Source organism: Hermetia illucens, chromosome 4 (genome assembly GCF_905115235.1).
Source record: "Hermetia illucens chromosome 4, iHerIll2.2.curated.20191125, whole genome shotgun sequence".
Taxonomy (NCBI): Eukaryota; Metazoa; Arthropoda; class Insecta; order Diptera; family Stratiomyidae; genus Hermetia; species Hermetia illucens.
Window position 1 is genome coordinate 3,488,342 of NC_051852.1, and position 288,358 is coordinate 3,776,699.

At 43.2% G+C, this 288,358-nt stretch overlaps 3 protein-coding genes across 4 annotated transcripts in view; 1 reads left to right on the forward strand and 2 right to left on the reverse strand.

Annotated features, from left to right (window-relative positions):
* Positions 1-19,457: 19,457 nt before the first annotated feature.
* Positions 19,458-155,295, forward strand: LOC119655961 (homeobox protein unc-4). Of its 2 annotated transcripts, none has more exons than XM_038062183.1 (4): positions 19,458-20,307; positions 124,314-124,492; positions 144,884-145,023; positions 154,497-155,295. In XM_038062183.1, exons 1-4 carry the CDS (start codon positions 19,881-19,883, stop codon positions 154,951-154,953), a joined length of 1,203 nt encoding a protein of 400 aa, XP_037918111.1. In that variant the 5' UTR covers positions 19,458-19,880; the 3' UTR covers positions 154,954-155,295. The 2 variants fall into 2 exon arrangements, with proteins under 2 accessions (XP_037918111.1, XP_037918113.1); XM_038062185.1 differs by having other exon boundaries at positions 19,461-20,307; positions 154,506-155,295.
* Positions 155,296-285,101: 129,806 nt separating this feature from the next.
* Positions 285,102-285,833, reverse strand: LOC119655175 (probable RNA-binding protein EIF1AD). Its single transcript, XM_038060927.1, has one exon. It carries the CDS (start codon positions 285,615-285,617, stop codon positions 285,153-285,155), a length of 465 nt encoding a protein of 154 aa, XP_037916855.1. The 5' UTR covers positions 285,618-285,833; the 3' UTR covers positions 285,102-285,152.
* Positions 285,834-288,267: 2,434 nt separating this feature from the next.
* Positions 288,268-288,358, reverse strand: part of LOC119655639 (probable RNA-binding protein EIF1AD) — a 384-nt gene continuing 293 nt past the window's right edge. The window contains exon 1 of the mRNA XM_038061616.1: positions 288,268-288,358. This exon is cut by the window's right edge and continues 293 nt beyond it. Coding sequence (XP_037917544.1) covers positions 288,283-288,358 — 76 coding nt within the window. The 3' untranslated portion in view covers positions 288,268-288,282.

The window sequence follows — 288,358 nt, forward strand, 5'->3', positions numbered from 1 at the left end:
GGGGGAGGGGGCTAATTCACTTTCTAAAAGCTGGTAATATAATATTAGTAAGTTTATTTGAGCAGATATTGGAATGGGACATATTTTGAGGTTTTTTTTTGGGAGTAGGGTAGGGGAATGCGTTTACGCACAGATTGTTGGACTCCTGCAACAGTTCGCTGTCAAATTACCAACTAAACACCTCCCTGTCATCAGAGAACTACCCTGGAACCTTCGGGCTGCCCCTCCCCCCGCTAACCCAACTTCATGTCAGGGAATCCCTTTCACCAAAGGGAGGGGAGGGGAGGAAGGTAGTTTTTAGTTCAAGTTCTTACCATCCGATACCTCCGCCGGTCGAGTTCAATCTCTTCGCACTAAGAACAGCCCGAACATAACGCGCAACACAATTCCAGCTGCCAGTGCTCTTCAGCATCAATCTGACAGTATTGTCCGGAGAGAGCTCCCCTGTGCCTGCATAAAGCTACTGACGAAAGCCGTCCCACCTCTCGCAAGAGAAAAAGGTATGTTCAGTGTCGTCCGTCACTCCCTCGTAGAACACATTATCAGGAGATCGCACCTTGCCAATCCTGTGCAGGTAATACTGAAAACCTCCGTGCCTGCTTAGAAGTTGGGTATGGAAGTAATCCATCTCACCATGCGTTCGGTTCAGCCACGGGTCTAAATTGTCTATGAGTGGCGCAGTCCATCTGCCCCTTGTCGCGTTTTGTCAAGGGCAACCACCTCTCTTAAGCTCTCACCCTTACTGCGGTAGATAGCTTTGCGCTCCTTGGCAAGGAGGGCAACGGGGATCACTCCCACGATCACCACCACGGCCGGTTCGGAGACGGTGCGATAAGCAGACGCCACTCGCAAACAACACAAACTCCCCGCCTCTGCACTTGAGCAAGGCGCTTACGATGCACTTCTTTATCAAGGGCATCAACCCATTCCTCCGCACCATAGAACAGAACCAACTGCGTTGTTCCCCTAAGAAGACGTATCAATGTAGATATAGGGTCCCTAACATTCGCCATTAGCCGACGCAAGGCTGCAACTCCAGCTGCAAGTCTGCTTTGCGCCTGTTCAACAGTGCGTCCGACAACAAGTACGGCAACGTCGTCTGCATAACCGACCAGGCGCGACTCTTCGGACATATCGAGTCTCAGCAGACTACCGTACGAAGCGTTCCAAAGGTCCGGCCCTAGGATGGATCCCTGTGCTACTCCCGACGTGATTTCAATCCGCCTTTTGCCCACTAGCGTCCCATAGAGCAGGGAACGGTCTTTCAGATAATCCTTCAATATCCGCAAGAGTTAGCTTGGCACGTGGAATGAGTTTTTAATGTGCCTTGTATATCTGTCCATCTTATGGAATTGAAGGCATTTCTGATTTCAAGCGTTATGAGGAGCATTAACCCTCGAGATCGGCGGCTGTGTGCCTCGGTTCGATGAACCGCATCTACGACCTCCATAATAGCATCCACTGTGGATCTCCCTGTTCTGAACCTGAACTGCCTTTGGGATAAGTCCCCGGCAGCGCGGATTGCTTCAGCGAGTCTACTCCTGATGAGCTTCTCGGGCACTTTCCTAGCCGTGTCAAGCATACACAGCAGTTGGCATGAAGACGGGAGCTCTGGGTCCCCTTTACCCTTGCTGATCAGCGTGAATCTGGCCACTTTCCAGCGACAAGGAAAAATGCTCTCCTTCAAGCAAGCGTTGAACGCTTCGAGCAGCAATTCTGGCCGTTGGCGGTACACCAGTTTATAAACTTGCTATTAGGACCTTGATTTTCATAGTGAGAACCGCTTCTTTGAACTCTCTCATTGTGAAAAGGGGGCAACCCTGGACGCTTTCCGCGCTATTTACATCAACCCGTACAGGATGTCTGAGGAACAATGCCCGTACAATGCGGTCCATCTGGTCAGTACTTAGTATGCAAGGCCTACGCAGAGCCCCGATTTACCGTGTGACAAGCTTATACCCAAGTCCCCACGGGTCCTCATTCACCCCGTTGACAAGGTTCTGCAAGCCACGAGTTTTGCTTTTATTTATAACGCTGCGGAGTCTGCTTTTTACTGGTCTATACTGTGCCTTTATGGCGCATGCCTCCTCGTTGGCGTACAAACGTTGTGCCAAATCGCGGAGCTTACGACACTCCCTCCATAGATCGGCAATTTCTGCCGTCCACCAGTACATAGAAGGCTTGTCGCGGCTGGAGCCACTCCGGGGCATGGAAGCCTCACACGCCGTCATTATCAAGTTCATCACTGAATTTACCACGGTGTTAGCTGCGACGCTACTACCCCGCGGAAGCACCCTCCAGCGCGGCTCTGCCTACTCCAAGAGCTTCGACAAACTTCCCGATGTTCATCCTCGCGACATTCCACAGGCAGGGGGAACGTCGCATTGGTGCTCGCCGGAAAGTAGTGTCAACCACTTCGAACGCGATGTACTGGTGCTGAGAAGTCTTCTGGGACTCGCCACTCGTCCACCGATGATGCCAGAGATTTCAACGCAAAAGTGATGTCAGGAATGCTTCCCTCACAGCCTGAGCGCCAAAACGTTGGTGTAGATCTAGTGGTTAAAACTACGAGCCCGGTTTTTGCTGCCATTTCCAGAATTCTTTCGGAGTCGAACTAAGACATGCCTCATTCAAGGGCCCTTGCATTAAAATCACCGTCTACCAGGATTCGTCCTCCGTGATCGAAATGGCGTCCTCCATAACATCAAACCCGCGCCGAAAGTCCGGCATCATCTCGTTCGGTGTCAGGTAAACGCTAAAAAACGTTATCCCTAAACACCGGTTCCAGACAAACCCACTCCCTCGGCCTTCGGGAAGAATACGATATCGATCGTCGTTCTGAACCGAGACGGCAGCGGTGCTCGATAAGTCAAAATGCCATGAGTCTGGGTCCTTGTTTCGGTATTGCCGGGTAGCTGCTTGGCAGCTGCTTCTCTGTATAGGGAGCGCACGTTTCATGAGAAAATGCGCAAATTGTTATTCAGTTTACGTTGTCGGGTTCGTCGTTGTGTTATCTGTCCAATCCCGGCCTCCTTTGGTGTCTTGGTTATTGTTGAGTTGTCAGCCCTACCCAACCCTCAATCTGCAGGACCAGCTGGTACAATTTCTCCTGTTTTTAGGCGCGGGGGACTCACTTTCATCCTTCCCCATCTGCAGCTTTTCGTTAAGAAAGAGCTCCCAGCGGTCATCACTTGGAAATGGAGATAGAATATTGTAGTAGAGCTGTTGGTGTTGGTTGGTTCAGCAGGCGTTTCCCAAGTTTTATGCTCCATCGTGGGTACCAATCCACGTTTCACCTTGGGACCTATGCTACCCTTTGACCTGTGCGTGCCTTTGTCACCACTTTTGAACGAGAAAAAGCAGGACTGCCTTATGATGAGAATCCTTGAACATCACATCGCTCCCATGGAATGCACACCACATACCATCCGTCGACCTTTCGCTTCAAATCCTCGCCACTCTTTAAGATCTGTCTGCGACACATGCATAGCGGAAATCACTCATCTGGTACGTGTGTTATCACCAAGGAATTTTTCAAAATCATCCACTTTTTGTAAAAACAATCGTGGTAAGATGTTGGATCACAGCAGGACCACTATGCAGATACATAGTTCCTGACCGGGACAGCTAGCTTCTTAGCGGGGAACGATGTACCAATTTGCTGAGGAAAATACTAAAATCCTTTGTGGTTAATCGTTTCAAAACCTGCTCTTTGCTTCAATGCTTGATCACTTTCCTGCTGAAACTCCTCCTACTTTTAACACTCCCTAACAGTGCATTAGCATTTCTAGTATACCAAGCAATGGATTGAGAGATAGTGACCGTCATCACTCACGTATTGATCATTGCTATGGAAATATTTGTAGTATTGGTTTGGACTAGTGTCCATGTCAGTTAATGTGATAGGGCCGGCGGTATCCTTGATATTACTAGCTTCACTGGAAAAAGCGCATCTATATCGATTCTTTGCAAAAAACTCGACGATGTGATGTTCCTCTACTGTGGTAGCCCGGTGCTCAGAGGTGGCGGCGAGGAAGATGGGGCAGCAACCCTATCGGCCAAACCAAAACCAAGTGGCCGAGGAGAACCTCCATAGTGGTGGCACCGGGAGACTCTGTAATCACTTTGGTTTGCCGGCCGTCATTCACTAGGCGAATGCTCCAAAGGCCTAATCAGGGCGATCAGATCCGAGTCAACACGGGGACTCATCTGAAGTGGCAAATTGGTCACGAAGCCTTACCAGGGGTATAATGGTACCATGGGAACCGGGAAAGCCCCTGGACTAACATACTTCGGGTGAACTCCTGTTATATGTGAGGACAGCTCGGTTATTTGCGGTTGGCCCCCCTAATGGGAGTTTCATGGTGTTTGTGGTTATGCTCAAGCGAGAAGAGACCTTCGGGCCTCGACGTGGTGTTGCGTATCAACACGGGTGCCGTACTCCATAGTTTGGTAGCGATTTAGGTAATTCTTGCATCCACCAGTATGAATGCCAAGCCATGTACTTGGTATAGACTGGTACCGTTGTTGCTTGTCTCAGCGGGGCTCTGATTGTGGTCACAAAATAAATCCGTGTCTGAAGAGGACCGTAGGATTAACTCTCACGACAGGTGCCTACGTAAAACACCATGGGCTTCACTGGGGTTCACTGTGGTAGCCCATGAATTCAGTTTGCCATCTCCGTTTCCATGACGGTAATGATTGGTAATGTTCACTTTTATCTTGGCTGGCCCGATCCCGCTTGTGCACCACAGTCAGGTGGATTTGATGCCGAGAAAGATACCTTTCCGCAATCTTTCTCAAAAAGACCTGGATCGTGCCTGCAGACGAGTATATCGTCATTTCGGGTAACCTTAAATGACATATCGGTATAAAGGCATCACAACTGGGGCCATGGGGGTAAAGGCTTGGTCAACAATTCGTCAACAGATATAATTGATTTTGGAACGAGGATACCAGTGAGGGTCGTTGAAAAGAATAATATCAGTCATAAGTTTCCCGTCGAAATACACCCATACATAGACTATAACTTAGCCAGAGCTGGAATTTTTGTCTGAGGATTGAGAGGATTTTAAGTTCGCATCCATTCGATATCCGACGGGCAAAAAGGGGAGCAAGTTACTCCCCCTCCCCCGCGCTATTAAGTTACTTCATGCATCAATCATCAACCTAGACGAAATAGCACTCCACAACTTTCTGAACGAGCATCAACGATGTCGTTTGTCCTCTTGTTTTCTATAATACGTTTCCGAGTGTTGGCCAGCTACCAAAAGCAATGAACAACGCTTCGTGGTAATAGAGACGAAGATGTGGCGTTTAATCAGTAACGTAATACGCTATGGTCACGGCTGGAATAAGAATGCTCGCGAACGATACGGGTGTGTTTGACGGTATGGTCATGTTCACGCTAATTAAAAGTAACTTGCTAAGATTGGTCTGAACATTGAAGCTTAAGGGGAACGACCAAAAGGGCGGATCAAAATAGGAATGGGATGATAGGCTAACTGATGATTTGACAGCCTCTTGACTCCACTGAGAAAAGTGGCGAATCCAATCTAGAGATGCTGATCTCTCGACTGAATGGAGCAAGAGCTAAAGAAAAAAAAATCGACCCCTCGAAAATGATCCTGGTGCTTTTATCGGTTCACACACATTGGTCGGAGTCAGCGGAGACCAAATTTTGAGTTTAAATCGGTTTATTCAACGATGATCGTGTCATCTATGACGTCTCCACTTACACCCCAGCAAAAGAAAAGACATAAATTTCCATTTATCGAGACTCATTCCATCAAATGAAAATAAAATATCTCAGAAATCTCATATTACCTGATTTTCACTCCAATCACAATGATTTCGCAATAAATTCAACCAGAATCATCAGAATCATGAAATAACGTGCAAAGTCTGAAATCCTTCAATTATTTTTAACCTGATCTGATCCCAAATAAAATTTTATTTGTCCGCTGGGACGACGATGATTTGATCATTTCTATTTTTTTTTTTTTTTGATTTTGTGAAATTCACATAAGATTTACTTTCCCCCTTGAAACGTATTTTTCCCTTGCAAATTGTGCCAATTTACAAATTTGCAAGCACAGCAGAATACCATCAATAAACGCCCCGAACGTAACGGCAAGGCAGGGAAGATAGGCACCACCTTTAACCCTTTCATCCATTACCAAAGGATCCCTTAGTTTTTATATGCAGAAACAATAAGAACGGAGACAACAGGAGAATAAGTTAGTTGGAAAGTCAATTGCCTCCAACCTTTCCAACCCTTCGTATGTATGAGCGTGTGTACGTACGGGTGTAGCTCAAGCACATTTCGAAAGTCACCAATAAAATAAAATTCCATCCATCGAGGATACAACTCACCAATAAAAATTCGACAATGCAAAGTACGAAAAGTGGCAAAGATCAGCACAAAATTGGCATTTCAATAAACCATAACCATAACTTTCACCTAAATCGAAAAGCCGGAACCAAAAGGATCAAAAGGGAAACCATCGAAATTGTTTGTGCGAAAAGAAAATCTTGATTTCTGTTTTTTTGTGTTTGCAAAAGGAAAGTATGGAAAATAGATCCTGGGATCTGAATCGAAATCCTAGGATTTCTAACAATCAACCAGTTGAGGAGAGGAAATGTTATACGTGAAAAGGATTTCGATTTATATGTAAATTCTGTCACTTAGCCTTTTTTCCCTGGGAAATGGCCAACCCCCAAAAACGAAACTTTTTGCGGCCAATAAACATTCAAACGATTCGAAATGTTAAGATATTTTCAAATCATCATCACTCCAAGCCGGTGGTGGTTGGAATGGATGAGTGAACGGATTCAACCAATCAACTGGACAATCGAATTAAAATCCGAGACGATATGTTGGTGGTTTTTGCGGAAGGACACTTGGAATGCGGGAGGGTATTGAACTGGCAATGCCATGTTTTTAAGGGAGAACAGTTTAAAAATTGGCACGTGAACAAATGATTAGTAGAACTGCCTTTCTTTGTGGAGAGTCCATACAACCAGTGCGAACCTTGGGCTTTTTAAGGACACTATTTAATCCAGAATAAAAAGTTTCCTCTTTGTGGATATCCTTGGCAAATAAATGCTCTTAACGTTAAATATTTTCTTGTTTTTAGGGTTCCAATCCTTACACAGAGAACGAGGTGGTCCCTATTACCAAATCCTCGCAGGATTTCCAGACTGTGGTCCACCAATGTAAATTCTGCGAAATTCCCCGATCATCTCACATCCCTTCACAGAAAAATTCATACAAACAAATCGCAAGTATTCAGCTCATATATATCACATACATATCCTCAACAGACCGGACCCTTGGACTTGCACCTACATTACAAGGATGAAATGTGTATCGTCAAGGAATATATAAATTTATTCAAATTGCCAGGACCCTAATTTTTTGAATCGTTTTGTTCCGAAACGGTTTTTTATGGATAAACATCACAAAAATATATTTGATACGTGACATGTTGAAAACGGACTTTTATCATCTATTTTCGTCCTGCCTGAGATGCACACCCATCACCCAGATACAAGGACCAAAGTAAAATGATTCGTGCCACGTAAGGAGAGCGTCGACATATCAGATTCCTGATTTACGACAATATTGACGATGCACTGCAACAATCAGGAATTGCAATCAAATCGCACGAGGACCTATTTGCACAACAATAGCCAGCCAACCGAAAGAACCAGGACTAATTCAACATCACCAAAAAGGCAAGTGGTATTGAATGTCACCTCGCCTGATTTGTGCCTCGACATAATAGGGGTCCTAGACGCGTTGAGTGTGGTGCGGCTCGTCTGCTCATTGTGCCTCTGGTCCAGGACTTCATTGTTTGATTATTATCGAATAAGATGAGATCAGGACGACAATGTCAACAGAGATGTAATTGTGTAAATATGTACTTATGTGTGGTGGAAAGAGATTTCGGTCCAAGATAAGGACATTTCATAATGACACATTAATTAAGCCACAAGGGGATGTAGTGAGCGTGTATATGTGATGTATGAGGATAAGGATGTGATTGCTTTAAAGGAATCAATGAACGAAAATGTAAATTTATTAAGTGTTGAATTGTTGTCAAACGACAAAGGGTTTCTTTGGAGGAAAGGTCCCTCTTATATTTTCAGCCCTTTCAAGCCCGATAAGGATTTTCACCCGCTGTTTGGCAGAATTATATTCCTTTAATTACAGTAAGATGTCATCAGTTCAAATGAAAAACGAAACAACAGAACAATGTTCTGATATCAATGGATGCAAAGCTCCCTTGAATGATAGAGATAGATCCTTTTTATATTTATTTCTACTGGAAATATATCTATCCAAAATATAGCTCTTGTAGCTACATCAGGATTGATAAAAAATGGACCAATTTTTCCTAGTTCATATTTGTCTCGGTAGATTTCTGCCATCTGAGTAACCGAGAGCATTTGTTAGGAAGTGCAATTCTCTCCTACGACTTCCGATATCAACCCCAACCCACATAAAACTTTCACAAGGTTTTCCTTATGACCTATCCTGCCCCCTACTCTATCGATCCCTGGGAGTTAGTACCACTTGGTGAGCGAAAAAATATGATGTTTTCGAAATTCTTTGTAATATTTTCACCCCTGCTCGAGAAAGTAATGAATGGCGCCCAACGTGGGACCGTTCCAGGTAACCAAATTCTACAGTTGGACAAAGCTTCTAGCCATATTTCATCAAGATATCCCCTTGTAATAATCTTCTACTGTTATCAACCATCTTGAATTAATGACAGCGTCCTCCTGTTCGAAAACCTTAGAAGTGATCTGTTTTCTCCCTCGACACCTACATATGTCATTTTCTATGTTCTGCATCTATCCATGCAACGTATTAGTATTGTGCAAAGGCCTGTTTGGTTTTTGTTGGTCTTGTCCATTACCCTAATGTTTGGAAGGTTTCATAAATTACAATCTTTGGTAATAGCAGGAAGGGACAGACCCTGGCTGTATCCTACAGGTCCATAGGTCATAGGTCATAGGCTCATGGCTCTCGTTGTGTTCCAGAATATCTATATCTAGCGGAAAACACTGTGATTCCTCAGCACCAGTTTGTCTTGCGAGGGAAGCCTGGTGCAATTGAACACTTTCCCAGAATCGTTCCAGAGATAAGGAGTGCATTGTGAGAGGAAAAGTATTGCTCAGCCGTCTTCTTGGACGTGGAAGTTCGATAAGCAGGGCGTTCGATAAGTAGGTGGGGACAGAGTCGGTGCGGAACTACTAAAGTCTTTATGGTTTCTACGACTGCTTCCGGTTTTCTTGAGGTGTTGACCGCGACTACGCCGTGGTTATGAAGGTGTTCCATGATTCCGCCGACGTGACGAAACTTGGGAGACAATTGATCACGCTTACAAACAATGTGACCAAATCGACCACGTCGTTGGAGACTTTGCGTTCGAGGGAGCGCTCTCAAACTTGTTCAACTACCTCGTGAAATGACTGTTCGGGTGGCCGCACGCCGCGTTCCACATCGAACTCCGGCGTGTGCTGGTACCACGGTAGCTTTCCGGGCCAAGCCACGAAATGTTTCACTCCTTTCAATTCTGACGCGACTGGAAAAAAAAGAGTTCGTTGGTTGGCGCTGCGACGCGTCTACTCGAAGTGCGGCAACACGTCGCCTTACAGTATAGAACTATCTTACCTGGCGCAATTATTTGGTAGATGCAGGGGCGGAAGTCTCGGTTCTCCCCGTCTCCAGAGCCAACAAACTATTAACTCAGCAGCTAAAATTAGGGCAGTAAACTCCACCGCAATTTTTCATGGCGTTTGATTTTGGCTGACACCAGTATTTGAAGAACCGTTTTCCCCAATATATTAGAAGATCCGTTTTCTTCGTCGACCATACACTCTATTTCACAATTCTCATTAAAACTATCATCTAAGATTACCAAAATGTTGAATCCATTACAATTCGTTCACTTTTTGGACCTTTTGGAAGAATAATTCTTCGAAGGCCGGCGAACAAGATTAGAGTGGCTTTGTGATAAAATATCATTCTTGACATTTGTCTCCCTAGTCTCTTGTCAGGCCGTCTACATAGCCATTCAATGCGGCGGCAGAGGCGAATTCAGGTTCAGGCGCAGCATGCCGGAGTCGCTTAACCCTGCTCTGATGTCCAACAGAAGAGGAGGCGGAACACCGGAGTCGACAAACGACTGTGGCCCCAACGAATTTGCGTCCGCCGATACAATAAATGTCGCAGCCACGCGGCAAACGGTCTGGCAGAGATCGGAGGGAGCAAATGATCAGAACCTAATGAACTCTCGCCGACCGTAGCGAAATTTCGCCGATGTACCACCACAAGTGTGCCCGTATTAGGGGCGACTTCTGTGTCACTATGGGCTGCTGGTGGATATGCAGCATGTGCCCCTGACAAACGGTCTTCGGTGGTCATGGAAAATTTAAACCTACTCTAACAACAACACATAAACTCTCTTCAAATATTTCAGCGCCTGTCCAGTTCATGTATCCACAGCGCAGGAGTTCTTCTGGCGCGAAGTGTTGTCGTAAAGCATACCAGATGAGTTCGTGTGGTACACGGTCAAACGCTTTCTGTAGATTTAGAAATGCAATGTAAAGAGGGCGATGCTTTTCACGGTGTTTCTGCATGAGTAACCGCGCAGCGTGTATTGCGTCAGCAGTTCCGCAGTTGTTGACATATCCGGCTTGATTGACGGTTATTTCAACGATTCCGCGTTGTCAAGAATCCTTTAAAAAATCTTCACGGTATGGAAAAGTAACCGGATCGGACGGTAATTTGAACATTCTGCTGGGCTACCTTTCTTTTTCCATATTGGAACAGTGGTACTTTCTTGCCAGTCAGATGGTGTTCTTCCTTCCTGAATAACCCGGTTAAAGAATTCACTCAGCCACGGTGTTGGGTCCCAGCTCCTTGCTTTCCAGAGCTCAGATGCAATGTCGTCAGGTCCTGTTGCTTTCCCCGATTTCATTTGTTTTATTGCCTCCTCGACTTCAGTTGCGCTGACTGGTGGAACTGCTCCAAATGTCGGCAATGATTGTGGAAGTGGAGGATGAGCAAATTCTTCAGTTGAAATCTGCTCGAAGTATTCTCGCCATCTATCCGTTGCGGCTCGACGGTTGGTAAGCAAAGTACCGTTCTTGTCATTAACACAACAGAATTGTTCGATATCCTGTGTGCGTTCATCACGGCTTTTAGCAAGTCGATACAGATCTCTCTCGCCATCCCGAGTGTCCAGTTTATCGTAAAGATTTTTGAAATGGTTCGCTCGGGTGACAGCGACCGCTTTCTTTGCTTCTCGGTTGGCATTCTTATAAATTTGCCAATTAGCAGGCGTTTTATCGTTTTTTGGTAGAGGCGTTTCTTTTCACGGACCTTCATTTCAACATCATCATTCCAAAGCCAAGTATCTCGGTTGATGTACCGCTTACCGGGCTTGGTGACCCCAAGGATTGCAGAGGCCGCTTTGTGGATCGTGTCTTTCATTTGGTTCCATGATTCTTCCACATTCGTAATGGTTGGCAATCGTATGAGTGAGACCGTTTCTTCTTTCTTCTCACCAAATTGCCACCATTTAATGGGCGGCGGGCCAGTGCGTTCCTCACGCCGTTTTATCGGTGGCTTAATTCGCAGGACAGCAATCAACGGCCGAGGTGCGATGGTCTCATAGGGAACGACTTTGCAATCAGTGACAGTGGTAAAATGTTGGCGTCTTATGAGAATATAGTCGATTTGCGTTTTATTGTTCCCACTGTAAAATGTGGGAAGATGAGACAATCGTTTGATGAACCATGTATTCATAAGTACAAGGTCATGGGTGTCCGCAAAATCGATTATACGCTCGCCACCTTCATTGCGCGCTCCGAACCCCTTTCCCCCATGGCACTTGCTACCATCTGCCTTTTCACCTACATGACCATTAAGGTCGCCGGCAATGATTATGTAATCGTCAGCAGGCACGTGACAAGTCTTTTCATCGAGAAGTTGCCAGAAGGCATCTTTCTCGGCATCAGGTCGGCCTGTCTGTGGTGCATACGCGGTGAAGAAGTGAATAGTGCGATCAGCTGATATAATGGTGAGCTTCATCAGCCGATCATCAAATCGTTCGACTTCTTTAATGGCATCACGGAAACCCTCTGAGATGGCAATGCCAACACCATATTGAGTGTTTGGGTTACCAAAATAGAGAAGTTTCTAGCCATTTTTACCGCGTTCGGGTTCAATGTCGCAGCTTTTGGAACCAGACCATCGGGTTTCTTGCAGAGCCCAGATGTCAATGCACCTTTTCCGAAGGGCTCTTGCGAGTTCCTCGGTCTTTCCAGTTAGGGTACCAACATTTAGCGTGCAGACACGTATTTGTTTTGTTCGTTGTGTGGGGACTAACTTGCTTACGTCCTGACGCCGTCCATGCGTGAAGAACCCTTGCCCATTTCTCGACAGGACCGGGGCCCGTCCTGCCGCGTCGACTGAGGTGGACGCCCTAGCATTTCTCCGAGGCCTGTGACTTAATCCGATCATCATGTTTGTAACGACATTCTATGCATTTTCTTGGTCGACCTGTCGACCTGTCACCAAGAGAGATCAGGTAGGATTTAGCATAGTAGAATAACTGCAACGATACTCTATTTATCTCTTTCCCTGATCTCAGCATTTTACTTTTGTTTTACTGAGGATAGTACAGAGTACGTTGCCTCAAACCCTCTTCCTTTACCTGGGCAGCTCTTGTTAGGAAATTCAATTCTCTCTCGCGATTTTTGATTTCAACCACAGCCCACAAGAAACCTTCATAACGTTCTTTTCGCGGCCTACCCTGCCTCACTTACTCTTTTGATTCCTGCTTGGTAAGTCGAAAAATATGACGTTTTTGAAATTTTCTATAATGATTTCATCCCTGCTAAAGAAAAGTAACAAATGGCGCCCAACGTGGGATCGCTGAACCACTTTTGCAGTTTGACAAAGCTTGTAACCAAAGCCATCAATATGTTCGTTATAATAATCTACTGTGAGCATGCTCCAGGCCAAAACAAATCTATCCAACATTTCCCAGCTATCTTGAATTAATGGCAGCATCCTCATGTTTGAAAACTTGAGAAACGATCTATTATCTATCTCGGGCGGGTAATCCCAAAAAAAAAAAATTTCCGTAGTCAGATTAGTCATCTTTTCGCTTCACGTCTGGGTATTTGATTCTGGTGCATTCGATATTCATGATCGGTCTATCGCATTTGGTAAAATTCTATTAAGATGATGCTTGTGAGTCGTCAAACAACTAACATAACCGGTACCCGGTCTTGGCCTGCTGTAATAACGAACTCCAGACACCTCGGTTTTGCGCTGAGGTCCAACAATTGGATAATAGATGATACTGTCATTTTAAGTATCCACTCTGATCCTCATCATCATCCTTAACGGCGCACCAACCGGCATCCAATCTAAGCCTGCCATAGTAGGGGACTACAGACATCCTGGTTTTGCGCTGAAGCAGAAGAGGATGCTGTCTCTTTCCGGGGATCATTTTTCCAGGGTCTTTTTGGTTCAAAAACCTCAAAATCTACCTACAACGAATTGAGAAGTGGCATTCAAAATGGAGAATGGAGAAACTACACTGAGTTCTCAGTCAATGAAGTAATGACTCTCAATAAAACTAGGTGTAGTACTTCGGTATAGAGGTAGGCGACTAATATGGCGGAAACATATCGGGATAAAATCCATGCAAAAGAAGTTAAAAACAAAAAACATTTGCAAGATTGTCTTGGAAAGTATTTTTCCGTTTTATTGGCGAAAAGTATCTAATTTTAACAAATATGTATTTCGGGGACCAACTGTCCCCTTCTTCAATGTTTTATCTTCCTGAGATGACGTAATTAACTACACTGGTTTCAACATCATTCAGGGATTATTGCTTGAGAAAAGAAGGAATTGTGACTATCTTAAGAACCTTAAAAGATAATAATCAAATCCGTAATAATAAAAAAAAAAAAAAAAATTTTAAACCTAATAAAACATTTAAACTTGCAGTAGAAACAAGGGCCAATCTTTATTAAGTTCTACGGGTCATGCCTTTCAAAGGAGATTGGCCGAAATGGAGTGATTACCACCTGCCGCTACTTTTGGTCACACTGCTCCCAGGACAGAGGTGAAGCAGCGTCTGATGAGTTGCTTACACCTTAGACGACACCGTCAGTCACCCTTTTTTTGATAAACTTGGGTGTTAAACCCAAAAAAGAGGTGTCCCTAGACTACAAGATAGGAAATCAGTTGCTTCCCTAGTGGTCCGGTCCGTCGTCAGTGAAAAATTCTAACGAACTGGTCAATAAAGTGAAGAATATAAAACTGCAGGACGACGAATTACGGATAAAAGTTTCGTAGGACGTAATGGTACTATTCTTTACTAGAAGCTATTTCGAATCTAGAAGGGCACAATGAAGGCTTAGAAAAAAGCTAAACTACTGAAGAAACTTGAATCCTTCTTTCTTTTTCACAACTACATAAGGAACAATTAGGAGTAACCCACTATCTCTTTGAAAAGCGAGATGTTCATGGCGAACTAATAGTAGAGAATATTAGCAATTAATGTAATGCCTAGGGTACAGATACGGTATCTAGATGATGTCTTGCTTTAGTTAAACACAGCGAAAAAGAGATAGTTGTGTAGAATATAAGCCACGTACCCCCAACATCAAATTTACTATGACAGTAGAACAAGGAGGAGCAATCCCATTTCTTAGCCTCAAGGTAATTCATAATAACAATAAAATAGAATTTGACAATTTTGGGAAAGTTAGCTCGATACATGGATAAAAACTGACTGCACGGCTACCACCTTTGGCTACCGAAAACGGACTATTGCACGTAGTTCAGGGAGGCTTCCTAAAGGCGTGGCTCTGACAACATCGTGTTCAGGCCTGTGATGGGCAAACTCGGTTTTGGCAACTGCAACGGTACTGCTGGGAAGCCTGTGGATTTCTACACCTTTCAGCGCCTTCTCATTGGTGGCACATTATTCGAGCACAGAGCCTGCTTTACGGTGAATTGGGTTTCAATTGACCGACAACATTTAGGAGAGAAAGGCTGACATCAGCCTCGAAAGGGATCACCATCTGACGATCGCTTACGTTAGCTTGCGTGTTGCGTCAACCACTTTTCGCTGAGTTGGGGAGCTGCAACCCCCGCAATTCAACATCAACCGCATGTGTGATAGAGCTGTCAGTTGAGAGTGCGAGAGCTATCTTGCTAATCAGACGGCACTTATAGTGAGTTTCCCGCCTTAGAATATGGATGAACAAAAGTGCTTTTTTCTCGGGTTCTACACGGGTAATCGGCTACGTTCCGAAGGGGCTAATAAGTTCTGGCTGACTGTGGAATCGTGGAGGCGGATCCATGAACGGAAGGGGTTGAATGCTCTATTGACTGGTGCGAGTGATTGCGGGGACGACGCGCTCGAGCTCCGATGCCCAGAGAATTTCCGGAAAATTCAGAGTAGTGTGCGCCTTTACAAAAGGGAATTGGCTATGGCTCTGGTCAGGGAAAGCAATGATTTACGAAGTGTATGTATGTCGTCGCAAATCTTTCGATGGTCCTGCGAAAGACGTTAACGGTTGGCTCCTCAGAGAGCAAACTGGTTTCCGCATCGGATCCTTCTGCATTGACCACATCAGCACCCTATGGATAATTTTGGAACAGTGCGTGGAATTTAGTTCTGCGATTCGCCTGTTCTTCATCAATTTCGAGAAAGCTTACGACAATGTGAATTGGGAGTGTAGCTGGAGTGCTCTACGCAGGAGAGGCATTCCGAAGGAAATATTAGCTATTATTAGAGCGGCATATGATTGCGCAAAATGTCACATGCTGCTCCGAGGTAAAATCTCGGAGGACTTGGAAGTCCAAAACGGACCTCGCCAGGGTTGCATCTTGTCATCGATGTTATTTCTTCATGGTGTCAGTGACGTTCTTCATGCTGCTTTGTCCAGATGTTATGGAGGATGACATCTTTTCTCAAATACCTCGACTGCTCGGCTGACATTTGTTTGCTCTCTCACCGAGTCATGGACCTTGGCCAAATGGATTTGGAAAGAGAGGCTAGCAGAGTTGGATTGTAAAAGCACCAACCCTCTAACTATCTGTATTGATGGGCAGAGCATCGAAGTCGTCGATCAATTTGTATATTTTCGAAGTGTGGTTTCTGTTGACGGTGGCACTGAACTCGATGTTTTCCAACGAATTAACACCGCTAGATCCATTTTCGCTACTTTGTCTATAATCTGGAAATGGAGTTATCTTAACACCGAGGTCAAGTTGAGACAGTTCTGTTGTCAGCCCGGCACTTCAAAGTGGGTTTTTGTTATGTCGTCATCATAATGTTTTAATGTTCAACTCTGCCGCGTTAAAGAAAAAATAAGGGGAAGGGAGGAAGTTCCCCCTCTTTAATCCCGTTAAAAAATTGCGACGGGCATCTCTGCTTAAAAAGTTATGGCTGAACGAATTGAGGCTATTTTCATGTCAAAACGCTAGGGTTTGACTTTGAACCACATTCCTGCAGGCGAAAACAACCGAATTGCAATGTTCGAATCATCAACTCGGAATGTCAAGTTTTCCAACGAATCAATACGATTATGAGCGAGAATGAGTTTTGACAGATCTCTAATTTTCGTTCGTTAAAATTTTGACGTTATGATATGACCATTATAGTTCCGGCTTATGGGTTTTAGTGGAGGTGGAAAGGAGGGACTTTCGTATTCTTTCTCTCTTTATCTCCTTCCCTTCCAAATCTAATTGGACCATGGTGATATCAAAATGTTCCCCAATTGAAGCACCTTAATTTTCAAAGAGTTTTCATTGAATTGGAAGTGGGAGGGCCTCTCCCTCTCCCTTTAAAGTAGTCACCCCTTCCAGAGGTAGAGTTGAAATTCTGAATATTATTGAAAATACCACCCAAAAAGTTGTAGTGCTGCTGAAATATCTGAAGAACGACGATCGTGATTGGAAAGAAGTGCTACTGAAATATGAGAAAAGCAAGATGCATAAATTAACGCCGAACCTGAAAAACCACTGACTGATTCGCCAGAGAGACTTCTAAATCGTATCCCGGGAGCAACTCAAAAAATCGAACAAGGACTTTTCCGAGGGGCCAGAATAGAAACTCCAATGAAAAAAGGAAAATTAGGAGGCTCGCATTATTTTCACCCCAGACAAGTAGAATTTTCTCTCCGGGGGGCACATATTATTGACGATTGCTACTGTGCTTTTATTAGTGGCACCTGTCAATCGCCAGTCACGTAAGATCTTCAATTCACTCCCGGACTTCGTGTCTTTAGATTCCCAATTGCTAGAGGTGATTGCAATTAATTACAGAAGGGACACATTCATTCCGCTAATGATTTAAAAAATTTAATAGAACCGCGTCAATGCGACCTTCAAACCTGAAATTACGAATTTTGTGCACACACCGAAGCAGTATCTTTAGCTAAATTCCGACCCAATCACTTAATTCAGCCCCATCCCACGTCTACAAAATCTTAAACAGCCAATAAATACGAATATTCCGCTCCCACGGCCACATCGAAAAATCTTTCAATTAACTCCAATTTTTCTTTCCATTTTTTTTTTCTTCTCTGCGCTAATTTCCGATCTCATTATCGCGATCAGAATCACTTTGCCACTCTCTCCAATGCAACGAGACGACACGTTCGAGGCAAAGATTCCTAAATCTTTTCTCATTACAGCCCAGCCAGATAGAATGGTGGAACTGGAGTGGGGGGGATGGAGGCGACACAAAGCACTGAAATCCTATGCCAACCTAAACTTCCCCCAAAAATTAGTAATCCTTCAAATATGGAGTCTGGAGCAATTTAGATACGAAAGAGATGGAGAGAATCCGATAAAATGGAATACGAAGGAGACGAAGTCAGCAAGGACCAAAAAGAAGCATCGAGAGAGGAAATCAAGGAAGACAAAAAGGCGCCCTAACGGCACACTGCATGCATGAATATGGTTCCAATTAGAAGTTATTGACCACAATGTTGACTCCAATTCCATCCTGAAGTCATTCTGGTCCCCACTCCCCCCGCCGAGACAGAACATAACAGAACGGGATGGCTGGCGAGAAGCAGGTCCTTATGCCAAAATATTTATGGGAGCCGGGAAAGGTGTGGGAGTCTGTGGTGGCGTAACTGATTGAATTTTCATTTCAAGAAAAATTTATCAATACCAGCATCCTCTCTGCTTGGTCGTGGACCGGAAAGAGATGGCACATGCACTTAAAATCAATTCCATCTCTTCTTCTTCCATTATTAAATTCTCATGAAGGCAAGTTATGTGTCCCGTGCGCTGTTCCTTTCTCTGTTCAATCACCCCCGGGCGAGCATTTTCCTTTCCGTTCTTCCTGACGATGAACGAAGTTCCCTCATTCCTTGCAGGCTCGCAGGAGTTCCGCGTCCCTTAGTCCTTCGTCCGCCATCCCACACTGCAAGTGCACAATCATCTACATATAAGCGATTTCCTGGCCTACACGACCATTTACCCCTGCCTGGCGCGAACTCAATAAAAGAAGATAAACGGTTGATTTACTGAACACCAAGAAAATGGGGAAGACGAGAAAAATGCCAGAAAAATCAACAAAGCCTCCCCCGGTAAAAGAGAAACAAGTTTGGGTGCGAAAGGGACACTGTGAAGAAATCACGCTGCGAAGAGAGAGACCACTCTAGGCGGAAATTAATTTAATTCCATTAGTGCAACTCACACACTCAGACTTCTGGGGATAAATTAAATATGGACGCGCCAATGAGCAAATCGCATGTCGGGAGGTGTGACTTGCGCGCTGAGAGCGACGCCAAGCCGCCATATTCTTTCCTGGTCGGCGTTGAACACGCCCCCTCCCTACTGCTCGCACGGAGAACTCACTTCGGCTGCATGCATGGGGGTGGGGAATACATAACCCCTTCTATTCACCATGGTTACAAATTTCCCAGCAAAGGTGGGCGAGGGTAAAGTGATTTCCGGACAAATTAGAGGGTGTTTGGCTGCATAATTTCTATCATCTGAATTTCTTTTACTTTTCCGCGGCCTCGCACGCGGTTCTCGCCGTCCCCTGGTCGTGATCGTTTTATGATAATATGCAGAGTTTGACTGCTTCGCGCTTGCACCCGTCGCACAGGAGGTTGGGTGCTTTTGCTGAGTAGCGGGAGGTTTTCTTCTGAGAGTTGCTTCCGAGTCGGGGAGGGGTGGTGCTAGGCTTCGGCTTCATTTTATTGAAGAACACTCAGAGCGGGGAGGTTGAGCCTCGGCCGAGGGGTGGGAAATAATTTAATGCCTGGGTCGGTTGTTTACGACCTGTGATGGGCTTCCTATGCCGTCTGGCCACTTGGCAGTCCCCGGCTCAAGACGTGTCTAAGCCTCGCCCACCCGAGGAACCAGAAACTGGTTCTCCGCCGCACATTGAATTGGAAACATTGGATTTTCCGGCTTCGGTCCGCTGGGGCTTGCCTCAGTTCATGTTGGAGTTTCAGTTATGTCGGGTGTCTTTGGGTGTGTGAGCCTGGCGTGAGTCGAGCGTCGTGCGTTTTCACGGTCTTATCAGAGTTGTACCCTGTGCTTCGGGGGTCAACCACTCGTACATTTGCATACCGGATACTGACCCCTTGTCGTGACGCTGCGTTTATCTTCTCGCACCGGCGGTATCCGCAAGAAGTTGACAGTGGATTGTGTTGTTGCGAGTCCTTGCAATTTACAGAAGGATTTCAGTGAAATGAAAGCGAATCGTGAAAATACTTTTATGCGTGACACAGAAATTGGTTTTTGGGAATAAGCGATCGAATCTAGTGAACTTGGTACAGAAGTGTTGTTGGTAGAACAGAGAGACATGGTGCTGGAGCACCAAGGACTTTTGCCGAATTTGCCTACGGGCGGACTGCAACCGGCACTGCAACTCTATGCGGCTGCAGCGGCCCAGTTGGCGCCACGTGCTCGTGTCCCACAATGGCCATTCCTGCAATTCGGTGTGCCTGGAGTGTTCGCAGGACCATTTCTGGCGAATCCTCGTTTTGCGCCGGGTGGCGGTGGTGCAGGTGCAGGAGGTGTTCATGGCGGTGGAAGTGGACCTCATCGTGGAGGAGGCGGTCCGCACGGTAGCACGTTGGCTAGTTTGAGCGGTCTGAGTGCAGCCATGGCGAATGTTAATGTACAAGCATCACAAGCGGCGGCCGCTGCAGCCGTTGCTCATCATCAGCTGCTGAATGGAAACCGGACTATGCCGGGACCGCCCAGCGAGGATTCTAATGAGGATCGAGGTATGTATGAGGGATTATTTGTTGATGTTAATTAGGGGTGTTGTGAGGAAAATGTAACATACCGACGGGAGTTAGATAGGTTTTGTGACAGGTTGAGTCCTTTTTTTTGGCATACTAGGTACTACTAGCCAATGTTAGAAAGCCCTTGAAAAACGAATACTGAATGTCAAACGAATGAGTTTAAATCAAAGAAATGTGGATAAAATGTCATAGTCGAATTCCAATTTTTAGAAAATAGGAAAAATGTTGGTTTGGACAGAATATGGAGCCAATATGGTAACCAAACTCGGGTGCACAGCGGGTCCTTGGATTTGGAATCTCGTTCTATTTGTACCTTTCAATGTGATTCTGGTTGTCCTACTTTTTTAGGATTGACAGTGAATCGACAGAGGAGAGTCTTCGGTCTTCAGAAAATTAAAATTATTTTCTAGAAATCATAGATATGCAAGTGGGTACTGTATTTCAGGAGCCAACTGCTCCTTCTCTTCGAAGAAACGAGCTCGCTGATGAAGTGGAGAATTGGTTCACGAAATACAGTATTTTGAATTTTTAACAAATAATGTAAGCCAATGAATGAAGGTTCTTCTCAGTCTATTCCTTGGTATAACCCCTGGCTGGGAAACAAACTTCCAAACTTCAACAATGAAATCAACAAGAGCTAGAATATGTGGATCTCGGATAACGGAGAAACAAATAAACAGGGACTGTAACATGAATATAGTCCTTTTTTAAATTTCAAAATTTTATTGGTAAATGAGGGTCATGGAGTAAACATCGCTAACATTGCTTCGAACTTTCCATCATAACCTCCTCTTCGGCAATTCGGAGATTCGGCTTGATATCGGTCGGTTTTGAATCGAAGTAAGAGTTGAAACATTTCTTAAGATCCTTTCCCTTATCAAATGAATCATCATTCAATTAACTAAAAAAGGACGGGAGGGGCGGAATTAGCGGTAGCCACTTGGTAATCCATCTGAGAAGTACAATGAGTGCTCAGGAATTTCGAAATTGATCTTCGGAAGGGCTTCTTTGGCAAGTCCTTCTAGGTTGGATTTAAGGTTGTCGTGGAGCAGGATCGTTAGACCTTCCCGATTTGACGTTGTTTCTCCTTTCGGCTCATTTAGTTTACTTGAGCTTTGCAAAGGTTGTTTTGTTGCTCGGTACTGTTTCCAAATGCAGCGTGGATTCTCGGCGGAAGGATGCGTATATCATTGCCTTTTATTAATGCAAATCTTGACTTTATTCATGACTTTTCCCTATCATCTTGACTCACCCATTCTTTCTTTTACTTCAAATTTACATAAAGGCCGTGCTTCTCCTCTCTCGTGATGGTTTTAAGTGACGGTTCTGTATAAAAATTAGTGGTTTTGGCCATGCGATCCTTAATGACGGATCAAGAGCAAGCTCTGTCTTTTTTTGACTCAGTTCATCAACACTCGACATTTTTCTTCTCGAGGTGAGATACCAAAAAATCGTCATCGCATTGCTGCCCTTCTTTTGGGCCACCTTCCGAGTTGTTTGACCGTCATTTCATAAGAGTCTGTGAAAGACCTTCATTGAACTAGTTAGCAGTTAGGTCGACCGAAGGGGGAAGCATCTATGAGATTTAGGTCAACGCCTTTAAACTTTGAAAACTAACAATGAGATATTCTAATGTCAAATATATATCAAAAGTTGCTCATAATGAAATCAGTAAGATTGTACCAGGGAGATCCTTAAAGAGCTGCATATATATTGTACATCGTCCTCTCCAACCAAGGCGCGTTTGCATTTCACAAAGAATCGTTTGGTATATATTGAGATATCTGGTGCCAGAAAAACGGGTGTGATTGGTTAAAGAGATTTACTTCAGTCCAAGTAGTCAAGTTTGAAGTGTGGCAAGTATATCAAAACCGCCCCCTGTCTCTGCCGTTGGTCTTAAATGAAGCGCTTTCTCGCAAGTCTTCCTTATTCTTGTCATGGGCACTGTCATACCAGACATCCAAAGTCCAGTTCTCTATACACTGCTCTGTGCTAGCGCTTCACGACAAAGCTGTTTTCGAACTTTTTGCTGCTTGGAACAACCGACCCTAATGAGATAAGTGCTATTACTGACAATGTCAGCGACCTGCCGAAAACTGAGTAGTTTAAGTATCTTGTATCAATGCTACCAGCTAATGATGAATTGTGCAATGAAATTGCTTCATATATCAGCGCAACTTGGATAAAGTGTTGATCCACAAATAGCATCTTTGGCAATCAACACTTGAACAAACGTCTGAAATTCAAAATCTACCGCAGGGTTGTTCGCCCTTCTATGCCTTCTATGTTTCCTATTAAAAGGTTGATCAAAACTACTATGGCTTTGTTCGCTAGATTGTGGTTTGTGAGCCCCTCAACTCCATTTATGACTAAAAAAAATGGCAAATTTCATCTAGTCTAGGGATCAGGGCCGCAGAGAGTAATTCCGGGTCCAGGAAGAGACTTATTCTGACCCTTACAATACTCCTTTAATTTCGGCCCGCGAGGACGGTATACTCCTTGAATCCACTATCACTGTTTTACCAGGACGGTGTCCCTCTGGGTAATTATCGGCAAGAGAAACAAGATAACTGGGAATATCAATCATGGTTAGAGACTTCCCAATTTGCATCCAATCGGCTCAATCTTCATTTTTAACATCCACACATTTTCAGTTAGGCGGGAACTAATTTTAGAATTTCCACAATGAATAGTAATCAGGCTGCCAATCTGAAGAACTTCCAGGACCTCAACTACTTAGTGCAATCATTATCCGCTTCAATTTTTCAAATATATGTGGGACAATAAGGGAATGGCTCGTGTAACTCCCACAATGCTGCAAAGATCTCTCCTCCAATGCGTGTCCTGCACAACTTAGCAAACGTGTCTGGTCTTACCTTCACTGCATTCTTGTTGGTCTTATTAACGTTTCCTTCTGGTCCAGGTCCCTTATAGCATACGTGATCATTCCCTTACTGATGATGATATGATATTATGATGAAATTAGCGCACGTGATCTCTCGTATGATTGTGAGATACCGATGTGATAGTCGAGATGGATTTCGTTGGAGAAAACTTTCCTATGCAGGCACCTAATTTAACCTTACCCCTTTGAAAGTTTGCTGGAGGATCACTTTTTCTTCTTCTACTCTTCCCATTTGTGGCTCTACAGGTTTCCTAGTTGATACTCCTTCAATAGCTAGAACAGAATTACCAGGTGATTGCTGTGTTTTACGACATATTGTGCACCAGTACAGTGTCAACGAATGTCCATCACAGAATGAACCAAACCGTTCCTTTAAAAACGTATTCAAATCACTTTCGTTTACGAGTATCATGCCAAATTGGGCGAGACCTAATAATGACCTGAACTTCCTTGGATTTTTGCTAGTCACTGGAAACCACGCGCCCAGGAGAGCTGGCTTTCAAAGCATGTTCTCGTTCATTATCAAAATAAGACTTACAGGAGCAGAGCAATTATACAAATACACGCAGCCTACCCCCTGGTTTGACTGCTGGGCGCTCATTTTAGATCTCCAGCAGTTTATTCCGCGATCCAAAAATCAATTGGAAGATTTCTGTAGGGATAATTTCGGAAGTGATCTAGGGACACAAATCCTGAGAAACTGGCAGGGGCTAGTTTGTAAAGCCTTAATTTTATCGAAAAGTTTGGATTTGAGTTTTGTCACACTCTTAGCAAACGATTGTTTATCCCAATAGTTTCCGTATGGTCTGTTTTGGACAAAACCTTTTTGAATGCTTTGGCAAAGCGCCCTTCTATGTTTCCAAGATATCCATCCATCCTGGAATAAAGATTTTACTATTCCGGGCCCCCGAGAAAACTTCAGGCCCGGAGGCCGTGAACAGGACTAGGACAGAAAAGGAAATAATGTTATCAGAGGCAAACTTGCTCAGTATTCACAGCTGCCCCTAATATCAATGCCGAATATTTTCTAATCGTTTTGTCGGCTGAAAGACTATCCATTTCACAGTCAGCTTAGTAAAAGAGGAACTGATTTTGAAGTTTTCTTGGAAACCATAGCACTTTTATAAGACAACAAGTCCTTTCCATTGTCGATTTTGTATGACATTCATGACCTGAATTGACGCCTGTTTCTATGTTAATAGATAGTCGAATTCCGAAGAACTTTAGGTGGCTTAAAAATCATAAGAACATGTCCTCAATATTGGAAGCAATACCACCTTGGCCAACTATTGTCGGATTTTCAGCAACAAAAAAAATAATCAAAAATTAACTTCGCTTCTTTAAGCTCCAATGTTTCAATTCTGAATTTGGGGGTAAGAATTGTAACCCCAAACTGACACTTCAAATTGAACATTGTCAAAATATGAACAGAAGGATTTACTGACCTCTCCACTTGATTACTAGAGGTCTAAGAATAAGTTGAAACGTGGATCGTCAAATGAGGTTTAATTCAAAGAAATGTATCTGGTGGTACACGATTCATCGCTGTACTAATATAGTAGATTAAAGACTGATGAGGAGGATTTTTGCTGTTCTTACTCTCAATCTCTATAGATGCAAAAGTATGTCAATGTTGGCAAAGAGATTAATAAGAACTCATTTGGTGTATACAGATCAGACATTTGATAAAATAAAATGGCGAAACCGATCATGACGAGCCGACCCCGCTTGTGAACGGGATAAAGGCTGAAGAAAAAGAAGATTTGGTAAACGACAAATACTATAAAAAAGTTGAATTTTGGAAGGCAGTAAGGGAATTGTAAGTTCAAATTGTGCAGTTCCACAGTTTCTGAGAAAACTCCTCACTAGTGATTAGGTGACAATTGAAACTGCTTTTTCTACCCTAAAACTGAGAATCAGATTATTCAGCGCAAACCGTTTGATTAAGTTTCGATATTAGTTTGATTATTTTGGATATTTACCAGGATTTAATTTGGGCCACCATCATTTTTATATTTGAAAGATTTTGAAGTCCAAAAATGGATTTCTCTTTTCTCTCTTCCCTCGGTTGCCTGCAGAAGTACCGAATATGCAATCCCTTCTTTTTTGAAATCCAATTTATTGTACAGCAGTTTCGAAAGGTTGGCCAGATGTACCAAAACCAGATACTTTTTCCTGATCGATCCTCCTCTAGTGTTGCTGATGAAAAATAAGTGTACGTATCCTTTTGCTATAAAACATGAATAGAATGCCAATACAATTCACTAGAGCCTATGATATTTTCCTGTTGATCCTTGACTTCCTTCAAATTTTGTTTCAACTATTTTGGTCCTTCAATTCTTCGAACACAATAGTATTTGACCATCAATGTCGACGGCGTAATCCAACCCTTTTCTCGTTTTTCTAACTGACAGTCAACTTTTTACTAAATACCCTTTTGGGTATCTACGTGTCATTCAAGCTCTATGGATGAGCAGAGATATATTCATTTTAGTTTTTTGCACCTGAAGCATTACTGGAATTGCTTCCTATATTCTGCGGAGGAGCATCTTCTCAAATACCATTAATTTTTCCCCTAACTGAGTTAAGGGCCATGTTTCGATACCATGATGTGCTTAATGACCATTTTTTGGAGAGACAACTCCGTTTGCTTGTATTCGCACTTTGCTTTTAGATTTAAAAGACGCGAAAGAAGGGAACAACTAGTTTCCGAATATGGTAGTTCTTTTATTAAAATAAATTGGAAACGAAAAAGGAAGACGCGTCTTTAATTTCAATACTGGCTAAAAAAAATCGCTCCAAAAATGTCAAATTTGACAAATGGTAACTCATACATTCGATGACCTACAAATCATAGTTCTGCCAATGCTAGACAGCAAGCCTGGAAGAACATAAATCTAGATTACATATCCGTAGTTTACTAAGAAGCATCTTTTTTTTTGTATATGAAATATTTGTTTAAAAAAACGGTATATGTAAGCAATTACTTTTTGGAATACCTTACCAAGGTAGGCCTAGACCAAATATTGGTTGCTGCCCGTTAATTAATAAATAATTTATACATACGAAAGTGGTCCCAAAATCCACAGAAAATATTTCTATTTCTATTTTGTATTATCCATGTTTCTGCGACGATTTCCAGTACCAGCTTAGTAGGGACATTGACCAAAGATGTTTTCTACATCAAAGGAAACCACGTTCGAATTATTGACAAGTTCCTAATCTTCTACGAAATTCAATGGAGTTATTACATTAAATATAGAGTCTGTGACCAAACGGTGGAGAGTGAGTACCATAAATTTTAAAAGCTCACATGCAGGACTCTCTATATCTGATATAATTGGGGTTATTGGAACGCTTCAGCAACCCAGAGAGTTTCAATAATGCTCAACTCACAGATTTCGAGAAGATGCTTTTCCCATTGAGAGAATAGGTCAGCCTTTTTGGGCAAATACTCAATTGAAACAAAAATGTTTTAGTTGACAGTTTCGATCATAAAGGCAGAGGAAGGCTCGTCAAATGCAGTCTTCATTAGATGAATGAACAACGAGCAAACACAACAGCGAACACTTTTTTTAAAAATTGGGTATTAGCCCAAAATGAGTGATCCGCGGACTTAAGGGAAGGATTAAGCGATTCTCAAATCAAATATACTTGATGGCGGACTCAGGACCACCCAATCCCTAAACAAAAATAGAGTCGTTGTCCTGGCTCAGACCACTCAAGGTTTCAAACTGACAGTGTCGACACGGTCTAATTCATACCGCTATCGGATTTTTGAATTTAAACATTTGGAGCTAACAATATCGGAGCGTTTCCCGATGTTACCAACCCAGCAGACGGAGTTTTTGACCCATTTGCCTCATCGCTATCTTTGAGTACCACTAAAAGGCACAGTGAAAAAAGGTTTGTATCATAGTAGAACTATTAGACAACTTGCGGTTTTGTCCAGAGCAGAGGTGATTAATCAGACAGTGCCTTACACAGTAGATACACGCTGGTATTTGCAAGTTGTCTATTTTTTGAAATGGGTTGCTAGCCGAAAATAGAGTGGTTTGTAGACAAAAAACAGTGGGAGAAAGTTTGTCCCAAATTGGACTTTTTGGAATATAAAGGTGGAAAATGCCATACCAAACAAAAGAGTGCTCAATACGGAACCTTGCGGAACTCTTGCCGTTACAATGTACTCTTCCGGACCTTCTTCCCCCTGCATTACTGAGGCCCCTTTGACAGATAATTGACGATGTTCAATTTTCCCAGGGGGCCCTACTCCATTCAATTATATGCACATATGCCATCCAAACTGACATCTTTTCGACATCTTTTAAAATATAGGTAGAATGAGATGAAAAGGATATTCTGGATGAAGTAATGACTATCAAATTCAACAAGAGTTTGCTATTTATAGAACTCCAGAGGTAGTTTCTAGCTTGACAAATTACTAGAATACCTGATGAACCTTGCAGAACCTGTGCAGAATGTGGGCCAAATTATGTAGTTGTTAAAATTCAGGACCTAAAAAGAAGAGTTTTCCGATCATGAAAACGGTATTGGAAACATTGATTTTCATCCTTGATGTGACTGTTTCTCATTCGTTACTGTTGAGGAATGAATATTGCTGGTGAAACCACAGTGAACCATTTTTGCAATTTTCTGACTGTTTCGGTAAATTGGATTTAATTCCTGAATTTTGTTTTTCGTTGACAAAAGTGACAACATGGAAATGCTATTTGCCGAGGGTGAATTTAGCGTCGAACTTACATATTTCATGGTGCGGTCGTTAATTTACCCTTAACCCCTTACTTTAGTCTTAGCTTATTCCCAAGGTTTCTCAGTCGATTCACGATGATCTTATTTTTTTCAGAGATTTCATTTTAAATCTTAGATCTTTTATGAAAAATACATTCTAGGGGATGTTTTTATAATACTATATATCCATTCCTAGAATTGTATAATTTTAAACATGTTCAAATCATAAGACAATGAAAGAACCTTACACAAAACTAAGGGGGATTAGTTGGACTGGAACGTGAATATTTTGAATGATGCTCCTTCTCTCCAGTGTCTCAAGGTAACATTCAAGAAATTTCCTTCTTAGCTCAACAATGTTTCTCCTGAAAACAAAGTTAGCCTCAAATATGACTGACATTGGTAGTCAGGCCCAAAAATAATTTTACCCAAACAGATCTCCCGAAAAGATAGCATGGACTTGGATTGTAAACGAAGGAATTACCGTCGGAAGTGGGTCTTCATTACAAAAATTGATCATACCATTCCCATTTATGATTTATGATGATCAATCTGATCGTTAAAGTGAAATTTTATTGTTTATAAGTCTTATAACTACGAGTTGGTGACTTCCTGTTCGTAGTGAATAAAAAATATTTCACAAAAACCCACCCCCTCTTCTTCCAACTGCCCCTATTCCTTTAAATGCTCTCATAGTTCCCACTTATTCTTAAAATTAGAGAACCTGTTCAGAATCTTGACTAGTTCCATACGCTCAGTTTGTGGCGCGGCAGGATTAGTCACCGATAAATACTTCTGGCCCTCCATGAATAAAGATGTCAATTCCTGGGCCAGAGAGTGCATCGCATGTCAAAATTGTAAAGTCGCCAGGCATGTAAGGAAAGAAGTGGGCTCATTCCCCCGCACTACCAAGCGGTTCCACACAATACACCTCGACATAGTAGGGCTTTTGCGAGACTCGCACGGTTACAAGTATTGCATCACAATCATCGACAGGTTTACGCGGTAGCCTGAGGCAATACCTCTGAAACACATTACGGCGCAATCTTGTGCCGAAGCCCTCTGTCGAAAGTAGATACCTTGCTTTGGTGTCCCTGCAGTGGTCATTGCTGACCAGGGAATGCAATTTAAGTCCACCCTTTTCTCGGAGTTAGGAAAACTCCTGGGGTTTAAACGCCAGCGGACTACTGCATACCACCCGCAATCCAATGGGATGCCAGAACGTTGGCACCGGACGCTGAAAGCCGCCATTATGGCACGCGACGATCCGTCCTGGACCCAAGTCTTGCCTCTCGTCCTACTCGGCCTACGTATAACTCGCCGAGAGGAATTTGCTGCCAGTCCCGCGGAGCTGATATATGGGGAGAAACCGAGACTACCAAATGATCCGGTCTTCGACAAGAAATCGGGTCTCACAGAGTCGGGGTTGGTGCGTCTGCTGAGAGACAATCTCCGACGCATCAAGGCCACTCCTCCGCACCTGGCTGTGCGTCCAAGGAACTGGACACGTGTACATACGTCTTTCGTACAATGTTGCGAATGCGAGCGGACAGATGACGCCACCGGCGCTCTCCACTCAGTTTCGACCTCGCCACAGGAGTGGAGAGCAGAGTACCATGACTTGACGGCAGGACGTCAAAGAAAAGAATAGAGAGTCTTCTGTCTTCGAGCTTGTCTATTATGGCAATTAATATTAATTTAATTTCATGTTGTATATAATTAAATGCTAAATATAATTTAATATCATAAAAAGATAAAGTATTTAGCCTTAAGTTTACGCTACTAAAACTGCATTTGAACGACAATGGAAAACAGAATACGAATTCAATAACCATCTTAAGTCCACATTATTGCCAACTTCCAAATATCTCAATTTCATCCCCTTTCCATTTGCGCTCTAATTTCATTTTCTCCCAGGAAAAAAATCAATTTTCCATTTAGTATATTAATCTATCTCAAACACTCCCAAAAGCACAAACAATTTTCCCTTTTTCACTAAGTTTCGGGCATCACATAATCCTATTTCTTCTTATCTACATCCAAGATTACTAATTTGTTCCTATCCTTAGATTTTAATTAAAAAAGCTAATCGAGTTTCATCTTATCTTATCCAAACTCAGCCTAAGAAAGCAACAAAAAAAGAAACTTATCCCAACGGAAGGAAAGCCCAAACTTTGTGTACCGAAAAGACTTATTCCAACCCTGAAAATGTAGGCTCAACCGCTCAAACCCTAACTAGTTTGCCTAATTTCAAGACCACCATAGCGTGGCTACCACTAACCGCAAAAGCCATTCTATCTCCCCAATTCCGCTTGAAAAGATAAGATCTGGAAATGAAGTTCGGGCTCAGATTCCAAAATGGAAAACGAACCCATGAAAGCCAAGAGAGTAAAAAAATAATAATATTCGTTCAACCCCAAAGCACTTTATAAATTAATTCAATTCAACTTTTTCAATGTATTCGTTGATGTTTTCCAAAACAACCCTCATTTAGGTTTCCTCGGCTCTCACCTCCCCTGCTCCCAGTCGTCGTGATCCTTGAGAGTGGTAATCAACTCTCTCTAAAATATAATAAAAGCCTCCCAATTGAAAGTGCCAAATATTCCTTTCTGATTCCCCGTCTAACTCCCGGATGCGTTTTCAAAGTCCTTCCTCGAACAGCATGAGGCTCCCTCCCCAACCGGATTTGTTGTTGCTGATCCCTGAAAAGCCAACATGGTATTCGGATTGGGAATAGAAAAGGGAGGCGAATGCCTTCTTCCAAAGACGCTACAACCACAACGATTGACTGAATTTTTCTTGCCTTTTCGACAACCGAAAGATGCTTTGGATTTTATTGGGGGGTTTTCTGGGGCTTTTCATTTTCACTGTGAATTTACCGAAATTGGGGGATGATGATGCGAAGATGGGATTCGAAACAGGCATCTACAGCTTCCAAATGACGAAGAACTTAACTAAAAGATGAGCTCGTCAAGAGTTATGACACCCTTGGGATCGTCAAGCATCCCTTGTCTGGTTATGTGGTGCACCCTAAGCCATATGCATGAGTATCTAGGCAAGGGGAGAATTCTGCTATAGCAGGAATTACTGATACGAACGTCATAGGAGGAATTCATCTATTGGGGATGAACAGATTGTGTGTGAGCTTTGACTAGAAACAATTCCGTGTAGAGTTAATCTAAACCAGATTTCGACGTAGACAAATAGCTTTCAGTTAGAATTAAAAGGGTCGAGAGGGTTGGAATGGATCAGGGTGAATATTGGCCTGAAATGCCGTCGGTGGAAGGTGTGCGGTGCAGATGTGATGATTGGATTTAATGGTATCTTGTTTGTGTGTGGAGAAATGTTAGGTTTGGTTGGTTGATAGTGAAGCAAATTGAAGTTACCGGAGAGTGGCGTGAATTAGATTAGATACATAGCATACTAAAGTTGGGCTCCGTTTGTGAATAGGTAGAATGAATCGGTGTTCATAATATTGTGTTGGGGAAAAGGAAATGTCGTATTTGTGATCGAAATTCGAGGCTTTATTTAACATACTTAGAATTATCCGATTTAAGTCAAATGTGCGCCGTTTTGTTCGCAAACTTGTTGCCATTTAAAAGGCAACTGCACTGCCCCCTCCCTTATAAAGCTCCCCCCCCCCTCCTTATTTGCAAAAAACTCAGTCATTTTTCGCAAGCCTCTTTTGAGGCCAACTTAGTAGCACCAAGAGCCCTTTGCATGGACCAGAAGAGATGGTAATCACTTGATGCCAGGTCCGAACTATACGGTGGGTGCGATAGGACATCCCATCTGAGCTCTCGTAGCTTCTGGCGGGTAATCAAAAATGTGTGAGGCCGAACGTTGTCCTGGTGGAACACAACACCATTCCTATTGACCAATCTGGGCCGCTTTTGGTCAATCGCCTGTTTCAAACGGTTGAGTTGCTCACAGTAGAGAACCGAATTGAGGGTCTGGCCATAGTTGAGCAGCTCATAGTGGATGATTCGCTTTCAATCCCACCAAACACTCAGCAAAACCTTCCTGGCCCACAATCCGGGCTTGGCGATGGTTTAGGCCGGCGCGCCATGCTTCGACCAAGATCTTTTTCGCTTGAGGTTTCCATACGTGATCCATTTCTCATCACCAGCCACTATCCGCTTCAAAAATGGGTCGAATTCGTTCCGTTTCAGCAGTGCATCGCAGGCATTGATTCGGTTCAAGAGATTCCAGCTTTTTATGGAATCCAATCTTCTGCAAATGGTTCCAAACGGTTTTATGGTCTATACCCAGTTCTTGGAATCCGACCAACTACTGTCAAGCCTATTCTGAAGGGTGAAATTACAAGGATTCACGCAACCGAGTGGAGAAATTTGGACTCTTGCCGGCAAGCGAAAATCCTTGTGAAGGAGCCTAGGGCCACTAGAGCGGCATTTTTGTTGTCCCTTAAGAAGTGGGACATGAAAACCCTAGTAGGGCTTTTGACGGGACACTACCCCTTAAACTACTATATGGAAAAGATTGGGGTAGTGGTTTCGGCGGTGTGCAGCCAATGTGAGGAGGAGGAGGAGACAGCCCTGCACTTTCTATGCAGCTGCCCGGCATCCTCAGATCTTAGACGAAGACATCTTGGCAAGGTTTTCTTCAATGAAGAATCTGCACACTCTCTGCCTCTTGAGAATGTTCTCAGATTCGCTAAAGCCTGCGAACACCGTACGCGGGGAGCCATTGTATAGGCAAGTTACGGGGATAGTACAATGGACCTAATAATGGCCAGAGTGCGCGGAGCTGCGGCTCCCCCCAGTTAACTAAACAAACTAAATACCCAGTTCCTGGCCAATCGAGTAAATGCTCACATGCCGGTCTACTTGGATGATTTCGACGATTTTAGCGGTTTCTACGACGATTGGCCTACCAGTACGGAGTGTATCTTCGACATCCACTACACCAGAACGAAATCGATCGAACCAACGCCATACTGTGCGAGTCGTTACAGTATCGGGCCCATAAACTTCACAAATTTTTTCGGCCGCCTTCGTTGCATTTTTACCTCTCAGGTGGTAAAAATGGAAAATACGACGAATTTCTTGCTTGGTGGACTCTATCTCTATCTAACTTGAGACTGAAACATATGATCACAACACTGTGAAAAAGGCACTTATAGTACAGATTGTCGTCTTGAAATTGCCGTATAGTATGACCCGATGCGATAAGTACAACACAAGATTTGTTTAAATGTCGCCATCTATTGACAAAATACGGCATTACTTTTTCCCCAACCTAATATTTGCTAGCGGGAAATGTATAATAATTTCGCCGTGCTCTTGAAAGCACAACGGAAAGATTTATGTTTGACCCCTAAAAAAGGAAAGTCGCTGAGCGCGTTGTACTGGTGGTGCCACAACAATCCCCTTCCCAATAACCTTCGTGCCCGGTGAAGGGAGTGAAAATGTGACTGCTTTTTTGGGGGGCCACGACGCTGTGCTCGTGTTGCCGAAGAGACGATGAAAAAGGCGGCTGCTGAGATGACTGAATCTGCGGCCGCTGAGATGGTTGAACCTGCAGGAATAGCATGTCCGCCCACTCGAGATAATCAGGTTTTAGGTGGTCCGTGGAAAGGGTCTTTTCGACCTCGTTAACGTCTACGAGGAACGTGGGGCGTCAAAACCTCTAATCACTCTTTGCGGGCCGATATACGGCTGCTCTAGTGGCTTCTTGGGTAGTCGCAGGTGGCCAAATCCTTGATGACTAGATGCTGGGCAAATAGTTCTAAGTAGACTGCGCAGGTTGGTGGGACTGGTGTTTGGTTTATCCTCTGAGGAGTAATGAACTCGCCCGGAATGCAGAGCGATTACTCGAGAGTCATTTTAGCCGGAGAGGCTTGCAGAACCTCTTTGAAAGTGGTATGTAGCTCAAAAAGGACAGCTGAAAGCGCTCGGTGCCATGGAATCTCGGGCATGCACTTTAAAATAGTCTTGAGGATGCGATGCATCCGTTGTGGTGAGGTGTCGTGTGGACATCTTTTGGTTTTAGGAGGCGGTTGGGCTGGATCCGCAGGTCAGCCACAAATTGGCGACCTTGATCAGCAGTATGTACAGATACGTACCAAAAATAAACATCCATGTTGCTCACTCGGGAACTCAATGTATTGTGGTCTGTCATAGCGCTTTGGTAACTAGGCGTGTGTCAAACTAGTCAATAAGTCGAGCTGCCTAGTCTGACCCGATGAGGCTTTGTCGGAGCGCTGCGTTAGTGTGAAGGCGAGCGGGCGAAGGACAGTGTATATTATTATTTATTTATTGTCGCTGAAAATTCACAATTTGTTACAACACGAACTGGCATCCGTCTAGAATCTGTTGAAAGTATTTAGCAGCAGCGAAAACGGCGTGCAGCCTCCTACACTCTCCTTGAAAAGAAACATAATGGAGCCCACGTGCCATGTGCTCCCTGTTGGTCCAAGGTCTTACCGATGGCCATACTGGAAGCGTAGCTGCGCAAAGCTATCCTGTGGGTGAATGATAGGAAGGCTGAAGTGACAGCAGCGGTGATGCCTTGCTTGCAACGCTCAAACACGGAATCAGCTTCGATTGTCCAACTGATTTTGGACTTCTTGTTCGTACAGGCCTTAAGAAGCTCAGTTAGCGGGGCCTGGATCTTAGTGGCGTACGCGACGCAGCGACGATAATAATTAATGACGCCGTCTTTGCTGTGAGGAGTCTGTGAGCTTCGGGGAATTCGTGATTGTCTAGATTTTGGGCTCTGATGGACGGAAGCCGTTCTTGCTGATGTGGTATCCAATGAATATGACCTCAGACTGGTCGATTTCACATTTGCCCCAGTTGACCTGAAGCTTGGCTGCCCGTAGGAGCGAAAGCAGTTTTCAAGGTGACGTTGATGTTCTCCCTGGTTGATGGAGAAAACCCGATGTCTTGATAGCTGCGGACAAAATCCAGCTTCCTGAGGAGATGCACTTCTCAGCGCCATTGTCATATCTACTAACTCGAAACAAGCCGGAGTGCGAAGTGACGTCTATTTTGCTGACGTCCTCGTAGCGAGTGATGGGAATCTGGTAGAAGACTCGTCACACACATCGCGCGCCTCTCACCCTGGTCGCGTTTTCTTGTTGGACAAAGGGCTTTAGTCGAGCCAAGGAGATCCATTTAACCGTGCCTCCGACGTTCAGGCTAAAATGATGTCGGCCTCGCTGGAGAACTTCGAAGGCGCCCTCATAATGTGGCTATACCTTCTTTCGAGGAGCATCCGTCCTAAGTAAGACATGTGTTTACGATTCGAGATCCCTGGGCACGTCAGTTACGTCACCAAGAAGAACGAGTGGCTGGACTTGCGACCAAGAATAGTCGTCTTGCGCCATTATAGTGGCCTTCAACGTCCTGTGCCACCTTTCAAGCTTCTCATTGGGTTGCGGGTGGTACGCAGTTGTCCGGTGGCGTTTATAGTCGAGAAGTTTGCCCAACCCTGAGAAAAGGGAGGATTCAAGCTGCACTCCCTGGTCAGTGATTATAATAACCGACACACCAAAACGTGGAATCTATTCTCTATTATACAGTTATGTCTTTCAGAGGTATCGCCGCTGGCCACCGCGTGAACCTATCGATAATTGTAAGGCGATACCTGAAATCGTGCTAGTCTCGCAAAAGGCCAATGATGTCAAGGTGGATTGTGTGGAACTGTGATGCGATAAGTACAAAACAAGATATGTTTAAGCGTCCCCAACCCAATATTAGGTTGTTGCGTATGAAATGGTCGTTTTGGCAATCAGGTGAAGTTAGTTGCGATTTTGCTGTATCAAACCATCACCAGTTGGCGCTGTCGGTGTTGAATATTGAAGTATAAATACTCCTACATTTAATCAAGGAGTCATTTCAGTTTCGACCAACTTTGGGATAACAGGGAATAGAAAAGAAAAAAAGGATGGAAAAGAGCCAAGAACGTATACTTTTTCTGTATGAGTTCCAACTCGGTCATAAAGCGGCGGAGGCTACCAAGAATATTAACAGCGCATTTGGAGCTGATACAGTAACCGAACGAATCACACGGCGGTGCTTCGAAAAATTTCGGTCAGGTGACGTAAGCCTTCAAAATGAGCCACGTTGACATACAGGACCATCGGCCAGAACAACGCTTCAAAAATTGAATGAATTCCAGTATGAGGTTCTGCCTCATCCACCATATTCACCGGACCTTTCGCCAACCGACTACCACTTTTTTAAGCATTTGGATCATTTTTTGACGGAAAAACAATTTAGGAACGAAGAGGCTGTCAAAATTGGCTTCGACGAATTTATCAACACTCGACAGTTGGACTTCTACGAAACTGGCATAGATGCTCTTGAATCTCGCTGGGAGAAGTGTTTTGAATCGACTGGCACCTATTTTGATTAAATAAAGAAATTTTTGTAAGCTAACTACTCCACAATGCTCTGACACGAACAAAGGTCTTATCTTTACAAGGAAACTTGTCTAACTGCGTCAATCAACCCATTTACGTAGGCGCATGGACTAAGTGCAATTTTCACTGGGCTCATAATTTTCATAATTAAAACATTAAGGAAGTACATGTCAATAATATGGATACACACATATAAGTTCGTAACATACGTAGCACCTGCCGTTTACCATTTTTCTTTGTCCGTACTTTGTTGTGAGTACGCTCGCTGGGCGCAATTTCTTAAGGTCTAATATCACGCAACAGTTTCTTAGGAAAAATCTAGATATGCTAAGCTGGATATGGATTATACTAATAGAGAAGTGCCCATATATGTACGGCAGAATATCATAGATGTTGGAAAATTGATTTATAAATTGCGTGCAGACAAAAAGTTATGAAGTGAAAATATACAATTAGGTTAGGAGGCATATCAATTAGAAAAACACAATAGGGAACTTGGTTTGGATAAGATATTGCCTGGATCTTTGGTAAGATTAGAGAAAGAGATTTATTGAGTAAGCAATTTCTCATAGTTTTGAGAAAAGGTTGATGAACAATGAGTTTCAGTCAAGGTTAAGTGATAGGAAACTTTTCAGGGGACAAGAATCACATACTTGAATTCTAAATTATGTCCCAGGAATTGATCAAAAGAATTTTTGCTGACGCGAAAAATAGATTTATTTGGTACAGACGGTTAAAATTCTCCAAAATAGTCTCCCCTTCCATCGATAGATCTACCGAGACTATTCTGTCACGCCTGGAAAGCACCCTGAAACTCTTCGACGGGAATACCCCTTTGGAACCTTGCAATTTCAGATTGAATGTTCTCGGCCGACTACAAGTGCTTTCCCTGCAGCTCTTTTTTCAGTCAGGGGAACGAAAAAAGCTACATGGAGCCAAGTCACGGCTGTAAGGAAGCTGGGACACCACAGAGGTCTTGTTCTGAGTCAGGAAGTTGATAACGACTAAGGCGGTGTGGCTGGGGGCAATGCCGTGGTGGAGCTTGAAAATATCTTTGATGTCAGGCTTGACGCGTGCGACCCGACGTTTACCCCCAGGTAAATAGCTGCGTTGACAGTTTGTCTTTGATGTACAAACTCAAAATGCACAATTCCTCTGACGCCGAAGAAGACAATCAGCATTGTTTTGATGCCAGACTCAGCTCGTGCGCGCTTTTTTGGGATTGTGTGTGCCACTCAGAGCTCTGCCTATTGGATTCTGGATATCCTTAAAGGCCTCTTGAAGCATTTGATAAGTTTCCGTTGCATTCTTTCCAAGTAGCACATAAAACTTGATCGCGTACCGCTGTTCCAGTGCATTATGCAATGACGCAATCGAAAAACAGACTTTGCGGAAAGATATGTCCTTACACTCCTACTGCTCAGAGTAAACTCAAACAAGGCGCATTTGAAAGGGCAGAACCCTCCCCATAATCTTCAACCGATCTGATCGCGCCTGCAATGTATAGTTGCGTCATAAATGCACACTACTTTCATAATGCACCCCGTAGATCAAAACAATTTAATTTATGGACTTCAGTCTTTTAGGCCTTCCTTTTCCGTCTCCAAGGTGGATCTGAGTTTTGGTTGCAGTTTATTGAAAGATTTGAGCATACTTTCCACCTCTTCTTTTCTCATGAATTCGCAGTGTTATCTACATATCTCTTCCAAAATCTTAGCATAAGGTCGGTCTAAATTAACTTCATTTCCTGGTTGGACATCAGAGCCCCTTTTTTTGCCGCTTATAATACACACCCTTAAAAGTGAGTAGTTTTCCTCTATACAGATTCTGAACAACTTCATATGTTGTTTTACATTACTTTCCCATAGTTGACCGTTTTGTTGATGATGTAGCCAATCGTATACTAGGGTGGTCGATTCTTTGAACGGGATGATAGGGAAGAGAGCTTTGATTTCAAAGGATACCGAGACTTCCTCTTCCTCCAAAAAAAGGCTTCTATTTCAAAGACGCCAAGACTTCCTATTCTTCTAATTCTCCTTTCACATGAAGAGCCTAGGAGAACTTGCTTGAATTCTCGACCGATTTAATCTCAAATTATTTTTCCATAGTTGGAATTCCTGCACAGATATTTCCAGGCAAACGATTTGTCTCGTCTCCACGCTTGATTCATTAATTTTGGAGAGCCGTTGATCCAAGGAAGTACTGAGTTTGAGACTTATAGTCTGCTGTTTTCTAAAAATGATTAGCATTCCTCGATAACCCCCTTTTCCACCTTTTTTACGAGTTATAGTTGAGGGTCAGCCCTCAGTTTTGGATAGGGTCCTTCTTGAGCTTGTCCTTCCTCTTTGCTTCTCGTATCCTTTTTGTGCAATATAAGCAAGTGCATTCCCTTTAGTCATTTAAATGCACTAAACAACCTTCCCTCAAACCTCCTAATCTCCCTCTCCCGTGGTGGCATACCAGCTCTTGCCAATATTGTTTCTCTTGATGGGCTCCGTTGTTGGAGTAATTGGCGACGCTGGAGTGTGCATTGATTCCTGCTTCTACGTTGGTCATAAGTAGTGAAAAATTTGGTCGACCTCGAATGACAAAATTAAGTCTGTTGTTCAGGAGTATCATTTGGTATTCCGTGTAGGACTGATTGGATTGATTTACAAAGAAATCTTCGATTAGATGGTCATTATATATAGGTGCTTCTCTCATCGTTTGCTCTCTTTGTAGATCTGAAAATTTATTCTTGATGACAATTTTGCCCACCTGTTTTACCAGTTGTGGTAGAGCGTCAATCCCGAGTACTTTGTAAAGTTCCTTCTCGAGCTTGACCTTCATCCTGTTCCCGTAATACAAGATTCGTCCCGTAAATTATGCAAGTAAATTCATAAAAAAAAATGACTTCTGAATCATACTTGTAGAAAGGTTTACTGCATCGATACCATGTTGTGATGATCTTAGACCTAGAAGGTGGTCAAAGGCCTTTTTCGAAAGCCGGAATACAATAAGTGCGGATGTTTTCAATCGTATCATAAACTTCTCCTCTTGTTTCTCCCTTGAAATGACAAAACAAAGATATTTCTAGATTAGGACTATAAAAATGCTGGAAAACCAATGATTAATAGATCTTGTCCAGGAAATCAGTCAGTAGCTGGTGTGACCTGGCACGTTGTGTTGATGAAGTTTCAAAAAGTTTTTGATGTTATTTTGGCAACACACTACCTCCCTTATCAGTTGTTCCGGCACTTTGTTGAAGAAAACAGCATTCCCAGCAGCTCTAATAGGGGAGTAGTTGTGGAAAATGCCTCGGACTTCAAAGAAGATAGTGAGCAATCATTTGTGTCATTTGTAATTTCCCTTCAAATTATGTCAGATCATGGACTTTCTGAAAGTGAGAACAATTAGCTAAACCAGAACCTCTTCCTGGTCCAGGATTATCTTCAGCATTTAAATCGTAATGCTAAGTTCGCTCAAAAGTTTCAGGACCCGCAAACTTGCCTCTACCCTGGACAAAACCGCAAGTCATAAATTTTGCAACTTGGGTACTTGCCCAAGCATGAGGGTTCCGTGGACCACAACCGTGAAAGTATGTTGCTTTTCAACTGGTCCGGTCCGCCATTAAGTGGATGGCGGACTTAGGAATCCCTCGATCCTTAAACCAAATTTGTTATTTCATAACCTGAAGGCTTTTCATGAAGCACCCAGGGAACTCCGTAAACATAGAGGATCCGCTTTGAGTACGCTGTTCCCAGGGTGATCGCGAAAGTAGCTGATGAGTTGTTTCCATCTTGCACCAAACCGCTGGTCGTCTTCTTTCGAAGCTGCTGTTTCAAAGTTTCCAGGACTTAGTCGGCTATGAGATTTAGACAAATTGAAATCGTGTCCACTTCTTTTTTGCCATTTTTCATGGGGCTATCAACAAGTTGGCCTGGATTTAACCAGGTTTCTTTTTAAAGTTGTTCGAGTTCTTTCACCACTGTTTGCCTCCTTGCCAATGCGGGGTTTCTTTACGCAGCGCTTTTTCTCTGACTTAAGCATTTTTTGAATATAGTTTTTAAGAGTATTCACATGTATTCCAACATTCACAAATGATTCAACCTGATTCTGAATAGTTACTTCCTGAGATCGCTATGTTCCGCCGTGTTACTGTTAATTCAACGTCCCAATGAAGGATTGCGTCCAGCAACTCCTTTGATTTGACTTATCTCCTCCTCTAAACCTGTTCATTCTATTACTTTTCCATATTTTCCACCTTTTAAGATGAATTTATTATGACCTTATATACTAGAAGAACTATCAGAACCATTCCTATAATGTCATTCGTCTGGCGTTATCCTCGAGGGACTGAATACTCTTAGCGCAACATATATCCTTGCCCGATTATTTTCTTGAAAAAGGACGAGGCGAAACATAAGTATTCCGACTACGAATAATCTCTGGATGTATTTAGGACCTTCAATATTAGATGCTGGCTTCCTGGAGATACATTACAGATGTCCTTTGAAATCGTGCTTCACATTCATTCCTCTTTTTCTTCAATGAAACGAGAGGACAAATCGGCTCCTGGCCTTCAGTCCTAGTTCCGTAGATGTGTTGTGAGTCCATCACTTAACCCCTAATCAAAAGAGCTAGCCCGAAGTAGTTGTGCTTCGCGATACAGAATATCTATCATTACCTTGAAGTCCCAGTGGCTCAGGTCTTCAGAGCTAGCTCGTAGCATTCACGAAGGAAAGCAGCTCGCCCAACTTGCAGCTAGAAATCTCTCTAAGGTCCCCAAGCAATGGTTTATCTAGTGTCCGTAGCCTGACTTTAGCAAGAGCTGGGAAATCGCGAAGGAAGTGCTTGAGGGTTTCCTTCTCTTCTCCGCAACTTCGGCAATACGAAATGTGAGGTATGCCGAGCCTGGCGGCATGTTCCCCTATGGGCGAGTGCCCCGTGTAGACCGTCGTAATAATTTAACCCAAATAATACCTGAATTCTTTTTCTACGATTACTAAGTGGGACTGCCTCTGTCTTTTACCCCGGTCAATCGAGTTCGACGCTTCAACCATGCTCTTTTATCACTGGACGAAAATCTCTTTGACCATCGTCTTCAGCAGCGAAGAACCCGGTACAGATCACTGTATCATTCAAATACCTTCGGGCGAGCTCTTGTTTTAAATGATAGTAGGAGGAGATTTGGAATACCATCGGGAAGGCAACCGTCATTAATGTCGACCTTTCCAAGAAGTAATTCGACAACTGAGGGATTCAGTGGAGTGACGGAGGATACACTAACTGAAGAGGAATAAGATGTGCCGGGGGAGTGGGAAGATGAATGAATGAAGGTGAAACCGAGGACAATTGGACAAAGAGCGTAATTTGCGGACCTGGGACCAGCAGAGTTTTGAATTGCCATCGCTCGAGTGAGACTCCGATGCTATTTAAATACTGGGAAAGTGCATTTTTGATCAGAATTTTCTCAGTCCAAATAGGGTTATAAACTTCGGTATCTTCGATGTATTCGGTATTACCGGAAGGTTGGAACCTCAGACAAGCTTTGTGTTTCTCACGAAAAGGGTTACAGACTTCCACAATGACAAGACAGGGTATTTGCGCACACTAGGATGAAAGGGAGGAAGGAAACAGGGAAGGGTGCATGCTTTAAGAAGACTATTCAGAACTCGGAAGTCAGCCCTGTGCAAGTTGAATTTGGGCATCTTGCGAGGTGGTATGTGGGATCGATTAACTTAGACATTAGCTTCCAGAGGCAGATGGTGAGCATCAATCTTGAGGTTAGGGGAATCGCTAGGAAATAACATGAACCGATTGTCAGGAATGTTTGCCAATAATCAATCGAGAGGTGGTTATTGTGATTCGGATTGACATTGAATTGGGAGGTAGGAAAAGAATTCATGAACGCGGTCTGAGGTAAATGCAAAAGGGTCAAAGTATTAGGGTGGATGGGAACACTATGGGAAGCTGACTATTCAATGTAAAGAAAATTGAAGTCCCAGTCAACGATGAAAGGTAAACCAGGATATTTGACTAAGAAAGCATCAAAAGTTTCATCAAGAATAGGCTGGACACGAACAAAAGGTAGATACATGATATCATATTATAAAAGGGGCACCTTTTTGGGGAAAAAATTACGGCAATGAGTGACTCATAAAGAGGCCACTTAAGGATCCAATGGGACGATAGAAGGATGTTGCTCAACGATAATTCAAAGATCACCCTCCCCCCCCCCGCCCCCCGCTAAACATCCAGGAGCTCGCTATTGTATACACTAGAATTGAGCCAAGTTTCAGATATTAGCTCCGACACCCCTCACATTTCGGTATTATGAAGAAACCGGCATTAACTGCAACGCTGATTGCAGCGATCCTTCTGGAAATTTACCTTGATGAAAACGTCGAGGGGCCAAAACGACAGATGATTCAGTTCCTTCTAGTCATGTGGGTAGGTAGTTTTGAATGACGCTATGATTTGGTCAGGATTGCCGTCCCTCGTTAATTTGGTACAAGTAGACGGTGCTGGCAAGTATCCTAGTCTACCTTTAATATAGTTCAGGATGTCATCCGGGGAAATGTCGAATGTGTAAAGGTGAATCCGGTATAGGCGTAAGAGTAGGATAATCTGTATCCAACTTTTCCTTTGAAGACTGCTGCACCGGGGGGGTAGAGCAAATTGAAACACGGTTTTTGGTGAGGGAATGTTGAGACATCATTTTTTAATGTCACTGGCAAATCTGGTATGAGGTAATTGTGCCAGTATATGATCCTCAAATAGCAGCTTGATGACCCGATGTCCCAGAAGGAACGGCTGTTGATGAGGAACTGCTTGACGCAACAGATGGTGTATGCTTAGTGACAGCCAAACCCTCAGATATAATGATTTAACGCATGACACTTTGGGATGTTATCGATGGTGGATGCCACACTTTGGGTGTAGCACTAGTTCCATGGGAATCATTCTCCTCAGTGTATGTTGAAAGAGCCGGAACTGGTCCTCTGGTAATTGATTCGTCGCGGCTGTACTAAACGGAAAAAAACGGCGGGTGCAAGATTTCCATTCGGCAGCATACTGAATGACAAATCAAGAACTTGTTGAATAACAACCAACATCTTAGTGCTTTGATGCAATAGTTGCATCCCATCAGTGATCGTGGCATTGCGATTACCTAGGAATTTCGCGCAAATGTCCAAAAATGATTGAAGAATACCCAAACAGTCCAACAATTTCGAACGCGAAGACTCCGGTCCATTGCACTGAGCGCACCGCATATCGTGACTAGTTGATGGTGACATTGTTCAAATCTGGTCAATGATACACTAAGTAAAATCGAATTGAAATACGTAAATATCACTATCAGACAAGAGTTTGAAGAAATGAAAGCGAAATTGCTACGACTGGTCAAGCTTAAGACCACAGCACAAAGCAATTTACAACCATATAACACTATGAAAACCACAGACCGTAACCACACGAAAAAGGCTAAGATCTTGCAACTACACAGAAACGCATGTAAAAACCAGGGGATCAAAGATACGTCCTACATCGATAAGATAAGAGATGGAGAAGGGATATGATTGTCAGTGGTAGCAGCCTGCCAAGAACTGAGCGATTTAAATATGACGAATCAACAGTGAACTGCCTTACGAAATTGCTTCGCCAGTGCACCTTGCATGAAGTGGCTCACAAGAACAGGTATTCTATGTGGTCGACACATCAACAAATCCAAGAAATCCAAAATTTACAACAATATTATCCGACCTGTTGCCCCCTATGGTCCTTGCCGACTATAAAAGACAATGAACGGCGCCCCGCGGTTATGAAGACTTGGACCAGAGGCGTGACATCCGCGATCGATATAGAGTTGCACCAATCATGGAAAACCTTTGGAAAAGGTCCCTTTGATGTATGCAGATGAATTTGGGTTGGCGAGAACTCACTTGCCAGGATGAGTCTGAATATCGAGGTAGATGGGAAACGACGAAAATCTGGACCAAAACAACGATGGCCTGATACGTTAGATGGTGCTTTAAGAGCCTCTCGATTTCACCCAGATCAGGTCTATGACCGAACCAAATGGTCTTTTGAATACAACTTGCTGACAAACTGATCTCGTTTCTGAATGGGACAAAGACAAGGGATATAGTTCTTTAGCACAGACAGCCTTAGTAGATCATATTCTCCCGCATGCGTTAATTAAAAATTTTTGGGCATCTTGTTCTTAGCAGTTACAGTCCTTAGAGCCCTTCGAGAAAGAAGCAGTTTCAGACATCCGTAACCAGCTCTGAACCGTCTACAAGTACACAAGTTCTCCTCCAGCCAGACTGCCTCTTTCGGGAAGTTCGCATTCCTCTGCTTGGACCATTAACCTGTTTTCTACAAGCTAGATAAATCCAAGATAGGAGCTGCTTACACCTCCATGATTAGGTGAGATTATTTATTATCGTCAGCTTACCTAACTCCACACTCAAATCACATACTCAGCACTCGTAATAATGCGCATTTCACTTAAAACATGTAATTGAATTCCGTTGTCGTTTATTAATTTTAATAAAGCCCATAAATTTCTAGCCAACTGGCAACTGCCAGACAGACGACCGACCCCTTTACCATTGCTTCCATATGGTCAAATCACACACGGCCTCGCATACATTGTGGTTTAAACTTCCTCAACTGAACAGTTCTACGTATGCATGCACTATAACGTCCCCAATGGGAGTACCCACTCGAAATGAACTCAATTCGAATTGGGCTAATTGTGAAATATGTACGAGTATCTATTACTTTGGGCACAAAGTGAAAGGATATCCATAACAGTTATTCGTCCCCGAATAGGGGTGGGCTGGGTAAATCAAAGGTCCTTGCTTGCTACATTCAAATGTTCCTGGAGTTGTGGAAAGGAGTCCAGACCGAAAATTGTACAAACATCGATTAGATTCGGATGTTTAAGAGACTGAAAGGATACAGGGTTTAAGGGAGTTGCAATTTTTTACGGTTGGTATGTCCTTAATTTGACCGGGTTGAATCGAGTTTCAAAGTACGAGTATGTTGGATGCAATACCATTGGGATAGCAAATTATTATGGTGTGATATATGGGACCTTATGAGGCGTGAAATTAATTGAAATTAACGTGAAAATGGGATTTAGGGAATTGGGTTTGTGTTTGGAGAGTAGGGAAACGTTCCAGCGTGCGGCTAAAGTTTTTGTGTGGTGCCTTGTGGGAAAGTGTGGGCTCCATTCATAGTTCAGTTGGGAGTAAATTATAATCTAATGAAATCGCCATTTCGGGATGTTGTTAAGCGGATTATATGATATCAATATTATGAAAATTTCCACGCAGGTGTTATATGAAAATTAAACATTTTCAAACTAAAGATTTCGGCCTTCATCCCACTATTTACGATCGTGCGGAGCCAAAAACTAGTTTATTAGCATAGCTAATTATTGAATTCATTGAGAATCATTTACCATATAAATTCTGATTTGTATTGGCGAAAATCCCAGTCCTTAATTTCCTCAAATTAACGTCAATTATACATAGAAATTTTGCATACTTTAGTCGGAATTCTCACTTTGAAATTAATTTATAGCCAAATCGAAACTCGCTGAACATCTCCCATTGGGCCTCCCATTGCTTTGAAGTGGTTGCGTTATGATGTCTATAACAATATCATATAAAAAAAACAACCCAAATGTGAATAGGCAGCTCGTTAATTTATTTGAATTACTAACAATCGACACCGTGAAAAGAAAAAATCCTCGGACTTGGGAAAAAAGATACTCAAAATCTCTTTTTTTTTTTATAACTTGATGAACCGAACCACCTCATAACTGTCTGCTGCTAACAAATTAATATAAGTTAATCGAAATAGCCACACTATCATTGTATGTTGTGTGTAAAGATTGCTTGATCATCTTGGGCCTCATCGAGATGAGGACGGGTTCGATTCCCTGGCGTCGGACAACATCTCGAATGGACCTCGAAACTGTTAGCTATTTAGATGAATGGCATTACGTTATAATTAATTTCATTTGAGATGATTTCAGAGCGTGAAGTTGGATTTGACGAATGGCCATTGGTCGTGTAGGCAGGCGGTTAATGCCTTTAGTGCGGGGATTAAGGTATTCACATCGTTTCGTTGTCCGAGTACAGATACGAGTGGTCTTTTCTTGTTAAGATTGGATGCGAGTTCGGTAGCACTTCTTCAAAACACGTGCTCATTCAGAGTTGAAAGAATCACATCTACATACGAGGAAATGCTACTGGGGTTATAATTTATCATGGCCTATTTCTAGTTCTATAAAAAGTACGGTCCCCAATGAACCACATACGGGGATTTTCGAGCCCCATCTTACATAAAGACTATGCTTTAGCAAAGAGGAGCAATAGGTGTTTCTTAAGGGGTTAAGATGCACTTAATGAGTGCCCCACGGATGCGTGCATTATTGAAAAAAAAGTCAAATTATCACTACCGTCAACCTCGCCTTCAAAGTATCTAATACCATCCCAGCTCCTTGAATCCATGCAAGTTCGTTCACTCAATTCGATGAGAAATTAATAACAACTGAATTCTGTTCATAAAAACATCCCAGAGGAAGATAAAACTGAGGAAGCGAAAAAACACTCTTTTCCGCACAATTCTTCTTCAACTTGCGCAGATCATATCAATCGAAAAAAGCACCAAATCTAGAAGATAGTGGACAGCGAAACGAAATAAGATTGAAGCTAGATTCTTTCCTCCTGCTTAAAACAATTTCACGGCTACTAACTACCAAAGAAATTTTCTCGTCATGGTTTGTTGCATGTCCAAGACTTTACCTTGTATGAGTTGGGACATTGCTTGCTGCTTCTTGATTTAGTATTTTAGTCGCCTCAGATACTCAGATACTCAATACTTTACTCAGGGAGTATGCAATTAGCTGGCAGCATACGCCCATCTTTCATATGGCAGATTTGATTGAAATTTGTAGGTTGTCAGTGTCCGGATAGAAGATTATGTCCTCTTGCAGAATATCACTTTAAATCTCCCAACGGTTTACATGTACGTAGATACGAAACAAGGCAATGTGGTCCTCACCAAAAATACCCTCAGCAGTAAGCGTCCTACCTCCATACTCCGCATTGCTCAAGTCCTGTTCTGCGAGTTTGGTTAATGGTACCCGCGGGACTTTTTCGCATTTTATACGTGAACGATTCGGTGGTTCCTACTATATTGAATCCAACTCTCTCCGAGTCCTGTCTACTCACTCGAACACGTCAGGCTCCTTTGTGGTTGTTATAACAATTTCTGCTGATCACCGCGAAATTGTTTCTTCTGGGGAATGAAATGGTGAATTGAAAGCACTTACAAGTGTTATCCTTTCTACATTTTGTCTTTACGAGCATATTTCAACGGGGGCACATAATAATGGAATTGTTTGGAAGGAAGCGCGTAATTGAAAGTCTGAAGTGCTATTGAGAGGAAGGAGTCAATTAAAATTTTGAAATTTGCCTGGAAGGAAGGAAGAAGGATTCAATGGAAGGAGTCACATTTAGTATCGTACATGGCAATCTTTTCAAATGTAGTAAATATTGTTTAATTTATGGCCGTCATTTTATATCTACTGAAGTTAGAGCTTTTATTAGTTGTTGTTAGTACAATCCCTTTTTAAATTTTCGGTTTCCTGTCTGTCTGTCTGTTTTCTTAATGGTAATTGGGAAGCTTCAAAAGTTACCGCTGACTTCTACCATATTGTTATGTGGGACTTTTGCCCACTAAAAAACCACCTTCTTCTCCATCCACTCTCTCCGTGCAACTGCCTTATGGTATCACGTCTCGGGGCTGGATCAGTATTTAGCTGTTATTCGACATGGTGATCCTCTCCTTCCCATTCCCATTCCTTCTAAACTCCTCGTGGAATAGCATTCTTTGAATATTCTTTATTGCTCGTTCTACCGCTTTCCATACCTCAGCCGAACATATTCTCCACTATGTTTTCCGGTGATAAGGTGACTGCTACTGCTTCCATTTCCATTCGGGATGATTTGAACCTTGGCCAACATAAGAGTACATGCTCCGCATCCTCTGTTACGCACTGGCAAATCGGGCAGTTCAGAGAATCACCATGGCCAAATCGGTGGAGGTAACCTCGATATCCACCATGTCCGTCTAGGAACTGTGTCAAATTATAGCCTACGTACCATGCCTTCGTTTGGTCCAGTCTTCAACATTCGGTATCAACCTATGATAGCGCGTATTCTTCTTGCGCTTAGTGATCAGTACTAACTCTGTTTTCTGCTCTACCATATTCCTTCGTTGCTGTCTTCAACGTGGCTTGCTACGATTGTGATTCCGATGTCACCTTCGAATCCAATGGAGGTGATACAGCCAGGGAGACGCAATGTTAGCACTGCATTATACATAATGTTCCACAATAAAGTGTCAAGGACTGATCCTTGTGGTACACCATAGGTTATTCGGTATTCTTTAGGACTCTCATATCAGTCGCAACAAAGCTGCCTTTATAAGGTACGTCGCGGTACCAACCCTGGCAAGTGCCTCGATGATTTCTTTCCACCTCGCCGAGTTAAGGTGTTTTTTATGTCGAGGTTGCCATTGCACAATAGTTATTACCTTCGATAGCCGGTTTCCCAAGATTTCTCACCAAATTGACCGCATCGATCGTTGATTTTGCTTTTCGGAATCTGGACTGCCTCCCTGATAGACCACCTTCCTTTTCCGCTATTGGGACTAATCTGGGGCAGGGCTTGCGATATTCTCCGATTTAGAGTTTCACCAAAAGTTCGGAACTCGCTTCTGGAATACAATATATCTTGACAGGAGGAGGCGTCACGTGCTCGCCGTAACTTTGCGCCGATCCTTCGATCGCTGTATTTTGCTGTAAATCTTTTTTGAAAATCTCCTCCTCCTATTGACTGCACACCATTCAACTATCTTCCGATGCCAATTTATTCTTGTACAATGTGTAATTTCCCTGACGTAACACTGGACGTCCTTAGCTAAAATGTCGCTGACAAATGTAACATCTGACAAGGATTCCATTTCTCTCTTTTGGAAAGTGTTCACCCATCCAGTGTTATCAAGTAAAATATTCGGACGACAAAGAGCTTCGAGTAATACATGTCCTCTTGCGTTCCCTTTTCTTGTTCAACCTTTGCATTACTTTAGGGCTGTGGTCGTTTGCACCCATTTCTAGCATATCTACCATAGATTGGAACTCCTCTCTCGAATGGCTTGGTACCGCATAGCAACTGTAGATGAATATTCCACGTAGTTTTGCTTAAGTGAAGTCACTCTCAAGAATCTTCGTGGTTCCTTTTATGGCGAGATTTCCGCATGTCCATATTGTCGCTTTTGGCAACCCAAACTCCGCTGTCGGTTTTGTTTTTCAATACCGTCTGGGAAAGAAGCTCCTGAGCCGCTTGGCAATGGTTTTGGTTTAACTGCAAGAACCTCATTTGCGCATAGTGTCAATCGCCTTCCTAAACACCAGACATGTGCTGCTGCCTGTGATGTGGGCGCTGTCGCTTATTTGCCTGAAGAACAAATAATTTTGTCTTTCCCCGCAATCTTTTGCAATGTGGCCTTTTTTCCGTGTTTGTGCACGCTGCCCAAATTCCGAAAAACCTGAAGCATCTTTTTAGATTTATCTGCTCTCGCAATCGGCAGATGAGCCAAACAATCCGGACTTTACTAACAGTGCTGACAGCTCTTTTGAGCGCTTGAAGGATTGGGTTTATCTGTGCAGTTTGTGTGCTGCCATATATCTAGAATATCTGCTTCCTGTATCGACTGTATTTCTAGCTGGAATCGTAAGGCTTGACATCCTTATTTTATAGTGGAAAAGTTAAACTCAAATCGACTATATTCTCATAAGACACCGTCATTTACCACCTTCACCGATCCCCTTTTAAATTCATTTTCCCAGGGGTTCGACATCATGAGTTTGCTTTTCGGTGTCATTTTATGAGTTGAGTTGTTCTCTAAGAAGACGAGGCAGGCCCTGCCTGAGATGAAGCGATGACGTAGGTCAAGATGTCAGACAGCTTTTAGGGATATCGAATTGGCGGACCTCGGCGCAAAACCGGGGGTGTCTTGAGTTCCTTACTAGACGGGATTACGGTTACTGCACTGTTGATGTTCTCTATTGTCTTTATACATATCCTGGATAATGTGGTTCCCTAATTCCGCTTGAAGTTCCTCTAAAATATCGACGTCCCTGATTTCATAGACTGGCCGCTCGCTGTCGATCTTTGACTGACTGGCCGCTCGCTGTCGATCTTTGACCGACGCTCTGTATTTTTCCGTGTATTTTATGGTTTGGTTTTAGGCATTTTGAATCAGTGTAAAGCCCAGAAAGAGACTTTGCATTTTATACTGTCTTGATTAGTTCCGTCATTTCTATTTTGAAAGAGGGAATATTGTCATCTGGCTTAGTCGCTCATTATCATTAACACAAGTGCATTCCAGTGCCATTGGGAGGCAACATCTAAAGAGTTTTGGAGCAATCTATGAAATCGCCCACATGGAAAGTTAATTTATCCAGTCAAAAATAAAAAAAAAAATAATGTATTTTTGAAAGAAGAAAACAATGCATCGGTGCCTAGGGAATACCCATTTCCCACTAGAAGACCCAATTACTTGTGGAATAGTGAACTGGCCAGCCTTTGATCGACTAGCCACCGACCCAAACCAATGGTTCAGAGAGCAATGTCTAGGATCGATCAAGGGCAAAAAGAGCATGCGTTTAAGGAGTCCTGCAAGAACCTGAAGCTGGCTATCAAGCGGGGCAAAAAGAATGTTTCAAGGAGCTCTGTTCGGAGTCGGACATAAATCCATGCTATAGTGCCTATAAAATCGTGACGGAGGTATTAAGAGGCCGTTCATCTCCGCAGAAAACGAACCCCACTTTTTTGTTAAAAATGATCTAGGGGCTATTTTCCGAGCAAGAGGGGGTCCTGATCCCTTCCAGCGACCCCTGAATGTAACGACAATTTCGTCAGTCACCAGAGATGAGCTGGTAGAGATCTACGATCTAGGCAATAGCAAAGCCCCGCGTCTGGATGGCAGAATTGTTTGAAGTGTGCCTGTTCGAGGGGATCCTCGTTGCATCATGGAAGCGGTAGAAGCAGGTATGCTATATAAGATTGGTACCCCATCCTCCTATAGATCCATATGCCTTCTAGACACTATGAGGAATATGTTGGAGCCCGTCAATTATAATAGAGCCAATGGGCCTTTCAGATCGGGGTATTGGTTCCGGAAAGCCGGATCAACCGTTGATGCCATCAAAATGGTTACTGACTTGGCCGAAAATCCAGTTGACGGAAGGGAGTGTACCTGCAAATACTGCGTGGTGGTCAATTTAGACGTGAGGAATGAACTCAGCCATTGGGAATCTTATACGAACGTCTCTGGCGACGATTGGTGCCAACACATATACGCTGCTATTCCCGCGAGCTACTTGCAAGAGCGGACGCTCTGGTATAACACTGATGATGGACTCAAGGGGTATGATGTCTCCGCGAGTGTCCCACTACTGTAGAACATCATGTGCAATCATATACTTAACCTTCCGGTTTTGAAGAAAGCTTCGGTGGTGGGTTACGCCGACGACATAAAACTTTTTGTGGGCCCAAAGCATCTCGCAAATGCTGAATTGCATTCAAGCGAAGCAATCAGTGCTTGTAGGACCTTGAAGCAATTAGCGCTGTTAAGTGCTGGTCTGGCACTCGTGGAGGAAAAAACAGATGCGGTACTCACCTCCAAGGGTTGGAAGAGAAATTACATCTGTATTTGGGAATCACATCATCACTTTCAAGCTGACAAAATTCTTGAGAGTGATGATAAATGGAAAACTCAATTTTAAGCATCACATAGAGCATACAAGCGAAAATACATCCACCGCGAGTACGGCTCTGGTAAAAGTGATGCCAAGCGAAAGAAGGCTACGGAAAACTGGCATGCTTTTCATAACCAGGGTGGTGAGTTCTATCTATCTATGGAGTCCCAATTTGGGGAAGAGTGCTGCATGTTTTAGGCAATGCACATAAACTAAATGTGGTCTATAGAACCATAGCCTTAAGGGTGTGTTTTTCTTCAGGACCGTCTCAGATGATGCAGTGCTTGTCATCCCAGGAATGATGTCGGTTGACATCCTGGCAGATGATGAATATATATAACATCAAGCCCATCTCCCTTTTATCGCAGGCGAAAAAAATGAAGCGGAGAAATCCCTAAGTAAATGGTTACGCCTATGGGACCAGCCAGGAAGGGTCGTTGGACTTATTAGTTGATCCCTTTCATCGGGGATCTCACCTGTCATCGAGGATATCGTCAGCATCTACTTAGGTTTCAATTGGACACCTCACTTAATTGACTAAACTGGGATGGGCTCCGGACGACCCAGCGCATATATTCTTCCAATATCTGAGTTGCGTGGAAGAAAGGAGGAACTTGGAGGAAACTTTAGGTGAAGTGTTACTACCACAAAATTTTGTCCGGAGAATGGAATCTTGCCGGGAGGCTTGGGATGTGACCAACTCCACGATTGTAGCAATCCACGTTATGAACGATGTGAATAGATGGAAAGAGACCTAGCTGCAGAGCTAACTTCGTTCCCTGATGTAACACCTAATGATGGTTTCACGGGACAGAGGACAGTAGATATAAGGCAAAGATTAAAGGATAGAGGACATGGATAGAGGGCTACGATTAGAAAGTAATGAAAAGAGGTTAAATGTCGAAGCTCAAAGGTCAGAGAACAGAGGGCAGTCCGCAGAGAACAGAGGGCAGAACACAGGGCATAGAGCTCAGAGCACAGAGGACAGAGCATAGCAGACAGAAGGAAGAGGAGAGCAGAGAGCGGAGAGAGGAAAAAGGAGAGAGAGTGAGGAGAGAGGAGAAAGGAGAAAAGAGAAATGATGGAGGATAGAGAAGAAAGGCGAGAGGAGAAAGCAGAAAGAGGAGAGGCGGGATGAGAGGGAGGGCATAGAACAGAGTACAGAGCACAGAGGACAGAGGATAAAAGACAGAGGAAAAAGGGCAAAGGACAAGGGACAGAGGACAAAGGGCAGAGGATAGAGGAGAAAGGAGAAAGCAGAAAGGAGAGAGGCAGGAGGGGAGAGGTCATAGAACAGAGTACAAAGCACAGAGGACAGAGGAAAAAAGACAGAGGAAGAATGGCAAAGGACAAGGGACAGAGGACAAAGAGCAGAGGGATAGGAGGCAGAGGCTGGAGGCAGAAAGCAGAGGACAGAGACAGGATGGACGACAGTGTCAGAGAGCACCATGCTCCCTGAAATTTCTTACCAAGTGCCTTATTCGTTTCTGTGTATCTCAACTTCCATGTCAATTATCTGTTGCATGTATCCAATACCGATTAAGGCTTTTGTTAACACCAATTTTTTACCTACTCATGGCCCTTGCCAGTACTTACACTTGCAAGTAATACTACCTGCTGCTACCTGATAGGATATCAACCACAGACGGCACGAAACTCCCTCAAAGGGATTAACCGTAAATAATCAGCCAGCCAGGGGATTTTTTGAAATTGCACTTGACTTCCCTGATTGATTTTCTGCCATTGATCGATCTTTGTGCTCAAACTCCTAGTCAGGTGTCAATTTAGTATCATGCAATCTAGCATTAGTGACCAAACATTCAGGTAGTAACTCCGTGAGAGGAAGATTAGTAACTTGCAAGAATAGTTGACGTTAAGACCCAATGTTATTCAAAAAAATGATATCCAAAGTATCTTAAATCAACAAAGGAATCATGGATCACAACTTCAAATAAAGCGGATTTAGATTTCCTAGTTTCTGCGCATATTACGTAATAAATTATGTTATTTAAAGCTTCCCAGGAAACCGTATAAAAAAGTATCTGAAAGAATAATTTTATTGATAAAATCCTTCGAATTTGAAGCCATTTCAATGGAATGCTCGAGAATCACGATTCTGACCTCATTAGTATCAGCTACTAAACTGCTTTATTTTATTATATTTTTAAACAAATATCTTATGAATGAACAAAGCATTGACGAATTAATATGCATCTTACCAACTTCTCTAGGAATATAAATATTCACATATTTTATCCACTAATTCCCATATTTATAGAGGATGCCTATGTAAATTAATTGAGCAAGGTGTGCAATATTTTACTTTCTCATTATCAACTTAAAACGACAGTTTGAAAAAAAAAACCTGCAGCATTTACACTTATAGACTGTTACCCGCAAGATGTATCTATTGTTAGTTAATGAGCTTACGCGGTCTCAATAACGGAGCATGGCACATTAATTAAGATAGATTCAATAATGCTTAGGCTTCGGTTGTAATTTCGAGGAATTAGCTGAGCGATTACTCTTGGAATTGTATTCATCATAATTAAGATATTAAAGAAGATTTAATTGAAGATGGATTTGTGAAGAAAGATCACGATTTAAAATTTTATATTTGACTCGATTGGGTTATGTGTTACGAATGCCATTTAGTTTTTCGGAAATAGGGTGATACCTATATTGAAAAAATTGCTATTGTATTCAGTACCCAGAGTCTGTGCGGTTTAGATACCAACACAAACAATTCCAAGCAATGTGAGTGATAGAAGCTACTTATCTGAATCTCAGAAGCAAAATATAATCATCAATCTATTTCCAAAACACTTTACGCTCGTAAAGATGTTCTACTAGTTTGGCTTCCTTAGGCAATTTACTTCGCTCAATTTAGTACGCATCATTAGATACGTATCTTAGAAGCGTAACTACACGGTTCAGATTTAACTGGTATTGAAAATCGCTGTTGGCCACTTGCTATTCTAATTTGTTAGACTTAATTTCCATATTCATATTTCTACACACAAACATTAGACAAAAACCTAAAAAGATACACAAATTCTGTGTAAATTAAAATTCAAGCGAACATGCGAACTTCAGATACGTGTTCAGGGCAGCGAAAAATTTAAATAATAAAATATTGGATGTTTGTATTATTCAGTGGAGCTTGTATCTTTGTAAGTTATTTCTGAACAATTTGTTTTGAAATGAAATTAGTTGCGCTTGAAACAATATGTTAATAGATATCATCAAAAAGTATCTGGCATTTGACGATACAATGAACAAACTTGTTAATGAAATTAAAAATTCAAATGGATTAAGTGAATTGAATTTATCATTGCTATTTTTTTTTCTGCGATAAAATAAACGCCAGTTGGGGAAATGTTGGTGGGAGGCTAATAGGATTTCGGTTTTATTAGGCAAAAACGAGGCTGATTTATGTCCTTATCAAGTCATTTGTAAATGCATATTTTTTCATATATTTGCTGTTCTGGTTGGATGCTTCTTGCAAAATAGATAAAATATTGGATAAATATAGTATTATAGTTACACCAGACATTTTAGATACATAACATACTTTGGAATTATTCAAATCTATCTTTAGTTAGTTAAGATTCAAATGACCTGACAATGCATAAAGCTGTCAAAGTGTGTTATAAATTGTAATTAACTTGAGTATAACAACTGCCAGGTCACTGGAGTCGTCCCAGATTGAACCGTATCAGATTCATACTTCATGTGAGATAAAAAAGTAACAAAACTGATTTATACCGCATCAGGTCCCGAGCTCGCTTAGTAAGGGATGAGGCAACTATAATATCGGGTTTACCAATAGGTACTCCCCTTTTTAGAAGCGTCATTACAAACAAACGTCTGAAATTATCCTCAAGTGTCAAAGCGCGTTTTGGCAGTCAAGGTCTATCATTTACCGATCTCGAAGTACACGCCACAAGAACATCCCCAAATTATCAAAATTTATTATAAATATAACGAGTTGGTTACGAATTGTTTACGCGAATTGCGCGGAATTTACGTTCGCCATAATCGTCCAAATAAGAAGACCATTGATCGTGTGGTGGAAAAGTTTGAGTCTAAATTTACTCTTTTGGATGTGAAGCCACCAAGCAGAATGAGAAGAATGAGGATGAAAATAAGTCCATCCCATATCAATCTCAAGAGATGGGACTCTCACGAATTACGTTGTGCCGTATTTTAGGCAAGGATCTAGGCCTATATCCCTTCAAGATCCTCTTCATTCAATAATTGTTGCCGTCTGACCGCGAAAATGCTATGAACCTTTACATTCAAAAAAATTGGCTGTTTGTACTGGCTTTCATGCTGGCGGAGTGATTGGACCCTATTTCTTTTACGACCATGCTGGAAACACTTGCACCGTCAACGGCGATCCCTACGGTACCATGCTCACTGACTTTTTTTTGGAGAAAATCATTGAAATGGACTTGCCCCACATGTAATTTCAGCAAGACTGCGCCGACTTGCCACACAGTCGGCGAAACAATCACATAACGGAAGCGCAAATTCGGCAATAGGATTGTTTCAAAAAGGCTTCGTCAGGATATCAACTAAAATCTGCTTTGTTGGACAGTACAGGAACTCGATGATCTTTGTCTTCAGCAGGTCTCTCATCTGGCGGTAACAGTGTTCAAGTGCTTGCTTCTGGCTGATGCGGAACGTGAAAGTAGTTTTACATCATCGCGGTTGTCCTCGAGCATGTTGATTGACTTTCTCATTGGGATGCTCACGTCCTTGATAAACTGTCTGAGCTATAATAGCTTCATGCTTGCAAATGAAGCTACAAAGTATTCTGCTACTGGGGATGACATCGGCGGCATCGCCGTACCCGCCGAGCCGACCTAACGTATGTTATATTCTTCTTTTGGATGTCATTGTTTTTTTCACTCGGCATTTTTCCTTGACGACTTTAATGAGATTTCATGATCTTCAGAGGTCGTCCAAACGGTTGACACGTCAATCAAACCAAACCTGGCAACCGTTGAGCTTCTTTTCGAAACTACTAAACCCAGCTCAATGCAACTACCGCGCCTACGATCGTGAGCTACTCACCGCGTATCTCTCCGTAAAATGCTTTGGCTCAAACTCCTATTTATTTTGCGAGACTTTAAACAAGGCATATAGGCCATTTATTCCGGTCGATTTTCGCAAGGAAGTATTTCATGCAGTACATGATCCTGTGCACCCGGGCAACAGGACGACAAACCCAAGCAAGCAAGCCCAAGCAAACCCAAGCCCAGACAGTGCATCGGGTGCCAGAACTGTAGGTTCAACAAGCACTTTACGTAGGCTTATTCCCTCGGTCGACCAAGCGCTTCCACACCATCCACATTGACACGATTGGCCCTTTGCGAGACTTGCACGGTTACAACCATTTTGTCACAATCAGGTTTATGTGGTGGACAGTAAGAGAGATGGTATACAGGAAGAATCTACATCTTTTCGCGGACCCTGTACTAGATATCAGAGGTTAAGTGGCTCGAGCATGCTGCGTCTACTCAGAGATACGGTTTCAAAAATGCGACTGACTTCATCTTCCCAACATATGACGCCAAAAGTCGACAATCTTAGGGACCTTGAAACATGCTCGCATGTCGTCATTAACGAGGATGCTTCCCGGAAACCGCTGCACCCAACATATAAGGGCACCTTTAAAGTCCTGGAGCGACGGGAGCACTTTTTAAAGTTCTCGGGATGGGGGGCCAAATGGGTCTCCGTGTCGAAATTTAAACCTTTCGTCGAACCGAGGGACGTCCCAACAAGATGTTCGCGAAGCGTCAGCTTTACCCGGTAACACTATTGGTGGAATTATATCTCGGGTTCCTCCGCTGAACACGCGCGTTTTTAACTGGAGACGGAGTGATGTGGCGGCATCACCAGCTTCCTCTAGCTGTAGCCGCTGAACCGACCTGACATGTGTCATGTTCTTCCTCCGAGTGTCGTTGTTATTTGCCCAGAGCTTTTTCCTCTAATTATTAAGTGAAATCCGTTCTAGAATTTGTTAGCTGTAATTTTCATATAAAAGGGAAGCTCTACGGGATTATGGTAAGCATTCATTTGTCAAAGGGTCTGGCTAGCTTGAATCTCGAATGTTGTCGAAAAAACTTGCGTCATTTAAGATGTGTCTCGTTGCTCTCGAATCCAGGTACCAACCACTTTAGCCGTCATCTTGAATCCTTGTGCCACTCCTCACCTAAAACAAAAAACCTTCCGGGTGATGTCATCGTCTAATTTCTTCGAACTTTTCATGCTTGTTCTATTCTGTTGTACCATCTTAAGTTGCCTAGTCTCTGACAAGGATAGCAAGCGCGTGTCTCGTTTGTTGGTCTTTCCCTTATGTTGGAGTTTGAAGCTTAAACTTTTGTTGAAATTATACTTTTTTTCTGATTAGATTTTCGTAAAGCTGCTGATTTAAGAGCCACTTCCGGACTACCCCCGCTAGATGGTTGTGATTCTCCTTTCCTCTGATACTCATCCATGACTTCTCTGTGACCAGAAGGACCTTACAATGAGTAAGTGATAGTAATGTCCTTCGTGTCACGGCCCTTGAGCGCGGTGACTAATCCCGAATACGATTCCGGGAGGCTCACCGGTAGAATATGACCTATTCATCCTCGAGTGGCTTATCTGATCTTCGAAGTAGTGTAACCACTGTCATGATAGGGTGCTCGCATTTTTTTATAAGCAGCGTTACGGGATTACTTTCTCTACAAGCTCTGCAATACAGTCAGGCCATCGTAGGGAGGTTTTGGGAAAAAAACCCGCAAACAATATCAACTGGCAATATCAAAGGCAATTCCACCAGCAATAAAAGCTATGAACAAATTATAAGCAAGTAATATAGCTGCGTATAAGCCCAATTAGCAATGCAGATACATGTATGTATGTTTTTATTTACTAATTTTATACTGTCTATTACTTTATGCTTTTTTGACGGTTTTTTTCTAGGGGGATCACTTAGTCCCGAACAATGTTTTCTTTTAGTTGATAGCTAATTGAAAGCGTGCAAAACACCGGAAATCGTAAAACATAGTGAATGAGCCCACCCGGCTAATGCTTTCCGAAAAATGATGTGATCCACCATTCCGAACATTTGCCAAAAAATATGTTTATTTCCTCGGTCAACAGATCGATGACCCCAATCACTCGCAAACTTTATGTTTCTGGTGAATAGACGGGCATACAACTTATCCGTGCCTGTGCTACATACATATATCCATCCTCTTGGCCTGATCTCTCTTATCATTATCCATTCAATTGTCCACTGGACTGGAAATACATAGCATTATCGTACAATAGCAATTCAATGTATATTTCGTCGGGAGCAACTTGAGGATTCACGGGTTTAAGGTCGAGGAAAAAATTTTAATATTAAATGTATAACAAATTGATGGGTTCAGACAGGCTGTAGAGGAAAAAATCGGGTCCGGAGTAAAAATTATGCGAAAAAGCATTCGGGAAAATCCCGCGCCTAAGGAGAATTTCCTCCTTTCCACCCCCCTCTCATCAGACTTGCATGGGTTCGTTGTGCTGTTTCAAGACCAGTCAGTAAGGCTCAGAATAAATCGTCGCTAAAGGTCCTGTAAGAACAATCGGTGTCTTAGTGGCTGTTTCAACTTTCATGGTAATTAGTGTGCAAAGGACCAGTAAATTATCGTTCCACTGGGTATTGATAGAATTAATTGCTTTGCCGATTATAAGAGCTCCTGCAGATACTATACCGACCACTTCAGCAGGCTCCTCTGAGTGAATGTAACTACATATAACTATGAAAATGACCTTTGCAGTGCATTTATGTACTTAAAAAAAATGTGTCAGTAAAAAGCGCCCTTAATTATGGTTGGAGCTGAATGATTGGAATGCTCCTGGAACACTATAACTTTTTTGGCAGGAGAACTGACTGGTAAAGTAAGGAATGATAAAACGAGAGTTATTTCTACGTAACATAAGCTGGTTCATGACGTTATGCAGATCATAGTAGGGAGGAGAATGGAGGAAAGCGATAGTGCAATTTGGAACAGTCTTTGTTATGTTGCCTGAAATTGTCAGACCTCCTCGTTGTGCGAATCCTTTCAAAAAAAAAGAAACATGGCCATGAAACTAATGTAGAAAGACTGAATGACATACTTAAAAATTGACTTAATTTGCTACCAAAACTCCATAAATATCCATAAATAGTTTTTGTCAAATCCCATTCCATGGGATAATAGCTTGAATACCTCCACCCTCATCTTAATCTGCCTTAACAGTCACCCATAAAAATCAGATAAAAACCGATATTCCCGGTCTGCCTCATAAAAAAACGACCAGTCACAAAATCATTACGCTCCCACCCAAATAATTAAATTCAAATGACACTAAAAAATTATCGCGACCAACACGCAAAGAAGAAAAACATTCTAATGGCCAACAACAAGTAAAACAAATATGGATAGAAAACAAAAAAACATTTAGAGTTTAAAATGCGTCCATATTCAATTTCACCGGTCGTTAAACACGCTCCAGGGATGCAAAGCTAATATTCTCTCAACCCCTCGATGTTAATTCCTTCAATCGGTATCAGGAAGAAACTGAGATTCTCTCTTGATCCCTTAGCGTGAAAACGATTTATGTTGTACCGCTGATACTAATTAGTCGCACTTCGATTGTTTTTCCACCCTTGCTACGGAAAAGCGGAAAAGTTCAGAAGACAAAAAAACTAAATAGTCATTAGGAGTATAAAAAAAACCAAAAAATCAACTTTTTTCCAGTGTATCCTTAAAGAGGATAAACCCTTTTTTCTCACCATTGTCAACCACGACTCCCTCTTTATACAGTCACACCCTTGTATTCTTCTACTCAGGGAGTTGTGAGTTGCGTGCAACCCTTTTTTTCGGCTCCGAATGATTTGTTTTATAATTTTCTTCATTTTTTTTTGACAAAGTTAGCCGTAAAGTAATTCGGCAGGATAACTACGATTTTTTAGATTGACTTTTTGAGTAACGCTGAAACCATTACATTGCAAAAAGTGGCCCTGAATGTCACACAGTTTTTAAGTGTTACAAATCTAGACTGTGACATGCACGAGCCACTGAATGTCCCCGTATAGTGACTACTGGTAAGGGCCAAAATGGTTCATCAATTTTTTATAGGAAACTGTTAACCATTTGATTGATGGACTGCCTCCAATCTATGGTGAAATCTTCATAGCCCTCGGGAAAAAATAACAAAACCATGAGAAAATCGTTGAATGCTTTTTGTATCAGCTCAGTTGGCTCTTAAAGGTTGTCAGGAAGCCCAATTTTCGTTCAAAACTTGTGATGTTCGGGCGACAAAATTTTACTATTTTTATTTTTACTTTTTTGTCCAAACAAACAATTCTTAAGTTTTATCTATCTATCTGTCCGTGAGGGGCACAATAGTTCTTCAAGGACGCGGTGCGACTTTCCCTTAACAAAATAATCTGTACGTGAACTCACAATAGCAGGGCAGCACAAAGACTAACACAAACATCCTTGAAGGAAAGGAGGAATACAAAATCGGGGTACTGGGATCGAGAGAATGACGCTCAATCAACTCAACCATTGCACTGACACACTTTGTTATACTTCTGAATTGTCGTCGTTAAGACAAACGCTAAGGGTGAAGAAGACTATACACAGAAGGCGCAGCTCCTGTGGCAAAGAGGTACAAAATCCCATTGCGCACCTTTCGGATAGGGACGTGGTAGGTAAGTGGTACTGGCGTGTCGATGTGTTGATGACTCTTAGACGGTTTTCTTATGTGGGTTTCTTCATCTTATCCTAGCAGGAGATGGTTGCATCCGCAAGATTGGTCTTAGATGCATCTAGTTATTTCCTCCTCACTTCCTAGAAGAGTAAACATAGATCCATTGCCGAGAATGCTGTACATGTTTGCTTTCACCAAGCTTCTTATAGAGGAATTTTGAAGCAACATTCGCTCAGCGATTCCATTATGACCCATTACCATTAATCCGAAATGAATCTTTAAGGAAGCTCTCCCTATGGTTGAGATGTGCGAAGCCATAAACAGCTGTGCAATATCTGTTGTTATAACAAATGCTGCAGCAACTTTCAGCCATGTGCTCGTAACCACGTACGCGCACAACAATACACTGTGACACTCACAAGACTATCGCCAGCCCTTGTCCGCGGAATTTGTGCCGCGCAACTCCGGCCGCGGTCGAACGTGTGCAATACTTTTACATTTCCATAAAATATCTAAGAAAGTGCTGGGAGTTGAATCTCCTATGTATAGTTTTCTTGGTTAGGATATTGTTCAGACTAGCTCCGATACAGTACTCTTCCTTATCTTGTGGATGGGTTTGAAAATAGTACACAATCGTTTTAAGGCATGTACTAGCAGGCGTGTAACTAAAGCTTCTTATATAAGAGGGCCGCAAAACTTTGTGTACCTCTAGCTGGACACAACGGGTGGGCGAAGAAAGATGAAACTTTCGTGGGTTCCAAGTTTTCCTCTGAGGCTGAATTTAGATAAATTATGCAATTCCGGAGACCCCTGTAGTTTTCATTCTGATAAATCCCTACCTATAACGAATAGCTATCTGCTCTCGACTTTTTGTTTCGATTTTGATACTTAATGTAAGGACTCCAATAAGTTTACATAACGCCAAAGCTACTGCGACTCATCTCATCTAAATCCAGTATACTAATATCTATTTGTTAACGGTGCCTAATCAGGGCATCCAAAGAGATAATAAAATTTCCATGCCCAGTTAACAAAGCTTGTCGCCTGCTAACCTTTAAAAAATGTAAATTTATTAACAAACTACTAAATACTCGATATTTCTAAAAATTTGAATAATTCTGTTCACACGTTTTAGAAATTTAGTGATAACAAGATTTAAAACCGAAAAATTCCGCTTAGGTATCTTTTCTATTTCTGAAATAGAAATGTAAGTAATTGAATTTTTAATTATGTTATCGCCAAAAACCTACCTCAGTTTATGCATAGTCTGGCTTGTTTTTAAATTTATCGGTGATATTTTATCTGTAAGCAACTGGGAAATCTTTTTTATGGTTGAACCATGTTCACTAATTTGCAAAAAAAACAAAAAACAAAAACAGATTGAATATTTTATCAAACCCATTTTGGTAATTTATGTGGTGTTCATGTTTGGTGCCTTCGATCACCTCTTTTCCCATAAATTTTTCTGATTTTTTTTTTGAAAAGTGTTCAAAAGCGAATACCTTCTGTGTGAAAATGGTCTTGACTTCATTTTACCAACCCAATCAATGGAAAATGATATAGGATTAAAAATTGAAAATACCTTTTTAAAGTTCATGCGTCTTTCCCATGGATGCAGGTTGTCAAAATAGTAAACATCGAAAGAAGGCCTAGTTGTGACATTCGCAGAAAATATTTATAAATGTCTGTCTAAACTTTGCATCACAAAAGGCGGCTTAAATTGTTGTTCCTTTGTGCTAAATAAGCCAGTAGTTAATTCAGACTTGCCCAATACTGGTATTATACCATATGAGGCTAAAAATAAGGTACCATTTGTTCAGCTTATTATGGACCCTTTTCCAGTAAACTTAAAACTTTAAGGTCATCTGAGTCTTGAAAAACAGTTTGCTGGTGTCATTCTTTATTATTAATTTGTTAAGAAAGTGAAATTTGATGAAGCCTAAAAGAAATAAAAAAAACATATTTGGTAACGGTGTAGAACTTCAAATATAATTTGAAGTTTTCCGACCCCACTATCGACGCAAACATTGGTTCATCAACTCCCAATTAACACCTTACTTGGTTGAGTTCCTCATTCACCCACAACTGCAATGTCGGACCTGGTCCGTCCCCCTAATCTCTTCCTTCTTAACTTTAAAAAAACACATTTCCGTTCTCCTGTGGATAATCTACAACAAAAGTCTAGAAGAATGCTACTTTCCTCATCTCTGGAAAGAGACTCTTTATCATCCCCATCCTGAAGACCGGAGACCCTTCTCTTGCAATGAACTATCGCACCATCTCTCTTCTCTCCTCTTGGTCCAAAATCCTTGAGAAATACGTCAACCACTGTCTGACCACGCACTTCGGTCACCTCATTGTCAGAGAGCAGCGTGGTTTCTTGAAACAGGAGGCATATGCTATTTTAACTAATTTCTACAAAGCCTTTGATCCCGTTGACCATAATATTCTCCCCTCCGAACTCTCTCTACTCAACTTCCCTTCCGGCTTTCCTCCTGTTTCTCATACCGTTCTTGCAGAGTTTAATATAGGCCTCCTCCTCCAGGACTTCATCCTGTAGCCAATTAGATTGAAAACCAGTGGATAGGACAACGAAGATGTAAACATACTGGGACTAGGAAGTGGCATCGATATGAATCTTAGCTAGCCGATTAGGGGCCCTCGCTTGGCGGGAGTTTCATGACCGTAAGAATGTCGAAGCGTTTTAAATCTAGATTAACTTTCATTCCTTAATTACGGAATGTCTTCTTTTTAATAAAGACGAAGACCATTTTCTATCCGAGGTTTTTGGAAATGTCCTACTCGCCCTCCTCGTTGAATGTCATCCATTGTTTTACAAGATTTTTCGCAATTCCATTTTGATTTTGACATAGCGTTAAGGGACTGTTTTCCCAACTTCCTTTCCAAATTATTTTATGTCGATTTTTTGAACATTAATGACCAAGATTAGAAGTTGAGGTGTGTTTGAATGTAGAAGAAGACATAGCCCCAGAACGCTCAGGTGTTAGTGGTCTATTGACAAAAAAAGTTTGGTATGCCTGGCGGGGTTTAGGCTCTGCCACTTGTCTTATGTGAGGTCAGTCACTGGTTTTTAATAGCCCCCACACTGTTTTGCTATCGATGCAGATCGCGATGCGGCTGTCCTTTTATCGTTCATCAATTAACCAGGTAAGGCAGCAAGAAAAAATTCCGTCTGTCTAACTACCCTAGGTATTCACTTCTTTGAACAGTTGAACGGTTATGTCCTTCATCTTTGAATGGTAAAAACCGTCCTTCTTTTTGTAAATAGTGGCATTGAGGCTTTATGCGGATTAACTGATATACAAAGCCTGAGGAAACAAAACAAACAAACAAAAATAGCAATTGTTAAGCAAATTAACGGTGCCCCCTACTGAGCGGCCAGATACAAACGATAGGAAAATACATTTAGATGAATCAAGAACAGTGTTAGATATCAAATTGATTCTATCTTTCACTGTAGCTAAATTCTTCAAATGGTCACCGCGGCTTCGCTGGCAGTGCTTCAGGCGGGCAGTCCAATTTCGGATGACTCGGTCAAATATATATGGTAGGCTTGTCAGCACAGATTAAGGACGACGAAGTATGTCAAGTCCCCTAATGATAGTTGGGGTTGATTGATTTTTCCTTCACAACTTCCAGCGTTGTATAGCTTGTGGTCCAACATTCTTTATTTTAATCTCTCAAATAAGGTCCAAATAAGGACTGCTTACATTGCCTCTGACCCAAAAATAGGCCTTATCGGAGAGTGGCTTTTTGGCCAAAATTCGAATCTTAGGTCAACATTTCTAATGGCCGGATGGCGAGCTCTTGGCTTCACTTCTTGCATATCAACATAAATTTATCAGGGTGTGGGCTCAAATTCAACCGCAAAATAAGCCGAGTTGACTCTGGCGATGATCAATTTCGCTGAATAGTGGGGGGTTTTGGATCTCCTTCGGTACTGAGTACTTTTCCACTTCTCACCGATCTATGTCTGGTTCATACCTTGGGGTGTCTTCAAGCTCAAACTTTTCCACGATGTAATAAATAGGTTGCACACTGAAGTTATGGCGAAGACCGAGCTCATGACGAAACCCGTGTTGCATATTCATGTCCTGGAATTTCGATAATATTGCCTAACAATTCGATTCGATTCATCATAAAATGGCAAAGCTTTGTGAATGTTTTTACGGCGCCACAGCCGCATTATCTACAACGAGACGTTTCAAGGTGTGCTGACAGTACCTGCCGTTCACATAGCAGCTAATCCATCCCCATCCACATAACACACCTCCTTGAGGTAGGTAGCCTTGCACTACTTCTGTTGACAGATGACAATCAATACCTACTTCAGCACATGATAGTCTCTACAACACCATGCTCACTCATAAGGTTTTTGGGAGGACGCACAGTCAAAACTCCTTTTCAATGTCCACGAACACCACAATTACGTATTTGCCTTTCATAGTTGTATTCACAAAACAATAAAAACACTTAAGTTGCTTTTTCCTAGACCACGTTTCCTTTGCCTCGTTTCTGTGCAGCTTCGACTGAATATTGTCCGCATCATGGTTTAGTCCATTTCTCTCGGCTTCACGTAAGATTTCCAGACTCTCGTTTCTAGCTTTCTACTGTTCCTGCATTTCCTCACTATGTACAGGTTGTCCAATGATATGCTACGCCTTTCCTCTCTCCAGTCTACGGCAACCGGTCCTTTAGTTGTCTCATAGTCTGGATCCATCACTTGGTATATTCCAGTCCTTTGGTAATCCCGGTCTTAATTTGGTGTATCTTACTCGATGGCAACAGATTGACATTAAACCCTTGCAGCTCTACTCTTCCTTTGATTTCAGCGTAGCTGGCGACTCATGTCAATGCCCGCACTTGTTGCGTGTTTCACAATTTTCTCCATGATACCATCAATGACTGATGGTTGGAAACCGTTCTTACCTCTGGTGTCGATGGTGTATTCCTTTCCCTTCATAAATCTTTCTGCACTGACGGGCACTGATAATATTCTGTGCATCTTTGTGAAATTTTGTGTGGATCTGAGTGGCTCGACCTTTGTGGGCCAATCAGGTTGTGTGTGGGTGGATTTCCTAAAAATGCCAAAGGGACCTCCTTTTCCCCAATGTTCGTCGCAAATCGTAGTGTTCGATGAACCTTTTTGTCCATAATTTAGGAAGCAGGTGTTTGGAATGTACACTATTCTCAACACCAATCTTAAAAACTCTTTGCCAAACCTTTGCTTCCTTTGTGAAATTTGCCTCTAAAAGTCAGGTAGCTCCTATAGATATATCAGCAAGCTTGAGGAGCTTGACGGTTTTCCAGTTTCACGTCAACAATGTGAAATTTACCCATAGTAACCACTCATCCACATGAAGAAGCACCTCTACGTCGAATGACACTAGCGATGACGTAAACTAAAGGATGTGGTCTTTTAGTTTCCTAATCCTCTCGATTTCTGAGGCTAGTTCGCCTAGTTCTTTGCAGCTACTCAGCAGCCACTTGCTGAAATTTTGTGCGGCTAAGTTTGCAGCTGCTATAATTTCCTGGAATGCGTTGTCGGGTTTGAGAATCTTGGAAGTATGGGGTTGGGCGTTTTTAGTATGGTTGGATTCTCGATAATGTAGTGGTATTCCTTCAATGCTTTCTTTAATCTTTCAATTGAATCCACCAAAAGGTCTTTCCTTAATTCAAAATATCTTCCCGTGCGAAGCTTTCTCCACATTGGTAGATTATAATCTGCTTTCTCCACTGTCACTACTGATCATTATTAAGTAAAACACCGGTTTTTCGTGCAGGTCTTTGACGACCTCCTTTTTGTTTTGTGCTTCTCTTAGTTTCGTGAGGGCCGATTTATTATACGAGGCCGGTTTATTCATTGTATCGATTGTGCTTCAGCGGCAAACATGGTTGCTGGAGTCAAAGTTTAAGTCCTTGCTTAATAGTTCTTTCTGGTCCATGGTGAAGGTTTGGTTGAATTTATTAACCGCGAAGTCCGGAAGTATTCCTGGTCTATTAACAGCAACCTTCTCAGTTTACTAAGTAGTTTAGTCTTTTCCCTGGGGCTACTCCTTTTCGTATCGTTTCCATTGAAAGGTCTTCTGAATTTTGCCTACAGTGTCAGTCGCAACCCCCTTTTCCCCCCAATAGCTTTGGCGAGTTTTAAATAAAAGTTGTGAGCAAACCAGGGAATGGAGGGCAGATTCAGAAGCATGCTGGTTTTCATGTAGCGGGTGTAACCTTAGTGCTTTCGCGCGAGTGTGACGTTCAACCAATCTAATCAGACATAATAATATTAAGCGAATCTGCCTGAAGTTCCTTGGCTTTGAGTAGTCATTCCCTCCAAGCGTTAGTATGAAAGCTGACTTAATATATGCCCGATTCAATCATCTGTTCTCACAGATAAAGTACACCCAAGGGAATTTGTACTGACCCAAACCAACAGTTTTTGAAAGTACCATCAGATTCCAACTTTAAGGACCTGGTACAACGTTCAAGTCTCTCCTTCCTCTTCCAGTTTCTATGCTCTAAATGACTCTTATTTTGAACTTCTATTCACGCGAAAGTTTAGACAGTTTTAGTTCTTATTGGTTTTACAAGCGCGGTTTAGAAGGTGTCTGGCCAGCATCTTGAGCTTTGTCAGTTGCAGTTGTTGACTTCATTAGCTCCAGCTTTCTGCACTTTTATAAGAGAGTGGTTTCTCTGATCTGCATGTAGGAGGAGAATTTCCTTCCGATTTGAGGCCCACTTAAACAACGAAAGCTTTCCTTTCTCCGAGGTTTTTCAAAACGTACGGATGGAATTTTGCGCTTCTTCTACGCCGGAGGCACCATATATTAGGTCAACCTTGTAGAACACACACACCCTTTATTATCCAGTTCATTTCAGCATCGGGATGAATGGGTTACCATTGACTACATGAAGCAATGTCCTAATTGCTTGCCAAGTCCCACAATCTAGACCATCTCTCACGGTTTTGGAAAAATATTCACTTTAGGATTATTCCTCCAGACGATTTTGGACTTTAGCTGATTCGCTGATCTTAACCGTACCTCCTCCATGTGTCCCAAGTCAAGATACTGCAATGACAAAACTTGGGATTGCGATGGTCAAAAGACCGGACCTAAAACCCAAAGAAAATTGGCTAAATTGACCGTGAAGGTCCGCCTGCATATACTGAAGCTTCATGCAAGCGCTCTGTCGATACCTGCATGCACGCCTCTGTGCTAGCCAGGCTCGGGAATGTGGGAGGGTCCTTTGAGCGCTTGGATGGAGCTTCAGTATTTGTGAGCGGACCTCCACGGTCAATTTAGTCAATTTTCTATAGATTTTGGGATAGCTCTTCCCTCCAAGTCGTCTCCGGCCACTCATCTTGGTCTGTTGACCATCGCAATTCAGGCGTGCAAGCACATTTTGACAGAGCGCTTGGATAGAGCTTCAGTATTTTCGGGCGGACCTTCATGATCAATTTAGCCAATTTTTTTAGGTTATGGGATAGCAATTTCATTTTTAGCTATTTATTTGTGCACTAATCAAGCGCAAGTGCTTTTTCTGTGGCAAATAATATTGGACAGCTTAGTTATCCAGTTATGCCTTCCTCACGCCAGGGGTTAGGACCACATATGTTCCATTTTGTGCCCGGTAATGACCTTCTGAATAAAGCTTCTCACACTTCTGCTCATACAAATCATTACTGTCGTCCTTCTTCAGTAGGATATTCCAGAATACATTGAAGTAGAGTGCCAGTTCCTCTAGTGAGGCTTGAGCCGAAGTTTAACTTTGACCCAGATTATCCCTTACTTTGACCCAATCAAGCCATTTCCACTCCTTCAATAAATAACTTGGACAAAATGTTTGAGCTGAGGAGGATCGGGACATGGGTGGCGAATTCTGTGATTGGATCCTTCAGTTTTTTGTTTCCTAACAGTGATTTCACTCCTTGAGGGAGTTGCGGAGTGTCCCTTTAGTGAGTGTTTTTACAACTAAAGCTTCAGTTTGGAGGGCTGAAACGCCCCCTAGATGGACGTGTAAGTTTATCAGGTCGGAGACCCTCCCTGTTGAAACTTCTCCTACTGTTTTTGACTAATTTTAGCTTCTGGACCAAGTCCTCCGCAATGTAACTGCATTGACTACTTTGGTAAATAAAACGCCGCACTGTAACCATCTTCTGTCCTTATCTAAACAACAGCTTTGAGAAAAAATTGTTGGAGCAAGCTAATTTCGTTGAGTTCCCTGCATGATGTAATGCGATTCCATCTATCATCGTCCTCAACTTTCTTTTGATCCTTGCAAGGGTGCATAATCGTAAAGTGTTGGTCCTTGGAAGTATCACATTTAAGAGTCTTTCGTTTATTAAAAGCCTCTCGCTTATACTTGTGCGAGGTGCAATAAATACAAAGGCGCAACTGACGCAGCGAACCCATTCTGCTGTAGCTCTACGCAAGTTTAGGACATTTAGGGGTGCTATGAGCGTAAGTGCAGATAAAATCCTTAGCCCCATTTCTTCTTTTCCCCATCGTGACTTGCTAAGAGCATAATCTTTTCTGAGGTTTGCTTTTTGTGCTTGTGCCTGATTGATCATGTTATTTCCACCTATATCCCAATTGGGGGACATTGATCAACGTCCTCAATTGAACCTGATAATTTCGGGTTTCTCAGTGTCATATCGAACTCCTTTCAAGTTGGAATATCCGTGTTCCTTGTTAGTAGAAAAGGAATGAAAGGTGCGTCAACTTTGGGATTAAATCCAGCTTTCGGGGGATTTTGAATGATTAATTCCATAGCATGATCTGAATCTCCTTTTCCACTAGAGCGCGGTGATTACAGAATCGACGGTTCAATAAGTGCTACATCTTAGTGTAGTTGTCGTCGTAGACCCCGAAGTTTGCTTCTCAACCCGGCCTATGTCCGAACCATCGTAAACCGAATTAAATATACTTTCGAAGGAATCATGTAAGTTTCCTTCAAAAGTGGAGAGATCAGGTACGGGAGGGTAAGGTCGAGGGCGATAGTCTCTGCTCCAGGAAGGCCATTCTTCTCTGAAATTACTTCTGGGCAGAAATTGATCATGAATGAAATGTGAGTTATTTTCCTTATTGCGGAAATCTGGATATTCACTCAGCTAACATTATATCATTTCACGGAGGAAATATGAAAACTTTCCATAGTCGAAACGATACCCTTTACTTTTCAACTTGTCTAAAATTTACAGCAGGAACCAACTCATATATATAAATATAGATTTACACATATTTGTACTTTCTAGGATGTTTTCAAATTTACGAGTTATCTCATTGTCCTGTCTGGCTGTCTCTTGAAAGATATGTTCCTACTACCTCCTCCCTTTCCCGGAAGCATGTATCGCTGCAAATTTTGAAACGACTAAATCCAAGTGTATCTCAATTTGTTTGTTATTTATCTTTATCTGAACCATTACATCTATCTTGTTTGTCGTAGAAGGTCTTTGACTTTCTCCATGTTTATTTCATTAAATTCACTATTTGAAAACCTTCCGGTTGTACCCATTTTCGTAATATATTTTGCAGGATGGTAGCATCACAACCGTACTTTCTTCTTGTTCCGTCCACAACACAAATGTATCCACTACAGACAGGGAGCATATCCTTGTTTTGAACGACTTTCATAATATTATTCTGTACTACATGTGTATATGGTGAATGGGTGCGTATCTCGATTCTTGGCCAAATTGAGTCGTTTTATGGGATCCACCGGTTCCAGTTGTCTACCAAAAGCGGGCGAACAGGCCACACAACAAGGACGAGGATGGGATTCGGAATCAGAAACAGACACTATACTTTTCTGATATCATATGAATGTTCATCTGTGCATGTTAACATGTGGGAGCGCTTTGTAACATAAAGGACAGGACTGAACTGAAGCCAAGACTATAAAGAGTCACCCTGTAGCGCTTGGTCGTCGGCCCTCGCAACCCTATACTAAATTCATAAATCATAGGAATATCGAACTGATAACTGACTCATGTGCACAGAGCAATAAAAGATAAGAAATTACCAACGAAATATGCTTTCGAATGGCATTTGCAGCAACTTTTTTGTTGTAGTTATTGTGATTTCCGTTGCTACTCGCTTCAAGTCCTTAATGCACACACACTCTACAGACAATAATCACACGCAAGCGACTGTATCTTCGAATTTATTTCTTAGTATATTAGCTGCGAATACCGACTGGAATGTGCAAACAAACATACATTCGTACATATGCATAATATCCTCTCATTCATAGGAAGCGGTTATTGAAAAAAGAAATATTTGATTGAGCGATAAATATCTACTATCTTCGGTCACATCATAATAAAATCTGAAAGCGAAATAATTAATAGACGTTCTGTCGTCTGCAGACTGACAAAACTACGCATCTATGTAAGCTTCAGTATAAATATTCAAGAATCAATTTATAGAGTGTCGAACACTGGCATGGTGGTTAGGCTAGAATGGACACAAAAAAAAAGATTTTACTGCTGACCTTATGATTTAATAGTCCATAAAGAAATTAATCTGTGAAGTAATTAAGTGGAAACTAGTTGTGGAGGAAAATTAATAATTTTATTGGATTTTAAGTAGTGGATCATGTTCTCTGAAATGTGTGAAATCAGTCATAAATATGCAGTTAGGCAGGAGATCAGGCGAAATTTCAGGTGGTTGGAGACTGTAAAACAGGTTGAATAGGTCGCATTCAAAAGTTATCTATGTGGCTCACCTTTATGGCTGGTTTAGATTGTCTGGTCATATTGCGAACGATATGAAATTAGAGCCCAAAAACTTGGATCTACTGCCTGGTTTCCTTTCAACATCACCTTTCGCATTGCAAGATGGAGGTTACAGATGAATGATGAGGCAAATTTAGTAACCCGGAAAGTACGAGTATACCGCAGACTCGGCTCCCATGCGAAGAATTGAATGTCCAAAATATTAGGCATGCAAATGACTGAATGAATCTGACTTATTTGTAGGACGTCTGATAAAGGATATGTGATCAACTGTCGCCATCTTAACAGCCTTCCGATTTATTCGGATATAAATGGTAGTCAATATTTCCGGAACGGAGCATAGAATTCTCCACGTCTAGGCGTCTTAGTTCCCGGTTTGACGAAATATATTTTAGTTCTGTCCAGGTCTTCCTTAGAAGTCAACAGTCCTCCTCTTTTGGTCTTAGCTGAGAGTCTAGGTAGCCCTGTTCGTCGGGCAATCTGAGAGAGTAAGTAGGTAAGTGCGACCTACCACTGCCACTTGTGCCTTCTACTCAACACATCTACCGGCAATCGGCCAAACAATGACCTGAGTCGATATAGGGGCCAGTTACCAGTAGATGTGTTGATTAGAAGGCGGAAGTCGCAGTGAATAGATGATACTTTAAAACAGGGCGTTAATAAGAGGGGTTTATTCTATTTTTATTGCCTATATCCTTACATCATACCTCGAGAAAGTCGTAGGAGAATTGGCAATGATGCCACCACTAACAAACAACCCAAAAGCGGATTTTTCAGCTAGAATAGTTCTTCCTACTCCCTTGTTACTGAAGTCCAGGGCATTCATATAGTCGGACTGTGCTTCATTTTCATTATCATCACATTAAATGCTGTACAAGTTTTAGAAGAATTCCATGGAAACACTTGCCATTTTATGACCCCACGTTGGGCGCCATTTTTTGGATCACATACATAATTGTCTCTGTATAATTGCAATGCAAAATAACTACGTTTTCATTTTCGATTGAAACGGAATTTGATGAGCCCCAGAAAAGGTGTGATGCAGCCAACCGAATTCCAAAACTAGAGGTTGATATTCCAAGCATCCTCTTCTTTAAATCCACCCCCAATGTCCTGAAACGGTCCGAAATTATTGCCGGTTCAGGGACCAAAGATGCCTAAAATGGCCCAAGTCTATATTGACCCGGAGCCGGTAATGTCTCGAGGACCAATCAGCAAGCTTGTAAGTAAAAAGCATTGGTGCATGATCTTTGTTCAAGAATTAAGGGAGCCTTGAGGTGCATTTATTTGATGATGGTTCAGACGATATGCGAAGAAACTTTCTCGAACTTTTCTTAGTGCACCAGACCTTCTGTTTGGTTTAAGCACCCATTCCCGTTTAATATAGAATGAACAAGGGTTCCCACTTGGAATACCAAACCCCGCATGAGTTGATTTTTGGTTGATTAGTGCAGAGCACTAGAGCTTCACTGACCCGTCCCGTTCTTGTTGCTAAAAGCGTGCTCGTATCCAACTCGACTCAAGTTGTAGCCTGGATTAATTCACTTGTCTAGGGAAGATTGAATTCCAGACCCAGCGCTGAAGATGTGCAGAGCCTATCACGAGTCCCTGAATCAAAAGGCAAAACCTTATGTATGTAGGACACCTGAGTGAAAGGGGTTCTACTCAAGTATGCATATGTGATTAAAATATTGATTGCAAACTGCCCTCAGCTGTACACTCCCAGCTAGGAATGCCGCTTACTGTGGAAGATTACACGAGCCAATTCTTTTGGAAACCTCCAAAAGTACACGGATTTTTTTATGCCTGGCAAACAACGTCTATCTGCCAGGACTTTTTCCTTCACTTTCTTTTGGTAGAACTCCAAAATTGGGCAGTAAAATGCGAAGAAAAACTAGGATGCCCAAAGACCTCGCCTTGCTTTCAACTGAAACTTATGGTGGGCTATCAAATTTTCCTCCGTCTCAACCACATTGTCTAGTTTGCAAGATGCTGAGAGAGCTAATCATTTTAGGTTTCAACTTCTAGACCAATATTGCTCTATTACGGATGGAGAGAATGAATCCGAGGACAGACTTATCTTCCGGTATTGCTGGGATATAGGTATTCTAATTAAATGAAGGACATCAATCCAATCCAATCATGCTGGGTATGAAATCGTTTAAACACCTGGAATCAAAGTCGTATTGGGGGCAGCAACATAGAACCCTACTTGATGAGTATCTAGAGTTAGGATAAGCCAGGAAAAAATTCATCGCTAGAACCAATTATCAATGATTTTCATCCCTTTATATACAGATAACTGACTTTTTAACGAAGAAGGAAGGATATTCTACACAAGTTTCCACTCCCGGATCGCATATCCTATCCAAAGTTAGTACGCAGCCTTTTTCAATTCCTTCATTGCCGCCTCCCATAGTTTGCCAAAGTATGGTGAGGGAGGTGAAAGATGATGTGCTCCCGAGACTGCTCTGTCTTCATAATTTTTCGGATTTCATCGAATTGGAACTTGACACCAACGAAATTGATTGTATTGTTGTTGTGAATTTGCCTTCAGTGACAACGTGCAATGAGCCTCTTGAGTGCTCCGATGAATTTTTGAGGTCTATCACGACTTCGTGAGGTCTGTCACGATTTTTAGGTGCACTCCTTTTGTGGAAAAGCAGCAGAAGATAGCGATGGAGGACTTTCGTGCTCGTTTGCCTCTTACTTTGTAATGAATCCAAATGTGTGCGCAGAAATGCACTCCCCTGTTGAGGAACGGATGAGCTGGCTGGACGCGATGGCTGGTAAGCTACTCATTCTGCTCTCTTTGGGTCAGAGTTGTTCGATTTGGGTAGGGGAACTGTCGGAACAGAAGATGAAGACCAAAATGAGGAGGGGACGGATAAGCTGCTTGTAGGAAAACATCATCTTGAATAATTCCTATTCTGAACATATGCCCAGCTAGTGGATCATGGCCAGCCAGAATGCCCACAATACTTTTGCAAGTCTTCCTGCTTTTCGACAGGATAAACTTTGTAGTATGTTTGTTTGGTTCTGACCGGAAAAGTTTGGTGTGTTTAGCAGCATTAAGCCTTCGCCACCTGTCATTATGGGAAGCTTGTTCCCGGTTTTTGATAGCAGCATCAAGTAATGCTACTGGCACCCCGTTGACCGGCATGGTGCCTCCGTGATATGTGGGGGAATTCATAGTCACGCCAAGGTAGGGAACTTCATTTGGGTTGGGTTGGGATTGGAGCGTTGTGAATTTTGAGGGATGAGGTTGATATTTCACTCCTTGTTTTCGACGTCATCTTTGAGTTACCGTAGAATAGGATAGTCTTGCATTTCTGTTAGCTAAGAACTAGCTCGCAGAGGTGCGGATAGAAATGAAGGGCTTTGGAAAGCTCATAAACGAGTCCGTATTGCCATACGGAGTCCAAAGCTTTCATCATGTCGAGGAGACAGGCTATGGTCGCCGCGTTCCGGATGAGGTCCAGGAGGACGTTCGATTTGAGCACGAGGAGTGCATGATCAACCGAGTGTTTGGGTCGGTTGGCAAATTGAAAAACGGGGAGCGAATGATTGAAGTCACAGTGCTGTGCTGTCGATGATGGCTTTTACGGCCCGTTGGAAAATCTTAGCCGAGGATGATAGGATCGAGATAGGTTTGTAGCTATCGGTATTCAGAGGATTCTGTTTTTTTTTGGGATAGAAACTATCCGAGCACTCTTCCAATCTGTTGGAAAGTAGGCATTGTTCAGGCAATGGTGGATGATGGAGGACAAGATGGGAGCAATGCTAGGGGCGAATTTCTTTAGGACGATAAGTCGTTCGGCGCTTGTTGATGAAAGGTAATATATAGGCGACAGTGCGTTGCAGCTTCGGGAATAAATTCGCTTGGTTGATTTGATGGATGAAGTGGACTTGAGTCGCAGAGAGAAGACTCTTAGACGTGGCTTGTCTCCTTTCTTCCATATGTTCGGTTTGGGAATTCAAATATGGGGCAGACCAGACCTTTTCTGAGCCATGTAGAAACAGCGGACCGTTGAACTGCAGATTACAGGAAACTAGTTTGTCTGGGACTATTCCTCTCGATAGCAGATCTGCTGATTTAAACGTGCCTAAATTAAGTGACTCTGGTTAGCTCTTGGATGCGGGCTATCCTATTGGCCAGAAGCATGTGGAAAAACGACGTATCAGAATTAACACAGAGCAATTCGATTGTGGAATCTGTCTAGTTATTCGTAGATCTGTCCTTATTCGCTGAACCCGTTCTGCTGCCACCTTGGCTGTACACAACTGTTGTCGGGATAATACTGGATTGTTAATAGGTGCTACTTTGGGTTTTGCACAGAGCAGTTGTATAATGATCGTATTGGTTCTGTCGACTAATCGTATGTAAGTCGCGGACCCTTATGCATTCTGGGAGGCGTCTGTAAAAATATGGATTTGTGTAAACTTCGAGATCTTGTTTGCACGTGTGTGATTTGACGCTAGAATTCATGTCAATGAGCATGTTTAACCCTTCCGAAATTGATATCAGATTGTAAAGGCTTCTTGAGGCTGCCGCTTGTGGTATATCCTCAATTTCTGTCGTTACTGTGTTGACTGCATTCTGTGACTGTGACCTCTGGGTCCAGTAACAATTTTCGGTTGGGAACGACTGACAAACATTTGTTCGTCATTGTGTTGCTATTTAAGCTGCTTATTTGGTCCTGCCAAGTCTTGCATGACCCGACTGCAGTATTTCGGCTTTATCAGATAATGGTCTCAAACCTAGTGGGAATTCAGTAACATTTTCCGTATAGAATTTTGATGTCAGCGACCATGTCACTTAGGAGATGGTCTAGTTTGTTAAATGTTTGGCCACCTGGCCCTCTATAAGTCACTTTATGTATATCAGGGATCAGGGGTCAGGGGTATACTGAGCTGTCAGTCATATTTTTACTAAGCACAAAGTTGACCAACCGTTGACCATTGTCAGTGTTAACTTTGTGGAGACTATGTTCTAATATAGTTCCTTTCGTTAAACTCTGCCACTGAAGTCTTTTTTAAGGACCTACTTGCCACTTCCATTATATTCCTTAGACAAGGAAGAACTCAAATTTGGACCAGGCCTAGACAACAAAGGATGGTATACTCACGGGAATTATAATATAAATGATTTCACCAAGTACCAATGCTGAGCATTGAGTGAGACCACCGAGTGCTATCAAGGAAATAAATTTCAGGCCTAAAATTTTCCAATGGGACAGAGTAATTCGGTGTTCAACTTCCAGTTAATCAGGAAAACGCATTTCATGCCATGAAATAAAGGCATCTGATAATATCTTCAAGTTTTTGCCACTTCCAATGAATTCTATTTTAAAAACTCTCCACACACAGGACAGGTTAACTCAACCTCAACTTCCACCCCTTTTTCCAGGATATTCCTCACTCACCCAATATAAAAAAACTCACTTTCAAAATAGTTCATCACCATATCGTTTGCTGCATAATGAACTAAACTGAATTTCAAAAACTTCCTCCTCTGGGCTAGACCAAAAGGCACTCCAGGCAGTTAGTCATTTGCATCCTTTATCCATTAGCCTTCGCCACCACTACAGGTCCTATGGCTTGACAATGTCTTTGCTTTCGGGAAAACTGATTAGTTTGGTAGAATTTGATGGAAATATTCATGCATCATGCATGACTGTGCTCCAAGTTGATTGAAATTGGCATTCGGGCCAAGATCCGACATTGAAACTGAACGGAAAGGGAAGGTGTCGGGGCCGGGCAGACAGAACGGAAGGACTTGGGACAAGTTGTGCCGTTGAACATCAGCAGGAAGACTAAAAAACGGACGTGATTCTAATTAAAATGTCAAATTGAATCCTGAAAAAGGATCACAGGACAATAGTTGGAGGAGGATATGCTCGGTGTGGCTGACGATAGCAAACTACGTGTTCGGATCTACGGTAGCGCGCTTTCTACCTTCTCACCTACATCAATTTAGCTCCACGCCTCTTACAACTATTTTTCATCATTTTAGCACTCCCTTTTGTTGGGAAGCCATTCACCGATGTGGTGTTAAGGTTTGGTAATGGTCTCTTAATTCATTCGGTGTTACGAATACATGGGTACCATTGACGATAATGAAATATGTCAACTCGAAAAGTTCATCAATCATTTCTTTCCTTGTTTCGAAAAGAACGGAAGAAAGTCACGTGGAGAAAAAATTAAATTAAAGATTGTGTAAGTGTGATAAAAAGTGTGATGTGTTTTCGATCTATAATTCGGGGTGTTGGGTTGTGTTCAATTAATTTATGCCTTTCGATGGAATTGTAATTCATTTTCGGTTTCATTTAATGGGGGAGGTCATGTGGATGATGCTGTAATGGGACACGCATCTCAGGTAAAAGGAAGTATCTAAAGAGTCGGAAGATATCTTAAAGTATCTGAAAACGCCAGTGTCGTTTGATGGGTAACAAGTTTGTTTTCAAGGTTTTTGGTAGACATTCCTCCCCTGAATACTTGCCATTGAAATCAATGATCCTTTGTGGTAAACCACCACTTGCTTAGATAACCGAATGTCTTCAATGGACCACAAATTTTATCCTCCTCATCGCAAGATTGTTCTTTTTTGTCGTAAGCATGTTCCACTCGTATATTCGCTTCTCCTTTGCGGAGCATTCCGTGTACAAACAGCTACTTCATCCCGGCTCCCGGGGGTGTTATAAATAAAAATCTCTTACCCCCGTGATTTCCACACAAGTGGTATCACCATAGTCGGGACATTTTCATACCGACACTTGCAGCAAACGAGGAGAGTCTACATTTACTATATATGACAGTATGGAACAGTTGACTATACTCGGGGGTAGTTTCTATTTTCCTCTGTAGCAGCAATTGCGAGAGGGTAGCGGGTTTGAAAATTACAATGCGAGACACCGAGAAAATTGCACACAACTGTCGTGTATTACTCGGTCCGGCGAAGGCTGAGTTGGACCAGGAGGCGGATAACGTTTGAATCAAGTGAAATTTTGTTGCTCCACACAAAAACAACATAAAACGAGACTAGTAGCAACATTTCAACCCCCTAAACTGTCGTTGTTGCAGCCTTGTGGTCTTCCGAAGCTCATGAAGCTGTGAATAACACAATAGAAACGGAGGACAATAACAAACAGCAAACGAGGGAATTATTTATGACGACATGAATGTAATGAATTGGACACTGAGCGTCACTTCTATGGGATGACAAGGCAATCGCCAAGGGGGTAGCAATGTCGAGCTGTTGTGGAGCTCCAGGAAAAGTTTGTCTGCGAAATGTTCAATTTTTGGAAGGAATTTTGGTAAAACTGTATGACTCGCAGCTCTCATGTTTTTTAATTATAGAAAATATGGAGACTCTGGTCAGAAATGGTTGAGAAAACGTGGTATTAGCCATGCTGACCGCTGGCGTCTTTTGAATTCGGAACGTGCTAAACGGATTGCAAGCCGTTCTCTTCTATTCAAAGCAAAATGCAAATAGATTTCAAATTAGCAGTCAATTCTATGCAATATGAACTAACTGTCTGCGAAAACAGAACCATAAAAGATACTTCCTTTTTTATGGCATTCCAATTCTAATTACTGCTAATCTTTCCAGTCATATCTCCTCAAATCTTTTTTCTCTGACATCCAACCATTGTTTGATTTTCATTTATCAAAACAGAATCAATTGGATTTCAATTTTCCTTTTTTCTTATTCTGATTTATGAACTGTTGTAATAAAGATATTCCAGACAATGACTCTATTAATTCAGTAACCACACCTTAATGGCTTTTTTGTTCTCGCATAGACAGATACGATAGAGCAAGATTTATGTAATTTAAAGATTCTTTTTTATTTATTAGATATCAATAAATTATGAAACGCTTGAATACCCTCACTTGGCGAATGAATAGAATAAATTTTTATGAAGTAAACTCAGATAAAACTGCGCTTGGTTGGCTGTAAAAGTCCAGCCGGGAGAGATACTTTATTTCCAGCTATGCGCATGTTTTCAGAAAATCCACGTTTTCAGCTTATCAGTTTGGGGATTTCAAACTAATTAGTATTGAAAATGTCGAAATGGTTTAAAGCCAGATGAAAAATTGAAGTTTTGGAATGGGAACTTGAGCTTTGAGTGTTTTGCGACAAAAAAGGTGTGAAACTATTCATTAATGTGTGCAAGATTTAGACCGCTTTTCCATAGGTTTCACCATTGCTTTCACAGGTATGACAATACCTACGTGATAAGCAACTAATTTGAATTTCTTTTGAAAGTGTTGTGTAAGTGATGAATCATTCAATGGTCAGAGGCTTTTCTTGTCGACAGAAACGTTTTTCGTCCCATTTAAAAACCTCGTTATGTCGAAGCCCAGTACAAAACTTTTACCTTTTTCTGCAAGCGACACTCAACACCTTTTGTATGTTTCTGTCAGATTTCTATATCTCTGCTGGCGAACCCAATTGGATTCACTAATGAAGTCTACAAAAAAATACATTAAAAGCTTAAGGTTAGGGAAAAGTCCCTGCCAAAATTATGCATTCAACGGTCAAATCTCTCCGGACTGGCAAGCCTCAAACCATTCTGGTCTCACACTCGCAATTCCCACAATCTCCCTCAGTTATATCCTTTTTCTATCCAATTCTTTGGCTCCTCTGCGTATTTTCCAACAACTATCTTGTTTCCTCTCCTTCCTCTTCTTGTCCTCCGCGACTGGATGCAGTCTGCTTCGTATCTCCTGTCATCCACTTCGTTATCCCTTTCCTAGTCGAGCACCTTGCTGGTAATCTCGACGCCAGTGATACCCCTGGTCGCGTAGGCCCTCCAAACCTTTTTTGATTAAAACTGGCCAGCCCATTTCCCTTCCCAGCTTCATAATTGGTGACAATTGTACTATTGCTGGGAATTACTAGCCTCATTCGATCCTCTTCTTCTGCTCCAACGTTTTAGAAAGGTATGCCAGTGACTGGCCACTACCTCCAAATTTCCCGATTTCGCCTATTTTGTTGTCAACAGTTTTTCACTGGAAAAGCATATCATCTACACTAGAGGCTCTGACACTGTAAATCGCTTAATACTGTTATCACAAGACACCTCTCTTAGCGTCAACACATAACTTGTAACATGGCTTACCTCTCACCTTTTCAACTGATCCTACTGCGCCTCTTTTTACCTCCGCTCTGGTCCACATCCCACAAGGCTTTATACTGAGTTGCCTATTATTTTTGTTCTTTATTAACAACCATCTTCCCTTGCTTACTAGTTTCTATTTCTTCTATGTCGACTACCTTTATCTGTTTTCCATTACATCGTTTGCCTATGGACTCTCTCTCCCTCCAAGTAAACCAAGGCACAATGGTTCGTTGGTGCTCTGCTGTTGGGTTAGCGACAAACGACAGTAAGTGTCTCTCGATGTGCTATTCACTCAAATCCTCGCCCACTCCCCTTTCCTACTCTCTCCGGAAGTCCACTTAAGACCTACAAATCACTTTCGATAATAAACTCCGCTTTGACAGCCACTTCCTCAAAATCATCAATCGCTCTGCCCAACTGTCAGGCTTTATACTACCCTCCACCTTGAATTTTGACTCTACAAACCTTGTAGTCAAGGGCCTAAATTGTCTCTTTTGACGGTAGCTCTGCTCCTTATCTCTCTCTCTCTCCCTGTGGCATCCCATTAGGCTATATTCTGGGTCCACCTTATTTCTCTCCTTTATGAAGAACTTCCCCACCACCCCACGTCCTTACTTATCCCTCCTTGCTCAATGCCGTGACCTTGATCTGTTTTCCACCATATCGTTGCCTAAAGACTGTGTCTTCTAATATATCGAACTTAGACAACTTCATTCGCTGGTGCTTTTCTAATAGGTTAGGACTAAATGGCAGCAAATGTTTCCCGACGTACTACTCGCTAAAATCCTCATACACACCCTTTTTCTACTACCTTCACGGATATTCATTGATTTGACGGGAGGTCTTCGGCGGTAGGTACTGCGTCAGAAAATCTTAGTTTGTGAAGCATTTTGAGCGATTTCCTCGCTGTGTTCAACATATTGCGAAGTCGATGCACTGACAGCAACTTTGCCTTGGTTTAGCAGTACAGGTATCTTTCTAGCGTTGAACGTACCTCATAAAAAGCCCGATATATTCCAAGCATCTGCACTTTGCAAGGGATCGGTCCCAGCGTTTCTTCGTCCATTATGTACAATATTGCCTCTTGCAGTTCCTTCATAGTGAAAAGTCAACATTCATCAGTATGTCTCTTCCTGTCAACGATTTCAGGTAATATATGATGGACAGCAAAAAGGGTCCGTACGATTTCCTTCATTTTAATTGCTTCCATAAAAAAGGGTGATAGATGCACTTCAAGCTTTTGGGTAAATAAGTACGTACCGGTTCTTGTTACTGTTATTGACTAGGTCCTGCCGAAAGCATGCTTCTGAACCATTAATTATATTAGACAGTCCACGCCTGTAATGGCCAGCGTATACCCTCAAAAACCGACGGGTGGAATTCTTGTTTTAAGGTCAACCACAAATATTTCGCTGTTCAATTTACGCTATTGTTGCTGCATATTCGCTTTTTTTCAGCACTGACTTGCCTGTTTAAATACGACCGTGCAAAATTTTGCTACTTCATCATTGGCTGCTTTTTCCTTCCCAGCACAGTCGAGGCACCAAGATTTACACAATCAAGGGCTACATTAGTAGTTTTTCGACTCAGTTTCTGTGGTCTTTCAAGAGCTATGCGCGTGTTGTAAGGACCGCTTTGACGTTTTCAACAGAATTTATTTCCCACAAGAGGATGTCAAGCAAGTGATTTTTGTATCCAAACTAGGTATACGCCACATTAAACCCTAAAAGCCCTCATAAGCTGTCTAAATTTGAGCCATGCACACAGGCACCACTTAGGGTGAGGAATAAGTGGACAGTTGGACCCTGCGGATCCACTGGGGAGCTGCTATGCAAATATCGAATACTCAGGGCCGTATTTGAAAATGGTAAACATTTTAAGGAATCATTTTTGGGAGTCTCCTGTGGAAGTTCTTCTTGGGCTGTCAAAAACATAAGATAGATTAGGAAATAGAGAGCAAATTTTTTGAAAAGGTGAGAGGATTTAATGTATTTACCCAGGAAAACATAGTCCCAGGGCAGAGGTGAGGCAGTGTCTGATGAGTTGCTTAGGCCTGAATTTACTGGGCGGTTTTCATCATGAATATAATGCATACCCATATACCTAGTATCCTCTTCGGTCTCGCCGCCCACAAACCAGCACAAATCAACTCACCAGAGTTGATTCTACCTTGAACGAAACCACAAGTCTGTTTTCGTTCTTTTTTTCATCGCGATTACACTTAATGCAGTGCAAGTGGTAAGGCTTCTGCAATAAGATAACAAAGAAGCGAAGATACATATCTAGGATGAGCAGGGACTCGAACTTGGGCAAAGAACTCGAGAGACTGAAACCCAACCAAATCAACCATCCCATCGTCAGGGGTATCATCATCATCAACGGCGCAACAACCGGTATCCGGTCTAGGCCTGCCTTAATAAGGAACTCCAGACATCCCGGTTTTGCGCCGAGGTCCACCAATTCGATATCCCTAAAAGGTGTCTGGCGTCCTGGCCCACGCCATCGCTCCATCTTAGGCAGGGTCTGCCTCGTCTTCTTTTCCTACCATAGATATTGCCCTTATAGACTTTCCGGGTGGGATCATCTTCATCCATACGGATTAAGTGACCCGCCCACCGTAACCTATTGAGCCGGATTTTATCCACAACCGGACGGTCATGGTATCGTTCATAGATTTCGTCATTGTGTAGGCTACGGAATCGTCCATCCTCATGTAGGGGGCCAAAAATTCTTCGGAGGATTCTTCTCTCGAACGCGGCCAAGAGTTCGCAATTTTTCTTGCTAAGAACCCAAGTTTCCGAGGAATACATGAGAACTGGCAAGATCATAGTCTTGTACAGTAAGAGCTTTGACCCCATGGTGAGACGTTTCGAGCGGAACAGTCTTTGTAAGCTGAAGTAGGCTCTGTTGGCTGACAACAACCGTGCGCGGATTTCATCATCGTAGTTGTTATCGGTTGTGATTTTCGACCCTAGATAGGAGAAATTGTCAACGGTCTCAAAGTTGTATTCCCCTATCCTTATTCTTGTTCGTGCTTGTGTTTGACCAGTGCGGTTTGATGTTGTTGGTTGATTCGTCTTCCGTGCTGACGTTGCCACCATGTATTTTGTCTTGCCTTCATTGATGTGCAGCCCAAGATCTCGCGCCGCCTGCTCGATCTGGATGAAGGCAGTTTGAACGTCTCGGGTGGTTCTTCCCATGATGTCGATATCGTCAGCATAGGCCAGTAGTTGGGTGGACTTGAAGAGGATCGTACCTCTTGCATTCACCTCAGCATCACGGATCACTTTCTCGAGGGCCAGGTTAAAGAGGACGCATGATAGCGCATCCCCTTGTCGTAGACCGTTGTTGATGTCGAATGGTCTTGAGAGTGATCCTGCTGCTTTTATCTGGCCTCGCACATTGGTCAGGGTCAGCCTAGTCAGTCTTATTAATTTCGTCGGGATACCGAATTCTCTCATGGCCGTGTACAGTTTTACCCTGGCTATGCTATCATAGGCGGCTTTAAAGTCGATGAACAGGTGGTGCAACTGTTGTCCATATTCCAACAGTTTTTCCATCGCCTGCCTCAGAGAGAAAATCTGATCTGTTGCTGATTTGCCTGGAGTGAAGCCTCTTTGGTATGGGCCAATGATGTTCTGGGCGTATGGGGCTATCCGGCCTAGCAAGATAGTGGAGAATATCTTATAGATGGTACTCAGCAACGTGATACCTCTATAATTGCTGCACTGTGTGATATCTCCCTTTTTATGTATGAGACAGATTATGCCGCGCTGCCAATCGTCAGGCATTGATTCGCTGTCCCATACCTTGAGCACAAGTTGATGAACCACTTGGTGTAACTGGTCGCCTCCATATTTAACCAATTCGGCTGTAATTCCATCGGCTCCTGGCGACTTATGATTTTTTAGCCGATGAATTGCACGGACTGTTTCTCCTAAACTTGGTGGTGGCAGTATTTGTCCGTCGTCTTCAGTTGGCGGGACCTCCAACTCGCCTATGTTCTGGTTGTTCAGTAGCTCATCAAAGTACTCAACCCATCGCTCTAATATGCCCATTCTGTCGGAAATCAGATTTCCCTCTTTGTCTCGGCAGGATGAGCATCGAGGTGTATAAGGCTTCATCCTGCTGACTTGTTGGTAAAACTTGCGCGCCTGGTGCGGTTGCTCCCTGTACTTTTCTAGTTCACAGACTTGTTGGTTCTCCCAGGCTTCCTTTTTCCGTCTGTGAAGTCGCTTCTCCGCTCGACGGAGTTCGTGATAAGTCTCTGCGCGTGCCCGCGTTCTTTGAGAATGCAACATTACTCGGTATGCGGCATTCTTCCGTTCCGTTGCTAGCTTACATTCATCATCAAACCAGCCGTTCCGACTCCTTTTGCGGCTGGGGCCAAGTATATTTGTGGCCGTATCCATGATAACGTTCTTCAGGTGGTTGTGAAGATCATTAGTTGATGCTTCATCTCCAGGTCCTCTATTGACTGCGGTTATTGCGGCATCCATTTCCCTCTTATAGGTGTCGCGGAGCGTTGTGTTGTGGATGGCTTCAGTGTTCACTCTCACCTGATTGTCAGAGGGGATTCTAGGTGGTATTGTTATTCGAGCTCGGAGCACCATGCCAACGAGATAGTGATCCGAGTCTATATTGGCCCCCCTATATGTTCTGACATTCATCAAGGCTGAGAGGTGGCGGCGTTCGATCAACACGTGGTCAATTTGGTTGAAAGTGGTCCCGTCTGGAGAGGCCCACGTATGTTTGTGGACCGCTTTCCGCGCAAACCAGGTACTTCCAACAACCATTTCGTGTGACCCTGCTAATTGAATAGTCCGCAGTCCGTTATCATTTGTTTTTTCGTGTAAGCTATGGGAGCCAACGTATCGCCTGAATACGGGCTCCTTCCCTACTTGGCTGTTAAAATCCCCAAGTATGATTTTGATATCATATCTGGGACAGGCTTCGAGGGTTCTTTCTACTGCCTCGTAGAAAGTATCCTTCTCCGACTCTGCAGTCTCCTCTGTAGGGGCGTGAACGTTTATGAGGCTTATATTTCTAAACTTGCCTCGCAAGCGCAGAGTGCATAGCCGTTCGCTTATACTTTCAAAGCCGATAACAGCAGGTTTCATTTTTTGGCTGACTAAGAAACCTACTCCGAGCACATGGTTTACTGGATGGCCGCTATAATATATGGTGTAGTGGCTCTTCTCCAGGAAACCGGTCCCTGTCCATCGCATCTCTTGCAACGCTGTTACATCAGCCCTATATTAGGACAGGGTGTCGGCTAGCTGCTTATCAGCTTCATCTCTGTACAGGGAGCGCACGTTCCATGAGAAAATGCGCAAATCGTTGTTCCTTTGTCGTTGCCGGGTCTGTCGTTTTAACATCCGTCCTATCCGAGGCTCCTGTTGTGGCTTCGTAACAGGTTGTTTTCCGCGTAGGGTTGTCAGCCCTACCCAACCCCCAACCTGGAGGTCCAGTTGGTACAATTTGTCCCGTTTTTAGGCGCGGGAGACTCGCCTTCATCCTTCTCCGTCTGCAGCTTTTCGTCAAGAAAGAGCTCTCAGCGGTCACCACGTGGAGGTGGAGATAGGGTTTGGTAGTAGAGCTGTTGGTGTTGGTTCAGCAGGCATTTCCCAGGTTTTATGCTCCATCGTGGGTACCAATCCACGTTTCGCCCCGGGACCTATACTACCCTTTGACCACGTCAGGGGTATAGATGTCATAATCACCGATTTTCTCCAGTGAATTGTCAACTCGCGATAATATTTAATCATACGCCAAACTTTCGCCTTTTTAGTCAAACTTACCAGTTTCTTTCATGGCACTTAGGAAGAACGCTTCTAATAGGACATTTGGTACAAATTTTGTTGAATTTCCCGATCTCGATGTAATGTGGGGCGGGCATTCTATAAGCAATGCATCAGTAATAGATGAGGTAGAAAGAAGCAGCAATCGATGATTAAACTTCTCATGGGTTTCCACTGTGTGCTACGTGGCATGGTCGAAATTGTTGATCTTCAACTTCTCGATCTCGATACCCTGGGCACAGTACTTCTAATTGGTAGTACCCACACTAAATGGTCCGGACTTACGAATGTATCGAGAAAGTTTGTCCGTGCACATCATAGGTACCAATCTAGGTAGATGCTGCTAGATGTTTAGGGTCTAAGTTGTAGGTCCGGACCATTAATGGGAATATACCTACCAATTAGATAGGCTGTGACCCTGGGCTCGAATTTTTCGTTGCTCTCGCATGTCCAAAATTATGTGAAACGCTAATGAAACTGAAATGGAGAAAAACAAAATACCAATAGAAAAGGGAACCGTGTGGAAACCCTATCCTCCACAAAGGAGTGAACAGGATTTTTTCAATTCGGCCGATGAAGTCAATGGTAATTGGAAGCTGGTACCACATAACTTTCTTTGTAATCAGAGCAGCCATAGGATGTATAATCCATGCCAGAAATATTGTTTATAAAATAATTATTAAGGGGCGTGTTTTTTGGCTCTGAAGAAAAAGCCGTGGAATCTCTTGATCAGTAAACTGCTACCATTTTCATTTTTAAGATTTTTCAGACATTTTATTGAAAGCTCTTCATTCAGATAAGACGAACTCCATGTATGCACATGGTGTATTATTAAGTTGGTAATCTGCATTAGAACTTACAAATTCTCTAGACCACCTAGCGAACCTTCCACTCCCATCATGGAGAAAATCTTTGCTTTATTATTTTAAGTATAGAAACCTATTCCTTGACCTTCAAAATCGGAACTATTCTCCCAAAAGCTCATTCATTTCCACTTCGCTGACCACAGGACAGCACATGGTTCCTCATTGTTCAAGCTCTTCCCTAAAGGTTTTCAACGTTCCTCCCATCTATCTCTGAAGATAATTGTTTGTGGTGCTTCACTGCTTAAATTCTGACAACCATATCATTATGTGACAGTCCTCACTACTTGATCCAGCAACGTAACCCCGAGTGGCATGTAATTAGTGTCGTGGGTATGTGGTGGCTCTCCTTTCACTTCTCGATCTAATTTATATAGTAAGTATCGGTACTTGAACCCGTTCACATCAAAAGCTGGTACAGATGTTTGGTACGTGGCATTCATCAATTCATACGCTATTCGGCTCATTTATTATTTCCAACAGAACCCTTTCATCTTCCTGTCAAACAATAGAGATCTCATCGCCCCGGGTGGTAACAACTCTTGCATATGTTTCCATACCATTGCGCTTACTTATTTAATTTTCCTTCATTAGCACCTTCCATGTCAAGTGAATCGATCGGTTTGGTTCGAACATTGTTGTGCGTGACTGCATAGGGAAACAGTACCGCAGAAACGCTGGTGTCTGCAGATACACCTGAATACGTCAGTCGAATACTCCTCATAATTTCATTTAACTCATCCAGACAATTAGCCATCTTATTTGTATCTTATTCATAGTCTGCAGAATGCTCCAGATATTCACAATGCGGGGCTTTATTCGGTATTCAGATGGACTGAAGAAAAGAAGACCAGCTCGGCTCAATAAATGACCCATCCATTCCTTTCAATCATGACGCTCCACAGGCCAGACAAAAAGTATAAAATTCAATTATGAGCCATCAATCTGACAGCATAATTGGAATATATTAAAGTGTATTCGGTCTGAACAGTAACAATGGCCTATAATTATAGGTATGGCGAGGCGATATTAGCAATATTGAATAAGCAAGCGAGTGGAAGAGCAGCAGCGGCCCGAGACTGGACACCGCCGGTCAACCATTCCAGTTAACGCATTAGGGAGCATATTTCAGTGAATAGGAAAACGACCTTTCTTGCATGGTCCACGGGGTGAGTGATGAAGTTGCCAACTCTTGGTTCAGGAATGTGTTTGATGTATGACCTAGGATGAGTGGGTTGTCCAGTGATTAATAGGAATTCGTGGGTTGAACTTTGCCCAGGATGTAGTGTAAGACGTTGGTTTGGTTCGTCTCCTGTATAAGCCCAGATTGCCTGCAATAAAAAGTGAAAAGAAAATCATAATCTTAATTGCAGACGCCATAAAATTTTATTTTCCAAAAACACAAACGTTCGCATGCTGCTACTCGGGATTATTAATCCTCCATTGATTCACTTTCCTCTGGCGTTTATGTGGTACGAAGAGGATCATCAGCGGTGCTAAATTGAGACATTTTCCAATCGATCGTGAAATTCGAAGATCGCCAGGTTGAGTTTCATATGTTCGTGCAACCAGAGAAGACAAAACGTCGTAAAAATGGTTAATTATATGTTATTTGAGGGCTCCACTTGTCTTGATTGCCTAGAGTCGAATCCTTTCAAATAGCCGCGAAAAATGTGAAGACAAATCGTCCAAATCGTTGTATTTGCAAGGCAGTTGCTCTGCGTGCAACCATAAGTTGGTTTATAGTCCTTCCTCTCTCCCATCTTTGACTTATAACCGCTAATTACTATCCTTTTTGCGGGCTGAAAAATTTTCGAGAGTATCCAAGGTTTACGGTTTGAGATTCTGCGGAGTTGTGGAGCTGGAATCGAGATGACTTTCAAGTGATCGCAGGAATACCTAATTGATTGGTAGGTAAGGTCTTAATCGACTTGAAATTACCCCATCATCTTGGCCTGCATATTGAATTCGCCGCGACGACCAGGTATCGGATTACAGGTAGTACCTCCATACTTACTTCAAAGAGCGAACAAAGAGGTTCGCATTTGAACCAGATCCCGCAGTAGAAAAATCAATAAATTCCTCGATGATACGCACCTTGTTCGCATACGATAATTGCTCTGATTGATTTACATAAGTGGGACCTTTTCAGTGGTCAGGATCAGGGTAAAAATGCAGCGAGATAGTGTTGGAAATGACCGATAAATTTTCCAAGGGGAATGTCGAAAGATCGATATGTGATCATGAAGTGGAACAGGTTTCCGTTGAGGATCACTCGTAAATTGGCTTTGCCTTGTTTAAATTAAGACGTTCAGGTGATCGTTGGATTCCTTTCTCTGTAATTATATAGATGCTGGTTGCGCCGGACATAATTTACCTTTTATTAAGGAGCGCTCCCTACTGTTGGCTTTTATTTAAATGAAATGAAAATGATAACAGATTATCACATTTTAGGTGCATGTCCTAATTTCACCATAATATAATTATATCAAGTTTTACTCCTGGACCCATAATTATATTGTTTCGTTGACATATAATTTCCGTAAATGTAACGACCAGAGCTAAACGTGTCATACGCAATCATTGTGTAAACTGGATCAGAAAATGTCTGTCCTCTCGTGAATTACTTTTAAAGTGGTTGTTTTCATATTAACTCCTTTGCCATTATTGATCACTGAATGTAGATTAAAGTCAAAATTATATGGGATGCTAGCCACGAACCAAGGGTTGAGTGGTCGCGGTATGAAAATTTTCTTAATTTCATGTGAGAGTCGCAAAGCCGAAAAATGTATTGGTGAACGAAGAGCTTACCTCTGGAAGAAGAACCAATCTAGAGCATATGAATATTTGGCAACGTTAACTGAACGTTGGAGTACCTACTAATTACCCCTAGTTGCACAGTGAATTGCCCAAGAACAATACTCCGTGTAAACCTCATCGGGTGCCAACTAAAAACGATCCTGGATCTATTTCTATTGCAGCTGGAAGCATACCTGACGAGCAGGCTTTGATTCAGACACCTTACACGCTTCTCGCTGCTCCACCCGCGGCTAGTCCTCAGCGGACTGTATCGCTTGTTGTCCAGACTGCTGGTCCACCTACGACCAAGCCTTCAACTCTGCACTAGCGTCAATTAACTACGATCATATATTATCAACCTCTAGGTGTGATCAAACTCTTGGCACCTTTTACAATATCCTGTCTGATCTCCTCTTCTGTTGCGTTCTTTCTTCTCTTACTTGTCTTCGTTTCTACCCAACGGAGATCCTTACTAAAATCCGCCTGAAGCGTACTTTGCGGAAGAAGTTTCGGACCTCAAAAAGTGACGCCGACCTTGCTTATTTCAAGGCTATGCGCTTCACTTTGAAGTCAATGATGAAAAAACCGCGTAAGAGATACTTGTTGAGCGTCAAGGCCGCCCTTGCCCGCGGTAACTTAAAACTGTTTTGGTCCTACACTAACCGTTCCCGTAACCTCACCTAATCTTTCCGTTTGTCCATCAACTTTGCTGATCCCACTGACAACTCCCCAGAACAATCCTGCAACCTTCTTGGTTCTTATTTCCCCTCCACGCCTCTTTTTGATCTAGGCTCCTCCGAATTTCTCGTCATTCCTCTCCTCACGCCTTCCTTAGTTGAATTCCTCGTTGGTAATCTTGACACCAATGTCGGACCTGCTCCCGACAGGCTTCCTAGTCTCTTCATTATCAACTGTAAACAATACATTCCCCTCCCTCTGTGTATTATCTTCAACAAAAGATTAGAAGAATGCTACTTTCCTCATCTTTGGAAAGAGACCCTTATCATCTCTATCCTCAAGAACGGTGACCCTTTATTAGCTGTGAACTACCGTCCCATCTCACTTCTTCCGTCTTGCTTCAAAATCCTCCAGAGATACGACAGCGACTCGGGACATGCATTTCCGTCACCTGATTGTGAATGAACAGCATGATTTTGTGAAACGCCGATATACTGCTTCAAACCTTTTGGTCTTTACCAACTTTCTAAATGCCTTAATTCAAGACATACATTATTTATACTAATTTCGCCAAAGTTTTTGATTCTGATGGCCGCAATGTTCTCCTTTCCAAACTCTCTCTACTCAACTCTCTCTCCTCCTCCCCACTTAATCATTTCTTAGCTTTTCTTCTGTCTTTCACACTGTTCCTGTTTCTTTTTCGTTCCTTTTCTCTCTCCTCTGGTGTTCCACAAAGTTCCATATTTGGCCCCCTCCTATTTCTGTTTTTCATCAATGGCCTCCCCTCCATCCTTGCTTGTCCATATTTATTGTACACTGAAAACCTCAAATTATTTGCTCAGTTTCGTCTTCGCTGAATTGTGCTCTCTTGCAGTCCAACGTTGACTCTTTGGTCTGTTGGTGTTCGGTTGATAAGCTGGTTCTGAATATCAGCAAATTTCACGAGATGTGCTATTCAATTAAACCCTTCCCAACATCTTTTCCCTACTCTCTTCGCGGGCAACCCCTTTCACTACTGACCTCCGTTCAAAACCTGGGTGTAATCGTCGATGATAAACTTCGTTTAAATTCGCAGTTCATTTACATCATCAATCGAGCTTCCAAAATGTCAGGTTTATCGTACGTTTCTCCTCCGACTTTACATTAAATGAGCCATCCTTAACACTTTTCAAATCCCTTCTCAAAAACCTCCTCGAATATTGCTGTGTAGCCTGGTCCCTCTTCCGCAATCGTGATTGTCGCGCTCTTGAAGTTGTGTTGTGGAGAAGTACAACGTAAATTCATCCAGACCCTATTTTTCAACTTTCCCCTTGTGTACTATCCCTCAAGGGTCCACAACCTCAGTCTCCATTTCCTGCAGTAACGCCGCTTCTTCATTGGTATGTGCACCCTTTTCAAACTCTTCAATTACTTGATGGACTGCTCTGCCAACTACGATATTATTTTCCACATCACCTCTCGAAGTACAAGTAGCGGCGATATTTTTGAAGTACCCTAAGCGGAGATCGACACTCATTTCCGCTCCGCGATCCCGAGGCTATCCCGGTCCTACAACGCTCTACAACCTGGGTATTTTGGATCAGCCTCCTTGCTTAGCTTTAAGGGTATGTTAAGCCACTTTCTTGCTCCTCCCTCCGTCTGAGGACAATATTTACCTTTTCTGTCTACTGCCTTATTTAAATGAATAAATATAGTGGCAGTAGGACAACTGTCCAATTTGAATTCGGACCTTGATGCAAGTTGAAATACTTTATTTCGAGATCCTAGTGGTCCCCAGAAGACAATGTAGTCTACGTTGCAATCATAGAAAATTATTACAACTTATTCGAATGAGTACCGTGTAACCTAATATCTCCATTTCAAAACGAGCAAATTAAGGTCAGTATGTTGAAAACGCTTGACCTAGGAGCATTTCTTGTGAAAACTCGCGATCCAATTTTCCACCAAATACGAAATCCGGGCCGTCATCCGCTACCTACAAAGTTGTGATTTTTAGTCAAATTAAAACTATCTATATTGATGAAGTCATCAATCGCAGAAGTATGTAAAATTTGCGTCCTCTCTGATCGGACATGACGACCAGAAGAGAGGAAGGTCTTCAATTGTAACTGACGACCTATTGGAACCATTTGAGAAAAGCTCGCTGCTGGCAGAACTTGGTCGTCGAGGTGAATGGGGACCCGTGGGGACTCGGTTACAAACTGGTAACCCAGGGCTCTGCGGAAACCCGGGTATACCGAGAGATGACCACTTTTTTCTACAAAGGATTGGGAAGAGGCTGTCCTCTCTATGAAAAACAAGACGGCGCCAGGACCCGATGGTATTCCATGTTCGTGATTTCAACCTTGCACTGGAAAAAACGATAGTAGTGATCCTGACTAAAAAGAGAATCCCGACCCTGCGTCCCACATCGAAAAGGCTTAGCTAATTGACAAATAAAAATATCTACAAACGGAAAACCGTTGAAAACTGGAACTAAACTGATCCAGATCCCTTTTATTCCCTATTACATACGACTATATTTTGAAAAAAAATTATGGAGCCTCCTCCTGCATGCAATCAGCAAAAAGACGGGCAGGCAATGAGGTAGCACCGGAACACGTATTCAGCGATATAGAAATCGATAACGTTACGAACAGATATAGGATCAACAAAAAGAAGCGGAAAAATCACTCCGTATTGCTGCTGTAAAACTGAAAACCTTAGGATGACGTATTAAAGCCGCAATTGCAAAAATAAGACACAAATGCCCTTCCTTCTTGGTTTGGCCTGGCCTACTGAATGAAATAGTTTTTTCTCGCAGAACTTAAGTGTTTCCAACTTTGCGCTATCCATGCAAACTGTCAAATTTCCAGTAGTACTTGAAGGGGAGGTCCTTCAATTTGCAGAGAGAATAGCGAGAAATCAGGCAGCTGTCCAAGATAGAACCTAGAATAAAGCTCTTCAACATTGTTCTAATAAGTCGGAATACCGGAAGCTGGATGTTTCGGGTATAAAGATTCTGTGTTCATCTTGTTTTTGAAATTTCCTATTCGCGTTTCCCAATTCGGATGTACCTTAATTCAAAATATTCCTCGATATACATATGTACCTCCAACCTTCAACTCCGCCATGAGAGTGCAATAAATTCACGTCAAATGCACTATTTTGATTTTCTATATTTTGTTAATAATGGCTGGATTTTTATCAAACTTTCCAAATTTTGTACTTCTTGGATGAAGGTTTCATAAGAGGGGTTTCCGGGTAAATTCCCTAAATTTGGTAATATACTATTATGAACTTAAATAAGGAGGATGTATTTTGAGGCCCAGATTTTGTATGATGCACCACTGGGGTTTTTTCCGATTTTTCGGTTGATGCTTCGAAAACAGCAGTTACTAATCATGCCAAAGGCAGTCAAACCTACGGGTGAACCTTCAACCTACTAAATAATCCTTCCAAATAATGCTAGTCAATTATTCAAATTAGTAATCTTCAACTGATTACTCTCGACTATCGAAAAGGAAGGAGACTTTTCGAAAGTTAGTTTGGATTTAAAAAATTCAAATTCTGGGCACCAAAAACACTATGGTCGTGAGGAGTATCTTTCCTTTACCACCCGCCGGTCACCAGACTTACTCTGTAGTAATGATCGTGAAAATGGTACCAACTATAAGTGACCCAGGGCCGATCCTTTCTTGGCTAAATTCACTCCTACATTCGGTCCTAAGTCCAGGACCAAACATTTCTTAGGTATATGGCCAATCCCATTTTGGTCATTACAAAATATAATGTAGGAAATATAGGGTCATTTGTGGTTTGTACTAATGGCGCCCAATGTGGGGCCCTACATTTCCTAGGATTATGGTCAGACATTTCCTCAGATGACACCCAATCACATTTCGTCATCACAAGCTCCACAAAAGTGTTCCATCGACACGTACTTGCACGCCTCTGTGCTAACCAGGTTCGAAAATGATGGGAGATCCTTTTGATTACGTCAGTTCCTCATACTACATGTATGTCATTTTCAAAAATTTTACATGTGATTTAGCTGAAGCGTGGAACCCCACCGGAACTTACAAACCAAACGGGGAATATTGCGTGAACCTATCGAAAATGGAGAAATAAGTAAAAAAATACTGAATTGCTCAGAAAACTCGAATCTCCAGTCATCCACGATGGATTACATCCTCAATTGATGTTTCCACTGAATCAGATTTTTAGTAGGTGGGGTCTCGAGTTTTCCTTGAAAATATTAACTCTTGGGATTTTGCTTTCTTTTATCGGTTTGTGAGGAACCCATTATCCTTCCTTTTCAATCTCTCCCATTGCACACAATCTAAGTGACTTTGCTTGCCGAGAAGTTCCAAGCTGTTTCCCAAATCCTTTGTTACTTTGGCATGAAAAATTGGTCACCCTTAAGTTGATTTTCTGCACTTGAACGTAGGTCATCCTTAAGACTAACATTTTCGCAACGAGTCAGAATATTCATTCAAAATCGAATTAATCAATTATATCATTTTTGGAATTGAAAAAAATAGGACGCAATTGGTATGGATGCGATAACAGCTTCTTAACGCCTGTCACATAGCCCATAAAAACAGCAATGACTAAACTCTCCATGTCCAAAATGGTGATTAAATTGGATCCCATGAAGTATTTAATAATAAGTAATTTTTACTTAGAAGGACGATCAATTCCACCCAAAATTTTGTTAATAATAGTTGATCCTGCACCAAATTTCTCGGTTTTGCTGCCTATATCTCAATGTATAATGCCACGAATTTTTGTGTTCGTGCAGTGAATTTAGTCCATCCTCCTTCTGGTGAGTTTTTCAAAAGTTTGTTAGCTTGTATCGTCATATCTTTCTTCGGTAGCCCTTATGCCGACCGATCATACGGTTTCCAGATTCGTCTTTGAAAAGACATACACTGTCGTAATCACCGAAAGAAAAGAATGGTCGACAAATGGCCATGAGTCTTTTCAGATTCAGATCTAATAATCTTCACCGACGGATCAGTCATGGAGGGCGGATAGGGCGCAGGGCGGTTCTCGAGGAATCCGATTATAGAACTGGGCCGACTCCTCGGAAAAATGAAGACCATACTCCAGGCAAAGATATATGCCAATTCATTGGCAGCAGAAGATTGTCTGCGACAAGAATGGAGGGGTCACACCATTCGAATCTGTTCCGACAGTCGAGCGGCATTATCAGCACACAAGTAGCAACGACATATCAAGCCAGTTGGTGTGGAGTTGTCATCAGATACTGCTGAAACTTGGTCGACTGAACGAAACATTCCTGATGTGGGTGCCGGGGCACTCTAACATCGCCGGTAATGAGGAGGCTGACAGACGGGCTCGCCGAGGGTCTGGATCCATAATGGTGGGGCCAGAACCAGCTCTTGAAGTCCGACCATCTACTGTCAAGTTTGCTCTGAAGGGTGAAATTGCAAGGATTCACGCAGCTGAGTGGACAAATTTGGACTCTTGCCGGCAGGCGAAAATCCTGGAGTCACTACAGCTGCATTTTTAAAAGAACCTGAAGTCACTACAGCTGCATTTTTACCCTTAAGAAGTTGGACCTGAAAACCTTAGTAGGGCTTTTAACGGGACACTACTCCTTAAACTACCATATAGAAAAGATTGGGGTAGTGGTTTCGACTATGTGCAGCCAATGTGTGGAGGTGGAGGCGATGGCCCTGCATTACTTTTTTGAAGCTACCCAGCCTCCTCAGATCTCAGACAAAGAGACCTTAGCAAGGTTCTGAATCTGCACACTCTCTGCTTCTGGAGAATGTCCTCAGATTCACTAAAGCCTGCGAACGTCGTAGGCGGAAAACCATTGACTAGACGATTTACGGGGATAGAATGGGGTAGAATGGGCCTAACAATGGCCTGAGTGTTCGGAGCTTCGGCTCCCCCCAGTAAACTAAAATAAACTAAGCTAAGGCGTAATGTCTTTTGGACAGTTTCTCAGATTTTTCCAGATAAATCGCGTCCGAAAGCCAGGAAAGAGCAGATAGCTAACAGCCAGATTATAGAAAACGTTAGATAATTTTATAAGAATGAAGAACACCCACAGCAGGTCCCAGCAAAAATAATATACAAAATTCCTCTAAAACTCCAAAAATAAAGAAAATGGGACCGGCTAAGGACCTAATAAAAAAAAGAAGACTAGGCAAACCCTGCCTAAGATGGACCGATGGCGTAAGTCAGGACGCCAAACAGCTTTTAAGGATATCGAATTGGTGGACTTCGGGGCAAAACCGGGATGTCTGCAGTTCCTTACTAAGGCAGACCTAGACCGGATACCGGTTTTTATACCGTTGATGATGATGATGAAGGGCCTAATATAATTTAAATGCCCACGGCAAGGTGCTCTAATGCAGTGCAAAGGCGGTGAGTCGTACCGTTAGCTCGTTATGAAATTGCTTCACGCATTAACGCAACCTGGATGAAGTGGCGTTCCACAACTGGTGTCCTTTGTGATTGACGTATCAACGAACGTCTCAAATCTAAAATTTACCGCAATGTCGTCCGTCCAGTCGCTCTCTATGGTTCTGAGTGTTGGCCGACCATAAAAGACAATGAACGGCGTCTTGCGGTAATGGAGACGAAGATGCTACGTTGGACTAGTGGCGTCACATGTTTAGATCACATCCGAAATGAGGATATCCGCGATCGTTATGGGGTTGCACCGATCGTGGAAAAGTTGCGAGAGAGGCGTCTTCGATGGTATGGTCACGCAATTCGTGCAAACGAGAGTTCACTTGCCAAGATTGGTCTGAACATCGTCGTCGATGGTAAACGACCAAAAGGCAGACCTAAGCATTTGATGCTTCACGTTGAACTCTGCAGTAGTTTCTACATTATCCTGGACTTTATCAGATTTTGACGATTCTAATTGGTTGCACTAATCCCGAAATGATAGCATAAACTATAAACAAAGTTACAAGCAAGATTTGTTTCTATGCTATGACAAGGACCCACCATTCATAGATAACAATCTTTTCAATCGGTACCGCCTGCCATTCCCCAAACTCTCGTCCCATAAAAACTTTATCCATAAATTTCCATTTCATAGCCCCATAAATAGCACAGAATAACAATTCCCTGTCCTTCAAATAAACACTGTAACCGAAAATAATAATAGTCCCTTATCAAAATTAATAAAATTTCCTTATTATCCCTACACAAAGAAGGACTCATAAACCGGTTGACAGACGGAACAATAGAAAATCCTCTAAAAGCCTAAAGTATCCTTGATCTGTCAATCCTTCAGCTAACTCAAATCCAACTCAATTTCTCTACAAGAATTTATATCCTTTCTCATAACTCGTTATAATCACACAAACAGCAAAACACAATTATTCTCAGATACACCAATGAACTTCTGGTAAATTTTTCCATTTTCCCGGATCTAATAGATTCATCCTCTTCTACGGAGCTCGGTATCTCCACAATTTTCTCCTACATAATGTATCATGTGCTCTCCGGCAATGTAAAAATTCTCCCCATCACACTTTAAGCCAAATTTTCTTCAATTATCCCGGAAATTGTACTAAAATCGGGATGAGAGGAAAATTGGGTATAACGTATTGCGGCGCCATGCCAAAGAGAAAATTCCAAACCAACCCTCGTGAATCGCTTAGTTGCACGGGGTTAATAGAAAGAAGTGGGCGTCGCTTGAACGACGCCTTTTCACTACCATTTTCAAGACAGGATGAGCTCGCAGGATATACATATGTACTCGTATAGCTACCATGAAATATGTACAGAAATAGGGGAAAGTGTCCTTATTTAGTGTCCTCGTTACTTACAAATGCGCATGGTACCAACCAACACACATCTGCACGTTTTGTAGGATGGAAAATTGATTTCCAGTGAAATTTACTATGTTGAAGGGACTGTGGCTGCTGGAAAAGGATACAAAGTAGCCACGACACGGTGAGAAGTGGAAAAATAAACAATTTCCTTTTTACTGTCTCCATATGAGAGGAGTTCGGGGTTGTGTGGTGTAGTGTGTCCCTACATCGTTCTATCTTGACATCCTCGTATATATAATTTACGCCCGAAATAGGATATGCCTCGTGTCCTGAGGAATTTCCATTAGACGAACAAAAACAACAAAAGGGACAACTCTTTCTGGCTGGGTGGTTACTAGTGGTTCACCTTGTATGTAGGAAGTACTTCGATTGTGTTTGTGAAAAAGGATACGAGCGCGCACAAGTAGCAGAGAGAATGACGACAATTTCCTTATTTTCTTGTGTTATTTCTTCTTTTTTTTTTGGCGGAAAATTCACCAGAGATTTTCCTTTTAATAGAAAATTTAAAATTAATAAAAGTTTTATGATGGTTGCTTTTATGATGTGCTGTGATTTTATTAGATTGTCCTGTGATGAGAAGGAATACGTAGCCTGCGTGAATGTGATGCTCGCGGGTGGATGGCTCCATTTTGGTATTCATTTATTATCATCACACTCAATGGTCTTTTTTGGCGTTGCTTGTTTACTCGCGAAAATTGGGAAATATGATTCAATTTTGCTGAGGAAGCTGTTACAGAGTTATAATAAATCAATTAATAACGTGGGGAGTGGATCGATTTTTCCTGGAAGGTTACCATGGATGTGATCCTTTGTTTGAAGGGTTATAAATCTTTTTAAAGATGCGATACAAAATGGGAAGTGAAGAGAGGTTTTAGAAGAAAAAATATGAGCGTTTTGAATTAAACTAAAAGTTTACATTGTCGAAAGTTAGTACCTTAGTAATTAAGTTTTGCCACAGAAAATTCATTTCAACCAACTTTGTCTCCATCACCGAAAGGCGCTGTTCATTGTCTTTTATAGTCGGTCAACACTCAGAACCATAGAGAGCGACAGGACAGACAACATTGCGGTAAATTTTAGATTTGAGACGTTCATTGATACGTCGATCTCAAAGAACATCAGTTGTGGAACACCACTTCATCCAGGTTGCATTCCACCGTAAAGCCCCGATAATTTGGAATAACCAAAGACTGACTTTCAATGAATAAATGGCTGCCTGTCCCGCATATCTAAAAATCATAAATGAAGGAGTTGAAAAGTTAGACACAATCAGAAAAAGTTCCTTCATTTCAAACCAGTGAAAATCGAATCAAATTTTCTCGACTCTAAGCCAATTTTCATTCTTTTCATTTTATACCTAAATTTTCAAAATACGCTATTTGCAAGAGTAAAATCAAGAACTTTGCAAAAAAGGAAGATCCTTTTCTCTCCACGAGGAAATAATTTTTGGGTTCCTATAGGAGGATGGATTACTCTGTCGCCTATATAACGATGAAATTCATGAGCGATACCATGACGGTCTAGTGTGGATAAAATGGAGCTGAATAGGCTGCAGTGAACGGGCCACCTAATCCATATGGGTAAGGATGACCAGCACGAAAAGACCATAGGGGCAATATCTAGGTTAAAGAAAGAAGACGTGATACAGCATCGCTGGGTTGGAGCGGTGCCATAGGCCACGGCGTCAGACAGCTATTAGCGATATCGGAATGAAACACCTCGATGCAAACCGCAATATCTGAAGGCCCTTGCTAAGGTAGACCTAGGCTGGATACCAGTTGTAGCGTCATTTATGATAATGGCGATGAAATGGCTCTTTCTAAGGATCAATTTCAGAATCTTAGTTCCTTTGGAATTAAACCCCAACACCAAGTCCATAGCAAGTAGTAATTTTTTATCCGACATTTATCGATTTCACGAACAACTTGTTCCCTTTTTCAGTGACGGATGTAAGGGTGGAAGTTTGTAGTGTCCATGGCTCAGCAATGGAGGCGGGATTTCATTCACCATTTTCGGGATCACTTTGTTCAAATAATACCTTCTATAATAAGCAAATGCCTTAAAACTTCGAATGTATTCGGGAGAATTGGTCATGACAGCGGGGAATGATCTGCCACATCCGTCAACGTACTACGTATGTTGCTGGCAAAATAAACTCCAGAAGTTCAAGGTGATGCTAGCGGTAACCGGGACCGGTTCATTGGGACAGCTGACTAACGGCCGGCGTTGTGTCAGCGATGAGCAATGGAGTAGGTGGAGAGATTTGAGAAGAATCGGGGTTGAGAATATACAGAGGAATAGTCTTCGGTGAAGGACACATCAGGGAACGCTAGTGCAGCGACCGGGGATTTTGGAGTTTTCTATTTTTGACTTCCGACGCAAGATAGCCTGGGTACCGCTGACGGAGCATGTGAACCGCGGACGGTGATAGACAAACGAAATTTTTGATTTGATCAGCTTCGGTTGCAGCAATAAATTCGACAAGAAAAGGGTGATCAACCAAAACAGCTGTACCAGCAGTTAACGCATTTGCAGTAGTCACGCCCGAAAGAACATCAACAACACAAGGCGAGGAAATTGTTACGAAGCATTCGATTGTGTACAAATCGAAAAGAAATTTCCAAAAAGATTAGCGGGGTGTGAAGCGGACATCGATGATTTTCTTACGAAATCGCTCGGCATCTTACTATCATACTTAGAGAGTTATTGAATTGAACCGGCAAACACCTCAGGCTGTGCAAATTTACAATGCCCCAATGGTCGAACCGTTTTTTTTTTTCAGGTCTTAGCTCGCGGTTTTTGTTTGGTTATTTTGAAAACCGGTGCGGACTCACGCATCGGAAAAGACACGTTCATTTTGTAAAAATGACATGAGAGGGATTGAAGTACTCAAACCGCCCCGCCCCCCTAACTTTCCCGAGTCTGGCTAGCGCAGAGGCGTGCAAAAACGTGTCAACCGAGCGCTTTGATGGAGCTTCAGTTTTTACGGGCAGACCTTCACGGTCACTTGGCCAATTTCTTTTTAGTTTGGGGATAGCTTTTCCCTCTAGGTCGTCTTTGGCCACTCAGGATGGTCGTTTGACCACCAGAATCTCCTATGTTTTATTACATCGGTTCATTTCTGAACCGGTTCTAAAAATATCCAAACAAGGGAATTCGCGTACACCTACCGAGATAAACAGAAACGCGAGTTAATATCTAAGAAGAAAAAAAAAGCGGCTCGACCGCATGCGTGGAGAGATTGATAAGTGAGTTTTGGGAGAGAGGCGTCTTCGATGATATGGTCACGTAATTCGTGAGAATTGACTTCCCAAGATTAGTCTGAACATCGAAGTCGATGGTAAACGACCGAAAGGCCGTTCAAAACAACCGTGGCTTGATACGCTGGGTGGGGATTTAAAAGCCTCGGCAGATCAGGGATTTGACAGGGCCTAATGTCGAGGCCGATCACGACGAGCCGACCTCGCTTGTGAAGGGAACAAAGGCTGAAGAAAAGAAAGAAAGGAGTATTGAGTTTTGGGAGATTAAGGAGAAGGAGAAAAGAAGGAAGCACTCAAAGGACCCTCCCCCCCGCACGTTCCTGAGCCTGGCTAGCATAGAGGCGTCAACCGAATGTTTTGATGGAGCTTCAATATTTGCGAGCGAACCTTCACGGACAATTTCGCCATTTTGTTTTGTTTTTTTAAGGATTTTTGGGTAACTTTTCCCTCTAACAACATAAATTTTCTATGTTTTATTACAAACTCATCAAAAATCGAAAAGAAAGCCAACAATAACACTAGGAGAGCTACTTTCATACGGGCCGCCTCAGAGCTAGATGCCGAAGGGCAACTGAAGAGTGTTGAAAAATCTCCAAGCCTTAAGTTGCTGGAATCAACCCAAACAAGGAACTTGATACTACGCATGCTAGGAATCAGTCAAAATTAGGTGGAACATGAATACCTTTCTCCTCATCCTTAATATCGTACACTCTTCATATATGATGCAACAGTCCGAGAGCGGTCCTTGACCTAAAGAAGTTTTCGTCTTGAGTAAGCGCTTTGAAATTCTTCTGTTGCCACACGTTCAACATGGCCTGCTTCCTAGAGCTTTCGAACGATAATTTGGGTGCCGGCTTCTGATTCGTCGTACAATTGGTAAACTCACTGTTGTACCTCATTTGTCATCCGCGGTCCACTCTCACTGGGCCTAAGATTATCCTGGTCGCTCGATATTCGAAAGCAATGGTTTTTTTGCTCCTCAGTGTGGTTCATTGTCTCACTGCCGTAACCCTGTATATATTTTTATTTGTGAGAATTGGCAATACGAGGCCAACATTTTGGCCAGCGTGATCCGCCTGTTGATTTCCACTATTTATTTGTGTGCATACAAAACTGTCAACTCATTCGAAGCAGCAGTGTTGCATTTTGTGTGATTAGGGTCGTTCCTTTGGTTTAGGTAGGGATTTTGGTCTTCTCCTCGTTCATTTTTAGACCAACTTTCTCCGTTAAGCTTCGCCATGATCCTCATTTTCTTTCGATAGTGCCAGGAGATTTATATCATCCCCTTAGGCCACTCTCTGGGATGATTTATACATTAGTGTCCCATTTTACTTATGGTGTACTGCCAAGCGCATTAAGTTGGCTAATTGGCGAGTCAGCCTGTAGGTGTTCCATGGACCTTACCTAACTATCTAAAGAATGTCGGGAATCATAAAAAGAGTGGATGAAAAACTCGTTTAACTGCACCTCACTCAGTGACGTAAAGAAAATGTAAGGAACACATGGTATTTTCAGGTACTTAGTAGCGTTGTACCTAATGTTTTCTTTGCTGACGGATAAATCAAAAGGAACTCCGTCAGGGAAGCGCGAGGAACTTTCATGAGTAGAGAATGTCGGGTTCGTCGTTGTGTAATTCGTCCAGTCCGGGGCTCCTGTTGTGGCTTCGTAACAAATTGTTTTCCTTGTAGGGTTGTCAGCCCTACCCAACCCTCAACCTGGAGGACCAGTTGATACAATTTGTCCCATTTTTAGTCGCGGGAGACTCGCCTTCATCCTTCTCCGTCTGCAGCTTTTCGTTAAGAAAGAGCTGCCAGCGGTCACCACGTGGAGGTCGAGATAGGGTTTGGTAGTAGAGCTGTTGGTGTTGGTTCAGCAAGCATTTCCCAGGTTTATGCTCCATCGTGGGTACCAATCTACGTTTCGCCCTGGGACCCTTTGACCACCAAACAAACAAACTGCCTTCATCCAGATCGAGCAGGGTTGACAATTTCTCCTATCTAGGGTCGAAAATCACACCCGATAACAGCTACGATGATGAAATCCGCGCACGGTTGTTGTCAGCCAACAGAGCCTATTTCAGCTTACAAAAACTGTTCCGCTCGAAACGTCTCACCATAGGGTCAAAGCTCTTACTGTACAAGACAATGATCTTGTCAGTCCTCATGTATTCCTCGGAAACTTGGGTTCCTAGCAAGAAAAATTGCGAACTCTTGGCCGCGTTCGAGAGAAGAATCCTCCGAAGAAGTTCTTTGTTTCCTTTGGTATTTTCCTATTTACTTTTATTTTTAAGCCAATTTCAGCTAGTGAGTTCCAGTTGGCGCGAATTATATGACGGTGCCAAGGAAGACACCTCTCACGCTAGTTTTCCCATTGCGATTGAGGATGGCCTCGTTTCAGATATGAAGCAGGGTTGATTTACTTTAATGTGTAGTGTTTAATTTTGAAGCCTTCTTTCACTGTTTGTCAATACTCAAGAGAGACAGGATCCTCACAAAAGAAATATTGTGATTGATGAATGAAAGACCGTACGTGAGATAGTGCAATGTTACTACTACTTTTTAGAGCAGTGGTGATATCCTTAAGGAAATCAAATTTCAGCTTTCATAAAAACAGTATGGTAGGTTCAATTCCCATCCTTCCACTAGTAAGGATAGTGGGTTGGGAATTTAGAGGGGATCAAATATAGAAATGAAACGAAGCTCAACCAGTAAAGTATATCCGAATTTAATAACAAAGTCTTATAACTAAAGATTGATATTCATCGGGAAGACGAACATCGTATTCTTCAGGTTAAAATTGCGAAACTCTTGCCATATACTCATATTATGACATATGGGCGATACTGCTTGAAGGTATGCTCCAGAAAATCAATGAAAAGCTATGTCGTCTCAAAATTTGTACAAGATATTCAGTGGAAAAATGTTGGAAGCCATATTTTTTGTGGTACCCTTTTCTTGACATTCGAAAAACCTAATTGCCCACCAGGAAAAAATAAAATAATTATAAATGAGTTATTCATGGGTCAGATATCCTCCAACGTGCAACTGTCATTATTTCTCAATTACCATTTCGCTCCATCCCCTCAGTTATTCACTATTCATTTTAAGCCTCTTCATAATGATCTGCTCCGCACAAAAGCTGATCTCCATTTTAATATCAAATATCTAAATAACTTCCCTAATCTGTTTGTGATAGATATCATATTCTCAACTATAAGTAATCCATACTTATTACTTAAGTGCCGTATAGATCATCTAATTCAACCACCATCAATGGGGTAATCGGAGGGTAATGGATAGCATAGAAACATTTGTGGAGCAATCATTCCGTTTGTATCTTTCCACTGCCATATGCAGATACTATGTTAATCGTTCCGTCATTATTGGAACATTTAAATAATCACTCACTCGTGTAAGTTGAATAATTGATGCATAGTCTAATTTCGATTTACAGAAATGGTGGAATTCATGGTGACTTTAATGAAATGAGCCAATAGAAAATTTGTTTTTCCTGCAGATCTGATCGCAATATGGCCCTGTTTCTTAGTTTATTATTAATAGCATTTTAATAGCTCCAAATGGAATATAGATGGCTCCAATAACATTTCTATTATTTAATAAATACTGACAATTATCATTGCAGTATGGAATATTTTCTGGACTATTAGGTCATAATTACAGGACGAAATAATGGCCAGTATTTGGGGATGGGGAAGTTTCATAAAAGCCAATAAGTGCATCAGGTGGAACAATCTGTGAAACATGCATGTGTAGAGTATCTAATTATCTATTGATTTGTATAGCAAAAAGCTGGAGTGATTCCCAGGATAACCTGATATGGTATGTTCATTATAAATATGCATACTATTATGATACCTATGTTCGTAGGCTTAAACATTGTTTTTTACTGAGATCCATGTCCTTTGAAAACCTAAAATTGATGTCAGGGCTTTTGGCAGAAATCCTTAACCACTAGCTCCCTTTTTACTAAAAATGAGCTTAGAAACCCCGATTCGGAGGGAGTTGTTATATATCGTGCTCGGGGTGAGAGGAATATACTTCGTCCTAGAGCAGAGGGTAGTCCTATACTTTCCCTAATTCGCTCCTCTATCCAGTCTATCTCTAACTTCACCTCCGATCTTTTGTAGCAATACAAAAATTGTCAGGATTGGGTCACAAGGTAGGAGAGGCAAAGGTTGATGCCAAAGGACATCGTATTTTGCACCGAAGTGTAATACAACATAATTCGAAACTCTGACACTCTGAGTCGACATTCTCATCATCATCATCATCAACGGCGCAACAATCGGTATTCGATCTAGGCCTGCCTTAATAAGGAACTCCAAACACCCCGGTTTTGCGCCGAGGTCCACCAATTCGATATCCTTAAAATCTGTCTGGCGTCCTGGCCTTCGCCATCGATCAATCTTAGGCAGGGTCGGCCTCGTTTTCTTTTTCTACCATAGATGTTGCCCTTATAGACTTTCCGGGTGGGATCATCCTCATCCATGCGGATTAAGTGACCCGCCCACCGTAGCCTATTGAGCCGGATTTTATCCACAACCGGACGGTCATGGTATCGCTCATAGATTTCGTCATTGTGTAGGCTACGGAATCGTCCATCCTCATGTAGGACCAAGCCTATAATTGAGAAAAGTTGCGTATTCGATCTAAACAAGCCGATTCAGCTACCGAATGGGATAAAGGCTACAGTGAGGCTGAGTGTCCGACTCTTGATGTCATGCAGTGGGTGTTTAAATCTAAGTTGCGTAAAACGTTAAGTTCGGCCTGCAATTATGCCGAACGAGCCCATAATGCACCCGGCTGCCAATTAAACTGAAAGCACCTTAAAACATGTTTCCACATTCCTTCTGTACATACCGCATTTGGCCAAAGTATGCCTCATCTCTTTCATTACATAACAAGGGGGTCATGTGGTTGAAAGTGGCGACTTTTTGCTGATAACCGTGTTGCGAAGTACTGAGGATAATTAGTTTGGTGTCCGTCGCTTTCCTATAGATTTTCAGGTCTTAGGGATGAAGTTCCGCCCAAGCTTTGATTCGAACTGTGGGCGGATTCACGTTGGATATAATTCGCACCCATTGGGTATTGCGAATTATAAAAGGGAGCTTATAGCGCCTATGATCCGTTTCGGTTACCCTGCTCCCAGGGCAGAGGTATGGCAGCGTTTGATGAGTTGCTTCGGCCCTGGTTCGAAACCATTTTTGGCTGGTTTCGCTGATGAACGAGGTCGTTGAAGTACGTTTTGACTGTTTATAATACTCACGCCTAAAAAGTAAAGTTGTTGTCCTCCATGCAGATCTTGACAATTTTACCCCACAAATTACCTTTTCATTGTGGAAGAAACAAACCCTCTATAAAGGTGGTCACTGCTTCGACCGGTATACTCGAAAAAAGGGAATCGACGTCGAACAACACTAAGGGTTCGTTTCTTCCATGTCTCCAAACAATTGGGAACTCATCTCCTTGTCTCTTTTACTATTCGCACAGATTTGATTCCTCAAGCATGTATCAAAATGATTTCATTCATGCTACCAGCTTCCCGTTCTTTTGCTTCTTCCGATAAATGTTTAGAAGTAGGTTCGACGGGTAGACTTTAGCCCGTATTCCCTTCGTCAAGATCTGCCAATGTATGCTCTATCCTTTGCATGAAGTTTCATTGTAAAGAAGCGGAATAATGATGTCCTAATTTGCTCCATTTTGTTTTAGTTAAAGATGTTAATCGTTTAATAAATGTGACGTTTTTGTGGTTCATATCAATCTTTCAAGGAAAAAATAGAGCATCATATGTGCTCCTTTAGAATCTTTTAGTCTAATTTGAACACCAAGCTGAAGTCTTTCACATCGGAAATTCCTTGATTTTTGAATTTGATAATCTTTACCTTATAATACCTAGGTTCGGTTTGCCTTTTTTTGAGGGCTGGGTAAAACTTATCCCATGAATTTTCTGCTGGAATCACTTTAAGGCAATCTTATCAGTGCGCTCCAAATTGAGGAGCCATTTGGTTAATAAACCTTGGCTTCGGTCCAGGCTCTAATATTTTTTTTAACAAACACTCCCATGAAATGGTAAGTCGCTCTTTTGACATCTTTGCCAGAACCGACGCTGCCGCCTGCACATGCGTCCTCCTTTCTCGCATTGGTTTGAGTATTCCAAAGGAAACTGCCGTTGCGCTGCATTCATGAAGTTGTCCAGTTGATCCGAATCAGGAACTTCGTCACAATTGTGGTTAATTCCGATTCTTTTCATGCCTGTCAAGTTCTCATCAAAAAGCGGCAAAAATCCATGAAATTTTATTTATTGGGAGTACTGCCACATTTGAATAGGTAGATATGAGTGGCTGTTCCGAGGAGACCAATTAGTGCTGTGGCGTGTCGTTTCGATGCCAGCAACTCATACGGCCATGGCTGCTGTTCAAGTGGAGCAGAATCCAGCCAACTCAGATATTCAGAGCCATCCAGTAGCATTTACGAAGGACAGCAGCTCTTCACTCTGAAACTACAGATTTCTTTGAGGCCTCCAAGGGATTATTTACCTAATGTTCACAGCCTGACTCTAGCTAAAGCTGGACAACTGCAAAGGACTTTTTACTCTTTTCCGCACCTTCATCAATGCGAAAAGTAAGTATCTCAAGTCTAGCGACATGGCTCCAAAATGGCTGCAAACCGGCGTAACCCTGTACGCAGTTGGCCTAGGAGCTCTCGCGGTGGAGTGTTGTAATAGGGAGAACCAAATCTTCGGCAACTTGGTTCTGCAGCCCCGGCCATCAACAGATTTTGAGTTTCGCCAATACCTCTGGCTAGAATACGATGGTAAGTCCAGGAAGACCGTAGACTTGGCTAAACTCTGCGTAAATTTAGTCCATATCTTGCTGCCCATACGTGCCTTCCGTAATTTCACTCACAACGTTAGGTAACATCTGCGACACCAATATGATCGGGACGAACCGTCACTTCCATCTCGGTGCTGTCCCAAATCCGTAGAATATCATCCATCTCTATCAACCACAGCACTGGGGAGATGATGCCACCCTGGGACGACATTCTGCTCACAGCTCCACCTTGGTAATATTATATGGACGCCGTGCCGGGTGTTCTACGAACATGAGTTTGTTCAAAGACTATATTCACACCATTGTTGGGCGCTTTGGATTTGTGGTCAATGTGTTGTAGCCAATGCTTCACGGAGTAGGCATTTCGCAATTTATTAAGATCTCTCTTCCTGATCAGATTATCTCCCAACACCTTGAAATACGCCTGTGCAGAGCACATCAAAGTGAGAGATCAGTCATTTCAAGGACCGAATAAAGACGTATATAGTGATGAAACCCAGTTACGGACCAAGGGTCATAGTATTTCTTTTGGCCACTCTGAAACCAATCTAATCAGAGACTTTTTCAGTATGTGGAGAGATATTTAAATTTATTTTGACTTACTAGGGACCGTCCCCATCTGAAAATCAAGGCTTTATCTTCTACTGCGATAAACTCAATATTTAAAGTTTCGGAGTAACTCGAAATCTGTTCACCATAGTTTCACTGACTTGGGGACAGTGAGCCGTGGATAGGCCAGGATAATGAGTTAATTCCAAAAGCAGACCGTGGAGTACATCATTTTCTCCCAGGTTACAATGCTTGCTCATATTCTCCAATCTTGGCGGGGATGAGTCTGAATGAAGATGTTTTAAGACATCGAGGAGTTCGCAAAACTGGAGTATGACAATTTTCACGCGTAGTGGTTTCTCTTTCGATTTGTATCTCGCTGTAGTGTTGATGAAAACACTGGAATATAACGTTCAAACCCTTCATCATCATCAACGGCGCAACAACTGGTTCGCTCCACCTCAGGCAGGGTCTGCCTCGTCTTCTTTTTCTACCATAGAAATTGCCCTTATAGACTTTCCGGACTGGTTCATTCTCATCTAGTAACCCGATTTTATCCACAACCAGACGGTCATGGTATCATCATCATCATCATCATCAACGGCGCAACAACCGGTATCCGGTCTAGGCCTGCCTTAATAAGGAACTCCAGACATCCCGGTTTTGCGCCGAGGTCCATCAATTCGATATCCCTAAAAGCTGTCTGGCGTCCTGGCCCACTCCATCGCTCCATCTTAGGCAGGGTCTACCTCGTCTTCTTTTCCTACCATAGATATTGCCCTTATAGACTTTCCGGGCTGGATCATCCTCATCCATACGGATTAAGTGACCCGCCCACCGTAACCTATTGAGCCGGATTTTATCCACAACCGGACGGTCATGGTATCGCTCATAGATTTCGTCATTGTGTAGGCTACGGGGACGAAAATCAAACATAGAATATTATTCTAATAGCTTTGATATTCTTGCACTGCAAGAATCGTATATTATTAACCATTCTCCCCACTCTTAATTCATCTCTGGATTTAATCCTATTGGAGGACAGCAATGTTGGTGTCATCTTGGCTTTCCGTAAATCCATTCGCTTCAGCCAAGTCAACTACGTTTCTGTCTATGACTGTTTATGTCTCTTCCAATTTTGCTATTGTTTCAATTTATCTCCAACCCAGTATCTACAAAAGGAAGTCCAGCACGCCTGTTGGGAGGCTCCTCATTTTCTGTGAAAAATATAACAACATACTCATCATGAAGGATCTGAATGTCAGATCCGTCAATCTCGACGTCTCCCTCAGCAATGGCAAGGGTAGATACATAAAGGCTGCGGTCCTCAAATCCTCATTTATCTTTCTTAATAATGGTATGCCCACTTCTTACAACCTACGGTCAATGTCAAACCAATTGGGGTCAGTTCTTGACATTGCTGTTGCTAATTCTGCGAGTCAATGTTGACAGTGGAATCCCATTACTGACAAAATATCTAATAGTCACATCTGCATCTTCACGCAGGTGCTCAATATCTCTCCTAAATTCAAGATTGATTTGATTAGGTTAAAGGCGGAAGTCAGCAACTTAGCGCTACAAGAAGATATTCCTACTCTAAAGAACCTTTTGAAAAGGGTAATTGCCGATGCAACTAGACTTTTCACTAATCACACTGGCCAACCAAATATGTGGTCCCCAGAGCTTAGGTTTTACTTTAAAAGGAAACAAATCCTGTATAGGCGTTTTAGGACTAGGTCCAACACTACAAATTTTTCTCCTTTTTGAGGAGCCCAAACGATTCTTTAGGATAGTGGTTGTGAACGCTAAGCGGAAGCGTTGGCATGAAATTTGGTCTGATTTATCTGAGACAAAAAATGTTATGTCCTTCTTGAAATTCTTGAAGGGATTTCGTGGCTATCCTAGTGACAGGCCCTCAACTTGGGATCCTAAGAAGAATGTGGATTATCTTGACTATCTAGTTGGGCAGTACAGCCCCCTCCCTCCCTTGCTATTATCCTCAGATATCCCATAGTGTCTCCGCCCTCTTTTCAGAAGAGCTTACTACCATTTTGCTCAAGCATAAACGTGTCTCTGCCACTGGTGCTGACAACATTACTTATCAATATGTACGCTGGTTGTCGCCTGAAGTTCTCTCGGCTTTGTTGCAGGGACCTAACCTCATATGGTGCAATTTGTTCCCACCGAAGAGTTGGTCCATTATTCGAGTGGTACCCATCCCTAAAGTTTTTAAAGACCCTGAACTTTTGACGAGATACCGTCCTATCGCCCTCATTAATGTGTTTGCCAAACTATTGAATTCAATGATCAAGGTTCGTATCAATAATTTCATTGATGAATACAAAGTCCCGCCGGCCAACTGTTATGCCTACTCTGCAGGGAAATCTACGTCTGCTTGCATTAACGAAGTTCTGTTGCACATCACGATAGCTAAAGGGAGGGGTCAACAAGTTCTGGCTGTGGTGCTGGATATGAAGAATACCTATGGGAAGGTGGGTCCTGCGAATCTATGTGATATAATGTCATGTCTGCCTGACACGCCAACAACGAATAGAAGGGGACGGAAGGAGAGCTGAAAACTAGCAAAAGAGGTATGCTCAGAAGCTAGGCTAAGATGGGCAGTGGGAACTTTTAAACCATTGAAATCTCCCGGAGTAGATGGCATTTTCCCAGCACTTATCCAGAGAGGCCTAGGAATTATCTTAGAGTCTCTTCTGAGGGTGCCTGGGGGGGAGCATAGCACTGGGATACATACCAAGGGCATTGAGACGGGCAAAAGTGGTCTTTATTCCGAAAGCGGGTAAAAAGGATCCTTTTCACTCTAAATCTTTCAGACCAATTTGCCTAACATCGCTCGTACTCAAAACGGTGGAGAAGGTCACAGACAACTATATTAGAACTAAGGTTCTAAAGCGTAATCCTCTACATCACTGTCAGCACGCTTACCGGGCAGGACGGTCAACTGAAACTGCTCTGTATCAGCTGACAGAGGTACTACGGGATGTCATAGAAACAAAAGAAATGGCATTGTGTGCGTTTTTTTGGATAACGAAGGAGCATTCGACAACACATCGCACACAGAGATACAAGATGCCCTGGGCCGCAAAGGAGTGGGAAACACCCTGGCATTCTAGATGGGCAAAATGCTTGAAAGCAGGCAAATAGATACCTCGATAGGTACAAATTCTATTATCATAAACACCACTCAAGGCTGTCCACAGGGTGGAGTACTATCACCGCTGATGTGGAGTATGGTAGTGGATGAAGTCCTGGACGTGTTAACAAATACTGGAATACAAGTCCAGAGTTCGCAGACGACATTGCTTTAATATGCAGGGGCAAATATGAAGATATCCTATGTGATAGAATCCAAACTGGACTAAGGATCAACCTAGCCAAAACCACCATAGTACCATTCACTAGGAGGCGTAAGCTTGATCACCTGAAAGCCATAACATTACATGATATGGAGGTGAATCGAGAAATAGAGGTCAAATATTTGGGAATTACGCTAGACCAAAAATTACTCTGGAAGGCACATGTCTGAAACACTTGTCGGAAAGCCACGAGGGCTCTGATGACTTGCAGATCCATAGTAGGAAGAAAATGGGGTTGACGTCCGAAGATACTACTTTGGATATATACTGCAATAGAAAGGCCAATGATTACCTATGAAGCGGTAATCTGGGCAGGAAGATCCGAACTCAGCACACAAGCCAGGGAATTACATAAGCTCCAAAGGCTGGTTTGCGTGTGTATCAGTGGGGCAATGCGGTCATGCCCAATGGCATCCCTGGAGGACCTTCTGGGATTAATCCCTCTCCATCTGCACATACAGATGCAGGCAAGGAGATCAATATTCAGGATGGCCGGTAGTTTGAGTGAGGCAGGGAGCTGCCTAAATCGAGGGATGATCGATATTCTTTCTAGGCGGTATCCCGAATTACTGATACCAAGGATAACATGACAACGAGGTTTCACTTCGATAAGAAATTTGAAACACGTTGGAGTAACAAGGCAAATTGGGAGAGCGTGGCTGCGACATACGGCTTAAACCAGCAACTGATTACTTGGTACACTAACGGATCCCTCACAGCAGAGGAAGCGGGTGCCGGTGTCGTTGGTCCAAGGAAAATGTACTTTGAGCCAATGGGCAGGTACACTAGCATATTCCAGGCGGAAATATACGCCATAGACAAATGTGCATCCTTTAATCTGTAAAGGAATTATAGGGGGCAGAACATAGCTATTCTAACCAATAGCCAAACAGCGATCAAGGCATTTAGGTCAAACCAGGTGAACTCTAAACTGGTAAAGGAATGCCTTGAGAGACTGAATACACTCGGCTCGTCCAACAAGGTCTGGATACTTTGGGTTCCAGGCCATGCTGGGTTGGAAGGCAACGAAGCAGCGGACGAACTAGCCAAGAAGGGAGCAGGGACGCCTTTACGCGGGCCAGAACCCTTCTGTGGAATCCGAAACGGTTTCATGGCTATGAATCTAAGAAATGAAGAGGAATGGTTGAGGGAACTATACTGGGCGGGCCTACCGGGGATGGAGCAGTCCAGGGTGCTTATTGGAGGATACGAAGCCATACGCACAAAGGATTGCTTCAACCTCACCAAAAAGAACCTCCGAATCATAGTGGGAATTCTCACTGGTCATTGTCGGCTTAACTATCAGCTAGGGTAGCTAGGGATATCTACGGACATTGCCTGCAGATTTTGTGATGAGGCGGACGAAACCTCTATACACGTCCTGGGACAGTGTCAGGCACTTGTGCAAAGTAGGTCGGCGTTTCTGGGAGAACACTTACTACCAGATGCAAGGCTGAAAGATCTAGAAGTAGGGAACATACTAAAGTTTCTAACGGTTATAGGTCTGCTTGAGATACTATGATCAATAGGTACACTATAACCAGTAAAAGGGACACAATAGCTCTTCAAGGACGCGGTGCGACTTCCCCTCAACAGAATAGTAATATATAACCTAATAAATTTGTGTTTGGTCTTTTTCTGGCCGTGAATGATAGTGTGCTTCTGGCAACATAGGCTAAGTGTCTGTCATCAGTCCAGGTGGTGTACTTCGTGGGTAGTATCAGGTCCTGTTTGGACTGCCGGGTCCTTGGGGACAATAGCAGCAACTTTTTTTTCTCTCGACAACAGGATTTGCATACCAAGTACAACCTAGACTGACTGAGGCGCTTTTGCTTCTTACGAAATAATTAAATTTTGGTCCTAAAAAATCAGTTACACGGAGGTATCCTTTTAAGACCAATCAACCTGAAAATTACAATTCAACTACAATTTAATCTGCCTGCGGTCCAGAATAATATGGCAAACATCAATTTAGCGCTTATAGAATTACATTGTCCATCATGGTTTCCATCTCGTTATAAGAGATTATCTTCTATGGGCCTTCATTCAGCCCACAAGGATATTGAAACTCGGCCAAAATAGAATCGTTTTCCGCATGACAAAGGACACTTTTTGGGCACAATACACACAGAACTGTCGAGGACGAAGTAACAATTTAATTGTATCGTGCCACAGTACTTGCTATTCCGAATGGTATCCTGTTTCAGTTGTGGCTATCTCATCTGCAGTTTATCCTATCCCATCCTGATACCAATTCAAAGGATAGTGTCGTTTTAATGGGTTTATTCTCTTAGATGCCATGGCAGGCAGGCCGATGTGCCCCAAAAACAAAATGTGACCGGCATCGCATAGGCAGTAGATAGTTGGATTCAAATTATATATGCAGGCACAGGACTATATATACTCGTAACGCTGACCACTGCCACTAGACTGTAAAGTGACCAAAATTTAGAGAACTGCTTAATTAACATTCTGCTCATCTCCTCGGCCCTGGTAGTTTCAGGACCAGCAAATTTGGTAACTTCCACATAAATTGGGAAATTTTCTGTTACAACACTATCCACACTCGACGCTACTCCTCTTCTTCGCCACTCCTCGAACCTTTCCTTTCCCAATTAGCCAACATGCAGAGGAAGCTAACAATGTTCCATTCCATCTGAGGCGTAGGGGTCGGGCGAGGCCGTGGTATTTATGTGTAGTGAGCAAACGTTAATTTTTCGTTTTAACGTTTGTTGCATTTTCCGTTTACAGAGACCATAATTAGTTTAAGTGAAATGCTAATTACTATCCGGTGGTGCTTGTAAGAAGAATTGCGAGAACTTAAATAGGCAATTGTTGTCTGCAGACTGGCTGCTCTACGGACAGCCTATGGCTCATTGTGAATTTAGTGCTGTGGAGCTTGGCTGATCTCCGGTCTGTTTGGATAATTCATGGGATTATGTTGTTGATTTTAATGATAATGATAGCTAATTGTTTACGAAGATTTCTCATTCCGCATGGCGTAATAAATTTCCATGGAGTCGCATGGGAGGATTTCTTGGATAATCACCTCGCAATTGAAAGCTTTCGATCGTTTGCTAGAATATTGTGAAAACGCATGGTTTCCCCCCTGACTATGCAGATGGAGGCTTCAGATTAATCTTCCGAGTTCAGGTGCTGCACTCAATCGCGGAAAAATCAAAATTAATGATTTATTCCCATGCACAAATGAAAAAGTTCAATAATCTTATCTTCCTCCCCTCTCGACCCACCCCCATCATTCTTGTGTTCATTCACACCATCGTTTGTATACAAACATTTGTAGGCTTAGGGAAAAGTCAAAATGTACGACAAACAAACGATTTGGTATTGAAACATTGTAAAAATCCCAAAACGCCAATCTTCACTTCACGGCGAGAAGCCCAAAACGTATGCCGGTCACGTGGACGAAACGCTTTATTTACAGTTCAATCTATGCGTGACACGTGACACTCCTATTAAATAATGCTAACAGAAATCCTAGATAGAAGGGTAGGTTTCGGAGGGGTGGGAATAGGCGGGTAAGTTACATTTGAGTGTGTTATCGGCATTTGGAAAGGAGGCCAGGAGAGCTCTGTTTTTTGCCTGGATCCACTCAACCCTGAAATCAAGCTATTTTACACAAAATTCGGGAGTATCTCCCCCTTTTGTTAGATTATACTTGTCCTGTATGCTTAAATAAATCACAAAAGGGTAGTAAACTGGCTGATTTTTTCCGGTTTGAGACTTGTGTTTTGGTATTCGTCCTGGGAGGTGATCTCCCTTTGTACATGTAGGCTTGGTTTTTGCAGCATCATGGGGAGTTATCAACTTTGAAAACATAATTTTTATGCATCGAAGGGAGGTTTGTGCTGGATGTTTACCAGTGGATTTTTACGCCATTCGTTCAAGGGAGGGTATCAATGAGGATTGTTAAGTAATTTGTGATTTAAATCGAAATTGAATGAGATAAGTGTGACACGAGGGGGGCGTTTGTACTGATGTTGTTGTGGGGCTGCATTTGCCCCAGGTAGGATCCTTGAAAAGCATTGCATTTATTGCCATCAGCCATGATTCTGTGGGGAGGTACCTTATACTTGCAAATCATTTTCTTTTTTCGCAACTAGTTCCATAAGGCTTAAACAGGATATGAGAGGATAGCAAAGGTAGCGTAATTAGTAGGGCCGAAATCATTGTACGAATCACTAGTAAATCTTTTCAGTGCTGATGTTTGTAAATAAATAGAAATTGATCCTTTTCTTTTAATATTGTGTATTTGCTAACAATGTATTATAAAATAGTTCCGCGAAAAGAATTGCGTCTGACTCCTAGGATCGTCAGAATTGAATAGGCTTACAAGCGAAAATCCCGCAGAGAACCAATGCTTGCTTGCGCCAAAAGCCCTGACTTGGTGGCGGGAGCGCTGACCTCGTCACAGATATTGCCTCCCCAATGACCTTCGCGTCCAGCGAATTAAAATGTGACTCTCCTTTTGGGGAACATTCGGGTGTCAAACCGTTTTATCACTCACTGCAGTCTGATATATTACTGCTCCAGCTTCTTGGCTTCTTGCTGGCATCGATGTGGCGGAAAACGTTTTCGCAGATGACCAAATCCTTTAAGACGAAAAAATGTTAGTCTTGATGCCTAGACGCTGGCGTTAGGCAAAAAGCTGTAAAGAAGCTGCGCAGGTCAATGACTGGCTGGTGGTTGGTTTATTCTGAGAAGCGATGAACTCGTTCGGAATCGGACTGATAAGTCAAAAACCATTTCAGCCGGAAAGGCCTCCGATCCTCCTTGAAAGTGGTGCCTAGCCAAAGGAGAACTCCTGGAAGCGCTCGAAGCCATAGACCCTCGGGCGAGTACTTTAGCCCAGCCTTAAGAGTGCAATGTATCCGTTGGCCTAGAGGTGGTAAGGTATTGTGTGGACGTGTTTCGCTCCCACAAGGCGGTTGTGCTGGATGGGGAGGCCAGCCTGGAATTGGACCTTAATCAGCAGTAATGTACAGAGGCGTACCAAAAATAGATATCCAATGATCGAATATAGCACGTTCGATGGTGGGAGCCGCCATATCCAGCATTGGAACTGCTTGCGTCCAACGTTTATATCAATGAATAATAGTAGGGCAACTCCCGTAGCAATCGCGAAGAGGAAGCTTGATGACACGTGGATGCGGTTGAAGCGAGCACCAGGAGTTTTGAAATTACCGAACTCTGCTCTGTTGCGGCGGTGTATGTTTGACAGCTGGTATGACACATTTGTTTGGCCCAGCGCAAGACGTTCTTACGAAGACTCAGCTAAAAGAACCTAAGCGCTACAGGCTTGGGTGTGGCCCGGCCAGTTGGGTGCGCCCAGTTAGTGAATTGTGTCAAAAGCCTAGCGGCAACATGAAGTCGGTAAATATAACTTGATGATCTCGTTAAACTTCGTGTAGTAGGTCGCATGGTCGTCCAACTGAAACATGACCCGAGGTCTGGCGAAAGTTACGGCAGTTGTTCATCTTTCGTTTGTGTCGTCCGCTCGCTATTGTTCCAAGGCCCCACCAATAACCATATTGGAAGCGTCGTTGCACAAAGCTGCCTTTTGAATCGATCATCGGAAGGCTGAAGTGGCAGTAGAAGGGATATTCTGCTTGTAACGTCCTCGGAGGCGACAGGAATCTGGTAGAAGGCTCGTTGCAGGTTGATGATCGAGAATACCGAGCCGTTAGTCGACTGGAATAGAGCCTCTATTATGGGCAGCAGGTACCCATCAGACCGTTGGCGGTGACACATATTTATATCTGACCTGACACTGACCTGACATCTTACATGCTACCAAAACTTTCTGATAACCGCAGTTTCATTGTTTCGAAGACCATTATCGGCATAACCTCATTTTGTAATATGTTTCCTGACAGTCTGTTGACTATCTACGGTCATATGCCTCCACAAGGACTTAATTTCTCCAATTAATTAAGTAAGAAACGGGCTCGGGATTAAAATATAAATTCAATTGATCTCATTGAAGCACAAACACGAACTGATTTGACATTAACCCATGCTCAAATTGCTGAAATCGATTCTGAATGAAATTAAACCTTTTTGTCTTGAAGCACCCTGAGCCACAAACGGATTTCGCAACAGCATCTTTATGTCTGGGGTATTAACGAAGGGATTAGTTCATCTACAGGAGGCTCCGCCAAGATGTTGAATTTTCAGTATCGTAGGAATTTGAGCTCGTAGTCCCCCGCATCATCTTTCATCTTGGTGATTCGACTAACATACAATTTGGACAGGCTTCTACTCTTGAATTCAACTAAGACATAATTCTACAAAGTGATCAAGCTCAACAGCAAACAAATCCTCATCCATGTTTATATCGTCCGTGTCTACAAATCTACATCGTCATTATCTGATGATTAAACGTCCCTTGTTTGTGTAGATTTTTTTGTTTTTTGGTCCTAATAACTTCCTTTTGGCTGCCTTCCTCTTAGAAAATGGAACCGGCTTCTTCCCTTCTACAATGTTTCTCATTTCTGCAGTGATCGAAGCTATCATACGCTTGCCTTTCTTCCTCAAGTATCGCTCAGTTCATTCTCCTGCTTTTTTGTAACCATGAAAATTAGGAGACAGGAAGGCGTGGTTCGGACCAGCTCCTGGATCAAGGACACTGATTTCAAAACTTCAGTACCATGTTTTTCAAACCAGCACTGAAAAAGACGATGAATAGTCGTCGAAATATGTATATTAGCAAATAATAAAAATATTTCGTAAAAGTTTTTAATTTTTATTTTTAGCTATAATCCCTTCCATTCTGTAGCACTGAGAGATCCTTCCCACGCATAACTCCTCTTTGCTTATTTATCAGGGGACCATGTTCTTTGGCCGCTAGGGCGCGCCGCTTTGTTCTCTATCCGCCATCCCAGTGAAATATGGGGTTGACACTGACGCTATACATAAGACCCCCCGAGACCACCAAATTATCCCTACTTGCTCCACTCGGCTCCGGTGAAGCTTTTAATACCAACTAACTCTTTAAATCAATCTCGCTTCAGCCCTCACAACATGTTAGTAACGTCACGTAGCGCCACTGTTGACGGCGAACTAACCCCAACCCCCTTCCCACTTATGCCGCATCTCAGCACTGCAAGCTACAATTGCTATCATCCTCCTCTACCTCCTCTTCTCTATTTCTTATTCTACGTACTCCTCCGGCACGTTGCTTCAAGGTACCTTAGCGACTAAAAAACTTTTCGCCAAGTTGGCTTATTCCACTTCTTCATACCATATTGCCGACTACATCAAGCATCAAACGAAGGATGGCGCTTCGGCGTGTAACCGGTTTCTTCAAAGCAATGTATCCTTACGACCTCGCTTTCGTTCAACTCTCCTTTTGACTGCAGGGAGGTTTTCCATGCCACCTGTTAACTTCTCCCTCCAACATATGCGAATCATTCCTTGACCTTAAACTTGTTTGCAGAAATATGAGCCTTTTATGACTACTTTATCTGTATTTCTAAAACCTGGCAGGATGAAAAGATTTTGGATTTTGAGCTCTTCGAAAGCTATTAGGTCTTTCTCTGTGACAGAGATCACGTGGCTTTTGGTAGCATCGCAGTCGCAGGTGTCCTAATTGACGTAAAATCTTCCTTCGATGCTTAACCGGTTTTTTCCTTGTACTCTTCTTTTTACGACTGTACTTTTCTGAGCATTTCTCCATCCGACGCAAGTTGGTTTTTCATTTTCTGGATATATTTCCTCTGTCTTAGCTTCCCTACTTGTCTGAGAAATACTTCGACAAATTATCAGATATCTTTGCCGTAGTTTTACCCTATCTACCCATCATTGTTTTTAGTGACTTTAATCTTCCTATGCTCACCTCGCTGAACGTTTCCGGCCCTCTACCATTCCCCAGCAACTTCTTCTAGCCTTCTTTTTTCTTGTGAGTCCTTATGAACATCTGAACTGCTTTTCAGTTCAAAATCATCAGAAATCACTATCACTCTCGATCTTGTCCTCTTCAACTTGCCTGTAAATTGCTTTTCCCAATTTTCGGATGCTCCTGCTTGTGTCTTTCTGATCATCATCATCCCGCACTTGAATCCATTCGCTCCTATCAATTCCCCTCAAATATTCACCTTTCGAAAGACAATTGCGGAAATTTGAATTCATATTCATACTCACTCCTTTAACTTGTGACAGGCCCCTCAGCTTCTTTTATATTATCCTCATTAGTCTGTTTCTTTGTTACGTCCTGACCACTCCCAAGTCTTTGAAATCTTATCATTTCTGGTTCGTTGCTGATGCTAATCTCAACCAATTTCTAACTCTGCGAGCTTCACTGAAGTCACTGATATTTAAATTTAGGAAGGAGTATCTGGGTAATGTCGAAGCCACATTGGCTTACCCCAACCCCCCACTTTCATCAAATTTGTAGGTTCCTGTGCTAACTGTCACAATTATCGTGCCACTTACTTGATTTATCTTCATACCCTGAAATACCGCGTCCATTACCACTTCTATTTTTATCAACGACTTCACTCATTACCTTCCTTGCTTGCTCTATACCGATGACCTTATCCTTTTTCATCTGTAGCTATCAACTACGTGCCCCTTTTTACCGATCATAGTCACCCTGATTTGCTGGAGTCCTATAAATAACTTTGCACTAAGCGTTATCAGGTGCTACGCTCTCAAATCCTCTCTCCAATTCTCCCGGTGCTTCATTCAATTCCACAGTAAAACTTTCAGAATTTCTGGGTTCACATTCCGTACCTTCTTTAAATTTGACTTGGTCACCCTCACTTTTCAACTCCCTCGTTCGTAGCATTCTTAGGTTCCCTTCCCACTGACTGTCTTGCTTTAGAAAAAGTCCAACGCAATTTCGCCTGATCCTTCTTCTTTAATTGCGGAAGTGATCTCTAACTGAAATCGAGTATTCCAAATTGTTAAGGAAACAGTGTTTATCAAGGAAATGTATTAAGCACCACATAAATCTTCATGAATGGAGAACAAACTTTCATCGTGATAGACGTCTTAATCCTTTTACTTCGGGGTTAAGATCCTCCCATTTTTCTTCGGTCCTTAGCAGGAACTCTTCTTTTCTCTTCTTTGTTGGGGTGGGAACCCCACTGACAGCACCTCAATAGCACTGAGACATGAAAGAGAATGGAGTCATTAATGCAATCCGTCAAGGACTTCTCTCTCTAGACCGTGGTTCTAGGTCATCTTGTTTTCGTTGCTTTCTAAGTTCATATCGCGCGTGCCTACAGGACACTTCAATGGAGCGGCACTTAGGTACTAGGGGACCTGCGTGGTCAACCTTCCCAACTTTTCTTTTAGGTTTTTTGGGATAGCTTTGCCCTGGTGATTGACGATAGTCAACACATACGATCACTCAGCCTTCAGCAAAGTGTCCTTCCTTTTTTCCGTGCTTCCAAACGTAAATTTATCTCAGATACGAGTTAAGTCGTTCTAGGTTCTACCAATCTCTACCAATTACCTAAGAATGGGTAAAGTAGCTCCTTTCGATTTAAGTTGTCTTGAGCATTGTCCATCCAATATTAGATCCTGAGGTACGTGCATCTTGTCCCAAAAAAACATCAGAAAACATTTAGGCAGACAAATCCCTGTATGCAAGGACACTACCTCAAGGTATCAAATAAATGACAAACATTTCCAATAAAACTTTTCTACTTCTTCTAACTTCACTTTCCACTACACAGAAATCAACAAATCCCAACAATTATTTTATAAATTTCAATCTCAAATCTATGTCCACCATTTTGGTAGCCAAGCACCTATTTTTCATGCGAAATATGCGCATTATTTAATAAATCCATTAATTGAAACTTATTATCATTGGCTTGTTATATGTTTTCAGAAATCATTTTCTTAAAAAATTGTGTTTTATTGAAAATTAAATTCAACAATTCCTTATCTTCTGGAGTAAATACAGAGACGCCATTTAATGAGATCATCATGGGATTCTTAACTGAAGGCGGCGCCTTTGAGACGCAAATTTCGAATTAATATTGAATTGTTATTCGTCCGTTTCTTATCAAAAAATTTTAAAAAAAATACTTAGGAATATATATATGCATAGCTCCAATGGTATGTTTTGAAAGGAACGAAGAGCTTGACATATTTTTTCTCCAATAAAAAGTCATAATCTAAGTTAATCGCATGAGCCTCGTTGCGATTTGCTCCTTTGAATAGAAGTTTCTGAGACAGCCATAATCTATTAATGTTTATAAATATCCTCATATGTCCGTCACACACTTGTTGATAAATGAATAATAAAATCTGAGCTTGGTAATCTTTTTGCAGTTAAACCTAATTAATTTCCAGCTTTGTTCTATCTCCCGTCAAACTTGATTACTTTGCATTTAATTTTAATTAATAATAATTTTTTAATAAACAAGAATATTCAATCATCCTAAGTGAATCTTTGATTAAAAATGGAATGATCAGATTCAGATGAAACCTTGTATTAATGAAATGATTTTTTTTTGTAATTTACAGGCTCAGCTGCTGATGGGGATGATGAGAGTAGTGCATCGAAACGGAGACGATCACGAACGAATTTCAACTCATGGCAATTAGAGGAATTAGAACGTGCATTTTCAGCTAGTCATTATCCAGATGTATTTATGCGTGAGGCATTAGCAATGCGATTAGATTTAAAGGAGAGTCGAGTAGCGGTAAGTGTGAAATCTAATTAATTTGCCAGTAAATCGGATACAGATTGAAAGTGGAAACTATATCTAAAGAATTTGAAAAAAGTAAGGAAATTCATATGCTTTCCGAGCGTCTCCTTCTTACCCCTAATGAAGTACAATGGGAGAGTTCAATACAGTAAACCCTCGTTACAACAACCCCTCAAAAAAGTAACTTTTCCTTGCCGGTTCTTGGCAATATCCTTCAACGACCTCCACGACTTGCTGGGAAGTTTGCACTCCTTTTACACTACGTAGTTCTAGGGTACCCAGCGAGTGGTCTGTCTTGAGAGGCTTGTGAGTTCCAGAAACACGCCGCCGTAGTCGGTTCCTTATAATATGCCTCAACTCCCTCCACGACTTTCAGAGAAGCTTGCACCCCTCTGACATTGTTCTGCGCTATGCGCGGTTCCTTACAACATGCGTCAACTCCCTCCACGACTTGCAGAGAATCTTTCACCCCTCTGACATTGTTCTGCGCTATGTAGATCTAGGACATCCTACTTGTGATCCATCTTGAGGTAGTGACAATCCGCAATGGAATCGTTGCCCTTACGCAATGTGCGATTGATTCACTGTCGCTTTTAGCTTCTTATCAATATGTCCACCGGGGTATCAGGCTTATATGCCTGCAAAGTTCTTCATTAGATAATGTCTCAAGCCAGAATGCCCCGATGGCATGGCGCTGACATGAATTGGTGAAAATATAGTGTCCGCTGCTTCACTCCCAAGTATTCGATCGTCTGTGAATTGCTCACTGTTGTATTTCTGATTTTAATTTTCAAGCGTTTAGCACTTTTATGTATACTTCTAGAACCTCAGTACTTTAGATTGTCTCCTGAAAGTAAACAACTAGGTTTTCACGTTATTTATTCTAATGCCCAAATAGGGGACCTGTGGACTCCACAAAAATGAGGGTTCTACCACCTCTCGTGTTTTCAGGATCGCCTTTAAGTCCTTTAATGATTTCAGTAGCTTTGGGGCATTTATATTTCATGCCGTAATTGGAGGACTTTTCTTCTTTTTAGACTTTAAGGCACTAGGAAAGGAGACACTAACACTTGGCACTTGGGGAGCATTTACAATTCTAGCACTCACCTGTTGATTTTTGGCCTTTTTCCGCCACCAAACAAATTTAAAAGGGGCTTCTTGTTGCTCTTTGTCGACGGCCTCGAGCCAAATCTTTTTTGCTTCGGGTTCCTGCGTTGGCAAACTTGTGGGCTCCTCCCGTGTTGGATGGAATGACGAAGTCACAGCTTGACATGGCTCGTACAATGGAGAATAGTCAGCTGGTATTGCTGTTGGCTTGATCAGGGCACCAGCGTGCTGTCTCAAGTTCATAATGGAACAAAACTGCCGCCAATATAGATTGCAGGGATTTCACTGAGTCCCTAAGTTTATTGGTCGTTTTCGTCAGCAGCTCGTTGTGAGTACCCTAACCCACGTTGATGAAACGCATCCTCATACTTAGCGTGCATTTCGTCGAACTCCCTGAACTCCACATTTGTTGCTGTTTTTCAAAATCATCGTCATCGGATGGCATAGGTAACTCCGGTCTCACGTCATCCTTCCTCAGAAACGTTAATACCCTAGGCTTCGTTGATGGTTTTGTAACGCTTAGGGCCACTTTTCTCTGTACACATTACCTGGAATTGCTAACATCTGTTTTCAGAAAGCATTTTCTAATTTATAAAAGAAAAGGAAACTTAATTTTGAAAATTGCTCACCACAGAGTGCTCAAAACTTTGTGGACGAATCACAACGTCCGGGGACAGTCTGGCAGTAATACAAGTTTCCGCTCCTAAAAGCTGTCAGTTGAGGCATTTCCCTGATGACAACCTAGATGTATCATACTGCGATTGATTATTAGATCTGGTTATGTTCTATTGGGAGAATAGGGGATCCGTAGTTTTAAGCACTTTCAGGACTCATATATGTAATTAATCACTTAATAGATTGGAATGGGCAGACAGACCATACCAGTTGGTCGAATTTGACCAAGAGAAGAGATTTATCCCAAAGACCTAAAAGGCTGGCGAAATTGGTTGCACCATCCCGCGAATACCGAAGCTCCAGTAAAGTGTTCCGTCGATCGTGAAAATTTTGCCTGGGTAGGCACTGGTGCAGGTTGGTGACAGCCCATTTTCTTTGAGCTTCAAAAAAAGCATCTGCTGTCCACGGCAGTCAGATACAGAGTGGTGTGCTGAAGAAAAGATTCATTTGCTTGTACGTACCATTTTCTTTTTCTTTTCTATTTAGCACCCTTTAGCATATCTACTATCCGGGTCCATCGAAACGTTCGGTTAAAAGGAGCAGCATCGAAACATAATTAACAAATGATCATTTTAATTAACTTTTCAAATTCTTAATCAGAAACCATCTGATTTTCAAAATTCCTGAAGCAATAAAAGCAATTTAAATAAAAATAAAACAAAATTTTCCAATATTTCAAAATGATCAGTAACACTTTTTGTTGTTATTTTCTCCACGCATTGCATGGCCGAGCTATATATTAGTGAATGCATTTTTAACGTTTGCGCCGGACAACTGCAATGAGAGGGATTGCTGTTTTCGAGCTGATATTGTGGGAACTACGAGGAGGCCGGAAAGTAGGTCGGAAGCCATTTGCTTTGTTCTTGCTGTGCAGTGTAAAGTTGGAGGTTTTGTGCTCTCAGATCAGAGGATCAAAGATCATCAAACGAAAACGTGTGACACTTCATAAAAAGGAAAACATAAAGACCCAGACAAAGCAAAGGATTGCCTCAAGCCAGACCTTTATTTTCGTTTACTTTTGGGCCTTTGGGCACATGAGCAGAACGCTCATGGGTAATTGGACGACGTCTTCTGGAGTGAATTTGTCGGGCATTGCGACCAGTGGATCCTTTGCAGCTTCCTTTAGTCGCACAGGTTGTTTGCTAATCTAGTCGAAACCTTCAAGTTGCGACTTCCGTACGAAAGAAGAGCTGGAGAAAGAAGATCTGCTTGCCCATATCTTGGCTTACAGAAAATTGAAAAGCAGCTTAAGTGAACAAACTGTCGTGGAAGATTCAGAAAAGTGACTGACGGTTTCATTTAAAGCAGAGGAAACTCATCAGACCTTGCCCCACCTCAGGTCTGGGAGCAGGGACTACAGGTGGCAATCGCTACTTTATGGATAATCGCAAAAAGTGATGAATTATATCCAAGTGTAATCCGCATACATATATATTCAGACCCAAACTAGGCCAAAGCGAAATCATTTTTTAGGAAAATTGAGAGAATTCTAAGTCTACATCTAGTTGATGTTGCACCGGACAATTGGGAAGAAACTTTCTTTCATATTTGTGATTCACGGACCTCTCTTTTTTGAGCTAAATATTCCAAAAATTCAAAAAGTAACTGACGGTTTGCCTCACATCTGCCCTGAGAGCAGGGTGATCGAAACTGTCAGCCACTTTTTGAATTTTTGGGTGTTCAGCTAGGGGTCTATGAGTCACAAATGTGGAAAAAAAATTTCTTTTCAATGATCCGATCTGACATCAACTGGTTGCGGACTAAGGGCTCAGTCAATCTTCAAAGAAAGGTTATATCGACGAAGCTTTGGAGCTACAGCAAAGAAGCTAAAGTATGGGTATTCCTTTTCTTCGTCAGCCTTTATTGCGTTCAAAAGCGGGGTAGGTTCATTTTTATCGGCTGCGCCTTTTTTCGTTGTTATAGCTGATCTAGATGCAGTCGTGAGGTCCTCAAGTCACCATCCACCGTATCATGCCATTATTCCTTCGCTGGTAGTCGCTTTTCATCGATTTCAATGTGTCGACCAAACCAAACAAGTGAAAGTCAAACTAAATACAAAGGCCATTCTCCACTTGTACAGCCTAAGGATGTCAGGGAAGAGAAGGAACCCCAAAGGCCGCGCTTTTTAAAGATCTGAGTCAGGGAAAACATCAATTGAGGATGTGATCTGTCGCGGATCGCGGCAGCTGGGTCTCGAGTTTTACGGCTCTACGAGGGCAGCCGAGTCGGTATTTTTTTGCTTCATGTCTCTTTTCCACTAAGTTACTCTTTCTCCTTTGTTTTCAGGTTCCGGTGCGATCTCACGTATCGGTTAAATGAGACGCGAAATTTTGTAAAATGTTACATAAAGTGTCCGACCCTGGCTACTGCATTCACACAGAAGTGTACAAGCACCTGTCAATGGGTCACTTTTCTATTTCTGGGATAGGTCTATTCTCTTGATTAATCTCGATTACCTTAGATGGTCTGTACCAACCGTTCAATCCGAACAAGTCATTACAAGAGCTTTAAATTGTTGAATAACAGCGGTGCTCACTATAGTAGCCCAGCCCTATATAGTAGCCCAGAGAGACATTGGTGGGGAAAAACCTCAACTTGTTGTTGGTGTTGAGGTTGAGGTTGGTAAAAAACACTACCTAGGAATACAAACGGTTTGACGCTTTCAATTTTTTTGTCCACTAATGTTAACGGAACGAGCGCGATATTCAGTCATACTGAGAACCCTGGTCTTATCGGTGTTTATCTTCAAAACCGCATCTGATCACCTTTTCTTTCCCAAGTTTATTTGGTCAAGGTCTATGATTCGATTAGGGAAGAAGCAGATGCCATCAGCACAAACGGGGGGAGATACCATAGTCGAAAAAAAATATCGGTGAAAATGAAATGCTGGCGGATTTCACTCTGGACTTACAGTTTTCTGAGACTCGAGCATGTAACATTTTATGCCTTTTCATGTTGTGTCACTCTGATAATAGGTGCTATTCTTTCTGGAATGCTACTTCTACGTAAAGCATTACACTCCTTGCTGACACTGTCGAAAACTCTTTCAACATCCGTGGAGAGCTGGTAGAATGGTTATGTAAACTCCGCAAAATGATCCCGAGGGTTATGATGCGTTCAGTGCAGGTGCAGGAGAACAGAAACCAATGAGCAAGTTTTCGATGTGATGGTTTTAATTATTCTCTGTGCGATTCAATTCAATAAAATTGAAAATTGTCGCACGCATAATATATATAGGTAGGTAATCTAGCACGGCTGAGGTGACTGGAAACCCTCTAAGCAAGGCTCTGCTCACAGCCCACCTCGCTAGCAAGGAAGTGTGTCCGAACCAGCAGCTCCAAGATTTCATTAAAAGATTCTGCCCAGGGGCCCTATTTTTTAAGACAGGATGGCCTCCTATGTTCCTTGGACAGAATCTTACAGAGCTTTACGGACTGTTGTTTTATTGTTCTGACAATAATCCAACCAAGACCGTCTCTTAGCGATCTTAATGGCCGACTTTTACTTTTTCAAACAGTCTTTGTATGCCTGCCAGTATTAGGGCATGAAACTTTAAAGGCGGTATCGAATGCCTTGTGTCAGGATGACTCAAGTGATTAGAGCGCTGGACTATCGTAGCAGGATGTCGGATACCAGTCGACTCAGCTGTGAATGAGTGCCTGAATCAAATCAGGGTTAATAATCTCGGGCGAGCGCAATTCTGACCACATTGTGTCCTAATCCTGAAGTGTACCATTACGGTCTTGAATGAAATACTCTAACACACTTCAAGGCACTGATCCTATATGGATTGTTGCGCCAACGATGTTGATGATGATCGTTCTGATCGGCGTCTCCTGTGCTGTGGGATAAATTCAAATATTTGCTTTGGAACCCTTTGCTGGTTCGGTTGCTTCTAACTTAGGGCTCCTGTATTAATGCGATGTTGATCGCTTTCTCCAGGAAGAAGACAAGCAGATTAGCCGAGGCGCACTTCAATTACTGAAGATTTATCTGTGTTACCCTCGGCATGGTCTCCGCTTATACGGAGCAGAAAATGTTTGTCTGGGGTTCCTCCTCCTTGATAACTACCCAGCCGTCCATGGGAATCCCGAGGCTTTTAAAGCGCAGGGATTGAACGACTTTGTCCTTATCCCGATCTCCAGGGATGACTTCGAGCGACTCTCGACGTCGAGGGTTTCGGGTTACTGTGTGTGGTATTCGCTGGCACCAATTTTGCTGCGCTCGATGGCTACTGTCTCCTGGCTGAATGCCAGCAGTTTTTCCTCCGATGATGCGCCTAACATCACCACCTCTTCTTTTCTGGTCGATTTATTTGTTTTTTTTTTTTTTTTTGATAATTGAGCCCATGTCTTGGACCCATGAGTGGTCCACGAAGAATGTTCACGCTGGCTGGCCAGGTAAGGATCTTATTGAAACTGAATGTCCAAGGTCCAGTGTCCAAGGTATTTATAGTTCGCATACTAAAGACCAAGCGCCCCATTGGCCTCACTGCCCTTGGTGTATGCTGCTCCATATTAGCTTGGGGTCCTATTAGTACCTTCTCCAGTGCAGGGAGGATGATTCCCGAACTTCGACTTAATCCCTAGCCAGATCCACGTGTAACTAAGACATGACCAGCAAGCAAGCATATCCTTGCCAGTTTGATGAGCCTACTCCCCCATAATCACGGGCAATAGTGAAAGCACCGCCTCTAAACGTATCGTTGCGACCTAGAAATAAAGTTGAATTGCCCTGTGATAGGTCTTCCAGTTCTTCCACAACCTTCATACTCTCCACTGTCGTTTTTCATCCCACCTTAATTCTGAAATTCTCTTCTGCATGCTCCACGGTTCCAGTGAAGAAAAATTAAAATCACCAATTTCCCGTCATTCACTTCTTTAGATAAGATTCAAGTTAGATTATTTAAAAACAAAAACAGATTTATGCATGTATCTTCAGCCAAATATTCATTACCACGAATTGTTGGACTCAATTTCTAAAAATCTCATTAATAGAAACCAGACAAATTGCAATAATTTACGAATTTTCTCTCAATAAATTTCCACAAAACGTAATAAATTCATATCTGAAATTGAATTCAATCACACAATCAAATTGAAATAAGTAATTGTGAAAACAGACATCCACAATGCCCATCAATATTCAGCCCCGGAGAAAACGGCCCAGACTAAAGGGTAATAATGTGGTTTGCCATTAATGAAGGAAAATTGTTTTTCAGCATGAAATGTCAATTTAAATTCGCCAATTCTGAGAGGTTTGCGTCTAATAGTTTCATTTTGCGTCTACAACTACCGAGCAGTTGCCCCGGACGTCTGAATCCACCCACCCATTCCGGTAGCTCCCAACGGAAAATTTGAAATTGAAAAATCTCGTGCCTTTTGATAGCCACATTGGAAGTCTACCGTGTCTAAACCCTTTTATTCCGTCATGTGGAAACGAATACAATGTATCAACGATTTTTTGTTGAGGTAATCAATTGCAATTTTAAAAATATTTTCCTCAGAGCATACCCTGGTCTACACACACATGCACCCGACATCTTGGGTTCACAGGCCTAGTGCAATTTAGATACGATATGCTTCCTTCTCCTTAGAACATAGTCTCGTGCCATTAATTGAAATTGCTACCAACTAGTTGGGGGGACCCTCTTTCAATATCAGCCATTATAGAATTTTCATTTTGCGAAAGAGTTCGTGAAGAATTGGAAACGATTTCGCAAAATACCCAGCGCCAGAGTACAAAACAACAGCCGGGAAAATTAGAGGAATTTCTATTTCAATCGCTTGGAAATTGCATGCTATCCCCGCGTTGGGGTCTGGCGAGAATGCATAGGAGCATCTAGCATGCACAAAAAAAGGCAGGCACCATAACACGGACTTAAAAGAGGCTACTTCCACGAGTTAAAGGCAGAAAATTGCTTGTTATTTGCAATTATGAGCCTCACAGCAAATGCACCCCGGCCCAAGTATGGATGGTTGGTGCTGGTGCATTATGACTATGGGAAAATGGGTGGCAACTTGATGTATTGCGCGAATAGCTGGCAATTTAGCGAACAACAAGCCTCGAATTGAATATTGAATCATTAAATTTTCTTATAAAAGTTTAATTGAGTTATATGAAAAATTGAGATACATGTTTCGATAATTTTCCCTTTTGAAGTATCGAACTATCCTAGGGGAGAAGTTCTGGTGGTTTGAAGCCTTTCAATTAAAATATTTATGGGAAAGGTTAATTGGTTCGATTGGGAAGTACGGCGGGTCTTAGATTGAGAAATGTCTATTTGTGATTACAGTAATTACAGTAGTGTTACAGCTACAATGGTTATTACTAGCCTTGTTCGACATGAAAAAGGATATCTCCTGACTGCCCTTACCTGGTCCTCATCGATTTTTCTACTTTTCATCCCCCACAACGACCATACTCTCTCTATAAGAATATCCCATCCGCTTTAACACTCTCTCCTCACCCCATTATCCTGCATCAAGTTCCCCTTGTAATTGGACAAACTCAATGATCCCGAAAACAACCTTAGCCATTCATAAATAGACAGCACTATTTCACCTATTTACAATAATCTCCATGTAATAAACTTATGTGGCTAACCGAACCCTGAAACAACAAAAGCCAGTCATGGAGGACTAGCACCAAAGATTTTCGATATTCTCCCTTCGAATAGAAATAAGGATGTGAATTAAAACCCTAAGGGTGCAATATAGATGTACATATAGTATTGGACAGTGGTGAGAGGAAATCTTTCCTGGAAATGGGGAGGATAAATTAGAGATGTTGAGGACTTTATAAAATTACTGTAATGGGAATGGTTGAAGGTGTCAGATTTTGGTGATTATGGCTGATAATATCTGACAATTTATGTTTTGAATTACTTTAAAGAGAGTTATGACAGAAAAGTTAAACAACTCTAGTGGTGTGCCCCGATGGTAAGGATCTTGCAACATAACGTGCAAAGCATAGTTAACTGTGAAGATGAGGCTTCCAGATTTTACAATTTAAAGAACATCGACATAGTGTTCCTGCAAGAAACCACTGACATTCACTTTAGTCCGGTTTCCAAGGTTATATCAGGATCCTGTTGAGTGTCCAGATTGAGAGATGATGGATATGGTGGAGTGGCGCTCGCCTTTCACAACGGAATAACCTTTAGAAAACTTAATTTTGACACTGGACTTGAAATACTGATTGCAGAAGCACTAAATCTTAAACCCAACATCATTGTAACGCAGACTTATCCTCCCCAAGGATCCAGTACAGATTTTAGGAAAAAGATTACGAGCCTCATGATGTTTCTCTCTAACCTACAAAAAGTCATTATCATGGGAGGCTTCAATGCTAGAGCGATTGCTTTTGGACACTCGGTTAACTTAGCCAAAGGTAACCTTCTTATAAATAGCATCTGCAATAACGACTTCACGCCACTGAATAATGGAGAGAACACCTTCACCTAACGTACGCCGGAGTGTGCAAGTCTATAGTACTGAATATATCACTAACAAATGCAGCAGCCACGTCCTGGAGCTGGGAAACATTTGACACATCCTACTCGACCAGCACACCTGTCTTGATACAGAGCCTGGATGTCCAACGTAAAGATGTCTTCAGAGTAGCTAACATCAAACTTAGTGAATTAATCTAGAACCTACAGCCCCAAGATTACCTGAGGAATTTCTCGGCTAAAATTCAGGAGCACACCAAGTTGGCGACATAAGAAGTTAGGACAAAGACGTGAAATAAGGACCTAGGATCCCATTTAAGGGAAACAAGTCGGAAAACCGGAAGCTTGATGCTTCAGGTATAAAAGGTTTTGTGTTTCCCTATGTGAGGAGCATAACCTAGTTCCCTTTTGGCTGATAGCATTGACCTGAGATATTGAAATCGCTCAGTTCTGGGCAGGTTACTGCTATTGCCAGAACTGAGCGGTGTAAATATCTGGAAGGCGTTTGCCAGAACTCAGCGATTTAAATATCTCGAGTTACTGCTATCAGCCAATGGAGAACTGCGTAATGAAATTCCTTCACGCATTAACGCAACCTGGATGCATTGACATTCCACAATTGGTGTTCTTTGTGATCGACGTATCAGCGCACGTCCCAAATCTTAAATTTACTGCAATGTCGTCCGTCTGCCGCTCTCTATAGTTTTGAGTGTTGGCCGACTATAAAAGATAATGAACGGTGTCTTGCGGTAATGGGGACGAAAATGTTGCATTGCACTGTTGGCGAGGCACGTTTTGATCAAGATTTGCATGAAATTTAGCACGTATATAGGAAATATTATCCTCTACGCTGACGCAAAATTCAGAAGTCCTAGGATTAAATTAAGGGGGGTTTTCAGTAAATTTATGAAAGTTAGTAATATACTATTAGTAAGTTTATTTGAGCAGATATCGGAACGGGACATATTTTGCGGCCTGGATTTCATCTAAGCGCACCACCCTGGTTTTTTTTCGGATTTTTAGGTTGGGTAGTTTCCGAGAATGAGTCCTGTCTCACTTTAAGTGCGTACATTTTAACTCCTTGCTTACCCATTTTGCAATCAACGCCAAAACTAATATCAGTTTCGGAAAGTAGAAATCGAGACCTTTGATTTGATACCCTACCCGATTATATCCGCTGAAAAATTTCTTTGAACCCCCCCTTTGGATGTATGGGGAGCCCCCCTTTAAACTCCACCTAAATTTATGCCACTCGCTGTACGCATGGGATTTCATAGTTTCGATCTGTCCATTAAATTTCGTTCGGATCGGTTTAGCTGTTTTGGAGAAAAGTGCGTGTGACAGACAGACATTGAATCGATTTTAATAAGGTTTTGTTTTACACAAAACCTTTAAAATGGGACCAATGGAGCTTTCAGACAAATTCCAAACTACGAGAATTTCCTCAGGACCAAACAGGCAACTAAACGATTGAAGGAGAAAATCAGGAGGACAAAAAGAAATTTCTAGGATAACTTATGGGAAAAAATGTCGAAGCAGACCGACACCAACCAATTCTGGCTAAAGATCAGGGATTTCAAAAACTTTCAGGAAGAGTCCAGACAACCTACTTCTCTGGGATAAAGACAAAAAACAAATATTTCTCACAGAAATACAAAGTAACTATGGCAAAAATTTGTTCCCCTTGATACAACACCTTGTGCCTACTATTGTCATGGGAAGTTCAACACGGATGACCTCAAGAAAGTTCTTGCTCATCACGAGAGACAGTTCATTCCAGGGAATGATAAGATACTTTACACTTACGTAAACTGGCTGCATGAAGAAACCAAATTACACTTTCTAAGCGCACTTAATCGGATTTGGAGGGCCCTTCAACCACCACAAAAATGGAGGACAATCAAGATTATTAAAACACCCAAAAACTATATTGATATGACATACCAATTCAGACCTATCTCCCTAATAAGCACTTTCGCCAAAATTCTTAACGGTATGGTCAAGGAAAGACTCTCCCTTTTCCCAGAAACAAAAAACATGCTTGCGAAGCATTGCTATGCGTACAGAAAAGGGAAATCGATCACGACTTGCTTAAACCATCTGGTGCTGAAAATTTCTGTAGCCAAAAGTAAGGGCAGAGTCGAGAAAGCTGTGTCTTTTGACATCAGCAAAGCGTATGAAAGAGTGGACCAACTACTTCTAGCCGAAACAATGAGATAAAAAAATGCGTCATCTGACATATACTCTTGGACCCTACGCTTTCTGGAGTACAGGGAGCTGAAGCTAGATGTGTAGTCGTACTCGGTAAACAGTGGTCGACCCCAAGAAAGTGTTTTAAGCCCGGTATTTTCCAATCCGTACACAACCCCGCTTCACTTCAAACTCAATGACTCAACTGACATCTACCAATCCGTAGATGACTTTATCATCCTTGCAATGAGGACAGGAGGTGATCAGGTGGATAGGCTATTACAAAAACAGGTTGACCTTTTTGAGAATAAATGTATGACCCCGAAACTCCCAGTGAACAGATGTAAGTTTAGAGCTGTTACTTTTAGGAGACATGAAGGCAAACCATGTTAAATTTTGGTACATCAGTCCCTTCTAAAACAGGTACTGAAGGTAACATTTCTGGGCAGGACAATTACGAAATTCCTATCCCTGAAAGATTACGTCAATAATGCAATCATAAATGCGAAACAGGCTTGGAGGGTAGTAAATTTTGCACAAGTTTCTCATGGGGATTAAAACCTGAAAGAGTCGTAAAACTATTTAGGACCATTGTGAGATCAGTGTTTGATTATGCTCCTGCCTCCACGCTCTTCAACAGAATATCCACGATTGTGGCGTATAAGATGAAAAGATGCTTAGGTTTAACTAAGGCTTCACCGCATCATGTGGCTCATGCTCTGTCGGGCAAACCTCCCCCCGCCCATAAGTTCAGAAAGACGCTATTGACCTCTAAGCAGCTGATAAGGCACAAAAGATCTGCTCCTTCCTCCTACAGTTTGATCATAGATTATCCCATGGCTCAAAATGGTCTAATTACTTCATGGTCTATGAGGAGGAGAGAAAAGTGGGAAACCTGGTGGCTTGGTGTGGGTCAGGGCAGTAAAGGAATGGGAACAGAAACGGTTACGTAGCTAAAATCCGAAATGAAATAATCGAACTCGGTAACAGAGGTTTTGCCCTATATGGAGCTAAGGCCGTCCGGATAGCTCAGTGGTTAGAGCACTAGGCTGTCATACGGAAGGTCACGGTTCAAATCTCACTGGTGACAGTGGAATTTGCATCGTGATTTGACGTCGGATACCAGTCGACTCAGCTGTGAATGAGTACCTGAGTCAAATCAGGGTAATACTCTCGGGCGAGCGCAATGCTGACTACATTGCCTCCTAGTGTACCGTTACGATCTTGAATGAAGTGCTCTAACACACTTCAAGGCCCTGATCCAATATGGATTGTTGTGCCAACGATTATTATTATTATTATTATGGAGCTAAGGCAGCAACGTCAGCTGTGTGGTGGTCTGTGACCGCCCTCGACTCAAAGCTGGCTACCAGATGCAAGCAGTGACGGTCCCCTCTGCTGGACGGAATGGGATAAAGATGGCCAACCAATTGGCAAAGAAAAGATCAAAAAATAAGATAACAATAATCACAGACTCCCAAAGAGTCTGCACTCTTCTGGAGAACCAAGACATCAGGCATTCCATTGTCTGGGAAACAATTGTCGCAATAGCGAATTCTACCTTTGAGGTGATAACGTAACTCTGGTGCGTCGACTACATCGTCTGAGTCACAGGGGAAATTCGATGATAATGAGAACAATGAAAGTTTGGATCCTATAGTTTGACTAGAGTTGCTCAACTATCAACAATTGATCTTACTTGGTTTTTCGGTTCCAGTTGTTGTGCGTTTCTTTACTGAAATCTAAACAGATTTTGGTTGTGGCAGGAAAACGATAAGGATGCATAACATGACCAGAGTCTTCTCACTTGAAGTATTACCCACTTTTTATTTACGTTTTTCAAGGGAATATAAGTCAAAGAAAAGTGGGTAAAAATCCCGAAAGATTAAATATCCCTATGCCGCAATATTTTACGCAAATCTTAATATCTTCTAATTATTGTCACCGTCGTCGTTGAGGGCCTGAAGGCAATTTCGGACCTTCGTCTTCAGGATGACTTTCCTCCAAACCATTTCCATCCGTCGATCGCGTTCTACAATTTCGAAATCCGAGCAGTGATGCAATATCTTCATGAACAGAATCTGCTCAGAGCTTGCGGGGCTTACCCACTGGCCTTCATCCTTGTGTCCTCCCTTCAAATATCCTTTTAGGTATCGAATGTCGCTCATATGTTGAACGTGGTCAGCCCATTACCGTTTCCGAAGTTTGATTATTTTGGATATTTTGAGTATTTGATCCAACTCATGGTTGTATTTGAATCGACTTTATTCGCCCTTTCATTTAGCCCTTGCTATTCTCATCAGGATCAGTCCAGTTCGAGGCTCTTGTTGTAGCTTCGTAACAAGTTGTTTTCCGTGTGGGGTTGTCAGCCCTACCCGACCCCCAACTTGGAGGACCAGTTGGTATAATTTGTCCCGTTTTTAGACGCGGGAGACTCGCCTTCATTCTTCTTCGGCTTTCCCATTATGTATAGACTCGATCGTCGCGACATCGGCCTTTATTCGCCAAAATGTCTATGGTGACCATCCCTGCTAACAAATATGCTGTTTCTCCCGATGTTATTTGGTAAGCACTGCCTGTCTGGAATACACCTAATCGATATGAAGTTCCTAGTTCCCTAGAGTTTGTCTTGCTTACCAGCACAGTTGCCTAGACAGGCGCTGGGTAGTGTTAAACAGAAGTAAGATAGGGAGGCGTCAGCTTTATCTTGGTTCGCAAATTTTCGCTGAGATCTTCAAATCGTTACGTCTTAATTGATGCACATGAAGTTATTCTTGTAGTTCAGCGTTTTTTCGGTCATTACACTCAAGTATTTACGAGCTCGTTGCTAGTAAATGATTTTTTCGCTTTACTTACCCCGATAAACTCAGCTCTAGTTAACTTCCTTATCTTACAGCCGCGTTGAGGCTTCCGTTTCATGTTCCCAAAACTATAATCTAACAATTTTCAATTAGAATTTTACTTAAAAATCGACGTGGATCGCAAGGCATCAATTCGATGGTGGAATTTGATGCTCAGCAGCCTCTCCATCTCGGAGCTTTCGGTGCTTGGATATTTATCTTTATCTTCGTTGTTGGCTTATCGCTTATATACCTCCTGATCACTACTTTGTAGAATATAGGGTACAAAGTCTCATTTTTATTTCATTATCATAGCACTTAGTGCTGTGCAAGTAATAAGCCCACAGCAACGAGACAAACACAAAGAAAAACACAATCCATGACGACTGAGATTCGAACCCCGGACAATGAGATTGAGAATCATCGTGGGTAAATGGGACGTTAAAGCTCAGGTTCCAGAATGTCCTCTCCATTTCGACCTATGGAAAGCCCCCTCCAATTTCGAAATTCAAGCGGCGATGCGTTATCTTTTCTTCAAACGAATATCTATTTAGGTATCGAAGGGACATAGGCGTTGAACATGCCCAGCCCATTGCAGCTTCTGAAGTTTGATTATTCTGGAGATTTTAGGGTCGTCGAATATTTGACGCAACTCATTTTTGAATCTAATTCGCCATTGCTCGTCCTTTTATTTAGATCCTATTATTCTCCACAGGACTCTCCTCTCGAAAGTAATGACGGCCCCTAAAGGGGTAAGACGGCCCCTAGAGGGGTAAACTATTTGTGAAGGTCCATCCGCAAATACTGAAACTTCACTGAACTGTCTTGTCGACACGCGCTAGGTCGCCTCTGTGCTAGCCAAGCGGAGAATGTAGAAGAGGATCCTTTTGGACACCCCAGCGAATCTCCCTGACAGCTAGGTGACATCACAACCCCATAATTATCTACAAAGCTCAAAATTTACTCGAGCAAGAGAAACATCGAAGGTGCCGCCGATAGTATAAGAGTCATACAAAAAGAGGATATAATAAGCCAAATTCAAAAGGGGAAAAGCCAAAATCTGCTCTTCTTCATCTGAAATCCAACAACGAGATAAGAATACACTATTTAGGTACAATACCTGTTATCCAAGCAGATACTGAACACCCATCCGTTCCATCTGCCTATGAAGAGACAAGATGAAAACGGAATCACAACGAAATCCAATCTAGTCTTCTCTGCTTGAAGTCGGAAAGTTGATCATAAACGAGTTATTGGAGACACCCAGAATAAATACCTCTGTTTTCAGCCTAATACTCGCCACCAGCCAACACCCTTTTCCCGACAACGAAGAAAAAATGTCCTCTCAGTTCACCATGAGGATCGAAACGCAAATATCTCTTCTTTCATGTATTACATCAGAAGCAACAAACTACGTTCCCGGTGCTTTCTTAACCCGACGTAGAAGCTGAAGTGTTTTATTTTTCACCTTTTCTTTCACTTTCACTTTCACTTTCCATTGAGATGGCTAAAAATGGTCCCCCGTTTGCAACCAAATACTTGTAGACTCCTTAGTATTCGCACATCGACAACTAAGGAGGAAGAATCATTCACATAAAGGCAAGAAGATACAATTCTTAATACTGAGATAGCACAACCTTTTAGCGTCTAACTGGAAAGACCCGTATTCCAAAGAGTTAAGGGACGCTCTCTTGGGAGAATCAAAGTCTTAAATACAACATAAACGAGCGTCAAAGCAAAACAATTCTAAGCCTCTGGACACATCTCCAAGGACACTTAAATCTGGAAACAATACTAAACATCCCCACCAGAATGATTGAACGTTAGTGGTACACTATCAGGAAAGGATAAGAAACCCTACAATATAAGGTGTGATGGGAAAATGGGCCTTGGAAACATTTACTTCCAGAGAAAAGGAGTGAAACCAAAGGTCGAAAAAAAGAAGTTAAATGCACGTTTCACCCAGCCTGGAGCAAAGTTTAGGAACTGTTTTCTCTCTATCCAACACAACAAAACGAAGTTGCGAGCCGGAGAAGACTATCTTCCACAAATTCATTTATCTGGAACCTAAAGAATGACTAAACTGACCCACATTGGGCGCCATTTGTAATAACTTAGAGAAAGGATTGTGCAATGGGCAAAAGACCATCCTGGTTGGCTGTAGTCGACGAAGAAAGGAGAGCTGTCCTAAAAACCAAAAAAAGGGGAAAAAGATCTTAAAGGTCAGCCCGAAAATACCGAAAATACACCAGAGAGCCAGAAAATAGTGGATGAACCACGCACAACGATTGAAAACACGTAGGAGAAACCACCGCGACATCATAGGATACCAATTGCAAAGATTTGTAGAAGCCGTATGCCCTAATTTGGGGAACAGAACTACAGATCGCGCAACTTGCATTGGGTCCTATGGTATCTTGAATTTGGAGACCTGCTTCTCTAGTCTGTGACTTCGGACCTGGGTGTTCCGAAAATTCCGAAAATTCAGAAGAAAACCGACCAAAATATTAAGGGTGCAAAGGAAGACCTTAGTATTCCCATCGAAACGAAGGAAACTAAAGGAATGAAACCAAATCTTGGCACTACAAGCGGTAGCAAAGCTAATATGAAAGAGATTAATTCTTCAATGTCAAAAGAGTCCTGTGGCGTTCGCGATAATTCAGACGGAGGCCCTGAAGTAAACCTCGAAGTGAATAAGCCTAAAGTTGCTGACACTAAGGATCAGAACAAGCACCGGAAGATCGCTTCCCAAGAATCGGGGGTGGAAAGTATCAGCGACATTAAAGCGAATACGATTGAAGAGAAAACAATAGATAATATTCAAAAACCTGCTCAAAAAGAGTCCTCAGTTGCTGATAAAGAGAACTTAATTTCAACGGCGAAAACTGTGGAGGAGCTAGAAGGAGAACATCTAAAGGATACCCCTTCAAGTATTGAGAATAAGGAGGAGACAGAAACATTTAAGCGAACTAAAAAAGAAATTATTTCGAAGACCAAGAAAAATAATAAGAGAAAAGCCGAGTCTCCAGTAGAAACTGTGGCTAATAAGGCTCTAAAAATCGACCCCACAAATAACCCTTTAGCAAGCAAGGAAAATCTAGAAACCGTTTCTCGGAAGCCAGTAAATCAAGAAAGTGATGATAGCTCTAATCTGCCCAAAACTGTGTTGACAGAGAAACATGCGAAAACCAAAGAAAATAGACAAAAATCAGATAAGCCGGACAAAGCTGCGTCATCTAGTAGTCATTCTCGTGAGAAGGAAGACTCAAAGAGGGATCTAATCATTTCCGACCGAACCTTGAAAGCCAATCCAAAATCTACGAGCACATTGTCAACTGAACAAACTCCCAAAGCTGGGAAGAGCTCTTCAAGTGAATTCACCACCGGCAGTTCTGATGTATGCCCGAATCCTGTCGAATCCAAGGCTGTTGACTCGACAAAATGCTTAGAAACTGACGTTAAAGATGCAAGACCGATTGCAAATGCAGCAAAGGTACAATCGTCCGAACAAAAACAAACTTCTGAAGACCAACAAAAACAAACTCCTCCTCCTGAACAAATCTCGGTTTCCGATCCAAGTTCCTCAAACCAACAAGGGGAGAAGGTGACGAAAGAACGGCTCGAAAGCTTTGTTTTGAATCTATTCGCACCAGCTAAAGTGGACTCAAGTTCTGTTCTTATTATGCTGGAAAAGGCCTTGGATCCTGAGAAATTTCAGAAGATCAAAAAAATTCTCTGTCCTGAGAATTCAGGATCGAGCAGCAAGGAAGACCAATCTGATACGAAGAAACGGGATGATTCCGATGCTAGGAAGCAGATTACTACAGGGGTTGAGAAAAACGTTGCCAGTGGTTCCAAGAAGCGGACTGCTACCGAAGCCAAGAAGAAGGTCCTGGGTGTTTATTACTTCTCGTATCAAGCCGGCACCGCTTCCTAGAACTTACTAGAGTGATAAGGTGAATCCCTCGAATCTGGCCAACCTTGATTTCATTTGGGCCGAGGTTTTGATTTGATCTAGAAGCTCTATGCTCACTTTGATAAAAAAAACCAAGGGCTGAAGTCTCTCTAAGAATTGGTCCTAACGTTTTATGATCAAATTTATTGACTTACCAATTGTCAAAAATGATGCGGAAAATCAACCCTGATAGCTGAATTCAAAATGAAGTGCTTATGCTTCAAAAGATAAATTGATTGACATAATGGAAACACACAGAACCGTCAGTAAAATACTCATCCCTGGAATATATCTTCCAAGTAAATTCCAATTCAAACTGTACTCATAAAGGCAAACCATTGTGAATATAGAAAGAGGACTCCCAATTTCAATTCAAAAACATTTACTGGAACACACAAAAGTTTTTTTCACCTAATTCAATAGAATTTCAAGCGTAATTTACAACCATTCTCCCTTCATTTGCTTTACATCCCGCTGTTTCTCCTGCCACCTATTTGCACTATTTCCTATAGATTATCCAATCCCACGAACTGCTATAATGTTCTCGGTATCCTTCACCTCCAGGGTCTCTTTTTCTCCGCACTTACTATAAAACCGATCGGAAAATTCCCCCCCCCCCCACTCAGTTTCCAAAGGAATCTCCCACTATCCTTTTTCATCTTTTCGAACATATCTAATTTCATTTACACCTCGTTCACTCCACTTAAGGCACTCTCTCTTCCCCCTGGAAATAGTTTCCACCAATATACTCCCTGCAAGCCCATTAGCACGTGTGTGAGCAGCTTTAATGGAATGGAATTCAATATCCCACCCTCGTCCATCGTAATCGGAACATTGCGTTGTGGTCATTACGAATCCGGAAAATAGACGAACAAGAAAAAATCAACCACCTCAGCCAATGGATTTTCCTCTTGGGGGGATGGTGGATACATGTCAATGAATTGATAGTCAGTCCTTCCAAGCTGGAATTATCTGGACAACAACAATATACACATAACAGCGGTTGATTGGAAGTGAGGAAGAAGATAGGGTGGAGGTAGGAGACGAAGGAAAATTCGATTTCGAGGTAGTGGTTTAAGTGGTCGGAACTGAGTCCTTCATAACATTTAAAGTTAATCCCAACTCTCGACCAGGATCCACTCTGATGCAGGTTCCATACGACAGAATGAATATTTCCAGCTTAATAAACTCCTCATACCAACCCCCATATTTTCCAGAATATACATATTCTGTGCCACCAGTGAGGTCAATACATTTTCCCGGAGGCTATTTTTGACTTTTCTATTCCTGGATCGACTTCATTCTTTCCACAAAAGTGCATGCATGAGTGGGGTTGAAATTGATTGGAGGCGGAGCGGTATAATCAATTTTGTTGGAGGTAGAACGATAAACTTCATCTGGAAAAGGCCAACAGTTTGGACGAAATTGAATGAATTTGGGAGGGTTGCGTTCGAGCCAGAATAGACTGACTCGGAGCAGTTGAAATGGAAAGCGTAATGAAGTCAGAATGGCTGCATGATTCGATTGTTGAAAAACTACAGAAGAGGAAAATTGCACAGTTTTTTTAAACTAAACGAAAATTGTCCAAAGAAATTAGCAATTAAAAAGGAAACGTTAATAATATCGATAAATGGGTAGTGTCATGATCGATTGGGAGATTTTCTTCGAATTAATGGAATCCACGTCAACAGATGTAGTTGGGTTGTGGCTGACTTTTCCCTGTGAATAGAATCCCGATTAGCACCCTCCAACAATCACCTTCCCATGAAAGGCAGGTGTAAGATATTAAACTGTTCCCATAAAGTTCAGAACAATAGTTTTACACAAAGTGTACAAACAATTTTCCACTTTTAATGACCGCAATTATTTCAAATTACAGTTTGGATATTTGTTGATCAGATTTTCATGAAGTTTTAATGCTGCGATAAATTCAAGTGTAAATATTTCATGAAATTCAAGCCACTCTCTACTACGTCTTCTGAAATATAATAATTCCACCCGTTTCGTATAAGCAACCCCTAAAGAGTTGCAACAAATTTGAAGAGCAGACCTTTCGAAAGACACCCCCGATAAAGGGATGCATCAAATTTGAACGTCAAATATTTCAAAAGACACCCCGGATCCAAGCTTTTGAAAAATTAAAATTGTTCACCTTTTTCTTCCAGGTTTGGTTTCAAAATAGACGAGCAAAGTGGCGAAAAAAGGAGCACACGAAAAAAGGACCCGGTCGGCCCGCGCATAATGCCCATCCGCAGTCATGTTCCGGTGAGCCGATACCACCCAACGAGCTCAAGGCGAAAGAAAGGTGAATTTTTATTTTAAAATTTAGAATTTCGTCTCATTAGTCCTTTGGATCAAGATACTTAATTTGAGCTTAGGATGTGTGACCTTTGATTCTGTAATTTTCAATTAACTAGATTAGGCCCAATTTCTCTCGTATTTTATCTACTGCGTCTCCCAGAAAATGGGAAGGAATTTTGGAAAATATATGCAAATGTAGGGAAGATGTAGGAAATTAAGTATTAAAGTAATGAAAGTCCTGGGGGTTTAACGTGAGTACCTGCCGTGTAGGCATAATCCCACGGTCCTCTTCGGACACGGATTGATTTTGGAACCACAATCAGAGCCCCGCCATGCAAGCACAGCGGTCCTGGTTTATACTGAGTGCAGGCTCAGCATTCATACCAGTGGATGCGAGGCCTATCTAACACCTCTACCGCAACTAAGGAGTACGGCACCCGAGTTGTACAGCGCAATTCCACGCTCGAGCTCCGAGGAGCTCTGCCCGCGATGCCTAATAACCACAACCACCATAAAACTCCCACTAGGGGGCCAATCGCAAATAACCGGGCCGAAAACACATCCTCCAGGAATTCTCCTGGAGCATATGCCTTCAGAGGGCCATCCCGGTTCCCATGGTACCAGATAACCTCCGGTGAGGCTTCGTGGCAGAGCCACTTCAGATGAGTCTCTTGCAGACTCGGGTCAGATCGCCCTCCTCGAGTACTTGGGGAGTATTAAAGTAATAAAAAACTGTTTTGTAAAGATAAAACCTCGTAGTGGAAGCCTCCAGATTTGGAAAAAAATCCAAGAGAAATAAGGGAAGCATTCGCTAAACCAGAAATTCTAATCAGGTGGAGCAAGTATGCCAATATAAGAGGAAGCTCCGTCCCCTTAAAAGTAGATATAGTACGACCATGGCTATTCCTACCAGATTTTGACAACAAACTACAATTCAAGCAAGATGACTATGCCAGGGCAAAAGTGTTTATTTGGAAGATTCATGTGATGCTCCCCTCTAAAGAAAGTCCAACTAAGAACAACTTAAAAATAGTGAAGGAGCAACGGGAGGATTAGCTACAACAGCTGTGAAGGAAGAATGCAGAGGTCAAAAAAATCATGGCCTCCTTCCAGGCAAAGTAGGTCCAAGGAGAGGAAAAGCCCCTCGACCTCGCGAGGATAAGAAACAGACCATTTCGACGCTATGGTCATGGAGGACTGCGTTGAGATAAAAGTAGGAAAAAGGCTAAATCAAGGAGGTTAAGCTAGTACAACAGCTAAGCCCATTTCATTAACAGCGGCTGATAAAATGAGCACAGAATTTCGCCCATTAAATTACGGTAGAATCCAGGGCATAGTTGCAGCTCCTTCTTGAGGTTACCCAACAAGCGTACCATTTTATATGGAGGCGCTTGGGGTATATCCAATCCGGGCCATTGAAACGATCCTGTATGGAGTTGCAAGGTGCATTTTTAGTCAGGGCCAGCTAAAAAAATGTCCTTCCTGGACTGGTGAGCATCGACCTCGACCCAACTTACCCATCCCGGATATCCCTGGGTTTAATGGTGACGGCAATATGGATTTCGGCGAGCCCGTTCTACGATCGATGCAGTAGCAAAGGTCGTGGAATTGGCTCGAAATGCAATGGCCATGGGCAAATGCTGTGCTCTGGTGACGCTGGACGTCAAAAATGCTTTTAACTCAGCCAACTGGGGCTGGATTAAGGGTGCTTTGGCCAAACTGGGTGTTCCTAGCTACTTGGCTCGGCTCATCGAGAGTTACTTTTCGGACAGACTTCTCTGGTACGAGACGGACGACGGACCGAACGAGTACATTGTGACAGCAGGTGTGCCTCAAGGTTCTGTATTGGGACCGCTGCTGTGGAACATAATGTACGACGGAGTGCTTGGCCTTCGCGTGCCGGAGGAGACAACACTGATTGGTTTTGCGGACGACTTGGCGGTAGTTGCAATTGCAAAGCATCCCGAGGACGTGGAGCTTTATGCAAATGAAGCCATTCATACCATCAAGTCATGGTTACGAATGGTCAAGCTGGACCTGGCGGACGAAAAGAGGGAGGCGGTCCTCATTACCAACCGTAGGAAGAACAACGCGGTTACCATCCAGGTTGGTAATCGTGAGGTCATCTCAAAATCGGTTGTCAAATACCTGGGGGTGATGATCGATGCCAAATTGAGTTTCAAGGGACACTTGGATTATGCGCGAGAGAAGGCAGCAAATGCCAGCTCATCCCTTGCAAGGATGATGCCTAACGTGGGAGGGCCGAAGCATAGTCGCAGGCTACTCATCGCGGGAGTGGTGAGGTCGATCCTGCTATACGCGGCCTCTTTCTGGGCGGTAGCGTTGAACTACGCTGTCAACCGGAGGAAGATATGTTCGGCATACCGGCCAATTGCGCTAAGGGTGTGCAGCGCATTTAGGACGGCGTCGACGGAGGCAGTATGTGTTATCGCAGGAATGATCCCTATAGATCTTCTAGCGAGCGAGGCACACTGGCTCTACGAAAAACGGAAGCCAAATTCAGCCGAGGTGAATGCGGATTTCCGAAAAGCCATCAGGAGAGAGTTGTGTGGCAAGTGGCAACAACGATGGGATAACTCCGACAAGGGCAGGTGGACCCATACATTGATCCCGTGTATCGAGAAATGGGTCAACCGAAAGCATGGAGAATTGAATTACCACCTGACACAGTTCCTTACGGGACACGGTGGCTATAGGAAGTATTTGCATCGCTTCGAGTTGGACGAGTCTCCCAACTGTCCTGAATGCGGTGCTACACTCGAGGACCCGGAGCACGTTATGTTCCATTGTCCCAGATTTCTGCAGCAGAAAAGGAGATTGAACAGCATCTTAGGGGCGGACATCGAGCCCTCCAACCTGGTGGAAGAGATGTTGAAGTCGGAGGAAAACTGGATGGCGGTAAATGAGGCAGTAGCCGTGGTGCAGACAAAACTCCTGGAGTTGGATCGAGCTCGGAAGGCGGCGCGACGGAGACGCGACATGGACGAGCTGGTATAGCGAACCAGAGCCTCCCCCGCGAAGTAATACTTTACGGTGGTCCCGCGGGGAGGGGCGGAAGAGTGGGGGTGGTTTTAGTGGGTGTGAATCCCACACACTGCTGCAACCTGGCGCAGCAGCGTCTTTCTAAGATTTCCACCTCCATCCATAAAAAAAAAAAAGTTTAATGGTGACAGTAGCTAATATGAGCCATTTCGAAGTCTTTGATGTTTGAAGTTTGAAGTTTGAAGTTTGATTCAGTGTTTGATCAGCAAGGCAGAGCGTCTAATGATGTTTCAAAGCAAGCTAGGAGGCAATACGAAACGGACAATTAACCATCTGCGCATGAGTGGAGAAAATTATATAAAAGATGACGTCTTATGGATTAGAGGTATAGCAAGCCTCTGCCCTCAAATAAACCAGGAGATCCTGAAAACAAGGGAGTTTCCTCACATTTTCCGATGAGAGGTCAGAACTCTAGATGAGGCCTTATGGTAGGCACGATGCATGCCTTGGACCAAAACCTGTATAAAGCTCGTGCAGACGTGGATGAAGGTGTTCTGTTCATATCATTTATCCTAACGAGAAAAATTGGTGGCCCTTCTTGGTTGAAGATTTGATTCATCATTGCAGAATCCGAAATAACTTGTAACAATAAACGGGATTGAACAATTTTTGGTACATCGATATCTGGTCACCTATCCTGGCTGGGATGAATTAAATCGAGTACTCAAATGAGAAAATTCTATCAGAAAAAGAAGAAGGCCCAGAAGGAAAGGAAAGGCTTTTCGCCACTACAGAACGCGTAAAGGAAAAATATTTCCTGTGTATGGAAAAACATGTCACTCTTGCTTGACCTAAACTTGCAGAGAGCGATAACATTATTTTCGATGTATTCATTGTGCCTTCCTTACATACAAAAGGGGAGAACCATACAAGAAACGCAAGAACCTCAAATGCAGAATATGCAAAAAACAACATTTAATAATTATACGTCCATGTAAAGCAGAAGTGGAACCTCGTAGTGCCACTTACTATGCTGAAAACTCAATGACGCTATCATACTCGAGTACTGTCCATTACACAATTCTGATCAAGCTACGGCGAAAGAATCGGCCGGCCGTCTAGTTACGCTCTCTTATCTATGAGGGTAGTCAGAGCAACTTACCGAGGACCTAGTACAAAGGCTTAAATTACAAAAGAAAAAGGCTAATATCGATTCGTCCGGGGTGAAAAGATTCTCAACTAGAAAGGTGTTATCGGTAGTCTGCATATTCCTTCACTTGAATGATGGTTCCGAGATCAATTTTAGGACCCTGGCAGCTAAAGGCAGCTTTCTACAGGTGAAAGCCTTGCTGCAAAAAAAAAAAGACTTTGGCGACCCTTAAAGCATCTTCCAGTCTTCCTGGGATCTAGAATCTTGCCACCCATCGGAATTTCAAACCAGCTGATTCCAGCGACCTTGAAAGATTCTTTTCAGGAAACTTTTAGATAGATAGATGGCAATTTGACAAGTGTTTTCGCAGCAACAGTATAAGTTATGAGAGTGAAAGCTAAGAAGATGGTCCACACTATGGGCATCAAGGATAGCTATAGAGATAAAAACTGGTAAGGAGTTCTGGCGAAGGGACTAGCAACTGCACCCTTCCTATCGACAGGGGTTGATTGGAACATCAATTGTAAATGATGGAATGATGGAATGATGAGATCTTGAAAAATTGGCGAAACAAGTCTGATAAAGATGCATTCAACAGAGTTAAAAGATAACCTGGTCGAATTGGACTCCACGAGAGGCAACAAAGTGTTCTCCGGAAGAAAAAGAATAGCGAAGAGGATCAAAGAGCAGGGACGATAGTAAGGACGATGAAAAATAGAAGAATAGAGTGACAAGACAGCCATTACCCGGGCCTTGAGAGCCACTATTTTATTATCCACCGATGGCTAGTCACATATGAGGAGGGTGCAGACGTATATCGATGGTGAGGCTCATACAAAATCATGTACAAAAAACTCCTCTTAAAGAGATCGGCACATTCGTTGGCAAATTTTGAGTCGGTCTAGCACATGGACTAGGAAGTGGTTGAAGAAATTCCTGGTTACGAAGTTTAACCAAACGACAAAAGGCCGGTATGTACATGGACCAGCGCGTGCCGAAAATTCAAAAAATGGGACATACCAGCTGTCTATATCTATTAAGTGCTAGACGGAGCTAGCCGTTCGGGCATCGACATTGAACCAATTTAACAATATCTTTTGGAGAGAATCAAGGATGACATCAAAACTGAATGAAATTCGGAAGAGTTTATCTAACAAAAACCAGACAGCATGAAACAGTACGGGGCTAAAAAATGGATGGAAAAAACAAGCAGGTGGTTGTTAAGTCTACCAAATTCTACGTCAACTGGTCAGTAAGGGCCACCGAAGCATAGGTTGCTCATATAAGAGAGAGAAAGAGTAGTTTCGAATGTCAAAGAGTCGGCTACATGTTGAAAACTGTTGAAGCCAGTGGGAGTAATTGACTAAGGGTAATGGTAGGCACACTAGGTTCATCCAGTCCGGCCATCTAATCGGAGGAAGAGACGTACAAAATGGAAAACATACTGGGATACAGCCTAATACGATATTGGATAGGGATAGTGACTTGCATATAGACAAAGAAAGTGGTTAAACGTGACTTGGGGCACCACCGCTACACAAAGGATTCCATTCGGAAGAGCTGGACCACCCCATCTACGAACTTTAGGAAGATTTCAAGCAAACTTGGACATATAGGAGATCATCTATGCTTTTGATATTCTTCCTGACTAAGCATACAATGTTCGAAGGAAAACTATCAGATCACGCATAGGTATGAATCAAGCAACGGAAGGCCGCGCTAGCACTAAGCGACTCAGAAGGAATTCCTGAACAACCAGATGATCCTAGTTGGAAGACGACCTAAAATATTAACGCTGAAATTCCTGAGATTTGACAGAAAAGAGTGGCGAACTAGATCTAAAGGAAGCGACCCTCGGGGGAGTCGGGCGGATGGGAGGCTAAAGAAGAACATCATAATTCTTGAAATAATATTGATATGTAATTGACGCGCAAAAAAAGGCACAAAACTAAATAATGGAGTCCGAAAAATAGCTGAAGATTACAAACCAAAGAAGCAAATGTTAAAGTGAAAGTTCCACTAGCGGACGATATACCTATATTTTAGTACCAAAGAATCTTTCACCTAAACCTCCGAAAATCGTGAATGATATTGCGAAAGAATGGATCGAGATCCGCCAATCCTGTGGTCCTAGTAAAAAAAAAGCAAACAGTGAAGATTGTGCATCAACTACCAGACGTGCAATACGAAAATATTAAGGACCTACTGCCGTTAGCTCAGACTGGAAGACGTCGAAGTATTCTTCACGTTGAGTTTTAAGTATTGAATTCGTGACACTGAACGGCCTCAATAGGAATAGGACTTCTTGAAGGTTCCTCTTGATCTATGTATTTCGAGGATTTCATAAGTACATACAAATAGTATTTAAGAGGATAATCGTGAACGGGGTTGTTTTATCATATCTAGATAATCTTACCATTTTAGTCAGCGAAAGAAGAGACTCGAGCTGCCAATAGATCCTCGCTGCCCAAACTGGTTAACCAGGTCAAGAGCATCCTGGAATTGAGAGGGTACTTTTAGAAACCCATTCCACAACACTCGGCAATTATTACACCTCCGTAGGATGTTCTAAGTCACGTAGTTACAGAGAGTAAGCCAATCTAAAAGTCGGCGCTAAAACTGTGTCGTCCACCAGCAGAGACTGAATGAGGAGTTGGTTTAAACCAGGAGTACTTCAAAGATGTCAAAGTCCACTGATCATATTTTGGCAGCTGGGAGACGTCGCCAGTCGAGGAGAAGAGATGATCTAGAAAGAAATCTCTTCTAAGGTAGCTACAAACTATCAGGGTCTCATGAAAACTAAGGAGAAAAGGAGCATCTATGTTCGAATGACTCATCGAGCCTTGATGCTGTAGGAGTACACGTTTCTATAGAATATTAGTCAGGGACCTCTTTCCATCATGTAGATCTACCGAGTCACAGCCCGGTTCACGAGCGAGAGAACTTGGAGTGTATAACAGGACGATTCCGAAGTTATTTATTTACATAGGTTCTTCAAAAGAAGTCAAAGAGAGAGTTCAGAATATAACCCGAGTGCAGACTGTATGGAGAGTGCGCAAGAGAAGAATTGTTCATCATATTCAGGCGATGCCTAGCTCAAAGTGATTAAAGGAGCATATGGTTGCGGCTTTCTCAAAACTAGGAAGATAGAGTACGTTTCGAAGTAGTAATTTTCCTGGCGGGAAATAAACAAGGAAATAACCAGGAAGTTCTTAAGTCAATTAAATTCGGAAAGTGCCTCTATACCCGTACCACCTTGGCGATTTTGGACCGATGCTCTCTACGAAGAGGAGGTAGACCCGTGTATTCGCTGTGGTCGATGCGTTTTGCGAAATTCTGGTGTGTTTATCCAGCCATAACAAAAAAGGTGGTAAAACAGCAGAGGAGACAATCAGAAAACTTTCGATGACCCACGTAGAATAATTTCAGATGATGGAGCAGCTTCCACATTAAGGCTATTTGCAGGGTATTATAGAGATCCCGAATCGAACATGTGCTAGTATCCACCATAGTGACACCAGAAAATGACCAAATTGAAAGATTTGTAATGAAACTATTTGAAAAATCGGATGATCAAACAACCATACTTAGTGGCCGAAGATGACCTAGAGGGAAGAGCTATCCCAAAACTTAAAAGAAATTGGCTAAGTGACCATCCATCAAAGCGCTCGTGAAGCCGCTAATCTCCGGACCCGAGTGTCGCGATTAAGGAGAGGAAATATCCACGATGGATTGCAGCCTCGATCATTGTTTCCTCTGCCTCAGATTTTCAATGAGACGCGACTCCTGAGGTTCCCTCCCTTCCTTGACATCCTCAGGCCATTATTTGAAGGATGTCCCTAATGTGTAGGAGTTTGCGGAGTCAAGGAGGAGGAGTTGCGAAGTCTGACGCTAAATTTAATCCTCTTTTCTCAGAAGAATTGAGACCTTGCGCCTTTTAAGCCAGAAAATGGGGGCTGAAAAGAATGCGTGGGGGGGAAGTGGTAGCCTGGTGGTTTTTTCTTGACGCCAGGACGGCCAAATGTATATAACGATGCCTATTTGAAAATCAATGCAGGTACCATCGTATCTTAGGGATTCTTTTAGTACAAAAAAGCTAAAACCACGAATACGAAAATCCACACGCTCAGATTATGTAGACCAAATATGCCGATATAACATGAAGTTTGCTCAACTAAAAGTAGTTAAAGTAAAACCGGACCGTACAACACAGAGCGAATATTTTTCGCTGAAATTATTTTCGCTTTATAAAAAAGATTCTGTCATCTTATACCTCATTGGGCTGATGAATTGCCTTCTTCTTTAAGGAACGAACTATTCTAGATAGAGTCCCCAAAGATGAGGTTATAACCCTAACAAGTATCAGAACAGGACAGGTTTACTCAACACTAGTCTAATCATACTAAAAAGCAAAATCTCAAGTGATCCCTCTTAAATATTTCCTGATTCGGTCATGTTAGTCCTTGTACTAGCTCCCTCTGTTCACCTAACACCTAACACCTAACACCTAAGTGCTTTAAGCGAGTTAGGGTCATACGGATGACTCTCTAAGGTAGCCAACGGAAAACTTGCAGGATGGCACCATAATGAGATATCCCTATCTAGTCTCAATGAATTCTCATTTTATCTGAGCAAAATGCGAGATGATCTTTCCTCGCCTTCGCTGTTCTGCCCGAAATTTGGGTATGCAGATATGTCATTACAGATACGCCATTCTAGTATCTGTATTGCCATATGGGGGCAACATGTAGATAGTAGTCTTGGTCAACACTTGTCTTCATTCTATCAAAGATATGCTTTGGCCCGGCACAGTTTCTAATGAAAAGCTACATCGAGCTACTAACCAGATACCTATGGACCTATTTAGAAGACAAAAATGTCAGTGGGTAGGTCACATATTTTCAATGGGAGACAATATCATTGCTGGCTGTGCCGTGCAGTCTAATTCACTATTCTAATATGACCGACGTGGCGCATAAAATTTGACGGTGCGACGATTGAGTGGGTTGAGCATCAGTCCCGTGGACTAGTTGACGGGGTTCAAATTCGGATAGTCACGGAAAGTAAAAATGCGTGGGAGAGCCAGTGTGGATGTCCTACACTGTACAAAGGAGTAGAAAGGTAGAAGAGGAATGCAGGCCTTCAGTGAAATTCTAAAGGAATTTAAATCACATCTTCACACGCATTTTATCCCCCACCCATTTGATAGTTCAAACCCTTTGTCACCCAATTCTGAGCTCTTAGATTATGTTACAAAAATCATGCTCATAAACCAATTCCATTTTAATTATTAGAATACAATTTTTTCATTTCGATCCCATTTGATCGAACAGGGCTCGCCGAAGGAAGAAATTGGCCAAGGCACTTGAACGTCAAGCAAGGAAGCTACGCGCCAAAGGAATTGCAGTCGACTTGGAAGCGCTCAAGGCTGAATATTTGGCACAACATCGAGGAAGTACAACGAATTCCGATTCCGAATTGGATGACGACGACATACCCATAGACGTTGTTGGCGGAGCAGACAGTGAGATCGAACCTGAAGACTGTTCCCTGAAAAATGGAGTCAATGCTAATAGTAGCCCCGGCATAGTTAGTAGCAGTAGCAGTAATTTTAACATTAACACTAGTAACTGTAGTACGACAAGTAGTGGTGCTAATGGGATGGAACAGTCAGTGCTTACTGACGATGGCAGCGACTTAATTGATAGTAATGATCAGCCCAAGAATAGCATGAGGCCGAACCCGTTTAGTATAGAATCATTACTCTATAATAACACCTGAGAAATAGACGCTGATGTTATTTATTAATTTAATTTTAATTGTAATAAATTATTATTCATAAATTATTATCTGACAATTGTACATAGTTGAGGATTTTCGTTTGAACATATTCCGTTCGGGAACACCACTTGGAGTCTAATTTTCAGGAAATCGGGCGTGCTTTTGCACCTACGGTAGTTGGATACTATAATATCTATCACAAATTTTATTTTCCTTTCAACAAGTGTTAATGATACATATCAACCATCGAAGTCATTTCCCTGCTTTTCCCAGATGCAGTCCTATCTGTTGTTGTCCTAACTACCAACAAAATCAATCATGAAATAATTACTATTTCTCAAAACGAATAATTACTATTGCCAAAAGAATTTAGTTGAAAGATAACAAAAACAATAATAATGTAATAACTACCAAAATTCAACAATAGGAAATACACGAAAATCAACACGTAAATACAACGACTCATAGATTGAGAATAACTGTACAGCTATAAATTAAATATAATTAAAAAAAAACGAAAATAAGCGAAAATGATCAAATTTTGTGATTGAATTAATTATATTATTGAAAACAGAAAAATTGTATTTGTAAAATAGAAGCAACACATAAAGAATAGAAAGACTTGTAATATATAAATTACTAAAATATAAAATAGAAGTTAAAACTATATTATTATGAAAAGTTCAATTTTAATTATAATTATTACTACTGCGATCATTATTTAAGCAAAATGGAAAGAAAGATTCATGCAAGTATGGTAACCAAGAGTGTTAGATTTTTTGGAAACTTTTTTTGTGCAATATCACATCTAGAATATCACTCAATGAGGGTTAGATAACAAAATCAAATCAAAGACAGAGACCTTTATTATTAAATGGTATTTACACTTTATTTTTATTTTATTTGTTTTATTTTTATTTGATCAAGAACAAAAAAAATTAAATGCACTTGTTGTATGGATGTGTTTAACTGGAAATTTAATTTTGAAATTAAATAAACAAAAAAAAAAAACATTTGTAAGAAACAAGAAAAAAAAATATGAACAAAACGAAATATTTTGTGGTAATTTAAATTGCAAATAAAAAGAAAAACAAGGAACACAATCAAAATTTAAGAAATTGTTGTTTTCATTTCGGACTGGATAGAAAGATTGGATTTTGATAGGTATAAAAGTGAATCTGAATGATAACTAATTGGTCTGGTCAGTTGCCTTGAACATTATAAATATAAGCTCGAGTTTTTCCACATCAGACTGATACGGATTTCAGGTTCCTATTTTCTTTACACAGACGTTAATCCCACCGAATGGCTGAGGAGGACAAAGCAAGGTGAGTTTCGGATTAATGTTAATTCTAGTAAGTTTCCGATAATACATTACAGATTTGCTCGTAAATGTTTTTATAAGTTTCGCAAGTCAAATTCAGAATTTTAAAAGCCAAATTCAGAATTTTCCAAACCAATTTCAGAATTGATTATTTCAAATTCAGAATTTTTCATTTCAAATCCAAATATTTTAATATTTTATTATTTAGTTTTATATCAACATTGTACCGATATGAATGGAGTTGGAGACCTTCGAAAAAGTCTGTGCCACTCATACATTTTCTTTGCTTATTTTAATAATATCGGGCCTTTGGTCTCAATCCGGGAAAAGTATTGTTTACCCCTTTTCTATTTATGACTTATAGATTCAAAATTGAGACTAGAAGAAATATCCATACTGTAGATATCTGTCGGTTTTATTTCACAGCTTTTTGTAGAACTTCGTCATTACTCGCTAATAATTTTCCTGGGCAATATCTCCTTTACAACGAATTAAAAAAAGTAAAAATAGATATGCCGAAATCTGGAAAGCTGGCGAAACTGATCATCGAGTCCACCTGCAAATACTGACGCTCCACTGAAGTATCCAATGGACACGCGCTTACATACCTCTGTGCTGGCCAGGCTCGGAGATGTTGGTGGACCCTTTCTGTCGTTTCAGTTCCTCTCGTGCGATTTTCGAAAAAAAAGAGGCCCCTAACCGATGCGTGTGACAGCACCTGGTCGTAGAAAACAAGCAGGGAATATCGAACGTAGCGGAAAACAAACGTGAAACTAAAGCAGCAAACAAAAAAAATACTGGCAAAATAAGCACCTTAGTGCCACGATCGAGAGGGAAGATCCACGATGGATCACGTCCTTAATCGATGTTCCCTCTGTCTCGGGAACTTCTATACAAACTACGTGATTTGATGCCAAATGTTTGAAGCGGATATCGATAGAACAAAACTCACCTCACAACCGATTTCAGGAAGCTCCGAAAATGTAAGAACTTTGATCGGACAAACAAATGCAAAGAGGAAAGAAGAATCACCACACCATGTCATCATCATCATCGTGACACTACACCTGGAACGTTGTCCTCCAATTATCTCGGTCACGTGACCATGTCCTCCAATCTTGGAAGCCAATAGTTGCTGGGCATCCGTATATATTGTGTTCCTCCTATTGTGACCTCGGTCTTCCTCGTAGTCTCACTCTGTCGAAACGTCGTCCCTTCATAACCTTTTTAGGTATGCCATCGTCGCTCATTGGTTGAGTATACCCTACCCACTGAAGGTGTTGTAGTTTAACGAATTTCGAGACTTCTAGCTCATCGAAAAGTTCATACGACTCATGGTTGTACCGAGTCCATCATGGTCGCGAATTGCTCCAAAAATTCGCCGAAGGACTTTCGTGGTTATGCTCAAGCGAGAAGAGACTTTCGGGCCTCGGCGTGGTGTTGAGTCTCAACACGGGTGCCGTTCTCCTTAGTTCGATAGATATTTAGGTATGTCTTGCATCCACCAGTATGAATGCTAAGCCATGCATTTGGTATAGACTGGTACCATTGTTGCTTGTCTCAACGGGGTGCTGATTGTGGTCACAAAATCAATCCGTGTCTTAAGAAGACACTGGGATTAACTCGCAAAACAGGTGCTCACATAAAACCCTCAAGGGCTTAACTGTATTCACTAGTCTATACGCTTGACTGGTGTTTCTATTAGCTAAGTTTTCATTAATGTTCAGCAACTGTTCATTAAAATCTTTCCATTTCTTACGTCTAATTATTCTATTCGAAATTCGCCGTAGTTCGTCATACATTTTTTTTTGGCTCTGATTGCCTGTAGGCTTCATTCTTTACATCGAGTGATATTCTGCATTCATCATCAAACCAGTCAATTCGCGTTTGACGGGGTTTTTATCTCATGATTTCCTTGATGGTGTCTAGCATTGCTCAGGAATTTATCAGCCGCGCAGATTTTGGTAGGGCTGATTCCCATTCACCAAGTGATGGTCTGAATCGCAGTTTGCTCTTCGATAAGGTCATATATTCAAACACTGGACGCCCATCTTTTACGAATGAGGACGTGATCAATTTAGTGGACGGCATATGCGTCTGGTGACTTCCAGGTCTCTTTGTGAATGCGTCAGTGTCAGAAGCATGTGAAGCTTACGACAAGATTTCTACTGCTGGCATTCCTCATGAGTGCTGTGTCTTCCAGTGGTTTCCCGATGCCAGATTTTTTTTCCGATTTTCACATTAAAATTCCCCGAGAGTATTTTGACATCGTTTGTTGGGTCACTCCCAAACAATGCCTCCAGGTGTACATAAAACTCGTTTTTCACTGAATCTGCCTTGATTCCAGTCGGAGCGTGCACGTTGATAAGCCAGAGTTTGAAAAAATTGCGTGAGGTGGCCTCGATGATAGCTGTGCTGTGTGAAAAGCTATGTTGCATGTGTGGCTAGGTTGTTGATGACATCCTACTCAGGAGTCCGGCACAATTGTAGTCTGACAGGGTATTCTCTTGGAATTGTCCGTCAATAAGGAGGTTCCCGAATTGTGGGGCAGGTTTCTGAACTTCCACCTTACCACCATTTCAATTCATCCAACGCACACCTTTCGAATTCGTGCCAGAAACTGAAACACATTCACATAAGTTACACTAACATTATACTTTTGAGTCACGGTACAAGCTGCAAAAAAGAACAAAGAAAAAACTTTTGCGGATCTTTCCGTAAATTAGAGTCCACTCACAGCAACACAAAAATCCCCGCAATATCAACGGTTTTCGCGGTAATACTTAGAGCAGGAGAAGAAGGAACGCTCGAGACAAACACATAAAAATGGTATGCACAAAACGACGACGAAACAAGGTTAATGATCATTTTTGAAAGTGCAAACAATTGGAAATATTTAGATCGATTTCAGGGTTTCGAGGAATTCGAGAGGTGACAGGAGAGTGCTGCTCGCCTATCTTACCGGTCTAAGAACGAATCTTTTGTAGAAATCTAAGGATTCCAAATGCCCTTTTATGCCAAATTCCGCCACCTTAGTCATCAGAATCCATGCAGGGCACCCCCCTCACTCGTCGTACAAATAACCCAAGCTATTTCCGTGGTACCACCAGCTTGTGTGGCATACAAATTGAAACCCCCATCTCATCTTCACCACCTTAACAACCAAGCTTCATCCCTTTCATTCCACTTTACCTATCCTGGTTTCTTGTTAAATGCCATCCTGCTCCAGGTCCTCAAATTCTCTCCTATTCTGGTTCATCACTTGTATCCATTAATAGTTCCGTTACGATCTGGCAGCAAGGGAGAAATACAAGTCTTTTAAAAACCAAATTCTGAAGCTTCTCTGCTGACTTGCCAAAATTAGTGTGTAACTTACTTTGTAATTACTTTTGCTTGGTGTATCCTCGTACCCCTTCTTTTTCTCCATATGGGTTCAGTCTGACTTGTGATTTCTGACAATACCTTTAAATACAATGTCCTTAGTCGGGTAGTTCGCCAATAACCTGACAGCCAATATTAGACCCGGGTCCCGTGATCTTTCTAGCCTTTTTTGGTAAAAACAAACCTCCTGGACATTATTAACAGCTCCAAAGTTTTGTGATTTTTCATTTTATGGAAAAATGCCCTCAATATTCCTTTAAATGAAGATGATACTATCGCCGAGAAAAGCCGTACTGTTTCACTCCTCTCCTCCTGCTCCAAAATTCTCGGAAAACATAATGCCTGGTGGACCCCTTACTTTGGTCACTTCATAGCTAAAGCACAACATGGCTCTGTCAAACGGCGCCGACGGTCCGCTGCTGTCATACTACTAGTCTTCAATTGCTTAGTGGTCAGATATCTAAATTTTCTGAAGAAGTATGGTGCACCACATGTTACCTCTGTGGAAAGTTGCCTCATTTAGCATTCTCCTTTCGCTTGCTACTTCTTTGACCATTCTTGCTGGTCTTAAATTCTTTCCCTTTGTATCATCCACGATAGACTGTGTTTCTTAACAATCGAACTTATGTACTCCGGTTGGGGTAATAGCTGCTCGATATGGTACTCGCCTAAATTCTCAGCAACTCTATTTTTTCGGGCTCTTGACGAATATCGTTTATCATATCTGAGCTTCCTCCAATACCTCCACCTAAACTCTGACGATAGTCTCCGCTTCGGCCTGGTTATCGCAAATTTAACCCACCTTAATATTTTTTAAGTTCCTCGCTGGAAGCATCCTCGAGTATTACTCCTCTACCTAAAACTTTTCGTAGCAGCACACCACTTCCAAATCGGCTTGTATTCCACGTAAGTTCCAGCCCTCTTACAGAATCCAACGGGTAAAGTATCTTTGAATCTTATCTAGGTACGAATTCAAGCCAGCTTCACCACGGGAAATATATTTAGTAGAAGTGTAGAGGATGGGGCCATCCGCATATTCGAGGATTGATGGGGTTCGGACGTTAATTTGGGAATGCCTGTCGTGACCTCAGTTCAAAGAGGCAGGCTATGATAAGTGTCCTCCGATTGATACGTAGAAGGATAGTAGTACTGAAGTCAGGAAGTGCAGGGTCAACAAAGTATTTAGATTGCGTGTTCGTCAATATTCAAATTTTGACAAAGGAAGATGGGATTGAAATAGAAAGATAGCTATCAGAGTTAATTGAGTTTAGGTTCTTTTCAGGGATGGGGGTTATGCGAGGATTCTTTCAAACAGCGGGGAAATGAACGTTGCGGAGGCAAAATTGATGGTTGAGGATAACCTGGTGGAAAAATTGGGAGCGCACTCAAAGCGCCTCAAAAAAGGGATTTTGTCTAGTCCGACCGATTTCTTGCTTTTCAAGGACACAATCGTTGCCTCCACAGTACTTGGACTGACAAAATTAATGGGAGAAACATCTTCGCGGATAATCGATTGGATAAAAAGAATTTCGTAGACTAAGGACGGTAAAAGCTTGGTACGGATTGAAGGTGGTCCATTGGCTCGGTGATAATATTTCCAAAAATATGGTCGCAAATATGCGGTGTGTTTGAAGGAAACGGAGAGTGGAGATATTTTGCGGTACGATTGAAGTTTGTTGGGTGGTTTTGCTCAGGCGAGCCCATTTTTTGTATTTTCTTGAATGCCAGGGTTGTTTTCATAATTTAAATTTTTATTTTTTTTTGTTGGTATATATGTCAAAGTAGTAGATTTCGTCGTGGAAAGGAGGGAACTGCAGAGAGCATTTTTCCTAAATAATCTTCGCCTGACGCTTCATTTGAAGATTCGTTTATACCTGATATCATCATCAATTACTTCAGTATATTGACTAACTCTCTAATCAATGGTGTCGTTGGAAAATGCTTTGCTGGAACAAAGAAGGAGTGGATAAAATTTTGTTTTAAAAATTCGGTTGATAACTTTCAATTCGCTCTCTGAAAGTCGGGGATGGGTTGGAGTAAATGGTAAAGATAGTTATAATGGTGTTCTTTATTAAAGGTGGGATAGTTATAGTTGAGATGGGAGCTGGTTAAGAAATGATGAATCATGCATAAAAGCACGATTGATCATCATCATCATCATCATCAACGGCGCAATAACCGGTATCCGGTCTAGGCCTGCCTTAATACGGAACTCCAGACATCCCGGTTTTGCGCCGAGGTCCACCAATTCGATATCCCTAAAAGCTGTCTGGCGTCCTGACCTACGCCATCGCTCCATCTTAGGCAGGGTCTTCCTCGTCTTCTTTTTCTACCATAGATATTGCCCTTATAGACTTTCCGGGTGGGATCATCCTCATCCATACGGATTAAGTGACCCGCCCACCGTAAGCTATTGAGCCGGATTTTATCCACAACCGACGGTGACGGTCATGGTATCGCTCATAGATTTCGTCATTGTGTAGGCTACGGAATCGTCCATCCTCATGTAGGGAGTGAAAAATTCTTCGGAGGATTCTTCTCTCGAACGCGACCAAGAGTTCGCAATTTTTCTTGCTAAGAACCCAAGTTTCCGAGGAATACATGAGGACTGGCAAGATCATAGTCTTGTACAGTAAGAGCTTTGACCCTATGGTGAGACGTTTCGAGCGGAACAGTCTTTGTAAGCTGAAGTAGGCTCTGTTGGCTGACAACAACCGTGCGCGGATTTCATCATCGTAGTTGTTATCGGTTGTGATTTTCGACCCTAGATAGGAGAAATTGTCAACGGTCTCAAAGTTGTATTCTCCTATCCTTATTCTTCTTCGTGTGTGTGTTTGCCCAGTGCGGTTTGATGTTGTTGGTTGATTCGTCTTCGGTGCTGACGTTGCCACCATATATTTTGTCTTGCCTTCATTGATGTGCAGCCCAAGATCTCGCGCTAATCTCCGCCTGCTCGATCTGGATGAAGGCAGTTTGCACATCTCGGGTCGTTCTTCCCATGATGTCGATATCGTCAGCATTGGCCAGTAGTTGGGTGGACTTGAAGAGGATCGTGCCTCTTGCATTTACCTCCACATCACGGATCACTTTCTCGAGGGCCAGGTTAAAGAGGACGCATGATAGCGCATCCCCTTGTCGTAGACCGTTGTTGATGTCGAATGGTCTTGAGAGTGATCCTGCTGCTTTTATCTGGCCTCGCACATTGGTCAGGGTCAGCCTAGTCAGTCTTATTAATTTCGTCGGGATACCGAATTCTCCCATGGCCGTGTAGAGTTTTACCCTGGCTATGCTATCATAGGCGGCTTTAAAGTCGATGAACAGATGATGCAACTGTTGTCCATATTCCAAAAGTTTTTCCATCGCCTGCCGCAGAGAGAAAATCTGATCTGTTGCTGATTTGCCTGGAGTGAAGCCTCTTTGGTATGGGCCAATGATGTTCTGGGCGTATGGGGCTATCCGGCCTAGCAAGATAGTGGAGAATATCTTATAGATGGTACTCAGCAACGTGATACCTCTATAATTGCTGCACTGTGTGATATCTCCCTTTTTATGTATGAGACAGATAATGCCTCGTTGCCAATCGTCAGGCATTGATTCGCTGTCCCATACCTTGAGCACAAGTTGATGAACCACTTGGTGTAACTGGTCGCCTCCATATTTAACCAATTCGGCTGTAATTCCATCGGCTCCTGGCGACTTATGATTTTTTAGCCGATGAATTGCACGGACTGTTTCTCCTAAACTTGGTGGTGGCAGTATTTGTCCGTCGTCTTCAGTTGGCGGGACCTCCAACTCGCCGATGTTCTGGTTGTTCAGTAGCTCATCAAAGTACTCAACCCATCGCTCCAATATGCCCATTCTGTCGGAAATCAGATTTCCCTCTTTGTCTCGGCAGGATGAGCATCGAGGTGTATAAGGCTTCATCCTGCTGACTTGTTGGTAAAACTTCCGCGCCTGGTGCGGTTGCTGCCTGTACTTTTCTAGTTCATTGACTTGTTGGTTCTCCCAGGCTTCCTTTTTCCGTCTGTGAAGTCGCTTCTCCACTCGACGGAGTTCGTGATAAGTCTCTGCGCGTGCCCGCGTTCTATGAGAATGCAACATTACTCGGTATGCGGCATTCTTCCGCTCCGTTGCTAGCTTATCGTCAAACCAGCCGTTCCGACTCCTTTTGCGGCTGGGGCCAAGTATATTTGTGGCCGTATCCATGATAACGTTCTTCAGGTGATTGTGAAGATCATTTGTTGATGCTTCATCTCCAGGTCCTTTGTTGACTGCGATTATTGCGGCATCCATTTCCCTCTTATAGGTGTCGTGGAGGGTTGTGTTGTGGATGGCTTCAGTGTTCACTCTCACCTGATTGTCAGAGGGGATTCTAGGTGGTATTGTTATTCGAGCTCGGAGCACCATGCCAACGAGATAGTGATCCGAGTCTATATTGGCCCCCCTATATGTTCTGACATTCATCAAGGCTGAGAGGTGGCGGCGTTCGATCAACACGTGGTCAATTTGGTTGAAAGTGGTCCCGTCTGGAGAGGTTTATGTATGTTTGTGGACCGCTTTCCGCGCAAACCAGGTACTTCCAACAACCATTTCGTGTGACCCTGCTAATTGAATAATCCGCAGTCCGTTATCATTTGTTTTTTCGTGTAAGCTATGGGAGCCAACGTATCGCCTGAATACGGGCTCCTTCCCTACTTGGCTGTTAAAATCCCCAAGTATGATTTTGATATCATATCTGGGACAGGCTTCGAGGGTTCGTTCTACTGCCTCGTAGAAGGTATCCTTCTCCGACTTTGCAGTGTCCTCTGTAGGGGCGTGAACGTTTATGAGGCTTATATTTCTGCCTCGCAAGCGCAGAGTGCATAGCCGTTCGCTTATGTTTTCAAAGCCGATAACAGTAGGTTTCATTTTTTGGCTGACTAAGAAACCTACTCCGAGCACATGGTTTACTGGATGACCGCTATAATATATGGTGTAGTGGCTCTTTTCCAGGAAACCGGTCCATCGCATCTCTTGCAACGCTGTTATATCAGCCCTATATTGGGACAGGGTATCGGCTAGCTGCTGGTCAGCTTCATCTCTGTACAGGGAGCGCACGTTCCATGAGAAAATGCGCAAATCGTTATTCCGTGTTCGTTGCCGGGTCCGTCGTTTTAAAATCCGTCCTGTCCGAGGCTCCTGTTGTGGCTTCGTAACAAGTTGTTTTCCGTGTAGGGTTGTCAGCCCTACCCAACCCCCAACCTGGAGGACCAGTTGGTACAATTTGTCCCGTTTTTAGGCGCGGGAGACTCGCCTTCATCCTTCTCCGTCTGCAGCTTTTCGTTAAGAAAGAGCTCCCAGCGGTCACCACGTGGAGGTGGAGATAGGGTTTGGTAGTAGAGCTGTTGGTGTTGGTTCAGCAGGCATTGGCTTGATACACCGGACACTAATTTGAAAGCCTGACGACTTCATACAGATCAGATGTTTGACAGAACAAAATAGCGGAACCGATCATGACGAGCCAACTCCGCTTGCTAACGGAATAAAGGCTAAAGAAAAAGGATATTGGCAGTTGTATTTCTAGTTTTTCTTTCCATCTTCTTTTTTTTGCGGTTAAATAAATCTACTATGCTCTTCTCCTCTGATGGTCCCAGTTTTTCAACCTTTGGCAAGATTGATAAAGTCATCGTTGGAAGAAAAAAGTATAATTCTCTTGAAAATCACCCTGATCTCCCTTATTGTAAAGTTCTGTGATCTTCAATGCAGTCACTGATAAGTAAGTCCAAAAATAATATATGATCAGTGTAGAGGTCAGTGAGTGAGTGTAGAAGTCAGTGTAGAGGCCACATTGACATGCAGGGAGTAAAACTATTAAAAGAAAAAGTTTTCGGGTTTACTATCGATTTATTTTGGGTTTTGAAAAATGCAGACACGTTTTTCGGCCACAAAATCAGTCCTTCTTCAGTCCTGACTTTGTACAGGAACTTCAAACCGTTTGAGTCTCATATCATCATGACAATTATCGGGTGGCTTTCTCTGAAACCACTTCGCCTCAATGTTTTCCGTCTCCTTCTTCTTTTCTCCGCTTCTGGGTGCAGCCCGCCCTGTATCTTCTACAGCACTCCTACTTGCTCTTTCCATAGCCGATTACCTGATTGGCATGGTCTTTCTAACTTCCTTTTTCTAAAAGCCAACCAATACAATTCTCTCCCCCTCTGCATAGATTTTGACGAGAGCATCAAAGTTTATCATTATTCATTTTGTGAAAAGAGACTGCCATTTGCCGTTTAGATAAAAGTGGCGATCATACTCTCACTCAGAACAACCGGCTCATTTCGCTCCTGATACAAAATCCTTGAGAGACATGCCAACTACTGGTTGCCCGCTTCTTTTCCAACTTCGTGGACAAATTTCTAAACTTTCGGAGGAAGTGCGCATTTTTTGTTTGAGGATGCAAGGAGTCCTGAGTCCGCATCCACTTAACAACGACCCGGAACACTTGAAAAGCAACTTGCGTCCTCTCTTGTGGTACAAGGATCCGTATTCTTTGGGTTAAATACCCGTCAGTTAACTTCTTGAAAACTGGGGTGTTTAACCCAAAGAAAAGGGGCCTGTGGCCCACGAGAGAAGAAGTAAGTTGTTCCTAAGTGGTCCGGTCCATTGTCAAGTGGACTCCTCAAACCAAAAGTTCACTTTGACCTAGTTTAGGTCTGAATGTACGTCGAATTTCACTTTATTATTATATATTAATGGAATGATTACAACCTGTCGTCACTTTCGGTCACGCTGCTCCCAGCGCAGCGGTGAGGCAGCGCTTGATAGGTTGCCTCTGCCCTGGATGAAATTACCAGTCAACTTTTTGAAGTGTGCAGTGTGAAGTGTGTCCTTTAAATCACACGATATTGCTGGTCAAACTTGTCTCACTCATCATTTTCCCTTCACGTACTACCTCTTTTCTAACAGTGAATACTTGTAGTATACAAATATCTATTCTCGGCTCACCACTATTTTTGTTCTTCATCAGCAGCCTCCCCTCTTTCCTTAGTTTCTGGACATCTTTCCTCATAACTGAGCACCGTACCTAGGCGTAACCTTTGATAAAAAGTATTACTTCGGCAACCACTGCCTTCATGTCATCAATCCAAGCCAACTTAACACTCTTCTCTCGAGTATTTCCGCGTTATCTGCCCCTCTTTCCTTAAGATTGTCTTATTTTTGAAAAATTCAAGGCAAATTCACCCGATCTCTCTCCTTTAAGCAGAATTCCCCGCCTGTCGACTATCCTACCAGTCAGCGGTTTCTAATCTCTTAATCTCTCTTACCTATAACCAGGGAAAACCTTCCACCCCATTTCGAGCCTACCATATGTCGGTATTACAACACACTGTAGTATAGTCCGTGTTTCGTGAAATAAGTCGACCGAAAGCACGGAGAATTGAATTACCACCTGACACAGTTCCTTACGGTGGCTGTAGGAAGCACTTGCATCGCTTCGAGTTGGACAAGTCTCCCAACTGTCCTGAATGCGGTGCTACACCCGAGGACCCGGGGCACGTTATATTCCATTGTCTCAGATTTCTGCAGCAGAAAAGGAGGTTGAACAGCATCTTGGGGGCGGACATCGAGCCCTCTAACCTGGTGGAAGAGATGCTGAAGTCGGAGGAAAGCTGGATGGCGGTAATAGCGAACCACAGCCTCCCCAGTATAGTCCGTTGGATCAATCCTCGTGATAAAGTTTGAAGCGTAAGTAAAGTTGTTTTTTTAATTTCTCTCCTTTCTCCCTTGACGAAAGTTCGTTTCCGCTATGCCTTCCTCATTAATATGAGCCGATTATTATCTGTATATAAAGTTTAACAATGGCAATAAACGAATTGACGATCTCAATCCGTCTCTAAGACCTGGAGCATCAGCAATTTGATCTCATCATCCTCAGTTTAGAATATTCATTTTCATAGCAGGAGATGGCCTCTTAGTCGGACCGTAAGTGACCTCAGTTACAGATTTCTTGCAGAGTTGTAGATGCAATTTGCCCGACGAATCGAAAAAAGGCAAAAATGGAGGTAGCCTCAAGGAGGCACCTGAAATTTTAGTATTGAAACCGAAAACTGCTTATTGCATTTTCAGAAAATATCAAAAGGGCCTACAGCGTACTCCAGGATGCGTTAGGTTACAGCAAAACAGTTTAATTTTTTGAGAAGTTTGCACCATTTGCACGATTTAGGGCCTTTGAAATATGAAGTTGTGGGGGAGATACCGAGAGATTGTCACTCCGAGGTAGGTGACTTCTTTAACTGTTGTGGATTTTATGTGGCAAGCCTCTGATGTCACTCCACATTTTTGACGTCATTCTCATGTTTCCATGGAAGACGATGACCTCACATGGGGACTTAAGTAGAATTGACTTAAGTAAATTTTCTATCGGGAAGGATATCGGCAAAGCTCATCTAAATAAGGGTTCAGATGAGCGTCACTACGGGAAAGGTCTTTGATAGAAGCGTAGAAGATGAGATCAACCGTATATTGGAGGATTCAAATGGAAGTCAGATTTAGAGTCAGTTTGGAATGTCTGGGGTGAACCAAAGGATGAGAGTGGATGAAAGAACTGGACCTTGAGGAATGCCAGCCAAGCATGTAAGAAAGGTTATTGACTAAGGATTCCGTCCCAGCTAGAAAGCTAAAACTTAGCTGACTAAAGTTCGGATGGGAATTTCAGAAAGCTCAAAAGTGAACCCGGTTTATTAGGTCTAGGAGACAAGACGAAAAGTGCATGCTCAACTGAATATTCTGGTCGCGTGTTCATCACTGAGGGATTTAACGGTCCATTCCAAGAAACTGAAATCAAACACCTTCTTAAAGTGCAATTTTCCAGCTAAAACGCAATTCTGTCTTATAGAGCTAAACTGGAGAACGACACTCTGCATTAACCTCCCCACACTGATCAGAGTGACATTTCTCCCATAATTTAATATCTTTATGAACCATTGATTTAATTATGCAAATTATATATTCACCTAGAAATCCACTTCGAAGTCAACAATATACATTTGTATTGAATTACTTTAAAATATTAGCATTTCTTTTCCATATCCATTGGATTGATAAACACTTGCTACTACATTTGCTAATTAATTAAAATCACAGGTGCTAATTAGCGCCAACTAAATGAGCTTAAATGAGCCTGCAAAAAACAGTAAAGTGAAACATTATGATAAAAAAAACTAACTGCGGGTAATTTAACATATCCTCGGTCGAATAAAGAATTGAAATATGATCCTCGTATACGTAAGAACGGATCGGCGATCATGCATAGATTACGATGGTAAGTACAGAAGAAGGTAAATGAGTTTGTGAAATTAATATTCATGCAATTCATTAAAGCTTAAATGCGAATGGGCGTGCATAGACGCATATGTGCATATGCTAATCCCTTTGGCTGCAATGACGCTAATGGTGGAAACGCATGCGTTCCAATCGAATGAATTTTCTTGCTGACTCTGATTAATTAAATAATGACTGAATGAGAAATCTAATATTCTTGGAAAAGATTGAATCATTAGGAGGCGCCTGATTTGAGTCTTGGGGGAAAACAGCACGTTTTTTCCCGTAATGATCCTTGACCATCTGAAGTCCCAATACCTATTATTCTCACTCAAGCGAATGGCTGGTCTGGGGGCGGTGAGGAAGGCGAGGCAGCAGCCCTGTCGACCAGACCAAAACTGAGTGACCAAGGAGAGAGAACCTCAACGTCGTAGCACCGGGAAATCGCAAGGCTTAATAAGAGCCAGAGGTAGCTTTGGATGCAGGGCTTACCAGGGCGATACTGGTACTATAGGAACCGCGTTAGCCCTTCATTTCACACGTCTCAGAAGAATCCCTGGTTCATATGCGTTCAACTCGGTTATAGCGGTTTTAGTAGGAGTTTCATGGGGGTTGTGGTTACATCCAAGCGGACAGAGACCTTCGAGCCACAAACATGGTGTTGCGTTTCAACATGCAGTACTCCAAAGTTCAACAGAAAATTAGGTAGGTCTAATATGAATGTTGAGCCATGCACACATTATAGACTGATACCATTGTGCTTGTCTCAACGGGGCTCTAATTGTGGTCACAACATCAATCCGTGTCTTGAAAATACCATGAAACCACCAAGGACATAACTCAAGCGAATGTTCCAATGTACCCCTCCAAAAAACAATCATGAAAGTTGCCCTGCCCTGAAGTATGGTTAGCGGATTTAGCATGGATTTGAGTTGATGTCGGAGAGATGTACAAATGTCGTATGAAGAGAAATGTTGATAGTATATTGGATAGCCTTGAACTTAAGAAGATGCCTTTGGGTAAACCAGCAGGAATGCCAAATTTGCATAAAAATGCAAAGTAGGCTCTCACCTGAAAAAAATTTTGCAAAATAAAACCTAAAGAATAAGTTTCGCTAAGTAAACCGCGAGAGGGAATCAAATACTTTACCAATGTAAATACTCCACAATGGAATACCTGCGTTACGTTTTTATACCCTATAAATTTGGTGAGTCATAGATAATTTAAAACTAAATCCGAGCTGAATGGGGGTGACATGTTTAGCCTCGCAAGCTGACAGAGGTTTGTGGGGTCTTTACTAGACATCCGAATTGGAATAATTATAGCAAACGCGGATGCACTACTGCTTTCCTAGAGGGGGAAAGTATCTCCCACCTATTCCAGAGAAGATTTTTTTTCAAGTTTCCTTCAAGCTTAAAGAGGAGTGCGATAAGAAATCAGAAGGCGTTTTGGAGAGGGAAACGACACTATCTACATTTTCTGTGGATTGATCACTAGGGTTGGCACCTGCTTCATGACCCCGAGAAAATTTTAGACCCCGAACTTTTGCTTGTTCCGCACTGTTATATGTAGAATCGCTGATGATGTATGTTACGAATTTTGAATCAAACTGTTTTTCCACATGGTTTGAATTAGGGGGTTGTTTGTTAGCCAAAGTCTTAAAATAAAAGATTGCCTTGGAAGATATTTTTCCGTTTTGTTGGCTAAAGTGTCGTCAGCATAGTCCAGTAGTTGGGTGGACTTAAAGAGAATCGTACCTTTTGCATTTACCTCAGCAACACGGATCACTTTCTCCAGGGCCAGGTTAAAAAGGCCGCATGATAGGGCATCCCCTTTTCGTAGACCGTTGTTGATGTCGAATGGTCTTGAGAGTGATCCAGCTGCTTTTATCTGGCCTCGCACATTGGTCAGGGTCAGCCCAGCCAGTCTTATTAATTTCGTCGGAATACCGAATTATCCCATGGCCGTGTACAGTTTTACCCTGGCTATGCTATCATAATAATCATTGGCGCAATAATCCATATTGGATCAGGGCCTTGAAGTGTGTTAGAGCACTTCATTCTAGACCGTAACGGTACACTACAGAACACTGTAGGAGGCAATGTGGTCAGCATTGCGCTCGACCGAGATTATTACCCTGATTTGACTCAGGTATTCATTCACAGCTGAGTCGACTGGTATCCAAAGGCAAATCACGATAAAAATTCCACTGTCACCAGTGAGATTTGAACCACGACCTTCCGTACTATCATAGGCGGCTTTAAAGTCGATGAAGAGACAACTGGTGTCCATATTCCAACAGTTTTTCCATCGCTTGCCGCAGAGAGAAAATCTGATCTGTTACTGATTTGCCTGGAGTGAAGCCTCTTTGGTATGGGCCAATGATGTTTTGGGCGTATGGGGCTATCCGGTTTAGCAAGATAGTGGAGAATATCTTATAGATGGTACTCAGAAACGTGATATCTCTATAAGTGCTCCACTGTGTGATATCTCTCGTTTTATGTATGAGGCAGATAATACCTCTTTGCCAGTCGTCAGGCATTGATTCACTGTCCCACACCTTCAGCGTTGATGAACCACTTGGTATAATTGGTCGCCTCCATATTTAACCAATTCAACTGTCATTCCATCGGCTCCTGGCGACTTACGATTTTTAAGTCGATGAATTGCACGGACTGTTTCTTCGATACTTAGTGGTGGCAGTACTTGTTTTCCGTGTAGGGTTCTCAGCCCTACCTAACCCCCAACCGGGAGGACCCGTTGGTAGAGTTTTTTTCCGTTTTTAGGCGCGGGAGACTCGCCTTCATCCTTCTCCGACTGCAGCTTTTCGTTAGAAAAGGGCTCCCAGCGGTCACCACGTGGAGGTGGAGATAGGGTTTGCTAATAGAGCTGGTGGTGTTGATTCAGCAGGCGTTGACCACCGCTATTAGAGATGCCTATGTAATATAGGGCAGAATTATGAGTAGAGGAAGGCGATTGACTGGACAGCAGAGTTCGTTGGTCAGCATGTTTTGGGTTTCTTGTCAGAAACTTGGAGCTTTGCCAAAGTCATATCATTGACGTTGTCTAGGACTTCCAATAATAATAATCGTTGGCACAACATTCCATATTGGATCAGGGCCTTGAAGTGTGTTAGAGCACTTCATTCAAGACCGTAACGGTACACTACAGAACACTGTAGGAGGCAATGTGGTCAGCATTACGCTCGCCCGAGATTATTACCCTGATTTCACTCAGGTACTCATTCACAGCTGAGTCGACTGGTATCCGACGTTAAATCACGATACAAATCCCACTATCGCCAGCGAGATTTGAACCGCGACCTTCCGTACGACAGCCTTGTGCTCTAACCACTCGGCTATCTGGACACTTCCAATAGCTGTTTAAAAATTAAAATTCCAATTACAAAAAATCTCTGAAACGGAATCTCTCGAAAACGACCATAAATTAGCTCATCGCAAATAACTAGACACCTGAAAGCATCGAAGACAAATGAATCAGTTCGTTTAAAATAATGGCAATGTTGATGACCTACCTAGGAGGCGGTCAAGAAGAGGTATATTCACGTTCTATTCACGAAGTCTCCAACATTATCGTTGTAGAAACGAACAAAAGGGGCCACTAAACACAAATAAGTAAAAACTTTGAAAACTCAATGTTTTCCTCAAGGGTTTGATAAAGAAACTTGAATTCTCAACAAAACATATCAAAATATATTTAAGCTGGGTGAACTTAAATTCTAGAAATATAATATGTGTCCAGATAACTCAGTGATTAGAACTCTGTCGCAGCAGAAGGTCGCGGTTGAAATCTCGCGGTTGACAGAGATATTTTCATCGTAACTGGATGTCGGGTACCAGTCGACTCAACTGTGAATGTGTATCTAAGCCAAATCAAAATAAGGGAGCGCAATACTGACCACATTGTCTCCTGCAGTGTTCTGATAATGTACCATTCGAGGTCCATCGAAACCATATTTCTAATAGTTGTATTAGGTCCTAGCTTACGCCGTTGCTCCATCTGAGGCAGGGTCTGCCAAGCTTTCTTTTCCTTTTTCTACCATAGATTTTGCCCTTATAGACTCTCCATACTGGAATATCGTCACCCATTCGGACTAGGTGACCTGTCCACCGCAACCTATTAGGCCAGATTTGGTCGACAATCAGGCGATCATAATAGCGATCCTGCGAGGAATCGTCTCTCTAGGAGCGAACGTCAATGAAGTTCATATTTCGTAATTTACATAGAATAAAAAACCGCTCGTCTATGCTGTCAAAGCCAATAACAGCAGGTTTGATTTTTTCTCCGACTAAGAAACCTACTCGCAGCACATGCTTCCGGGATGGCCGTCCTCTTCTGTACAGGAAACGAGAGTTGCTTGAGAAAATGCGCAAATCGTCAGTCATTTTCCGTTGCCGGATCCGACGTTGTGTTATCAAACCCGCTCTTCGTAATAGGTGGTTTTCCATTTTCAGCCTCATCCTGTTGCATATCTTGCTCTTTGTGAATTACGGCAGTTTTCGAAGATTTTTAATTCGTACACCATGAAATTGAAATGTTTTGTCGTCTCTTAAAGTGAATGCCCAAATTCGCAGGTTGGCCAATGATGCATCTCGCTTTTCTCAGTTTTCAACAGTAGATTCTGATCTGTTCTGTTTCCAGTGGCGAATCCTGTTCTTTGCATATTTCAACAGCTCTACTGACTGTCAGTTGCCGTGCATATGCGAGTTTCAGTTGAAGGGAAGGAGGAATAATAAGGTCCCTTCTTTCTACCCCGGTAAAAAACCCACAGCATCTACTTCTCCTTGAAACGTTACGGTGCTCTGAAAAGGGGCTATTTTCGTAACATTAATAAGCTCATTCAAAGGGCAATCATCGTCGCAACGCGCAAGGGAGATTAAAAAGAGGATTGCTCCTTGTTGATCCACACCCCTCTGCACCTACGCAGATGAGCAGGCTTCCCTCTCTAACCGTCCTTGCACATGGAGACTACAAATACCGTACCAATAAGCTTATTAACGTTACGGAAATATCCCCTTTTCGAGGCGCCTTAAACTTTCAGCGGATGGCAACCGCCTCAGTTCGACGATATTAAAAAAGAAGCAACCTCTCTTTCCTCTGGAGTGGCTATGACAAATCACCATCATCATTAATCAATTACCATGATAATATCAAAATACCCCGATGTGAAGTGCAATGACTTTTCAAAAGGAGGTGGCTGCTGTGATTTTTCAAGAGACTTTGAGAGAGAAGATCTCCCGCTTCTCCATTCATATCCTCCTTTCCGTCTGGGAGATGAGGTTCAACGTTAAACCCTACTGTTTTACTGTTGGAGAGGAGAACCTTTCTTACATAGCCCTCCTTAACGCGAAAGTTTAGGGGTATCATAACGACATAAGAGGACCCACTTTGAAGGGTCTGAGCTTTTTAAATGGGAGGTGATTGCTACGAGCTTTCATAGGATTGAAGAGGGACCACTCCTCTCCTCCTGCATAAACTCCCCACCCCATACGAGGACTGCGTTGAATATTCAATTTTACTCCAATTTCCATGGCGATCTGGTGAGTGGTGTAAAAGTTAAAGCACCACCTAATGGCGAGCTACAACAACGTGGATGTGCCCAGAATATTTTCCATGGAAATCTACATATATCATTTTTTATGACGATCGCGTGAACAGTGTAGAAGTGGCTCCTTTGCAGTGCCATTTAGTGGCTAATTACGGTCACGTATATAGCGTATAGGCAGTCATGGCCTCGGGATAGTTCCCAGGAGGCGACTGTTAGGCTGGCGAAGCAATGCGAAGGGAAAGCGCTACTGCTTCTTCTCAACTGCCATGGCAGTGCCCACCATGAGGTCTGGGGAAGCAGCAGCATTAATCAAAGAGATTGGTACCTTCTGGAATTCATCCTTAGTAATAAGTTAGAAACACATAATATAGAGTACACACCAACTTTCGCGATCAGCACCAGGCAAGGGATACCAGACATAATTAAGAATCGGAGGGTGTCGAAGGAGCTTTCTATGTCGGATCATAGATAATAATCAGATGCGACATTAACAGTAACTCGGAAGTAAATTGAATAAAAAGTAATTCCAGGAGAACACACTGGGACTCCTAAACAAGACATCTGGGTGACAACATGGCTCATCTAAGGGAAGCGGTGACATCAGGAGCGAAATAGAAATGGAAACAGTGGTGGAAGGTCATAACAGGGTCCTCATTGACGCATATGAGGCAAGCTCTCCGCCTAAGATAGTGAAGTCATCAAGTGACGTATTCAGGTGGCGCAGGAACTTTGCTAGAATAAGAAAAGAGATGCGAAAACTCTTCAATCGGGAGAAACAAACTGAGGACTGGCTGAGGTATAAAAAGGCACTGATGGCGTATAACAACGCGACTAGGGAAGCAAAACAAAAGAGCTTCAGAGAATTCGGCGAAGAAATTGAATAAACCACAGAAGCTTGCAGGCTGTATAAAGCTATAGCCAAAGACAAGGCAATGTCTTCTGTCTATCTGAAGAAGGAAGATGGTGGTACATTTACCGAGAATAAGGTGGACAGGATACACCTATTCCTCACAACTCATTTCCCAGGGTCCTATTCCACAGCGGAAAGTAATAGAATTCTACCTGCCACCCCAACAACGGGCAGAAGGGGAAAGAAGGTGGAATGGAAACTAGCGAGAGAGGTATCCTTGGAATCTAGAGTAAAATGGACAATGGAACTTTTAAACCACTGAAATCACTCAAGGTAAATGGTATTTTCTCAGCATTACTTCTGAGGCCTAGAGGCCTAGAAATCACCTTATAGTGTATTCCAAAGGTGGCAAAAGGCAACATAGCCTATACCAAAGGCATGGAGGTGGGGAAGAGTGTTATTTATTCCAAGAGCGGGTAAAAACGACTGCTTTCACCCTGATTATTTCAGATCAATTTGTATTCGTCTTTGGACATCGAATGAGCGTTCGATACCGCATCGCATACAGAGATACCGGAAGCCTTAATCTGCAAAAGGTTTGGAAACACCCTGCCGTCTGGATGGCCAGAATATTAGAGAGTAGGCAAATACAAGTACCGACAGGTGCAAATTCTATTATCGTGAACACTGCTCAGGGTTGCATCTAGTGTTTTATCATCATTTATGTAGGGCATGATGGTTGATGAACTCCTTGAATACAAATCCAGGGTTACGCACATGATATTCTTTTAATCTGAAGGGCAAATATGAGGATACCCTTTATGATAGAAAAAGGCGGGACTGCGCATAAATCCAGCCAAGGCTACCATTCACTAGGAAGCGCAAGTTTGATCACCTGAGAGCCATTAGATTACAAGGAATGAAGGTGAAACGTTACTGCAACGTCCCGGAATCACACTAAACCAAAAACTGCTCTGCAAAACATATGTTGAAAACATATGTCGGAAAGCCACAAGGGCTCTGACGACTTGCGGGGCCATAGCAGGGAACAAATGGGGATGTACCCCGAACATGCTGCACTGGATATACACTGCATTAGTAAGGCCAATGATTACCTATGAGGCGGTAATTTGGGCAGAAAGAACGTAACTCAGAACAACAGCCAGGGAGTTACACAAACGTCAAAGATTCGCTTGCGTGTGTATCACCTGCCCGACATCCTTAGAGATCCTTCATGGATTGGCGCCTCCCCTTCTGTCTGTCTGGGAGTAATAGTGAAGCGGTGAGCTGAAAAAATTAAAGGAAGATTCATATTCTATCTAGGCGGCTTCCCGAATTATTGATACCAAGCGATAGCATGACAACGAGGTTCCAGTTCGATAAAAAGTTTGTAACAAGTTGGAGCAACAGGGCAAACTGGGAGAGCGTCAAATTGACATATGGCTTAAACAGGCAACTGATTACCTAATATCCTGACAGAATGTTTACGAGAGAGGGAGCAAGCGCTGGGGTCATGGGTCCAAGGAAAATGCATTTTGAACCAATGGATAAGCAGGCCTGCATATTTCAGGCAGGAATATATGCCACAGGCAGATGTACCTCCTTCAACCTCGAAAGACAGACCAAAGGCTATTAAGTCACTTAGGTCCAAGCCGCTAAGTTCCAAACTGCTATAGGAGGCCTCGACAGACTGAATAGGTTCGGCTCACTCAATAACGTCTGGATACTCTGGGTTCCAGACAACATTGGATTAGAAGGCAATGAAGCAGCGCACGAGCTGACTAGAAGAGGAGCAGCGACGCCGCTATATGGGCTAAAACCATTCTGTGGAGTCAGAAATGGGTTCATTATAACGACATTGAAAAATGAAGGGGAACGGCTGAGGGAACTTTACTGGGCGAACTGACCAGAAATGGAACAGTCCAGGGTTGGCTCTTAAGTGATTCCGACGGGAAAATCTTCCAACTATTAACCCAGTTTGCAGTTTGCAACAGGACCGGCAATCTTGAAAGTTTATTATCTGTAAAAAGCTTCTACTCCTTAGAAATTCATATTCCTCCGTTCAGTATCTTATCGAAGTCAACAAATTACAACAAAGTACCATGGTAAAAACATGGAAGGGAGACGCCAAACGTGAGTAAGTAGAGAATAGAATCATTTATTTATTTATTTATTTATTTATTTAATGAGGACAATACACAGAAAGCAAATTTCTTATTACATATTGTCCTCAGAGGGAGGAGCAAGCAAATGGCATATTTTGCGCTTAAAGCTGGAGAGGGACATAGAGTCAAAGGAACCAAGTTGTAGGGCATTGTAGGACCGGCAAAATCTCGGGATCGGAGAGTGAAAGTGAATCTCGAGCTCGGCGAAGGGTACATCAAAAATGTCCGCATTACGTGTGTTATGAAACGAGGCGATACGGAGAGTAATATCCGAGTTGGCGGAGCAGTCCATCAGACCATTGCAGAGTTTGAAAAGAGTACACATATCAAGGAAGATACGGCGTTGCTGTAGGGAGGGGAGATTGAGGGTGCGGAGTCGTGACGGATAATCAACCCGTGGAAGGTTCTTTTTGTAAAAGAGGGTCCGGGTGAATTTGGGTTGTACAGCTTCAAGAGCGCGGCCGTCACGGATGCGGTAGGGGGACCAGACTACACAGCAATATTCAAGGATGTTTTTGACAAGGGAATTGAAGAGTATTAAGGAGGGCTGGATTGAGGTAAAGTCGGACGAGGAACGTAGGATAAAACCAGACATTTTGGAAGCTCTATTGATGATGTCAACGAAGTGGGAATTGAAACGAAGTTTATCGTCGAATATTACACCCAGGTCTTTGAAGGAGATCAGTAGTGAAAGGGGTTGACCACTGAGAGAATAGGAAAAGGATGATGGGGAGGGTTTCAGGGAATAGCGCATCCAGTGGCATTTGTTGACATTCAGTGTTAGCTTGTTGACCGAACTCCAACGGGCTAAATTATCAAGGTTGGATTGTAAGAGAGCACAGTCCAATGGAGACGAAACAGAGGCAAACAATTTAAGGTCGTCTGCGTAAAGCAAATACGGACAGGTGAGGATGGAGGCGAGGTCATTGATAAAAAAACAGGAAGAGTAGGGGGCCAAGCGTAGAGCCTTGGGGAACACCAGAGAAAGGAGAGAAGGAACCAGATGAGTGACCATGAAAAGAAACTTTGCAGGAACGGTATGAGAGATAGGAGGAAAGCCAGGAGATGACTGAGGGAGGGAAGTCTAGCGAAGAAAGTTTAGAGAGGAGAATGTTACGGTCAACGTTGTCAAAGGCTTTGGAGAAATCAGTATAAACAGCATATACCTCCTGTCGTGAACTCAAGCGTTTAGCAACAAAGTTGGTAAAGACCAGAAGATTTGAAGCCGTTGATCTATGTTTCACGAAACCATGCTGCTCTTTGACAATGAGGTGACCGAAGTGCGCGGTCAATCAGTCGTTGACGTATCTTTCTAGGATTTTGGAGCAAGAGGAGAGAAGGGAAATGGGGCGGTAGTTCACAGCAAGGGAAGGGTCTCCGCTCTTGAGGATAGGAATGATAAAGGCCTCTTTCCAGAGACGGGGAAAGTAGCATTCGTCTAGACTTTTGTTGTAGATTATACACAGGGAGAGGGAAATGTGTTTTCTACAGTTAAGGAGGAAGAGATTAGTAAGCCCATCGGGGCCAGGTCCGACATTGGGGTCAAAGTTACCAATGAGGAACTCAACCAAGGAAGGCGTAAGGAGAGGAATGGCTAGTGATTCGGAGGAGTCTGTGGTTATGAAAGGTGTAGAGAGCGAAGGGCTCGAGGGAGAAAACACTGAAGTAGGTGCAGAGAAGGATTGTTGTGGGGACTTGGCAGTGGAGTCAGCGAAGCTGATAGAAGAAGGGACAGATTGAGTTGGATTACGAGAGTTGCGAGTGTGAGACCAAAAGGGTTTTAAGTTACTGCGGGCAAGGGCGGCTTCGACGCTCAATAGGTACCTTTTACGCGCTTTTCTGACCATTGACTTCACAGTAGATCGTATAGCTTGAAAGTGAGCAAGGTCGGCGTCATTTTTAGAAGCCCGAAACTTCTTCCTCAGTGTATGTTTCAAGCGAATGTTAATATGAAGTTCCGTTGTGAACCAAGTTGGGTAAGAACGTAGGCAGGAAGGGGAAGAAAGGACATAACAGGAGAGGAGATCAGAGAGGATATTGTAGAAGGTGTTAAGAGCTTGATCACACGATGAATTACTTAATATATGTACCCAGTTGAAAGACGCTAAAGCTGAGTTCAGACCGTCAAAATTGGCTTTGCGGAAGTTGAACTTAGTGGGTTTACGAAGAAGAAGAAGAAGAGAAGTTTGCCGCCATCCTTATTAGGACTTACTAGGGAATCAATAACACCTGCATGTGTTACCAGCGCTTCTTTCAATATCTAAAGGGGCGGAACAGTTGCAAGCATGGTTGCGAAGAATGGTTCATACGGTTAAGATAAAGGGAAAATCTACTCCACCAAGCAACGTTGATATTCTATTAATAAAGCAAAAGCATTGAGAAAAGGTTTTTCTTCGACTTAATTGAGTATATCATCTCCAAGGAAGTGAAACTTCTCATCAGCTCGCAAGTGCTCAAATTATTCTATCATTAAATTCAACGCTGGCCAGCCTCCCGTCTATTAGCCGCATCTCAACTAGACTCAATCTTCATATTTCCAGATCATCCAAATATTTAATCTAAAAATAATGAACTCGCGAGCATGTAATCAACTACCCAACCTCCTTAATGTATCACAACACCAAGCCACCACAATCATTCAACAAATTCATTAAATCCCATGGACGACAATGTCCCAGAACCTAACAAGCATCCACAGAAATGCGACCAATGCTAGCCAACCATCTAATCATTCAGCCAACCAATAAAAAAGCCATCATCAGAGTCCCAGGTCCCAGTATCCGACCGCGAAGAGAAGTTAATTAAAAAATAATTTAATACGGCCCGGCACCTACGAGTGTCCAGGGAGTAGGGGAGTTGGACATTTTATATTGCAGCGACTTCATCACACGAAGGGCGCTGAACTGGAACCTCAGCTATTCAAGACTGGGCCCAGATAACGTCTATGGAACCTGAAGTATGACGGTTGAAGCGTGGGGTAGAGTTCCTGAAAAATGGACGCCAACACTGTCATAACTTAGGGCAGTCGTTCTTTCAGTAACCGCTGAAGGCTACCGCGATTCTATGATGGTTCTACCTGTATTCAAATTTCTTTCGCTTTATGCTGGGGTTCAGATGTAAAAATGTATCTAAAAACATGTACATCACAATGCATCCATGTATCTGCACGTAGTAGCAGAAGATGAAAGAATAGAATTTAAGGAGGTGGAAACTGGAGAGAAAGGACAATGATTGGAAAGGATCCCAAGGATGCGAAGTGATTTATTTGGGAAAAGATTGATGCCGCCTTCCTGGTTGTTGGTATACATTTGTATCTTCTGCAGGACAGGAAGTATGGCCTAGTACCAGGTTCGCTCCTTAAATTGTAACTTCATACTTGAGTTAAAGACTCTCCCAACTCCTTAAAACGATTATGAAAATTTAACAACTAAAACTTTTCCTTTTTCAACTTAAACTCTGAGCATTTTACCCAAAATCTCAGATGCAGATTGAATAGGAAATTAAACCTACAACTTTTCCACATAAACACAAATTCATTCAACCCAAAGGGGATAAAACACAAAAGGTTGGACTTAATTTTGGTTGCCGCGAAAAAATCACGACCAGGCAATTATTATGTCGTTAAAATTAGATTTCAGGAAGGTGATTATCTGAAATTACCTTGTTGTAAGAGCTTCAGATTTTTGGGCGTCACGAAGCTTATGTTGATGTTTATGATTATGGAGAGGTTCATGTTTCAGTAAAACAGGAATCTGAAAGAATGCTATGATGAAATGATACTTGTAGGGTAACGGTTAAGCGTGTATTCTGCGGATTTGAATTGATTTGTAGATACGAAAACGCAGAAGTAGATTTTTTTACCGGAATTCGTGGTATTACCCGGTTCTCGGCACAAATCTTCAGATTAAGCTCACTGAGCAGTGCGTATCTGTGTCGCAATCATTACGTCATTCAAGCACTTGTGACCTGATATTGCAGCTTCATAGCGTGGCACAGATAATGCAAATTCACTCAATCCTTTTTAATATCCTTACATGTCGCCAGACAAGAACCTGATTTTGTTTATTTTCGTTGGTATGTGAATCTGTTGGAACCAGTGTGCATAGAATATTTTCCCTATAGCCTGTGCTAATCCTCTTTATCCCCAAGGCAAGGGTGGCTGAACTTCGCCTCCAGCGGCTAAACCTATTGACATCTAGGTGTACTCCTGGATCCTTGGCTAAATTGGAGATTAAACATAGAACTGAGGGTTAAGAACGCCTGTATATCATTCTACGCCTGCAAGACGACCTTTATAAGGCAATGGGGTCTTCAACCGAGGATTGTTCTCTGGATGTACACAGCCGTAGTCCGTCTCATCCTAACGTACGGATCTATTGTGTAGTAGCCGATGCTTAGCACGAATTACAAGAAAATGGAACCAAACCTAGCACGATTCATAAATCGAGCTTTGCAAACCTATTAACTCTGCTCAGAATCGACTAACACTAGGCTGTTAAAGCAGATTCCTAGCTAAGGGAATAGGATAAGGAGTGAGCCTTCTTTTATAGTTCTTCTTCTTCTTTTTCTTCAGCCTTTGTCCCATTCACAGGCGGGATAGGGATTGGAGCTCCAGAACATCAAGGGCAACCATAAGGGACTTAGCTACATGTATGCTGATAATATTAGGGGAACTACAACCACCCTCTCGAGAGACGCCAAATTTCTTTTTTTTCTCAAGTCATTGGCTGGTTCTCCTCCTTCTCCATGTATTTCACATCAATAAAATACGCCGAGCTACCGGTTTTATAAACTAACAGCTCGTCAGGCTTATTGTGCAGTATAAATCTCACTGGTGGCAGTGGGATTTGTATCGTGATTTGACGTTGGATACCAGTCGACTCTGCTGTGAATGAGTACCTGAGTCAAATCAGGGTAATAATCTCGGGCGAACGCTATGCTGACCATGATGGTCAACGTTGCTAACGCCAAATCACACATCCTGCACTAGTCATTCTCCGACCGCTTTTTTATTATGAGCTTTTTATAAACTCGATTGGTGACCACGCCGTCCTGAATGGCACTCATGAATCTCTCCGTCTCAGCAAAGCGCTCTCCAGCACACAGCCATCTGCTCGACAAATGCAAATGGACAAATGGCTGCCAAAGACAATTCACGTGTTAACCATGCATTGCCTTCGACTTCCATTCATCGATTCGCTCTTAGTCCGACTTCAACCCCCTCAGAGGATTAAAAGATCGATCTTTCAAATTAAGCGAAGTCAGTCCACAGTCTTCTTTACAGACAGCTACATGCAGGAGACTAGTCTGCTCTTTCCTGTAAAAATAAGCACATAGCGAGTTGATTTGGCGGTGATGCTTTGTGCCAATATATCAACAATACCCCTGCCTCCGAAATCACGAGGCAAGTTCATCCGCTCCACGGCAGAGTTTAGATGAAGCATTCGGAATTTGGACATAATAGTCCGTATCTACCGCTGAGCGTTTTCCAGAACAGTTAAGGGATAGCGAGTATGTTCAGTGCGCTCATTTAATTCTTTCCTGAGAGGTGCGATTTCAGCACCAGATTCACACGTCACAGAAATTCGGACAGCAGAGCATCCAACTCGAGGATGAGTACCTTGCAGCATTCCTAGGAACTTGTAGAAGTTTGCCTCGGTCGTAGCTTGGATGTGGAGGTCACCATATGTCTGCGGATGGCTTGGATTCGACACTTGTCTAATCCAAATTCCATCCGAATATTACGCAACAGACTTGTAAGGTGGTCATCAGTACCAGCATACAGCTTGATGTCATCTAAGTACATCAAGTGTGTCAGTTCGCCCTTAGCACGTAGGTCATATTTAATTGCGAAACCATGCCGTCTAGCATCATTCAGTAGCCATGAAAGGGGGTTCCAGTGCCATGCAAAACCAAGGGGGACTCAACGAATCCCCCTGGAAGATGCCTCTTCGTATACGGATGGGCTCTGAGGTATTGGCACCCTCCATGACTGAGCACATGGGAGCAATGTAATACATCGATTAGCCAGGTATAAGGTATGCTGTCGAAAGCCTTGACATAATCGATGTAGCAACGAAAGACGTTTTTTGGCCTCTAGTTTCTTGTCCCACAACTACCGAGTCGATAATGAATTGCTGTTTGCAACCCCTTTACCCGAATCGGCAGCCCTTCTGCTCCTCGGTCAGAATGTTCTTGGTCTCGAGGTGCGCATTGACCCTCCCACTAATAATGGACGTTATGAATTTATAGATGGTTGGTTAGCAAGTAATCGGTCTTGTATCTACGGGGCCTTGCACCGTCTTCATTTTTGAGAAAAGTTAGGTAATTCCCACAATGAGGAATGCTATGTGCCAACCGACTGTGTAGACTGCTAAATTTCTTATACCAGAAATTCTGCACCCGATCCAGACGAATATTCCATTCCTGCAATTCAAACCAATAGCGCGAAAGCAAAACTTCTAACTGTGTAGAAGTCTCGAGAATACCTGGTCTATGCAAAGGTCTATTTCCAAAAATTCTATACACGCTCTTTGGAATTCATCGCGAACCTCAGCAGACGGAGAAGAGTGCTTCGGCGGGTACTGAAACTGTTGCCTCCGCCTCTGCCCCCATCGGCACATGGTCACCAGTTTCCACGATGACCTCAATCTGAACACGCTCCCTCCCTGTCTGCGCGAACCTGCTGAAGTGATCTCCACAGATTGTGGCGAAACAGCTGCAGCAGGCGGAGCAATGCTGCTGGTCGTCGTGGCGCCTAAATGCCGAACTGCCCCCGAGTAGCGATTTTGACGCCGTGCTGTTCATTATGGGAGCCCGACCCAATCACCAAGTGAGACCTCAAGGACCTCAAATTTCTCCTTCTTCTCATAGATGCATTTGTATTTTATACTCAACTGTCAGGTGTGGTGACAGCTTCCTCGGTGAGTAATCTTCCAGACTGCAAAGTTCCTTTACTTTCTTTACCTACCATTGAGACGCTGCGGTGGCGTAGAGCCATTCAGTGGTGGAGTTTCCTTTTCCTATTTTTATTTTGTATCTTTTTTTTACTTTTAGCTTATTTTTCAGTAGATTTCTTATAAATTATTCTTTTTTCTGTTGTATTTGGTCGTAATGCTCTTGTATTGAATTAAAGTCAAATGAATGGGAGCCAAATCTTTGAGTTAAGGCCTCCATCTTCCTCTCCTCCTCCTCTAACACGCGAAACTCACATTACCAATGCAAACGCAAGGTGGGACCCTAAAGGCGCGCCTTATGGACATCCGAGGCAAAAAAGGAATGGACTGAGGATGAGTACCTTATTTTCAAATTAAAGGGAGCATATAAAGAAGCACTTCAAATGACAGTTTATAAGCATTGAGAACTGCCATGAGAATATATGGTAGCCATTTTCCCTTTGGAGAGGCATGACGCGTCAACCACATCACGGGCATTAGTTGGTTACCCGAAATGCCCTTCCGTTCCTCCACCCCACGACTTTCCAAGGTGTCCGCACTCCTCCTCTAACATTTTGTGCGATCATATGTGTCCCTAATAATGGCTTTTAGTTTTTCCGCAATGCCCTTCCTGTGTAGAGTATTCCAGACACACCCTCTGTTCAAGCTATTGAAAGGTTTCTCGAAATTGATGAAGAGGTTAAGCATCCGGGGATCCGGGAATCAACCTAGTCTCTGTCGATAAAGCTTTCGAAATGTTCTTTGATACGTTCCCGGATTATTTTAGCTATGATCTTCGCAACGGCAGGGACTACGTAGATTCTCTTCCAATTGTCACACATAAAATGTGTGCTCTTCTTCGCAAGCTTAACGATCATTCCTTGCCTCCACTCTCTGGGAAAGGTCTTGGATTCCCAAGATTTCCGTACGAGTGGAAGCAGCAGAGCTGCAATAACTGCAGTTCCAGCGATAATTAACTGCGAGGAAACTGTCAAGCCCAGCAGTTTTACTCCGTGTGAGTTCATTGATGGCCGAAAAAGTTTCCCTTCTGCTTGGAGGAGCCATCTGTATCCTCATGTTATGGTAACTAACCACTTCATCCACAAAAGAATGAACCTCACCGGATGTGATACTGTTGATACCCGTGATGAAGTATTCTTTCCACCTCTTCAGTTGGTCGTCATTGTGCATGAAAAGCCGACCGCTGAAGTCCTTCACAGGACAATTTGAAGATTTATGACCACATGGAAGCTCTTTCGTTATGCGGTATACTTCCGCTCCCCTGACCAGCGCAATAGCAAATTCTATCTTGGAACGGGCACACCATGATGAATATTTTGAGATTCCGCTCGGTATCGGAGTTCAAGCACGTCACGCCCGCCATCACTGGCAGCGGTCAATGGATATTTCAACCCCTTCCGTATATCGATCCGCTTCTACGATTCCGCAGTCAACCAGATCTCATGACACCCTTACGACGTGGTCGACTATCTTTGTAATACCCAGGAAAAGAATCTTTTGATGGCAGTCCAATGCTCATCGATATCTCAGACGAGTTACTCAGTATATCTGCCGTCTGAACAGCCAGATTGCGGTCGATGTTGGACGCAAGGGATCGCAGCTCCTCAATCCTGCAAAAAATGGGCGATGCAAGACACAAGCGAGCGTAGGTAAACATTAGATAGTGATCTTTTTCGAGGCCAATATCAGCACCTCTCTTGTTACGCACATCCAGTTGACAACCCCTAAATCAAAGTGGTTAATCTAATCGTGAAGTGGTCGATCTGATCGTCCGTAAGAGGTCGGTTAGTTAAAACCCAGCTGACGTTATGACAGGCTTTGCTCTCGAATAGTGTGCCACCAATGATGGAGTTTGCAATAGTCCACAAACCTCACACCGCAGGATGCATACCTGCTATTGCGATTGTTAAATTTAAGTTGTTGGGCGAATTTGAGCGGTATCTGGATTTTCTGCTGAAAACAGAATTGCTCGAGAAAAAATAAGATCATGACAATCAACATCCTTTCCATTCCCGTCCTTCTATATTTATTCGGTGCGAAAAATTAAGGATCACTACCTCATGCCATAAGGGAGGAAGCGTGGTGCCGGATTGAAAAGTCTATCTATGATAAAGAGTCCTCTAGCCAATTACATAAGGCTACCGTCATTGCAAACGCCTTCGAACTTAGAAAGTAGAGGAAAAAGAAACTCATTCACAGTGATCATATCAAAAATCTATTTACCAGGCATTGGCATCGAAGTCTCCAACGAATGATTGACTAACAGTGTACTATTATGTGAGACCGAAGCATTCCTCGCTTTAATTCAGGATACTTCACTCCCAACAAAAAACTACAAACGGTGCATACTTCATGACTCCTTAATCGCCAACTTCAGACCATCCAACACATAACATCTGCGCGGAGCATGGGGAGCAGTACCGATTACACCAGTCGTGATAACTCCTTGCGTTGAAGCATAACTTAATGAGAAATTACAACCCTTATTACATAGTATAATCCTCAGAGAATACTAGAAAATGATCAGGTCAAAGTACTATAGGGTCACTGTTAATCACAATTGACTTGATCTAATTCTGCTCCTCGAGGAAGTGAAGCCCATGGTGTTTTACGTAAGCACCTGTCGTGAGACTTAATCCTACGGTCCTCTTCAGACACGGACTGATTTTGTGACCACAATCAGAGCCCCGCTGAGACAAGCAACAACGGTACCAGTCTATACCAAGTGCATGGCTTAGCATTCATACTGGTGGATGCAAGAATTACCTAAATCTCTACCGAACTATGGAGTACGGCACCCGTGTTGATACGCAACACCACGTCGAGGCCCAAAGGTCTCTTCTCGCTTGAGCATAACCACAACCACCATGAAACTCCTACTAGGGGGGCCAACCGCAAATAACCGAGCTGTCCTCACATACAGCAGGAGTTCACCCGAAGTATGTGAGTCTAGGGGCTTTCCCGGTTCCCATGGTACCAGTATACCCCTGGTAAGGTTTCGTGACCAATTTGCCACTTCAGATGAGTCCCCGTGCAGACTTGGGTCTGATCGCCCTGATTAGGTCTTTGGAGCATTCGCCTACTGAATCACGGCCGGCAAACCAAAGTAATTATAGCGCCTCCCGGTGCCACCACTATGGAGGTTCTCCTCGGCCACTTGGCTTTGGTTTGGCCGATAGGGTTGCCGCCCCATCTTCCTCGCCGCCACCTCTGAGCACCGCTCCTCAAGGAAGAAGGAATGATCTTCAAAATTGATGTAGAAACACATTAGACAGGCATACCTTTGAAAAACAGCAAGGAAAAAATTGAAACTACGGCTGAAGACGCTCCATCTTAGGGCTTGAATGTACTTGGAGATGCACAAAGCCGTTACCCTTCTAACTTATGTTACAGTCTAGTAATAGTCTGGCATATTGGGGTCTACTCTAGATTCGCACTGGTTTTTAACATCTATATTTCTCTGTACCGAAGGACCGCCACGCACTACTTGAAGTGTTTGGGACAATCAGGGATGTGGCAATAAATTTTTGTACGGTCGTACACACTCTGCGTTGAAACGCATAATCGCTATGACGCAGACTTCTGGATATCGCCTTTAACCCATCCTTAGGTTGCTTATCCCTTGATCCCTTTGGGAAGGAAGCGGGTTGGTGCATTTTGTTGACTATATATATACATATTCAAGTATCTGCCGTTTAATCATTTGTGGGGGCATACAGCACCTTTTTTTTCTTTTTTTTGGTGGAGGTGGAAATCTTAAAAAGATGCTACTGCGCCAGGTTGCAGCAGTGTGTGGAATTCACACCCACTAAAACCACCCCCACTCTTCCGCCCCTCCCCGCGGGACCACCGTAAAGTATTACTTCGCGAGGGACGCTCTAGTTCGCTATACCAGCTCGTCCATGTTACGTCTCCGTCGTGCCGCCTTCCGAGCTCGATCCAACTCCAGGAGTTTTGTCTGCACCACGGCTACTGCCTCATTTACCGCCATCCTGTTTTCCTCCGACTTCAACATCTCTTCCACCAGGTTGGAGGGCTCGATGTCCACCCCTAAGATACTGTTCAACCTCCTTTTCTGCTGCAGAAATCTGGGACAATGGAACATAACGTGCTCCGGGTCCTCGAGTGTAGCACCGCATTCAGGACAGTTGGGAGACTCGTCCAACTCGAAGCGATGCAAGTACTTCCTATAGCCACCGTGTCCCGTAAGGAACTGTGTCAGGTGGTAATTCAATTCTCCGTGCTTTCGGTTGACCCATTTCTCTATACACGGGATCAATGTATGGGCCCACCTGCCCTTGTCGGAGTTATCCCATCGTTGTTGCCACTTGCCACACAACTCTCTCCTGATGGCTTTTCGAAAATCCGCATTCACCTCGGCTGGATTTGCCTTCCGTTTTTCGTAGAGCCAGTGTGCCTCGCTCGCTAGAAGATCTATGGGGATCATTCCTGCGATAACACACACTGCCTCCGTCGACGCCGTCTTAAATGCGCTGCCCACCCTTAGCGTAATTGGCCGGTATGCCGAACATATCTTCCTCCGGTTGACAGCGTGGTTCAACGCTCCCGCCCAGAAAGAGGCCGCGTATAGCAGGATCGACCTCACCACTCCCGCGATGAGTAGCCTGCGACTATACTTCGGCCCTCCCACGTTAGGCATCATCCTTGCAAGGGATGAGCTAGCATTTGCTGCCTTCTCCCGCGCATAATCCAAGTGCCCCTTGAAACTTAGCTTGGCATCGATCATCACCCCCAGGTATTTGACAACCGATTTTGAGACGACCTCACAATTACCAACTCGGATGGTAACCGTGTTGTTCTTCCTTGGTAATGAGGACCGCCTCCGTCTTTTCGTCCGCCAGGTCCAGCTTGGCCATTCGTAACCATGACTTCATGGTATGAATGGCTTCATTTGCATAAAGCTCCACGTGCTCGGGATGCTTTGTAATTGCAACTACCGCCAAGTCGTCCGCAAAACCAATCCGGCACGCGAAGGCCAAGCACTCCGTCGTACATTATGTTCCACAGCAGCGGTCCCAATACAGAACCTTGAGGCACACCTGCTGTCACAATGTACTCCTTCGGCCCGTCGTCCGTCTCGTACCAGAAAAGTCTGTCCGAAAAGTAACTCTCGATGAGCCGAGCCAAGTAGCTAGGAACACCCAGTTTGGCCAAAGCGCCCTTAATCCAGCCCCAGTTGGCTGAGTTAAAAGCATTTTTGACGTTCAGTGTCACCAGAGCACAGCATTTGCCCATGGCCATTGCATTTCGAGCCAATCCCACGACCTTTGCTACTGCATCGACCGTAGAACGGGCTCGCCGAAACCCATATTGCCGCTCTGAAAGACCACCCGCAAGCTCGATGAACGGGAGCAGCCTGTTGTATATCACCCTCTCCAACATCTTCCCCATGGTGTCTAAGAGACAAATAGGGCGATATGAAAAGGGCACACCGGGTGGTTTTTGGGGCTTCGGTAGCAAGACCAGCTTCTGCCTCTTCCACTGGGCGGGAAACACTCCTTCCGCCATGCACGATTCGAATGTGCTAGCGAACCACCTTGGTCTGGCCTTGACCGCCACCTTCAGAGCCCTGTTCGGAATTCCGTCCAATACCGAAGTCTTGCTGTTGTGGGGGCATACAGCACCCGGAAAAACTTTTCTTTTTCTTCTTCGGCTCAACTTTTAAATATTTCAGTGTTGTTGTCAAGATATTTAATGCAGAGCTGGTGGAAATCCTACCAAACCTGGACAAGCACAAAGAGTAACACAGGCATCCATGAATCGAACCCTGGGGACGGGGTTGAGAGACTATGGGTCAACTAACCCGGTCTCCACGTCATTAGAATGGCAATATAATATGAACTGGGACCAATTTTATAGAAAGATGGATTGGGGAGGTGTAATACAACAATAAAATCTCGAAGTTTAAATACAACGACAATAGGGGAGGCACCACAGAATATATGCTATGAGTCAACTGATAGTAAGACTTTTACTTCGCTTTTCTAGGACCTTTTCTAGGAGAGAAAAAGCAAGACAGATTAAGGACCAACATTAGGATGTTGTCCAGGATCATTTAGCTCGAATGAGAAATATAGGATGAAAAAGCTTTCGCATAGGCCCTGGCTCATTTGAACTGAATTTACTTTAAAGTCTACAACAAAGAAACTGCACACGTTCAAAAATATGAAGCTATATTTGGTATAATAAGCAATTAATTGATTTCCTGGGAGGAAATACCAGCCCGAAATTATGTTTCGATGCATCAGCATTATGAACACTCAACATTATGAATTATTTTCCACCTTCAACATGCCTCTTACCTGGATCCAATTTATCCATAAGAAAATTCAATTATCATTCTCAACAAGATCTCGTCAGAAGGTGAGAAAAAACACTACCGTCCAACATTCCAGCAATTCACCGAACGTATACGAAAGTTTTACATGAAACTCATCATCCCAACAAAAAAAGATACTCATACAAAGCGTTAACCGAAACTGATCATCATCAGTCTCATCAACAACACCATCACCGCCAGTGCAGCATGGTCTCAACAACAAAGAAAACTATTAAATCGGCTAACGAAACTGTCAAATCGGATGTTTAGCACCCAAAATAGAAACATAAATAAGACATCCAATCGATAGAATACCGGATAGTTGAGAGTAGCGAACAATCTACAAGTCATACCCTGGCTTTAATGAAAAAGATCGCACGGTTAATACAAAAGATACATTTTTTCGATGATCGTTCAGCACGATTGCCCTGTCAAGATTGATCGTTGGCATGGATCAGCAGCATGGTCGGCAGCCAAGTGCCTCAATACAGGGAATCCTCCAGCTTTGACCACTCTATCCGAGGTTCTGCAGTCCAATCGATTCTCCGACCTCACGAGATCACGAGGTTCCAATAATCCAAGTATCTTTTGATCTGGAACTCAATTCACACAGCTGTTGAAAGGCATCAGAGATGCGGTTCGGCCCGTCAGTTTCTAACCGAGCTAGATGAACTGGACGAAAATAATAAACTTTTAAAACTAAATCCCATTAAATGATAAATTATGCAGTGATCGACGTACGTATAAATAAGAAGAAAAATGAATGCCGAAAAATGAAGATATTTCAGGCAAATCGAATAATAGAATTCAATAAGAGATCGTTTGTTGGGAATGGGACTGCGGGTGTTTGCTAGGTAAGCCTCGTTCCTGTTTCTAAAAAGATCTTGACACCATCACACCAGTCGCATCAGTACCGCACCCTGCACGCTCCTGAGGAACCTGCCAGAGCCATCGGGCCCGGGGTCAGTACCGGCATGGACAAAACGAGCGGCTTCGATTGATGAAATTTGTAAGATCAACGGGATATTGCCCAGAAAGATTATCATCAGGATGATCATCATTTGGTTTCGTATTCTCTGTTAATCGATGTCCTGCTGAGCAAATCAAATTCGTTTTGTACCTTTCGGTGCTCAGACGGGGACTCGTTGTGACCCCGTATGCAGTTTTACACTTGTACGTGGCTTCTTGACATGGTACCTCGCCAGCAAGGTATGCCAGTTAATATTGTTTTTATTGATTGAGCCGCTGATGATCTTGTTTTGATCGTGTTGTCTTTTATTATTAAAGGAGAACCGTTGATGGGGTAATGAAATGATTTACGTTACTGATGCCCCCTTTCCTCCAATAAGGTGGGCTTTGAGGGTCCTAGCATAGATCCAAAAGGGATTAGACTATGTGTATCTAAGTCCTACCTTGAGCTGGACTCACTTAACTTTTACTGGAACCCATAAATTTCCTGAAAGCATCCCCAGTGGATGAAAGTAGCGAAACAAGATAGAGTTGACCAACAACAGATAAACGACGGAGAAGAAGAAACGCGTACATCATTTTCACTCCTGCCCGGCCAACACCTGCGCTGATCTCTTCATTTATTTACGTACCTTACAAAGCCATTTGTGTATGCCTGTAAGGCTCTCACCTTAATCACCAAATTGCGTCAGATTCACAGCAAGATTTTAATTAATTTCTCAAGCAATCAGTTATGCCCGGCTGTACAGTACGGGGACAAAAAACTCGACACCGGTCAGAACCTACATTCACACATACAGCCATGGAAAAGGTGGAGGCAATGAGGTTTTAAGGTTCAGCGCCGGCTTTAGGAAACCAGGGTTTAAATCGAAGACCGGTCCAACTTGGTCTCTCACATATGGACACGATTATATTGTAGGCAGTCAGCAAAGACGCGCACCGATTCCGCAGATGATTTATCACGCGTTGTCGAGCAAATTGTTTGAATGTTCCATTAATCTTAAGCCTCTTTTTCAAACCGCGCTTTGATTCCTCTAAAGACCATCTTCATTCTTCATCTGTGCATATATAAATTATTTCATTTGAACCCTTGTGCATTTTCTTGTGGATTAAGTTGAAAAGTAGTCGTCATGTATTTTAGGGGGAGCAGGGTTGGTGACTGCGGATTTCATTGGTTTATCTAAAATTGAATTAGACGTTATTTTTATCAGAAGAAGAAGAAGAATGATTAATTATGATCTTTTATGTACAGTTTTTATCGTTATTTGCCTAGAAAAACACGATCCCCATGCGAGATGGCCTGGTGCGGAATATACCTCTCTAGGAGCCACCCAATCACTCTTCGGGATTGAAATGTGGCCTGAACCAAGCCTCTCGTCTACCAGGACCATTAGTGGGTCGTGATTGCCACACCTTGTACGATGTGATCCTACTATTCAAATTAACTGTTAAAAAGCTGGGAAGTTGAAAAACATGTCCGGCAATCCAGGATGTAAGAAGAACCGTGCTTCCAGTCTCACTGATACCTGGTCGCGTCAATAAGTGAGCTTGTCCTAGCCATGCTACGAGGTACGTCAGGAAAGAGACTGCCCTCAACAGTATAAGCCCCCAGTGGTACCCCCTTATTTCATGGTAGGTCTCGAACTGGAAGAAGCCCGCCCTTGAGCATGCCCAGGATAGAACTAACCCTTCAACAATGAAGCCCAAGAAGAAAGGATTAATCCCACAAGAAACCCAAAATCTCACCTAATGGTAGGTCAGGGGCGCTGATGCGGTGAAGGGCATCAGGCCTGCTGTACTGCCGAAACCATTTCCATATCAAATACTCACTTATGAGGGGCAGGAAGTCTTCAAGAGATGAAGTTCATATGCTTTTGACCAGGCCTTATACTGGTAGACTGTGCGACGGAAAGCTCGAATAACTTAGGACCAGGAAATCGCCAGAAGGGAGCAGAACTAACAAAACTTGCTGGGTATAATACACCGGTGGTATACCTACATTAGTGATTGTCTGCTTTCTAAAACCAGAGTTAAGGCAAACTCCCCACGATCGGGATAGATGACTGATCCCTGAAGAAAAATAAACTCCAGAAATAACGAATCAACTATCCAATTTGGTAATATCCTTTTGCATTTACTCAAGGAGAAATCGGAGCTGAAAGGGCAGGATCTCGCAAGGAAGTGAACCTGCTACTCATTGTAGAGAAGAAGCTGGGCAACAAAGACCTAAATCTTCTAAGGCTCACGATGGGCAGTAGGACACAGGGAACTGTCAGGTCGAAGGAGGAAGACGATACCCAATACTGCGACATTGGAGAAAAGCTCCAAACATTAACAGAGACAGGAGGCGAGAACTAAGATAGCATAGATTAAATTGCATAATAAAAGAGGCGCATCCGCAGTAATTTCAAGGCCAATTTCCAAAAAATAGTGTTGGCTGTGTATCGGGAGAGATTCGCAGTCTGCAAGGAGGAAGTAAGCAAGTAATTTAGGACTCCTCTGATGAAAAAACAAGAGCTTGCACAATTTTTAATTTCAAATCAATACATCTTTTCATCAGAGTTCCTCACTTCAGACCACGTGGCTGCACAAGTTACATTAGAAACCTGGAGAAAATCCAGAAGACAGTCGTAGAATCGGATTACTTCCCAGGAGGTCCTACCACAATTAGCCGTTAGAATGGTGAAGTTCTGACAGGGGAAGACGCTACTACTTTTCCTTGGGTGTGATGGCAGCACCAATGGAAGAAGTGAGTACGTATTTGAATACTTCCCATTACGCAATATTACGCAGAGAATACGCCAATAATTTTTACGAGCACAAGACACGAGGTACTAGGCACAACTCGAGGGAATACTCTTACCAATGTGTTGATCAGGAAGCCGGTTAAACCCTCTATTTCGGATCAAAAAATAATAAGACTCGACATTGAGGAGCGAACTGGAACTGGAGGCGGTAATGGAAAACCTAAACTGAGTCGCCATGAACACTTATGAAGGCGGCTGTCCAGCTAAGACAAACATCTCGCCAAGCTATGTACGCTGACGGCAAAGTAACGTAACCAGAAAGAAGATCGGGGTTACTTCAGCTGGGCGAAACAAATGCGACCAGGGAAGCAAAGCTTCAGGGAATTCGGTACAGGGATTAAAGAAACCACTGAAGCATCCAAGCTACACAGAGCTATAACCAAAAATAGAGCAACATCTTTTGTCCCTCTGAAGAGTGGAAGGTGAAGCATTTACTAAGAATTAGGAGTCCAGGGTACATCTGCTTCTCAAAACTCTTTTCCCAAACTCCTACCCTACTGCTCAAGCAACAGCATACTATCTGACACCCTATTAACAGGTGGATGGAGCAAGAAAGAAAGTTGGAAAATGGCAAAAGTTGTATGCTCGGAAGCAATAGAAAGATGGGCTGCGTAAATCTCTAAACCTCTGAAATCACCCAAAATGGATGGCATTTTCCCAGCACTACTTCAGAGGTACGTTAGGATCTCAGGATCTAAGGACATCTCCTAAGTGTCGTAAAGGACAGCATCAGGACAGGTGGGAAAAATCGGTATTTATTCTCAAAGAAGTCAATAAGGTTCCTTTTCCCTTTTTCCTAAAGAAGTCAAGAAGGTTCGTTTTCGTCCCAAATCATTTTGACCAACTCATCTGACATCGTTTATACTGAAAACAGTGAAGAAGATCTACAGGTGCTGCATCTACAGACGTACGTGTGAAGGTATGGGCGCAGGCCGGCTAGGTGTGAACAAAACACTCATTAGATAAAAATTGGATACGCTAGAAATACCCAGAAATGGAACCAAATATGAAAGAGAAGTTGAAGGAGAAAGTTGTGATGGGTTGCAAGGTGATGGAACTCAGTGAATTCATCAAGGAATGCCAGAATATTCACCAGAATAAGAAGGCGATGATAAGAGGTTGATATATGGACAGGCCCATGACAATTGTGGTATCGAGTAAAAAAGTAAGCTAGGAGACACAAGTTGAAAACACAAAAGAGAAACATTCGAGGAATAGGCTGCATGAACGATTGAACAAATCACCAGGGCAACAAACCCTAAAGAGAATAAAGGACTCACTTCCCAAACAAGTTGCGCAGATAACAAGAACGGCTAAGGTTCCGGCGAGGCTTCGATAGTCGTAATTATAGAGAAAAGGAGTGAATTGTACAATATGAAAGCCTGGAGAAGAAAGTGGCACATCGGCGCGGGAGAGATCGGAGGAAGGTAAGGCCAAATGAAGGGAAAAGTCACACGCTAACATTCCCTGCAGAGTGAAGCCTGACTCCGAGATAATGTTAGTTGCATAAGACAGTCTTAGAAAGGAGGCCTTATGATGGAGCTCCAGAAATCTACAAACGTACCCTCGGATAAATTCTTGATCCAAAGTGAAAGCCAAGTTAAAGGTTAATTAGGCGGGGATCACTACAGCCAGTAAGGATATGATTCGGATCACAACGAAGGAGGAGGTTTGCGAGTACACTTTCGGAGGAAGAAGCCTCGGCTATACAGTAGCCCTGATATATGTGAAAGCCGTTTTAGCCAGTAGAGTTGTTTGCAAAGTTAATGTGGACCATTCCTATAGTGGCCACCTGATAATCTGTATGGAAATCAAGGACGAAGCGAACTAGAAAAGAGCTCTCCCAGCATGCCGGGTGGTTTGCCTTGGTGGACGTTGAAAGTTTTGAAAAGGGTACGTTTTCTGGGCCTTCAAGCCCGATATATCTCTGGATGGTACGGCTAAGGAACAATTCACCAAAATCACCCAGTGGCCGAAGCATGCGGTATTACTATGCTCAGAACGCGACTGCTCCCCAATAGGCAACGAACAAGAGGCGACACAGAGACACTGCGGGGCAACAAGGGAATTCGGAGGAGTAAAACGAACTATTTCAAATAGTTGTACGACATTACCGATAAAAACCCTTAAGTTGGTAACAAAAAAAGCTACCAAAATCAGTCCAGCTGAACTGCCGTGCCTCCTGGAAGAGATTTTTGCACTTTGTTTCTTCACCACCAAAGAGTGGAAGGCAATTTGGTTCTTATTTTTGAGGTAGTGTGTAAGACAAAACCTCACAAAATTCGAGTCACTATCTGCTCCCTTGTCTTTGATACGTAGTCTTCTTGCGCCCTGTGAATTGGGACGTTTTCAAAGTTTTCAAAGTCGTGAAAGGCAACTTAAAGGAATAGAAATTTGTAGGCTAGCAACCTGCAAATTTCGAAACTTAATAATGCTACCAAAACGTCAACAACGTCTCAGATAAGGACAAATCTCACGCGGAACCTTCGTTATCGAAAACGGACTATGATCGGCCTGGTTTAGGTCTGAACTTACGACGGATTTCACTTCAATATAATTCGCACTAATGCCGTGTTTATCATTATATATAAATGAAGCGATTACCACCTGTCGCTAATCTCGGTCATGCTGTTCCCAAGGCAGAGACAAACTCCGTAATATCGTGATAGACTGATCCCTGAAGAAAAATAAACTTCGGAAATATCTCATCAACTATCCAATTTGGTAATATCCCTTTGCATTTACTCAAGGAGAATCCGAGGAAAGATACTTCGGAAGACAAATTGGTTCGAAATCTTATTGAAATTCCCAAAGGAATCGTGAAGGTGACCTTCACGAGAGGATGAAAGAGCAGGATCTAACAGGAAATTGGACCTCTTAATCATTGAGTAGAAGAAGCTGGGCGACAAACGCCTAGATCTTCCAAGGCTCACGGTGGACAGCAAAACGCATTTAACTGTCTTTTACGGAGGAGAAGGACGATACTCGACACTGCTACATTGGATAAGAGCTACAAGTATTAACAGAGCCAGGAAGCCAGCACTAAGATAGCATAGGTTAAACTCCACCATAAAAAAGCCGCATCTACAGTAAATTGCAAAGACAATTTCCAAGGAATATTGTATACTCAACAACTCTGGGTGTATCGGAAGAAGTAAGCAGGGAATTTGTGACTCCTCTTGTGAGAAAACGAGGGTTTGTTTGCTTTTTGCATCAAAATTCCTGACCTCGTAGCTGCCCAAGTTTCATTGAAAACCTGGGGAAAACCCGGAAGGCAGTCGTAGAATCGGATTACTTCCCAAGAGGCGATACCTGCATCCCACCAGAATTAGTCGTTAGATTGGTGAAGTTCCGAGAGTAGAAGACGCTACTAATTTTCCTTGGCTATAGTTTGACGAGCACCAGACACGAGGTACAAGACACAATGTGCTGATCAGGGAGTCGATTAAACTCTCTATTTCAGATCAGAAAAAAAGGGAGTAGACTGGAACTGGAGACGATGATGGAGGACTTAAACTGAGCCACCATGGACCCATATGAAGCCTGCTGCCCAGCTAAGACAAACATGTCGTCAATGTTTGAATTCAAAGGCACATCCTTCATCGTCAAGTTATGTACGGTGATGGAAAAGCAACCTAACTAAAATGAGAACCGGGGTTGTTTCAAAAACCCGAAACAAACGCGATCAGGGAAGCAGTGCTTCAGGGAATTCGGTGAAGCGATTGAAAAAACCATCGAAGTATCGAAGCTACACGAAACTATAATCGAGAATAAGGCAATATCGTCTGTCCCTCTGAAGAGAGGAAGGTGAAGTATTTCGTAAGAATGAGGATGGGGATTTAAAAGCCTCGAAACTGCACCCAGATTAGGCATTCGATAGAGCCTAATGGCGAAACCGATCACGACGAGCCGACCCTGCTTGTAAACGGGACAAAGGCTGAAAAACCCCTCAAAACTCTACTCTCTAGGTTCCTACCGCACGGCAAATGACAACAGTATGCTATCTGACATTCTAATAATAGGTGAACGAAGAAGAAACAAAGTTGGGAAATAACAAAAGTGGTATGCTCAGAAGCAATTGTAAGACGGGCTGCGAAAATCTCTAAACCACTGAAATCACCCAAAATGGATGGCATTTTCCCAGTACTACTTCAGAGCCAGGTACCTTAAGATCTCAGGTTCTTAGGGTCATAAAAAGCAGCAAAAGTTTGGTATATATACCAAAAGCACGGAAACAAGCAAAAGTGGACTTTATTCCTAAGAGGCCAAAAAGGTTTCCTTTTCGCCGCAATTCAATCTGATCAATTAGTCTGACATCGCTTGTGTCGAAAACGGTGGAAAAGATCTACAGATCCTGCATCTGGAGATGTGCGTGTATGCTTATGCCCAGGCCGAGATATGTAGCAACAAAAATTAATGGATAAAAAGTGGCCATGGGAGGAATACCCAGAGATGAAACCAAATATCATTATCATCATCAACGGCGCAACAACCGGTATCCGGTCTAGGCCTGCCTTAATAAGGAACTCCAGACATCCCGGTTTTGCGCCGAGGTCCACCAATTCGATATCCCTAAAAGCTGTCTGGCGTCCTGACCTACGTCATCGCTCCATCTTAGGCAGGGTCTGCCTCGTCTTCTTTTTCTACCATAGATATTGCCCTTATAGACTTTCCGGGTGGGATCACCCTCATCCATACGGATTAAGGGACCCGACCACCGCAACCTATTCAGCCGGATTTTATCCACGACCTGACAGTCATGGTATCGCTCATAGATTTCGTCATTGTGTAGGCTACGGAATCGTCCAACCTCATGTGGGGGGCCAAAAATTCTTCGGAGGATTCTTCTCTCGAACGCGGCCAAGAGTTCGCAATTTTTCTTGCTAAGAACCCAAGTTTCCGAGGAATACATGAGGACTGGCAAGATCATAGTCTTGTACAGTAAGAGCTTTGACCCTATGGTGAGACGTTTCGAGCGGAACAGTCTTTGTAAGCTGAAATAGGCTCTGTTGGCTGACAACAACCGTGCGCGGATTTCATCATCGTAGTTGTTATCGGTTGTGACTTTCGACCCTAGATAGGGGAAATTGTCAACGGTCTCAAAGTTGTATTCTCCTATCCTTATTCCAAATATATAGAACAGAAAAGGGAAAGTTACAGAGGATTACTAGGTCATGAAACGTTGTGAATTCATCAAGAAACTTCAGAATATTCAACAAAGTATTAGGGCAATGATAAGAGGTGTTCCATTGGTGTACAGAAAGGCCCATGATGAATGAGGAGTGAAGGCCTCGAGCAAAAAAATGAGCCAGGAGACGACAGTTCAAAACACAAGAGAGAAGAAATCGGGGAAGAGGCTGCATGAACAGTTGAACAATTAATCAGGGAAAAAAAGAAATCAATTTCCAAACAAGTGGAGTAGGTGAGGAGAACGGCTGACGCTGCCGGTGATGCTCATGTAGTCAAAATGATAGGGAAAGGTAAGGAATTTCTCAAGGAGATTACGGGAGCCTGGAAAAAAAGGTCGCAGCTTGGAAGAGGAGAGATTGGATGGAGGTAAGCCCAGAGGTTATTATCATCTCCAAATGAAGGAAAAGGTCATACGCTAACATCTCTGCAGAAAGAAGACAGACCAAGAATTCGGCAATTTGGGAAATAATGTTTAGCCGCAAGAGACAGTCTCAGAAAGGAAGCCTTACGTTGGAGCTCAAGAAATCTAAGAACGTACCCTCGGACAAATCCTTGAACGAAAGTGAAAAGTCTTTGGGACAGGAAGCTGACTTAAAGGTTAACAGGCAGGAGTCACTACAGCCTGGAAAAATATAGATGAGATCATCACAAAGAAGGAGTTTTGCGAGAGCTTAGAAAAATAGCTCCACCTTGTCAGACTGCACGAATTGGCGGTGAAATCGCTGAAGGACGGTGGACGGTTTAAGATGGAACAAAAGCCGCCATTTTCATACTACTAGTGGAGATAGTTTTCGAACTGTTTGCAGAAGGTAGAGTAAGAATAGGCTGAGATTATGTGTAGGCTTAGAGACCAGGTAGTACAGAAACGATGCTTCAGATGCCTTGACTTTTGGATTGGGAAAGCATGCACCAATTCACTATACAAAGCGAAGGAGAGTGTGGACCATCGGAGCGCTTCAGGTGACAGCAGGTGCCAGGAATACAGAAAAGCAAATCTGCAAAACGCAGGTGAAGATAATACAAATCAATCTCAACCACTGCTAAGCAGCGCAGGACTTCCTCTCGAAAACCATCCATGTGTAGTGTAGTGAATGCAGTGAGCCATTTTGAAGTCATTGTGGTGATGTTGGGAAGAGACCAAAAGCAAAAAAGTGGAGAGCAGGCCTTCCATGAAATAAAAGAGCACGTGGAGGTTATATTTGACAGATCAAACATGAAGGAAAACCACATATCTGTATAGCTGCTATAATTCACACTGAGCACTCTGGTTCTGGACGCGACAGGATGTAGACCAAAACTCATAGCAGGCGGGTTTAGTGCGTGGCCGCTTGAATTTGGCAACCGAACAACATGTGAGGGAATCTTCTGCTCGAAACATTGGCCCCAACTTGAGCGAAAATTCCATCCATATAAGCTGAACATCTGAACCTAACCGAAGTACTCTGAAAAACCAAGTGGTAGCAGATGCGAATCCCGCATTGGGTTGTTTCTGGCGGTTACCGTAAGTCGTGTTCTCTTAACCTGGGAGCCGATTTCCGGCAAACTCCTAATTGCAGGACTCCTGTCCCAGTTAAGGTGCATCACAATTGAACAACTTTATGCATCAAAAGAGACTTCCAATATAGTAGAGAAGAATGCTTTCTACGATCAATTACATGCAGTTCAGGAGAGGCTTCCTCAAGGTGACATTGTAATTATAATTGTTAATCTGAATGCCAAGTTGGGATCTGATAACACCTTGCTCATACGATCGGGAGACACAATCTTGGCGACCGTATGGATACTGGTGGGAGGTTCATGGGTTTGTGTAACTTCCACCGTTAATCTGAATGCCAAGGTGGGATCTGAGAATATCTTGCTCAGAGATGTGATGGGGAAACACCGTCTTGGTGACCGTACCCATGATGATGGGAGGTTCGTGGATTTATACAGCCTACAGCGTTTCGTCATTGGTGGTACATTGTTCGAGTACAGAGCTTACCATCGTACGAACAATCAGATCGGTCATTTCGCGTTGCAGCGTTGGCAAGCTGCAATCCCCATTTTCAACATGGTATATATGATTCATTGTCGCTCGGTAGTGGGAGAGTTATCTTGCTGATCGAACGACAGATATACTGAGCAACCCGCCTGATAATATCGATGACTATTGATCAAAATGCTCTTTTCACGGGAACTACATAGACCGTCGGCAACGCCACGAAGGGGCGTCATAAGATCTGGCTGACAGCGGAATCCTGAAAGCGGATTGATGAATGGAAGGGGTTGAAGGCGCTACTGACGGCTTCGAGTGATGCCAGTCCCTTGAAGTTCAGTGCAGTGTACGCCGTGACAAGAAAGAATTTGCTATTACGCTGGTCAGGAACGTGGAAGATACTGCATCAAGAAAGAACTCGCAAGTAGTCACAAATCTTTCGAAAATCCTTCAAAGGACATCAACGGCCGATCGTTTTGCGCAATTGGAGGGGTATCTGCGTGCTCCCTGCGTTGCAAATAACATATATAATAATAGCTTAAATAGTCCTGGAACAACAGGCTGGTTTCCGACCCGGATCCTCCTGCATTGAGCACATTGTTCATCCTGCATATCATTTTGGAACAGTGCCCTGAGTTAAGATATTCGCTGCATTTGCTCTTCATCGATTTCGAGAAGGCTTTCGATCGCATAAACAGGAAGTGTATCGGGAGTGCTGTACGCAAGAAAAACTAATAGCTATCATCAGGGCGACATATGATGGGACAAAATGTTACGCGAAGAACCGAGGTAAAATCTGGGAGTATTTTGAGGTTAAAAGAGCGTCCTGTTACCAAAGGTATTTGTTCTTATTGTCGGTGACCTTATTCATTCTACCTTGTCCGGAGGACTTGGAGGAATTCAATGGACAATGAAATCTTTTATCAGACACCTTGACAACGCCTATGACACGCTTATGGCATCTGTGTGCTCTCCCACCGGGTCATGGACCTTGGCCAAGTTGCTCTGGATTTGGAAAGAGGGGCAAATAGATATGGACTGAAGATAAACACCAACAAAACCAAAGTTATCAGTCTGACGCATTTATGGACAGAGGATAGAAAGGCGTTGAACAATTGATATATCGAGGAAGCGCGGTTTCTTCCGACTTTGGCACCAAACTAGATGTTGCCCGACCCAATAGATCCGCTTCACTGCCTTGTCTTAAATCTGGAAATGTAGTTATCTCAACAGCAAGATCAAGTTGAGGATGTTCTGTGCTAGTGTTCTTTCTGTGGCGCTATGTGGGAAGTGAACCCCATTGTTTCTCAAAAGCTGCAAACCTTCCTGAACATCGCTATGGGTCGTACAATCGGAGTGCACTGGCCTGAAGGGAGAACTTCGGTCGGCGCACAGGCTCGGCACTCGTACGCACAGCGATCGATAAGCGAAAGTAGTAGTGGATAGGTCACACGTTAAGAAGGGTGACCATTGCATTACTGGCTACGCCATTCAGTGGAATCCAGTCTCCCAAGAAGGGTGGTCCCAAGAGCACTTTGCGTAGGACAGTAGAGGAAAAGTGCATGCGTTTCAAAAAATTGTGGCGAGAGCTGAAGTGAATTTCAAGTAACCCCGACCGATGGCGCGTGGGTGTGACCCGCTATGTACCATCAAGGGGTAAATGAGGTAAAGAGGCACCCTCCGTTGAAAGCTCGGTCTAAACAGAATAAATTAGGCTGGACTAGATTTGAGTGAGGTATTTTAAGAATAAATTCAAGTGGAATGAAGGTGATCTTACTATCTACTGGTAACCCTGATTCCTGAAAACAGCCACCATCTCCCCCTTTTTAACCATAATCTGGAGCCTTCCACCGAAAGATATGTATTCAACTAGACATAGTAGAAGGCTGGATCGGGAGATATTTTAATTTTCTCTGAACGTGTGAAGAATTTCAATCGAACCGACACAACTACAACGACCCGAAGGAACCACAGAAGGAGGTGTGATCCCGACTTTAATGAAGATATCAAATGAACTGACTGAAACCATGAACTTGGTTTTTCTGCGCTTAAGGCTAGGAGAGTGTGAAATGTGTGCAAGTTCACGGAAAATTAGTTTCGGACAATTCTGAAAGGTTCATGCAGTTGGAATTTTACACGCACGATTATATTGCAATAGTTAGGCTGAGGATGCTTGGCAGAGGGTGAAGGTGAGAATGTTACATTGATGGCTGTAATTGAAATTAGCCACCACTAAGGTTGGTGTAGTTGAATGTAGATTTGCCTTGTTGGAGGAGGGCAATGAGCATTGCAGGTTTCTTGGATATATGTATCTTAGGAACAGCAGACTGAAAGTGGAAGACTTTTCAAAGAACGCATGTCCTAGAGTCTAACCTTCAACACCTTCTGAAATTGAAATAGTTAACAACTAACAATGAGCACATCATGCTCTGATAACAATAAACCCAAAAAATTATGAAACTTGACGGATATTACGAGCGTATTCGTCATAAAACAAGTCAGGAAACCGGAATCTGGACGCTTCAGATATGAAAGGTTTTGTGTATTCCCCTTATAAAGACATTTGGTTGTGAATTTGTCCCATTGCTACGTAACACATTACGTATATGACATACGCATATATTTTGTGAGAATATCCATTTTCGGGTGATATTAACATTGAAAATCTTGAATTTCCAAAGAGGTGACAACTATGACCTACTATAACTTTATTAGTAATAGTGCGATTTCCACAAAACTTGGTAAGATCAAGCTCTATATTATAGCCTACATTGCTGCAAAATTTCGTGGTGCTAGGATGAACTTTATTTGAAGGGATATCGGTATGGAAGGTTTTCGGGGCTTAGCCACCATATAGTGGCAACCTCTTGATTTTTTTCAGATTTTTCGGTTAAGCCAACGAAGGCGATGTAAACATTTATCGGAAAAGGGGAACTGGTTCAATTGCAGATCTGACTTTTGTCAGCCCTGCGCTAAGACGTGACAAGTCCTGGCAAGTTAGTGAGGACTTCACGTACAGCGACCATCAGGCAATCACCTTTGAACTAAGAACGGAGCCAGAAGGCTGGAGACCCGCACCCCGGAAGCCGAAATCGAAAAGAACAGCAAGATGGTCTGTAAAAGCGATGGATTAGCAAACATTCATGGAAGTGTGGCTAGACCTGCCTAGAAAAGCAGGCACCTCCACGGATAGAGCTTTCCATGTCACACAAAACATCTCTAAAGCATGTGATGCGCCGATGCCTAGGAAATGCTCATTCCCCACTATAAAACCAAATTATTGGTAGAATAGTGAACTTGCCAGCCTTCGATCAATTTGCCACAGAACCAGACGAACGGCTCAGAGAGCAATAGGTAGGATCGATCAAGGGCAAAAGGAGCATGTCTATATGGAAGCTCGCAAGAACCTCAAGCTCGTCATTCAGCGGAGTAAGAGGGAATGTTTTAAGGAGCTCTGTTTGGATGCGGAAGTAAATCCGTGGAGTAGCGATTCAGTTCAGTTCAGAGGCCGATCATCTCCGCAGATCACGTGCACTATGCTCTTGCTGAAAATAATGCGGGGGTTATTTCCCCACCAAAAGAGGGTACTGACACCTTCCAGCGCACCCTGAATGTGACGTCGATTCCACCAGTTACCAGAGACGAGCTGCTGGAGATCTGCAGTCGAATAGGCGACAACAAAGCCCCGGGTCTGGACGGCATACCGAATAAGGCGCTCAAACTTGCCATCAAATATAGATCGGATATGTTCGCGGAGCTGTTCGAAACGTACATGTCCGAGGGTATCTTTCCTACACCATGGTAGCGGCAGAAGCTGGTGCTGCTGCAAACCTCCAGGGGAACCGGCTCCCCATAGACCCATATGTCTTTTAGACACTATAGGGAAAATATTGGAGCGGGTTATTTATAATAGAATCGTCGAGAGTCAATGGGGCCCTTCAGGTAGGCAGTATGAGTTCCGTAAAGCCAGATCAACCATTGACGCCATCAAAATGCTTACTGGCTTGACCGAAAATACAATTCACGGAAGGGGTTGAACTGGCAAATATTGTGTGGTGGTGAACCTGGATATGAGGAATGTATTCAACTCGGCCAATTGGAACCTTATACGAAAATCTCTGGCGACGATTGGTGTTCCCACCTACCTCGTCGCTATTATCGATAGCTACTTGCATGGGCGGACATTTTGGTATAATAACGATGATGGACCCAAGGAATACGCTGTCTCCGTGGGTATCCCACAAGGCTTTGTACTGAGACCACTACTGTGGAACATCATTTACAATGATGTACTTAACCGTCCGGTTCCGGAGGGGGCCACGGTGGTGGGTTACGCCGATGATATAGCACTGGTTGTGGTCACAAAGCATCTCGAGGATGCGGAGTTGTACTCAAGCGAAGCAATCAGTGTTGTCAAGGCTTGGCCGGAGAATGTTGGACTAGCACTCGCGATCCTCATCATTAAGCGCCGCAAAAGAAATTACGCCTGCATTCGAATCAGGAATTGTATCATCACTACCAAGCCCGCAATCAAATACTTGGGGGTGATGATAGACGGAAAACTCAATTTCAAGCAACACATAGAGCATATTTGCGAAAAAGCATCCACCACGAATATGACTCTGGCAAGGTGATGCCGAGTGTAGCAGGACCGCGGCATACTTGCAGGCTGCTCATAGCCAGGGTGGTGAGTTCTATCATGCCGTATGCAGTCCGAGTTTGGGGAAAAGCGCTGCAGGTTTTAGGCAATGCACATTAACTGAAGAACAGCCTTAAGGGTGTGTTCTGCCTTCAGGACCGCCTCAGAGGATGCAGCGTTCGTCCTCTCGGGAATGATGCCGATTCACATCCTGGCAATCGAAATCATCATCATCATCAACGACGCAACAACCGGTATCCGGTCTACGCCTACCTTAATAAGGAACTCCAGACATCCCGGTTTTGCCCCGAGGTCCACCAATTCGATATCCCTAAAAGCTGTCTGGCGTCCTGGCCTACGCCATCGTTCCATCTTAGGCAGGGTCTGCCTCGTCTTCTTTTTCTACCATAGATATTGCCCTTCTAGACTTTCCGGGTTGGATCATCCTTATCCATACGGATTAAGTGACCCGCCCACCGTAACCTATTGAGCCGGATTTTATCCACAACCGGACGGTCATGGTATCGTTCCTAGATTTCGTCATTGTGAAGGCTACGGAATCGTCCATCCTCATGTAGGGGGTCAAAAATTCTTCGGAGGATTCTTCTCTCGAACGCGGCCAAGAGTTCGCAATTTTTCTTGTTAAGAACCCAAGTTTCCGAGGAATACATGAGGACTGGCAAGATCATTGTCTTGTACAGTAAGAGCTTTGACCCTATGGTGAGACGTTTCGAGCGGAACAGTCTTTGTAGGCTGAAATAGGCTCTGTTGGCTGACAACAACCGTGCGCGGATTTCATCATCGTAGTTGTTATCGGTTGTGATTGTCGACCCTAGATAGGAGAAATTGTCAACGGTCTCAAAGTTGTATTCTTCTATCCTTATTCTCCATGTTTGACCAGTGCGGTTTGATTTTGTTGGTTGATTCGTCTTCGGTGCTGACGTTGCCACCATATATTTGGTCTTCCCTTCACTGATGTGCAGGCCAAGATCTCGCGCCGCCTGCTCGATCTGGATGAAGGCTGTTTGTACGTCTCGGGTGGTTCTTCTCATGATGTCGATATCGTCAGCATAGGCCAGTAGTTGGCTGGACTTGAAGAGGATCGTACCTCTTGCATTTACATCAGCATCACGGATCACTTTCTCGAGGGCCAGGTTAAAAAGGACGCATGATAGGGGGTCCCCTTGTCCGCTTGCCGCAGAGAGAAAATCTGATCTGTTGCTGATTTGCCTGGAGTAAAGCCTCTTTGGTATGGGCCAATGATGTTCTGGGCGTATGGGGCTATCCGGCCTAGCAAGATAGTGGAGAATATCTTATAGATGGTACTCAGCAACGTGATACCTCTATAATTGCTGCACTGTATGATATCTCCCTTTTTATGTATGAGACAGATAATGCCTCGTTACCAATCATCAGGCGTTGATTCGCTGTCCCATACCTTGAGCACAAGTTGATGAACCATTTGATGTAACCGGTCCCCCCCATATTTAACCAATTCGGCTGTAATTCCATAGGTCCCAGGTGAATTGTGATTTTTTAGCCGATGAATTGCACGGACTGTTTCTCCTAAATTTGGTGGTGGCAGTATTTGTCCGTCGTCTTCAGTTGGCGGGACCTCCAACTCGCCGATGTTCTGGTTGTTCAGTAGCTCATCAAAGCACTCAACCCATCGCTCTAATATGCCCATTCTGTCGGAAATCAGATTTCCCTCTTTGTCTCGGCAGAATGAACATCGAGGTGTCCTGCTGACTTGTTGGTAAAACTTCCGCGCATGGTGCGGTTGCTCCCTGTACTTTTCTAGTTCACAGACTTGCTAGTTCTCCCAGGTTTCTTCTTTTTCCGTCTGTGAAATCGCATTTCCGCTCGACGGAGTTCATGATAAGTCTCTGCGCGTGCCCGCGTTCTTTGAGAATGCAACATTACTCGGTATGCGGCATTCTTCCGTTCCGTTGCTAGTTTATATTCATCGTCAAACCAGCTGTTCCGACCCCTTTGCGGCTGGGGCCAAGTATGTTTGTGGTCGTATCAATGATAACTTTCTTCAGGTGGTTGTGAGGATCATTTGTTGATGCTTCATCTCCAGGTCCTCTGTTGACTGCGGTTATTGCGGCATCCATTTCCCTCTTATAGGTGTCGCGGAGGGTTGTGTTGTGGATGGCTTCAGTGTTCACTCTCACCTGATTGTCAGAGGGGATTCTAGGTGGTATTGTTATTCGAGCTCGGAACACCACGCCAACGAGATAGTGATCCGAGTCTATATTGGCCCCCCTAGATGTTCTGACATTCATCAAGGCTGAGAGGTGGCGGCGTTCGATCAACACGTGATCAGTTTGGTTGAGGGGCCCACGTATGTTTGTGGACCGATTTCCGCGCAAACCAGGTACTTCCAACAACCATTTCGTGTGACGCTGCTAATTGAATAATCCGCAGTCCGTTATAATTTGTATTTTGGTGTAAGCTATGGGAGCCAACGTATCGCCTGAATACGGGTTCCTTCCCTACTTGGCTGTTAAAATCCCCAAGTATGATTTTGATATCATATCTGGGACAGGCTTCGAGGGTTCGTTCTACTGCCTCGTAGAAGGTATCCTTCTCCGAATCTGCAGTCTCCCCTTTAAGGGCGTGAACGTTAATGAGGCTTATATTTCTAAACTTGCCTCGCAAGCGCAGAGTGCATAGCTGTTCGCTTATGTTTTCAAAGTCGATAACAGCAGGTTTCATTTTTTGGCTGACTAAGAAACCTTCTCCGAGCACATGGTTGGCCACTATAATGTATGGTGTAGCGAATCTTCTCCAGGACACCGGTCCCTGTTCAACGCATCTCCTGTAACGCTGTCAAATTAGCCCTATATTGGGACAGGGTATCGGCTGCTTGTCAGCTTGACCTTTGTACAGGGAGCGCACGTTCCATGAGAAAATGCGCAAATCGTTATTTCGATGTCGTTGCCGGGTTCGTCGTTGTATAATCCGTCCAGTCCGAGGTTCCTGTTGTGGCTTCGTAACAAGTTGTTTTCCGTGTAGGGTTGTCAGCCCTACCCAACCCCTAACCTGGAGGACCAGTTGGTACAATTTGTCCCGTTTTTAGACGCGGGAGACGACGGCTTTATCCTTCTCCGTCTGCAGCTTTTCGTTAAGAAAGAGCTCCCAGCGGTCACCACGTGGAGGTGGAGGTAGGGCTTGGTAGTAGAGCTGTTGGTGTTGGTTCAGCAGGCATTTCCCAGGTTTTATGCTCCATCGTGGGTACCAATCCAAGTTTCGCGCTGGGACCTATACTACCCTTTGACCTTTCTGATAACAATAAACCCAAAAAATTAAGAAATTTGACGAATATTACGAGTGTATTCATCTTAAAAAAATAAAGACGTAGAAATGTTAAACCTCAATCAACTTTCAAAATAATGTTGTTCAACTATAAGACAAGGACCTGTGGGTCTTCTTCCTATCATGCCCTCCTACCAACTTGATTGTTCGACCTGGGTAAAATGAGCTTGCCTACTATAAACGATCTCTCAAATTGCCGCCAACAACAACCAAGCCCCGTGTAATGATCATCATAAAACGATTTAATGATCACCTATCGTTTATTCTGGCTTTCCTCCATTCCGATGTGCATCGGAGTCAGCCCGGTCTGGACTGCTTTCGTAAATGATCATGTCTGCGATCATTGAGTTTAATACCAATCATACAGATACTCCCAGGGACAGCATCCAGTGTACCATAGTTCACACTAAACTGAAAACAGCCGCACCGCTCTTCGTCTATAACGTTCTTTACCTTCATAAATTGATGCGTAAATTTGTTAAAACAACCAAATAAGATTACATAGTTAGATCGTTTTACTTATGAAGATGAACATCCCCACACACCTCCAGGGCATCCCGAGTCAATGTTTGGAGCTCGAGCAATGGCTCGCTTGGCTCGTCTTCACGAAAATGAAATTACATTTAGGATATGATCACTATATAAAATGATCAGAGGTGAGAAAAATACCATACGTACATGCATTTCATGCAGGTTGGCGAATCCCTTTATAAGATTTAATTTCTGGGTGCGATCGCCAAAATTGATTATGTGCACAGGCATCATCAATTTAATAATTTCCTTGGAGAACGGCCAAGATCGGGTTGCATACTTTTATAGACAGTTTCGCACCATGCGTCGATTACGTACTGCGTTGATCGATGGCCGTGAAGGTACGATTATAATAGGTGCAGCGATCCTTCAGAAGTTAATTAAATTCACTTCCTCCAGAAACCGGACGCTTGCCTTCGTATGTTCATGACAAGTGGACCAACAAGTTTTTGGGCATGTGGTATACCTCAAAAGTGTCCGATCAAGAAGGCCAACTGATCTCCAAAACTATCTTCCCCTGGAGAGGAACTTTCTCTATGAATCTTCATCTGCTGTTATCGGCCAAACTGGCGCAGCTCAGCATAGTCGTACCCAAGAGCGGTCCAACCATCCATCTCCTTGTTAATATTAAAAATTATTTGTAGAAAAACACAATAAACAAAACAGAAGATCTTAAAACATAGAATAAAAGATAAAGCAACACTTGGCAACTTGGATTCCGTATTATTATTATTTTTTGTAGGCGTACCCCTTACCGGCCGATCGCCGATCACTCAATAACGCCTTCGAATTTCACCGATCGTGCAGATCAATTATTATTGCCAATGCGATGAGCTAATTTCGAATTTTATGAAATAATCGTGCAACAGCATCAACCATCATTTCAGCATTTTACTTAGTGCCAACTTTACGATTTTATTGTCTTAGATTGGTACAATTGTGGATGCTGAAACAGTGGGAAATAGCGAACGTTACCGGGGCTGGAAAAGGCCAGCGCGCAAGCAGATAGTCCTTCAATGGTCTGATCCCGACACTTGCCCAGAGTAATAGTGGGACGATGGTGTTGCTACAAGCATCGTAAATAACTTTAATGAATACAATAAACATTGGCTAATAACAATAATCGTAATTTGTTACGGATTAAGATTATGCGAAGGCGATAGTGGGTATGCATTTCGCGATAGCCATGCAGTTCGGTGCCGGTGCAAGGATATCGTAGAAAGCAAATTAATATTGTGCTGGGGGTGGGATCGGAAAGACAATGTAGTAAAGTCGTAATTTTTAAAACAATCACTTGGAAAATGCAACATTAATTTTCCTGGGAATAGTTCGCAACGGTTTACCATAACTTCAGAAAAGCTTGTACACTAGAGCTCTGCTTGGGCTCCAAATCTCCAGAAGCTCCTATCTTTATGCTGGATCCTACAAAGAAGTTCTGGATCGTTACTTGTCCCTTTTATTTCTTGAAGCAGCTGAACAGCACTTTCTTTGGTGTAAGATCCGATCATTAAATCATCAACATAGAAATCCCTTTGTAAAATCTCTTCAGTAATCGTCCTTTGCAAGTTGCATCATTGTTCGCATGTGGAAAGCTTGCTTCGAATGTGTCCTACCGCTGTAACAGTTGTTGTGGCACTACACTCTCTGATACGATCCAGCTTGGCAGCAGTGTCGGTAGCAGCGATCCAACAAGCAGTTGCAACGACCAACTCCAATCTGCAACCATTAGGTGCATTCCCGGGCTTACTTCCCCTATCCGGCACTTTATCTGGCGTCAATATATCACCGGCCATTGGATCGTCCCCGCTACGAGCTTCCGCAAGCACTCCCGAAAAAGTGGCGCAAAATACGGGTGCTATACCTAAGTTCCCCCGTGCACGTAACTCGCCTACTCCTACTTCTTCGCACTGTTTTCATTCGGCTCCGACAGCTTTGACCTTCGCGGCGAACCTTGCAGCCCAAACTTCGCCAGTTGAACGTACTTCATCAGGTGAGGCTACTGTTCGCCCGCCGATTTGAGTACTTGGGAGCTCCATAGCTCTTCCAAAAGCAGCTACCCCATTTCCACCGAATTATCACTGCCTTCAGCCGCATCGCATCAGACATCAGCCGTTTTCATTGCGAGCTCCTCTCCTACGCACTCGGGTGGCCCTTTGCTGCAAGTTATATCACTGCCTAGGCAACTTTTCGTTACCAGACTTGCCAATTCTACTTCTTCTGATGAAGTTCTTGATTATATCCGAGGTAAAGCTGGTTTACCTCCGTCGCCTCTTTCATGGGTGAAACTGATGAAGGATGGCTCCTCCGACCGCGTAATTGCATGCTGCAAAGCGGCTTATCCACATGACTTCAATGTCGTCGCCCAACCCTCCTTTTGGCTGCAAAGAGTATTCATTAAACCTTACAAGCGGAATAAATTACGAGCAAATTTCCGTATTGCCCGCCTGCCTCGCCGACCAGCATAAACAACTTGTCATGTAGCCTGTCTTTATTATCAAAATGTGAGAAGTCTATGTTATACCAAGCTGTCGTGTTTCAATCTTTCTGCCCTGCCTTTCCAACACCATCTCATCTGTTTCACTTAAACGTGGTGGGATGATGGGATCTTAAGCTCTGATTTCCTCGGGGCATTCTCTGTCTTTCGTTGCGATAGAGATCGTGTAGTTTCAGGCAAGTCAGCTGGTGGATATGCTTTAATCGCGGTTAAGTTCCCACGAAGAGCCGAATCCATCTTTTGTTCGCCGGTCCTTTTATTATATGTATATGCATATACTTCCCTTGCCTCAGTCCCTGCTATCTGTACGATGAATTCTTCGACAGTCTTGCAGAAGCCCCCTTCCTTTGCTCTCCTGACCTAATATTCCTGGCCCGCCACAACTTCCAATTTGTTCCTCTCATCCGTCTCTCCCGTTATTCACTTTCATGAACATCTGTCCTAATTTTCAGTTCAATCGGATCTCAAATTATCTAAATCGCACTCTCTATCTAGTCCTCTACAACATGCTTGAACGGCGCTTTTCTCAACCTTTCCTTGCTCTTCCCTATGTTGCCCCTGATGCCATCATCCTGCTACAACTACAACACTCTACAACTGCGACGCCTCAGCTCCCATACTATGCGCAAGCCCTCTAAGCTCAACTTCGAAAAGGCAATTTTGAGTGTTTGAACTTAGCTCTGGCGTCAATCATTTGGGCTCCGATTTCCTTACCATTAACCTGTGACCAAGCCCAACTTTCCTTTTATTCCATTCTGTCATGTTGCTTCCTCCCCCGAATCTCTGAGCTTCTAGCAATTATGGTTCGTCACTGAAATCTTTAAAGGACTTCATCTGAAGCAAGCTGCGGGAAAAAGTTTTTATCCATCGGAAGCCGTGCAGACTTTGACCACGTGAAAACTTTGAAAGCCTTTCTTGTCTCACATCCGTAACGCCTGCAATGCCTCGAAGTCCCCATGCACTTTCATCAAATTTTCTGGCTCAGCTATCTTCTGATTTACTTTAAAGTTACTTCTCCTCGGTGCTTAACTCCCCTCCCTCTCCTTCCTCTCTCCCCCTTCTTAGTGCAGCTTCCTCCAAATCTCCTGCCATTCCCTTCCTTACTCTCTCTTTGGGGAGTAACCTTGAAGGACACCGGACCCGGCCCCGATGGTCTTCCCAACCTTTTCCTGATAAAAACCGCTAAGTCTATCCCCTTCCTCTCTGCATTATTTCCAAAAAGAGCCTCAAAGAATGTCATTTTCCTAGCCTACGTAAAGAAGCCCTTATTTTTCTCAAACACAAAGACGGTGACCATACTCTTCCTGAGAATTACCGCCCTATTTCGCTCCTCTCACTCTGCTCCAAAATCTTCGAGAAGTACGTCAATGACTGGTTGACCATCCACTTCGACCATCTTATAGCTAAGGAGCAGCACGGATTCATAAAACGTCGATCCACTCCTACCAATATTCTGCACTTCACCAACTTTGTGACCAAACGCCTCAACTTTCGGCAAGAAGTCATTTATACGGACTTTTCTAAGGCCTTCGATTTTGTTAACCACGAAATTGTCCAAATTCCCCTCTCTTAACATTCCTCCATTACTTATTACATGGCTCCTACCTCTCCTTACGAGCCTGTAGCGTTTCCTTCGATGGTTGCACTACTAGTCCTTTTTCGCCCACCTCTGGTGTTCCACAAGAATCTTTTCTAGGACCTCTTTTATTTTTATTCTTTATTAATAACCTTCGCTCTGTCCTTACTTGTCCTTGCTTGCCGATGACAAGCTCTGTTTCTCTGTTCGTCTATTTCGTCCCCAGTGGATTGCGTTTTCCCGCAGGCAAATTTGAATACTTTGCTCCATTGATGCACAGTTAATAAATTAGTCCTTAATGTCAGCAAATGCCACTCGATGTCTTACTTGCTTAAAACCTCTCCCACCCCTTTAGCCTACTCTCTTATTTGTTTTTCTCTGTCCTATCTGAACTCTATAACCTTCGGCGATAAACTCCGTTTTGACAGCCGCTACTTCGATATCCAAAATGTCCGGTTTCATACTGCGTTCGTGTACTGATTTCACCTCGGCACAACCATCCATAATGCTTTTTAACTTCCTCGTGAGAGGTATCCTTGAGTATTGTTCCGTGATTTTGTGTCCCTTCCGTATTGCCTTGCACCAGAAAAGATATAGCACAAATTCACCTGTTCGCCCTTCTTTAAGATGGACTTCCCTTATGTTGACTATCCCGCTCGCCTTTCGTCTCCCTTACCTACAACGACGTAGAATTTTCCTCGAACTTTGCGCCTTTTTCAAACCGGCCTAATGAACTGTTCCGCCTCTGCTGATATCATTCTTCGTAACGCGTCATACAACACGCGTAACCCTGACATTTTCGTTGTGCCCTTCGCGGAGCTCGAAGTCTATTTCCATTCCCCGATCCCGATACTATGTCGGAGTTATAATACCCTACAGCTTGGTCCCGTCGATTCCCTTTAGCACTTTAGTTTTAAGTGTAAACTCTGAGAGCAATATGCAATTGGCATTTTTTTTTTTGGTTTTTTGTCCATTCCATTCGCCTTTTCCGGGGACAATTTGGCAAAAGAATGCATTCAATAATGTGTAATAGCCTTTTTGTCCTCAAATTTTTTATACTCCTTTAGTTGTCCCAATTATTCTTCTTTATTCCCCTATTCCAATCCCACCCTTGATTCAAATACCATTGACGCCGAGCCGGCATGGACTTCAAACTTCAAGGTCGGGAACGAGATTAGCGAGATCGAGACCGGCTGACCAAGGGACAGTTGATAAGTTGAACCGGCGGTCGTCAATTGGTAAGCGAGTCTTGAATAGTAAAGTGGTGATTGCAAAGGAAAAGCATTGTTTGAAAATTTGTAACTTTGTCAAAATTTAAGCGATTAATGCGGAAACCAGATTGGAACCTAGTTCTCGGAAATCATCTCCGAAGAAAATGGTATTGACGAAACTAGTGCCTATCATGGTAATAACTGGGCCCAAAGGACACTACACAGAAGGACTGAATTAGTTGATTCGATATTGGAGGTCACGAGGTCGCGAATCACAGAAACGTTAGTTTTGAAAGATAATTTTCAATTTGCTCGGTTGCACTTCAGTTTCATTTTTATTGCAGTGATTAAGGAACGTCAAATGAGATCCGAGCGAGGCTCGTTAAAGGGGTTTGCGTGCGCAGCAATTTAATACGTCCATATTGACTCCGCGCATGGAATTTATCGGAGAGTAAAAGTACACAGTCGCTTAGTTTTCCACACTCAAAAGTGTGCAGCGGGAAAAGTTGGGCCTTCGCCTACTTATGCACGAATTGTGTTTGCTGTGCTATTCCGTGCCCAGGACAATCCGCTTTCGGCTCCGACCAGGTCCTGGATAGGTACGTACTCGACGGAAGGGTGTCTTCAATTTATTCATAAATAATCCAATCGTGCGTATTTACTTTCACAGCTAAAAGTAGTGCAGACTGGATACTTGCGCATTGATCGCAGAACGCCCCAATTATGATCCCTGACAGATGCAACAAATCCATTGCTGGGATTGAGAAAACAACACAGATGATCACGATTAGCATAAGCAGACGCTTTTGTGAAGAAACAACCTCAAAGCTGAAGTGAATCCTTATCAAATAACGTCACCAGCAGTTGGGTTATCTACGTTTACAAAGCGGGAGATACGCAGAAAGCAAAGAAGAAACGGCCAACCATTTGCTTGAACTGCATTTACCAGGCAGCATCAAACATCTCATCTCGGGGCCGACAGGTGCATACAGCCCTCAACCGAGAGACCGGAATCTGGTATGGAAAGTAGTATCACTAGAGCGAGTAAAATGGTCATTTAACTCGTTCCATAGATACAAGTCTACAGGTCCGGATGGCATTATTCCTGCTCTAGTAAGAAAAGGAAGGTACTCAAACATCGCTGGTAACGACGAAGCTGACAGACTGTCCCGCCAAGGTTCTGGATGAACAATGGAGGGGCCAGAACCAGCTTTTTGCATCCAGTCATCCACTTTCAAATCTAGTCTGAAGGAAAAAATTTGAAGGTTTCACGAAGCTGAATGGAGAACATTTAAACTTCTACTGGCAGGCGAAAATCTGAAGGAACTCGGAGCCGCGAGACTGGAAATTTTGTTTTCCCTTAATTATGACAATAGGGGAAACCCTAAACTACCACATGGAAAAAATTGGGGTGGTGGTTTTGGCTATATGCAGCCAATGTGAGGAGGATGAAGAGATGTCCCTACACTTCGTATGCAGCCGCCCTGCCTCCTGGGGTCTCAGACGAAGATACCTTGGTAAGGTTTTCTTCAACGAAGAGCCTGCACATTCTCTGTCTCTGGAGAATTTTCTCAGATTCGCGGAAACTTGTGAACGCCAAAACTTTTTAGATCTAATTTTCGAATTGGTACTGTATCTTAAGTAATTGCAAAAGTAGATAGATCAGAAGTGTCAATCTACTGGACTCTAGTACTAGCCACCTTTCGCAACTCTCCTTGGAAGTAGCCTCGGTGGGAATCTAACGCTATATGAGTGTCGACACTCATTAAAATTCCTCCCGCCTGTAACGGCCAACGATCCAAATTTAATTACATCGCACATTTGTAAATATTACCTCAAATGTCCAATTATAGAAAATATTACGATTTTTTCTTCAAATTGCATCGATTACATGACTAATTCAAGTTAATGTGAGGCAATGCGGCGAACGATGATAATATTTCCATTTCGCTGTCGATAACTGGAAATTCCAGAATATTAATTTCAATGACTTGATTGTAAAAATTCCAAAATGATCATTTGGTAAAGATGTTAAGTAGTAGTCGCACGCCATAAGAAAACAGTTATCGAGCCAACCAACAACATAATAAAAATGTTTATCCGTGCATACATATGACAGGATTTTCATAAATGTAAAACCATGATCGGTTTGATCACAGCACGATCACCTGAGAGGGTACTTTTCGGATTGAACAAACAAGATATCGGCGTATGTGTGGACTAATCGATAAGTGGCCCATACATGAGGGGGACAAATGTATTAAGATCTTTGTTGAGAGATTAAAGAAATGGGGAGACCTATTACCACTTAGGAAGCGTGAAAATTCCTTGCTGATGAAAGCCCTTCCAGCGTATATTTCTCTCAAGTCTAAGGAAGGCAGAGATAATCCGGACCCGTGGTAAAAATCATGCAAGCTCCTCTATTGACGTCCTATCTTTAGCAGTTAGGTCGTGTATCTCTATTCGGCACTCTTTGAAAACTTCCAGATCACTGCAAAATCAAGCCCTTCTCCCTTCCCCTTTGCAGGACTGGCGGACCTAAAAGTACACCGTATGCTTCCTGTACTCTCGGCCCGGTTATTTGCGGTTGGCCCCCTAGTGGGAGTTTCATGGTGGTTGTGGTTATGCCTACATCGCGGGCAGAGCTCCTCGGAGCTCAAGCGTGGAGTTGCGCTGTACAACTCGGGCGCCGTACCCCTTAGTTGCGGCAGAGGTGTTAGATAGGCCTCGCATCCACTGGTATGAATGCTGGGCCTGCACTCAGTATAAACCAGGACCGCTGTGCCTGCATGGCGGGGCTCTGATTGTAGTCCCAAAATCAATCCGTGTCCGAAGAGGACCGTGGGATTAAGCCTTCACGGCAGGTACTCACGTTAACCCCCAAGACTTTCGTATGCTTCCTGTGATCGGAGTTGTTCTTTCCTGTACGATACTGTTGCGTATCGTCATCATCGTCAAAGCTCTGCAGCCTATTTTAAATCCTGGCCATAAGGATGTCTTTCTTCCAACAACCTCGCAATCAATGGATTTGCGTCCAACAATTTTGAAATCCAAACAATGATGTGCTGGGTCGTCAACAGGATCTGCCTAGCAGATTTAGGGTTTTCCACTGATCTACCTGCTTCTATTCTTCCTTAGAGTACCCTGATACGTGTTTATTGTCGTCTATATATTGAACGTGGTCAGCTCATCACAGCATCCAAAGTTTGATTGTTATGAAGAGGTTAGGATCGTCAAATATTTGATTCAACTCATGTATGTGATTTGCCGTTGGTCATCCTCTCGTTTAGCTTATATTATTTTCCTCAGGACCATCCTCTCAAAGGTATTGACCAATTAATGTTAGGGTCTATACTTCACATCCATAGTATAGCATAGGTCTTGTTATTTGTTATATATTCGGAGCTTTGTTTTCCTATGTATCCAGCGATCTTTTGAAAACGGAAGGACCAAGTAAAAGGCTCTATTTGCGAGCTGAATTTAATGTTCTTTCGTGAATAGCTTTGAAGTTTCGTTTCCCTGGTAGCTTCTCACTTATGTGCGACTTGATGGATGACCCTGATCTAGTATTTGCTGGCCTATTGAAGTAGGTCTTTGACAGCACCGGATTTGTTTAGTGATGTAACATTCCAAGATCTAAAAACCTTCATCTGCGCATTCGATTCTATCGTACCAATCGTAAATGATTTTTTTTTTTAGTGGAAGACGCTACGAACAAGGATACTACAGAAATTGAATAAAGATCATGTGATTCCCAATGCTGAAGAAAACATAATTTTTCGTCCAGCGGTTTGTAAAAATGAGTACTGTGTATTGCTTTCTCTTTACTGCTCCCGGAGTTTCTCTTCGCATGAGTACAACTCGATATCTTTAAGATGCTTTGCAGCTATTCTAATAGTTGTTCCTCTATTACACCGGTTACAACGATTCACTTTAAAGTTTCTTATGGTGGTCACGATCCCCCTTTCATAAGGCTAAGGCCTAACTCCTTTCTTTCCTTCGGGCTCTCTCCTTAGCTGGACTGCGCAGCACCAATAAAAGTCTGCCTCACAAGTGGTCTGAGAATGCAAATCCTGAGGGTCTTTTCAAAAGTTAAGTATTTGGCATTAGAAACAATTATGTAAACCTTTCTTTCCTATCCACAACATTGACTTTAGGTTATGTCATACTCCATGGCAATATACCCTTTGTCCCCACAATTTCCGCATCGAACGAAGTATTCATACATGATCAGGACCATATAGAGTAAATCCGAGCCCAGAATGCATAAGGGGTCTATAATTGGCAGGCTTCTTCCCCCCCCCCCCCCCCCCCCCCCCCCCTCCCCCTTTCGCCTGACCTGAGGGTAGAGCCTTATCCGCCGATTCCTTTCTTGTCAGTCCTGGGTTAGTACGAAGTGTGTCTTGACACATTAGCGAGAACTATGATACATTCACGGCGATCACCCAGCGGTTATTTTTGTAATTATGGGAAAACTCACATGGCAGAAGCAAACAACATACCCACAACCGAGAAGGACATCAGGCTGGTCTACAAAGGCTTTGGACCAGTAAAGTATGCAAAAAGCATAAAACGTCGCCAAAGGATATGCTAAAATTATGCCTGGACGATGCTCACTCCTCGACACAAAACTTAACTACTGGTGGAATAGCGAATTTGCAGCCTCCGACTAGCCATTAAGCGAGACAAATCGCTTAGAGTGCGGTAGGCGAGATCCATCAGGTGCAAAAAGAATATGCATTTAAGAAAGTCCCCAAAAATATCAAGCTGTGTATTTACAGGTACAAGAGGGAATGTTTTAAGAATCTCTGCTCGGGAGCGAATATTACCCGTCGTACCAGATAATCGTGATGAGACGATTCAAAGCCCGGAGATCACATGCCTTATCCTCTTTTTGAAAACCAACCATGGGTTTTTTTCCCAGAGAAAGAATCGCGTTGACACCTTCCAGAGATGTCTCCGCAAAATCTAAACGGGACAGTAGTTCGAAGCGGAAATGTCCTAGGTGATATTTGACACGGCATGGAAGCTACAGAAGTGCTGGTAGTGCTGCCTAATGCTAGTAAACTTCCAAGTGTGCCATCCTCCTGTAGGTCTATCTGTCTAGATAATAAGGGAAAAATATTAGAGCGGATAATTTACCATAGAGTGTTCCCCATCGTTAAGAGATAAGGAGGCCTTTCAGGTCGACAGTATGGGTTTTATGAAGACAAGTCAACGATTGACATCAACAAATTGGTGACTGGCTTTACCGAAAACCGGAAAAAAGGTTGGTACCAGCAAAGTTGTGTGTTGTGTTTTGAGAGCTCAACACCAAAGTCCGCTATTATTGAGATAACTATTTAGCAGAAAGAAAGCTCTGGTATGACACCAATGGTGGACTTCAAGGGTAAGTTGTCTCCGCAGGTGTCCCACAGCGCTCCATACTGGGGCCTACTGCTGCGAAACATTATATACAATGATGTATTTAGTCATCTGAATCTTGGCACATTGGAGGAGGGCGCACTAATGATATTGTTTGTAGTCGCAAGGCATCTAGAGGATACTGAGCTATATTCATGCGAAATAATTAGTTCTGATGCATTAGTAAGATAGCGCTGGATTGCCACTTGTGGAAAAGAAAACAGAAACGGTCCTACTTAGTAAAAGCCGTAAACGAAATCACGCTCGCATTAGAATTAGCAATCATTTACAAGGTGGCCATAAAAAACATAAGAGTTATGGCAAAGCAGCAAGAAGCAACCAAAGTGCTCTGGCATCGATGATATCGAGCTCGGGAAGGTCATCGTATTCTTGTAGGGTACTTTTTGTCAGCGTAGTGAATTCAATCTTGCTTTAGACAGCATCAATCTAGCGGAAGCCTCTTCAAATATCGGATGTGGTATATGGGGAAACACATCTAAAGGTCTGTCCTGCCTTCAGAACCATCTCAGATAAGGCAGCATTCGAAATCTTAAAAATGATGCGAAAAATATATTTTCAGATGAAGGACGCCAAAAGCGAGTAAATATGTAACAGAAGCCTTGGGAGCGAATAGCAGTTTAAGCTGGTAATGGGATGAAAATGATGAAAACATTCCCACAAGTTGCATTCCAAGTCAGCCTTAAATGCTATTGACAAGCCCTTGATATAAGCAAATACGTGGAATCGACGAAGCGTTAAGCGTCTCCGACTGGATCTCATAGCCTAAACACGCAAAAATGTGTGATAATTGCCATTCGAATATTTCCGCGAGAACTATGATGGGGGGCTCACTTTGGACACCACTTTGTGGTGGTGGGGGAGCCTGTGGTAGTTTACTACTACACTAAGGGTGTCCAAAAACACATGAACTCTCCAAGTGGTAAGAAGTCACAGACTTCGAATCCACCCGCGACTCACCAATTCATTCATGTTCCTTCACGGATAAATCTGTGGAAGACAGGTTCTTCACTTCAGTGGAAAAAATAACAGCCGTTGTCTACGGCACGGTCAGCCCGAAAGGATAATACCGCAACTCCCTTAATGAGAGGAACTGGAAACCTAACTACGGCCAACCTTTTGGGTAGCAATGTTGCCCAACTTCTCCAAAAAAAGGAAGAGGAAAGGTCGTCAGAAAGAAACTCCAGCTGCAAAGGAGAAGGGAAAACACGCTTGCCTGTCAGAACCTACTCTTCTGCTGGTGATGTGGACGCATCTGTTCCAATTCCACATTGAACCCAAAAGACTTTCCAATTAGCACCGGTTTTCATATTAGACTACATTTATGGCTACAAACATAAGAGTTAGTCAAGTTAATCTGCAGCATACCAAAGTCTCCTCCCTTCTACTGGCCGCAAGGCTTTTCATTGGTTTATTTTAACAAAATCTGTAGTATTAAATCAGCTAAGGAGACTAGGATCTTCTTCGATGAAAGATCCTCGTCAAAATTTTCCGAGGCCAAGAAAAAGTGAATTAATTGACCTAGCAATCCGCACTTCAAGGTTGTTCAAGTTAATGAGAGACTAGTGAGTGCTAGATGATATCTCACTCTCAGATTACCGTTACTTAGAATTCAATCTGGCTATTGCGGACGAACAGTCTATAAAACAAAGACCAAATCCTAGGAAAGCGAAATGGACAAAGCTCAATGAACTTCCTGGCGACAAAGCGGAGCTCCCTAGAAGACTAAGGATTCCTTTGGCAAGATCAATTGGAAACTCAAAATCGCACTCTTCTAGAGTGGTTGGAAAAGGTCTGTCCCTTTCCCGAGGCCAACGCGGTAAAACAGATCTAAGATGGAACCGAGAACTGCAAAGACTAATAAAATCAACCAGATGAAAACTAGTTATCCCCCACACTCACTATTAAAGGCTCGTAAAACGTTCGAAACTCAGAGCTTCAGAGAGCCCTGAATAAGGATGAGTCGGTCAGGTTGGACTCTTACAAAAACGGATGGTACTTTCACGAACTCCAGAATTGAATCCATACAGGCTCTTGGAAATACATCTCCCGGGAAAACAGGTTTCAGAAGGGGGTGGAAGGGTTTTGGCAGAGTCTGCAAACCTTTCAACAGGAAGGTGCTGGAAATAGAATTGGGACACTACGAGAGCGGTTGTTATCAATGAAAAGGTGAGAGCCGTTATATTATCATTTGAACACTTGGCCGCACCTGACATGGATGGCATATACCAGTGATGCTAAATATAGAGCACTTAGAGCAATTTCTAAGAAATATTTTTCGGGGATGTCTTGCTCTGGGCTACGTGCCTACCATTTGGCAGAAGATGAGGGTGGTCTTCGTACCTAAGCCTGGGAAAGATGACTATTCAAATCTAAAGAACTTCAGGCAAATTAGCTTAACATCATTTTCGCTGAAATGTCTGGAGAGTCTAGTTGAGCGTCACAATCACGAGAAGAGATTGCTGTGTGCTGAAGTGGGTATTGACCGGTACCTAACAACAGAAGCGACGAAAGACTGACTGCTATCGCCACTTCTGTGGATTATGTTGATCGACTCACTATTATGCGAACTGCCAAATTTGCCAATACACCCTTAAACTTATGCTGATGATCTGGCTGTGCTAGTTGTTGGTCGAGATCTCGGAATGGCGTGTAGAAATACACAACGCGCCGTTGATTTGATTGACAGTTGGTACCTCAGGCGTGGACTTTTAATAAATCCTAATAGAACCACAATCATATTATTTACAAAAAGGAGGAAACTGAATGAACTTTGTCTTCCAGAGATTAGGGGTACAACCATTCAACTCTCCAAACAAGTGAAATATCTGGGAGTTCTTCTAGACACGGAGCTTCTTTGGAGCAAACACGTAGAGGTGAAGATGAGACGGGCTTTCACTACTTATGGGCTGTTTAGGCAGCTCTGTGTAGAATGCCTAGGCATGGGGACTCAAGCCTCAGGTAGTAATGTGGGTATACATATGTATGTTGCTATCATTAGGCTGATGTTCGCTTATGCATCCGTAGTGAATTGGGTTAAGATGAAACAAAGGAGTTTTCGCTGTTAACTAGTCACACTTCAAAAAACTGTGTGTTTGGGTATCTTCGCCCCATATATCTGTTTGGTAGAAGGTATGAAGCTATCTTGAAACGAAGAGAAAACTGGGACGGACCAGAAGAATGTGTGCCAGAATATACTGATGTCTTCCACACCGATGGCTCAAAAATAGAATAGGGTTCTAGAACAGGAATGTATCTCTCGAACAGAAACGAGGTTCTTCCCTTGGCACAATATACCACGGTCTTCCAGGCTGAAGTGTATCCGATCCTAAGGGCGGCAACCTGGATGATTGGCGAACGGTTGAAGGGCAGATGCATCGCAATCTGTGGCGATAGTCAAGCTGCACTGAAGGCGTTCAGTATCCCTTTGATCACTTCCAAAATTGTTCAGAAATTTAGAAATCGATTGAAATCTCTTTCTAGATTGAATACGATGAAACGGCTCTGAGTGCCCGGTCATTGACCGGAACCAGCAATTGGGGTATCAGTAGCATTGGCTAATGCTGCTATCTAGAACTAGTTTACCCTGTCAAAAAGCAAGAAAACTTGCAGAAATATTGTAGGCATTCTGACCGGCAATAATCCACTAGCTCCAAGTTGATATGTGTCCAGCCTGTAATGAGGAAGCGAAATCCACGGAACATTTTCTATCTGAGTGCCCCGCTTATGGACGTATCGGACATCAGATTCATCACTAAGACCTGAGTGCTCAGAGGCTTTGACTCTTCTCCACCTCAAACACACACACATATTCGTATGGAGTAGTAAGTTTTTTAAAGACCAACTTTTTCAGTCCAACCGGACAAATGTAGATGTTTGTCTAGAAATGAATGAGTCAATATCAATTTCTGATGAAAATGCACACTTTAAACGGCTTTGCTTTTATTAATACTGATAACAGTTGTAATTATATTTATACACAGTTATTTCGGAGATAAACTCTAGAGAAGTGTGTCCCGTTGGATCGGTTTGAAAAAGACTACGTGCACATCGCGCGACGGCTGGAGCAGGAGAGACCGGTTTTTCTCCATGCGGTCCCTTCGTCTCCAAACCAGCGGAACTTTTTCACTGCCGGCTCTCCATTCCTGTGGCGAGTTCTAAAATGCGTGGAGAGCGCCGGTACGCCATCTACCCGCTCGTATTCACAACATTCGAAATGAATTTCGAATGCCGCGAATCCAGCTGCGCCACATCCCTCCGCCCCCAAATGAAACCTAGGGGGTTTCAGCAACCGAACCCGGAACTGCGTTTCCCATCAGTCCGCGAAGCGAACGCAACGTTGCTTAGGGGCGCACACGGGCTTCAGCCTGGACAGGGAGACCGCCTTTTTGCGTCCGCCGATCTCGAGCTGGAAGAAATGTTCTCCCCACTCGAGAACGCGGTACAGGCCTTCATATGGAGGCTGCAGCGGCTTCCGAACGGCATCCGTCCTGACCAGGACGTGCGTGCACGTGTCCAGCTCCTTAGACGCACAGGCAGGTGCGGACGAGGGTCGGGTGGGAGGTGTGGCTTTGATGCGTCGGAGATTGTCCCTCAGCAGACGCACCAACCCCGACTCTGTGAGACCCGATCTCTTGTCGAAGACTGGATCACTTGGGAGTCTTGGGTTCACTCCGTATACGAGCTCCGCGTGGCTGGCAGCAAAATTCCTCTCGGCGCGTTGTATGTAGGCCGAGTAAGACGAGATGCAAGACTTGAGTCTAGGACGGAACGTCGCGTGCCATAATGGCGGCTTTCAGTGTCCGGTGTCAACGTTCTAGCATCCCATTAGATCGCGGGTGGTATGCAGTAGTCCACTGGCGTTTAAAACCCAAGAGTTTGCCTAACTCCGAGAAAAGAGTGCATTCCCTGGTCAGTGATGACCACTGCAGGGACGCCAAAGCGAGGTATCCACTCTCGACAGAGGGCACAAGATTGCGCCGTAATGTCTTTCAGAGATATTGCCTCAGGCCACGGCGTAAACCTGTCGATGATTGTGAGGCAATACTTGTAACCGTGCGAGTCTCGCAAAGGTCCTACTATGTCGAGGTGTATGGTGTGGAACCGCTTGGTAGTGCGGGGGAATGAACCCACTTCTTTCCTTACATGCCTGGAGACTTAACACTTCTGGCATGCGATGCACTCTCTGGCCCAGAAATTGACATCCTTGTTCATGGAGGGCCAGAAGTATTTCTCGGTGACTAGCCGATGTGTTGTCCTGATGCCTGGATGCGCTAAGTCGCCAAAGAGTTGCGATGTCTGATGAAGACGAGGAGGACGATGTCGATGATGATGTTGATAACGAAGTTTTGGCGGTCGCGTTGTTAGTGATGTTGCGGCTGCTGATGATGTAGAATTCAGCTGCTCTTGTAGCTCCAGATACTTGGCAGCTTCTAAAAGTGTAGTTCCTGTGGAGGATTCTCGGCGAAGTGACACTGAACAACACACTCGGAGTCTCGTCGCACTGCTCGGAATAATGGAATTTCCTGGGAAGTCGCTGGTGCACAACACGGCCGACACGGCGGCTGCACGCGAGTCACTTGCATGGAATCGAAAAAAAAACTTGGCCGAGAAAGCAGCGTGAGTCGTGGGAAGCAGAACTAGGCTGTGTCCAACTCGCGAACTGGCTGCTCCGCACCCTGGCTGCCTAGAATTCATACTATTACCATCGGTTACACCGTTCACTACGATTAGGTCGTTTAAACTGTTGTGCGACTGGTGCTGAGAACTGTGATAATGCAACTGAGGGGACACTTGTTGGTGATGATTGAAAGATACTGCTGATGTCGGTGCTTCAATTAGAAGGACGTATTGTAAATTACGTGGGAATCGTCCTTGGGTCGATTGCTGCAGCAGTCAGCCGACGGGTGCCAGTGATCCAAGTGGCAAGACACTCGCTGGTGGCTGCTAACATCGGACTTGTGTGCTGGCAGGAGTGAGGTACGTGCTGTAGACTCTAGGTACTCTGAGTGTGGGTTATCTCCTCTAGAGACCCCCAAGTTCCAGTTGTTTCCGACCTGGCCAAATTTTCGACGTCAAGTGAACGTCTTGACAGTGATGATGCCGTTGATGAGCCGAATGATCGCCGTCCAGATCGTGTCGGAAGGGAAACCCTATTGTTCACAGTGCCGGAGAATTCTGTAGCTTCTGGTAAATTTGAGATGGATAGCGGCTGGGTTTCTGTCACGCACGGGTGGTGCGTGTTCCAGGATCACTATCAATCAGAGTACTGAATACCTGTTTGCTGTGTAACACTAAGTCAAAGTCTTCAAAGTTGGGAACACGGTATCTCTCGGGTATTTTGCAAGGATTGAGTTGACAGAAATCTTCGCAAGGCCGGATCATTCCCTCCTCTATCGCTGTGATGCTGGGAGGACTGTGCCACATTGAACACAGAATGCCAAACGGCACAGGCTACACAAAGATTGAACTGAAAATTAACCAGATTCGAACCCAAGTTTTATACAAATGTCAACTGAGAGCCCCTCATTGACTCATCCCATGTATAAGCTCCCTAAAATCAATATCAGAGTACTGACTAGAAGCAGTCATTCCACTTAAGATATTCCAAAATAGAGGATCGTAACCAATTGAGTGTGACAACGCATAAGGTCGCAAGAAAATATTTCTCCTATTGATTTCCGATACGCATTGAAACAACTCATAATGTTAATAACCGGAGTCATAAAATGTCCGAACTTATAGTTTTGATAGTCGTAAATTAATTGTGATCCTCGAAATTATGAACATTCCCGGCGCAGTTCACGTGGACCCCTGACTAAGCCACTCAGTTAACAGGTCCATTTTCCTATGTCCGCACCACATACTCGTATGGGCCTGAGAAGAATTTGGACTGTTCCTATTGTGCCTCGAGTCCACAGAACTAATTCTACTAAACGATCTTGTCACCATAATGTCCTGAAGATAATCATTTGTTGTTTTTCAACGTGGTATTCACTCAAGTATCTGGACGAGGTCTCAGTTCTTGCCGCGCTCAATTCAGCGATTCACTATTTAAGGTGACAATTTATCACTTAGCTACAGGTTTTTTTGTCACCTGTGGAAAAAAGGCCAACGGATTTCAATATTCAATTCTGTTATCTTGCTGAGATTATCATATATAAAAGCAGTAGATACTGTCAGCTAGATGGCTTTATAAGAGAAGATAATTTTAATAATGCCGTGATCATCGCTGGGGCGCATAAAGAATCGCTGGGAGAATTCTTTGGGTTGGATAATGAATTTCAGTGTTTTATACTTTTTAAGCCTTATTTAAGATGGCATTTACATAATTTGCCACTTGGTCATTTCTCTAGTTCTGTTGTGTTGATTGGGTCGTTGTTTTTTGTTGTTGATTGAATCGTTGATTAAATTGAGTAATCAAGATTTTCGGTTATTCCGACGCTGATTTAATCTCGTCATAATTTTCGTATTTTAATGTATTAACGAGTGCCTAATTTGTTGATATTGATTCAAAATAAGATATTCTTCCTGGCATTTAGTATAATGTGAGGAGAAGCCTATTTTCGGTTTTACGCATTAAAAAGTTAAATTTATTTAACGGCCAGTGAATAATTTAATTTGGGCTGTGTAGGTGTCAGGTAAGGAAGTTTTTATTAGGTAAGTTATTAATATTCCGTTTGGAGTGGCATTAAATTGTTTTGAGCAGTATATTTATGATGCAGATGAGAATAGAGGAGCAGTTCACTTCCACTGTATCTTTCAAAGCGTATAATTATCATTTCAATATGACTTCATTGCCAATAAAATTTGTCAGGTGAGAGATCGGTTTAGGTTTTATTTTCAAAAAATAGGTAACAATAATATATCCGCATCCGGTCTTGTTCTTTCTCTTCTTTTTCTTTAGTCTTTGTCCCTTTCACAAGCGGGGTCGGCTCGTCGTGATCGGCTTCGCCATTTGGCTCTATCGAATGCCTGATCTGGGTGCAATCTCGAGGCTTTCAAATCCCCATCTAGCGTGTCAAGCCACCGTTGTTTAGGTCAGCCTTTTGGTCGTTTACCATCGACTTCGATGTTCAGACCAATCTTGCCGAGCGAATTCTCGTTTGCACGAATTGCGTGACCATACCATCGAAGACGCCTCTCTCGCAACTTCTCCACGATCGGTGCAACCCCATAACGATCGCGGATATTCTCATTTCGGATGTGATCAAAATGTGTGACGCCACTAGTCCAACGTAACATCTTCGTCTCCATTACCGCAAGACGTCGTTCATTGTCTTTTATAGTCGGCCAACACTCAGAACCATAGAGAGCGACTGGACGGACGACATTGCCGTAAACTTTAGATTTGAGACGTTCGTTGATATGTCGATCACAAAGGACACCAGTTGTGGAACGCCACTTCATCCAGGTTGCGTTAATGCGTGAAGCAATTTCATAACGCAGTTCTCCATTGGCTGATAGCGTTGACCCGAGGTATTTAAATCGCTCAGATCTGGGCAGATCACTGCCGCTGACAGTGATTGTGCCTGTTTCATGGGGATCGGTCGTCAAAAATTCAGTTTTGTTTAAATTCAATCTGAGACCGTGTTGCATGAGGCGATCATTCCATTTTTGGAAAAGTTGACCGAGATCATTTTCGCTATCAGATGCTAGGAAAACATCATCTGCATAAAGCAGTGTGTAGGGCACTGGACGTTGGATATCCCGTGTGACGGTGTCCATAACAAGGACAAAGAGGAGTGGTAAGAGGGCACTTCCTTGATGAACACCAACAGAGACACGAAGCGGTTTTGATACACCCGCCATACTTCGAACTTTAGTTTTCGGATCATGGTAGAGCAATTGAACCCAGCGTACGAGTTCTTCTGGCACAAAGTGTTGTCGTATAGCATACCAGATGAGTTCGTGTGGTACACGGTCAAACGCTTTCTCTAGATCCAGAAAGGCAATGTAAAGAGGGCGATGCTTCTCACGGTGTTTCTCCATGAGTAACCGCACAGCGTGTATTGCGTCAGTAGTTCCGCAGTTCTTGACAAATCCGGCTTGATTCACGGTTATTTCAACGATTTCGCGAATACGGTTGTCAAGAATGCGTTCAAAAGTATTCTCGCCATCTATCCGTTGCGGCTCGACGGTTGGTAAGCAAAGTACCGTTCTTGTCATTAACGTAACAGAAGTGTTCGATATCCTGTGTGCGTTCATTACGGCTTTTAGCAAGTCGATACAGATCTCTCTCGCCATCCCGAGTGTCCAGTTTATCGTAAAGATTTTTGAAATGGTTCACTCGGATGACAGCGACCGCTTTCTTTGCTTCACGGTTGACATTCTTATAAATTTGCCAATTAGCAGGCGTTTTATCGTCGGGAAATTTGTGGTAGAGGCGTTTCCTTCTACGGACCTTCATTTCAACATCATCATTCCAAAGCCAAGTATCTTGATTGATGTATCGCTTACCCAGCTTGGTGACCCCGAGGGTTGCAGAGGCCGCTTTGTGGATCGTGTCTTCCATTTGGTTCCATGATTCTTCCACATTCGTAATGGTCGGCAATCATATGAGTGAGATCGTTTCTTCTTTCTTCTCACCAAATCGCCACCATTTAATGCGCCGCGGGCACGGAAACCCTCTGAGTTGGCAATGCCAACACCATATTGAGTGTGTTGTTGGTAACCCATAGAGAAGTTTGTAGCCATTTTTACCGCGTTCGCGTTCAATGTCGCAACTTTTGGCACCAGACCATCGGGTTTCTTGCAGAGAGCAGATATCAATGCGCTTTTTCCGAAGGGCTCTTGCGAGTTCCTCGGTCTTTCCAGTTAGGGTACCAACATTTAGCGTGCAGACACGTATTTGTTTTGTTCGTTGTGTTCGGACTAACTTGCTTACGTTTTGACGCCGTCCATGCGTCAAGAACCCTTGCCCATTTCTCGACAGGACCGCGGCCTGTCCTGCCGTGTCGACGGAGGTGAACGCCCTAGCATTTCTCCGAGGCTTGTCACTCAATCCGATCATCGTGTTTGTAACGACATTGTATGCATTTTCTTGGTCGACCTGTCGCGGGGCCTGTCACCAAAAGCGATCAAGTACGATTTAGCATAGTAGAATAACTCCAACTATACTCTATTTATCTCTTTCCCTGATCTCAGCACTCTATTTTTGTTTTACTGAGGATAGTACAGAGTACGTTACCTCAAACCCTCCTACTTTACCTGGGCTTGTGACCAGCATACTATATTAATAGCATGGTGGAGTTATATCCGTATCCGGTCTAGACCTGCCTTAATAAGGAACTCCAGACACCCCGGTTTTGCGCCGACGTCCACCAATTCGATATCCCTAAAAGCTCTCCGGCATCCTGACCCATGCCATCGCTAAATCTCAAGCAGGGTCTGCCTCGTCTTCTTTTTTTAACCATAAATGTTGCCCTTATAGACATTCCGGGCTGGATCATCCTCATCTATACGGATTAAGTAACCCACCCGCCGTAACCTGTTGAGCAGAATTTGGTCCACAACCAGACGGTCGTGATATCACTCATAGATTTCGTCGTTATTTATTTATTTATTTAATTTAACAGACAACAAACAGAGAAAATTCCAATTAATTATTGTCCTCAGGAGGAGGAGAAAGCAAAAAACTTATCCTACGTTTAAAACTACTTAAAGTAGGGAAGTTAAAAGGACCAAGCTATTTCGCATTATAATTTCGGCAAATCCTGGGAATCGGGGAATGAAAGTAGACTTCGAGCTCTGGAAAGGTCACGTTCAAAATGTCTGCGCTACGTGTGTTATAAGACGCAGGACGGCAGGTGATCTCGTCAGCGGCGGAGCAGTCCATCATACCCAATGAAAGTTTAAAGAATGTGCATAGACCCAGATAGGATCTACGCTGTTGTAGGAAGGGAAGGTTCAGAAAGCGGAGGTGGGAGGGGTAATCTACACGAGGGAAGCTTTTCTTACAGAAGAGGGAACGGGTGAATTTACGTTGCACATTTTCAAGGGCAAGACAATCACAGTTACGGGAGGCTGATCAGATCACGGAGCAATACCCGAGGGTATTCCTCACGAGGGAATTGAAGAAAGCTAAGGAGAGTTGGATGGAGTCAAAATCAGAGGAGGAGCGACGAATAAAGCCTGACAATTTTGCTGCTCGATTGATGACATCGAAAGTGACTCCGAGATCTTGAGTGGAATTTAAGCAGAATAAGGAATCTCCGTTAAGAGGATAGGAGAAAGAAGTGGGTGAGGATTTTAGGGAGTAGCACATAGAGTGACACTTTCTAACGTTTAGCGCTAAACCATTAGTCGAGCACCAACAAATCAGAGTGTCCAGGTTAGATTGAAGGGAAACACAGTCCATAGACGACGATATAGCGGAAAACAGCTTAAGGTCGTCTGCATAGAGCAAACAGGGGCAAGTAAGAAGGGGAGGAAGGTCGTTAATAAAAAATAAAAATAGCAAAAGACCCAGAATAAACCCCTGTGGGACACTAGAAGAAGGGGAGAAGGAGCAGGAAGTACAGCCGTCAAAAGAGACGCGGCAGGATCGGTTGGCAAAGGTAAGAGGCAAGCCATAAAACAAGTGGTATGGGACCGTTTAGGGGCGAGAGTTTGGATAGAAGTATCTTGTGATTTACATCGCGAAGTCAGTGTAAATGGTATGCACTTCTTGCCGTGAATTTAGACATTTAGCGACAAATTTGGTAAAGTCAAGCAGGTTGGAGGCAGTGGACCTACGTTTAACGAAGCCGTGTTGCTCTTTCACTATGTGTTGGCCAAAGTGGGCGGACAACCTGTCGCTGACATATCTTTCCAGGATTTTGGAACAGGAGGTGAGGAGGAAAATGGGACGGTAATTCTCGGCAAGCGAATGATCGCCACTTTTGTGAATGGGGATAATGAGAGCCTCTTTCCACAAGCTGGGAAAATGATTCACTTCGAGGCTTTTGTTGAAAATAAAAGATAGGGGAAGTGAGATGGACTTACCAGTTTTGAGTAAAAAGAGGTTTGGAAGACCATCGTGGCCAGGTCCGACATTGGCATAAAGTTTGCCAATAAGGTATTGGACAAGGATAGGAGTAAGAAAGGGAATGGTAGGCGATGCGGGGCAGGCTACATCCACTATCGGGAGGGATTCGGAGGAAGGAAGGGGAACATAGGCTGACGAAAAGTAGCGGCAAAGCAAAACACAAGATAGTTGGGGGGAGTTAGCTGAGAAACCAGAGAATTTAATGGACGGAGGGGATAACTGGGTAGGGCAGCGAAAGTTGCGAATGTGGGACCAGAAAGGTTTCAGGTTTCCGCGTTTTAATGAGTCTTCCACGCTGGACAAATATTCGTTTCTGGACTTACGTATTAAGGATCTGACCGAGGAACGAAGGAATTTGAAAAAAACTAAGTCAGTTATGTAAGCTTCGGAATCGTCCATCTTCAGACCAGAAATTCTTCGGAGGATTCTTCGCTCGAACGCGGTCAAGAGCTCGCAATTCTTTTTGCTAAAAATCCAGGTTTTCGAGGAATACATAAGGATTGGCAAGATCATAGTCTTATACAGTAAGAGCTTTGACCCTATGGTGAGACGTTTCGAGGGGAACAGTTTTTGTAAGCTGAAATAGGCTCTGTTGGCTGACAACAACCGTGCGCGAATTTCATCATCATAGCTGTTATCGGTTGTGATTTTCGACCCTAGATAGGAGAAATTTTCAACGGTCTCAAAGTTGTAGTCTCCTATCTTCATTATTTTCCTTTGACCAGTGCGGTTGGATGTTGTTCGCTCTTTCGTTTTTTGACGCTAACGTTGCCACCATATACTTTGTCTTGGCTTCATTAATGTGCAACCCGAGATTTCGCGCCGCCTGTTCGATCTGGATGAAGGTAAACTGTACGTCTCGGGTTGTTCTTCCCATGATGTCGATATCGTCAGCGTAGGCCAGTAGTTAGGTGGACTTGAAGAGAATGGTGCCTCTTGCACTTACGTCTGAGTTGCTAATCAGCGGGCATATGATAGAGCATCCCCTGGTCGTAGACCGTTGTTGATGTTGAATGGTCTCGAGAGTGACCCTGCTGCTTTTATCTGGCCTCGCACATTGGTCAGTGTCAGCCTAGTCAGTCTTATTAATTTCGTCAGGATACCGAATTCTCTCATGGCTGTTTACAGTTTTACTCTGTCTATACCGTCATAGGCAGCTTTAAAATCGATGAAACGATGGTGCAACAGTTTTCCCATCGCTTGCCACAGAGAGAAAATCAGATCTGTTGCTGATTTTCCTGGAGTGAAGCCTCTTTCGTATGGGCCAATGATGTTCTGGGCGTATGGAGCTACCCAGCCTACCAAGATAGCGGAGAATATCTTATAGATTGTACTCAGCAACATGATACCTCTATAATTGCTGCACTACGTGATATCCCCTTTTTTATGTATGAGAGAAATAACGCCCCTTTGCCAGTCGTCAGGCATTGATTAGCTGTCCCACATTTTGAACATCAGTTGATGAACCACTTGGTGTAGTTGGTCGCCTCAACATTTAATTCCATCGGCTCCTGGCGACTTATGGTTTTTAAGCCGCTGGATTGCAGGGACTGTTTCTTCCATGCTTGGTGCTGTCATCATTCATCCGTCGCCTTCAGTTGGCGAGACGGTCGATCCGCTCCCTTTGCTGAAATGCATGTAATAGCACGATCTTCTTAGAGTTCACTGCTGGAAAATTTAGTCTGGTATAAGTTTGTTGTCACTTAACCTTGATGGTTCATTCCCCCATAATGAAGACGTTGTTGGTTCGGTGGGGTATAAACCTCGTATCGCTAGGTTGGCAAGGTTATCGTGAGTTGCAACATAATCCCAATTTGTTGGAGATGACTCCTGTTAAATAGTGCTTACCCGATTGGCAGCATAAACAGTCCGGCTTGACGCTGGTTTCTGAAGCCTCGACTCGACTGACGGTACTGGACTCGCACTTGCTCCCAGTGATGTGCTTCAAGAACTTGCTTCATGATTTTCGTCAACAATATGACTCCACACAATTCCAATCTGGGTGCTGATTGAGTTTTAATGGGTGGTGACTAATGGATTACTAACAATTCTGACGTAGACTGCAGCTAGATACGCCGTAGATGATGCGTCGCGAAGTCCGCGAAATTTGATCTGATTAGAGGGATCGTATCCCACCCAGCGAGGAATCGAATTTGACTTAAAACAGGTTAGCCAATCTTTGATACTCTCCTTGTTTAGTAGTTCGTCCCAATTACACTTTGTTAGCCAAATTTCCTGAATGGTAATTTTTCCAATTATGATTGGTCGGTGTAACCTTCCGATTGGGTCAAGTAGTTTCGATATTTCGGAAAGAACGTATTGTTTAGCAATAATGTCAGCTTCTGCGTTGAAAATGAATGAAAATGTATCTGCAGTTGGATGCCAACAGAGGCAATGTTGTCGGACAGTTCGATGTTCAATGGTACTTGTGTCATTCGATCCCCAGGGAAAATGGTTTCCTGTAATTTCATATGATTTGCACTCCACTGTCGCAGATGGAAGCCCCCTTTGTGCCGTAGGTTTCGGAGTTCCCTCTGTATATCTAGTAAATCTGCTAAGTAGTGTGCACCGGTTAAACAATTGTCTACATAGAAGTCTTCCTTCAACACTTTTGACGCCTTTGAATAATTTATTCGCTCATCTTCGGCTAACTTGTAGAAGGTTCTGATAGCCAGGCACTTGTTGTCCAAATGTCCATGAATCTAGGCAATAGGATCAAATCGATTTTCGATGGCACCTAGTATTTGGGGTCTGCCAAATCTTCTGTTTTGAGTCACTCAGGAAAGTGTCTGGATTTCTGTGCGGTAGGTAATATCGTTGTAATGGTGTTTAAGATTAATGGACTCTTCTTCTTTTTTTCAGCCTTTGTCCCGTTCATAAGCGGGGTCGGCTCGTCGTGATCAGTTTTGTCATTTTATTTTATCAAATGCCTAATCTGGATGCAATATCGAGGCTTTTAAATCCTCATGCAGCGTATCAAGCCACCGTTGATTCGGCAGACCTTTTGGTCGTTTACCATCGACATTGATGTTCGGACCAATCTTGGAAAGTTAATTCCCGTTAGCGCGAATTACGTGGATTAAGCACCAATTTAACCTTGCCTCCGTTTCGTCCTCCAATATGTGTGGTAATCATCGTTTCTCCGTGCGTGGTGATTTAATGTGTTCCACCAACACCGCCAATTGAAATTTTTGCTGGCTTCCTAGAAGCGTTTAGCATGATGAAGCGGTTCTTTAATACAGTGAGAAGTTCTTATGCCAGGATGCGCAGGATCGTTGCACGAAACACTTCCGTACAAAAAGTGGCTGAAATATATGGTCTGGGTCTGTTATCAGAGATCTGGCAGTAGATAGAGGAATGTAAGCCGAAGATAAAGGACTCATTGAACTTGTATTTGGGGACCGATTGCAAGAACTGCGTCATCCCTGTAGGCTACAGCAATTGCCCAAAAGTCGATTACGGCTGGGGTGCTAATCTCGGAGATCCAGGACAAAGTGTTAGCAATTAAGTTGTCTTTACCGGACACATGTTGAATGTCTGATGTGAACTGTTTGATGTAGGGTAAGTATCGACGTTGGCGAGGGGACACTTTGTCGAGGTTATGGCTTATGGTCCGTGAACAAGGTAAATGGCCTGCTTCCTAGGGATTATAGGAAGTGCCTGATACTCATATACGTAATTCTGTTGAGGGGAATTAAACCGTTTTGAGAAGAAACCCAACGATTGCCAGCTTAGATTCATTCTCCGGTGAAGAGCAACGCCTACTAGAAGTGCATTTTGTTAAGGAAATGCCAAAAGGGTAGTGTATACCAGCTGTTGCTTGGTGGTTTAAAATGCTTGGGCGGTTTCTGAAGACCACACAAACACTCGCGAATACTTGGTCCTGAGACCAGACAGGAAGGCATTAAGTAATAGCTCTTGGTGGGTGGCTTTGGATAGGATCGCCTTTGGGAGCGGAAAGCGCGCGATCGTCAGGGGTGATGGAATGTCCTAGAAATTTAACCAGCTGCTTCAGAATTTGATGTTGAATTGTGAAATGCCCTCAAGATGTGCCAAATGTTCGGATTCGGTGGAAAATGCGACTAGATCTTCATCCAAGTAGACAAAACAGAAGTAGTATGAAGTGAATGAATCTCGGGAAGTTTTGCGCCGCATTGCACAAAAGTCATCCGTAGAAATTCGAAGAGTCCAAATTGCTGTCTTTTGAATATCTTCGGGAGCTACAGGGATTTGATGGTAAGCCTTGGCGAAATCTAAGATGGAGAACACACGACAGTATACCAAATAATGCGTAAAGTCTTGGATGAGTGGAATGGGGTACCGGTTAGGAATCCTCTGCGCATTCAGGCGTCTATAATCTCCACAAGGTCGTTATTGAGCTTGGGGACCAAATGGGGTGGAGATAATAAACTGCAGTTGCAAGGTCTGCATATACCGTGCTTAAATAGTTGTTCAAACTCTTTCCCCGCAATAGCGAGTTTTTAGGGGGGTAGAGTATGCACCTTCGAGAAGATTTGGGAACCAGTAGTGTTGATTTGGTGCTGGAAACCATGCTGTGCAAGTGCATGGGGTGGTACATTTCATAGCTTGATGCGAAAACCTACGGTGATACCAGGACACGTCTGAGTTCGATGCGGACTGCGGTGCACTGCTACCTGAACGCCCATTTCTTGAGGCGGACGATGAACGTGTTCACGTGCGTTCCTCTAAGAGAGAGAGAGAGAAGTCTACATTCCTTGAATGACAAGCTAATTTTTTCTTCTCTTTTCAATTTCCAAAATGATCAACCGAGCCGGAAAGGCCTACTTCCAATCGGGCTCATGGCAGGTTGGGCTCGGTATCGCTTCCCCACTCTTCTATCATAATAAGAAACAGTGCCTAAGACTGGGGCCTTTCTCTTCCTCCTGCATACCCTTTCTTTAAGGAGTGGCGTTAGCAACTCAAATTTAACAATGACAATATCAAAATTCTTTGAAGCGTAATAATGTTTTAAATTTTGGGTGTTCGCAGCTATTTTTTGACGGGTCTTGAGAGAGAGGACCTCTTGCTTTCTCTTCCAAGCTTATCTTTTACTTCGGATTGGAATATAAAATTAAAGCCTACGATTATTATATGAAAGTAGCCCCAATTTGAAACACCGTAAGTTGGTAAGGAAGATGGTGGCTGCAGTTCTTTAAGGGGGTTAGAAACAGGAGACTTTTTCTTCCACCTGTATATCCTTCGCACATATCCTTCCACCTATATATCCTTCTTATATATCGAGCGCAATGGTGACCACATTGCCTCCTACAGTATACTGTAGTGTAACGTTACGGTCATGAATGAAGTGCTCTAACACACTTCAAGGCCCTGATCCAATATGGATTGTTGCGCCAACGATTATTATTATATTACATATCCTTCCCATCCTCTCTCCTCTGCGGGGTTGAGTTGAAAGTGATAATATCATATTAAAGGAACCTCAATCTGAGAGGTCAGAACTTTCTAAAGGGGGCAGCCACCAGTTTTCATCACCCTCTTCGCTTCTCCATGAACTTGCCATTCCCTCCGGGGATGCGGTTGAAAATTCAACATTGGCCATAATTTTTATTAGCTTCAAGGCGATTAGAAAATGGCGCGTTTCGATTCACTGTTGAAAGTGTACTTGAAAGTTGGACCTTCACAAATAACAGAGGGATTTGTATAGTAAACCTTCAGATATCAGTTGACTCCTCTGTGAATGATTCAGAGCCTAGACTTCCTAATAATGTTTTCTAAGTTCGAATTGGTGTGTCCGGATAGCTGAGTGGTTAAAGCACAAGGCGGAAGGTAACAATTCAAATCTCACTGGTGTGGGGGGATATAGACCCATCGGGAAGCGGCTACAGGGTTGTGATAGGGAGATTTAGAGGTTATGACCCGATTTCCTTGAAAATCGTTCAGGATTTGCCTTAGGAGAGCACAAGCGGTTACAGTCGGCAGACATTTTCAGATGTAACTGTAATACCCTCAGTAACGATGAAAGAAGTACTGGAAATTTGCGGTTGGTTGGGAGACATCAAAGGCATACCAAAAAAGCCCTTAAGCTGGCCGTTAAGTCTAGTGTTGGAACAGTTGTAGATTGTCCCATCTGCTTCTGCCAGTCTTTCCAGGTTTTCTCATCATATTTTTAGTGAAGGATAAAAGCAGCTAATAGATCAAAAGAATTGACTATCAGTGTTGGCTGAGTGGTCACCAACTGAATGATTATGTCGACCAGACGTTTCTACTGACTTCTGTCATCCTTATTTCACGTTGGCAGCTCCCAAAACCGTTGCACCATTTCATTGGAGATTGCTCTGTCGTTATCACATCGTTCACAAAGCAGATCCCACGTTGGCTCATATTTAGTTTCTGTAATGGTAAGGTGCCCAATTAGTTGCTCTGCCTTATTGGGAAGTGAACTGCGCAAATATTGTAGTTTTTGCACTGTATAGGTCACGGAATGCGCACCATAACGAGTATTTGCCATCGAATGCCGGAATTTTGATTCGTTCCAGCTTGTTGGGTCCCACCTCGCGCATTAGCACCGATAGAGTTCCCTCTTTTGATTGTTTGGGATAATTTTCGTAGTCCAGCACGATATACTCCTGTACATCAAATTCCTCCAAGTACTTTGTTGGTACCTACCTCTCGCCCTTTAATTCCAGGCATACCACTGGATGACTGCTCTCACACTTACTCCTGGAGTTTTTCCAGTCTTGTCTTGAATTATGCAAGACAGTATCACTTGGATCCGTCTTTCGTGTCATTCTCTATAAGTCGGTGGATTGCCTTATCTGTAGCTCTTGTGCAGCTTTCTCCGACATCTTAGGTTGATTCGGTGATAATGATTTGATTTGTTGTTTTGATGCTATCCAGCTCGAAGGGTCAATGTTCTGGTGACCTTAATATTACGGTCATTCAAAAAACTTAAATCTAGTATGTGCAAACAATCACTTCAATATGACTTAATTCCGAATGGAATTTGTTGGGTTAGGGATTGGTTGCATCCCCCTTTTGGAACCCAAAAAATATTAATAAAAGATTTTGACAAAACAACAAAACAAGTATAAATTAATTGCCTAACTAAAATTCCGACTCTAAAGATTCTTTTCCAGTCCGGCAAAAACATCATTCCAACTCCACATTATTGAAACCGCTGCCAATTGACATGATTCGCGGTCTGACAAAATGATTCAATTAATCAAGTCATTATCTTGAATACCCAAAATCATTTAATATTCGACAGTAACCGCAACCTACATATACCCAGGTAGTTCCTCAGAAGCTCTTCCACACGGCAACTTGCGTCCTATCACAAATATATTAACGACTTCATAACAAACTTGTCTGCGGAAGGACTGGTTCAGACCCAAGTCCGCACCACTAGCAACATCAAGGATTCAATTCAATTCCGAAAAATTGAAACCTACAATTAGGGTCAGTTGTTTTTTGGGGGTAGAAAGTAACTGACCGCCGACCAGGTCGGCTGTACAAATTTCAAGTCGATTAGTGGTTTCAAAATTACCATTTCTTTCGGGTTACCTGGAAAAAAAAAACGAGGAGAGCAGGGCCGACTTAGAAATAGGCTTCGATCTTAGCCTGATATTAAGTCATCTTTATCATTTAATTGAGTCTTCATAATGTCTTACAAGAACATACAAAGGAACGATCGGTTTGTTTGTACTGTTTTTTGCTGACTCTTCCTTATTGTGGGTTTCGTATGGTGAAGATTGTTGTGCCTATTATAAATTTTTAGAAATTTAATTAAAGGTTTCCTCGGTTTTTGGGGAGATAATATTGACAGGAAATTGATGTTTGTCTGGTAATTGCGGAGGAAAACAGATGATAAATTGGTTTCACATAAGACAGTTGATGATAGCAGGAAGTACAAGGTTTCACTATCCAATTTAAATGGTCGCGATTAGGGTTCCTGTAACAGCAGACAGAGCTGGTATATGCGTGCGATCAGTTCTGTTTTCATTTGCATATATTACTTAGTTACTGTTGAGTTGCTTTGAGCCTCAGCACATTTTACACTTAATACGAAGATACAGACGTACAATGTTGCCTGAGACAGCTTCTTAGCTCATCATAGGTAATAGCAAAATTGCAACTGCTTTCTTAAATGCGTGTTTAGGAGGCATGAAAATGGTCATTATTGTTCGCAGCTTGAACATCAACGGGGTGCCCCACTAACAGTATCTAGTTACTTATATACAAGAAGAACCCTATTAATTTCAAAAGAATATACATGTGAAAATGAAAATTCGCTAAACGCGAAAAATGAATTATGTTGAAGCAACTATGAGGATCGATGGTGCTCATAATTAAATTGAAAGTTACTGATCGCTTCTTATATGACGGATAGAGTACCAACTGCTCCCATTCATCAAAAAACCCTAAAAAATTATATTTTGTTTTCAATACTCTATAAAGTTTCATTAAAATCGGTTGACTGTCCGTATGCTTCCACTTTATAGAAGTAAAAATTTTAGTCTAGACATCACATTACAACATTCCTGACTTACTCTTGCTTTGCAGCTTCTTCGTAAGCACTTATAATGACTTAAAGGATCGGGCGATGGTCTAAAAACGAAGACCAAGTGGGAAGAGCTATCCCAAAAACCTAAAAGCAAGCTTCACGAAATTAACTGTGAAGGTCAACCCACGCAAACACTCAAGCTCTACTGAAGTGTACTGTCAAGATGCGCTTATACGTCTCTGGGGGTTGGGCTTTTTGAATCCATCACGTGTCATTTAGCAGAATTTCACATGCCCTTTTACCAGTCCAAGGGGCCGCGCTGGAACCTGAAATAATAACAAAGGGAATATCACAGGAACCCTACCTAAGAATTATCAGCTCGGTCGTGCGCATGAGGCCCTAAAATTCAAAACGCGAGCATCCAAGACGGAGAGCATCTTGAGTGACCGAAAATAGCCCATATAATCTGGTAAATCAGACATACCGCCGCAATATTCTATAGTAAGCTGAAATATGCCCTGGGCATCTTCGCTTTTGGCACTCCATTATTGGGCCCTAACCAAGCATTTGGTAATTCAGTTTCTCTGATTACGCACTATTATATTTAGACTTACTATTTATGTTCCTAAATTTGTTCCACTTTCGTTGAAATTCTTGCTCCAAAACTTAGCACTCCAAAGTCGAAAAAGCCCACTCTTCACATTTCGGAAACAAGGCAAACTAAGATGGAAAAAAAGCATCAGCCATCAGCTATGCTCTCATCAAACCCCAGAACAAATCACTAGCCTTTAACTGGACTTTCTTCGAACCGGCCTCTACCCACACAACAAGTGCCAGCAATGTCAGTAAAAGCAACAACAAAAAAGGTTAATGACCATTTTTGAATATTAGATTTCGATAATAGAATGGATGGATTTTAAGGGTTCAGTAAATTTTAGAAGGTAAAGCAGCTTTGTGATACTACAGAGCAGCTGGTGTTCCAAGACCTGCTGGATGGAAGGTAACTGAAAACCAAAAACGATGCAACTACTGCAACTTGAGATTCGAGCATTTCCGAACGATCCTCTCCCCTGTCTTTATTCATAATGCGTATGTGATTTATATTCATATTTACTCATTTTCGTATTCGCCTACTAGAAAAAAGGGGAATCGTCATATCTAAATCAATATAACAGAAAATAGTATGCACAGTGACTGATCAGGATATTTCTATGGCTGCGCATAATCCAAAGCTGGATATTTTTAAAAGATATATATTATAAGGACTATGCCACCGTTTCTATTATACCTTGATTATCTGCGTTCCCTCCTTGGGGGGGCACTGCATTGATAGTATTAACTATCCATCCCTCGACTTTCACCCTATTTCCTGCAAAATTGGGAGCAACCTGTTGAATGTACCAGCAGCTTTCTCACACTGTCCAAGAATCAAATTGAAGCATGGCTCACTAGGCTGCTTGCCACTTTTTGGTAGCGCACCAACCGCCCCTTTTTCTACTGCATCGGGAATATCCCCTCTCCCAAGCATATACTAAAGTAAAAATGAACCACTCCCATCTCATTTTCAAGATCTTAGAATTGCATTAGGCATTCCATTTAGCCCGAGAACTTTCCGCTATCTTCTTTCTCCTCTTACAGCCAAAACGCCCTGCTCTCACTATTGAAATAGTACGCGCACTTCCATCTCGAAAGTCATCATTATCTTACGGAGTACATGATCTCCGGGCCCTATTTCCTCTAAGCTTTGTCATTAGCTCCCTACAGGTTCCTCCCCTGGAGTTGATATCAGTCATCCTCTCCACTCTTTCCTTAGATGAATTTCGTTTAATCTCATGGACGAACTTTCGCAACTTTCTCCAGCAAACTTTATATGCCTTCCTTCTCTCGATAGCACCCTGTTAATCACTTCCACGTTTGTAATTCTATCACCGCGGTTACCTCAGTTTGTCATTCCGAGGTAAGGCCGACCTAAGTCTGACGGCAAACGATTTAGCGATTGCTAGTGAGGAGATGAAGAGTCGAAAATGAGTGTTATAATTGGATGGAAGCCTCCTTCGTTCGCGGCCTTTTGTTTTGCCAAATTTCATTTCCAAGTGCGCAGTGAAGCAATTTATTTTTGGGCAAGTGGGCAAAATGTCCACCTCCGGAATTCTCCGATCCTGTTCTCCTATAGCAGCGTTCTTCCCTAGCAATGAGAAAATTAAGCGATCCACCCAAGGATATTGGCGAGAACTGGGCTGCTATCAAAAACGACATTCTCTCTGGTGCGGCTGAAGTCATTAGTCGTGTCCCGAAAGAACGTTACAAAACCAAACTGCGGAAACATGGATAAACAGGGAGAGGAGGTCATTGGGGTTACTGGGATGCTGAGGAGTTTATTTCTTTCTCTGTAATAAGGGAGAATATTTTAGTATGGCTCGTGATGGACTCAGCAAAAATCAGGGTCCTATCTGCTGCTATATTTTTCAATGACTCTTCACATTTCATATAGATTATATCCACCGAATGCGGGAATTTCCACTTTTTTCAGTTGTCCGTTGTCGGTTGTTAGGAGCAAAACTTTTCGAGGTGTTGACAATTGAATCTCGTTGATCGTCATTAAAAAGATGAAATTCGCATATGGAAAGCAGAACGCAAAATCAATCGACTGCTCTGTGTAATTTTTAAAAAAAAATAGTTTTCCAATTTATTCATGGATCAAATTTTAATCTCATTTCTATTAAAAATTTTCTTTTAAGCCCTTAGCCAAAATTTCCCGAAAACATTCAGACTGATTTCGCTTAAACTTTGCGCACTTATTTTACATACTAATTACTTGATTCTGAACGATGGATTTTTTTTTGAGATTTTATGTAAAACAAAACCTTATTAAAATCGGTTTACTGTCTGTCTGTCTGTCCGTCCGTCTATCTGTCTGTCACATCTATTATCTCAGAAACGGTTGCTCCTATTGGTGCAAAATTCAATAAAAAAGTGGCACCTGTGTATCCCATTGCTTGCAGTGAGTAAAATTTTGTTTCACCGAATATGGTCATATCGGGTATCAAATAAAAAACCCTGACTATTGTTTTCCGAGACCAATATTAGTTTTGACATTGTTGCAAAGGGCAAAAGTGCGGGGGTCCGAAATGGGTCAGTTACTTCAAGGACCCCTTCTTAAAAAGTGCCCAACCAAAATATCTGAAAAAAATATGGTGATCCATACACAAGGTATCTAGGTCTCAAAATACTCTCCATAACAATAAGTTTATCCCAGAATCATCATGCAGTAATGAAGGTTATACTATAGAGCACAACACTACCAAGTTTGGTGGAAATCGCCCTATTACTAACAGATTTATAATAGGTCAAATTTGCCGCTTTTGCGAAAATTAATTGCATTCTAAAACTTCGAATGAGCTTAAGCGATGGCGCACTATTCCTAACAAGGGGTGAATGTTGACCGCATATCATCATCATCATCATCAACGGCGCAACAACCGGTATCCGGTCTAGGAACTCCAGACATCCCGGTTTGCGCCGAGGTCCACCAATTCGATATTCCTAAAAGCTGTCTGGCGTCCTGACCTACACCGTCGCTCCATCTTAGACAGGGTCTGCCTCGTCTTCTTTTTCTACCATAGATATTGCCCTTATAGACTTTCCGGGTGGGATCATCCTCATCCATACGGATTCAGTAACACCGTAAGTTATTGAGACGGATTTTATCCACAACCTGACGGTCGTGGTATCGCTCATAGATTTCGTCGTTATGTAGGCTACGGAATCGTCCATCCTCATGTAGGGAGCCAAAAATTCTCTCGAACGCGGCCAAGAATTCGCAATTCTTCTTGCTAAGAACCCAAGTCTCCGAGGAATACGTGAGGGCCGGCAAGACCGTATATACCACAGCAAAAAAGCCCACGATCCCTTTTGGAAGAAAAGAAAAAGTAAGGATAGGCTAAAAGCAACATCCAAAGACACACATCACAGCACATGCGTGTCAAAGTGTGTTAGACCATGTGTTCCATTTCAGGTTGTCGCAAAAACTTAAAACAGTGGCGCTGAAATCCAAGTCTTCAGAAGCGGATGGATGGCATATTCAAAACACTAGACCAGACTCGTACAGGATCGGACTCTCCGGACTATAACACAAGTTGTAAGGATGACGACCGTTACATCGAGCATCTTCAGAACTTTCTGTTGGGGGATTAATCCCGTCGTTAAAATTACAGCTGGGATTGCTTGTAATATCCATATCTACTTCAATTTGTTTGCCAAGGGGCCACATTTCCAAATTTTTTTTTTGCTGTTTCTCAAAAATCCTCCGGTCCAATGGAACAGTTACATCGATTACGAAGCACGTTCGCTCTTCCTTGAGAATCAGAACTAGATCGGACCTATTGTGTGACTGTTCTCAGTGGCAGTGGTCCCACAGTAGTTTGACCCGATTATTTTCCAAGATTCTCTACAGATTATACTTGTAAGAGGAGGCCTCCTCATTGATCCCATACCCGATTACTATCACTCTAGAGCCAATAACTTCGTACTCCAATTCTTCATCACTATTCTTGAAAAACTACCACATTCGGGTTGATTTTAAACAAGCTCCACATCTGTGGTAATGACAAATGTCATATCAAGTCAAACGCTGATTTATGATCGACATAGGCTCTCGAAATATTTCATTTTTGGAAAAAAGCATGTTTCAGCTGCTATTTCAATTATATGCTTTTATTTACATCCTCTGGAGTCTTTGGCGCATCTTTCTTACTCCTCATCTATCAATTTATGAAGATCAAGGTGTTTTGAGATGCTCGTAGGGAGAACTGAAATGAAAACTTTGTAAATAGTGGGAAGACAAAAAGTTGGTCTACATTTTGAAGGGTACAAGACATTCTATTCCTAGCGGATCAGATAAATTATACCTTTGGTGAAATATAGTGCAATAAACTGAGATCAGTCATCCTCTGATTAAACGATTTCACAACATCCTGTGAATAAAATTGGACCACTTTAACCAGAAGTTGTGGATCTTACCAACGCCTGGCGCATTCCAATTACCTACATTTCGAAAGCTATTACAATGACGGCTTTAGTTATGTCAGGACTAGTCATTTCGGGGATAGCCTCGCATTAACGTCTAGAAAGTCCTCCAACGTAATACCTCAGTTATTTAAACCAAGTTGTAGGTTGCGGGGCAAATAGCCGTGGTAGCTGCAACGTAGATCAGATCATGATCAACCAAACTTCTGGGAACGGCAGTAATAATGTTGCTAATGGTCGAAACAAATTTTAATTTTGAGATATTTGGCCTAGTGTTTGGGAGAATCTCAGCATATTCTGGTAATGTCATTTGAAATGCGGTCAAACACTCATTAAAAATTGGGTCGATATCTCCAATTTTTTCCGGATTACTGGGTTCATGAAGTGCCTTGCAAGCGGAGTATTGGAGATATTTAATTGATTGATCTTCCTTAGTTGGAGGGGCAAATATGAATTCCACCACTTTGGTTCAACATATGAAGATGTCGTTGACCTGGCTCTGTGTCTTGATTCCACGCATATGAATTTGAGCTGGGACTGAATAGCACCAAGATATCTTCTTCTGTTTATCCTGAGGTTACTCATCACTTCACCTGCTTTGTCAAAACACTTATAGGACTCAGATTCGCCCCTTTAAGGGTATCATTATCGTCATATTTGATTATGCGTAAACGATACACCTACAACAGCGTATCAAACACAAAGTCAAACACAAACCTACATGACGCAACCAGGATGCAAACATTTAGCCGAAATCCCAAGGTTTATTCTCAGTCAGTTTGGTCACTTTTAAGGTGTATACCTTAAAGTAAAGTATAAGCCCACCTTCTATGTCAGTACTCTAACTTCAATTATTCCCGAATTAAAAGGATGTCAATATCCTCGTACCCTCAAATTACATATTTATGTTGGTTTTAATCAGAAATATAAACGGAAGTTTTACTAATTGTTACTGCATTGAATCTGATTGAATCGAATTAAAAGATAAATTTATACATATCTTCCAATCAGCGCAGGCAATTAAATCTTTTCCTAAAGATGAACATGTTCCTCTGCTTCATCAAAGATTATTTTCTTCAACAAAAAATTAATATTCTCACACAATCGATTATTTACCAATGAAGACAATGCCTTCACACCAGCGCAACCCATGATATTAACCGGGACATGATGTCTTATTCTCTCACCTTCAATTTTATACCTTTGAGATGGCCCAAGGGATACTTTATGATCTTTTTCGCCTCATCTTCATCGCTCAACTTGTTATTTCCTATTAAAGCAGTTAAAGCCAACAGGTAAGTTAGGATACCTGTGCAGACATAGGTATGTACTGCATGGACCAGAAGTTGTACATTGGCTTTTCGTCTTCGTGCTTCGTATTCAGTTTGATTTCTGCTGCACAGTCGTGGTCATATTAATAATTTTCACGCTCTAAGCTTCAATTATTTTGCGATTAGATGTACCCAGCGCAGTGTAAGGTATACCTGCTGTACTTAACAGATCCCCGATTTCCAGTGTCGAGGAGTCGTTGGTGTGTAGTGGCCATGGGTCTTTGGTGATTTGTTGTTTGTTATGCCCACATTGGCCATTTAGATATCACACCTTTACCTGAGCTTTACTCCGTTTATGGCCTTACCTTCTTGCTCTTGGTTCCAGTGTTTCAGCTGTAATTTCTCTCGAAAGTTGTCATACCTTGTAGTTGTGGTTCATGGGCCCGATTCAAGTGGAACTCCAAAATAGGACACTTGAAGAGTCCTTTAGGGTTGATGCAATAATTAACGGGGACTATGGAGGAATACCAAGTCCTTTCTAATGGAGCGTTAACATGGACTCATCAAGAGAACAGCCCTTTTTACCTCGACCTCCAATCAAAGAAGCAACCTAATCCTCCAGACTTGACAGAGTCGGCATCTCTGAATATCTGCAACCCATAAAGAAGATGTTGCTGGCCACAACTCAACATTTTGTAATTTTTCAGTCGCAGACTTAGTGGCCACATCATTGCGCGAAATCTACTATTTTACTGACTTTAGGCTGCAAATTAATAGGCGGCTCGGGAATTTCGAGAGTTGCAATCATTTACGTGGATAATATTTCGTCTTTAGTAAACAAATTTATGATCGTTAGTTTACATTTTAATGTCCTAAATGAACATGAAGCGAGGAGAGTGTTACTAATAATCGTGTTAAAACTTTAAATACGACTTTGCCATGTCGGTCTGTCCTCTTATGTGGAGATAATGTGAAATGGTCGTGAGTTGGGTCGATGAGAGCTTTAGTAATAATTACTCTCTACGAAGCCTAGGGCGAAATTTCAGGAAATTAACACTCTTTTGCAATAGAAGTCATTGCGCACTTAGTACAAAAAAGTTACGGAGCAGTGACCAGCAGAGTTTTTACTGTTTCAGTAGAATTGCTCCATTGGGAAATTAGGGGTGAAAAGCGTTCTGATGAAGAATGATATCTACTTTAGCTACTTTTTAAAGGCCTAACTTCATAGGTGTACTTAGATGGAGGCTGTTGGCAATTTCTTTAAATGTTAGATTTGGGTTAACTGAAGTAAATTAATTTTTTTTTGTTTTTCTTGGTTGGCTTGGAAACCCTAAAAAGGTCCTGTTATGTCAAGTTGCAGCGAGGCTTCGTTTAAGCTCCCTCTTTCCCCCTCAGGGGTCGTTAGCGACTTTTAACGGGTCGCTTACGATACGGGGTGTGACGTCCCCGAGGTGCCCGAGTAAGTAGTTCTGCCTCCTGGTTGGCAGCATTCCTACATCCTAGGTAGTAGCCTCGAGAAAGCTTCTCGGTGAAAAGCGAACCGCGAATGACCGGTACACGTCGGGACACACTGGGAGTCTCCGGAGCCGTCGACAACTCTCTGTCGGCGTCGACGGGGTGATGTGAGCGTAGCTCTGCCAAGGTGGTAGTTGCGACGTGTATCAGGAGCCAGCCCCTTTGGGACCCTGGTCGGGAAGTGTGCATTGAACCGGTGTTAGTAGACCGCGTTGCCGCGAGCGAGCGCTGATCCGTCCGTGAATTCCGGGATCAGCTAAGCGTAGGTCAGACCTCAGGGAACTGGGGTAGGGGCTGTTTCCCCGAGGGTATACCCGTTCCTGACTATTGCAGCCCGCTCCCTTGCACACGACGCGCTGGTTACTTTTTCATGGACTCCAATACCTTGCAGTGCCCCTGTTTTGGAAGTAAGCTCAGTCAGAATCGCTAGTCCTGAGCAGATGGATTTGGACACAAATTGAGTGGAAGTGCATTCGACCGTCCTCGCCAGAGCCGAAGAGGAAAGGCTCATCAGAAAGTGTGCAGCAGTGGTGAAACGTATGCGGTCAGCAACGTTCCTTCAGAGGAACGTCAGCAAAGGCGTCAAAAATGGGCTGATGGAACTGGAGGAACTACTGGACCGCATTTCCTTTTATAGACGAACGTGGAGAGTGGCGGAAGACGATTGTAGAGAAAAAACAGTCGCACTCCCCGCTGAGAATGCTGCTTGCGTCAAACGGACCGCAGATAGCCCTCTGCAAAGTGAACCGGAGAAAAAGCGGAAAGAGGACGACGTGTCTGAAGAAGACTTTATCGAAGTAGTCTCCAGGGCCCAAAAAAAGAAGGCGAAAAAGGAAAAAAAGAAACAACGGACTCCGTCGCCAGGGACACGTCTGTCTAAAAACAAGGAGACTGCCAACCAAAAGCCAGGAGCGGAAAAAACGAGGAAGCGGAGAAGGACTAGACCGTCGGCTCTGCTCATTAAGCCGACGGAAGGCAAGACATTTGCGGAAGTCCTTAGTGAAATCCGCTACAGGATGAAACCCGAAGAGAACGGAGCAGAGGTGTCTTCGATATGGAAGACGAGGAGTGGTGGAGTTCTCGTCGAACTGGGCCCAAAGACGACCAACAAGAGCACGTTCCGTTTCGAGCACGGAGGGACGAATTCTGGTTGGCGGTGATTTTAATGCCAGGGCTCTTGAATGGGGCATGCCTCAATCAGACTCCAGAGGGAAACGGATTCTGGAAATGGCGGCGAGAACCGGGCTCGTAGTTTTAAACACCGGATCCACGCCAACGTTTCGGCGCCCAGGTTGTGAAGGAAGCATTCCTGACATCACTTTTGCGTCGGAATCTCTGGCATCATCGGTGGACGGGTGGCGAGTCCTAGAAGACTTCTCGGCAAGTGATCATCAGTACATTGCGTTCGAAGTGTTTGACGCTACTTGCCGGCGAGCACCAACACGACGTTCCCCCTGCGTGTGGATCGTCGCGAGGGTGAACATCGGAAAGTTCGTCGAAGCTCTTGGAGCAGGTAAGGCCGCGCTGGGGGGCACCCCGGGGGGTGGTAGTGTCGCAGCTGACACCGTCATAAATTCAGTGATGAATCTGATAACGACGACGTGTGAGGTTCCCATGCTCCGAAGAGGCCCCAGGCACGACAAACCTTCAATGTACTGGTGGACGGCAGAAATTGTCGAACTACGGAAGGAGTGTCATAAGCTCCGCCGTTTGGCACAACGTTTGCACGCCAACGAGGAGGCATGTGCCATAAAGGCACAATATAGATCATCACAAAGGAGACTCCGCAGCGCTATAAATAAAAGCAAAGCTCGCGGCTGGCAAAATCTTGTTAATGAGGTGAATGATGACCCGTGGGGACTTGGCTATAAGCTCGTCACCCGGAAAATCGGGGCTATGCGGAAGCCCTGCATACTGAGCACTGACCAGATGGACCGCATTATGCGGGCATTGTTTCCCAGACACCCTGTACGGGTTGATGTAAATAGCGCGGAAAGCGTTGAGAACTGCCCACTTTTCACAATGAGAGAGCTCGAAGAAGCTGTTCTCACTATGAAAAACAGGAAAGCGCCAGGTCCTGATGGCATCCCGGCGGAGGTTTACAAACTGGTGTTTCGCCAACGGCCAGAGTTGCTGCTTGAAGTGTTTAACGCGTGCTTGAGGAAGGGCATTTTTCCTTGTCGTTGGAAAGTTGCCAGACTCGCGTTGATCAGTAAGGGTAAAGGAGACCCGGAGCTCCCGTCTGCATACCGACCACTGTGTATGCTTGACACGGCCGGAAAAGTGCTCGAGAAGCTCATCAGAGGTAGACTCGCTGAAGCGATCCGTGCTGCCGGGAACTTATCCGCAAGGCAGTTCGGGTTTAGAACAGGGAAATCTACAGTGGATGCTGTTATGAAGGTTTTAGATGCGTTTAATCGAGCTGGGGCACACAGCCGCCGATCTCGACGAATAGTGCTTCTCATAACGCTTGATGTCAGAAATGCCTTCAATTCCGTAAGATGGACAGATATGCTAGACACACTAGAGAACTCCTTTCACGTTCCAAGCTATCTCTTGCGGATATTGAGGGATTATCTGAAATATGAGATGCTAGAGGGCCAGAGGAGGATGGAAATCACGTTGGGAGTAGCGCAGGGATCCATCCTAGGGCCGGACCTCTGGAACGCTCCCTAAGATAGTCTGCTGAGACTCGATATGCCCGAAGAATCGCGCCTGGTCGGTTGTGCAGACGACCTTGCGGCACTTGTTGCCGGACGAACGGTTGAACAGGCGCAAAGCAGACTTGGCATATTGATGCGACGGATAAGCGGATGGATGACTGCTCACGGTTTCAACCTTGGGCTGGAAAAAACCGAAGTAATCATCCTGACCAGAAGGAGAATCCCGACCTTGCGTCCCATATCGATCGGCGAGTTGACTATAGAGTCAAAACCAGCGATTAAATACCTTGGTTTAATGCTCGACTCGAGGATGAGTTTCTTCGAGCAATCAAAGCAGCAGCGAACAGGGCTGCAGCTAGAGTCGCGGCCCTGAGTTGGCTAATGGCGAATGTTGGGAGCCCTATATCAACTAGGAGACGTCTCCTCATGGGAACAACGCAGTCCGTTCTTCTCTATGGTGCAGAGGTATGGGCTGATGCCCTTGACAAGGAGGTGCACCGTAAACGCCTCGCTCAAGTGCAGAGGCGGGGAGTTTATGTCGTTTGCGAGTGGCGTTTGCTTATCGCACCGTCTCCAAACCGGCTGTGATGATGATTGCGGGAGTGATCCCCGTTGCCCTCCTTGCCAAGGAGCGCAAAACTATCTATCGCCATAAAGGCGAAAACTTAAGAGAAGTGGTTGCCCGTGAAGAACGTCAACGCACCCTAAGCGAGTGGCAACTTTCTTGGCAAAATGAGCCAAGGGGCAAGTGGACTGCGCGGCTCGTCGACAAATTAGACCCATGGTTGACTTCTAAGTGAGCACGGAGATTTTCAGTCTTACCTGCACAGGGTTCGGAAAGCGCGATCTCCTCTGTGTGTTCTGCAATGGAGTGGCGGATGACGCTGAACACACCTTTTTCTCTTGCGAGAGGTGGGATGGCCTCCGCCAGCAGCTTTATGCAGACACAGGGGAGCTCTCTCCAGACAACATTGTCAGAGAGATGCTGAAGAGCGCTGGCAGCTGGAATCGTATTGCGTATTATGTTCGGGCTCTTCTTATTACGAAGAAGATTGAACTCGACCGGCGGAGGGATCAGACGATAAGGGGTTCCCTGAACTAACAACAACTCCCTTCCTCCCCTCCCCTCCCGTTGGTGAAAAGAATTCCCTGACTTGAAGGCTCCCAAAGCCGGGAGAGCGGGAGGGCTAGCCCGAAGTAATGTGTCAAACGGTTCCAGGCTAGTTCTCTGATGACAGGGAGGTGTTTAGTTGGTAGTCCGCCAGCGTACTGTTGCGGGAGTCCAACACTCTGTGCGTAAACGCATTCACCTACCCTACTCGCAAAAAAAAAAGCTCCTCTTTCAATCGCGAATCTCGAACAATGGAACTTAACATGCTCCGGGTTCTCAAGGGTACCGGCGCATTCTGGACAGTCTGGGGAGCCATCCAACCTGAAGCAATGCAACTACTACCTGTATCCATCGTGCCTCGTAAGGAACTGTGTTAGGTGGTAATTTAATTCTCCGTGTTTTCGCTCGACCTATCTCTCAATAAACGCAATCAGTGTATAGGTCCAGCAATCTTTTCCGGAAAAATCCCACCGTTGCTGCCATCTCCTGTACAGCTCCTTCCTAGTGGCTTTTCGGAAGCCCACCGGATTCGGCCGGATTCGCTCTCCTTTGTAATGAACTTAACAGAAATAGGAAGACCAGATGATCATCCTAAGTGGCCGAGAACGACCTAGAGGGAAGAGCTATACCAACAACCTAAAAAGTTGGCGAAATTGACCGTGACCGCCCCACGTTGGGCGCCATTTGTAATGAACTTAAAGGAAATCCGGTGCGGACCCACGCATCGGTATAAACACGTTAATTTTGTATTATTGACACGTGAGGAATCAAAGCGCTCAAAGGACCCCCCCCCCCATTCCGGAGCCTGACTAGCACGGAGGCGTGCAACAAAGCGTCAACCGAGCACTTTGATGGAGCTTCAGTCTTCGCGAGCGGACCTTTACGGTCAATTTCGCCAACTTTTTTAGGCTCTTCCCTCTAGGCCCTTCTCGATGAATCGTCTGGTCGTTTCAGTCAGTATGCCCAACTGACCCTTCTCTGGTTCACCGTGCTCTCCGGTGCTTCCGCCCAGACGGGAGCTACGTATAGCAGGATAGATTTCACAACCTCTGCGATAAGCGGGTAATTGATAATATCTTTTGATTATTGAGGAAAAGAGGTTCCCCTCAGTAATGACCCCGCAAACTACTGGTGAATTTACCCATGTATATTTAATGTGATTCTTAGGACCAACGACTCGGATTTTTCCTGATCTCGTACCGTTGGAGGAAACAGTTGGAACGAGAAAAGAAAAATAGTGATATGGCCGAACTGGTACAAACGTTCTAAATATATTAACAAAGCCTCTCGCAGACTAGTAGTAAACGAGTCTCGCAATTGCCAGTTGTTCCGACACCATCGCATTTTGATCAAATTCCAGAAAGTCGTACCTCATCTGGTGCACGATTTTAAGGTGTTGCCGATTAGCATCCTTGAAAAGACGGTCTGTAGTCAGTAGGAGCAACGTACAATCTCAGGCAACTTCATTTCATTTCCTTCAATTTTTTTATTATTCATTGATTTCATTCCATTCATTTATTTTGATTTGATTATTATTTTTATTTCCTTTTTTATATACTTAATCGTTTGTCCGCTAATGTATTTCGTCCGTTCTCTCTTTCCGCTCCCCTGACTCTGCTGGAATATCTCGTTCAAGAGGAAGACCGCGGGAGACGCGATACCGCCGCTGGCGGGAGTCGCGGTTAGGATGTCTCCCTTTTGACGGCACAATCAACTTGCATGGTTCCGATAATTGGAGGCACAATTTGCGCTGGCGGGCGTCACGATGATCGCCACCCGGTTCAACCACGCCCTCATCAATCTCGACGAGGAGACCATCGGGCTTGTGTCGGACGTGCTTGAAGAGTGCCTGTGCGTTCGCTTGAAAGAGCAGCTGATTCGGCGCCTTTGAGTGAGGAAGCAAAGCTTAATCACTTGCTGAATGAGTTGACGTTAGGCGATCGTACCCCCAACCAGTTGGTTCGTGAATTGAGGCAGTTGGGTGGGGATAAGGGTGGCTCTGAGCTATTGAAGTCTCTGCAGCGGCTTCCGGAGAGCACCCGCGCCATATTGGTCTGCGCGGACTCGGGATCGCTGGAGGTGTTGTCCGCCACGGCCGATAAGGTGCACGCAGAAGTGCTTTGGTCACGACACTGGTGGCCGCGGTCAGCAAACTCACAGCGACAGTTGGTACTTTGCGTTCCGGAGGTAGATCTCGATCACAATTACGGTCAAGGTCTGCTTCCCGAAAAGGGCGCTCGACTAGTCGCATGCCGGGACCCTCATTGGCTTCGCCAATTGCCTGGTACCATCGTCAATACGGAACTTCAGCGACTAAATGTACCACCGGATGCACGTTTAATGCAACAAAAAATTAGACCCGTTGGGTGCCACATCGACGGCTACCCGAAGCGCAGTACTACGTCGCCTTACAATCTTCGACCCCCTAAACAGATGTTGCTTCCTGGTCGACACGGGGGATGAGGTATCGGTTCTCCCTATACCCCGTCAGAATGCCCTAATTTAGCAAAATTTACGGTTGGCGGCCGCGAACTCTTCTCCCATCCGCACATATGTTTATAGGCAGGTGGACATGAACGTTTTCGTGGCGTTTCGATCTGGCGGATATTAGCATCCCCATATTAGGCTCAGACTTCTTGAGAGCTCCAGAACAAGGCTTTGATAGACCTCCTAACCTAATAACAGACGTCAGGGAAAATTTCTACCTGCCAAAATTACACTTTTTCGATAATTTGCTGACCACCACATTCGCTCCTCAGAAACGCAACATTACTACGAAGAGAGAGTTTGAAGACATAATGAAACAGGGTATCTGCAGCTGTTGGTCCTCTCCATTTCATTTCGTCCCTAAGCCAAACGGTGAATGGCGACCATGTAGAGATTACAGGCGTCTGAATGTTCAGACAGTTCCAGATCGACTCTCGGCTTGCGCAATGCTGCGCAGACTTTCCAGAGGTTAGCCCACTCTGTCATGCGAAACTTGCAACTTTTGTTTCGTCTACATGGATTGATGCCGCTTCTTCTTCCGAATCTGACCACTTGAACCATCTTGAGTGCATTTTTCAACGTCTCCTTGAGGCCAAATGAACGGTATCGGACATTGAGCATCATCACTGCGCAGCGCTTACCAGTGGCCGATGCCTCCTGTGCCAGGTCCACAACCAATGCTATTGCGTCGACCATGGACCCTTAGCACGATGAACGAAAGCACCCTGTTCTATATCACCCTTTCCAACATCTTCCCCATAGTGTCCAAAAGACAAATGGGGCGATATGAAGAGGGTTCACCATGTGGTTTTTGGGACTTCGGTAAAAGAATCAACCTTTGCACATTTCACTGAAAGAGAAACACTCCTTCCGCTATGCTTATTCCAAATGTGCTTATGAACCATGCAGGCCTGATTTTAGTAGCCAACTTCAGGGCTTTGTTAGGCATCTCGTCCAATCCCGGAGCCTTATTATCTTCAATTCGTCCATAAATCTCTCGTGGTTCCTCTTTGGTCACCCCGGGGATGGAGAAAACGTCCTGTTGAACCATTGGCTTAGGTCCACTTTCTTCCTATTACGGAAAAAGGGTTACGAATATTTTGAACAATAGGAGCGGGAAAATCACTTGGCTCGATTTTTTTTGATGCAGTGCCGCAAGGGGGTATTTGTCTCAAGGCACAACCGCCTGTAGCAATTCTACGATGCTCTAAACATCGGGTTCTCTTGGTTCCACCAGTAGTTTAGTTTCTTACTGTGATGGAACTTTCTTCCCAGCTTTGTATGGTCGACATGGGTAACTAAGGCATGCTTGCTCACATTTTGCAGTGCCTTTCCCTTCAGGTCGAGACCTACTTCTAAATCCGCCAGGAATGTTCCTTCCTCGAAAACTCCAGTGGGACACCCACATATCCTGGTTCTTCAAATTCTATTGTTCATTCGTCTGTGTGCCTGGGTGGGTCAAACGGTAAAACCGCTGAGCTGTCGTAGCGGAAGGTTACGGTTCAAATGTTACTAGTGCCAAAGGGATTTGTTGTCGTGGCTGGGTGTCGAATACCAGTCGACTCAGCTGTGAATGAGTACCTGAGTCAAATCAGGGTAATAATCTCGGGCGAGCACAATGCGAAGGAACTCTCTTCACTATTCCCAGAAAGAAACCAGGATCCAAATAAATGCACAGCGATTACGCACTCCTAGATGAGTCAGGGCATTAAGAATTTACTAAGGAAATATCGGTTCAACGACCAGCTCGTAGTACCAACTGCAAATACGGTCACGATCAACGAAACATCCCGAGTAGTAAAACTATAAAATAACCTGCTTGAAATGTGGAATGATGCACGTAGGGCAAGAGATTAATGCTGACCCGAGTTACGGAACACGGAAATCTGGAAGGTATCCTTCATTTGTTTTCACTCAAGAGACTAATTTAATCATTAAATGAAAGCATCCCTTGGGGAAACTAGATAAAACGACCATTCAGATAACCATGAACCAAGCCTGATTTATCAAAAACTGCTGAACTAGATGGAAGACGTTTGACCGTGTGTCGTACAAATTTATCTGGTGTGCTCTGCGATAATACCGAATGCTCTGGGTTAAATTGCTCTACCGCGATTTCAGAAGCAAAGTTCGAAGTTTGCCAGGTATGTATGCACATGAGCCCCGCTTCTTGTCCCTATCGATGTTCATCAAGGAAGCGCCCACTGGTCCTCCTCTTTGTTCTTCGGGACAGCCAAATTCCAGCTACCTACATATTGCTCTATGCAGATGATGTGTTGCTAAGCATCACATAGGAAAGCTGATCTCGAGAAACTTGTCCAGCATCAGGGCAACTTGGAATGAAATGACATTCCACAATGAGCGTGGTTTGTGATCGACGCATCAATTGACTTCTCAAATCCAATTGTTCTGAGTGCTGACCGACTGTTAAAGATAATGAACGGCGCCTCGCGGTGTTGAAGGCGAAGATATTGCGTTTGACAAGTGGCGTATCACACCATGATCACACTCGAAATGAGGCCAGCTGCGATCGATATGGGGTTGCATCAATCGTGCAGAAATTGCGAGAGAGACAACTTCATTTGTATGGACAAGAATTTCACACTCACTTACTAAAATAAAAAAAGGCTGTCCAAGTGTATTCTTTATATTTGGCTGGCCAAAACAACAATTATTGATACGCCAGCTGGCGATTTGGGAGCCTTTTATCTTCATCCAGATCAACCCTACGACCGAGGGAAACACCGTAATAGATGAGGAAGAGACGACCCCACATCTGAACCCAATAAAGGCCGAAGAGGAAGACTAGATTGAATATTGAACCATGTTAATGCGAGTCCTTCCGTAATTCAAAAGCCATTCTTATTATCAGAAACAGTATTGTGTGCCTAGACTTTGGTTAGCCTCCCAAGACTCGTCCTATTCCGACAAACAAAGAACCTCCCAAAAATTTGCTAATTTCGCACAGAGTTGCATCAAAATGTAATTAGTAATTTCACTTTTCTAACTATTCTCCAGTTTCCATACCACGCTCCCTGACCCTCACTCCTCCAGCACTATCACGAGTCCCGATTCTTCGAGTAATTAGCCACAGTACTGGCTCTATCAAGCAATTAGCATACCCGACCAGATACCATCTTCTTAAATAGTCCAAATGCGCTGCTTTCCGAACAGAATGGAAAAACTGAATTCTTAATAATTGCAAGGAACAATAGGAAAGTCGGAAATAAGATTATCTGACGTAGAAAATCATTTCTTAGCCACCATACAAAAACGCTTGAAGACCTAACGCCTCATTTCACTGCGGCCAATTCCAGAGGGAAAAAAGTGAAATAAATTGATGACAATTTCACCCCCTGCCTGAGAACACTTTACATTATTGCATTGCATAGGAAAAGGTGACAACACAAATGAAATTATCGTTTTTGCATCAGCACTTTTTTCTTCTTTGAGCTATTAATTATTCTGCGAAACAACTTAATTAACACAGTTGCGCCTTTTGAATTTACTGTCGTACCTGTAGGTGGGCAACTGGTAGGGGAGGTTGATAACTCAGTAGTTGATTTTCATTTCGGAGTCCACCACGCAGAAATAATCAAGGAAAATCCAATTGAAAAAGCTGGAAATTTATTGAAGCTAAATGCCTCTTCCACAGTGGTAAACCCCCTGTTTTCCCTTTGGAATAAGGAGATTCAACCTTTATTAATCGTAAACTCTGGGCAGAATATTGAAATTAAATTAAATAAATAATTCTTGAAATTAAATCACATAAAAATCTATAAACAGCGAAACCCTTGAAGATCCTAAAACAACGCTTTTCCCTACGACAAAGTGTTCACACATCACAGGTTGTCGGACATTAATGACAGAAAAAGGTCTCGCTACCTTTGAAGTCAAAGGTGAATGAAAAATGATTTCGCGTAATGGTTTCAAGAAATGAATAAAATCACACATTCATATATATACGCCGTCACTGAAGCCGTTTCTCTCCATAATTTATTTTTCTTGATTATTTTTTGATTTAACATTTCCAGAGGCAGGTGAAAATGAATATCAGACCAAGATTGAATGGCGCAATTTCTTTGAAGAATCTGCAAATGGGAAAGTGAAATTTTTGATAAAGAGAGGAAAATAATAAAAATCTGTAAGATGGAAATAAAAACTGATCTTGAACCTTTACAAGTGCAACCCTAAGAATCGAAAACCAAATAAGAAATCTACGTAACCCCATGGTCAGAGAGCCAGCCTGGAACCGTTTGTCACATTACTTCGGGCTAGCCCTCGAACTCTCCCGCCTTGCGGAGCCTTCAAATCAGGGAATTTCTTTCACCGACGGTTGGCGAGAGGAGTTCAAGGAGCCCGCCGCCATGTGGCCCCTCCACCGGTGGAGCTCTATTTCCTTTGCAACGAGAAGAACCCAAACATAATGCTCAAAGGGGCTCCTCCTGTCAACGCTCCTCAGCATCTCCTCGACAATATTGCCTGGAGTAAGATCCCCTATGTTTAAAAACAGCTGCTGACGAATCCCATCTCACCTTCAACAAGGAAAAAAGGGATTTAACCACGCACTCCATCCATCCATCTCGAGTCATGCATCAACGATAAAGGTAAGTGTGGTAGGCTTAGGTTCGAGTGGGCTCCGCTGGCACTAGTCCAATCCGGTGCGATGATATTGCCCTCTTGAAGGTGAACGGGATGAGTTCGTCTTGAAACGAGGCTCCTCTTTTGATCAAGTTCTGTTCGGATTAATCTTTTATGAACGGTTGGTCCACGGTGCGATCTCTGTCTGAGCTAGACGAGACTAGACCAGGTTAAGTGTATTCTATGAATGATTTCTGTGTCTTTGGAACCAGATGCATTTTAATTGAATAATATGCTGTACATCCGTTTTCAAGTTCATCTGCATATGAGACGTACCAGCCGTGAGAGAGAGACGTACCAGCCGTCACAGAGAAGATACTTCTTCTAGATCTTATTCGCTCGAAATTATTTCTGAGAACTGTTTGATAGTTTAGCCAGGAAATTGGTTGACCTAAATTCTCTTAAAGTAGAATTTGCTCAATTTTTGACGATTTTTGACAGGGTTTTGACGCGAATTTGACGGCCCTTTCTGGTAAGGATCTCTATATTTCACTTCTGTATTTATGTCCTTAGAAGGGAAGCTGTGAAGTCCGGGGCTGAAACTTGGAGGAATCAGATGGATACCTCATGAGTTCTTCAAGACTTGATGCATTGCAAACCTGGTAACCTTAAAAATTCATGCTCTCCGAAATAGCCCTGGTTTCCTCCAGCCTGGTATGTGAAAAGCCTAACTCCCCTTCAGAAAGGACCTCCACTATAGATTAATATATATGACCCTTTTGATGACCGAAATGACTGGAATAATTTGGTGTTGGAGCTCTCAGTCTCGTTGTCCCGAATTCGAATTTCAGTTCGTCAAGGAAGTTTGTGTTCGTCATTGTGCTTGTCCCCTGAATGTGGGCGTATAACTATTAGGGTGTTGCAAATGAAATGGCCATTTTTGTACAAAAATTTGAAACGACTGTAAAGCTTACAAAAATTTATTTATTTAATTGAAATAGGTGCCAGTCGATTCAAAACACAGCGAGATTCAAGAGCATTTATGCCAGTTTCGTAGAAGTCCAATTTTCAGGGGTTGATAAACTCATTGAAGGCAATTTTGATGACCTCTTCTTTCCTCAACTGTTATTCCGCCAAAAAAATGATCCAAATGCTTAAAAAAGTGGTAGTCGGTTGGCACAAGGTCCAGTGAATATGTTGGATGAGGCAGAGTCTCACATTGCAATTCGTTCAACTTTTGAACCGTCGTTCTGGAAACATGAGGTCGTGCATTGTCGTGAAGGAGTGTCACACCATCTCTGTTGACCAATCTCGACCGTTAAATACTCGATTTTTGGTGCATTTCCTCGAGTTGGGCACAGTATATCTGTGCATTTATCGTTTCTCCAGGTGCCAAAAAAGGATAGTGGATAGCTCCAGCTGTAGACTACCAAACAGTCTCCATTACCTTCTTCGGATGGAGGCCCGGTTTCGGCATGTGCTTCAGTGGCTCATCAGCATCTAGCCATTGTGCTGATCGGCGACGATTGTCGTATAATATCCACTTTTCATCACATGTCACTATTCTGTGCCGAAAGGGATCGCTTCTGTTGCGGGAGAGTAAAGAACTGCAAATTTTCATTCGAAGCGCCATGTTTTGCTCCGTAAGGGCATACGGAACCCATTTATCGAGCTTTTCACCTTTCCAAGCTGTTGCAAGTGCCGGGAAACTGTCGAATAGTGTACGCCCAGCTTCTCCGCAATGTCTCTCAGAGACTAACGTGTGTCGGATTCGACTAGCAAACGCAACTCGTCCTCGTCAATCGATGGTCCTGGATGTCCACGTGACCCACTTTGAAGGTTTACGTCCCCTGACCGGAATTTTTCGAACCACCGCCGTGTGGTTCGTTCGGTTACCGTATCAGCTCCAAATGCGCTGTTAATATTTTTGGTCGCCTCCGCCGCTTTATGACCGAGTTTGAACTAATACAGAAAAAGTATACGTTCTTGGCGCTTTTCAATCCTTTTTTTCCTTTCTCTTCCCTGTTCTCCCAACGATGGTCAAAACTAAAATGACCCCTTGATTAAATGTAGAAGTATTTATACTTCAATATTCAACACCAACAGTGCCAACTGGTGGTGGTTTGATACACCAAAATCGCTATTAACTTCACTTGATTGCCAAAACGGCGATTTCATATGCAACAACCTAATATAATGGTAAATAAAATGAAGTTCAGTCTCACCGAAAACGAAATGTTACGCTTATGGGGTATCCCATGCTCTCCCTTGCGGTAAACAGAAAATATCTCTATTCCTTCAGAATAGACCCTAGTTCCTTCTGTTTTTCCTTAGCTTCTGGTTCTTCTGGTAGTCAGCTCGGCTCGTCTGGGTCAAACTCTCTTCTTTTCATCTCAAACTTAGTCCTCTGAGAGTGAAAAGGTTTTTAAATCCTCATCTAGCATATCAGGACATCAGCGTTCAGAAATCGAGTCGTTTTTCATCGACTTAACAAGTTGCCAATGAGCCGCGCAGTCCATCTGTCTCTAGTTTTATTTTGCCAACAGGGTTGCTACTCATCTAGGGTACGTTGCAGTTCTTCACGAACAACCACCTCTCTTCTTCCTTTCGCTTGTATATGGCTATACGTTCTTTAGCAAGAACACCAACGCGAATGACTCCCGCGATCGCCACCACGGTCGTTTCAGACACAGTGCGATATGCAGACACCACCCGCAAAGCCCCCCGTCTCTATCCTTGCGTGAGATGCAAGATACGAAAGGACCTCCTTGCCAAGAGCCTCAACTCACACCTCTCAGCCGTTGAGCAAAACAGACTGCATTGAACTCATTATGAGACTTCGCCTGCTAGACGCAAGGTCCCTAATATTTGCCGACTTAAGATCGAAACTCAGGCGGCACCCTTGTTCGTTGCTGCTTTGATTTACTCAAAAATTCTAATCTTTGAGTCAAGATCCAGTCCAAGGTGCTTCACCGTTGGTTTTAACTCGATTATTGACTCGTCGATCGATATGGAACCCAGGGTCGGAATTCTGTTTCCAGACAGAAATAATACTGGTTTTCCCCAGTGCAAGGTTCAAACCACGACCAGTCATGTCTGCTTTGGGCCTGATCGACAGTGTATCCAGCAACAAGCGCCAAAACATCGTCTGGATAACCGAACAAGCGCAACTCTTCTGGCGAGTTTAAGCAGACTATCATGGAAAGTATTCCAGAAGTCCGGCCTTAGTATGGATCCCTGCGCTACCTGGCACGTGACCTCCATCCTCCTCTGACCCTCTAGTGTTTCATAGAGCAGATAATTCCTCAATATCCATAGATAAATGGTTTGGCACGTGGAAATTACTATCTAGTATGCCTAGAATGTCTTTCCACCTTACGGAATTATAGACGTTTCAAATGTCAAGCGTTACGAAGAGCACCACCCGTCAAGCTCGACAGCTGTATGCCTCCACGCGGCGAACGGCATACAGGACTTGCATGTCAGCATCAACTGCGGATCTCGTTGATCTAAAACAAAACTGTCGTGAGGATAAGTGTCCGCAGCACGTATCGCTTCAGCGAGCCAACATCTGATGACCTTTTTGAGCAGTGTCCGCAGTGTCAAACATACGAAGTGAGCGGTATGAAAACCACAACTCAGGCTTGTATTTCCCTTTGCTGATAAGCGCAAGCCTCACCACCTTCTAATGCGATGGGAAAATGCTATCTTTCAGGCAAGCGTTGGTCTGGCCGATGTTGGAAGTCCAGTTGGTATACCTCTGGTAAAATACCATCGGCCTTTAATCTGTTCTTGCTTTTCATAGGGAGGACTGCCTCTTCAAACTCTTTTACAGAGCAAAGTTAACAGTTCTCGGCGCTCTCCGTGCTGCGGTGATCCGGGGAATAGTGCCCGCACCGGCCCATCTGCTGCCCTTAAATTAACAGAGTTTTCGCAGAGCCCCGATTTTTTAGGTTACCAGTTTGTAATCGAGTCCCCACGAGTTCTCATTCACCTCGACGACCTTTACTTCTGTTTATTGGACTGCAGAGTCTCCTTTTGGTTAATCTGTACTCTGTTCCTATGATATATGCCTCCTCCCGACCGTTTAGACGTCGTGTCAAGTAACAAAGTATATGGCACTCCTTCCGGAGCTCTGCAATTTCCGCGGCCCATCAATACATAGAAGGCTTGCCACGTCTCGATGTCTTCCTGGCATGGAAACTCCGCAGACCGTCGTGATCAGACTCATACGTGAATTTACGACAGTCTCAGATGCAGCGCCACCACCCCCCGGGAGTACTCTCCGGCGCGGCTCAACCTGTACCAACACCTCCCGGTGTTCACCTTCACGACGTTCCATGCACAGAAAAAGTGACGGAGTGGCGTACACCGAGAGTTTGTGTCAATCACCTCGAAGGCAATATATTGATGATCGCTTGCTGAGAAGTCTTCCAGAACTCGCTATCCATTCACCAGTGACACTATTAGCTTCGATGAGGAGGTTATATGAGGAATGCTTCGCTCGCAGCAACATTGAGGTGGATGCGGTGTTTAAAACCACAAGTTCTGTTCTAGCCATAATTTCGAGATTTCGTTTCCTTCTGGAGTCTGGTTGAGGCATGTCCCATTCGCCGTACCCAAGATAGCGTCCTCCTGAGCATCAATCCTGCGTCGAAAGTCTGGCATCGTCTCATTCGGTATTAAATGGTCAGTCAAAAACGCCCCGAGCCCATAGTGTGCGCAGCGTTCTTGTAAGACGCGCCACAGTCCCTGCATAGGACGCATCTCTCCTCTTTGTTGTATGTGTTCGCTTTATAGCCTGCCTGACCGCATTTGTAGCATGTTGGACTCTTGCCGGCAAGCGAAAATCCTTGTGAAGGAGCCTAGAGCCACTAGAGCGGCATTTTTGTTGTTTCTTAAGAAGTCGGACATGAAAACCTTAGTAGGGCTTTTGACGGGACACTGCTCCTTAAACTACCATATGCAAAAGATTGGGGTAGTGGTCTCGGCTGTGTGCAGCCAATGTGAGGAGGAGGAGGAGACGGCCCTGCACTTTTTATGCAGCTGCCCGGCATCCTCAGATCTCAGACGAAGACACCTTGGCAAGGTTTTCTTCAATGAAGAATCTGCACACTCTCTGCCTCTGGAGAATGTTCTCAGATTCGCTAAAGCCTGCGAACACCGTAGGCGGGAAGCCAGTAAATAGGCAACTACGGGGATAGCACAATGGGCCTAATAATGGCCTGAGTACTCGGGGCTGCGGCTCCCCCCAGTTAACAAAACAAACAACAAACAAGCATGTTGCACTTCTCTCAAGTCCTCGACAAGTTGCAGACTTAATAATCCAAACACTGTAACATTTGGTTGGGGCAGCGCGGATCCGTACCCTATACACTTTCCAGCCAATTTTGCCCTACTTAGGAGCTTCCCGCATATTGCTCCGCTATTTCCGCGTCAGCGAGTTTTTGGTCTCGAGAGTTCACAGAAGTAATACCAATCCGGTCATTCACGTTTGATGGCCTCTTCTATCTCGTTCTTTTCTGTGAGGCCGTCAAGGTCTCGAGTTTCCAGAAAACAAGTGCGTTCCAAGTTAGAAACCAAAGCTTTCTCCCCCAGAAGTCCGTTGACTGCTTCACAGAACGTGTCTTTATTTTGTTGTCTTCGGGCCTAACTACAGTTGGACTCGACCACCGTTTTGTTTTCCGAATGAAAGACACTTCCGCTTCGCCATCTTCGGGCTTCGTCTTGTAATGGATTTCCCTGCGAACTTTCACAAAGGTCTTGCCTCCCATCCGCTTAATAAACAGAGCTGCGGTCAAGTCCTCCTGCGTTTTCCCCACTTTTCTTTTAGTGCTACATCCTTCGAGTCAGCCTTGATTTTAAACAAAGGTTTTTCTTATGACGCGGCTTGTTGTTGCCTCTTGTCCCTCTTCGCCTTCTCTTTTGAGCCCTGGAGAGCACCTGAGTGAAGTCTGCTTCAGATGCCTCTGGTAGGTCCTCTTAAACGGAACGGATTTTGTAAACTGAAATAGACTCTATTGGATGAAAACAACTGGGTGGGGATTTTGTCAGCACGATAGTGTAATCGATAGTGATTTTCAACCTTTGATTAGAGAAATTAGCAACCGTTTCAAACTTGTGGTCTTCAATCTTGATGGTTTTCAGATCAACGTTGCCCCTATGCGTTTCGTATAGTCTTCATTACATGCCAATATCGGCAACATATGCCAGTAGCTGAGTGAACTTAAAGAAGATGATGGCTCTCAGAATTATATCAGCATTACGAATCACATTTTACAGGGCCAGGTTAAAAAGGATACATGAGAGAGCATCCCAATATCTTACACAGTTATTGATGCCAAAAGAGTTCGAGAGTGATCCTGTTGGTTTGTCAAGCCTGGCACATTAATCAGGGCCATCCTAGTTAGTTTTCTGAATTTATTTAGGATACTGAATTCTCTTATTGGGGTGTGCAGGCCATATCACGTGCCGCAGACATAAAATCCTATCTGTTGCTGAGTGTCCTTTTTGTTACCCCATGGTGTATGGGGCTATCCAGCCTAACATGATAACTTTGAACATAAGTTAATGGTCAGCTTCGTGTTATGCTTATAGTTCCGTCAACTCCAGACGACTTAGTCTTCAGCCAAGCAATCGGTGGTGGCGGATCTTGGTTACCTGCGGTTATTGCGGCATCTATTCCCGCTTATATTGTAGATGTTGCGAAGGACTTCACTACCGATTTCTTCAGTTTTCACTCGCTTGATTGGAGAGTGGATCTTAGGTGGTGTTATTCGCGTTCCAACGAGATAGTGATTCAAGTCTATATTGGCTCCCTACATGTTCTGCTTTACATCAAGGCTATGAAGTGGCGGCTTTCCACTAGCATGTAGTCAGTTCAGTTGAAAAGTGGTTCCATTTGAAGGGACCCACGCTTCCTTGTGGACCTCTTTTCTCGGAAACCAAGTGATTCGAACTATCACTCCTAGTGGTAATAGTGACTGAATAATTCGCTGGTCATTCTCATTCGTAACTTTATGGAAGCTATGGAAACCACCGTAGCGCTTGAATATGGACTCCATTCTCAGTTGGCTGATAAAATCTCCAAGTGTGAATTTGAAATTATATCTGGGACGGCTCCGTAAGGATTGTCAGTCCTGCCCAACCCCCAACCTGGAAGGTTAGTTGGCACAGTTTGTCTGGTTTTAGGCGCGAGGAACCACGCAGAGATGGAGATTGGGTTTGCTGGCAGAGCTGTTGATTTTGGTTTAGCAGCCATTTTCTATGTTTTGTGCTTCATTTTGGGTGGGGAACCTACATTATCCTTTAATCGAGAGCTCGACTGTAAAGATAGAAAAGGAATTGTGAAGTGGGTATGTAAGGTACACTTGGAAAATAACGGCACAGCTAAACTAAAAGTAGAGGTTTCCGGGACAAACTATACAGAATATGCCAGAAAATACGGTTCAAGGGGCGCAAAATTTTGTACACCACAAACCAATTTTTCCGCGGCTTCTTCTTAAGTGCCCCAAGACTTTAAAGTTTGATTCCTATTTCGCATTTGGGTTAGCGCCAGGCGTAGCATCACGGAGCCATCACGGAACGGAGCCAGATTGACTTTGATAAATTTCGCTTGATTGGCAGGCAGGGCGAGAATGTCCTGGTTACTTCTTGCTGCTTTTCTGCTCGCTAGGGCATATTAACTATAGAACTTAACTAACCTATAGTTGATTCTACATCTGTCTTTAAGGAGATTGCCGTAAGGACAAAAAATTGAGTTTCAGAACAACACATGGAAGGGAAAGAATTGGAAACTTACACTCACGAAAACTGAATACAGGAGGAGCAAATCAAGTGGATGGTGGCTCGATAATCATGGGTGCCTGTGTTTGTCTCGCTGATGTGACCTTATCCTTTGCAGAGTATCAAGTGTAATGATAGTAAAACTGAAGCACAATCTGACTGTGCGGATGCCCCCTCCCCAAAAGAGTGGACACCCCTTAACTGCCTCAAGCAGTCATTGCGTATCCGTGGAGTAGGGACGCGGTAGCTAATTGGCCCATGAACTATACGATTAATATAGATGCTTAGATGGTTATTTTTATGTGTGCTTCCCTATCTCACAAACATGTGCTTGCAAACACTTGGCCGAACACCAATGCGCTGCATCATATACACGACACTAAAACCACATCTTATGCGCGGAATTTTTCACGCACCTTTACCTTAGACGATTAAAGATGCGCAATGATTTTTCTCCATCTTAAAATTTCGAACATTGAGCTGTGAGTTGAATCTCTTGTGTTCAGTCTTGTTGCTTACACTTTATATGATATAGAACGTTCTCGTCTGGAGGAACTTGAAATGGTATACGTTTTCTATAAAAGTATTTCAGCGAGTACTAATTAGTTTCTATTGTTTACTTGGGAGAATGTTCATTCATTAAGTTTTCTTTTCATGTCATAAAGCTTTTTAATGATTTACTCAGGCAAAGACCAATGGATCGTCCATTTTCTGTTGACAGTACTGATTCCCTAACACTGCATTTTCTTACTCAAGATTTTCTCATACTAGCACAATACACCAATTATAATGCTTCATGACTAGCTTGCCTAGAAGACGGCTACGTACCCCCCTCAATTGAAATTCATGCATAACTGGAGTAATTACTTAGGACACTTTACGTAGTACACCAACCCCGATAAATACAGTAAATTCGAAATGACTCCAACGAAACCATTAGCTTCATAATCTTGAGGTGAGATCAAAACAATAAAAGAAATTAAACCAACAATTTTCGGCCAAAGAAAGAGTGGTAGCCACGCACGAGGAATAAAAAAAAAAATACCCAAGAAACAGAAAATAGAAGGTTATAATGAAATGAGCCCGAAAGTATGGCCGCGTGCAACATTAACCACGGCCATCCAAACATTCCTAGAGTCATCAACATCTACTCATGGTATGTATGGGCATCTAGATACCCAGCAAAGGTAGTTTGTTATGCAGGAAAAAGGTGCACATTAAATGTAGTAGAAACAACGAAATTACCGGTAAAGGTAGCCATTATTTCTTACTTTATTGGAGTAAAATACGAATAATGAATGAGCGAGAAAAAGGGCCGACCTCGCTTCCAGTAAATTATTCAATGTGTGATTCAATCAAAACGAAAGTACCAAAAATAAAGAAATTATATTGACGCCCTTAACCAAGGTTAATGGTAGTGTTTAGAAAACCAGTAGGACTATTGCCGAAATGAATGGAAGGTTCACACTCATTTACATGACCAAATGAAATTCAATATTTGCCCTACATGGATACGAATATTTTTTCATGTTTATGAAAATTGTTCGGTGCAGGAATTGAATAATAATGAAAGAATGAAGACGTGGGAGTGTGCAATGCAAGGGTCTTCGTAGAGAATGGGTGAAAATATTTATTACATTTTTTCAGGCTATTCTCCTGTGTTAATTATATAGGAACGGAAAAGCTAATGTGGAAAATGGCGCTACTTTTATTGTTGCAAAGAAGGGCTCGAAAATTTACTACAGACTTCTATCATGGAAAATTTCAACGAAAAACTTTTACTAATTCAGAGAAAATCTTATATCTCAATATTGTTCAAGATGTCAATGGGAAAATAAAGTTGAAATTTCAGATGGATATTTGACGAGATTTTGGCTTCTTATTGTAGTGAAGGGTTTTTAGTATTGTTTTCCATTGACTATAATGAGTCACGCTCACTTCATCCGTAAAATAACACGAATCTAATTTTCTATGAAAGATACATATTACAGGGAAATATCCAGCAGTCTTGCCTTTGTTGGACGAAATTATTATCAAGCTAGAAAGTATTTGGTTGTGTCTTGCCGTTTCGTTTCATAACTCAACTTAAAACGTCAGTGTTGCAACTGAACAATTCCGACCCTTTTGACCATTGCAAACTTTGGTAGCCGGAGGAGAGATTTTCCATTTTCCTATGAAAAAGGAACCTTCAAAAACTTCTACCGCTAGATATATGCACAGAAGGCTCCATCATTCTAGACATCCCTAGCATTTTCGTTATTATAAGTGGCGCCCAACGTGGGGTCAAAAAATATGGATTTCGAATCAGTGAATCTGTAGAAGATAGCCTGCCAGAAACTTGGTTTTTGGCTTACTGGATACAGATGACATCAGTTTCTCACTTTATTTGCCGTCTTGGCCCTTGCTACGCAATATTGTTCCTTTTTAAAATTCTGTGTGAAGCAATACTTTATTAAAATTGGTTTACTGTCTGACTGTCTGCCTGTTTGTCTATCCTTTTTTTCTAACTGGGGAAAATCCATCATGGGTACGCATCTAGGACTAGGAATCTAGGACACGCAGGCGAAGAAAACGTACTCCTTCGTTCATAGGGTAATCAGGTGATTCATCGAGACTGAACCTATAGAGCTACTTCCTATATCCACCGTCTTACCGTGGTTCCGCATAATCCACAGGCTTATGTCTGGGATAAGCCTATGTGTCAACCGGCCATTCTCCGCCCGATCCCATGCTGTTTGCTATACAGCCAATTACCTGATACCCTCCCTTTGCTTGTTTAGGCTTCCTGATTCTCGTAGAAACGACTCCTCGCTTAGAATATTTACTGGGATCATCCCCACAATCACGCATTCTACCTCACAAGATGTTGTTCGGTAGGTGCAACATGTTTGGAGAGCGCTTAACGCTGCTATCTGTTCTCCGATTTGTATCCCCGGCGCCTACATTGGTACCGGGTATAAAAGGACAGAGCTAACGACTACCAATAAAAGTAATCGGCGGCTGTGTTTCGCCTACATTTAGAAGCATTCTTGCCAGTGTCGCCGTTTTCTGCCCAGTAAGTTTTAAATGGGGTTTAAAGCTCAGCTTTGAGTCGAATGTTACTCCCAAGTATTTCAGCTATGACTGAGTGCTGAGTGCACTCCGATTCAAACTTCAACAGTTTTCTGTTTCTGCCGCTTTGTAAAGAGCACCAACTCCTTCTTGGGTTCGACAAGCTCCAGGCCACAGTCTTTAAACTAAGACTTGGTCAACCTTATAGTTTCGTTTACATATATCTCTACTTCGTCGGTGTGATTGAATATTATGACCAATCCAGCGACATCGATGAATCCGACGACAACGGCTTGCTTAGCTACTGGTAGCTGTAAAACGCCACTAAACATTGAGTTCCATAGCAGAGGATCCAGAGCAGACCCCCGCGGAAGTCCTGCCGTTATTCTGATAAAGTAGCTTCCGCTATCGAAATAATCGAAGATAATATTTAATATGTATTTTGGCGTTTGTGCCGCGATGAGCGCATCTGGATTGAACCATATCATCAAAGCGTTGGTTCACTTATCGGTTTATCTATTTTCATGACCAACACAGGCCTTTGTATTTTCTACTCCGCGGGGAAGGAACCTTTTTTAGGCGGTCTGTAAATACCTGTACGAACATGCTTGGTGCCAATCTCATTGCCAGTTTCAGCGCCTCGATGGGGATTCGATCAATGCCGGAAGCTGCTGTACCCCGGAATCTCTCTTTCTACGTCCAATACTTCGCCTGCCGTTAATGGAGGTATGTCTTCAGCGTCCATTGGTATCATTGGGAAGATTGTTCCCGGATGTTCGGAGAACAATGTCAAAACTATCTCCTACAATAATCTAGAGCACATAATAGGAGGGGACCTTTTGCCTTTCATTGCCAACATAACAGATTCCTCGTCTCCATGGATCGGAGTGTGCCCCATCACAGAGTCGCTTGAAGCAATAATTTTTACTTTTCACAATGCCCACTACAACTTTTTGCGTACCTGTTTATATTCGAGGTACCTTTATTCACATTCTGGCGTGTTTCTTCGGTGTTAACTCCGCCTTCTGGCCTTCAAGCATTCCGTACGATACTTCCTTATTTCAGTGTCTCACCAGTAATTAGGGTTGCGCTTCCGAGAGTGCGCACGTTTTGGCATGGAAGAGTCATATGCTCGGTCTATCTGTTCGAATAGCTGCGATACTGTCTGTCTGTCTGTCAGTCACATCCAGTTTTCTTATAAACGGTTATAGCGATTGACACTAAATTTGGTGGGAACTGTGAACGCTCACGCATACAGTGCTACATCATTCTACGAATTTGAGGGTAGTCCCCATGCATACAAACAGGGGGTGTGAACTTTTTTTTCATCAAATATATTCATGTTTGACATCAAATGAAAGGTCTCGACTAGTATTTTCCGCCGGACTTAGTTCTGACATTTGTTGGAAAACTGGGAGTGCGAGGGGTCGAAAGTGATCATTTCTTTCATGGACCTATTCTCAGAAACTAACCAACCGAAAAATCTGAAAAAAAAACAAAAGGCTCCCAAGCACCTTACATACTGATATGCGTGTGACCGACAGACAGACATTAAACAGATTCTTTTTTACACAAAACCTTAAAAAAGGGGTTAGGTTTGAACTTGTTGCCTCATTCTCGTTGCGTTTAAACGCGGATCTACTTCTATGGCTTGATGTATTAGGTCATTCTTTAGATTCATCAGAGTTTCAACCCGCTAAAAAAATTTGAAAAGATATCATTGTTGCTAAATTTGATGCATGGATCAATTATTTTCCCCCATCTTTGGACTTCATGTTCGAGGTAATTCTTCAGCTTCGTCATCAGTAGATCCTGATTCTACCTTCCATATTGCCTTCAAGTCTTCCTCCGAAAAGTAGGAGATAACAATTCTAGTTATAATTCTTCTTCTGTGAGATCAGTAAACCCTTCTCCTCCCAATTGTTATGCAAAATCTATGACTTCTCGAATTTCATTCGCACCAGGAAGAGAAATGTGTGGTTGAACAGATGAAAATTTAGGAAGAAATTGTTTCCAACAAGCTCTCGAGGTCTATTGAGCAATTTGTTTAGCCGACTCTGCAATATCAAGGATGCGTTCCTTTAATGAGAATTTTTCCCAACACTGGATGATATCTGACTCCTGATTTTCATCAATTGCGCCGATAACTCTTTGGAAAGGTCCTTGAATGTAATAAACCTTGAAAGTCGTAATCTACCTTGGACAAAAGATTGCATGACGCAAATAGTATTTGGAGTAAAAACATGACCTCTATGTTTGGATGAAATTTTTCGGCACGAGAATTGATAAGGAGGGAAGCCAGTGCCAGGATTCAACTACATACATATTTCCAAAAAACCCCCGTTTTCTGTCTTTCAAACAACGAAAAGGTAGAAAAGAAAAGAAAAGAAACCAGAATGCCCTCGCGAATGCTAAACGCGCGAATGTTGAGGGTCCACTGTATCTGTAAAGAGCAAATAACATCTAGTAACTACTTTGGCCACGCCGCACCCAGGGCAGAGGTGAGGCAGCATCTGATGAGTCGACCTTGCCGGGGACAAAACCATAAAATGTCTCTTTTGAAATTTTTATGGCAAAACCCTCTTATATTTTAAATTTCTTGAACTCTCTCTCCCTCAACCTATTCAAATATTTTCAACCGTAACAGGGAATATTGGAAAATAATCATTAACCTTTTATTTTTGTTATTGTTTCCACCATCATTGCATAGCTCAGCCATATACCTGATCATACTGCATTTTTAGCGTTTGTCTAGGGCTAACGCGAAACCTTATGTATGTTTGCATTACTGTAAACTGCTGAAGCTACGGGGATAATTGATGTGGCTACGCGTGAAGAGCCGTTCACGGTTTAGTGTTGGTAGCGAATGAATCGAAAAGTTTAGCAGTCTTGGGGAGGCGTGGTTGAATGTTTTAGTTTTTTTGTTCACGGCTCATATAGTTCAAATTATCCCCAAATAAATGCACAAAAGTAGAAAGCTATGAAGCATCGTAAATGATAGCAGATTTGACTTGCGCATATAAAACGAAATTTTGGACCAAATATACCCAGGCGGATATTGTCTATTGGATAACATACGTGAGGGTTCACATTCCCAAACTTTCCACTATTATCTCATGTCAACGAGTGTACCTTTCATAGAAAAGTACATGTGACAGACAGACAGAGAGTGAACCAATTTCTAACCACTTTCAAGTGTCAAATCCCTTATAAATATAAAAAAAATATTGGAATGGGTTGAATTTTCAACCCCATTTCCAGAGGGGCTGACCAATTTATGGAGAAGAAGGGCAAAGGTCCCTTCTCTTCAACCCCGATGAAAACTCGTAGCGATCACCCCGCCTCAAAATTGTTTTTTTTTGACATTACCATGGTAAAAATTTAGATTTCGTTCCTACCCTACCGTGGAAGAAGGGATGAAAATAATTTTTATTAGAAGAAGAATATTTTGTTTAAGAATTGAAGGGTTCCAAGTCCGCATCCACTTGTTGTCGGATTGGACCAAATGGGAAGCAACTTACTCCCTCCTTTTTTGGTCCACGGATCCCTCGTTTAGGGCTTAGCACCCAAAACTTCAAAAATATTAGGCGAAGACGAGAGATGACAGAGGTGACGCAGCATCTGAAGATTTGCCTCTGCCCTGGTAAGAAACCGTAAAGCTGTCTTCGGCTAATATTTGTTAGAAGAAGATTGTTCAAGAATTCCAGTGGCGGCCCTGCCTTATAAAGCTGAGGTGCTTCAAAATGGAGCTATTTTTATATCACAAGTCTCCCCCCCCTCTCCCTCCCTTCTAATACCCTAGACAGATTGTCGCAGGCATCCCTCGTTGAAAGGTGATGTCACTCCAAAGAAGGATTGTGTTTGTGTCATGCTTTTTTCTAGGGTAATAATCGTTGGAATCCTCCGAAGAATTTATGGCCCCCTACATGAGGATGGACGATTCCGTAGCCTACACAATGATGAGCGATACCATGACCGTCCGGTTGTGGATAAAATCCGGCTCAATAGGTTACGGTGGGCGGGTCACTTAATCCGTATGGATGAGGATGATCCCACCCGGAAAGTCTATAAGGGCAATATCTATGGTAGAAAAAGAAGACGAGGCAGACCCTGCCTAAGATGGAGCGATGGCGTGGGTCAGAACGCCAGACAGCTTTTAGGGATGTCGAATTGGTGGACCTCGGCGCAAAACCGGGATGTCTGGAGTTCCTTATTAAGGCAGGCCTAGACCGGATACCGGTTGTTGCGCCGTTGATGATGATGATGAATAATCATTGCGATATGCAAGCGAGGTTACAGAATGGGCTTCCTATTAATGATACAAAAATAACCCCATTTCTGGGTGTCCTAGTTTTTTATGAAGTAGCGATCGCTACCCGCTTTTAGCAAAGATAGAAAAGGAGCATCTTTTTCTTATTCTTATATAACCCCTTTACCCCCTCCGTTCGGAAGCGTTATGAAATTGCTTCACGCATTAACGCAACCTGGATGAAGTGGCGTTCCACAACTGGTGTCCTTTGTGATCGACGTATCAATGAACGTCTCAAATCTAAAATGTACCGCAATGTCGTCCGTTCAGCCGCTCTCTATGGTTCTGAGTGTTGGCCGACTATAAAAGACAATGAACGGCGACTTGTGGTGATGGAGACGAAGATGCTACGTTGGACTAGTGGCGTCACACATTTAGATCACATCCGAAATGAGGATATCCCGGATCGTTATGGGGTTGCACCGATCGTGGAAAAGTTGCGAGAGAGGCGTCTTCGATGGTGTGGTCACGTAATTCGTGCAAACGAGAATTCACCTGCCAAGATTGGTCTGAACATCGAAGTTGATGGTAAACGACCAAAAGGCAGGCCTAAACAACGGTGGCTTGAAACGCTGGATGGGGATTTAATAGCCTCGAGATTGCACCCAGATCAGGGATTCGATTGAGCCAAATGGCGAAACCGATCACGACGCGCCAACCCCACTTGTGAACGGGACAAAGCCTGAAGAAAAAGAAGATGAAAATAGGCTAATTTTGTAGGCGCCATAGCTTAAAGGCAATGACTGCCGCAAATCTTTAACGAAATTAGAAAAGAGGGAGCTTTCTCTTCCCTCCGTATACCTACCCCGTCCTTCCTCTTTCGTGGAGTAGGTCTGAAGCTTCTATAGCCTTTTAAAGGGGGGTTACGGTCGTGAGGCCATCGGGGTTGAAGAGAGGTGCCACCCCTTCCCCATACATTAACTTTGCACCCTTTCCGGAGACGGGTTTAAAAATTCAACCTTTACCAAAGTATTTACTGTCTTGTCTTGAAACTTAAGTAGACTACTTTCAATCTTTTGTTCACTGAGATACACCAGCATCTATCAATTTACACCTATTCAAAACTAACCTATTTCGTGGCATGCCATAATCCAAAAAAATTAAAACTGTAACGCCGTCATAAAGGAAACCAATTAACCGAGTAATGCGACCCCTGACGCAAAGCAACAAAATCAGATTGCTGCATAGGCCTCAGAATTATCACAACAGAGAAGCAAGATTCGTCTCCATGCTTTTAATCACTTAATTAGTTCCATTTGGATCGCATGAATTTCCATCAATCACCAGCTTTAAAAAAATAATCACAGACCAACAACAGCAACAATAACTTTGGTAACAGCAACAAATTGACGAGCGATTGAAACCTATCTACAATTATCTATCTATCTTTTCGTAGCGTCAACAACGAGGATGGAAGACTCTGTCTGGTTGGCTACAAACCTTACCTATATAGGATTAAGACCTTGCCTGCTTCAAGATCACTACGAGCCGATTAACTAGAGACCAACACGGTTCTGGGGCTCAGATTGGAGGAGAAAGAACCCGATCATCGTAGATCGTTTATGAGGTTAAACTTTAACGCACGGCCAGATCCGCTCAATGCCGGTCCATTGATTCACTCAACAAGATCGTCTTGTTACAATCAATTGATCGAACGATTGATCTTTTGTTCAATTAGAAAGCCGTCGACAATAGTGATCCTACATGAGGTGAGTATGGCGGATCTGTATGATCGGTCGGTATTTTGCAATGAACACATAACTTTTGTTGAAATCCAGGGATGGACTGCAGAATATAAGAATCTTTTAGGACCATAAGATACTCAAGCAAAAATGTCCGGCTAGGAGGCTCGTTTCCCATTTCGAGCAAGGAGGCTTAATCTTTACGAAACTTCTAATGTATCTTTTGCGATCCTTCATGAACTTTTCAGATTGGCGTGGCATCGCTATTTAGTATGATCATAAGAGCTGAATATATTCAGTCCACTGTTCTTCTTTTTCTTCAGCCTTTGTCCCGTTTACAAGCGGGGTCGGCTCGTCGTGATCAGTTTCGCCATTTGGCTCTATCAAATGCTTGATCTGGGTGCAATCTCGAGGCTTTCAAATCCCCATCCAGCGTATCAAGCCACCGTTGCTTAGGTCTGCCTTTTGGTCGTTTACCATCGACTTCGATGTTCAGACCAATCTTGGCAAGTGAATTCTCGTTTGCACGAACTGCGTGACCATACCATCGAAGACGCCTCTCTCGCAACTTCTCCACGATCGGTGCAACCCCATAACGATCGCGGATATCCTCATTTCGGATGTGATCTAAACGTGTGACGCCACTAGTCCAACGTAGCATCTTCGTCTCCATTACCGCAAGACGCCGTTCATTGTCTTTTATGGTCGGCCAACACTCAGAACCATAGAGAGCGACTGGACGGACGACATTCAGTCCACTGTTAACCAGGAAAAACCAAGAATCGAAATTCAAAATTGTATCTCAAATCATTCGATATCGAACACATATCCACCCCCATGCAGTCCAGATACTTGTATTGATCACAGCCCATTCCAGACGCGGCTCCATGTGCCTTAAATTGAATCGAAGCACCGTCCCAACTCCACAAGAGTCCGCCGATTCTATAACGACAATAAATAATTATCTCAAAGGAAGTAATTAAATGTAAGAGAAGAAAGTTGAAATTGCATTGTTCGCCCCAAGATTGATTTCCAGGCAAATTACTTATGGAGTTACGGCTGGTTATCGCAGCGTCATAATCAATTTCACGATCAATTCCACGGGTTACTCAATTATAAGAGCTCGTCAACATATGGCACATATTTCGCTAAATTTAATTATATTGGCTGCAAACAGGAAATTGGCTTTCGTCAGGGACTTCAACGGATCAATGGAGTCTTCAAGAGTTTTGATCGAGAGGAGATGATTATTCTTGGGAAAAAAAGATACAAAGGGCCGAGAATTAAATAACTGCAAAGTTAATTGTTTGCGATATTCCGTTGAGGTATTGTACCATATGACGTTTAGTTTGGTGGAAATAATTGACTTTGGACCCTTGTTTTGGGTAGAAAGGGCAAGGAAACGAGGATAACCATTGTTTTTCCAGTATTCCTTTCGAAGGACTGCCTCGTCATTGCAGACACTATTCATGGTAGGTATTAATTGCCGCTCCAAGAAGACCAATTAACGCTGTGGTGCGCCGTTTTAGTGCCACAGACTCCTAACACCGTGACTGCTGTTATGAGAGCAGGGAGACAGAGTCCAGTTGGCTCAGATTTGCATTTGCCGAAAGAAAGCATCTCTCCTACTCTGCAGCTGAGTATTCGAGAAAACCCCCCACACCAACTCCGCAGACCATCTCTGATCCATTGGTGAAGAATACTGTATCATAACCTTGTAACACACCGTCGGACTTCCATTCTGCCCTAGTTGGAAAGTCCATAGCAAAGTTTCTCGTGAAGTTCGGCTTGCGTGTGGGAATGCCCAGATTTCCCAAGGTACTTCGTCTAGGATGTTACTGTTGCCGTAGGGCTTCGCTGTGCCGCATCCGGACTCACGTAGTCTGACCACACTGCAGGCTACAGCGTATTTAATGTGGAGGTCTAGGAGAGGAGATGCAAGAATACATTGAGAGCATCTACCGAGCAGGAATGCAGAGCCCCAGTAACACCTAAAAAACCCGGTTCTTTGGATCCTATTAATAATAATAATAATCGTTGCCACAACAATCCATATTGGATCAGGGCCTTGAAGTGTTTAGAGCATTTCATTCAAAACCGTAACGATACACTACAGTAGTACAGTGTAGGAAGCAACGTGGTCAGCATTACGCTCGCCCGAGATTACCTTGATTTTGACTCATTCACAACTGAGTCGACTGGTATCCGACGTCAAATGGCGATACAAATCCCACTACTACCAGTGAGATTGCAATCCTCTTAAGCTTCGTTCTATTGTACATTTTGCTCAAAGCCTGGCACCATACAATAGAGCCGTACGTTAGGATTGGACGGACCACAGCAGTGAACATCCAAAAAATCCATCCTCGGCCGGAGACTCCATTTCCTTGCAAAGGTTCTCCTGCTCTTCCTAACCATCAGTTCTATATTCAATCTCCAATGTAGTCTTGGATCCAGGATTTCACTCAGATATTTTATTTGCGAAGAAAGAACCAATCGTTATTCATTCAGCCCTGGTAGGTGGAATCCAGGTGCTATTGTCTTAGTGGTGAATAGCGTCAGTTCCATTTTGGTTGGGTTTATGCCAAGGCCACATCTGGGGGCCCACAGGCAGCGCTCCTTCCATGATGTCGCTCATAATAGAGGGAAACATCTTTGACACTAATATCACCATGTCGTCGGCATGCGCTATTATTTTCACCCCGTTCCTGTTCATTATTTGTAGAATTTAGTCCATCACTAATAACCAGAGCACCGGCAAGATGGCACCACTCTGGGGCATGCCTCTGTTCACAGCTCCAGTCAAATGGTTGCCTCCCAGACCCGACTGCATTACCCTGGTACTTAGCATGAATATAATCCAATGCGGAAGATACCCCTCCAATCAAATACTGATCAAGGCTTCCTTGATGACTTTGGTACTGACATTGTTGAACGCCCCCTCTATATCGAAGAAGGCAGCTAGGGTATGCCAATTACCTCGTGCAGGGCGGTTCCCGTGGTTTTGCCTTTGAGGTAGGCACGCTGGGACTTAAAGAAAAGCGTTCTCTCTATAATCTCCTTAAGTAAATGTGTACGACATGCTCTAGGATCTTCAAGACAAAAGAGGTGAGGCTAATTGGTCAAAAGTCCTTCGTGCACTCATGCCTGCTCGCTTTCGGTATGAAAACCACGTGGTGTGGTACGTATCGTAAAGAGATACAGCTCCAGTAAATCTCCACCAGCCACGGCACAACCGTCTCCTATTGCTTCTGTAGCATGACTGGAATTTATGCCATCTGAGCCTGGAGATTTACATGCGAAGAAACTGTTCATAGCCCAAACGATTTTATCCTTGGCAATTACCCATTTGATGGTCTCGCACGGCTTAGGTGGCCACAAATCCTGGCTCTGACTCACAATCCTCCCACTGGCGGGAAAGTGCGTCTGAACCAGCAGCTCCTAGGCTTCACTATAAGATTCCATCCAGGACCCTTCCGACTTTTTAAGAAAGAATGGGCTCTTATGTTCTTTGGATAGAATCTTACTGAGCCTCGTGAATTCGCTGGTGCTTTCCATGTTCGGGCACTAGTTCAACCAAGATTGCCTCTTGGCGATCTTGATGGCCGACTTGTACTTCTTCAGACAGTCCTTGTATGGTTGGCAATATTTATGCCTGTAGCAGATGTTGAAGATTTCCCTAACAGATTTCTGAGACTAGTGAGATCTTCATTCCACCACGGTAGCAGTGTCTTCTTGCTGTATTTATCAGGGCACGAGACTTTAAAGGCGGTATCGAATGCCTTTTCCAGAGCCTCTACCTTTGCTTCCGATTCATCTGTCTTGCCAATTTTGCCAATTTGCGCGCCGGAGTATTTATTCTCTATTATTTGACCAAACTTTCACCAGTCAATCCTCCTGGGGTCTCTGAAGGATTTGGAGACCTCTGTGGCAAGAGCTAGACTGAAAGTATCGAACTGTGATCCGAGAAGTATCTCTGGTCAGACACTCTCAAGTTCTCCACCATAAGAATCGCATTGACGGTTAGTAGGGTGATTTCAAGAACCTCCCACTAACCGTCACAGTTCTCCGAGCTGGGAAAATGAAAGGTTGGTGTGCTGCCTCTATTACACACCGATAAGTTTGTAGTAATAATAAGCTCAAAAAATGACACACCTCTTTCGTTGATTTACGAGCTGCCCCAGAGCATATGTCTTGCGTTGGCGTCACAGCCTATCAACAGGTTGGCCTTCTTTGTTGTTACGGTGCTCGTCAAATGTTTTAGGTCTTCCTGCGGAGCTGACCGGTCGTGAGCCATGTAAGCCGAGGAAATATACACGTTCTTTGCCACCGCCTGCTCCAGTTTGACCACGACTAGGTCACTGGAACTCAGATCCAGACAAAGAAAAACGTGCAGACTCGTCTTCGCAAGGATTCATACTCTAGCTCTGTCCTGATCAGCGTCTCCTGTGCTGTGGAATAAATTAAAATATTTGCTTTGAAGCTCTTTGATGGTTCGGTCGCCTCCGACCCAGGGCTCCTGTATTAGTGCCATGTCTTTCTCTAAAAGGAAGACAAGCAGATTAGCCTTAGCGTACTTCGAAGGCTGCAGATTTATAAGTGTCAGTCAGTCCACGTCGGACCGTCGATCCCCATCTCGATCTTTGGCGACGTTTAGTGGATCCAGGTCGTCGTCCGGTTTTGCAGAGTGGAACACTTTTACCTTTGCGTTTCTAACTCCGAATCGCATTTTATAGTCGACCTTTTCCAGTCCCTCCATTCACTTTCCGTTTACACGAGGAAGAAGTTGACTATTTGTTAGTGGTTCTTCCTCCTTGAGTTACAACCCAGTCGTCCATGGGAATCCTGGGGTTTTGAAGCCGCAGGGATTGAATGAACTTATCCTTATCCATGAGGATCTTCGGCAACTAGATGGAAGCGAGCGACCGGTCTCCTGGGCATCTCGTTGCAGGGGATGACTTTGAGCTTTGCGTCCTCCCAGGTTTCGCTGTTCTTAACGATACATGGATCAAAGAAGTCAATGGAGACTTGGTCTTCGCAAACTGTAACGTGACCACCTGAGAGCAATCAAAGCAGGAGATGGATCCCGAGTATTTGCCTTTGGCGTCCAGGAGATGCTCAATGACCATCCCCGACAGCCTGCCCTCAACACTGGTCCGCAATCGCAGATTTCCTCATTCCGAAAGTGATCATGGCGGGTTGCTCCTTTATTCCAACATTACATCGTCACCATAACCGCGAGGTGCCGTTCATTGTCTTTTATAGCCGGCTAGCAATCAGAAGCATAGAATACGACAGGAATATTCACATTATTTAGAGCTTAGTACAATTGTATATAAGCGAATGCTGTCTGATTAAGAGTCAATGTATAATAAACGGATTAAAAAAAGTAGTTTTGCTCTTTCTAAACAGGATTATATTTTGTAACACAATTGAAGATAGTATTTTCATTATTAGACGAATCTTAGACAAAGCAGTCAAACAGACGAATTTATCTTATATCTGCATAAAACAGTGTATAGGGTGCTAAACGTTGCATGTCCCATGTGACAACAAGAACAAAGAAGAGTGGTGAAAGGGCGCTTCCTTGACGAACAGCGGCGGAGATACGAAGCGGTATAAATATGCCCGCGTCACTGCCACACGTAAACGTCTTCTGGCTGAAGGGCTTCACAGTTGCTGCCTTCTTTTCTCCAGATCTTGCTTAGCGTCTGAGCCCTTACCTACGCTGCTCCGACTGTGATCTTGTTCGACCTCGTCTTAAGATCGATTCCGTTTGAAAGGGGTGGGCTTCGCTTTCTGCTCGTCTGCCAGACGTTTGCTGTTGTATTCCTCAACAATCACCTGATATTCAGCGAGGCTTTTTCATCCTGCTCATCGACTATTCTTAGCAATCTTGTTGAGAATATGCATGGCCTTCTAGTACTGGCTCTTGAGCAGGTCATCAGTGGTTTTTTTCTTCAAGCTGGAAACTCCTAGTCCGTCTGCCGCCTCGCTCCGGGAGGTCCCTCCGGTTGGTTTCAGCACACCTCTTCTTCTATCGTCGGTTTATTTGTTTTTTTAAAAATTGAGTCCCTGTCTTGGTCCCACGAGTAGTCCGGGAAGAATATCCACCTTGGTTAGCCCGGCCACCAGGGTCAGGATCTTTCAAATAGAAAGTAAAGGTGCTCAAGGTTTTCAGAATTCTTCTGAGTTTTTTGTAATATGGGATGCCTTATTAACAATTCATAATGTTTTCGGTCAGACCGCAGCGATAGTGCACATTACAAAGAACACCAGACAGCGCTTTTTATTCGACGAATCATTGGCAAACCACTGCCTTTACCTTAGTTCCACTAATTAGGCGATCGACTAAAAACTGCTCAGTTTCTCAATCAACAAGTAGATGGTCTTAGCCTGGAGGACAAGTGAAAAAAATATGTCATCAGAAATTGTGACAGTACTAATGGTAATTTTATATGAGCCTTTTTGGGCGCAAACAAAACAAAAAGGTTTCCACCATTGGCAATAATTGCAGCTTTAATAGGCACCGGATCGGTAAGGTTTAGAAACACAACGGCATAAATTTCGTTCGGAAAGACAAATAAGGTAGATGCACTATGCTGAATTGGAAGTGTGTTTAGGGTCGCTGCCCTTCTTGAAAACAAACGATTGTTCTACGCTCAAGGTGACAGTGCTTTGCCATGTGTGGCTAACATGTATCGATTCATCCGAACGTCTTTCTTCGCACAGGTCTCGGAAAATGGTGTAGCCGTGAAATTCGCGCTAGCTGAGATTGGTCTGACCGTCGAAGTCGATGGGAAATTACCGAAAGGACGACCAGAGCAACTTTGAACGCTGGTTGAACTATAAGCATTCGAATACAAGAAGCCACCCCGCTACTGACGAGATAAAGGCTACAGAAGAAAAACGAAGGTATATATAATGAAATCCTCTCTCAACAAGGTAATTACTTGTTTTGAGTTGGCAACCTTCATTAATGAACCGCGTGAATCGTTTTCAATCCCAATTAGATTAACGCATAAACCTGGGAAACGCTCGCTGAAAAAACGTCAACAGCTCTACTACACAACCCGGTCTCCACATGGTCACCGCTAGGGCTCTTTCTTAACGAAAAGCTGCAGACGGGGAAGGATGAAGGCGAGTGTCCTGCGCCTAAAAACAGGACAAATGTTATGAAGCCACAAAAGGGACCTCGGACTGGACTGACTTCACAATGACGAACCCGGCAACGACAACGGAATAAAGATTTGCGCATGGGACGTACGCTACAGAGATGGAGCTGCCAAGCAGATGGCCAATACCCTGTCCTAATATAGGGCTATCTTGCTAGGCCGGATAGCCCCATAAGCCCAAAACATCATTGGCCCATACCAAGGAGGCTTCACTCCAAGCAAATCAGCAACTGTTCAGATTTTCTCTCTGCAGCCAGCGATAAAAACTGTCGGAATAATAGATATCAGTTGCACCATCTTCTCATCGAATTTAAAGCCGCCTATGATAGCATAGCCAGGGTAAAACTGTACACGGCCATGAGAGAATTCGGTATCCCAACGAAATTAATAAGACTGAAGCTGACCAATGTGCGGGGCCAGATAAAAGCAGCAGGATCACTCTTAAGACCATTCGACATCAACAGCGGTCTACGGCAAGGGGATGAACTATCATGCGCCCTCTTTAACCTGGTCCCGGAGAAAGTGATCCGTGATGGTGAGGTAAATGCGAGGGGTACGATCCTCTTTAAGTCCGCTCAACTATGGCTGACGATATCGACATCATGGGAAAAACGACCCGAGACGTACAAAGTGCCTTCATCCAGATCGAGTAGGCTACACGAAATCTTGGGCTGACACCAATGAAAGCAAGACAAAGCATATGGTGGCAACGTCAGCCCCAAAACCCAACCAACCAACATCAAACCGCTCTGGCCAAACGGGAAGAATGGATGGAACGATGGCGTAGGCCAGGACGCCAAGCAGTTTTGGGATATCGAATAGGTGGTCCTCCGGATGCCGGAGGTGCAAGTGAAAACAGACAGGTTCTATGTCAAAGTACCCCACTCATTTTCAGATGTAGTAAGGGTGAAGCGTAACCAGGCGAGGCGCACCACCGCTTGATATTCAAAGAAATATGGTTGACATACGTGCTCAATTTTCATTTATTGTTTTTTTTCTTAATAATTTATCACAATTATGTTTGGGTTTCATCATCCTCCGTAGAATTGCCTTCTTCGTCACTTCCTGACGAATCTTCTTCCGAAGAGTCCTCGTAGCGCCTATTGACATTGCGGAAAAGTTCATCGTCTTCTTGCTCTAGCTCTCTCTTCTTGGTGAATTTCCTCGGCCAGATTCCTTCCTTTGAAAACTCTTTTACGTGCTCGGCTGTCAAGATTTTACACATTTCTCCCTTGACCTTAACTCCTTCTTCAATAGGTTCGACTAGGACAAAGTCGCCGCGTTTCACCCAAATGGTTTTGCGGAACTTAGTTGGCATCGAAACCAGAAAATGTCCGCCATCTGCGGCCGGTTCGACCTCATGCAGATTGTTTCCTCGACTGCTCACTACTCGGACAATTTGCTGGTTTTCTTTCGGCAGTTGAAAACCATCAATGAACATTTCCCTCATAACATGTTTACGTTTTGTTACACGCGACATTTTTTACCTATCTTTTTCGGGAGCTGCTTACTCTCTTGCTCAGTACTTAAGCTACTAAATCATTGGGAAGTTTTTCCTGATTTTTAAATAAAACAAATTAAAGGTCTGTAGGGACAGATTATAAAAAGTTGCTTAAAAGTTAAAGATCCGTATGTGGGTACACATTCTAAAAGGTATAGAGAAAAACGTAAAAAGGTCCACATGCAGGTAGGGATAATCTTCTCAGTTCAGTTCTAGACACTGGAGTTAGTCGGTCACGACCAAACTTCAGTCCTCAAGATCAACGTGAAGGGAAAACCTACAATAAAAGCTCGCTAAGAGTTCCACTCTTGGCGACGGTAAGCTATTAATATTTCTACTTTTATCATTTCAGACCTCAACTTTTAGCTCTAAAAGCTAAAAAAGAAAAACAAGATGAGCGAAGTACATACCGGCTCCAAACGCCGGAAAACTAGCGGAGGCGCCACCGATGACGCCTCGACCAGCGAAGTCCCGAAGGGTGACATGGAGTTGGAGTCCTCCGTGCCATCCGAAGACGAATCCGTATACGCGACGGACTCCGACAGCTCGACCTCGTCACGCGCCAGCGCCCCGGCGGTCGAAATCCAGGATTTTGTGCGCGTCAAGAAGGAGAAGCGCGCCTAGCTTCCAAGCTACGCGCTAAGGAAATGGAGGTGGAATCACTCCACGCCATCCTTCGCGACCTACAGCAGCAAGTCAACGCCCTGAAAGCAGCGAATCCCGGCAACCGGACCACAGCGACAACTCCGGCACCAAGGACGATGACCATTCCGAGACCCAGCATCCCAGCACCTCAAGCAGCCCACCCGAGGCCATCGAGCAGCAACACCGCCCCATCAGTCAACTAAGCCGGCCAGCCGACATCAACCAACGCCACACCACCTCATCCAGCAACAACGCTTCCAAAGTGAGTAAAATCCCCCCCCCCCCCTAATGGTAGTAGGACCCCCCAGTGACTTCTCATCCACAAAGAGAACCCTTCAAAAATCGCTGCCCCATGATTTCCTTATCAAGAAATCCGGTCCCGAGTCCCACCAAATCCTCGTTAAAACCAAAGAAGAAAGAAAGTGAAAAAACGCCAACAGCTCTACTACACAACCCGATCTCCACATGGTCACCGCTGGGAGCTCTTTCTTAACGAAAAGCTGCAGACGGGGAAGGATGAAGGCGAGTCTCCTGTGCCTAAAAACAGGACAAATTGTACTTTCTGGTTGGGGGTTGGAGGACTGACAACCCTAAATGGAAAATAACCTGTTATGAAGCCACAAAAGGGACCTCGGACTGGACTGACTTCACAATGACGAACCCGGCAACGACAACGGAATAAAGATTTGCGCATGGAACGTGCGCTCCCTGTACAGAGATGGAGCTGCCAAGCAGATGGCCAATACCCTGTCCTAATACAGGGCTGATGTAACAGCGTTGCAGGAGATCCGTTGGACCGGACCAGATCGAGTAGGCTGCGCGAAATCTTGGGCTGACGCCAATGAAAGCAAGACAAAGCATATGGTGGCAACGTCAGCCTCAAAACCCAACCAACCAACATCAAACCGCTCTGGTCAAACGGGAAGGATGGATTGAACAATGGCGCAGGCCAGGACGCCAAGCAGTTTTGGGATAACGAATAGGTGGACCTCCGGATACCGATTGTGATGATGATAAATCTCAGAATGGAAACTGTGCAAGTGAAAACAGACAGGTTCTATGTCAAAGTACCTCACTCATTTTCAGATGTAGTAAGGGTGAAGCGCAACCAGGCGAGGCGCACCACCGCTTGATATTCAAAGAAATATGGTTGATATACGTGCGCTAGCGCAGATAGCCCTCTCCAAAGTGAACAGGGGGAAAAGCGGAAAGAGGTCGACGTGCCTGAAGGAGACTTTATCGAAGTAGTCTCCAAGGCCCAAAAAAAGAAGGCGAAAAAGGATAAAAAGAAACAGCGGACTCCGTCGCCAGAGACACGTCTGTCCAAAAACAAGGAGGCTGCCAACCCAAAGCCAGTAGCGGAAAAAACGAGGAAACGAAGAAGGACTAGACCGTCGGCCCTACTCATTAAGCCGACGGAAGGCAAGACATTTGCGGAAGTCCTTAGTGAGATCCGCTACAGGATGAAACCCGAGGAGAATGGAGCAGAGGTGTCTTCGATACGGAAAACAAGGAGTGGTGGAGTTCTCGTCGAACTGGGCCCGAAGACGACCAACAAGAGCACGTTCTGCGAAGCGGTCAAAGGGCTATTGGGGAAGAAGACTCTAGTTTCCAGCCTAGAACCCATGTGCGGATTGATGTAAATAGCGCGGAAAGCGTCGTAGATTGCCCCCTTTTAACAATGGGAGAACTCGAAGAAGCGGTTCTCACTATGAAAAACAGGAAGGCGCCAGGTCCTGATGGCATCCCGGCGGAAGTTTACAAACTGGTGTTCCGCCAACGGCCAGAATTGCTGCTCGAAGCGTTCAACGCGTGCTTGAAGGAGGGCATTTTTCCTTGTCGCTGGAAAGTGGCCAGACTCGCGTTGATCAGTAAGGGTAAAGGAGACCCGGAGCTCACGTCTGCATACCGACCGCTGTGTACGCTTGACACGGCCGGAAAAGTCCTCGAGAAGTTCATCAGGGGTAGACTCGCTGAAGCGATCCGTGCAGCCGGGGACTTATCCGCAAGGTAGTTCGGGTTTAGAAGGAGGCCAGATTCCTTCCTTTGAAAATTCTTTTACGTGCTCGGCTGTC

Bases quoted from the DNA above. Each gene is read 5' to 3' on its own strand.
- LOC119655961 (XM_038062183.1), top strand. From the start codon at position 19,881: ATGGTGCTGGAGCACCAAGGACTTTTGCCGAATTTGCCTACGGGCGGA. The intron at 20,308-124,313 runs GTATGTATGAGG...TGTAATTTACAG, and splicing joins GGATTCTAATGAGGATCGAG to GCTCAGCTGCTGATGGGGAT. The intron at 145,024-154,496 runs GTGAATTTTTAT...CGATCCCATTTG, and splicing joins GAGCTCAAGGCGAAAGAAAG to ATCGAACAGGGCTCGCCGAA.
- LOC119655175 (XM_038060927.1), bottom strand. From the start codon at position 285,617: ATGTCGCGTGTAACAAAACGTAAACATGTTATGAGGGAAATGTTCATT.